We start from the raw sequence: 274,920 nt of genomic DNA, 5'->3' as shown, positions 1-274,920 counted from the left end.
GGCGGCGGCACAGGTCGCTGGCACGGGGTCCCTGCTCAGAGCGCCCCCCCACCCCCGGGCTCGCCAGCAGGGCCAAAGGACGGACTCACCGGCCCGCCGCTGGGGTCCCGGACGTAGCCGTAGGCGAGGGTCTTGTCAATGGCGAAGCCGAAGTCAGCCCTGCGCACGTGGCCCACCACGCGGCCGTCCCTCCAGATGGCCTCCAGGCCAAACATGGGCACCTTCCTGGGAGACGCAACGGAAACAGCTGGGACCCCGGAGCCCCTCCCCGGGGAGGCCCCAGGCCGGGCAGAGGAAGGCAGGCTGGGGTCCTGGGGCGGCTGCGTGGGGGGTGAGCCTGGCCAGGGCCCGGGTGCCTCTTGGTCCTGCAAGACAACGGCCTGGGCCCCACCTGCCCCGGGGCCGAGGAGGGGATGGGAGGGGGTTTTGTAAACATGTGCTCGTCCCCGTGGGGGTCACCCTGGTCCTGCAGGCTCTGGGCCGGCTCTGCGTGTGGAAGTGGGCCCCGGGCGAAGGGCGGGCGTTCTCCGCGGCCCCACAGCGGCGTCCTGGCCGTGGGTCTCCCACGCGGCCCCCTGCCCTGCCGTCGCCCCCAAACCACAGGGCTGCGGCCACGGGGGCGCCGGCCGCGCAGAGGCCACCCGGCAGGAGCAGGGAGAAGCCGCAGGATGGTGTCGGCACAGCCCTGCTCACCCCCCGCCGCCCTCCCCCCACCCCGCATCACTCCTGACACCTCTCTGGGAAGCTGGCTGTCAGCTCCGCGTCAGCTGCGCCAGAGCCCCGCGGTCCTGGAGACGGTCGCTACTGAGCTGCTGTCGGAGCCGCAGCGGCTCCCTGACACCAGCGGGGACTGTCACTGCAGAGTGACTAAGCCCCAGGGGAGGCCTGGTGTCCAAATCCAGGGACACCGTGGGCCTGGCTCCTGGGGAACGTAACCCAGCAGAACGCTCAGAGCCGACCCTTGGGGGACAGCAAGGGGCCCATCCCCCCGAGCTGGGGTCTCTCCGTACCTCTGCTGCCTGGCTGGCCCAAGCCACCCTGTCCCTTGGCAACGGCGGTCTCCATATGGAAATGGGGCCCGTGGCCCCGAGGGACATGGGGAGGTCCTGGCACAGTGACTGGGAAGCCGGCTCAAGGCGGGGTTCCCCTCCCACAGCCCGCTGCCTACGTGCACCCGCCGAGCGGCGGCTCCGTAGGATCTTTCTCTTTAAAATCTGCGCCAGAGGAGGCATCCCCTGGCCCCGCTGACCCACCCTCTGGCTGGGCCTGGGGCCAGGGACACTCACTCGTCCACAGTGAAGCACACCAGGCGACGGCGGAGGCCGGCGGCCCGCTGCTGCTCCAGGGCCCGGCGCCCCAGGAAGGGCACGGAGGACTTGAGCTTGCAGGTGAAGGCCAAGCCCGCCTCCAGGGGACTGTCATCCGACCGCAGGTCTGCATGCCAGTGCCGGTAGCCTGCGGGGAGGGGGACGCAGCTCAGGGTCCCTGGGACCAGACGCCGCAGCCCGCCCGCGTCCGCACTGGGCCGGACGTCAGGACAGGGCCGGACTCCGAGCCCAGCCTAGCCCATCCTCGCACCCGTGGGCGAGCACCCAGCACCCTGTCTGAGGGCAGTGTCGGAGGTCCCGGCAGCGTCCCCGGCCAGGTGGGCTGCCTGGGCCATGCGGGGCGTGCTGCGGGGGCTTCTCTGCCTCTGGCGGCGCTCTGGCCGCCACCCGCGCCGAGCAGGCCTGCGCTCACCTTTCTCGATGCTCAGGGAGTCGATGGCCCGGTACCCTGCGTTGACAAGCCCGTGCTTGGCCCCCGCGGTCACCACGGCCTGGTACACCGGCACGCAGGACGCCTTCGGGATGTGCAGCTCCCAGCCCATCTCCCCGACAAAGGACAGCCTCATGGCCCGAACCTGGGGGGACAGACACAGCTCACACTCGGGCGGAGTCAGACCGCCGAGGCCGGGCCCGGCTGCCCCTCACAGGCAGACAGCGCCAGGGCCCAGGCGGGCCTGCCACCCGAATGCGGGGTCTCCCAGGCAGAGTTCCCAGGAGCGCTCTGGAAACCTGAGGGAGAAGGGGGCCGATGTTGCGAGTGGCAGCAAGCGGACGTGAGTTCCCAGGCCTCGGCTCTTCCAAGCGACTGTGTGAGGGTCCCAGGCCACCGTGACAAACGACCCCAAACTCTGCGGCTTGAAACAACAGAACTGTATTCCTTTCCAGTTCTGGGGGCCCACCATGGCCCCCCCCTACACACACCAGAGGCTCGCGGGGAGAACCCCCGCCTCTCCCAGCTTCTGGCTGCGCCCCGGTGTGGGGCCGAGTCACCCCAGTCTCTGTCACGTGGCCTCGCCTTTGCGTCTGCCTTGTCCTCGTCTCGTATCAGGGCCCTTTCATCGGACTTAGGGCCCCAGGTCTGGCCTGAGCACAGGCGGTGAGGACAAGGACAGCTGGCCCCTGGGCACGGGCGAGCAGCTGTGCGGGGTGACCCCTGGCCAGAGGCATGTGACCTATCCTGCACGTTGGGTGGGTGGGGTGTCACTGAGACACCCAGCAACTGCTGTGTCTGCTTCCAGACCTTCAGGCAAATCCCTGAGCCACGGCGTCCCCGGGGGTAAGGCCAGAGCACTCGGCCGGGCGCCCCGCTCAGCCACAGAGGCCACCAGGGAGGGGCTGGTGCCATTGTGGCTCTGCGCGGGGAGGCCCGCCCGGAGCAGGTCCCACAAGGACACGGGCCGCCCGGGAGAGCGGAGCCCACGCCCCGGCCCCGGAGCCGGGTCCTGACTCACACCCTCACCCCACTGCTGCCGGGGGCTGGGTTCCGGAAGCTTTTGAAACAGCACAAATTGGCTCAGAGTTGCCGTTTGCCCCAGCCTCTCAAAATTGACACAGAAAATAGACCGTTGACATTTTCCCGCTTCGCTGGAGCAAGCCACAGGCCCGCAAAGATGGCCTCATCAACGACACGCTAATTTTAGACAGCCTCGGGCTCAGAGCCAATCTCTGCCCGCAGTAGAAGCAGCCTCTTAAAGCTCACCCGTAACAACCCAGGGCTGAGGATGGGAGCGCGCGCGCGCGCGCGCACACACACACACACACACACACACGCACGCTTGAATCCAGTGGCCTTGTTGGGGCAAGGGGAGCGCCTCCCCCAGCTCCCAGAAGCCCTGCAGGCCAGGGGTGGGGGCCACTGCGACGGACCCCTCTCTGCACTCCGTGCCCAGGCCTGGCCCACGGAGGGGCTGCGGGAATGCTTCCCGGCAAAGGAAAAAGACAGGAGTCAGTAGACCCCCACTTCCCAGCAAAATGAAGGAAAGAGTTTGTGGAATTGTAGGTGCCTAAGGTCCCAGAGTCCCTGACTCTCAAGACAGCCCCCGTTTTGTCGCTGAAGCAGTGGAGACGGGGTATCCTCGCGTCTTTTGCAGGGAAGACACCGGCATGAGACACTGCTCTGGGTCGGTCTCTCCCGGCCCCGGGGCCTCGTCTGATCAGCGCGGGGAGGCGGGGTCTGCCCCACAGCCACTGGCTGGCACCTGGGGGCTCGGATGGACTTCCTAAGCAGGTCCCAAGGACCCCCTTGTCACACGGAGCCCAGCCTGGGGACCACGGGCAGTGGGTGGAGTCACAGAGTTGGGGAGAGTCATTGAAAGGGTTAAACCGGGTTTCACCAAAATCCTTTCCTCCCCCGAAAGAATCCCCGCAGCACTGTCAGAAATAACAGGCAGCTTCAGCCAGGTTGCGGATACAAAACCAACACACAGAAGTCCGCCGTGTTTCTCTGCACTAACAAAGAACAGCCCAGAAAGGAAACTCATAACCAAACCCACGCACGATCGCATCCAAAGGAATAAAACACTGAAGGGTAAACCCAGCCATGGCGGTGACAGACTTGCACGCTGAGCTGGGAAAAGACAAAGGACGGGAAAGACATCCCACGCCCACGGACGGGAAGACCTAATGTCATTACGGCGTCAGTGCTGCTCAGAGAGGTCCATCTCCAGACTAAACGCATCCCTATTGAAACCCCAACGGCGTTTTCTGCAGAAATAGAAAAACCCATCCTAACGCGCGTACAGAATCCCAAGGGACCTCAAAGAGTCGAAACCATCTTGAAAAAGCAGAACAAGGCTGGAGGACTCAGCTTCCTGGTTTCAAACTTGCTATGGCGCTGCCACCGTCAGAACAAGGTGGTCCTGCCGAAAAGTCAGGCAGAGAAGCCCCCAGAATAGGAGAGAAAGCCCAGAAATAAACCATCGTGACGCTGTCGGGAAATGGAGTGTCCACCAAAGGGGTCAGTATCCCGATCTGGAACGTCTACAACGCAACAAAACAAATGGCCTGATTAAGAAATGGGTCAGGACTTGAACAGACATTTCTTCAAAGAGGACGTACAAACGGCCACGACGCATATGAAAAGACGGCCCGTATCACTAACAGTTAGAGACGTGCAAATAAACACCATCACGAGATGCGACCGTGCCCCTGTCAGCATGGCTACTATTAAAAAAGAGTAACCACCCAGAAGATAACCGGAGCCGCCGAGGATGCGGAGAAGCCGAACTCTTGGGTACGGCTGGTGGGAACGCACAGGGGCAGGTGCTGGGAGAGACAGGGCGGTGTGGGGCTGGAAAGTTAAAAATAAAGCTACGCTACATCCAGCTGTTCTGTTCCTGGGTGTACGTGGTATACGCTCCACAGAACTGAAGGCAAGCCCGCAAGCCGATATTTGCACCCCATGTTCACAGCATCACGATTCACAGCAGCCAAGAGGCGGAGCAACCCGGGGGCCCATCGGCGGCGGAGGGAGAAACCCCGGGTGACACATGCACCCAGCAGGACACACGTCAGCCGTGACGAGGAAGCACCTTCTGACCCCTGCTGCGCCCGGGGTGGACCTTGGGGACGCCATGCTGAGTGACTTACGCCAGTCACAAGAGGACACGTCCTGGGACTCCACTTACCCGAGGCACCTGAAGTCGCCGAATTCACAGAGACAGAAAGCGGAAGGGCCACTAGGAGCTGGGGGGGGGGGAGGGGTGGGAGGGGCTGAACGAAAGCGGAGTGTCACGGTCACGGGACGGAAATCCGTGCTCTGTTGCCAGTGAATGTGCTCGGCGCCACAGAACCCCGCGCCTGCCAACGGTTACGACGGTCAAAACAACACAGAGCCCCGCGCTCCGCGGACGTGCCTCTACCACCCACAGGGACGGTGACGTGTCCTTTCTGGGTGGCCTGGGCGCCGGGAACGGGGCGGGAGGAAGTGGGCGCCACCCCGGACCACACAGCGCTCCACAGCGACCCACTCAAGTGCACGGTTTTGGGTGGGAGGGGATGTGCTCAGGCTTCAGTAGAATCCGGGTTTGGGTGCTCAGTGCAGTACGGAACCGCCTGCCAGCTTTCCCTGGAGACGGCCCGAGTCCGGGGAGGTGCTGGGTCCCCGCCTGGCTCGGACCAAAGGCCACGTCACTCCTGCGGGTGCCCTGGGCACGTGCGTCCTCAGCGCAGCCTGGGCGCCCCGCACTGGGTGGGCTCTGCAGCACAGCTCGGGCAGCCGCGCCCACGGACGCAGGCCAGCATGTCCAGCCTTTTCAGGTCACACCAGCTCACAGCAGTTTACAGGTCCCCAGGGCAGGTGGCTGGGCGAGAGCGCCTGCGACGGAGCAGGCGCACCCACCACACTCGGTCACCCCTAAGTAAGCGAGGACCCGGAGGCCCCAGAGGCAGGAGGCGGGCTTGGGTTGGGCCATGCACAGCCCGTGGCAGGGGCCTAGGCCCCGAACCCACAGGACAGGGGAAAGCAGGCCGGTGGTCAGTTCAGAGAACCTCAGCTTTTTAAAAAGCCTTCTGGAGGCTCCAAAGACGTCCTTGATTCTAAAATGCTCTGCTATGGGGTGTGCAACCCTCCCAGTGGTCGGTCAGGAGGGTTAATGTGTGGTGGTGGCGGCAGCGGTGGTGATGATGATGGTGATGGTGATGATGATGGCGGTGATGATGGTGGTGATGGTGACAGTGATGGTGATAATGGTGGTGATGGTGATGGTGATGATGGTGATGGTGGTGATGATGGTGGTGATGATGGTGATGATGGTGATGGTGATGATGATGGTGGTGATGATGGTGATGGTGGTGATGATGATGGTGATGGTGGTGATGGTGATGATGATGGGGTGATGATGGTGATGGTGGTGATGATGGTGGTGATGATGGTGATGGTGATGATGATGGTGGTGATGATGGTGATAATGGTGATGATGGTGATGGTGGTGATGGTGATGATGATGGGGGTGATGATGGTGATGGTGATGATAATGGTGGTGAGGATGGTGATTGAAAACCAATTTTCCAAGAATAAGAATAAATGAAAGGTGTGCTTCTCAAGCCACATTTCACACACTTGACCTCTGAGGATATGAAAAGCTCCGTGGAAATTGTCCAGCCCTGGGGTTCCTGCCCAGCCTTCAGAATGCTGGGCCGGTCACAGACCACACCCTGGATGCTCCTCAGAGGAAAGCGTGGCTTCCCAGTTGGCCTGGAGCCGGATTTCAGGCCACTAATGAAAGCTATGGGTCACCCCCAGAAAGAGGCCATCTGCGCCGCAGAGGACTGCAGGGGCTGCAGTCAGATGCCCAGCACTCCCCGCCGCCCCCCCCCTCCCCCCCCCCGAGAAAGGATGGGTTCTGTCTAGGAGGGGACTGGTCTCTAACGCACACGCCCCAGGGTCCCTCAGCGCCATCAACCTCATTCCAACCACACCCTGCCCTTACACTCACAGGGAGAAGACATCGCTGCCCTCCATGGGACACCCTGAGTAGTGGCTTGCAGGCCCCTGCTGCCCGGGGGCAGGCAGAACTTGTACGGGTTGTGGAAAGCGACGCTTTAGACGGTGGCTGATACCCAGCTGGCAAAGGCGTCTCTGTGGAGGGGGCCGCGTCCCGGGCCCCTGGCTGTCTGCAGAATGCGTGTGGGCGGGAGGACCTTCTACCCGAGAGTCATCGAACCCACAGCGAGGACTTCCCCGTCAGGAACAGAAACTCAATTTCCTTTTGACCTGAAATTAATTTTCAGGAGGAAATCGCTTCGTCGTCCTGTGCAAGGCTGAGCTTCCAGCACAGAGCGGTCGCTGTGCCGAGAGGACCCTGGCCCCCCCGAGTGCCGGGAACACCGCGTCGGCCTCGGTGACCCCGCCAGGGCAGCGTTTCCCGCTGGGAACCTCGATGGCCTCGAGGCCAACACACGGGAAGCAAGGACATCTGGTCAGTTGGCTGCCGAGCGGACAGCATCCCCGCCCTCTGTTCTTCCTCTAGGAATGCAGGACCGTGGGAGCCGGAGCTGATCCAGGCCTCTTGGAGAATCATTGCAAAACAAGGACACTACGCAGCTGGGGACATCGCTGTGCCAGGGTCGCCCACCTGCCCGGTTATGGGACCGTGGGACCTGGTGGACTGCGGCCAGTGCCCACCCACCCACCTCGGGGCAGGCGTGGTTCTGGGCGCAGTCCCCGCTGCTCTGCACACCACGACCAGGAGGCCTCGCCGGCCACACAGGCGCTCGTTCCTCCCCCGCATCTGGCTGGCTGGGACCCAAGGGTCTCCCATAAATACTTGGCCCAGCCCTGTGCTCCGGCCCCGGCGTCTCTTCACGTTGAAGGAGGGAGCGCCAGTGCACACCAAAGCCAAGACGAGGTCTTATTTAGGAGAACTGGAAATCCCCCTGGATCCAGGAGACTTCGGGACGTCTGCACAGACTTCTGGGATGGCCCAGAGAGGACTTCAGACATTGTCTAGCCTGGGCCCTGCGGTGGGGAGACTAAGGCCTGAGAGGCAGCCCCAGAGGAGGCGGGGCAGGGCTGGAGGCCAGGCCTGCTGGCTCCCACGCTACTGAGCACCGGGTGACCTCGCCCCCGCGCCCGCAGACTCTGTGCCGACTCAGTTCCCACCTCAAGCCTGGCAACCGCCATCCAGGGCTCCGGTTCCCGCTTGGTGCCCGGCACCTGGCCGCTCCCAGCTGACACGTCCGCCATTAATTCCAGAGCCAGGCCAGGGGGCGGGGGCGGCGGGAGGAAGCTCAGCACTGGCATTAAGATCCTTCAGTTCAGAATGAAATGCCAGAACTCGTGGAGAACCCAGGCTGGCCGAGTGTGAGTGGACAGAGCCGGTCTCCAGAGGCTGAGGATGCTGCCAAGTTCTCTGCTTTTGTCCCCTCCTGTCCCCAAGGCCCAGGACAAGGCCTAGGGAGGAGACAGAAGTCACCAAACCCACTGCAGATGGCCCAGAGTGATGGTCTCTGGGTCCCGGCCCTGAGGACTCTGCCTTCAGTCAAGAATCAGAGGTGTGGACAGAGCGCCCTTGAGGGACACGCGTCACGGGCTCTCCCGAGGGGAAGCAAGCACAGGCAGGCGCCTGCGGCACGTGGAGAAGATCGAAGGGCCCGAGAGACCCTTTGACACTGCAGGGTCAAAGGGAACGGAGCTGCGTGTACAGCCGCCCACGTGGGGGCGGCCCCGCCTCGGTGGTAACAGTCAGAGGTGAGGGCGGAAGGCGGAAGGAGCTCAGCAGGAGCCTGTGTCTGTCTGTCTGTCTGTCTGTCTCACAGCGTCAGGTTTTCCTTGGCTCGTCTTCATTTGACAAACGCACCATGTGAGCACCACGCCAGCTTCTCCTGGAATCTGTGTCACGGCACCCCACCCGTGCCAGGTCGACAGAGGGAAGGCTCAGCACCATCAAGGGGCACCCCGAGGGGCCGTGTGGAGCCAGGTGGCACCCAGGTCGGCACTGTCAGCCCCGCACGGCCCAGCTTGGGTGGACACAGGGGGACACCCCCGCATTTACATGGCAGTAAAATACTCCTGGACAAAACCAGGGGGCCAGCTCTGGGGGAGACAGCGAGGGGGAGCTGGCACGGCCTGACCCCACACTCTGACCCCACGCCCCCACCCCGTGTGCCCCTGCGTCCCTGCCGTTGCCTGGGGGGGATTCATCCTGAAGTCTGGCCTCCTCTTCCACCAGCTGGGCTCCTGGACCCGTAGGCCCAGGTGCAGCCCGACAGCCAGGGCCCGGCCTGGGGAGGCAGCCAGGGCGGCTGTGAGAGAGGGGAGTCCCCACCTGGTCCCCTCCCCGGCCAGCCCCGAGCCTCACACAGGCTGGGCAGACTCCAAGCCTCGCAGCTCCCACCGCCCAAGCCAGGTCCCGTCACAGACTCTGCGCTGCCGCGGGCCTGGGGCTGCGCTGTGCTGCCCTCTCACAGGGCCCACCCTCTCTGGTCCCAGCGGGCCGCTTTGCACCAAGGAGGCAGGAAGCAGGCTAGACAGAGACCACCGCCAGCTTCCTGCTCCCCCCGGCGGCCTCCGGAGAGCGAAGGCCGGAGCAGAGCCCGGCCAGCCCCTCCCTCAATCTCGGTTTCTCTCTGGCAGCCTCCTTGCCGATGTCATCCCGCCGTCGCCATGCTGTTCATTGGCTAACGGGACCCGGACATGCCCGACCTCCAGGCCGGGCCAGGGTGTCTCCCCACCAGCGTCCCCTCACGCTCTCCTTTCTCAGTGGGGACCAAGGTCATGAAAGGTAAAGGGACTTGTCCAAGAGGACCAGGGTCCCATGTCCCAGCCCCAGGTTCATTCCCTTGGAGCACGTGGCTGCCACCCACGCCCCAGAGGATGGCTGGAACCTACCAGGTGCCCGGCGGCTCTCGCCAGCTTGTGGGTGGAGAAGGGAAAGGCCTCGTTGCTCAGGTCCACATCGAGCACCTCCTGGAGGATGGCCCGGCTGTGAGCAAAACGGTCAGTCAGGCAGCCAGTCAGTCAGACGCTTGTGGGCCATGGCTGGGGACGTGCCCCGCTGCCCCATGCTAGGAGGGCACGGGGGACAGCAGCGAGCAGGGTGAGTCCCTGTCCTCGTGGGGCAGACTGACAACAGACGTGGCGTCATGAAAGCTCACCAAGATGAACAGGCACCAAACACAGATAAACACCGCCCTCAGTGGTAACGATGTGGGAGGAGCGGACCCTGGGGGGGGACCAGACCCACAGTGCGCCCTCAAGGTGCACCTTCCCCAGGTGGGCGAACCGAGGCCCTGGACGGTTACCTAACCACCCAACCTAACCCCCATCCTGAGGGCAGGGGCCTCGCTCCTCCCCTGCCCCCGCCCTGCTGTGCCGGCAGTCCAGCGCTCACTCACACCTGATGGACTGCCGAGACCTCCAGGTGTCCATGCAAACCTTCACTTCCTGGGCACCCTGCCCCCTCACCTCCCTCCTGGCCTTGGTTCACCCCTCCTGCACCCTCCCCACTCCCACCCACTTCCCCTGACCTTGCCCTTTGTCATTTTGCAGGTCTTGGCTTGCCTGTCACCTCCTCCAGGAAGTCCTCCATGACTCCCTGAGTCTGGGCCAGGTGCCCCCCACCAGAGTGCTCCTGCAGTGGCTGTGCCCCCACTAAAGCAGGAGCTCCGTGCCTGGCACAGAGAAGGTGCTGGGTAAACAGACCGACTGAAACAGCTGACCTTGCACCACAAAGTGAGCTCCCCATGGGCAAGAGATGGCCCACAGGGGACCCCGTCGGTGTGGGGCTGCGGGGTGGCCACTGCCCACCCAAATTCTCACCCTCGCAGTGCTGGGAGCTGCCCGCCCACACCGGCCTGAGGCGCCCAGCGTGCTGCATCTGGCCAAGACCCTTCCGTGACAACCCCCCTCCCGGGAGCCCGTGTGGTGCCAGCCCCGAAGAACCCAGGTCCTGTCCTCACAGAGCACATCCGTCTGCAGCCCCAGGGCAGTGGGGGCCAGGGCTGCTCCAGTGTCTTCCCCACCAGACCCAGGGTTCGGGGGCTCAGGAGCACAAGGGCACCCCGGCCCCGGGCACCATCTGGCCCATGTCAAGTGGGCGAGGACAGGCAGCTGGCACTCAGGTCTGCTGAGCTCCGTCTGGGGAGCAGGAGGCTGTCCCCCTCCCCCAGGGTGCCAGCAGGTAGCACTGGAGGGCACAGGCTCTGCTCCAGAGACTCGGGCTCAAATCCCAGCTCCTCTACTCGCCCGCCCCTCCCACCTGCTCCCGGGGCAGTGATGCCGCCTCACGGGGCCCTTGACAGGAATCGGCGAGAAAGCAAATGTTGATCATCCTAACAGTGATATTTACATCTGTGCTGGCTCCGCCAGCCACGTGTGGCCACTTGAGTTAATTAAAATGAAAAACTCGGCCCTGGCCCGGTGGCTCGGTCAGTTAGAGCATCGTCCCGATACACTGAGGTTACAAAGGGCTTTTCTGATTTGGGTTTTTCATAAATGATTGACCTGGAATGGCGTCTCCAGCTTCCCCAGATCATTTGGCTAACGGAATATTCCGTGCAGGACCAGTAAGTGGTTCTGCCCGCAGGCCCCAGTCGGAGGGACTAAGGTCAGGCCCCAGGTGCTGGGCTCCCCGCCCCCTCCTCACCTGGCCGGGCCCTGGATGCTGATCATGCCCAGGTCCTCCGAGCTGTCGATGAGTTGGCACCGGAACCTCCGGTCCTGCAGCACCGTGGTGATGTGGGACCAGTTGTGTTGGGCCACGGCCCCGCCCACGGCCAGGTAGAAGCAATCCCCTGCAAGAGAAGCAGCAGATGTGGGGCCGGGCGGTAGGGCGGGGGACAGGCAGTAGGGCTGCCTGAGCCTCCGGGCTGAGAAAACAAATGTGTTTTCCTTGAGTGGAACGACCACCAGATTACGGTGAGCAGCCACCTCCCACCCCGCCCTAGGCCCTCGGTTTTCACTGCACCGGGACAAAACGTGGGATCTTCACTGGGAGCAGGGGCTGGGGTGTGGGGACCCCCGGAGGGTTTTTCCGGGAATCTGAGGCTCTCATCCCTTTTCCAAAAGGTTCCTGACCCAGGAATGTGTCAGCCCCGACGCCATCCCCCATGGGGAAGCCTTCGTCCCGCCTCAGCCAGGGCTGGGCAGCCGGGGACGTGTCTCCTTTCCTCTCTGAGACCCAAGTCCCCCCGGCTTCCACTTCCCTCCACGCCCCTGCACCCCCGATCTCCCGGTGCCCCGCCTTGTCCACATCAGGGGAACCGGGGCTCCGCGCGGCTGCTCCCAGCCCTCCTGGCCCCACCAGGTTCTCACTTGGCTCCGACAGCACCGCAGAGACGGGCCATGGAGCCTGGTGGTGGCAGATGCAGCCCCTGCACTCCCTCTGGGTCTCTCTGGTCTGTCTTCATGGCTGCACTTGTTCTCTAAGGGGGGGGCCCAGGCCTGGGTGTCCACCTCCCCTCTCCTGGGGGGTGAAGGCCAAACAAAGCTCCCGCCAGCCCTCCTCCACACGCCCCTGCTGACCTCTCCAAACAGTGCTGGTTCTTTCTTCTATGCCTTTCTAGGAGCCCACCCATCCTTCGAAGCTCAGGCCAGATGTCATCTCCTCCAGGAAGCCTTCCTCATCCTGGCTCAGCTGCTTCCCATGGCCTCCCATAATCCTTGCCCTTCCATCTCCCCATGTTCACTCAGTGTTCTAATGGACTTCCCCTATGCGGACAGTCCACAGTGAGATCCCCGAGGCCCCACTGTACCCCACCGGTGGCCCTGGCTCCCCAAACAATGGTTGAGGGAATAAAGGAGTAACGGCTCCATTCATTAATGAAGCGCCCTGCACTGGCTAAGCCCGCGGCTCTCCTGGCTCCCACCTCACCTGTGACAGGAGGGACAGGGCCCCAGGAACCTCTCCCCCATGTTCACAGCAGCCGCTCATCAGCCGGGGCTGCTCTCAGGACACCGTGAGCTCAGCAGCCACCTCAGAGGGTCAGGAGGCCCCACCACCCCTCAGCCCCCAAATCGACCCCAAAGGACCCCATGGGCAGTGCAGCCAGCCTGTCCCACTGCCCTGCCCCCCACCAGGAATATGACCCCCATGAGGGCCCGAACCTTCCTGTTTGATTTCTTGCTGGGTCCCCGGTGCCTCCACCTGACACCCAGGGGTGCCTAGGAGCTGTCACTGACCAATGAGCCCCTGCTTCTGGCTCCACCTCCTCTCCCGGTGCCCGGCCACAGCTCCCCCCGTCCGCAGATGCCAGGCCTTGGGGCCTGGCCGACTGAGACCTTCCTCCGCAGGCCACACAGAGAGCCACACAGCAGACACGCTTCTCCTCAGCGACCCAGTCTCGGGGGTCCCTCCTGGGACAACGAGCCGGGCGCCACCCGAGGACCCGCCCCAGCTGCAGGCTGGGCGTGCGTGGGGACTCAGAGAGCTGAGCCAGCACAGGCGCCCACGGCAGGTGGCAAGGGGGGCCGCCGTGTCTCGCCCACGGCCGCTCCTCAGCGCCGGCACAGACAGGTTCAAAGACGTGAGGGCTGAGCACCCACGGTGCCGCGTCATGGCCCCACAAGGCCCGCGTTCAAGACCGCTGACCACCAGGGCCCTGAGCGCAGCAGGCCCCGTGGTCCGCACAGGGCAGCGCTGGGCAGCCCCTCCGGTCCCCCCGGCGCCCCACCCCTGCCATCAGGGGTCGCCGCCCCTGGGACGGGCTGCGGTCACAGCCGCGCGGTCACTTACCCTCGAAGGCAGGGGTGAGGGGCGTGGCCTCGGGGCTGGGGGCCAGGCGGCTGACGGTCAGGTCGCTCTCCGTGCCGCCGCGGGCGTTCAGCATGCAGGTGTACACGGTGGAGCCTGGGCGGGAGGTCGGCTGGTCTGTGCTGTGCCGGCCCCGGAGCCGGAAGCCACTCGGCACGGGCCCACGCGCGCGCGTCTGGGGGCCCCGGAAAGACCCCGCAGCTCTGGGATGCCACCACGCCTGAGTGGCCTGCAGGGCGTGGGCAGGTCCCCGGCACTGTCATCCCCACGGGGGCTCAGGTGAAGGAGGCTGGACCATCCCAGGGCCTGGGCATCGGTGGCAAGGGCGCAGGGGCAGAGCCATGGGCTGGAGGGGCCCAGAGGGGACGGGGTCAGCAGCCACGTTGCCCCAGTGCCGGGCCGGGCCCATGGAGTGCTGCCTGGTGCCGAGTGGTGACCGGAGCCTCCCCCGACGCGGTACCTGGAGGCCGGTTGACGTCGGCGGAGAACAGCCAGTCAGCAGCCTGGCCCGCGTCCGGGCCCACCAGGTAGAACTTGCCGAAGTAGGACATGTTGAAGATGGCCGCCGCCCCTCTGCAGGCCAGGCACTCCTGCTTGATCTGCGGGGGTGCGGGGGCGCATGCGGGCGCTCAGGGGCGGGCCCCCCCGGAGCGCCACCTGCTCCGAGCCTCCCCTGCATCCGCTCCAGCTCAGGAACCCCGAGACAGTCTCCTCAAGCATGGGGGACACAGACCCCCAGGGCGTCCCTCAGCCGTAAAACCAGACTCAATACTTCCAAAAGGATTAAAATCAGACAAATTAAAGATTAAAATCTTCCCCCGCAAGGGAAGTCCAATGGACATCTAGCGGAAGGACGTTGGAAAATTCTCAGATTAGGGCAACTAGACAACACAGTCCTAAATCACCCAGAGATCGAGCCACCGCGAGGGGATCAGCAGACACTTCGAGGGCAGGACATGGGGGATGGGCGGGTGCGGCCTCGGCACCGGTCACGGCTGATGCCGAGAAGGCGGGCGCTCATGCAGGACCCCAACCTTCTGCCCTGAGGGCCCAGGAGAGGAGGGCAGCTCAAACCCCAAGCAGCAGAAGGGAAGAAATAACAGATGCAGAAAACGTCTGGGACAAAACCCAGCGCCTGTTTGTGATGACAGCTCCGTGTTAGCCCGGCCCAGGAGGGAGCCGCTGGACCATACGAAGCGCGTGTGCGGGGACCACCGCTGCCCTGGCTGGCGTGGCTCATAGACTGAGCGCCGGCCTGCGAACCCAAGGGCCACCGGTTCGATTCCCAGTCAGGGCACAGGCCTGGGCTGCGGGCCAGGTCCCCAGTTGGGGGCGCGCAAGAGACAACCAACTGATGTTTCTCTGCTTCTCCTTCTCCCTCCCTTCCCCTCTCTAAACATAAATAACTTAAATCCTTAAAGAAAAAAGAACACACAGCTGCCAGCGGCCTTTTGGTGAAAGACGGAACGTTGTCGCAAGCTGGGCCGGGCGTCCGAGCCAGACGCTCAGGCGAGAAGCAGCGCGAACCGGCATCCAGACGGAAGGAGTGAAACCGCCTCTGTCTGCAGTGACAGGACCTGCACGCGGGAGGCCCTAACAGCTCAATGAACCACTGTCAGAACCAGGGAAACACGTCGCCAAGGCTGAGGGAGACCAGGTCGATGTGTAACAACAAATGAAACTGGTGTGTTTCGCACACCAGCCACGAGCCATCAGAGGTGAAATTAGGGAACTAATGCCATCGGCCTCGTCACAAAGAAGGTTTATGTGCTTATGAGTAAATTCAACAAAAGAGGTACAAAGAGCCGTTAAAGACTAGAAAATATTTCTGAAAGAAATCAACGACCTAAATCCAGGGGAAGACACCCCAAGTTATGACCGACTTACCATTGCTGAGGTGCAAACATGCCCCACACGGACCCACTGTTTCAACACAATCCCCCCAAATCTCAGCTGGCTTTTCGGAGAACGTGAGAAGCTGATCCTAAAGTTTATATGAAAATGCGAGAGACCAGGAATGTTCTTTTTTTTTAATTTATTGATTTGAGAGAGACATCAATTATTTGTCCCACTTATTGAGGCATCACTGGTTGATTCCTGTATGTGCCCTGACCGGGGAATCGAACCCACAACCTTGGGGTAGTGGGACAATGCTCTAACCACGGAGCTACCCGGCCGGGGCCCAGAAGAGTCTTTAGAAAAACAAATGAAAATGGGGGACTTACGCTTCCAGATTTCAAAACTTACTACAAACTTGCTACAAAGCTACTGTCACCAAGACGTAGTGGCAGAACATACGGACAGACGTGGAGCTCAGTGGGGCAGGATTGAAGGTCCAGACATAAACCCTCACGTTTATGATTTTCACCAGGGCGGCCGGGCACGTCAATGGGGGAAAGACTACTCTTCAGCCAACGGCGCCGGGGCCACCGAACCCCCCCCTGCCCCCCGCACAAGAATGAACTTGGCCCCTTCGTACGCCGCCCACAACCCTTACACAAAACAGACCACAAACCGGAGTCTCAGAGCTGAAACCGTACAATTCTTAGAGGAAGGCACACGGGCAAGTCGCCGCGAACCTGGGTAGGAAGCGCCTTCCTGCATGTGGTGCCCAGAGCACAGGGACAGAGGACACGCCGCGGCCGCACCGCGCGGAGTTAAGGACTTCGGCGCAGCCAACAGCACCGCCACGTGAGCGGAAGGACGCCCACAGAATCCGGGACACAAATCTGCACGTTGTAAATGTGACGAAGGCTGTGTATCCAGAGTACATCATGAGCTCTTATAACTCGATAAAAAGACCAACAACCCAACGTAAAGACGAGCAGAGGATCTGAACAGACGTTTCTCCAAAGAAGAAACACAAACCGCCCACAGGCACGTGAAGAGATGCTCACACCGCCAGTCCCCCGAGACCGGCCCCTCAGAGGCCCCAGGGCCTCTGCAGACAGACAAGGATGGGTGTCCATGAGGGGCAGAGACGTCGGAGCCCCGTATGCAGCTGGCGGGGATGTAAAGTGGCGGGTGGCTTTGAAAAACAGCTGGAAATTCCTCAGAACGTTACCCCACGACGCAGCGGTCCTGCCGCTAGGTCTCTATCTCTCAGCCCAAGAGAAACGCGCGCATCTGTGTGCACACAGACCCGTACACACACGGTCCCAGCGGCATCCATCCTCACACCAGAAAGTGGTGGCCTTCCACAGGCGAACGGGTAAATAACACGCGACCTGGCCAGGTATCGGAGCGTGTTCGGAATAAGGGGTAGGGAGCACCGATCCGTCCTAAGACGTGGGTGGACCTCAACTTTACGGTGCTCGGTGAATGAACCAGCGCCTGATTCCATTCACATGAGCTGTCCAGACAAAGTCAGTCTATAGACACAGAAGGCGGATCAGCAGTTGCCTGGGGCAGGGACGGGGCGGGGACGGGACGGGGCGGGGATGGGGTGGGGATGGGGCGGGGATGGGGCGGGGACGGGACGGGGCGGGGATGGGGTGGGGACGGGGCGGGGACAGGGCGGGGACGGGACGGGGCGGGGATGGGGTGGGGATGGGGCGGGGACGGGACGGGGCGGGGACGGGGCGGGGACGGGGCGGGGATGGGGCGGGGACAGGGCAGGGATGGGGCTGCCCGCCAAGGGCGGTGGCGTTTCCTCTGGGCGGAGGCGACGATACTCTAAAATGGGACCGTGGTGGTGACGGCGCTCGCCTGCGGACACGCCAGTGAGCACGCAGCTGCCCGCGTGAACGGACGGTGCGGAATGTGGGCATCTCCAGAAAGCGGGTTTTTTTTTAAGAAAGAAGGACATGCGTCTCCTGAGGCCCCTCCGCAGCGCAGGCAAACGCCCGGCCCGTCTTCAAGGGCTCCTCTCAGCCCGCCTTTTCCCGACTCGGTCTCCCCTTCCACAGCCACCAAGGCTCGGGCAAGGCTCGGAGAGGTGAAGCCCTGGCCCGAGGCCACGCCGGAGCCCAGCCCGAGCAGGAGCGTCGCCCCGGAGTCCACGAGCTGGCAGGGTCTTGGTGCGACGGAGGGAGCCGCGCAGGAGAGGAGAGCATCGCCCGATCCCCCCGAGACCGAGTCAGCCCAGACGGGGCGGGACGGAGCCCGGAGCCGGGAGGGCCAGGCCTGCGGAGGCCCCCCCGGGAGGGGCGCGGGGGGCTCCTTACCACGTCGTGGTGGGGCGGGAAGTCAAACGTGTAGTCGGCCCCCAGCAGCCGGTTGTAGGCGTGGTCCCCGTGCGCCCGGTGCCCGTACGCCCCGTAGTAGTCGTACCGCAGGACCTGCGGGGGCAGGCGCGCTGTGCCGGGCCCCGCCGCCCGCCCCCCTTCCCGGCCCCGCCCTGCCCGCCGCCCGCTGCAGCCGGGTGGGCGCGCTGTGGACGCGGGCAGGGGTGGTGGCGGGGGGTCGGGGCTTCAGGACCCGCCGCGCCAATGACACCTTAATCACTGCGCTCTGAGTCAGCAGGGGCCCGGAGGGTGGTGGGTAAACTGGGTGCCCTCAAGGAGTGGGGCAGGGGCAGGTGGACCAGGACCCCAGACAGCGGGGGGCTGGGGCGGGGGGGGCGGCGGGGTGTTGGAGGAGGGGTTCGGCCCAGCGCCGCCCCAGAGGCAGCTGCCATGGCGACCCGGGACCAAACCCTGATCAAAGGGCCTCCTCTCCGAGGAGGAGGGTCCTTTCTACAGATATGGAAACTGAGGCACAGAGATTAAAACCTGTCCCAGGTCACAGTGAGGATGGGACAGGGCTTGGCATGACCCCAGGTGATGGGTGAGCCCCAGAGGCCAGTTCCTCAGCCACCACTTGTCTTAAGCTTCCCTGTGTTGGGGGCCCTCCCCCTCTTCCCCCTCCCCCCCTTCATTCCACTGGCTCACTCGGAGGGGTGGGCGCCAGCCCACCAGCCTCTCCTCCTTTTCACAGGTAAGAGCTGAGTGGGAGTTCAGACGGAATCAGGCTCCTCTGCCACCTCAGCGCCAGCTCAGGCCCCATCCCTCGGGAGGTCCCTTTCCCGGAGTCTCTGCCGGGGGTCACGCCTGGCCCGGCCAGGTTCGGCTCCCCCCGGCCCCTGGGCCTCAGAGGGACACCCCGGCCAATGCACTGGCCAGGTATCAGGCATTAGGGCGTCACCTGGTCACCCAGCACCCGGGGACCCCAGGATGGCCCCCAGGCGGGAGCCTGCCCACCACGGGGCCAAGGACTGTCCCCGGTTCCCACTCCGGTCTCCTCTCCTTGCCACGGGCTCCCAGGGGAGGGGGCTTCGAGAGCCAGACCCGGCCGGAAGGCTGCTGCCCGGCCCTCCTCCCTGCCCGTCCTGTCCCCGAGGTCCCCCTGGCTCAGCCTCCAGGGACAGCTGCTCCACCTGGTGGTCTCAGAGAGCTCCGTCCCTCTGTCCTCCCAGGTGACCTTCACCCAGTGGCTGGTCCCTAGGGAGGCTCTGGGTCCCTACAGGCCAGCAGGAGAGGGGCGGTGCCCCTGAGGCTCTGGGAACCTGCGCGTTGCTCTCCCGGCAACGGCCAGGCACCCTCCTTGGGACCACCCTATGGGATGGAGGATGAGCTGTGCTGCAGGGGGTCTGGCAAAGTACAGTGGCGGGAAAGCGATTTTAGTTTGTTCAAATCAGAATCAAATACTTCCCCTGGTCTGGCTTACAGCACCCACCACCTGCTCCTGAGGCCCGGCCCCGGGGTTCATCAGCAGGGGCTGCTGACTCTTCTGTCTGGGGGCTGGGTCCCTAGGAGGCACAGGGCAGGGGGTGGGCAGCCCCCAGGAGGGCACCCAGAGGCCAGGAGGCATGAAACCCCAGCTCACAGACTAACTCGCAGGAGCACAATCTTCTGCTCCAACCGCCCACGCACACAAACTAGCAGCAGCAGCTGCCAACAATATATGAACAAAATCATGAAAAGATGCTCTTGTTTCTCCTGCCACCTGGGGAGGGCTGTGTGCACTGCCTGCTCGCTGGGGAGCAGCCGCTTCCCGGGAAGGCCTGGCCCCTGCGGGTGGTAAGGGACACCCATGGGACCTCTGCAGCGGGAGGGCCCAAAATCACGGGCAGACGACAGCGGGTCAGGCTGCCCTTGTGGCGAGCCAGGCAGGACCTGCAGGGCCCGGGGTGGGTGTCGGGAGGAGCCAAGGCATGCAGGAGGGGCAGGGGCTGCTCACCGGGGCGGTGCCTTCTGGGTTGAACCATCCCGGCCGCTCCCAGCCGTGCCGCTCCTGGAACACGCAGCCCCGCGCAAGCAGCTCCTGGGGGCAGGGGACAGGGACCCTCACACCAGGCCGGACACCCCGTGCAGGGGCAGCAACTGAATCAGCCACTTCATACCCAGCGGAGCAGAGAGCAAACCGGTCCTCGCACCCAGAGCCACACAGAGCGGCCCCAGCAACCCTGTCCCCTCAGGACGCCCCAGCCTGTGGAACGACCTCCTGCTATGGACTGAGCGGTGACCGGCTGACCAACAGGCTCCCACGGGAAGGCCCCAACCCCGGTGTGACTGTGTTTGGAGCTGGGGCCTCCGGGGAGGGAACTGAGGTGAAATGAGGTTGTAAGGGTGAGGCCCTAACCCTCGTGGGGACACACCACGCCTCTCTGTCCACGCGCAGATGAGAGAGGAGCTGGGGGCTGGCCCCTCACTCGGGGCCTCCAGCCTGCAGAACCGTGGGAGTGGATTTCTGTTGCTTAAGCCCCAGTCTGTGGCATTTGGTGAGGGTGGCCCAGGTGTTATCCAGGAGAAAGGACAGCAGAAACCCCAGCAACTCGCCAGGGAGGGCAGGCACTGAGCAGGCTCCACACTCAGGAACTCATCTGCTCAGCGTGGCACCACCAGGCTGCGCGCACCTGCCCTGGGACTGCGCGCCCCTGCCCTGGGACTGCGCTCACCTGCCCTGGGACTGCGCGCCCCTGCCCTGGGACCGTGCGCACCTGCCCTGGGACTGCGCGCACCTGCCCTGGGACTGCGCGCCCCTGCCCTGGGACTGCGCTCACCTGCCCTGGGACTGCGCGCACCTGCCCTGGGACTGCGCTCACCTGCCCAGGGACTGCGCGCACCTGCCCTGGGACTGCCCGCACCTGCCCTGGGACTGCGCGCCCCTGCCCTGGGACTGCCCGCACCTGCCCTGGGACTGCGCGCACCTGCCCTGGGACTGCGCGCCCCTGCCCTGGGACTGCGCGCCCCTGCCCTGGGACTGCGCTCACCTGCCCAGGGACTGCGCGCACCTGCCCTGGGACTGCGCGCCCCTGGCCACACACCTGCCTCCTGGAACCGCCCGCTGCCAGCGGTCTGGACAGGTCCCCAGATGTGTGCTGAGCACCTTCTGTTAGGAAGCACCTGGGAACCAGCAAGCCACCGCATTGCCAGCTGCCCCACAGGTGGGGCCCCACGTGCACTCTGTCACGCAATACCCCACACTTCCTGAATGACCGGCACAGCGCAGGCACCTCGTGCAGGGGGTCTCTCCTCATGTTGCGACCCGCCAGGGGCTCGTCGTGGGGGAACACAACTGAGTAGTTCTTGGCGTAGGACTCGTGGCTGCGCTCCCGGATCCAGCGGCGGTGGTCTGTGAGCGAGTGGTGGAAGCGCCTGTCACAGACGGAGGGGCCGGTCACTGCCGAGGGGGCCCGGTCGGGGAGGGCTGGCCCAGGACTGGGGACCCGTGGCAAACCTGGCCCTGGGTCCCTCCACCAGTCCTCCCTGGGGCTCAGGTGTCAGCAGGGGCTCCAGATCCCCATGCTCCCATCGGGGAACCTTAGGCACCCCCAGGCCTCCGTGAGCTCAGCCTCCTCACCTGCAGCCTGCCCTGCACATGCCTCCCCCCACCCCAGCCTCTCTGGGAGCACAGAGGCTGCGCCAGTGGCTGGCTCATCCGCCGAGTCTCCTCGGACCGGACCGGCCGCCCGGCCAGACTGTGCACAGCCGCTGGACGGGAGCTGGAGACCGCACCTGTGCCGGGCCCGCAGACCCCAGCTCCTCCAGCTCCCCGCCCCTTCCTTCCCTCCCATCTGCATTGGCCTCTCGCTCCCTCCCAGGGCCACCGCCTCCCCGGCTTTGTCCCCCTCGGCATCTGTCCCCAGGGGTCCTGTCTGAACCTCATCGGGCGAGGGACTGCCTGCTGGCACTCAGTCCTGCGAGCGCAGTTTTGTGGCCTGGGCAGGGCTGGAGCCCCTGTGAGGATCAATGTCACTGATAGCCCTGCTGTCTCAGGGGCCCTCCCCGCAGGCCCAGGGCTGAGAGCTGCCACAGGGCCCCTGCGTCACTCCTGAGCGGGGCCCCAGGTTTGACTCAGTCCATCCCAGAGGACCCAGCCGGAGCCCCACGCTGGGCTACATGGAGCCAGAAGCTTCCGGAACACACCGCCGGAGAGGCGGTGATGGAGCCCAGCCGGGGGCCCTGGAGGGTTCCGGAGGCGGCAGCAGAGTGTGGCCGGGGTGCGGGGTGCAGGGTGCGGGCACGCGTGGCAGGCTCGGGGCGCCGCCCTCGGCTCTCTGTCCTCCCCCTGGTCAGACTCGTCCCCGGGCTCCGGACGCCCCTGTGACTCCCCTGGGGTGGGACATGGTGGCCGTCCCCATTGCTCTGACAGTGCAGATCCCCATGGGAGCTCAGGGGCATCTTTCAAGTCCTTAGGCCCCCTGGGTGGTGGGGACCCAGGAGGGGGCAGAAATGGGAGCTGGGCCTGGGGCGGGGCTGCGGGGACCCTGCGTGGACAGACACGGCCCCGCCGGCCAGGACTGCGGCCCACTGTGCAGCCCGTGGGTGCCTGGGGTCGGGGAGCGGGCCTCTCAGCTCAGCCAGAGCACGGCCAGTGGGCAGCAAGGGGCTGGGCCACTCCCTGTGGCCCCCACGGGCCCATGAGCAGGCAGAGGGGCCAAGGGGCCTGTGGCTGGGGCCCAGGACACGTCACCCTCCTCTGGTTACCAGGACTCTGAGAACTTTTCCTACAAACAGCACCCTACACGCCAGGCCCTGCCCATGCCGGGCTCTGGGCAAAGCGTCCAGCACGTGAGCCTCAAATCCTTCCACCCACTTTCCAGACGGGGTAACTGAGGCTCAGGAAGGCCAAGGGACTGGCCAAGGTCCGCCCAGCTGTTGGGGAGTGGGGCACCGTGTCCGCTTCACGGCCCCTGCCACCCGGGAGGCAGCACCCAGCGTGGCACCCGCAGGTCTGGGGGCTCGGGCCTGTCCCCAGGAGAGGCCTCTGCATGTCCGGCCAGCTCTGCTGTTGCTGCTCCTGGAAGCAGCCCCCCGGGAAGCCCCAGCTGCCCGTGCGGGGCCAGGGCTCCAAGTTCAGTGCCGCGTGCCCCTGCACCTCTGTTCGCCTCGTCCCTTCCTGGCCTGAGGAGGACGCTGCACCCACTGGAGGGCGGTGTGGCCCCACAGAGACACCTGCCGGGTGCTGCAGTGCCCGACGGCCGCCCCTCCACGGCCCCTGGGTGTCTGCCTGGGCTGCACCCACGAGCTTCCCCAAGAGAGGAATGTTCCAGAATGATAAACCTGTAAGGGGTCTCAGGGATGGCCCAGGCCGAGGCCTCCTGCTACAAACAGCAAAAAAGAGGTGCCCAAGGAAGAAGAGACCCGGCTAAAGTCACCCAGTGCTCCACCTGCAGGGGGCGGGGACCCAGCTTCTGGCCGGCTGGGGCTCATGCTGGGGTTCACACTGGGGCTCACGCCTGGCCCCACGGGCTGGTCTGTCTGCACCACAGCGTCCATGACAGCACACGCCTGCCGAGCAGCACTGCACGGTCACCCCCGCCCCACCCCCTGCCCCGACTGGGTGGACAGTGGGGACATGCTCGTGCTGGGCTGAGTTTTGCCGCTCACCCTGCGCAGGAGCGAGGCACCGGCCTCTCCACTCCAGGATGCCTGGCCCCAGCTCATAACCACCACCCCAGCTCAGCCCCACTGCCGGGCAGCCTGTGCCGTCCCTCCCACCCCTGGGCCTGGGCCACCTCCTCTGAAAAGTGGGGGACTGGCCCCGCTGCTGACCCTGGAGTTAGCTGTCTGGTGGGTCAGGCAAGACCCTGGGACCAGAGATCCTGGAAACTTGCAAAGGGCCCTGGAGCTGCCAGATGTGGGCAGCCCTCCTCCCTTTCTTCCCTTGCTGCCTCCTCTTGCAAGAAGCCCTCTGGGTTTCAGGGGAGGCTCCTTCCTAAACATCCCTGGCTATCTGCCCTGCCACACCAGACCCCAGGTGCTGGCTGAGGAGCGCCCGGCCCGCAGGCTTCGCCGCTCACATGCCTGATGTCATAGCCGTACATGTCCTTCTCCGGGCGTCCATGGACAATCCAGTGGGCCAACTCCTGCCCACAGCCGCCACCCAGCATCATCCCTGCCGGGAACAGAGCCACAGGTCTGTGACCCACCCCAGGGCCCCTGACCCCGGTCCTGGGCCCCTCCCATCCCATGGGCAGCCTCCCTCCCCAAGCCCAGGACCTCGCGCCTGGGTGCTGCCTGCCTTCCAGTGGGACTTCGCCCTGTCCCTGCCTGCCTCTCCTGTCTCCACCCCTGTCTGGGGGCACAGGGCTCCTGGGCCAGCCCCTCACCCCCCCAGGGGAGCTGGGAGGAGAGGCCTCAGGGGTGCCGGGTGGGCGCTGCCCACACTCACCTGCACTGTTAAAGCCGCAGCCCAGGAAGAACCCTCGGAGTTCTGGCGCCTCCCCCATCAGGGGCTTGTGGTCCGGTGTGAAGGACTCTAAAAGGAAGGGAGGCCTGAAGCTGCACCTGCGGCGGGCTCTCCCAAGAGGCAGGGCTCTGCAAGTGCCTCTTCCTCCAGACCCTCTCCACTGTCCAGGCCCAGTTCAATGCTAGTTCCTCCAGGGAGCCTCCCTGATTGCTCCTGCCACCTTTCCCTGAGTAACTTGGCATTTACTGCCAGAACTGTCTGCCCTGAGCCAGGGTCTGCCTTACGGGGTGCAGGTGTGTGGCGCATAGCTGGTTCTCTGCTGATACGGGACCTTGCCCTGAGCCCCCATCCCAGGGTAGGGCTCCCCCATATTGTACCATCTTGCTGCTGGGTCCTTGCCAGGCACTTGCCCACTGGAACATGAGCACCAAGTGGGCAGTAGGTGCTTGGTAAATGCTCGTTGAATGAATGAATGATCCTAAGTTCTTTGCGAAAGAGGACCGAGACCCCCCTCGTCAACGCCTCCTCAGGCAGAGGAGGGACAGGGGCCCTCGGGGATGATCACAAAGGGCTGGACTCTGCAGCCACAGCCCTGGGTGCCACCCCTCTGTACCCCTCGCAGCTGTGTGACCTCGGACAGGTCACTTCGCCTCTGAGCCTTCGCGCCCTCGTCTATAAAATCGGCATCGAAGTCAGTACCTCCCAGGGCCGTGAGTTAGTCTGTTTGCAGATAGCTGCAGCCCGCCCGTGTGTGCCCAGGGCTCAGCCGGGGAGCCAGCTCTGGACAATACCAGCCCCTCCACCAGGGGGAGCTGATGGAGCGGGAGGGAGATGGGGAGTAAGTACGTAAACAAGCCAAAAAGAGAGCATCTGGTAAGAAATGCGGTGGGACAGGGTCTCGCACGGCTGTGGGGCTGGCTGTCCTCACAGGCGACTGATGAGGGTTCATCCCAGGGCCCCCCTGTCAGAGGACCAGGAGCCTGGGACCACCATCAGGGCTGCCTGGCTCCCAGCCAGAGCGCCTCACCTCTGCCCCCCGACCTGGGCTGGGGGGAGCACAGGAGCTGGAGGAGGCCCAGCATGAGGGAGGTGGTACCTGGAGGAGTTTCCAGAGAGCAGGAAGGGGCGGCCCCTGGGGGCTGCAGGGGACGGTGGAGCTTCCCTGGGGCCCTGGGGGAGGTCCCACTGCTGGGGGAGGAGGCAGGGCGGCTCGGAGGAGAGTCAGGCTGCAGAAAGCAGAGCTGAGGCTGGGCCTGCAGTCCAGGATGCGCCCGTGAGCCCCCGGGAAGCCGGAGGTGTCTCCAGGCCCTGAGCTGAACAACCTCAGAGGGGACAGGAGGGACAGGCAGCCGAAGCCCATTTCAGGGGACAAGGGTCTCTTGAACGGTTAACAAATGTCTCAAGACGGAGCCACACGGAGATGTAGGGTGTGCGGGACCAAGGCCCACCTCGGCTCTGACCTCCCGCCTCTGGACCGCGAGCCCTGCCCGACTCCCTCCACTTCCCCGAAGTCAGGGGCGACCGTGCTTGAGCTCCTGCCAAGGAGCACGCTGACCTCCCCAGAAACCTCCCTCGCAGCCGGGAAACCAGGCGGGAAAGCGGACAGAGGCGCCCTCCCATGCTCCTCCACCCCAGGCAAGCCGCGTGGGAGCGAGGCCCCTGGGCTCATTAACCCGAGCTGCTGGCTGGGTTATCTGTGCCCCGGGGACAGCGTCAGGCCTGTGTCTCTCACTGCTGTCCCCCACTCCGCCCGCCTGCAGGGGCGGTGGGTGAGTCATGGGCCTGCTCCCACCGCCCACGCCTGAGAGCCAGCCCATCGCTCAGCGCGCTGCCACACTGCCCCCTGCGGGTGGCCCGGGTGCCCCTCTGCCTCTCCCGGGGAAACCGCCCATCAGCAAAGGCTCCCTTGGGCCCTGAACCGATGAAAACAGCTGGGCCGGTGGCCGTGTAGCTACCCTGAGCTCGGGATGGAGAGGGCTGGACGCCCCGCAGGCCACGGCCCCCGGCGTCGGGCCACTTCCCCTCTCCGTCCTGGTGCCCTCGCTCCCAGCATGGCCTGTGGACGGCACGCGGGCCCCTGGGTCTGGCTGTCCACGTCCACTCACGGGACTCGCTGCGCCGGGCTTGCCCTGCACCTGCGTGTGGCTTCTCCTCCCTGCTCTGTCCCTGCGGAGCAGGTCTTGTCCCCCGCGTCACAGACAGCAGCACTGAGGCCCCAGGACTGAGAGCCTCGGCCACCGCTGCCTCTCTGGGCAACGCTCTGCACAGCGCTGACATTAGACCCTGTGTGCCAGGCAGGAGGGGCGACCCCCGTGTGATTCTGCGGGAACCGCTGTCGGGGTGGCGTGTCTCTGGCCTGCTCCCCCTGCCCGGAACACGCACCCTTCAGGGCCCGGTTTGACTGTCCCTCCTCCGAGCAGCCTGCCGTGTGCCCGCCACCCGGTGCTCCCACTGGGCTGCAGCTGCCTAACTGCCCGGCTGCCTCCGGCACAGACAAGGCACCAGTTCCTGTAGAATCAACAGCCCCTGGGAGCTTCTGGGCCAGACCACAGCATCCCCAGCAGTCAACACCAAGCCCCTTCTACCTCCCAGAGACCCCCCCTCGGCCAGGACCCCAGGCCACAGCCCCACCCCTGAGCCCTGACCCTGGGACAGGTTGCCTCCCTGCCCAGGAGCCCACCTCCTGGAGCTGTGGCCACAGGAGCTCTGCCCAGCCTCTAGCAGGCACTCCGCACGGGCAGGTGCGGGGCAGGTGCGGGGCAGTCAGAACGAATTGAGCGGCTCCGTCTTATCACATCCCTGTTCATCTCGCCCTTTGGCCTACAACCTGATTCTGGAATCTTCTCCATCTGCACACAGCCTTTGAGACCCAACTCAGATAACCTGTTCAGTCCGCACTAGCCACCCCCAGTCTGGGGTCCCCTTGCTCCCCGGGTCACCCCAGGATGTCCCTGTCCCAAGCCAGGGAGTCACAGAGCAGTTGTTTCTCCCCACTGAGCTCTAGGTTACTGACATGGGATTACATCAGCTTTATCTCTAAATTCCTGAAGTCTGGCAGGCGGCCTTGGCCAAGCACTTCAGCCCTGTGGGTCTGTGTCCCCAGCCTGGGGCTCCAGCCTGCGGGGGGGGGGGGGGGCTGTGCTCCATGTGCCCCTGGGGACCAAGCGCCTCCGCCCCCAGTTCTGTTTCTGCGACAGCCCCCTCAGCTCAGCTCTCCCTGAGGCCAGAGAGCAGGGGGGTGAGGCCGACAGCCCGGGGCCCTGGCCAGCCGTGTGGGACAGTCTGGAAAGCAGGGAGAGCTGGGACTGCGGCCGGACTGGACCGTGGTCTTTAGTCTTGTGCGAACGGTCCTCGCTCAGCCCCATTTTACAGATGAGCACACTGAGGCCCAGGAACGCGTCAAGTGGGGGTTAAGGGCCCAGACTAGGGCCTGAGGACATGCTCACACAGGTGGGCAGAAGCCTGGCCCATCGGGGGCAAACTCCTGCCCCTGTCATGCTCAGGTCTCCGGCCTGCAGAGGGGCGAGCAATGCACAGGGACACCTGGCCTCGTGTCAGCCCAGGTGACCCAGAGAGGCCCATCCCGGCCTCCAGGCCTCCCCACTGACCTGGGCCACAGACCGTAGACTTGACCCCTGTCTTCTCCAGCACAGGGACCCTGTTGATGGCACCTTCAATGTGCTGGGCGAACACGTCCCAGTCCAGGTCGAAGAGGCCAAAAGCAAACTTGTCCGACACCTGGGGAGGGGCGTGGGGACGTGCCCTGTGACACCGCCCATGGGAGCTGCAGCTTCCCTGCCTCGGGTGAGTGACAGGGATGCACTGGGCCCCGACAGGTGCCCTCAGTGTGTCTCTCCCCAACCGACCCCTCAGCAGGGCCTGACTACGCTCCCGGCCCCGCTCTGCTTGGAGACCCTGCTCCCCCATGTTCCCCCAACCCACTCTCCTGAGTCAGGTCATCTCCCCTCTTGCTCTTAAGCTTCCTGAGGGTCCCTGAGCTCCTCTGTGGTCTGCAAAGCCCGACATGAGCTGGCCCTGCCCACACTGACCACCAGCACACAGCCCGCTGACCTTCCTTCAGTTCTCTGGGACAGCAAGCTGGACCTCGGGGCAGCTCCTCGCCCACCTTGTTCTCTGCAGGGCCCTGCCCAGTGTCACCTCCTCCACACGCCCTCATGACTTCTTTGTTTACTGAATAGTCTCCCCACCAAAATGCAGGCCCCCTGGGACAGGGACTTTTATCTTAGACTCCCTGTTTCCCCAGAAAGTAAAACAGGATCTGGCCCAAAATGGTCATCTAGTCGTTTCATTTGTGGACTAAACGCATGAATGTAAGAGCAAGAGTGGCCCACACAGGCTCAAGGGAGCCGAAGGGGCTGCTGGGTCTGCGCTCAAGTCCGGAAGCTGCCAGGGGCACCGCCCAGGCCTGGGGAGACGCCGCTGCAGCCAGAGTGGGCTGGGGGGCACAGGGGCCTTAAATGTCCGCATGCTCCTCAGAAGCTGCCAGTTCAGTGTCACAGCCTCTGACGCCGGCACTCGGAGGCTGGCCCTCCGCTGCCCCAGGTCTGAGTCCACCTATGCACCACGCCCTCCGGCGGTCAGAGCAAAATGGGGTTGACCCTTGTGGGGCCGGGGGACCCGCCGTTTCTCAGGCGGCACCAAGGAGATGCAGCCCTGATCTCCGCTCCCACTCCCTGTGCGTCTCACCTCCTCCCAGAAGATGGGGTTCGGCTCGTAGCCGCCCACAGACAGGGCATCCCCTTGGAGGCGGAGGTAGACCGAGGCATCGTGGTCACGGACGTTTGGCATGTTCTGGAAGGCAGAGCAGAGAGGCCTTGGGGCCGGCCAGCGCCGGGCAGTTGGCCCAGTGCCCCCTCAGGGGTCCCACCTGCTGCCTCCTTGTTGTAGGGCCCTGAGGACAGAGGGGACCTGGGGCCTTGGTTGCACAGGGGACAGACCAGCACCAAGCCTGTGCTCCCCCAGCACAGATGGGAAAAGGAGGAGGAATGGGGGAGGGGGAAGGAGGGGGAGGGGAAGGGAGGGAGGAGGGGTATGACCCACAGAGAGGAGAGGGCAGGAGAGACCAGAGCAGACCAGACGGGAGAGCCCAACAATATGGGGGAGGGGGGTGCAGGGAGGGCGGGCCACAGCTGGGGCTCAGGAAGGGGAAACCAGGCAAGTCCCCCCAGTCTGCAGAGGCCGAGCCGGCGGCGAGCCCAGGTCCCTCTGCCTGGGGGTGATAGGCAGAATGTGTGTGCACACGCGTGTGGGTGAGTGTGAGAGAGCACGTGTGCACGTACACGCGTATGTGATCAGGAAGATGGGTGAGGGTCCTTTCCGAGCAGCTGGGCCCCGATCCTCTCCATCCCCACCCGGGCAGCCAGGGCCCAGCCCTGCCCTTCAGGAGACCCCCAGAGGCTGCAGGCTGGGGGAGGTGAGGAGTGAGCTGTCCCCGCCCGCGCCAAAGGCAGACTGGAGACTCTTGCGTGGGGACACCGAGGCGCCCAGAGAAGGCTCCAGAGGCTGACTCCGGGGTCCCTCAGCAAAGAGGTGGGCTTCCCCTCAACCCCCTGCAGGAAGCTCTCCTGTTCTCCTCTCCAAGCTTCCGCTCAGCCTGTGGGAAACGAGACTTCAGAGGCAGGAGAAGAAGGGGCACATAAAGCAGAGGCCCAATCCCAGCTCAGAAAAGACACCGTTCCATCAAACCAAAAAAGTCGACAGAAGGGTCAGATACGGCCGAGACCACCTTCCAGATATTAGGCTAAAACAATAAAGGAATCAGAAAGTCAGTCCTGAAGTTGCCACGTGCCCATTACAGGGGCTGCAGAGAGAGAACGGGGATGAAGGGAATGTCAGAGCAATCATCCGAGGGACTTTCTCAGGTGGAAAACCATGGATCTGTGCACCAAATGGCCCATAAGTGCCCAACAAGCCCTGTGCATGGGCCGGGCCAGCCCCGAGGCCGCGTCAGGCTGACACCAGGTGAATGATGGGGAACAGGTGTGTCCTGAAGAAATAGCAGTTCCGAAGGCTGGAGACCTGCTCCACCTTCAGAACAGAGAGACAATTTCAAGTGCAGAATTCTAGACCCCGACAATCCACCAATCTAGTGTAAGGAAAGAATGAAGATTTTTAAATTCATTTACAGACGCATAAGCATTTACTTTTTCTCCAAGGGCACCCAGAGAGTATGTCATGAGTCCAGGGAGCAGCAGACCCACAGGACAGGGGTGAGAAGACCCCAGGGTAACGGCCGAGCTGAGGCCAAGGGCTCTGCCTGAAACGGAGGGGACTGGCAGGCAGCGGGCAGAGCCCTCCGGGGAAGCGATCGGGACTGAGACTTCCCGTGATTTCTCTGACGTGTATGAGCGTGTATGATAGGTAGGTGTCTGGCAGATCTGTTGACACGTTTTGGGGAACATTGTAACAGTGATGAATATCAATGCAAATATCCTCAACGAAATACTAGCCAACTAAATCCAGGGACACAGGAGAAAGATTCTATACCAGGATCCAATGGGACGTGTCCCTGGAAGGCAAGGTTGGTTTAACCTCTGGAAACCAATCTAAGTAACACACCCTGTCAGCAGAAGATGGAAAACACTCCTCTCAATGGAGGCAGAAGGAACACTGGACAGAACCCAACACCTTTCATGATAAAAGCACTCAGCAGTCTAAGAACAGAAGGAAACTTGCGAAAAAGCGTGTCAGGAACAGCTGATGCAGACTTATTTGCAGCTTATCCTGTAGGGTCTGGCCAAGAGAAGGCTGCCCAGGCTCTCCACCTCCCTCCACCTGGTGGGGGCCCAGCCAGAGCCACAGGTAGATGAGAAGAAGCAAAAACAGGCACCTGGGTCAGGGAAGAAGAAGTAAAGCTGCCTCTCTTTGCGGATGACGTGATCTTGCGGATAGAAAATCCTGAGGAACCCCCGAAAAACGACCAGAACTAATAAACTAGTTCAGCGAGCCTGCAGGAGACAAGGTCAGTGTACAATCACAAAAAATTATGTTTCACACACTAGCCATGAACAATCGAAAATGAAATTAAGCAACTAATTCCATCGGCATCATCAGAAAGAATGTTAACGCGCTTATGAATAAACCTTACAAAAGAAGCACAAATGTCACCTAAAGACTAGAAAATATTTCTGAAAGAAATCAAAGACCTAAGTCCAGGGGAAGACACCCCGTGTTTATGACCGACTTACTGATGCTGAGGTGCAAAACTCCCCACATGGACCCACTGTTTCAACACAATCCCCCCGAAAGCTCAGCTGGCTTTGCGGAGAACGTGAGAAGCTGATTGGATATAACTTGTCACAGTTACAAGGAAAACAGAACAACTGGAGAAAAACACCATTTACAAATCCAGGAAATGCAGAAAGTTGGCCCCCACTGCCCAGGAGTCAACACTATTAACGTCCCTGCTCTGTCGCCAACGCTGACCACTGACTTAGCCGATAAACAGAACAACACAAAATAGTTTTAGGGAGCGAGCGGGAGGGGGAGGCCTGGTGCTGTAGGCTCCGGGTGGGGGGGGCCCTCCACCCCTCTCTCATTCAGTCGCCCTTCACAGGACGGGGATGGGGACGGGGACAGGGATGGGGACGGGGACAGGGACGGGGACGGGGACAGGAACGGGGACGGGGACGGGGACGGGGATGGGGACGGGGACGGGGATGGGGACGGGGACAGGGATGGGGACGGGGACGGGGACGGGGATGGGGACGGGGACGGGGACGGGGACAGGGATGGGGACGGGGACAGGGATGGGGACGGGGACAGGGACGGGGACGGGGACGGGGACAGGGACGGGGACGGGGACGGGGACAGGGATGGGGACGGGGACAGGGATGGGGACGGGGACGGGGACGCGGCCCCCCTGCAGCCCTGGAACAGGAACGTGTGCACAGAGGGCTGTTGTCGAGGGCACAGGGGCGTCCTTGGGAACTGGGCCCTTCAGGAATAGTGACAGCAGCCCATCGTGACCGCCACGGTCACTACTGCAGGCACCCAACGCTGGGCTCCATAGCACAGGGCTGTGGGGACACCTGGTGGCCGGAGAAGCCCTTGACTTTTCTTCCAGCAGGATCAGTGTCCCCATCTCCCGGTGACCGGTGACCAAAAGGAAGTAAAGCTGGTCCAGGGCAGGGACGAGGCTCCCAGGACCCCCTTTGCTGGGGCCTGACCCTCACCCAGGGCAGCCTCGCCTCACACTGTCCCCACCCCAGACCCTCTGGCCCCCCCCCGAACGGCCTGCAGGTGCTGGCTGCTGCGCTCCATGCACTCCCCGCCTCGTCTCTCTCTGCCACCTCCAGACATGGCCTCTGCAAGAGCGTCCCCTGCCCACAGACGGGAGCCCCCGCCGCCCCCGGGCGCCCGCAGAGCCCTGGTCGGCCTGCCTTGGGCCTGCCTGTCCACTCGTGGTACCTCCCGCCCTCCCCCGGGGCCAGGCCTCGCCCTTCTCGCGTTTTAGCCCCGGCTTCTAGACTAGAGCCTGGGACATGGGGCTCGTCCCCTCAGCGGTAGGTGGGGAAGCGGGGGCGGTGACGTGGAACGGTGGGGACCGAGGAGGGGTGAATGGGTGGAGTGAGGCAGGAAGGAGGAACACATGGTGCAGGGACGAGGCGATGGACAGGTGACCGGACGGACAGACAGAGCGCCCAGGTGGAGGAGGGGCGGAAGGGAGAATGAATGGCAGGGTGGGTGGGCAGAGGGAAGAGGGTGGAGGGACAGTCGGTGGGTGGAGGGAGGGAGCGGGGCAGGGGCGGAGGGAGAGAGCGGTGGCCAATGACAAGGTGACAGGAAGCCGCCGGCCACCCTGCAGGAGAGGGGAGCTGTGGGGCAGGGCCACAGGGGCTCCGAGGCTGAATCGGGGCCAGCACCCCCTCCGGCCACAGCTCCGCCACTTCACTGGGGCCTCACACACCAGGACCCCCCGCGTCGCGTGGCCATTCCCTGCTCAGGCAACCGAGGATCTGGGCGGGTCACACACGTGTAGGTGTGGCGGTCCCTGCGCCCCCCCCACCCGCCGGCCCACCGCCCGGCCGACACCGTGCCCGGGGCCGTCTGCTTGCCTGGATCCCCTCGATGCGCTCGGTGACGACGTAAGCGTGGTGCATGGCCACCAGCGGGACTTTGACTCCAGCCATCCTGCCCACAGCGTCCGCCCACACCCCTGCGGGCAGAGCACGGCCTCAGCCCTGTGGGCCCCTGTGGGGGCAGACGCCAGGAAGGGGGCCCCAGGGTGCCTCGCAGGCCCACACCCTGACCACAAGGTGCCCCGCGTGGCACGCCCAGGCCGTCACCCCGGAGAGGGGCCAGGGCTGGGAGACGCCAGGGCGGCCACGCGGGAGCCCGCAGAACACGGCGCCCACCTGCACAGTTGACCACGCAGGGCGTCTGGATGGAGCCGTGGTCCGTCTGCACGGCTGCAACCCTCCGCACGCCGAAGTCATCCGTCTGCACGCGGATGCCCGTCACCGGGCAGTTCTCGATGACCTGGGGGCGAGACAGGCTGCTTGCAAACCACACGGGGCTCTCCCCGCCCCCCTCCCGACGGGCCTGGACCCCGCTTCCGACGGGCCTGGCTTCACGGGACAACGCCGGGCACTGGGGCCACCGCGCCCCGGGACCTAACCCTCGCGTTTCCTCACTTGGCTCCTTCTCAAAAAGTGACTTAGAAAAAAGGGGCTCGTCTGACGAAAAGCTGTTTGCGGCCCCCTGTCTGGTAAGAAGGGGAGCGGGTGTCTGTCTATCCGCACGTGTCTGTCTTCACAGAAAACATGTTTGGGGCAAACCCAGAACCTCAGCACGGGCTCCCCGCAGTGATTTCGGTTCTACTGTTTTTCTACAACGATGCGCGTACTGGAGACGGAAGAAGATAAACTCTATGAGGAGACATTGGGGAGGCGTCCCGTGCCCTGCAGGGCTGGGACCTCAGAGGGGAGGGGCAGGGGGCGGACCCAGCCCCAGCCCCCTTCGCTGGAGCAGGCAGGCCGTCAGGGGTCCCGAGGCCACACAGCCGCGAGGGCAGCACCTGCTCCTTGCCTTCTGCTTTCGGGGTCCTTAGGCCCGAAGGGTGGCCTGGCAGCGGGCCACCGGGGCCAGGGGCATCGGTACCTGTGCGCCCCGGGCAGCGGCGGCCCTGGCGAGCGTGCTGCAGGTGCCGGCCGGGTCCATGGTGCCGTCCTGCGGCACATACAGGGTCCCGTAGAGGTCGTCCACATTCATCAGCGGGTACAGCGCCTTGGTCTCCGCCGGGCCCAGCACGTGGGACTCCACGCCGTAGGCCTTGCCCAGCTAGGGGACCCAGGGGACAGTAACTGAGCCACAGTGTTCCCCCCTCTGGGCTCCAAGGGTCAGCGCTGACCCCACCTCCCCCTGGAGGCCTCAGCTGGTCGCCACGCCCCAGGGCCCTGTGAGTGCCGTGCGAGGTCAGCACATCCTGGGGGGGGGGGCCTCTCCCGATGCCCAGGCTCAGTGCCCGGCGCTTGGCAACACGGTCCCATTTTAAAGGGGAGAACACCGAAGCCCAGAGAGGCAGAGCCACTCCTGCCAGGTGGCCCAGCCATCATTGCGGCCAGCACCAGGGTTTGCACCCAGACCTGTCAGGACTCCGTCCCTGCCTCACCCTTCCTGCAGGGGGCACCCACCGATGCAAGCCCCCCAACCCCGCAGGGGGCCCCCACCAGCGCGAGCCCCCCACCCTGGCAGGGCGCACCCACCGACGCCAGCCTCTTGTACTCATCCAGACGCTGCCGGTTGGACGCGATGAACAGGCCCCCGTTCTGGATCCAGCCCGTGTGCAGCCCAGTCTCTGCCTGCAGGTCCTGGCTTACCACGCGCCGCGTGTGGGCCAGCAACTCCACCTCCACGTCACTGGGCCGCAGCTGCCACAGCAGGCCTGGAGGGCAGGCGCGGGCACGTCTGTCCCGGCCTCAGGGGGCGGCGCCCTCCCCGCAGGCCAGGGCCCTGAGGGCCAGGCAGCGCCCAGGTCTGTCTCTGCAGCCCTGGCGGCCTGGGAGGCTGGTGAGCAGGGAGCCCGGGGTCAGGGCTGAGCCACGGCAGCTCGGCCCGAGACAACGGCAAAGGCTCCGCTCATCGAGCGCCTGCTGCTGCCGAGCCCGGGCCGAGCCCCACGGGGAGACGGCAGCCCTCGGGGGCAGAAGGGTCCCTTTACCCAGCGCACACCCTTCATTCCACGGAGCTGCTCCCTTCAGAGCGGAGCCTGGGGAGCCGGAGGTCAGGGCAAGGACGCGTCCCAGCCGCCGCAGGCAGCGGGGAGGCAGGAGTGGCGTGTTCGGGCCCCAGGTCACCTCCCAAGGTGTGTGATGCCTGAGCACCTCCCAGCTCCGCGTTCAGGGGCCTCAGGCTGGTAGCGTGAAATCAGCCAAATCGGGAGCTTATCCCACGGAAGCTGGTGAACTTGACCCAGGGCTAGAGCAGACGTCTGGGCGCCCTGGGGCCCTGCACACAGTAGGTGCTTAATACACACCCGCCAGTTAGCAAGAAGAGTCTCAAAGACACATGGGGAAGCCCAGTGGGCACCCCCTGATGCCCCCACCCCAGGGACCCTGCGGGGAAGGGGCTTCGCCCGTGGAATAGGCAGCTGCCTCAGCTTCGCATCCCTGGGCGGCGACTGCCCCCTCTCCCAGCACAGCTGTGGTGGCTTAGGAGCAGGCAGGCCCCAACCGGCCCACCGCAGACTGAACCCCACCTTTTCTCTGCTCAGCTGCTGCCCAGACCTGGCGCCTCCCTCGCTGAGTCAGCCTCCACCCCCGACCCCCCGGCCCCGCCCGCGGCCCCGCCCTACCTGCCGTGTGCCAGGTGGTCCCGGAGGTCAGGCGCTCGCGCTCCAGCAGCACCGCCCCGCTCACGCCCAGCTTGGCCAGGTGGTACAGCGTCTGGCAGCCCAGGCTGCCTCCGCCGATGACCACCACGCTGGCCGTGCTGGGCAGGGGCCGGCTTGGGCCGTGGGCCGCCGCCGAGGGGTCCTGGGCCTCCTTCAGGGTCCGCTGGTAAGGCACGCTCTTCTCCGTGGTCAGGCCGGCCCCGCTGCTCAGGGGACGTGGCCCCAGGCCCGGGGCAGGGCCCGGGCGCGGGCGTGCGGCGGCCACACGCAGAGCCCGGCTCAGCGCGGCCATGGGAACCCCGGGCGGCATCTGCACAGGGAGATGCGGAGAGTCGGAGGTGACCGGGGGGTGGCCAGGACGCTGTGTGGGGCCCGCTGAGAGCCCAGGGGCTGTGGCTCCCACACTGCGGCCCCCAGGCCTTCCGCCCGCCGCTGCCCACGGTCCACGTGTGCTCCTGCCATGTTCAGTGTGCACCTCCTGAGGGCCCTGGACAGGTCAGGGCCTGGCTGGGCCCAGGGAGCCCACGGTGGGGACAGGAGGTCTGGCCAGGGGGTCAGGGCCACAGGGGGCGGTGGAGAGGAGGGGCCCAATGAGACCCGGGAGAGAGGGGTACGCGGCGGGGGCGGGCAGGGAGGACCGGAGGGGACCTGAGAGCCGAAGACAGGAAAAACTCAGGCTTCAGAGAACGGAGGCCCCAGACAGGCGACTGTGAGAGGACGGGGGCCGGGGGCCTGTCCCCATGGCCTCCAGAGCCTCGTCAGGGCTCAAGGCGCTTCCTGAGGGTGGGGACCCAGTGACCCCCTGGTCTGGCACTGCAGGGAGGTGGTGGACAGGGGAGACGGGACAGGTGGGGCCACCCGAGGAGACGTGGCAGGTTGGGGGCAGGGCTGTGGAGAGAGGGCCAGTGTCACCTGGACGCACGGACAGGAGGGCAGGAGGGCAGGAGGCGGTGTGCATGGGGGCGGGGTCACCGGGCATGTGGCGGGGACCCTGAGACAGGGACACCCTCAGCCCCCCGCCTGGATCCAACAGGACCCCTTGGGGAGGACCCCTCTCAACCCCGGGCAGAAGTGTTTCTGCCTGGTGGGCCCTGAAGCCCTCTGGGAGCAGAGGCAGAGGGGAGACAGGCCGGGAGGCCCAGCCGTCTGTGTGAGGGGGCGGGGGCTCAGAAGCCGGTCCCCCCACCTGCTGCCTCCTCACTGTCCTCCCCTTCCCGTGGACTTCCGGGCTCACCTGAGACCCTCCTCCTTCAGGAAGTCCTCCCAGACTTTCCCAGCCAGAAAAATCTCAAAAGTAGAAGAACGTGACCTGGAGCCCATCTTCTCCAGACAGAAGGTGCTGGAGAGGCATCGCCCTGGGGTGGGTCCTGCCTAGCTTGGGGACAAGGGCGCTTCTGAGGACCCCCCTGGGATGAGCAGGGAGGGTTCGAGGGGTCTGGCTATGAGCGAGGTGTGGCGGCGGCCATGCCACCCGCCTGCACAGTCATGATTGATGTCAATCAACCAGTTAGTTGAGAAAGGCAACGTGGTTCTGTGTATGTGCCAAGTGCCCGCTCGGCCAGACGCCCTGAGGTTGAGGCCCGGCAGTGAGTGAAGGGGTGACTTAGACAGACAGAGAGCTGAACCAATGGCTGAGGAGTCCCAGCGGTCCCGCCCACCCAGCCCAGGTGCCGGTGGAAGGCCTTGAGCACCTGGCAGGGGGAAAACCTGGGAACACAAGGCCCTCGCCCCCGGGGGACCTCTCCTCCCTGCAGGGGACGTCCAGGCCTCAGTCCTGGTTCAGCTCCAGACCCCCAAGGCAGCAAAACCAGGCGGGCGATGCGGGGACCGGCTGCAATGACTCACGACCCCCTGCCCTGGCACCCACCGATCAGCAGGGACCGTGACCCTGAAAGGGCACCCCTCGCCCTGGGCAGTGTGGCTCTGTAGGTTGGGTGTCGTCCTGCAAACCAAAAGGTCGCTGGTTCAATTCCCGGTCACGGCGCATGCCCGGGTGGGAGCGTGTTTCTCTCCCTCTCTTTCGCCCTCCCTTCCCCTCTGTCTAAAATAAAGTAAATAAAATCTTCGATAAAAATTCAAACAGGAAAAGATGTTTGAAGAAAAGAAAAGGCACCCCTGGAGAACCGATGAATATCCTGCTGAGACGCTCCCCTGAGAGCTGCAGGGGAGGAGGAGCCGTAGGACAGAGGACCCTCTAAGGAGCAGCCGGCAGCGCCCCCTCCCAGGCTGGCCCCTGAGCCTACCCCCGGCCCCTGGTCTGGGGCTTCCCAGCGAGCTCAGGCCGTGCGGGCTCCGCTGCTGCTTCCCCTGCGCTGGGCCCTGCCCTGTTCCTCTGTCCCCAGCTTTAGTGAACGTCCCTGGCAGCCACCCGGACTTGCTGGGAAGTCGTCCCTGCATGAAGCCGAGAGCCCACGCTGCGGCTGGCCCCAGACAGCCCCACTCAGGCCAGGCCCCCGTCTGGTAACAAAGTCGCTGTGACTGTCGTCCGCAGTTCATGGGGAGGTGACGGAGGCACAGGGCAGCTTAAGGGGACCGAGGTCACAGGGCCGCTATGTGGGGAGCTGGAGTGCAGGGCTAGGCCTGTGGGGGGCAGGGCGGGCTCCCCCCCTTCCCCCCTTCCCCTGTCCCGTCCTGACCTCTGGTCTGCAGATGTTAAAGGCCTAGTTTGGGGGAGACACCCGACCCACTGCCTCACCCTGTCCCACCCTCCCTAGCGGGGGACTCGGGTGAGGGTCCCACTCTCAGGAGGCAGGACACCTACCCCCAGCACAGGGAACCTACCCAGGGGAGGGCACAGCAGGGAGCTGTGATTTGCAAGACTTTGGGGCGCAGGGGGGTTGGAGGTTGGGGAAGGGCTTCCCAGTCCCGTCCGCTGCCTTCACCCCACAGTCTGACTGCCCCCGGCCTGTCCCTGCAGGTCGCCCGGGAACAGAGAGGCGCCCCCACCCCCCGCCCGGCTAGTGTCTGAACGTACCTTCCGTCCTTGAAGTTCTTCAGCCTTCCAGGCCCCCCAAGAGTGGTGTCCTACCCTTGGGATGTCGGCCTCCCGTGGGTGCCGGGAAGGCAGTCCCCCCACAGCACTGCCCAGCACCCCAGCCCGCCCCTGGCCCGAGCAGCTGCCACGTGCCCTGCCTGCCCGCTGGCCGGTCCAGGATCTGCCCCTGGGCCAGGACCGCCGGGGCAGCCCAGGGTCCCTCCGCCTTCTAGAAGCTGCCGCTTCAACATTAACCTGCTCTCCCGCCCCCTCGGCCCTTTCCCACCCCTGGGCCGGCCGTGTGGCCACTGTTTGCTGGGGGTGAGGGTGCAGAACAGCCCAGGGCTTGGGGTCACACGGGTGGATGGGGGCTGGAGCAGCCACTTGACCTAGCTGCAAAGTGGGGGCCCAGGGGACCCCTGCAGGCTGCAGGAAGAAGGGCGTGATCAGGGAAAGAACAAGGCACAGCCCATGCCCAGCCCCCACCCCCAGTGACCTGCGGCCCCGCCCACCCAGCTCAAGGGTCCCAGCAGCCAGGGAAGTGCCTGACGCTCAGGCCTGTCTCAACCCTGCCCACCCAGGGGAGGGCTGGGTCCTGCCTCCTGAGGGCTGTACCTGGGCAGCCACTGCACCCCCCAGCCCAGAGGCCTGCCAGCGCCTGGCCTGGTGGCTTCTGTGGTGAAGTCCCTCCCTTCCTTCCTGCAGAGTCCCGGCAGGAACTAGGCCGCCCCCACCCCCTGCAGCACAGCCAGCCCCTGCCCCTGCCCCCGCCCACCATCAGGGACGCACCGCCCAGACCAAGGCCACCAACTGGGGCTGCAGCCAAACGGGCCGCAGCTCCGAGGATGGCAGTGGGCTGGAAGCCCGAGGTCCCATCAGCCGCCCCCGGTGACAGGGCCAATGGCCTCGCCTCCTAACCTCTAAGATGGGGGTCCCAGGGCTAGCTTTGGGGGGGTGAAGCAAGCGCCCTGGCCTGCTCGTGCCCACCTCTGCCCCCAGGCTCAGCCCCGCAGGTGGGCAGAAAGTGCTGGTGAGCCTCAGCAGGGACCTGCTCGCTCACGCCGGGTGCAGGGACCTGCCTCCATGCGAGTGTTGGGGCGCCAGGCCCAGAGAGGGCAGCCAGCTTGCCTCAGGCCACACAGCACGGTAGACCAGAAACCTGCAGCCTGACTCTGGATCTGGGGCATTTTGTCTGCGCCCAGGCAGAGAAGATGCCCAGAGGGACTCCAGAAAAACAGCACAGATACCTCTGGACGTGCTGGTGCTAGTGTAACAGAGGGCCCCTCCCCCTACGGGATGAAAGAAAGCAGTGTTCCCATCACGGCTGGCTGACAACCGTGGCGCCGGCTGCGGTGATGAACCCAGTTTAACGGATAACTGGGTTCTTATTGACACCGAGGCAGCCCAGCTACCCAGCTTGTCCGTTCCCTACATTTACTGAGCTCCTACTGCAGACAAAGCGCTGCCGGGAGACTCAAAGGCAGGTAAGACCCAGTCCCTGCCTTCACAGGGCTCAGGGTCCAGGAGGAAGATGAGGCTGATGTGCTGGGGCTGCTCCTGAGTAAGTGGTCCCTCCTCCCAGCAGGAAACCCAGGTGGGCACCCTGGAGGAGGAGGCCTGCGCTCTGGTCTGACTGTGCGCGGCCGCCATGTTCAGTCCTCACCATGGGGAAAGAGCCCGTCACTCACCCCCAGCTCCCCCAGCACGAGGCTTCCTTGGGGTGGCTTGGGTGTCCAGGCGGGAAGGACAGCAGCCTGGCCACTCTGGGAGGGCTGGCCCAGTGGCCCCACAGCCTGAGTCAGGGCTGCACTTGATGGGGTCAGAGAGGGCGAGGAGGGCGTGTGGCCATGTTCCCCTGAGAACTCTGGGCACAGGGCACACGGGCCAGTGACATGCTGGTCATGGCTGCCCCCGGCCTGGCCCTCAGACAAGCAGCTGTTGCAAAATTCTCCCAGGCCAAGTGGGCAGCAGCGGGTCCTGGACTTCGGACGAGGGGAGGTGGCTGGAGGGCCAGGCCTGGCTGTGGTCTGCTGGGTCGTCGGCTGGGCTCTGCTCAGGTCCGGGGCGAGTGGACGGGCCACTGGGTATCCCCTGGGTGCTGAAGGGCAGCGCTCAGGGGGTGGCCAGGCTCCCGCGAGGGTCGCCCAGACAAGCTCCTGCTGCCAACCGGCCGTACCACCTCGGGCTGGTCCCCCTGGCCGAGCCTGTGTCCCCACCTGGCAACTAGGGACTGTCACCCCTGCAGTGTCCACTTCAGGGACGTTCTGTGAGTTTGCCTGTGTGTTACTACCTGGTACTTTTAGTGTGCTTGGGAGAAAGCCCCGCGCCATCAGCCCCATGCGGGCCGCCTGCCACCCGCCCCTCCCCCTACAGGCAAACCCAGGCCACAGTGCGGGGGGGCTTCTGCGGGCAAGGCCAGCCCTGAGACACCCCCTTCTGGCCCGGGCTGGCCCTGTCTGCAGGCCCCAGCCGGCCCCTTGCCCAGCCTGCCAGCCAGGCCTCCAGGGCCCAGGAGGCCGCAGCGAACTCTGGGCAGAAGTCCCGGGTGGAGCTGGGGGAAGGGCCAGGGGAGCTTCTGCGCGTGGCCCTGAGACAGCAGAACAACCGCACGAGAGCTGCTGACCTCGGACCCGGAGGAAGGTGGCCCCCGCCACCTCAGGGCCGGGAGCCGGGCAGTGTGCACACACTCTGACCGCGAGACATGACTGCCGCCCATCGCAGAGGCGAGAAGACTGAGCCAGGACACAGTCAAGGGCGCCAGCCCCGGGTGACTCACGGCCCAGGGAGGTTCCCAGAACAAGGTTTGAGGGCTGGATTTACGCTGCCAAGTTTTAATTTTTCCAACAAGAATCTTAAAAAAAACAAAAACAAACAAAAAAAACCTACGTCAACTACTCTGGTGACTTCACGGAGACAGAATGATTAACCCCCAGGGTAAGTGGTGATTTTCAGGGGAGGCAGGCGGGCGCCCCGCTCCCCTCGACACCCACGGCACGCGGGCAGGGCGACTGGCTCGTGGGGGGGGGGCGGCCACGGCAGGTGCGGCCGCTGCGTTCCAGGGCCCCAGCTCCCACTCACTCCGCGACTTGTCTCGAGCGTCTTTTGTGCGGGAAACCGCGTGGAGGTGACGCGCGTCGCTCCCTGCAGCTGAGCGCCTGCTCCGTGTCGCCGGGGGCACCGGGCCCACAGCTGCGGAGCTGGGAGGGCTTCCTGCCGCGGAGGCCCCCTCCCGTTGAGGGTGCTGGGAGCTAACGATGGAGAAGCAGCGGCCAGGGGCGCAGGACCCCACAACCCCCGCCCGGCAGGCGCTCGCTGGCCGCCCATCAGGGCTGTGTCCGCAGGTTTGCAGGACAGGCCCCCGGGGCTCCCTGTGACAATCCGGGTTTCCAAGCTTGTCTTGCAAAGCTGGGGCGCAACCCGTGCAAACAGATGGAGCCCGTTTTTTCCAGCGTCCACAGCCCCCATCCTGCCACTTTGCCCTTCACAGACCCCTGACCAGGACCCCCAGGGACTGGCCCCAGGGGCAGGAGCACCCCCAGAGGAGACCCGCGTGGTGGCAGGGCAGCCAGGGAACGGGTTGCGGGGGCGGGAACTGAACGCAATCAGCCCTCAGGCAGGAGGCTGAGCCTTTGCAGGAAACACCTCCTCCCGGTGGCCACATGGGAGTACGACGCCCCGAGCGCGGGACCCAGGACAGGGCCCTAAGACCAAAGGGACGCGATTGTCCACAGTGGGTGCTGACAGCGGCCCAGCCAACGAGCAGCGGTCACCTGACCGGGGGGCTGTCCCCTCTGGGAGCACATCCGTGTGTCCCCGCTCTGCTGAACACACTCACTCTCAAGGGCGCCAAAACGCATCCGTGCACCAAGTGTGTTGGTAAGGAGCCAGGCTGTAGAGTCGGGGTCCCCACGTTTTTCTTCTAAGAAATGGAAGATGTTGGACCAAGAAGTCATCGTGGCCGCTGAAGGAGAAACCTGCTGGGCTTCACCCCCAGACCTGGAACCTGGCGGCAACCAGGCTTCGCTGCTGTGGGAGGGTTTTCCTGACGGAAGCAGCCCCACCCAAAGCCTCAGGTGATCGATCTGTCACCTCCTGGCCCCACTGCCCTTTCCTCCCTCTTCACAGCAAAGGACCCACCCTCCTTGGCAGCCAGGTTATAGCCCACGGGAGGCAGCAGGTGAGGGCGTCACACCCTGCCCCTCCCCCTCCCACTGGCCGCAGTGAGCATTCAGGGGCTGGAGCTGAAGTCCCATCTTGGACCAGGAGGTGAACTTGGGAGACCTCACACAGGGGGCCCCAAAACCCCAGGAAGACCTGGACCCTCAACACTGTGAGCCCAACCCCAGCCCTGGGTCACTCCCCAGAGCGTCATGTGAGCCAGAAATAGCCGTGTGGTCATGGACTGTCCACCACGACGCCAGGCCGCAGCCCTAACCAAGCCGGGCTTGCGTTCACACGGCTGCGGGGAACGGAGGCCGGGGGTCTAGGTGCATCCATCTGCCCGTGGCCCCGCAGCACGGGAGCGTCGCAATGTGCAAGCAGCTCTGACCGTGTGACCCAGTGGGCGCGTCGTCCCGTAACTGAAAGGTCGCCAGTTTGATTCCCAGTCAAAGCACAGGCCTGGGTTGTGGGCCAGTCCCCAGCTGGGGGTGAACAAGAGGCAACCAATCGATGTTTCTCTCCCTCTCGTTCTCCCTCCCTTCCCCTCTCTCTAAAAAAGAAAAAAAAAAAAAAAGAAACCTCAGTCCTTCAGGAAAATAAAGCTGTGGCCGAAGGACAGGAGTCGGGGTTCCACCCACAGCCGCTGGGACCCCCAGCCCTGGGAGGGGGTGGGCTTGGCGCCCCCCGCCCGAGCCATCCGCCAGCAGCTGTCATTTCAAACCCTGAAATCCGGGCCCATTGACTTCATTTGTCATTTTCCTCCTGGAAAAATTACATCTTACACAGACGACCTGAAAACGCTGAGTGAGGACGCGAAACTCCGTCCGGGAACCCCAGCTCCCTTTCTGTCAGGAGTCCGTGCCCGCGTCCCTGCACCTGCAGATACGAGCTGCCAGGGCCACCCACCCGGTTCCAGCTCCGGGTCAGCGTGTCCAACAAGTGTGTCGGGAAGCACTTTCCCCCCGTCCCATTTTTAAGTGAATCTGAAACACGATGCCGTTCTGATCTCGTCTGGACTGTTACTGAGAAATCCGTTTCTGCGTTTGCAAGCACACGGACGCTTCTCGTGGGTACTTGGTTACTGATTTCTAACTCGGCTCACGTGCTGAGAGAAGCTGACCCTTGCAGGGTCCCGCCCTGCGGCGCAGGCCTCTGACCGAGGTGTCCAGCCCCTGGTCCCAGCCTGTTCCGGGAGACTCCAAACCAGCAGCTGGGGGGGGACACTGTCCTGCTGGCCACAGGGACAGGAGTGGGCACGCGGGGCCTCGGTCAGCACCGGCAGGAAGTGGGTTCTGCCCTCAGCCTCAGCGCGGGTGGACGGGCCCTTCCCCGGTCACCCCTCCAGAGGAGGACGCAGCCTGGGGAGACCCCGAGCAGCACAGCCAGCTAAGCTGCGCCGGGCCCCCGACCCACAGGGGTCCGTCACGTGGCAACAGGAATGAAGGCAGTTACCCAAGTACTACCTTCCCCTCCTTCCCAACCACGGAGGGTCCCGTGAGCAGGCAGGCCACGCCTCTGCCGACCTGCAGGGTTTGACACTGTGTAAATTCCATCTTGTCACCAATCGCATAATATCCTGGTACTTCGCACTGTCACTGTTGGATACGGCGACATACCACCATTTCCTCCAGTCTGCGGGAGCTTTAGAACTTTAATAGAAAAGCCTCCAGGGAGGGTATGTTAGGCTTCTCCTCCTCCTCCTTTGCCTTAAAAAGCCTTTAGACTTACTTCCGGGCACAATGGAGGTCTACACAGACACGCTGCGTCTCCCTCCACAGCTAAGAAGGAAAAACTACCTCAAAACTAGAGACAACCAGAAGTTCCAGAAAATCAAACTGCGTGGAAGTCCAACAAACAAAGATATAAAGAAGAAATACTCATCCAGACAGGTAGGAGGGGCGGAGCCGGGGCAGAGAGGATGCGGTGTGGTGGCGGCAGCGGTGGCAGCAGCAGGCCAGCAGAAAGCGCAGTTACACATTTTAAAAAGTCAGGAGGGACACCTGGGGAGCATTCCTGGCTCCTCACCAGACCTCGAAGCTCACGGTCCCAGCGCCGGGGAAAAATCAAGCCTCATTGCTTCTGACTGTGCAGACCAGTGGGGGTTGGGGTGGAGGCAGAAACTGCTGGTCTCTCAGCAGAGCCACTTGTTTAAGGGCCCCCACGGTCCTAGAATGTCTGCAGACAAATCCACTCTGGGAATGACGGCCAGGGCAGCAGCTAGAGAGGCGCCATCCCATACGGAAGTGGGAGAGGTGGCTGGAAAAGGGGCGAGTGCTGGGCAGGCAGCATTGTTGCCTCTTGGACCCCCCTCCCCCCCACACAGCACCACAACGTGGTGAAACAGGTCGCCCTGTACTGACGAATCCCTAAGGCTCCACCCCTTACAATGTAACAGGTGCAACAGCTCTACCTAAGACACAGAGGCAAACACACACCGGAGCCTGTCATGATGAGGAGACAGAGAAGTATGGCCCAAAAGGGGGAACAGATCAAGGTTCCAGTGGGAGAACTAAGTGACGAGGAGATAGCCAACCTAACAGATGCTGAGTTCAAAACACTGGTGATAAAGATGCTCACAGGCTTGACAGATATGCTTGAGTATGGCAGACACATAAGGGGAGAAGCAAAGGAAACAAAGGAAAATCCACACAAAACCAGTGGTGAAGGGAAGGAAACTGGGGTTCAAATCAATGATTTGGAACATAAGGAAGAAAAAAACAGTCAACCAGTACAGAATGAGGAAACAAGAATTGAAAAAAATGAGGAGAGGCTTAGGAACCTCTGGGACAACTTTAAACATGCCAACATACAAATCATAGGGGTGCTAGAAGGAGAAGAGGAAGAGCAAGAAATTGAAAGCTTATGTGAGAAAATAATGAAGGAAAACTTCCCAAATTTGGCAAAAAAAAATAGACATACAAGTCCAAGAAGCACAGAGAGTCCCAAACAAGCTAGACCCAAAGAGGACCACACCAAGACACATCATCATTAAAATGCCAGAGGTTCAAGATAAAGAGAGAATCTTAAAAGCAGCAAGAGAAAATCAGAGTTACCTACAAAGGGGTGCCTATAAGACTCTCAGCTGACTTCTCAAAAGAAACTTTGCAGGCAAGAAGGGACTGGTAAGAAGTATTCAATGTGATGAAAAGCAAGGACCCACAACCCCGGTTACTCTATCCAGCAAGGCTCTCATTTGGATGGAAGGGCAGATGAAGTGCTTCTCAGACAAGGTAAAGCTAAAGGAGTTCATCATCACCAAGCCATTATTATATGAAATGTTAAAGGGACTTATTTAAGAAAAAGAAGATCAACACTATGAACACTAAAATGACAACAAACTCACAATTATCAACAACTGAATCTAAAAAATAAAAACAAAATCCAACTAAGCAAACCAGAATAGGAACAGAATCAGAGGTATGGGGACCATTTGGAGGGTTATCAGCTGGGAGGGGGGAGGGGGCGAAATGGGGAAATGGTGCAGGGACTGAGAAGCATAATCGGTTGGTGCAGAATAGACAGGGGGAAGTTAAGAATAATATAAGAAAGGGTGAAACCACAGAACTTACATGCACGACCCATGAACATAAACTAAGGGGGGGTGGGACTGCTGGGGGGAAGGGGGATACTAGACAGAGGGGAGCAAAGGGGAAAAATTGGGACTACTGTAACAACATAATCAATAAAATATACTTTAAAAATGCCTTTATAGTGCCCCTTTTTAAAAATTTTTAAAGATTTTATTTATTTAATTTTAGAGAGAGGGGAAGGGAGGGAGAAAACGGGAGAGAAACATCCACGTGTGGTTGCCTCTCATGCACCCACAACTAGGGGACCTTACCCGCAACCCAGACCTGTGCCCGGACTGGGGATCGAACCGGCGACCCTTTGGTTCACAGGCTGGCACTCAGTCCACTGAGCCACACCAGCCAGGGCTTGTTGTTTTGAAACACATTTCTGTGGTTGCAGAATTCTATGCTGACCCTTAGGAGACCGTGTTCCGTTGCCTCTGGGTCCCCTGCCATTGTCACAGCCACTGCACAGCTGTGGCCTCACTGATGTAACCTCTGTTCTCTCCATACACATATTTTTAATCCTCACCCGAGGACACTTTTCGTTGCTTTTGGGGGGGGGGGGGTGAGAGACACTGATGCGCCAGAGAAGAACGAATTGGCGGCCTCCCGTACGCACCCAGGCTGGGGATCGTATGCACCTGGACCAGGGGGTGAGCCCTGACTGGGAAGCGAACCCACACCCTCTTGGTTCCAGGGTGTCGCCCCAGCCCACTGAGCCACACCGCCAGGGCCCTGCCGTGGCTCCTCAGATCTTCTCTTTGCGATCATCATTTGGCAGCTTCACTGCGACGGCTCCAGACTGGTTTCCTTCGCGTCGCCCTCCTCGGGAGGCCTGGGGTCCCTGATCCGCTCCGCTGGCCTTTCCTTGTTCTGAAAGACGGCCAGCCGGGGTTCCTTCAACTATCCCCCGCCTTCCACCCCTGTCTCCCCCGCCCTGAGTCTGTCGGAATCAGACGTCAGCTGGAGCTTCTTGTTCCGCCCCCACCCCCGTCTGTGTCACCTCGAGCCTGTCCGTGGTGGTGTCACCAGAACTGCCTTCCAGGTCCTCGATTTCCCTCCTGACCGTGTCCAGTCCGCCGCCACCCCTGCGCTGTGAGCGGGGAGGGGTGTTGCCTGGACAGTGAGCCACCGGGGGCTCCTGGCTTTCATAAGACACAGGCTGCCCGATGCCCTGCTTTCCGTGGGACGGATGACCCCTTCCGTCAGCCAGGAGACCCACAAACCCCCACACCTGCGGGCCCCCGGGGCAGAGCAGCCGGCGCTCCCAGACGCGCCCAGGAGTGACTAGAACCCGCCCTCCGAGGAGGCCATGATCCCAGGCAGAGTCCAGGGGCGGAGGTGACAGGGCCGTCCTGGGGCACTGCAAACGCGCGGTGAGGGCAGCGGTGCCGGTACCGGGCTCCACGCGGGCGCCGTCAGCGTCCCGACCGGTGCTCCTCCCTTGACCCCACGCCACGTGGGGCCACGTGGGGCCCAGCTGCCTGACAGTTGCGGCTCACACGGGGCCGCTGCACATCAGATTCCGTGGCACTGGCTTGTCACCGCTCCTGGTTCCTCGCCCTTCACCCCCGGCCCCGACTGCCGCGGGCCCTTCTGCGTCCTTGCTCCGCCTCTGCGGCTGTGGAGCTGCAGCCGTAGTTCTGCTGCCCGTCTGCCATCTCGTTTCCTTGTGGGGTCTGTGCTTTCTGACTCGGAGTGTCCTTGGAACTCCCCCCGGGGCGGGTGAGGCCGAATCACCCAGAGACGGTTTGCATTTCCTTCTCCTGGGCCCGCAGGAGGATCTACAGTGGGAGCCCCTGGCGCTCGGGGCTCCCCGTTTGCAGACGCGCTTCCGGCCAGTGAGAGTTGCCCCCGGTGCTCGTTTCCCGGGCGATGCCACAAAGCCCCGCAGGCGGAGTGGCATAAACAGAAACGCGCCCTCTCCCAGGTCCGGAGGCCGGCAGTCCCAGGCCGAGGTGCCGCTGGACTGGCTCCCCGAGGGCCCTGGGAGAGAATCTGCCCCCCCTTCTCCAGCGTCCGAGTTTGCTGGCCTCTGCGGGTCCCGCGGCTCACAGATGGGTCACCCCCGTCTCCACGGGCTGGTCTCCACGCACACGGCTGTACATGGTCCAATCCCCCTCTTTATAAGGATGGCTGTTGCCTTGCCCCAGGCCCTACCCGGCGACCTCCTCTGCCTGCCCCTGAGCACACCCATAAGGTCCGTGTGCAGGTTCCGGGGGCTGACACGTCACCCTGTCTTCTCAAGAAGGACACCTTTCCAGGGGAGGCTCTGGTTTCCCTTTCCACCCGCTGTCCAGGCACAGAACTTTCCCGGCCATCCCACGCAGACCGTGACAGCTGGCCAGGGGTGAGGGAGGGGACTGTGTCTCCACAGCCTGACCTTTAGGGTGACGTCCACTGGGGTCCAGGTTTTAAGGGGCTTTTCTGTTAGTTGGCACTTGAGGGGCCCTGGTCGTCCACTCCCTCAGGCCCAGCCAGGCCCCCCTGACTCCAGCTCACCCAGTTGGCCAAATGCCCCCGGGCGCGTCCTGGATCATCACAGGAGGGCAGAGACCCTGTCCCAGCTGCAATCACAGGAAGACAGGTGTGACTATGGGAGGGTCACAGAGGCACCTTTGCTGTCTTTAAAGAGGAGGGAAAGGGACCATGTTCCAAGGAACGTAGGAACCTTCTAGAAGCTGGAAAAAGCTTGGAAATGGATTCGCCCTGGAGCCACAGCTGTGCCGGCAGCCCCGGGAGACCCGTCCAGGACCCTGTGACACAGAACCGCAAGGCCACCGTGTCTGCGGGGCTCCGTGAGGCAGCGGCAGAGCCCATCCCCCACCCTGCTGGGCTCGGAGGCCCGGCCACTTCTCTCCCCTCAGCAGCCGCCATCTCGGGCACCGGCCACCTGCCTGCCCCGTCCGTCCCTGGGGCACCGAGCCCACTGTTACCGACCCTGGTGTCTGCGTTTACGCCACTCGGGGCCCCAGCACCTGCCACCCCTGGGTGTCACTCCTTCCTGACTCCTACCTAGAAACGTGGGGAGCCCGCGCCACCTCCACTGCCCGCCCCTCCCGCCCCTCCCCTCCGGCCGCCACTCCTGAAAGGATTTCTCGCCCGCGCTTTCCAGGCACAGCGTTGGCAACGGCTGCTGTGGGCTCCGTCACCACGTCTGCACCTCGTTTAAGACGGGTCCCCGCAGAGCACAGGTCCCACGCTGACCCCCGTGCGGAGGGGCAGCTCCCACACCCACAGGGCGGAGGGAAGCGGGGCCCCAGGCTGCACGCTGAGCCCTGTCCCGGCCGCCAGCACCCGGGGCCCGCTGAGCGCAGCCCGGGCTCCCTCTCTCCACGAGGCCTTTGCGGGCAGGGCCCCGCGTCCCCGTGCGCCCGGGCGCACCAAGCTGACCTCTCAGAGGCGCGTGACCTCTGTGCTCGAGGCTGGAGGGCTTTTCTTTCCTTTACCTTTGAGGTTCAGGGCCAAGCGCTCCTGGAACAGGGGCTGCGTTTCATTCTTTCTTTTCTGGAAAGCGAGGAACGCCCAGTAAAATGCTCCTCCCGCCCCGTGGCTCCCGTCCCACCCGTGGGTGAGAATTTCCTTCTCCTGAGGCCCCTCTGAAACGCCAGCTTCCCGCGGCGGCCAGGACCCCAGAGCCAGCCCTGCTCGGAGCCTCTCCCCGCCGGGACACTGTTCGTGGGGGAGGCCTGGGGACGGAAGGCTGTCCACGCACCTCAGAAAACGGGATGTTTCTCTTTCATCCGGGGGCGTCTAGAGCTCCGGACACTGGCCTCCCGGGGGCCCTGCCCTTGGGGGACCCGCGGTTGTCGGAATTCAGGGTGTGACACTGGGGTTCCCGGTTCCAATCCACCTCACGTCCCGTCCCCAGTAACCCTGGGCAGGCAAGCCTCGCCCACCGCCGGTCTCCACCCCTGTCCACGCACGGCCTCGGACAGGCGGGGTCCCCACCCTTTTGGGGTCTGGGCCACAGCCGCTGTGCTGGTGCCCTCCCTGCAGCCCCAGGTCACCCGCAGCAGCTCCCCCTCAGGCTGCCACGCCCTCTGCTCCCGGCCAGGGCTTCCTGCCGGGCTGCCCGAGTGAGGGCCCCCGAGGAGGGCCAGCCGAGCCGGTCACGGGCCCAGGCCTCTCCGTCCCCCACGCGGACGTGAGGCTCAGAAGTGGGGGATGGCTCTTGGGGAGCCCGTGTTGGAACTGCGCCTTTCGTGGATGCTGGCCTGAGAACTCTCAGGGACGCCCCCCCACCCATCCTTGGGGTACCTGTGTCCCCTCACACATCTGAACCCGCCTCCCCCCTTTGCAACAAATCCGACATTTGCTGAGTGCCAGCTGGGCACCCGGTTCCAAGGCCCCGCGGACCCTCACGACCCGGTGAGGCAGGTCCCGGGGCTGGTCGCCCACGTGCTCCCGCCTCCTCAGGAACGGGGCCTGGAGTCCCCGAGGGTGGCCCTGCACGTGCAGCCTCCACCACAGCCAGCAGTGACCAGCGCCCAGGCCCTGGGTCAGGAGGGGCTGCACTGCGCCCCCCCCCCCCCCCCCCGCTTATGCACGTGGACGCGACGGCAGGAGCTCCAGCAGCTCCCTCGGGCCACACGAGGGGGGACGTACAGGCGGACAGTGGGAGGAGCCACGGGGTGCGTGCTTGCGTGCGTGTGTGTGGGCGCACGTGTGTGTACGTGTGCACGCGCTCCAAACCGCGCCGGGACCACGGCCTCTGAACTCTAGTTCCGGCCCTTTCTCAGTCGCGGGTTGTGGTCCCGCCCTCAGGACAGGGCACCACGCCCTCCTCCGGCACAGAAGGACACAGCCCGGCAGGTGGAGGGCATAGGAGACAGCGGCCCGCCTCTGGTGGCTGCCACCGGGTCCCCAGGACGCGGCCCGTGGTGCCACGCCGGCCGGGAGGAGGCGCCAGCTGGCGGCTCTGGTGTCACCGTCTCCTCCGGACCCACAGCCGGTGTTCCCTGGGCCCGCGGCGCCCCGGTGGGGCAGACCCTGCTGGAGACAGGAATCCAGCCACACCCGCCTCCCCAGCACAAAAGGTCAGCCACTCGCGAGGAAAAGAACGTGGGTTTATTTGCAGTAAAAACTGTGGTCTGAAAAAACCTATTGGCAAATGTACAGTTTCTGTTCCCTTCGGGGTCGCCTCCCGCTGTGGGACCCCAGATCCGCGACCACATGCATCGGCTCCCGCGGTCACAGCGGGTCTCAGGCCCCTCCAGAGGCGCCCCGTCCCGGGCGGAACCCCCAGAGCCCCCCGCCTGCCCCGGCCCTCCTCCCCTCCTGCACGGAATGGTGGACGACCCAGCTGAACCAGATCCGTGTTTCAGAGCAAACGAAACAAAACATCCACAAACATGGGGCCCCTGCTGATGTTTTCCCAGCGTCCCCCGGAACTGTGACCGTGACCCCGAATACACATCGTGTTCCTGCTATAAAATCTCTTCCTTGTTATTCACAGACAGATCATGGGAGCTGTGGACGAAATAATTACAGACTTCTCTTTCCCTTAAAAGGCAGACAGGCCAAACCCAAAACAACAGAAGCAAAGCAAGCCTTCCCGACGACAGACAGCAAACAAAACGGGGCGCTGGTCGCTCCCGCCCCGCGGAGCTGAGTGTCGCGCACAAAGTGCTGGGTGCGCCCTGAAGACAGGGGTGGGGGTGGGCTCACCCTGAGGCCGTTCCTGCCCCCCCCCCCCCCCCCCGCTGGGCTCAGCGCTCTGCTGCTCACCCTCGCTTCTCAAGCCTCTGCCGGCCGCCTCTCTCCCCTCCTCGCTGCCACCGCCTTGGACGCTCCCCACCCGACAGGATGCCTGGCGGCCACCGGCCAGCCTCAGAGGGACCCCAGGGTGCAGTGTGGCCGACGAGGCCCAGCCTGGCCCCCGCTCCCGGCACGGGGCTGTTCGCTGACCCCTGGGAGGGTGGGTCACCCAGAGCCCAGGCATGGAGCTCCAAGGGACAGTGTCACTAGGTCTCATGCCACGTCCAGGCAGAGGAAACAGGGTCTGGCCATGCCAGCCGGAGGGAAAGGCCAGGAGCAGTCGGGAGCGGGCGTGACGGGGTTGGGGGGGGCGCCCCCCAGGGCACTCACTGTGGGCTGGTCGCCAGCCCAGCTCACGGGCTGCCAGCGCTCAGGGAAGGAAAACTGACCAAGGGCGAGAACCGCTGTGCAAAGGCTGGGGGGCCCCTCGGGGACCCCTCTGTGGGACACGGGACACCCAGAGGGACCCCTGCCCGCGAGCGGCGGGGGCTCCTTCCGCAGAGGACTATGAGCAGCAGGGACAGAGCGAAGGGGTCCCCGTATTCTTCCCACCCGTGTCGGGGTTCACAAAAGCCGTCTCCTAGCAGCAGGCAGGACAGACCAGCAGGGCAGGACAGATGCTCCTGGGTTCAGGGCAGACAGTACCATTGACCAGCGGGCAGAGCTGGCGACGTCCTCGTTCCCGGGGGGGTCCCTCCCGAGAGAGAGGCCTGCGCTGGGCTCTCGGAGGCCCCTGCAGTGCCAGGCTGCACAGGGGCCCCACTGCCTGTCAAGGCTCAACGTCACCCTGGGGCAGCAGGAAGCAGCAGGGCCGCAGGTCCAGGGCCCGAACCGAAAGGACGAGGGGAAGGTCCCCCCGCCGTCCCCAGCCCTCCCCGGGACCGCACCGCGCTCACACCGAGGCTCCTCAGTGCCGTCTCGACGCGACGGGGGCGAGGTGAGCTGTCACCGCGCTCGGGAGGGCCGCCCGGTTTCCTATATGTACAGGCGGCGAGCCCAGGGCGGGCCCCCGAGGGTGACGGGTGGCGGCACGGTTGGCATTTAGGACTTTGGACACCCTCCCCGTCTTTCCAGGCCACCGCAGGTGGGGGGCCGGCCAGTGCTTCCCCCTCTGGGTCACGGAGCTGGAGACGGGCTTCAGAGCCGGCGCAGCCCTTCTGGGAAATTCCGCGCGTCCTGGCTGGGTCCCGGCGGTTACTGCACGCCCTCCTCTTCTACGTACGTGGACGGAAACCAGCCGGTCTGAAAAAGATGGCGGGGTCGTGTGACTCTGTATGTGTGTGTGTGTGTGTGTGCTGGGGTGGGGGCGAGTTCGGGTTCCTGGACAGGAGGGACCCTTCAGGAGGCTAAGCCAGGCTGGAAAAGAGGCGGGGCGCCGGGCGGAGCCAGGGCCCAGGCATCGGCAGCCCCGGGATGCACCCGCCGGAGCCGTTGAAGACGACTCCGCGCTCTCTCCAGCTGTCCCCACGGCACTTTATACCCAAGCTCAGCATTCCATCGGGATCAAGTGACAGAAACTGAGACGACGCAGACCACAGGGACCAGTCTCCCGCTCGTCCAGACACGGGACTTGATCATCAGGAATGTAATGACGCTAACTTGTCTGTCGCAGAAAACTGATGAAAAAGCAGGGAGTTTTAGCCGAGGATGGAACTCAGACATCAAATAGAAATCCCAGAACTGGAAGAGGTGACTGCGGCTTAGAACCCAGCAGACAGGGGAGGGGGCGGGGAGGGGTCAGGAGGATAAATGGTATTAGAGAAAATACAATAAAAAATAAATGTAAAGGATTTAAGAGCAGATGAAACAAAGCCGAAGAAAAGACTAATAACCCAGACGGTGGCCCAGCGGCAGGAACGGGGTGGAAGACACATGAAACGGGCGGCCACAGACGGGCCGCAGCCAGAAGCCCCAACAAGCATGTGAAGGGACCCCAAAAGGAGACGAGGCAGATGCACCCGCTGCAGAGATTTCCCACACTGAGGGAGGGCCTCACACCCCACAAGCCTCAAGCAGAACGGGCCCCAGGGTGACGGTCCCCAGCCCCGTCCCGGCATATTAGCGCAACGCTGATGGAAAACAGACTTTTTTCTTTTTCTTTCGGTCACGTGAAGCCCAGTGGGAAGAGGGCAGACGTGTCCTGCGAGGAGCAACATTAAGAACATTTACTAACGTCCAAAAACTAAAAATGGAGCTGCCTTTTGACCCAGCGATTCCACTGCTGGGATTCCACCCGAAGAACCCTGACACCCCAGTTCAGAAGAACCTCTGCACCCCTGTGGTCACAGCAGCGCTGTTTACAGTAGCCACGTGCCCATCAGAGGGTGAGCGGATCCAAGCCTGCGGTGCGTTCACACAATGGCGTGCTACGCAGCAGGGAGAAGGACTCCTGCCCTTTGCGACGGCATGGGTGGAGCTAGAGAATTACGCTCAGGGAAGTAGGCCAGGCGGCGCAAGACCAATACCACAGGATCTCACCTGATACAGGAACCTAATGAACCAAACAAAGAAGTGAGCGTAAGAGACCCAGAGGCCTGGAAACAGGGGGCAGACTCCCAGTGGCCGGGGGAGAAGGGGGAAAGAAGGGGAAGGGACTAGTTAAGGAACTCGCGTAAACGACCCATGGACGTGGACAGCAGGCTGGGGACTGACTGGGGGTGGGGGGACAATGGGACAACTGTAATAGAACAACCATTTAAGAAAAAAAAAGAATGTTGACTAACTTTTCTACAGGAATGCTGGGAGTCAGACAACGAGGGCACCATCCAAATGCTGAAATAAGACACCTCACGGCCTAGAATTCTACCCCCAGGGAAAACAATCTTCAGAAGTGAACTCAGCACCATTGCTCCGAAAAGGCCCCGGTCTCCTTGGAGGTGAGAGCGTCCCGCGGGCAATGGCCGGGGCAGAGGAGAAAGGTTCTCCTGACTGCAGGAGGCCCCCTGGGAACCGGAGAAGGAGCGACAGTCAGAAAAATCCCTCTTCTTCAACCGTGACGGAAACAGGGGACTGGACCGAGGTCACCAATGAGGGACAAACCAGCAGGGGGACGGTTTGATGCGGGACAGGATCCTTCCCTGACTTCTAAGTGTTACTCTTCCAATGGCTCATTAATGACCAGGACTTCACAGTGGAGAAAGCTGGCAGGTACCACCCTACCCACGGGATCAAAGCGCATGTCACAGCCAGAGGACAGTCCTGCCTCTGGAGAGGATGCACCAGCACTGAAAAACACATGAGCCCGCACTGTGGTGTCCCCTTGAAAATGGGGAACACCGCCATCTGATTATGAAGGGCACCAAACAAATGTCAAAGTCACGTGAGCAAGAGGAGGGCTGGGGAACCGTCCCGGATGAAAGCAGGTGGAAGGTCATGGCAAGTCAGCGTCATTCAGGGCCCTGGGGCAAATCCAGAAGCTAGAAAACACCCTCTCAGGACAACTGGGGACGCTGGACACTGGACAATGGGTTAGGTTGTAGGGGACCGTTCTGGGTGGTTTTGAGCACTGTAGCCCCAACCACGAGCCAGGCTCCTGAGCCGTGTCAGGCTCGACCGGAACACCGGGAAGGTCCGCGGCAGCCGTGACTCGAAGGCCACTCAGGAGGTTCCCGTGGGAACCGGATCTGAAGAATGCATATCATGCTTCGGAGCTTGCTCTGCCCCCCTTATCTCTCAGTAACTGTACACAGCGAGCAGCTAAAAACGTGTGAGGCCTCGCGCCTGATGTCAGGGTGGCGTCAGGACGTGGAATAGGCCCTGACACGGACGCGTCACTGTCTTCGTCACAGGGGCATCTGTAATCAGTAACTGTCAACTGTACCCCAGCCTCTGAAGCCCATAGATGATTCATGGGTCGTGACCTCGTGTCTCCCGAATCCCTCCTCAATAAAAGGGACGAGGGGAACGCGTTCCACGCTCTTCTCCACTAGAGAGGTCTGCCGCCTCGCCTCCTCCCAGACAAGTGACAGCGTCCGGGTAGATTTGTTCTCTCTCATCCGTGATCCTGAAGCCTCTGCTGGGCAGGGAGTTCCCACCGAGCCGGGGCGTTGGGGGCCGACCGCCCTATTAGGTCCTCAGTTCTATCGAAGGGGAACATCCTTGGTCTTACGAAACACCCCCTGGCGTGTCGGGGGCAGAGGGATAGCTCTGGGACAGGTTCTCAAAGGGTTTAGGAGAAGTCCAGTGTGCGCGCATGTGACCACACGCACTGCAGGGAGGGGGCAGAGAGGGGACAGACGACAGGGGACGTGGACCAATCAGTCCTGGCGGGGGAGCCTGGGCGCGCAGGAGTCTTTGCAGTGCCGCGCCGGCTCTTCAAGACTGACAGGCACTGACGTAAGTCATAAACACTTCACGGTGACAGCATGAGGAAAAGAGCAGAACGAAGACGTGCTCAGATGCGGCAAACACGGAGCCTTCTCGGCAGCCGGCTCACACGGAAGAGCGTCCGCGGGAGGGGCTGCCGCGCAGGAGGGGCGTGTTCCCGGGCGGAAGGCGGTACGGCCACGCGAGAAGGACCCGGGAGCCCCAGGGAAGGGAATCTAAAGGAGCACCCACTGCTTAAAGGAAAGGGACGTCTTGCAGGTTAACACCAGGGACACTTAGGACACGTGACTGACACACCTTCCCCGACACTGGGAGGAACGTGGGTACAGCCGAGTCCAGGAAGCAGCAGAAGTGCCGACGCCGGGGGTCTCTCTGGCGCCCAGGCCAGGCCGGCAGCCCACTCACCCGGCCGTTCGCCTCCCCACGCCACCAGCCCTGGTCCCCGCCGATGCGGCTGTAGATCTTCACCACGTCGCCTTCCCGCAGCGAGAGCTCCCGCAGGTCCCGGGCGGCGAAGTTGTACCTGGCCACGGCCGTGCCGATGACGCGGGGTGCGCACACTGCTGGGGACAGGAGCGGCGTCACACAGCTGCGGGGTGGGGGGGCCCGGCGAGGGCGGGGTGCTGCGGGCCACGCTGGGTCTCTCCCCAGGTGCCTGGCCCTGTGCCCAGCCCGGGGCCATCGTGACCTGGATCCCAATCCCAGGGCCCCTGGGTCCTTTGTTGGATGTGGGCTGAGATTTCCGGAAGGGAACCCGGGCAGTCGACTCCCGCACTGGGGGCCGTCGCAGGCAATGACCGTGCTCCTGGGAACAAGAGCAGGTGCCAGCGCTCTGACCACTTCCTGTGTGCCCAGTCACAGCACCCCATGGCCAGGGGACAGCCTCACTCTGACAGAGCACCTGGACGGGACCCCTGAGCATGGCACCCAACCTCCCGCAGGTTCCCCAATTCCAGATCCCCCAACCAAACTGGGAACCCAGCTGGACCAGCTTAGCCTCGGGCCCCAGAGTCCTGATGGACAGACAGGTGACAATAACCATGACAGAGGGGAACACACACAGCTGAGAGGAGGGCTCTGGCTCTGGCCACGGAGGGCCATGTGGTCAGGACCACAGGGACCCCGTACCCCGGCCCTCAGGTCCCGCAAATCCCACAGTGCCGAGCGGGGCTCTCTGGGTCCACTCCCACCTCCCCGCGAGGGTGGCCACCTGGGGTGTCGGCCGCTACCAGAGGCAAAGCTCTGAGTGAGCAGCAAGGGACAGCGGCTGACAAGCTGCGAGCGGCCATTCGGGGTGAGCGTGCCAAAGGGCAGCAGCAGTGGGGGGCAGTGCCAAGCCTGCCTGGGTCCTCGGGTGCAGCAGCCGCCCCCACCCCCACCGCCCGCCGGCCCAGCGGCCTCCTCCCCCGCCCCCGCCCCCAGCGCTGTGGCCTCTGGCAGGCGGGGCCCTGGCCGCAGGCAGCCCCCACCCTGAGGGCAGCAGTACCTGACCAGAAGGGAGCGGAGGAGCCCTGAGAAGCAAAGCTGAGGCCCTGAGGGCTGAGAAAAGAAAAGTTGTAGGAAGCGCAGGAGGCTGCAAAGAGGCGAGAGAGAAGGTGAAAGGGGGACCGAACGGGGACCACAGGACCCACAGCACGCAGTCGGCCGCAGGCAGCCGGGATGGGGCCCGGAGGGACAGAGGGCCAGCCTGGAGGCCCACCCAGGCACATGTGCAGGGAGCTGCCCTCACTCCGCCTCTCTGCACCTGCGGCCAATCAGGCCCACCTCCTCCCAGGGGGCGGGCCTGCACAGGACTGACAAGTGCCAGGAGCCCCGCCCCTTGTGAGGCACATGACAGGTGCTCACTAAAGGCCCGGCACACAGTAGGTGCTCACTAAAGGCCCAGCATGCCTCTGCTGGCCTGCTCGGCCTGGGCAGGACCCAGGCTTTGCAGGCCCCTTCAGGCTGGAGGAAGCCGGGTGGCTCAGGGGTGAGTCTTGGCTGGGTGTTACACACTTTGGGCCCACCCTGCCCGAATCAAGATGGCCCGTCTGGGCTGTAGGGCCCCATCGCACACACAGGTGCTGGGCCTGGTTCCCTCACAGTGGAGGCTCCTAGGGGGCTGGGGCCCAGGGAGGGATCCGAGGACAGGTGGGAGCTGACCTCTGGGCAAAGCACCAAAACTCAGAGCAGCAATGCAAAGCTGACATCCCCACCTGTCACCTGAGACCACCAGAGCACCTCAGCTGGGGAGGGTACTGGGGACTGGCTGGGGGGTACCAGGGCCACCGTTCGCGGGGGGCTGATTTGGGAACGGGCTCCTGGCCTAGGCCAGTGTGGCACTCGGAAAGCCTTCCTCGGGGTTAGTGGGCAGTGAGGGCCAGGGCTGTGGAACTAGGATGGGTAAACACTGGTGTGCTGGGTGGGCGTGGGCGTTACCTGGGGACCGGTTGGAGGCCCTGGAAGCTGTGCGTTCCCGTGACTTGTAGGGGTACTTGAGCGTTGTGTCCAGCTGCTTGAAGCTCTCCTTGAGAGAGTGGCACTGGTAGTACTCCACCAACTCCTGCAGGACACACATGAGTACTGACTGTGGCCACCACCTCCAGGCAGGCCTCCTGGGTGCCCTGGCCTTCCTCTCCCACCTCTTCAGGTTCACGCAGGGGACTCCTCCCCTTGACTCCCAAGTACTCCCCTCCTCTTCCCCCTCAGCAATAGGCCCAGGATGGGTGGTGGGTCTCTCAAAAACTTTCGATCCAGCAATTTCTCTCCCAAACATTTATAAAGCAAATATCAGTGAAATGCTGAGACTGAGGGACAGGGTCTTATTTTAAAGTCACCTTCAGAAGGAGTATGCCATCACCTACATTCTGGCTGGGCTGTGACCGTGCGGGGCTGGGGAGGTGGGGGAGGGGCAGGCAGGGAAGAGGTGCCATTGGAAGCCACCTGGGTGGGAGGCTGGCCACCTGCCAGGCCCTGGATGGAGCCTCAGTGGACCACGGTTTCTGGCTCCAGTGGGAGGACCGGCAGGAATGGGACTGCCGTGATGTGGTGGCCGGGACAGGCTGGACCCTCCCCGTTGCTGCCCACCATGGTCAACCGACATGGCCCTTTGGGGGCCAATGCTGAACCAGGGGGCTGCAATGAGGCCCTAAATCTCAGGGTGCAGGGGCCCCCCTCATCCCAACCCCAGGGCCAGGCTGGTGAGAACCATGGGGTCACGAACCAGAAGACTTTCGAATTTCTTCGCCTCTGTGATGTGGATCCAGCTGTCCTTTTCCACCACCTTGATGTGCTTCACCTCGTCATTGAACCTGGGCCGGGTGCACGGGTCACGCGGTCACTGCGCAGGCCACGCGGTCACTGCACGACCGCACGCCCCAGCCCCCGCGGGGGCTGGACTCAGCGCCTGCCACGGAGCGAGGACCCTGCCCGCCGCGGCCCTCGGCTCACCCCTGCTGCCCCACGGCTGCCTCCTTCCAGACCTCCCCACCCGCCCGGGTCTGGGTCTGTCTCCTGCTTGTCTGTCTGTCCGTCCGTCCGTCTGTCCGCCCACCTTGCCTGTTTCAAGTCCAAACCTCCAGCCAGCCTGCAAGGTCTCAAGACCCGCAGCCCTGCAGCTCCCCTCTGCGGGCCACTTCCTGAGCGGGGACTCTGCTCTGGGCATGTCCCGGTCTCTTGTCTCCCCAACGCCTGCGCGGCCTCATGCCTGGTTTGCAGGTCAAAGGTCTGACTTTGGCATGGGAGGCCTGACGGGGGAGGGGGGCACCGCACCCCAGCTTTGACCCCCTCTCCTGACAGCCCCCAGCTCTGCAGCCTGCACTGCATGCAGCTGGCCCCGCCCCCGGCCCCGCCCTAGACACACCAGGCCTGGCGCTGGCCGCCCCTCCTGCTGCCATCATGGCGTCCTGTGTCCTCAGGGCCCCAACTCAAATGGCGCCGTGCCGGCGAGCCCCCTTGGACCCCTCCTCCGCAGGTACCAACCCCACCCTTTCTAGCTGACACCAAAGGCCGACAAGGACCCCACAGGAAAGGACACACCAATATCCCTTATGACCCAAGAGGCTAAAATCTTCCACAGGCTGAATCTCTCTCCACACCTGCGTAAAAAGGGCTTCACACGCAGCTGAAGGGGACGTCCCAGGGGTGCAAGGTTGGTGCCACACAGGCCACCCTGCTCGGGGCCCTCAACCCCATCTGGTGACAATGACCAGACCCTCTATTCACTGGTCCGTGACCGTCGGCCCAGCCCAGGACTCCTGTCTAGCGGGCATGCTCTGCCAGCGGTGACCAACCCCCCAGTAGAGGGGACGGGGATGGCAGGAGGGCGCCCACACCGAAGACCACTGGCCACAGCAATAAGACAGCGGCTGCATGACCGTCCCGTGCTCCCTCAGGCCACCTGCAGGGTCGCTGGGACGTCCCTGACCCTCACGGTCCCCGACCCTCACGGTCCCCCTGCCCTGCTCTGGGGGCTGAGTGTCTCTAGTCCCTATAACCTGAAAACATCCGGCCAAGGCCACGGGGCAGCTGGGGACTCATGGCAGGAGGACCGTTCACACAGGTCCCGGGACAGCGAGGTGTGCCAACCCACGGACCACTTTCCTCTCCGAAGTGTCCAGGTTGGACACTCCATTCCATGGCCACCCCGCCCCAGCAAGCCCCGACCTGGAGGGGACAGGGGCTCAGGTTCAGAGCGGCACTGGGGACGAGCCCCCTTGGCCCAGAGGGCTGTCACGTACTTGATGCTTATGGCGAAGCGTTCCGCCTCGGCCGGCCGCTCCCTGACCAGATAGGTCCCGCTGGCGTGGGACTTGAGCAGGTTGTCTGTCTGCTGCCTCTCCATGCTGCCTGCAAACCTAGGATGCAGGAAGAAGGGAGGGTTGTCACACGGATGGAGCCTGGGGCAGCCTCCAGCTCCGGGGCCACGTTAGGAAACCAGGCCACATCCCTGGGGGAGGGCCCGTGGGGGGGTTCGGGAGGAGGCAGCGGGGCTGGGCATCTGCCTGCGGGCACAGAGTGGGCCCAGAAAAGATCACAGTGAGGGGAGTGAAGACCCCAGACCTCAGCCAGTCCCTGGAGGGTTCTGCTCTGGGGAACCTGGGGCCTGCGAGAGGCGTCCAGGGTAACACAGACACCAGGTTCTGTTCTCAGAGTTTAAACAGCAGTAATGAATAAAAACTGCTCGTGTGGGGGTGGGGTTCCTGCTGGCACACACTGGACCCCCCCCCCCCCGGCACCCCCGTGAAGACATCGGACAGACTGCAGAGACAAAGCCCACAGATACAGCGAGGCAAGCCCCCGACCCCGGTTTCCTAAACCAGACCCGTTCCCCTTGTGCCCCCCCATCAGGCTGAATCGGGACTTGTGCCAACAATGTACAAAGGAAAGACTTGCCGTTCGGAATTAAAGATTCTGTCTGCTAATCCGTCACGGGAACGTCACAGCTCCCCACTCCCCCCGTACATCAGACCTGGGTGTGGGGGAAGGGCATTCGCCCGCGGACCCGGCCTCCCAGACACACCAGAGCCACTGAGCCCAGGTGTGGGACCCCGCGGGGCAGGCACAGCGCTCCGCTGGGCGCAGGGGGAGCCCCACCCCGAACACGAGGGCGGGCCCCCCGGGGCCAGCGGTTTCCACACTCAGGCCGCCCCGCCTGGTGACCCCGCAGGCGGAGTGACGAATGCTGGACCCTGATGCCGCCTGCGCCTGTGACTCGCCCCTACAACGTCCACCTTCACTCACGCTGTTATTCACGCGAACACCCTCAGTGTCCTCAGCGAGCCACTGCCGGAGTGAACGGGTGACGATAAACCTGACCTTAACGGTACCGCTTCTATATATTTTATATGACAAACCTCAAGGGACAGTGTGTAAGAAAAACCCCATTCTCTCAAACGTTCGACCCCGACGATCTGCTCTGACATGGGAAACCCGTTGCCAAGGGATGCAGATGACCCCCCGACTCCAGGCAATTGAGGACCGAGGGAGAAGGGGATCCCCTGGCCTGGAAGACAGCCCAGAACCTTAGACCTGGCCTGCTTCTGGGGCCACGCCCCTATTCCCGGGGCCACACCCACAGCCCGGACCACGCCCCATATGGGCCACGCCCTCAGCCTGGGGCCACGCCCCTATTCCCGGGGCCACACCCACAGCCCGGACCACGCCCCCCGCCTGGGGCCACGCCCCCAGCCCCGGGGCCCTGGGTCCACTCACCAGGGGTAAGCGCTATAGTCCACCTCCCGGGAGGGCAGCCGGCAGACGGGTGGCTGGCAAAAGAGAACATTCAAGTTAATGACCCCTCAGGGGCCAGAGGGGGCCTGTCAGCAATGACCTGACCCTCGGCCGGAGCCACTGGCCTGCGAGGTCCGGGGCCGTGCCTGGGCCCACCCCCCTGCGTGAACGGCTGAGTGACTGATTAAACGAGTGAACGAGCGAATGAAGAGCAGCAACCAGCCGAGGGTGCGCCTAGGCCCCAGGAGGGTGTGACCCTACAGCTCTGTGCCGCAGGGGGGCCCTCGGCCCCAGGGCAGGCGCCTGGCCCAACCCCCAGGGCTTTCAGGTGGTGCCGGGCCCACGGGGCCAGAGGCCAGGCGGCGCTGCTGGGGGCCAGGGCCCCCGTTAGTTTCCAACACCAGGATGAAATGCAGCCCCGAGTGGCCGTGTCCTTCCAATAGGAGGAGGGCGCCCCTGCCCCGCGGCCCCCACCCGTCTTCTCTGGGTGCAGACCGTGCTCCGGGGCCAGCTCCCAGCGGCCACTTAGCGAGGCCGTCCCCAGCGAGGACGCAGCTCTCAGCAGCCCCGGCCACCGCGCTCCGGGCGCTGCTGCGGGCGCGCTCACCCTTCCATCCACGGGGCAGGGCTTCACAGACGCGCTGGGGAAGTAGCCCGACTTCCTGGTCTGCACCAGCCGCCCCTGGGAGAAGACAGAGGCGGTCGGGCTGGCAGGCTGGGCCCGCCCGTGGGAGTGGGGGGCGCACTTTAGCGTTCGCCGTTTCCTGAGGGCAAGGACAGGGCAAGGGCAGTTCCTGAGACCCAGGCGACGGCCCCGCCCCCGGTGGTAACCTCCTCGGACCTCACCCCCACTTTGGGCAGGAGGGGCGGGGCGTGCCCACTTTTCCGAGGAGGACACAGGCCCTCGGAAGTTCAGCGGCTTGCAGGCCGCTGGGACCAGAGGCTCTCTCTTATCTACGCTGGGATGGACTCGGCCTGCGCTCCCTGCCCCCTCTGCCCGGAGGAGCCTCCCCAAGGCCCCCCCCCCCCCCCGGGCAGCTCCCCCTCGGCCTTCCGCTGTCACAGCAGCAAAGCGTCGCTGCAAGGCCACCCAACAACGGTGGTGCTGGTCACAGCAGAGGGTGCGCAGGCCACAGCTGAAGCAGGAAGTAGACAGGGATGCTGCACCAACCCCCCAGGTAAAAGGGGGTGCCCCGAAGACCCGAGGCCTCGCTCACAGCCGCTCTACTCCACCCCGGCGGCCTCACCCCAAACAGCCCTGCCGGAGGTGTAGGCCCATCCTCTGCCCTGGGACGGGGTTGGGGGGAGCTGGGCGCCAGCTTCCAGGCCTAGGACCCACCTCCCACCACTGAGACTCGGGGTCCCCTCTTAGCAGCTCAATCACGTCGCCCGTCTGGAAGGTCAGCACCGGCTTCCCAGGGGGAGCAGGGTTGCCATGGTAATTCTGCACAGCCACCATCTTGGGCCCTGTGGAGGACAGAGCAGACGTGGTCCTGCCCGGGAGACTCCCGCGTGGCTGTTACATACACCCTGCGATGGACGGGCTCGGGCCACGAGGGAGCAGCAGCTCATGGGTTTTCTTCTGAACTCCCTCCAATCTGCAGCCAAGAGCCGGCGTGCGCAGCCGGGGACAGGGTCCCTCGCGTCTGCGTGGACCAGGCTCAGCGGACCCGGGACTTGCCCAGGCCACACAGCCGGTCCGGGCAGCTCTGGAGCTGAAACGGGGGTCCCGGCTGAGCGCCCCCAAGACCGTGGAAGCCACTCTGAGAGCGGGCCCTGCTGTGACACAGCCGCCCCGTGTGGGCCTGTCTGCCTGGCCGGGCCCCACGCGGGTCCCAGCAGCAGCGCGCCCAGCTTCCCCAGCGCTCAGGCTGCACAGGAGTTTCAGAGCACATGACACTGTCAACCCCAAACAATGAAAGGAACGTGCCCGTGACACCATGCAGAGCCGGGGAGGGGGCGCGAGGAGGCCGAGAATGGCAAGGGACGGCAGCGGTTCTTCCACGTCCAACAACACTGACCCTGGACTGGCGGGGCCCTGTCCCCACCCCCAGCACTTCCTCATCAGACATCAAGACGGCTCCCGGAAAGGGTGGCGGTGACGGCAGGAGGGACAGGGGCCGGTGGATACACTGGGGGGGGGGGGGGGGGGGCGGCGGGGCTGGTGCCCCAGAGGCTGGGAAAGCAGGGCAGTCACCATGACCAGGCCCAAGCTCGGGCCCCTGGTGACCGCGACGAGGACAGCAGCCGAGGCTTCGGCCCGCACTCACCTGGTCCTGCTCCAGCAGCGTCCTGTGAGGGCAAGGACAGACACCAGTGATGAGGGAGGAGGCCCAGTATCTGACACTCCCCTATGCCCCCAAGAAAAGGGTCAAGGCAGTGGAGGGGCACGTCCTAGGCTCCTGCAGGCATCTAAGGCACTGTTTCCCTCTGTGGCAGCCCCCCCTTTCTTACTATACCTTCCACCTCTGTACCCTGTCCAGCCCTGGGACACCCACCCCTCCCCTCTCAAAGCCTTACCATTAACGCCCTCCTCCAGGAAGCCTGCCCTGACCACCCCGCCCTGTGCCTAGGCTTTGTCAGCTGTCTGGGAAACGACCAGACGCAGTGTCTTCCCTCCTCCATGATGGCATCTCTGCACCCCAAGTGGGGCCTGGTAAGCATCCTTTAAGGGCTGGTTAATTTGACTGGATCCCACAGCTGGGGCAAGACCCAATGTCCACACCCCATAAGTGACTCTGGGGACTTCATCCTCAGGTCAGCTGAGCAGATGGGGGGCAGGTGGGCAGACGCACGTCACAGAGCTGGGCACCCGCAGCTGCGAGACAGCCAGCAGGCAAAGGCGCAGGTGGCGGCCAGGCAGGGCACAGCCATCTGGGCCCTGTGACCCCCATGGCCGTGCTCACTGTGTGGCCCCAGGGGCGCTGAGAGCCGGCACGCGGGCCTTACTGGGCACACGGGGTGCGTGGGGTGCAGGGCGGCACGAGCCAAGCTCGGGGACTCACCGGGTCTGCAGGCAAACCTGAAACAGAAGCAGGTCGGGTCTTAGTGAGCAGGTGCCAGCCCCTAGGCCAGGGCCCTCGCCCAGCGTATGTGAGGCACGTGCATGTCAGACGTGGGGGACCGACAGCCACAGCCAGCGACCGTGAGTCTCCCTTTCACTTCAGGTGACAAAGTCTGAGCTCTGGTCCCAGGGGCTCATGGGAGAATGCGGCCCGGGGGGCAGACCCGATGGCAGACAGGTCACTGGGGAAGCCTGGGCTCCAAGGGGACACTTTCACAACTGGTCTGCGATGCCTGCTGTGGACACATGACAAGGAGGTGTCCATGCTCAGGTGACCTTTTTGACACCCTCGTCTGAGACACGAAGGAGCCAGGATGCTCAGGGACACAGCATCTCCGCACCTTGGACGGGGCGCCAGCTGCAAAGACCCTGCCCACCGACCTGGGGGCCCTCAGAGAGGACACAGCGCCAGGCTGGGCCCCGGCCGCCTGCCACCTCTGCTCTGGACAAAGCAAGGGCCACAGGGGCCGCTGTGTGTGGCTGATGCAACCTCAACACCATGGGACATCCAGCCGTGCAGACTGCTCGGGCAGACGCCGCAGAGCAGAGGGGCAGGCGCGCCTGCAGAGCCCCCGTCCACGCAAGGCTGGCAGAGGCTCCCAAGGGCCGCAAACACCTAGCCTGCCTCAGCCTGGGTCTCTCTGCCTGGAGCCCAGGGTGACCGAGACCGACGTCGCTGCCCGGAGCCCAGGCCCAGGACACGGGACGAGAGCGCCAGTGGGCAGACAGCAGCTTGGAACGGGCCGGAGGAGACGGGGACAGGACAGTGTCCCCAGCAGAGGGACGAGAAAGGGACCCTTGCAGACACCCGCGGGGGATCCAGGCTCCTTCACAAAACGAGAGGCCCACGTGTGCTTTAACAATGTTGGGGGGTCCTCATGGTAACCTTGGCTTCCAGAGGAGCGGGAACTGCCTATCTGGGTGACCCCAGTTACAAACACATCGAGAGCCTCAAAGACGCGGCAGGCCTACGTTTTCCAAGCTTTCTACAGGGCGTGGTATTTAGGAATCAGAAAGGGAAACACAGGAAGACCACACCTCTGGAAATGCTGGTTTGGGGAGGGGGGTGCCCAACCTGGAGCAGCCGGTCAGGCAGCCGATGTCTGAGCTGGGGATCGAACCGCAGCCCAGGCCTGTGCCCTGACCGGGAATCAAACCGCCAGCCTTTCGCTCTGCAGGACGGTGCCCAACCCACGGAGCCACACTGGGGGGGCAGTTCCGGAAGTCGCAGAGCCTCCACGGCAGGGCCAGGCTGCAGCAGGAGCCGCAGGAGCGGGGACGCCCCCGAGGGTCAGCCCGCCTCCCAAGCTCCGGGTGGGCGGCTGCAAGGGGGGTTACCTCGCTCCAGGTAGACAGAGAAACACGCCAGGCCTGTTTGTCACCCGAGTCACCGCCGCCAAGAATAGAAGATTCTGTTAGCTTCCTGTTGACTGTTAGGCGCTGGGCCGGTGTCCTACCCGGTCAGCCCAGGGCTCGTGCCAAAACCCTGCCTGTGTCTATTTCTTGATACATTTACGGGTAAGGATGTTACTTTTAGGGTCAGAACAAGAGTGCCAAAGCCAATGCCTGAGTCACCCGCGGGAGGGAAACACGGCCACGCGGCCACCAGAGGGCAGTGTTGCTGGCAAAGCTGGAAGGCGGCATCGGGCCAGCAGGCCAGGTGGGGTCTGTCTGCAGGGGCTGCTGGGTCTGGCCGGGGCCGCGGTGGGCGGCATGTCCCTGTGGCGAGGACGGGGGCCTGGGCTGCCCTGTCGGGGCACCACAGTAAATGGGAAATCGAGACAATCTTCTGTTCTTGCTGGAGGTGTCTCAGGTGACCAGCAGGCCTGGCATGGCCCCCTCTCAGCCCAGCTTCCCCGTCTCACAGGGACGGGGGGACCGGGCCGCCCATAGGACGCACAGAGTGGGGGGGCAGGCTGGCCCTCACCGGGAGCCCCCCTGCCCCTGCAGCTTGTGCTTCAGAGTGAAGCCTCGGGGCCTGCTCCCCACGGGCCCCAGTGCTCGGCCAGCCCCCGCCCGTGGAGGCTCTGCAACCTTCCAGAACTCCCTCAGGCTTTCGGATGTCCATCCAGCTGCTCCAGGTCAGGTGCCCCCCACACACCAATACGCTTCGGAGGGGGATCAGCAGCCCGGGTGCCAGCCAGGCAGGCTCAAGCCCCCGCCCCTCCCTGAGCCTCAGGCTTCTGTCTGACACACGGGCACGAGGAGGCGGGGACCGTGGTCCGTCAGCGTGTGCGCCTGTGGGAGAGCCACCTGCAACCCGGCTGCAGCCACAAAGAGGCCGGCACTCCGGCGCGGGGAACCCGGGTGGGGGCTTCCCCTCATCGGCAGCCTCCATGCCACGGCTGACAATGCTCTGCATCCATTTGCAGGGTGGACTCCAGAAGTTTACAGCGGGGACAGGGCAGGGGACAGAGGAGAGGCAGAGAAAAGCCCTCGATGCCGCAGTTAGGAGGAGGGGTCGGGCATGGGATCCCCAGGGCCCGTGTCCTCCTCTCTGAGCCTGTTTCCTCACCTCTCTCAGGGGGTCCCCACGGCAGGAAAGGAGAAGGGGCTCCCTCTGCCAGGGCCAGGAGGGTGACAAAGGGCAGCTGTGAGCAAGGGGACCCCTGCTGGGGACGGGACGTGTGGCCCCGAGGACCAGCCCGAGGCTTGTGTCGGGGGCAGGGCAGGGTGATACTCACTGATCTTGCAGGGAGGCGTCACTTCCAGACACTCCTTGTGGGCCCCAACGCCACACTTGGTGCACAGGTAACCCTGGTAGAAGGTGCCCCTGGGCCAAAGTGGGGAGAAGGTGGAGGTGAGGCGGGCACTGCCCGGGCCCCCACCTCCTGGCAGCTCCAGGCCCGCCTCACGGTCCTCCTGGACCCCCACCCTAACGTGCAGCCTGGGGCCACTCCGCCCAGGGACTGCCCACCTGCTCTGCCATCCCAGACAGGGGGCCCTGCCTGAACCCCCACTGGGACAGTCACCTCCTGTCCCGGCTAGATGTGACGCTGGTGAGGCCCAGCCCAGGGCTGGAGGATGAAGGTAGCCATCGGTGATGGGGAAACAGGGGGCACACACAGCACCAGGCTCCCTCGGGGGGCTGGGGGGCAGGGCAGGAGCCCCCTCACCTGAGGAACATCCTGCAGGCTTTGCAGTTGGTGGTCTTGTCAAACGTGTACATCTGGAAGCTGTGGTGGTTGGCGTTGGCCTTGTCAGGCTTGATGTTTGACCTGACGGGAGGGAAAGGGGGCGCCTGACTCCCTGTGCCCCAAACGAGCCAGGCTGGGCCAGAACACGGAGGCTGGGCCTGCCTGACACCCCGGCTAGAAGGAGGGTCTGAGCGGGGGTGTTAAAATGCTGCTGCCCAGGCAGGAGAGGCCTTCTGGGTGAAGGTCACGGCCACGTGCCAGCGGGGGTCTGGGTGTGGACAGACTGCAGATGGGCCCTTGGGACGTCACCGTATACAGGTCAGAAACGAACAGCTCTTAATGAGCAGTAGCCTTGAGCTCACGGCAGGGACCCTGCAGCATCTGGGGGTGGTCACCTCGAGATACACCCACTGACAGGCGCGCAAAGGCTGGGGGAGGGGGGACAGTGACAAAGCCAGCAGGTGGGATGCGAGGATGCTCACCACACACCCTTTCCATGGGGACGAAGACCCGGCAGTGCTTGTAACAGAACACGGGGAAGAAAACTGCCACCGCAGGGAATGAGGGGCAGGCGGGGCGGCCCGTGCCTGAGTGCCCACTGCTGCAACATGCCCAGACGTGACCCCGTCTGATGCTCCCCGTAACCTGTGACCTGGGCCCTCCTTTCACTTTCATGTCACCAGAAGGCAGTGGCTGGGAGGTGGGCACAGCCACCCGCCTGATTGCCGAGTCTGTGGGCACAAGCACCTGAGCTTCTGGCCTCGGGTCTGACATGTCTGGGACCCCGACGGCCCCCTGTTCACCTTTCTCTGTTGAACACACTGGGGCTTCTGCTAGATTTCATGGGGAACAGCTCTGTGGCTCCCACAAAGCAGCGGGCAGCAACCCACCCGCCTGTAAGGCCCTGAGGACCCGAGTCACCATGGTCCATCTGGCATCAGGACCGTTCCTGGCCACTCACTGCTCAGCCGGATAGGCGTGTGAGGCCCAGCCTCAAGGCAGCAGCTGGCTGAGCCCACCCGGGACAGCTGGGACAGAAGGAAGACCCGCTTGCCCAGGCAGATTGTCAAACAGCCAGGATGCCACCAGTGTGGGGCTGGGGTGACAGAGTCTGTCTTAGTCTTTGGGCATCAGCCCGAGCCCTCGTCCGACGGAATCACAGACGAAGTCCTCCCGGGGCTCCCCGCCTAGCCACGCCGCCGTCTCGGACTCACATGGCCATCTCAAACTGCTCCATCCACTTCCGCTTCATGTCCTCCGTTTTGCAGAAGAACTGGAAGCCCTGTTTGCCTTGTAGGTGGATCAGGTAGAAGCCGTAGGACCACTATGGGAAGAGATGGGGTGCCCTTGCTGATGGCAGGGCTTTCGGCACATGGGCACGAGTGTGTGTGTGCGCACACATGCATGTGTGCCTGTGTGCCTTGTGGGCATGCACTTGTGTGCTCATGTGCCTTGTACATGTGTGCCCATGTGCATACATGCATGTGCCTTGTGTGCATGCACTTGGGTGCTCATGTGCCTGTGTACATGCATGTCCATGCACACACATGCATGTGTGCCCCCGTGTATGTCTGCCAGTGTGTGTGTGCATATGCATGTGCGCCCATGCGCGTGTGTATGTACAGTGCACTCATTCTGCGCCTGCACATGCATGTATGTAGGTACATGTACACATCCCTCTAAGATTTCCTGGGACCCTTCTCCCACCCCCTCCAAGGTGTGCCCTCAGCCGAAGTCTGGTAGTGCAGCCAGGTCGTCTCCAGTGACTGAGCTGGGTCCCCAGGGAGTCCATGTTCAGGAACGGGCCCCGGGGCCATTCATGACACCGCCCACCCACTTTCACTTCCTAAATGTGATGCTAAAGAAACTCACTCCTCTGAAGCAAACCAAAAGAAAAAAAAAGGCAGCGGAAGGCCATGGGCCTGGGGCGCCCACCACAAAGCCCCACTCGGCTGCCCCCTCAGCCTCCCACCAGGCCTGGCCATCCCTGGGGCTTTCACAGCCGTGCAGGAAGAGAGAAGGAGGGAGGAGCCCAGAGAGGAAGGAGCGGGGGAGGGAGGGGCGGAGGGAGCAGGGAAAAGACAGGACGGCAGAGGGAGACTGGTGGCCCTTGACCTCCAGGGAAGGAGCAGGCGGGGACAGGCAGGGAGCTGGGGCCTCCCTCCACTCAGCACCCGCTGGACACATGTCATTGTCATGATTAAGAAAGTAGGAGAGGAAGAAGAAAGCCATGAGCCCGCCCTCCTCAGGCCCAGGGTCCCCCAGGACCCCCTGGCTCGGAAGGAAGGGCGGTGAGGAGGGCGCCAGGTGCTTACCGTTTTCCCATGAGACTAGGAAGCATGCGGAGAGCAAAGCAAAGGGAGGCAGGTCACTACAGACGCGTCCCGGCCCTGAGGGGGGCCGCTAGCAGTGGGGGCGGGGGGCGGGGCTAGGATTGGGGGGCTGCGTCCTCAGCCCAGAGCCTAGGGAGTGGCCTCAGGTCACCACCCCGGTGCCCCACAGCTTGTTAGGGACACAGGATTAGGTGGGTCACCCCTAACAGCTCTCCAGGTGGTACCTGCACTCTGCACTGTAAGCTCTGAAGTCCCGAGTCTGACCCTCACACCCAGCTCAGGGCAGCCCACAGCACGTGCTTAGGCTCTGGGCGCAGAAGCCTCTGCAGAAGCGGGCTGGACAGCGGGGCACGGCAGCCCCACCCCTGGCCGCAGGCCCCGCCCCTATAGCCACGGCCCGGCCCCAGCCGTCATGGCCCCACCCCCAGCTGCGTGGCCCCACCCCCAGAAGTCCTGATCATCGCGCCAGTAGCCGGAGCCCCACCCCCAGCGGCATGGCCCCACCCCCAGCTGCGTGGCCCCACCCCCAGACCTCATAGTCCCACCCCCAGAAGTCCTGATCATCGCGTCAGTAGCCGGAGCCCCACCCCCAGCGGCATGGCCCCACCCCCAGCTGCGTGGCCCCACCCCCAGACCTCATAGTCCCACCCCCAGAAGACCTGATCATCGCGTCAGTAGCCCCAGCAGCTAGGACCACCCAGGGCCCTCCTCCAAAGGGCGAAGGGGGTGGGGCGGGGGCCCTGTGGCTGGAGTCAGGCGGCCGAGGCGGCCGAGGCGTAAGGCCAGGCTCCCACCCCAGGCCTCGGACTCGGGCTGGGTCCCTGGGCTCCGCCTCCTCCCTGGGAGCTGGGATCCTGGCCACGCCCACTCCCAGGAAAGACTCAGCTGCGAGATCGAGGCCGGGGCAGTGCTGGGCGGAGCACCTGCCTTCAGCAGAAGTCACGGGGACTGACCAGGGAGGCCCCTGTCCCCAGCGCAGCCCACCCGGCCAGGGTCACCACGATCGCCGCTCTGCCTCGCCCTCTTCCCAAGACCACCACCGCACGACACCTCCCTCAGGGGGGCATCGCCACCGGACCCCACCTGGGGTGGCCCAGACGGGCCCGGGACCCACCTTCTTGACGTCCCTGTTGTTCATGGGGTCGTCGGTCATCTTGTGGAACAGCAGCTCGATGATCTCCTTCAGCTCGTAGCTGTAGCCCCTCCGCTTGCAGACGATGACCACCTTGTCAAACAGGAACAAGTACCTGGCCCGACAGTGCGGCCAGGGGCCGTCAGCGCGGCCCGCACACTCCGCTCCCTCCGCCTGGCTCTCCCGCTAACGCCGACCCTCAGCCAGGTCTCGGCTGCTCAGCTGCAACTCCTCTAGGAAGCCCTCCCTCCCTGACCTCCCCCGTGGCCCAGGGCATCCGTGGGCTCCTCCGGCCCCAAGCTCCGCCTCCTGCTGACTAGCCTGGGAGCCTCATGGGGGCTAAGGGGTATGTGCCGTGACCCCTGCCACGGCCCCAGGCCTTGCACATAGTAGGTGGACAAGGAGGACTGAACAACAGCAGGCCTGCCAGCTCCCCCAGAGCCGTCGTGCCTGTCGCCCACCTGGGAACTCCCTCGGTCACTTGGCAAAGAGCTCATGCGGCCGCATCCGTCCGGCTCCCAGGAGCCTGGGAGCTCACTGGCTGGGGCCCCAGCTGCCACCCCCGCCCAGCCCAGCGCTGGCCACAGACAGGGCTATCACACGCGTGGCGGCCGCTGGCAGACATGGCTCGCCAACGCTCTCGCCGGGAAGGAAGGAAGCAATTAAAACGGAGCCACACAAAGCCGGGTGGGCAGGCAGCTCTCTGCACCCGAAAAGCCGTGTCCAGCGGGCACTGGGCTACGCCGGGTGCCACGCCTGCGGCCGCCGCGCCCCTCACCTGTCCTGCTTGGTGTGGTTCACTATGGACCGGACCTTCAGCTCCCCGTCGATCTTGGGCCTCCCAAATTCCTCCAGTTTCACTTGCTGGGAAAGACGGGGAGGTCATTAGCCCCAGGACCAGAGCAGGACGCTCTGTCCCAGCTCCTGCGCTGGCAGGAGGGGCAGGTGTGCCCAAGCCCAAGGGAGACGGTTCCCACAGAAACCAGAGGCGGGACCCAGTGACGTGAACGTGGTGAGTCCTGGCTGGTGCTCGGAACAAGGGGACAGCAGATGACGGGGGGCGATGGCCTGGGGCTCCTGTCCCCCCGCCCCCCGGCCCCGGCGAGGACAGCCTTCCATCCTGCGGGAACAAAGAGCGATTCACGGAAGGCGGCTGCGGCGCCCTGAGCAGGGGCCAGGCAGGAAAAGCCAGCCGCCCGGCCGCAAACCAAGTTCAAGGGAACAAAGAGTGCTGGCTTATCAGAGGGAAGGCAGGGGGGCGTCCTGCCCGCAGCTGCCCTTCCACGGGCAGGGGCTTCCCCAGGACCCCTCGCTGCTTTGCTGGATTTCATTTTTGTTTTCCGGGCGGTTGATCTTGGCTTCTCTGCTTCGGGGCAGAGACCGTCTCTCGCCGCGTCCCTGCGTGGTCCATGCGGACAGGAAAGGCGGACAGAACGCGTCCGCGTGGCATGACAAGGGGCTGTTCTCAGCACCTTCTTCAGAGTTCTCTGAACATTCCAGAAGCTGCTGGAACCACACTCCTAGCACAGCGGCTTTTGGGGAGGGGTGAGCCCCCAGCGCAGCGGCTCCCTGCGGTCTCCACGTCTCACCTCTGAAAGGCAGGAGCCACGTGCCACCTCCGGCTGGGTGACCGACCGGGCGCGGGAGAAAGCGCAGCCTGGGGCCACCCTGGCCCAAGGGGCGCTCCACGCCTGTCTGCCGGCGCGGCTGTAGTTTGGTCATTTAAGGGACAAGTGTTATGCATACATAAAAAATGTTTTTAAACAATGAACAAAAATTGTCTCTCTTCACGTCGTGACAAGACTGAAGCCCGTTCCTCAGGGAGCATCTAGAAATCATGGGCGATCAGCGAGGGAAAGCTGGCCAGCTCAGCCCCGCCCGGTGCTACCAGCACCGCGGGCCAGTCCAAGGGGTGTCTACCCCTGACCTCTGCGCTCGGGCTTGATTCTGGTCTAAAAAGGAAGAAAACTGGGGCTGTATCCTCATGCTGTTTGGGAACGTCTTCCGTCCCTGGTGGCCCCTGAGGGGCGTTCTCCAGGCCACGGTGCGGGGGCCGGTCCTCTTTGGGCTCCTCTGATCCCGGCGGGTGAGGAATGGGCAGACAGGCAGCAGGCACCGGTCTGGGCACCTGGGAGCCTCCTTTGCAAAAGCTTCTGGGTTGACTCGACTGTGACAGACTCAGGGACCAGAGAGAGAAGATGCCTGGTGTCCGGCAGCGGTTCTCAGCCAGGGGCTGTGCTGTCCCCAGGGAGCCCCTGGCCGTGTCTGGAGGTGCACGTGGCTGTCAGCACTGAGCCCCTCAAGGCGGGGGGCGGGGGGTACCACCGGCATACGGCGGGCACAGCAACGCACAGGACTGACCGCACCACGTGACAGAAGCGGAGAAACAGGGTCAACCCCTGCAGGTCTCCGCATTGCTGATGGGCACACGCGCGGAAGGGTCCGCTCCCTGGGTGGCCCAGCTCCTCTCCCCGGCAGGACACAGTGGCCCCCTCAGCGCCTAAGGATGAGCCTCTGAGGTGGCAGCCCTGTCTGACGGAGGCCGAGGGGGACAGGAGGACTTGAGGGCCAGCCAAGGGTCCACAGACCAGAAGGAGCCACGGGCCCTCTGGGAGCCATGGCCTCTCGCCCCCAGGAGCGTCCTCGGTGCAGGACAGGGAGGGAGGGCGCAGTGGCCAGGACAGCCCTCCTTCGGGCCACCCTCCTGTCGGTGGCGGCGGCAGCCCCCTAACCGCCCGGCCCTATGCTGGCTGACAGGCTCAAGGGTCCCGGCGGCACCAGCTCCTGAGAGTATACGCTCCGGATGAGTGTACGCTCACGCTTCCGCTTTTTCAGCACTGAGACCGTGAACATCAGGTTTAAAACACGTGGTGAATCCTCACTCTTGCGGGAGTCAGCTGCACTTACCAGGTTTTCTATAGAACTCTGGAACTCGCTGATTTTCTTCAGGGTCTCCTTGTCCCGCTTCACTTCGTTGATGTACATGGCCAGGTCCTGAAAACAACGCGGGGAAGGGTTGGCGAGCCCGTGCTGGGCAGGGCCGGGGCGCCCGCCCCACCCTGTCCGCCCCGGGCTGGGCATTTTCAGAGCCCCTTCAACCTCCCGCCAGCGGCGCTAGCTCTCAATACCACAAGGGAGCGAGCAGGGTCACCCCCATTTGACAAACGAGGAAACTAAGGCAGAAAAGGAAAACCCAACCCAAAGCACACCCCAGTCACTGGGCCAAGAACCCCAAACGCCTGCCGCCTGATCCCCTTCTAGGTCAGAGGAGAAAAAAGGCGGCCAACTAGACTTGGGCCAGCTGATTTCTTAGCTCTGGGAAGTGGGTACCCTGCAGGCCATCGCCTCGGGAGCCTCCGATGCTCATGGGCGCACCCTGGGGCTAGCGGGGTCCACGTGCTGCAGCCTCCCGCCGGCCACCAGGGGACAGTGCCGGAGGACGGAGTGGCCCAGCACCCAGCGCCGCAGAGAGCAAGGGGTTGGAGGCAGGCCAGCCCCACCTGAGAACCCACACAGGCAGCAGTGACCCCTGACCCTGCCCGGCAGCAAGGCAGGCTGCCTTGGTGGAACCCTCGAGCCAGGCCAAGGTGGGCCGGCTCTGGCCCCCCTCCAGCACCTCCTGCAGGTTCCCACAAGGAGCCAGCGGCAGGGCAGAAGCTGAGGCCCCAAGACAGCAACGTTGGGAGGTGGCCTGGCGCGCTGCCCAAGCCCTCGGCCACGGGGGCCCGGCCACAGGCTGACACACGACTGGGAGTGAAGTCCCCAGGGGCACGAGGCTGCGCAGAGAGCTCTGCATGGACCCCGGGGCTGTGGGGGACGGGACCCAGCGGGGACAGCCCTCCGGGGCAACGGCCCCTTGTGAAGGCTGAGAACACGCAGGACACAGCCAGACGATCAGGAAGGCACCCAGCCTGAGCCCACCCTCAGAGGTGGGGCAGGATGGAGGACGTTGAGGGGCCTGGCAGTGGCCATGCTGGCCTGGGGTCTGGGACACTGGGGCACACACAGCTGCAGAGCCACGCAAGCCTGTACCTGACGGGGTGCAGTGGGGAGCCACAGGTGAGAGCTGAGCTGGAAGTGGCTCGGGCTGAGCTCTCCTTCGGGGGGCGCACCTGCCCCGTGGGCTTCCAGGGACAGAGGGAGGAGGAGAGCGGCGGCGGGGCGGGCATTGCAGGAGCAGAAGCCACCGAGCTGGGCAGGGGGCAGCCTGGAACTGAGTCCGGTGCCTGGGCCCCGGGGACAGCCCCGGCGGATGGTGGGGACAGCAGCAAGAGGAGGCCTGCAGCCCCGTCCACCTGTCCCCTGCTCTGTTTCTCGCTGTCCCAGGAAAAATCTACACTTATGGTCGCAGAGTGAGTCTTGTTAGTGAGTCCAGTTCTAGTCCAAAAACGTGGACTTGGTACTTTAAGCCCCGCCTGGCCCGGCCTCTCCCTGCCTCAGTTTACCCACCCACCTGCATGGCTTCCAGTGCTTCCTTCAGCTGCTGCCTCTCCGGCCGGTCAGTGGAATGGCTCAGGAGTTCCTGGAGGGGTGAGAGGGGGCCATGTGCAGCCTTCGGGGACAAAGACCCACCCGCCAGCCTGGGCTCTGGTTCAGCTGCCCAGCTCCAGCAGACAGTGGGTGAGGGCGCTGCTGCGGGGAGGGGGTGCCCCCAAACCTTGTGGATAACAGGGACGTTGAGCAGCACACAGCACGGTGCTGACCGAATGGGTAACTGGTTGATCCACTGACAAGCCTCACTCGGCACCTCCCAGAAACCACTGCTTCCCCCAAGGTTGTCTGTCCAGAGGAACTCCGCATTTCCATCTTTACCATGGCTACCAGGGAGCTCAGAGATGGCTAAGTAGAAAGGAACTCTTTCATTCCTGGTTGGAGGACGCTTTTCTGTCTCTTCCACTTTCTCTGTTCTCTTACTGAGTTTAGTCGTAATGTTCCCCTGTATATTGACTGTGACAGACATCCCACACACACACGGAGCAGTTCTGGATACATACTGCCCAGTTTCGATGTGCGGAGCACAGGCTGACTTAGCTTGCCCACGTGTTTCTTTCCCGCCCTGGCCAGCCTGGCAGCGCGGTGGGGGGGGGGGGGGGGGGGGCTCACCTTCAGAAGGAGGTGGTACTTGAGCACCCTCTGCATGGGCACCACCAGCAGGTCCTGAAGCTTAAACTTCCCCTCCTGGACCTTCAGCGTGCATTCCTGGGGGGCAGGGGCAGCCGGTCGGGGGGAGCACCCTTGCCTGGGGACGCTGGACCCTAGCTGCCCACCGCCCGGCCGGGGGCAGACCTGAGGCTGGGAATGGGGCCGGGTGTCTAGTCCTTCTCCGGCCTGGCTCCCAGAACCCCCCGGCCCAGGAGTGGGACCGTCGTCTCTCAGCCTCAGAGCTCCACAGAGGCCACGCAGGGGCGTTCTGCGTGTCCAAGAGGCACCCCAGCTCTGACAGAGCAAAGGGACCCTGCACCAGGTTTGACACGGGGGCCCCAGCCTGGGGCGCAGCCTAGGGAACCCCAAGGAAGTGAACATGGAGGGTCCTGGAGAGGGGCTCCTAAGGGACACCTGACAAGGAGCTGGCCCTGATCCTGGGGTGGGGCCGCGACAGGGTGGGAGGCTGGATCCACGGATCCCAGCAAACACCCGTCGCCTGGGGCCCCCTCGGGGTTCACACAGGTCAGGGCAACCGGGGTCTGTCTCAGCCCCTCGCTGAGCCAGACCGGCTCCTCGGGATGGACCTCAATTGCACCCAAGGGACTCAGGCTGCGCTCCAGCCTGGGACAGTGACCTCCACCAGCCTGCTCCCCACCCCGACAGAGGGGGAAAAGTCACCTGCTGAAACCATCTACAAAGAGGTCATATCACTACCCTCTCCCCACCTCCCACTAAACGGGCAAGCAGGAGGTCAGCGAGGGGCAGCCTGAGAGACACGGGCCAGGGACAGGCTGGGTGGCGGGCCGGGAGGCCCCCGTTACCTCGACTTTTAGTCTGAAGTCCTCCCGGCTGGCAAGGAGCTGGTTCAGCGTGTTCTGGGCGTGCTCCATGTGGCTGCAGTACTCGCCGTAGATCAGGAGCCTGGGCGTGCAGGCAGGCACACAGATGCAGGCGCACGCGTGCATACATATACACGCAAGACACGTGCAGGCCCACAGACATGCACACACACACACACATGGATGTGCGTGCGCACATGTGTGCGCGTGTGCAGACCTAGGAAGCCACTTTGGCCCCACGGCTGTGCGAGGGCACAGCAAGCAGGTCCCTCTCTGCGACGCCCTCTCATGCGCTAACACGGTTAACGCTTTGTCCCTTCGGCGGCTGCTTCCTCCTCCCTCCCAACACACCCGCCAGCTCGGAGCAGGGCTGCCAAACCGTTGGGGAGCTGTCCCCACTCTTCCGAAACCCAAAGAGGCCCCCTTCCGTGGGTCTGTCCCAGGCGAGGGTAGGAAAGGGCCCCGGCCAGAGGAGAGAAGCACCCCGGGGAGGCTGGGGCTGGTCAATGCCAGGATGTGCAGCTGCCCACCCGGCCACAGCAGTCCTCCACGGGGCGCAGACATCAGAGGCATGGGCCCGGCCTCAGTTTACCCTAACAGCAGGGAAGGGGCCTCGGCTCTGAGGACACTGGAGCCTGGGCTCTCAGCCATGTCCTGCCCAGGAGTCCCGAGCCCCTCACCAGAGCTGCCTGGGGGGGGCCCTGCCTTCCACAGCTGTAGCCGCCACGTGCCGCCTCCCCACCCAGGCATGGAAGCAGACTCTCCCAGCCGCCTGATTCCCCAGCTCCCGGGGGCTGGTGCACAGCAGGTGGCTGCCCTGGCTCAAATGTCCTTCAGCCCCTAAGACCCCCGAGAGAGGCGGAGGCTGCGGCTGGAGCCCCCGGGAGGCCTCCGCCCACCCAGGCCGGGCTCCGAGGGGGCCCTCTGGGCTGTGATGGGGGAGGTGGGCAGCTTTCTCAGTTCTACAAGTGAGGATGGGTCTCGGGAGGCACAGCCACCCGCCTCGGGCAGCACACAGCCAGGGACCCCCACTGGGTGAAGTCCCCCCGCCAGCTCCACACTGTCGCAGGGCGGAACCCGAGAAGCCCCACGGATGGGGGAGCTTGCCACTCACCTCTCCTTGAACTCGAGGAACACCTTGGCCAGGGGGCCGCCCCCGGCCATCATGGACAGGTCGATGGCCCTCAGGAAGCTGTGATGCACTTTGACGAGGTCCTGCAGAGAGAGCCGCCAGTCAGTACACGGCCAGGCCGCCAGGCTGCGGGGCCCACGCGGTCCAAGGCCGGTGCTGGGTGTGCGCCCCATGTCAAGGCAGGGAGACGCAGCTGGGAGGTGCTAGGCGACAGGCACACCCGAGTCCCCTATGCGGTCTGTGGGGAGTGCCCACGGCCACCTCCGCCCGTCCAGACTCGCGCGGCCAGCCCAGGGCAGGCTCTGGTGCCCGATGGACCACGGTGGCCCAGGGGTGGGGGGTGTTTCCCACATTTCAGGGCAAACAGGTGACCAGCTCGCAGGATGCCAGGGTGCCCCTGTGCCCTGTCCTGGCTCCATTCTGTCCCTGACGTTCTCATGGCCAGTGACGAGGGGCGGAGGGGATGGGCAGGGCCATCCCGTGGCCGCTGGGCGCAGCGGAGGAAGCCCCCTGCCCATGTAGCACATGCAGCCTCAAGCCGGCCCAGCCCCGCTCACTGACCCCCCAAGGCGAGCCCTTCCACGGGGGTGGCCTTCCCGTGACTGTGTCTGGCTCTGCTCTGAGGGCTGCTGGGACACATTTCTCTTTGGCTGCTGGTAAACCCTCACATCGCCCCCATGGCATCTGTCTGAGCCACGCGAGCCGGCACGGACAGCGGGCCAGGCAAGCTCCCCTGGCCTGGCGTCCTCCCGGCTCCTGAACCCAAAGTCCCAGAGGGAGGAGCAGACTGTCCTCCTGTCGCCTGTCAGCCAGGACCAGCCATGCCCCTGCCAGGCCGCAGTCACCTCCAGGTTGATGAAGATCGCGGCCATGTCCGCCGGGCTCAGCACCAGCCGCAGGGGCACCATGTAGTTCTGGAAGAGAGAACCCGGTGCGGCCATGTCAGCCTGGGGGGCCTGCATCCAGCCGGGGCTCAGCTCACCAGAGAGCATCCTGGGATATCCAGACTCCACCCTGGGTGGGGTGGGTAGCATCGGGCCACTCAGGGGGGCTGGACTTGAACCCCACTGCGGTCGAGGGGAGTGTCACTCATGTTGCTGGGGACACTCGCGGGAACGAAGGCACGGAGGTGAGGTGAGGGGCCCCACCGCAGGCAACTCTGGATGGTGACGGGGACAGCAGTCCCCCCCAGCACCCAGATTCCTGAGCCTGCGCTCCTTGGTGCGCCCCTAAACCTGCCATCAGGAGACGCTCTGCAGCCCCAGAAGCCAGGTGGCACGCAGCGCTGCAGCCCCGCTTTCAATGTCACCTCTTGTCTGGAGGCCCCTGCAGAGGAGGACTCACCACCGGTCCTCTCCTGGCCCCTCTCCCCTGGGGCCCTGGTCCCAGACCTCACCTGGGCCACCGCCTGGAGCAGGAGACCTGCCCGAGTGGACAGTGCTGGTGTCCTAACGGCTGGCCCTGCACCAGGGACGGGCTGGCATGGGCCTGCCTGTGACCCCGCTGCCTCACCCGACACAGGGACAGCAGCTCCGGCCTGAGTGGTTAGGGAGGCCTGGTCCCATGACTTGTCCCCAGAGCATATGGCACACCCTGGCTGAGGCCCCCATGACGCTCAGCCCCTGGCGTCCCTCGTCCACACACAGCGGCACCGGCCCGCGAAGGCCGCGCTCTAGGGCCGGAGGCAGAGCACGCAGCCCGCCGCTGTCCTGCGTGAGCCTGGGCCGCACGGAGGCAACGAGGGCCTGGATGTCATGGAGGAGCAGGGCTACTGGGGGGCGGGAGGCGGGACTCGAGGGCCAGGGCAGGCTGCCAGGACTGCGCCGGGTCCCGGGGCTGGGGGGACATGAGGAGGGGAACGTCCATCAGAGGCCTGAGCAGACCTGGGCCCACGGACATCCCAGGACACAGTGCCCTGCACAGACAGGGACCCACTTAGCTGTCCCACTCGTGGCCACACTGGGCCCGACCCACAGCCAAAAGCCAGGGTGGTCCCGTCTTAAAAGCAATGTTGGCGGTTTTGCCCCACTCAGCGCCGGCGGGAGGCAGGGGTCTGACGGGAAGGCGTGAGGCCCGCCCGCGCCCCACGGCCCCGAGCCCCGCCGGTGCTCACCTTCTCGATGTCCTCCAGGGTCCGGAAGTACTTGGCCTCCGTCTCCTGGATCTCCAGCAAACAGCAGTTCCTCTTGTCGTCCTCCGTCATGCCCATTTTCTGGGGGACAACACGCGCCTGAGCCAGGAGGCCCGCCAGGCCTGCCGCCCACGGGTGGCCCGGGCTTGGCTGTGTGTGAGACGGCGGGGCCCAGCGGGAGACAGTGGGGGCCCAAGACCTTCTCCCCTTGTACAGAGGAGGAAACTGAGTTGCGAGGCGGGGGATGAGCGTGAACCCGAGAACGGGCCGCAGCGCCGAGGAAGGAAGGGAGGCTTCCAGACCGGGGCGCACAGCAGGCGTGGCACGCTTAAAGCACCTACTGCGTGCGGTGGGGAGGCTTCGGGCTCCCTGAGGACCCATGTCCGCTAACCAAGCAGCCGTGCCGGCACCGGCCAGTCAGCAATTCAGAGAAAGACACCAACTCCTCACAGGGCTGGGCTTTCTGTCCACTGGCCTCCCACCGGGGTCACTGGGGGACACGCCTCTGGGGCAGGGCTCACCCCTCACCTCTGGGGGCACGTGGCCAGTGCGGGAGTGACCGAGAGACCACGGGCACGGTCACCTCCCCATCTGTCCGTAACCAAGGCTCGGGGGAAACGGAGCTGGGCCACAGGACGTGATGCCTGGACTTAACCACCCTCCCCCAGGACAGGCCCAGGACCCTGTCGAGCAGCACGTGGGGCGTGCCCGGGGCCAGGGTGGGCAGCGCCAGTGAGGCTCCCTCCCGGGCGACCGCCCTGCTCAGCCGGGAGCTGTCACTCTCCGGGCTTCTTGGGGAGGCTGAGGGCTCATGACCCCCTAAAACTGGGCAGAAGCGGGGCCCGAGGCCGCCCGGAGAGGCGGAGGCAGACGACGCGGGCAGCGCTTACCTGCATGTACCTAATCTGAGAGCATGGAAGACAAACGGTGGGAGGATGTGGTTAGCAGCGCCGGCGCACCACCCCCGCTGCGTGGGGGTCAGGGAGGCTCCCACGGGTTAGCCGGCCGCCCCAGGGTGCCCGCGTGGCTGGCTGTGTGAGGGGCAGCGCCGGGCTGCCCACGCCTGGTTCTGAGAGACACCTGCCACCCTCTGGCTTTATCTCCCTTTGCCAAAGTCCCCGTCCCCGTTCCCTCCTGCTTAGACTGCTGAGATGGCTCCAGGAATGACGGGGTGTGGCAGGAGGCCCGCCCTGCCTGGTGGGGCGCCGCCTTGTCCCCAGGATGCAGGTGGGCACCTGCCCCCAGCCCCTCCCAGGTCCTGCCAGCAGCCCCAGGTCCCCCACGTGCGCTTCAGGACCAGGGACAGCAGAGAGCTCTGGCAACCGCCCCCTCGAGGGTCTCTGCAGGCCAGGCACACGCAGGGGTCTCTCCAGAGCCTTATGCCCTGGGGTCAAGGGACCCCTCGGAGAACCACAGGCCACCGCGCACACTTGCTTTGCATCACACCAGCCTCGGAAGGGCTTGCGGAGCGCGGTGCCCAGGATAGAGCTCAGGCCACCACTGCAGAGCGAGGACTTGGCTCTCCAGTGCCCAACAGATGTCCCCGGACGGTTCAGGGACACAGCTGCCACCTGACCTGGCTGCCCAGGGGGCGCAGGACCGCCCAAGGCAGGCCCGCGGTCACAGCCCCACAGCTGGCTCTCCGGAGTGAGACCCCTGGGGATGGTGGGGCAGGAAACCCACCTTCAGACCCTCGGGGCACAGTGAGGAGCCCGTTCTCAGGAGCGGAGCCTGGGGGCTGGGAGGGCCGCTGCCCAGCGCCCTGTCTGTCCCGGTGCTCAGGAACGGTCTCTGAAGGGCCTCGCGGGAGCTGCTCCCAGCTTTTCGTTTCTGCCCCACCCACGGGTGACCCCGCGGAAAGGACCCCACCAAACCCATTTTCTGAGAAATTGCTCCATTTCTTCAGTAAAACAAACGGCATCCAAGGCCTCCACTCGGCGACCCCCCAAGGGGCTGTGGCCGCCCCGCCAGACCCCCGTCTCCTGCCCCGGCTGGCAGGACCCCCACCTTCCACACAGCAGCTGCGGGCCCTCAACCCACACTGCGGCCAGCGGGCCTGGCGACCGTCAGGGACACCGGCTGGGGACTGAAGCCCTGGCACAGGAGAGGCGCCCGCGGGCTGACAGAGGCAACAGCGCTGTCCCCGCTCCACGCGCAGGTGCGACCGCGCCTGCTCTGCCCGACGGTGCTCCACGGCCCGCCGACGGCTCCCGGGCGGGAGGGACTCACAGCCCCGCACGCCCTTCAGGGAGGATTTCACGGCAAGACATTGCGGCAGGTGGCGGCGGCAGCAGCGTCACCCCCGGCTCCTCGGGGGCCCTCCCGGGGCCGCAGGGCCGCGGCAGGCTGGCCCAGGAACGGGGACGCGGCAAGAAGAGCGGGCACAACCCCCCGAGTCCCTCTGCACGCGTGCCGGGCTGGCCCTGAAACGCCCGGGCGGGCGGGCGGCGGGGGCGCGCAGCTTACCATGGGCTGCTGCACCTCCACCTTGATGATGTCCTCGTAGATGTCGTCGCCTTCATCCTCACACGGGACGCAGTCATAGATGTCCTCCCCCAGGTCATGCTCGCTGCACAGGAGGGAGGCGTCAGAGGGGAGGCTGCAGGGCCCCGCGAGCGCCCCCCGTCTGTACGACGGGCGGGCACCTGCCCCCGGTGTCTCCGAGTTTGAATCTGGCGGCGCTCTGCCTGCCGTTCTCCAGAACGTCCTGCCGAGGGAAGCCCCACTTCCCAGCCGGTCAGCAAACGCCGGGACACGGGGTGGAGGCCCAGGGGGGGACCCTCCGCGGGAGTCTTCACGGGGCTGGTCAGCGGTGTCCCCGGCTCTGGGGCCCCGGCTCCGGCCTCCAGGCCAAATGCCCTCGTCCCCACCCACACCTGTGCCCTGGAACCCGAGCGCTCAGCCCAGGGTCTCCCCAGTGCAAAGGTCAAGGTGCAGAGGTCGCACAGCAAGGAGGCAGAGCAGAGAGGGACCCGAGTCTGTGGTGCGTCTCCCCAGCCGAGTCCCGAGGAAACTACTGCTTAACCCATAATTCAGCCCGTGGTCTGGCCCCGACTCTCCTCCAGCAAGTGACCACCTCTGCCCTGGGAGGCGCAGGCCGTGAGGCACCTCCCCCAAGGGGCCTTCCAGGACCCCCGCCCCGTCGGCGACCCGGGACTCCCCCGGCGCTCCCCCTCGCCACAGCTCCAACTGTTTGTAAGTGGCTGAGGAAGAGGCCGTCTCTTCCCTGGGCAGAGCCTGACTTCCTGTCCCCTCTGCTCGCCATGCCTGATGCACGGCAGGTGCCCAGCAAGTATTTCACCAAATCCGCAAGTGAGCCAATCCGACCACCCAGCAGCTGCCCCGGGCCCCCGGCTGGCCTTCAGTCTGCCGTGGGGCCACTCCTCAGGCCGGCCGGCGGGGCTCCCAGGCCAGCTCACCCTGGAGGCCGGGCCAGCCCAGGTGGGAGACACTCCTCACAGCCTGGGCTCCAAGCCTTCCCCCCGCCTCCCCACCCCATGGGGCAGCCCCAATTCAGGGAGATGGGGGGAGAGCAGAAATGAGACCCAGCAGCTCTTATGAATGGGTTCCTGTCCCCCCACTAGTGTTTGAACATGAGCTGTCATTTTACAGGCTGGGGCAGGGGTGCCGGGGAGCCTCCAAAACGCAGTGGAGAGCGTGAGGCGGAGCAGCTGAGGGGGTGCCCCAAAGCCTTGGCGCGTCCCCGATGGGCCAGGGCTGCAGTGTGACCGTGGGCAGAAGCACCTGGGCCTCCCTCTGTGGCGGGCGGGGGTGGGGGGCGCTCCTGGGGGCTGCGCAGGGGACGGAGAGGACGCTGCTTTGGGATATTTTGTCTGCGCCCCTCCAGGTGTGAGGGAGCGAGGCTGGCCGAGGGCGGAGCAGGCAGGGGTGGCGCGCGGCAGTGGGCAGGGGGCGGGCCCTGCTCCGGCCACACACGTGCACGCACTCGAGACACGCGTGTGTCCTGACTCCCACCCCCTTGGAAGCGGGGAGCTCAGCCGCCTGTGACAATGAACACGCACAGGCTCCGCTGGAGGGGACAGCGCGCCCTGGGGACCCTGTCCCACCCTCACTCCTCTCCCACCGCCCACGGTGCCGTTGCTGGGTTTGCACTGGTCGCTGCTGCACCCCAACCTGGCCTGTGTGGACGGCGTGAGGTGGTGGCAGGGGTTCACTCCACCCACAGGGACACCCGGTGTTTCCGGATAATTTGTTGAAAACGTCCTTTTCCCCACCGGACGGCTCAGATCCCTTTGGCAAAAGCTGACCGACCCAGAGGGCGGGTCTGTTCTGGAATTCTCTTCTCTGGTGCACCAACCCGGATCTCCCCGTACGCCCGCACCGCCGCTTCTTTATTCGTTTCGTAGAAAGTCACAAAGTCGGGTGGTTTAAATCCTCTGGCTTCGTTCTTTGTAAGGTTGTGGGGGCTTTGGTCCCCAGGTAACCCCCTCGGTCTTGACACTGGTTTTTAAAGTCTGCAGGGATCCTAGTAGGAACTGTATCACACCCAGTTTCCCTCGGGATGACTGACACCGAATGCCCGCGTCCAGCCCACGAGCACAGGCTGCACTTCCACGCACTCGGGTCTCCCTTAGGTTCTTGCAACAGGTTTTATAGTTCGGTCCCAGAGGTTCTGGGACTTGGAGCCTGGGGCCACTCCTTTCCCGTTTCCTCGCCGCCTCGTCCTCCGTCCTCCTGAGCTTCTGGTCCGAGCTGCGCCAGACCACAGGACACGGGCCTGCGTGTGAGGCTGTTCCTGGTTCCCACCTTCTGTGCCCACGGAGAGCTTCCTCCCACGTGACGACCCACACGTCCCGCGGCCGCCTCTGTCACCTGCTGTCTTGGATCTAGCAGACCGGGGTTGGGTTGGGGTTGGGGTTGGGGTTGGGTTGGGATCACTTGGGTCAGCCCCGGTGCTCCAGCTTCCGGGGGATTCCTGTGAATCAGTGGCTCGTTGTCATCCTGCAAAGCCAAAGGTCACAAAAGGCCAGGGCACATGTCTGGGTTACGGGCTCAGTCCCTGGTTGGGGCGCATACGAGATGCAACTGATGGATGTGCCTCTCTCCCTCCCAGTCTCCCTCCCTTTCCTCTCTCTGAACATAAATAAATAAAACCTTTTCTTTTTTTAAAGTCCTGCTTCCTGCACTTGGAGCGCTCCTCAGTGGTGGAGACACACTCCCACCGTCACGTGGGTCAGGTCCGTGGGCAGGAAGACACACGGGTCAGGTCCGTGAGCAGGAAGACACATGGGTCCGGGGGTGCTGTCTGAAATCACAGCGCCTCCCGCTCTCAGGCACTGGGCCCTGTTGGGCCTCTGCAAGGCTGCTCCTCCTGCTGGGGTGCCAGCCTGCTCTTCAGCAGCTCCTACTTGGGCTCCAAGACCCAGCTGTCACCTCTTCTGAGAAGCCTTCCTGGATTTCCGAGCTGGCGTTGACCCAGCCCCACTCTGGGCTCCCACGGTGACATGTTTCATGTTGAAGCTTCCTCCCAGCCCTGCACGGGAGCCTCCCCGACTCCAGGCAGGTAACCCCTGGTGGCACAGGACTCAGGCAGGCACGAGATGGAGGGAGCGGCACCCCCAGGCTCCCAGGAACACTCCAGAATGAAGGGGGCGGGGTCTCAGGGAGGGTAAGCCATTATGCCAATGCAGTTTATTCATTAGAGCAATTTAAAAGCAGGCCTCCCAGCTTGCTTGATAAAACGTCTTCAAGTGGAAATATTTTATGTTAATTTTTCCCACCAGTTGCTCTCTTCTTCAAGGACCCCAAACGCGCCCTCCGAGCCCCTGAGGACGTCATCTTCACCCGGTGTCACCGGGGCAGGCACGGGCTCTGCCGCAGCTTCTGGAAGCGCGTTCTGGACCCGAGACCCGTGGCGCCTACACTGGGCCCTGTGGCCGGGAGCGCCCAGGCCTGGCGAGTCCCCCCGAGCCGTGCTCACTGTCACCCGGGGACGTCAGCTACTGCACTGATCGCTGGTGCTGATGACGCGCTGAGCCAGGGAGTATTTCGGATATATTCGGGTAAATAAAAACACCTTCTTAACTTCAATTTCACCTGCTTCTTCCCTTTTTCTTTCTTTCTCTTTTTTTTGACGTGGCTCCTTTCTAGAAAATTCACAATCGCACACGTGGCCCGTGGGCGAGTCTGGCCGACCCGGCTGCGACTGCGGCCGCGGGATGAGCGCGAGGCGCCACCCCGGCACGGCCTCCACGGACGCCCCGTGGGCGCGCCTCTCCCGGGCGGCCAGGCGAGAAGCGGCACCGCGGTTCTGTCGCGCAAACTGCCGCTACGGATATTATCATCCCTGGGCCCACGGGGGCAGGACGCTGGGAAATCTCGCTTTTCAGTGGCAGGAGAACGGGGATAAAGCATGAAAAATTTATTAAGCTGGAGCCACTGGGACCAAACGGCAAGTTAAGGACTCAAATTCATCCCGTTCCTACAACCCGTGATTTATGTTTGCAATAACGGCTGTAAGGAAGTCACTCGACTCAAAGGCTCCCTCTTAACGCCATGAAATAATGTCACCGAACCGCGCAAAGCCTCACGTGCCCCAGACGGGCTGTGCCGTTGAGAGCTGTTATATCCACACTTCGGTTTGAGAGCTGTCACGGCGGAAGGAGCAGAGAAGGGGGACCCCCAGGTTGCCGCTGCCTGACTCGCCACACAGGAACCCTCAAAGCTAGCTGTCGGGGACAGGCAGAAGCCCCACGGGTGGCAGCTGAGGAGACCTTGGCTGGTCCTGAGGGGGCATTTCCTGCCTGGTCCCGGCTGCACAGGAGTCCTCGGTCTGCTGACCGCTGAGCGAGACTCCCGGAGGGCACAGACCCCCATCCTCAGGTTGGTGACTTGGGAGAAACAGCAAATTTTGATGGACCTCACTCTTAGCAAGGGATGGCGTGGGGGCTGCTGCCCAGGCTCTGGGGGCTCTAACTCTGCACTGTCGAACGGTAAGGGCACAGGCCTGGGGTCACATTGGTAGCTAAAGGACAAGGACCAGGGCTCCCCTCTCTCAGCCTCGGTCTCCTTATCTGTAAAATGGGGACAGCTGCAGAACAGACCTCACAGAGTAGCCAGGGCCGAGCGGCTACGGAGCTGAGGTCCCATAAGGGCCCAGGGAGCCCCACCACGGACACAGTCTCGGTCACCGGGGACCCGTTGGCGCCGTGGGCACAGCCGCGCTGCTAGCAGACCTGACCGGGGTGCACATGAAGGCGCAGGTCTGGTCTCCTACAGAAGACGGGCACCCAGCCATCTAATCACAGGGCACTCCATGGACCGCCACCGGGGGTGTGGGTGCCCAGTGGGTGGGGGGTGGGGGGATGCTGGCTGGGCAGGTGGAGCACAAGGGGCTTCCCAGAGCGGGAGACCCTCAGGCCTGGACTCGGCGAGCGAGAAGGGGGTGCAAGGTGGGAAGCAGTCCAGCCCTGGGCCCAGTGAGCAGGGGGCCGAGCCAGGGCCGAGGGTGGGGGGCTGCGGGTCCCCGTCCCCGGGAGCCTGACCTCCAGCTGAGCTCTCTGGACCTCGCCCTCCACGCAGCCCCCGCACCTCCAGGGCCCCGTGGGTTGGCGTGGACGTTTCGAAGCCCCCCTCTGATTCCTGGTGCTGGTCAGCGTGGGCCGCGGCGTTGGGGTGGGCTGCCCCGGGCCCTGGTTGTGACTTGCATGGACAGCAGGCCCCGTTCCCCACCCTGGGCCGTGCTCCAGCCTGCTGACCCGCGTGGGGTCGTCCAGAGGTCCCGGGGTCACTGCAGTGCTCAGGGCCTGCCCACCCATCAGGAATGCGGGCCGCTACTCCCACTGGTATTTCATTCACATAATCCCGGGCGACCGGGCCCCGGCACAGCACTGACACCAGGTTTGTGGGTGACGGGCTGTGTAATCGACAGGGTCCCGCAGCAGACGCCTGCCAGCCCCACACCCTGGAGGCGGCGCGGACCCCACCGCACGGCGGCGCACTGTGGCTGCCGGCACGCGTCCCCGGCTGTGCTGTAGGGTGACGCCAAGACCGGTGCCGAGGGCCTTCCCAGAAGGGACAGCCGTTTATCGGGAACCAAAAAATGTGTGCGGTCAGCGAGAGTGAGGCTCCCCGTCAGCAGGGAGCCGGCAAAGGGTTCTCAGCTGGGCCCAAGGGCAGTGGCCAGCCAAGTCACAGCCACCACGGGCCATGCGGGCCTGGGCAAGACTGTCCCTTTGGGGGCCCAGGCCCCCCTCCTGCAGGACAGGGCACCCCTGCCCCCTCCACCCGTGGCCCCCTCGTGGGAAAGCTGCGGCCCCTCCCTGAGCTACAGGCCACACAATCCCACCCTGGCCACAGCTGACTGGGCAGGGCCAGGCGGTCTCTTCGGGAAGAGCGGTCCCTGGGGGGGCTCCAGGGCCATGAGGTGAAGTAGCCCAGCACGGACGGCCGGGCCTGGGCTGCGTGTGGATGCAGCAAGGTGGTCCGCAGAACAGCGATGCGGACACAAAGCATCACACAGACGGGCCACCCAGAGAAGGGAGACACCCCTGGTGGCCCCATCTGGCCCTGCCCCAGAAATACCCTCATCCACCCACCCAGCCTCCCGCTGGCAAGGCAGCCTCCTCCGCCCACCCGTGCCCAGCCCAGCCCAGCCCGCTCTCCCTGCCGCTTTGCAGAAAAGGCTCCCTCCACATGTGACCGGGGGGGGGGGGGGGGGGGGGGGGCACTCCCGTGCCCCCTCCTGACATGGAGCAAGGTGAGAGGTGCAGAAACGCTCATCTGCGGGAGACCCTGCAGAAGCCCGTGGCCCCTCCTGGGCAGGGCTCTGAGGCCTCCACGGGGTGGGGGCCGTGTCCCCCCCCCGAGCCCCGCCGTCCTCCCCGCCTGGCGCCTTACTCAGCCAGCTCCTCCAGGCTGCGGTAGACGTCCTCGTCATTTTCTGCGGTCTCCTCTGAGGGAAAAGGCCTGCGGGAGAAGGGACGGGAGCGAGGTGAGCGGACCTCTGTACCACGGCCACCCGGCCGGGTCCCCAACCTGTCCTCCATCACGGGACCCCCGCTTGGCTCTGCCAGGAGAGGCGGGCTTCTGCCTGATTCACATGGAAGGAAACGGGGCCCAGGTGACACTCGTGTGTCACAGAACAAGCCAGGCAGACGGGCCCCAAGTGGGGGACCCACGCCCATGCAGCCCGGGGTCAGCGCACTGTCTCTCCCTCTGTGTGTGCCCCAGCGTCCCTGTGGCCAGTGAGGGAACTGGGTCGGGGCGGCAGGACGCTTGCATCTGTGTGGCATGGGGGATGGGAGTAGGCCCCCCCGGGCACCCTGGGGTGCAGCGCTCATGGAGCTGCCACGTGTCACTGCTCGGGGACGAGGCCCAGCCAGACCCCAGCTCCGGGGTCCACATGGCAGTGCTGGTTCTTGTCCTCAGGGCTTCTTGAGACTGTGCTATACGCGTGCGCCATCCTCGGTGAAGGGCCACGTGGGCCACTGTGCCCACAGGTGCGTGGGCCGGACGGAGGGGGCGGACCAGAGGCTCCGAGGCGTGGAGGGGCAGGTGACGAGCAGCCTGAGCCAGCTGCGACCCCGGGAACTCGCTGGAACGGGGGGCGCTGGGTTCGCTTTCTCAGCCGCCCGCTACCCTCCCCACCCGTCCCCTGGCGCGCCAGGATGAAAGGCAGCCGGCTCGCGGGGCGGCAGTCCCGCGGAGGTGACCACCCACCCGGTCTGCCCCTGCGCTAAACGGGACGAGCCGGCTGCCTGAGTCCTGCATGCAGGTCACGACAACAGCGTTCCGTCTGCAGCTCTGACACCACCTGCGGGGCCCTCGCCCGGTCCCCTCCCCCGCCGGGCCCCAGTGCCTTTTCTATGTGGCGAGGCTGTGGGCGGGCCCAGCACCAGGACACGACCAGGTGAGGCGGGGCCCGGGGGCAGGGCCGGCAGAGGGGAGAGGCGGTGGGGGGGGGGGGCGGGGGCCTGGGCCCCAGCCGATCTGGCCGGCGCCTGAGTGCCGGGAACCGCAGCCGGGCCAACCCAAGAGCACATCACAAGCACGGCCTGGAGCGCCCGCGCCAACTGGGGAGGCCTCGGAGCGCCAGACTGATTTGATTAAAACCGGCTCACCCACTCCTCGGCCCGACGATCAAACCCGACTGTCCAAACAAGCCAACGGGTCGCGTTTCCCTCCTAGGCCGGATGCCCTGCCCAGTGCAGACGGGCCACCCCATCAGGGGGCAGCGCCAGGCCATGCCGCGCTGCCTGCACCCAGCCCGGGCTGCGCCCCGCGTGAGAGGTGAGAGGGCCCACGCCCACTGTGAGGGCTGCACGGGGCCAAAGGGCACAGGGAGGCCACAGGGTGCAGTGAGCAGGAGACAAGGCTACAGGTGGAACGCAGTCCTGGCCTGGGGAAACCAGGAGGGCTTCCCACAGGAGGTGGAAGCAGGCTGGTTTGAGGAGCGAACTGAGAGTCCAGAATTCCAGCCTCGTATCAGAGAAGGACGAGCGCTGGCCACACAGCTTCCTAGCCTGTGACCTGCCAAGGGATGTGAGCTCCCAACATCGGGGACCTCACCTGTGGAGTGGATACACCACCTGCCTCACAGGTACGTGTGAGGCTCCCAGAGAAGCGACGCACAGGAGGGCGCATGCCCAGTGGCGGGCCAGGATGAGAGGAGAGAGCCCCACGTTGGGTGTGCCGGCCATGGGCAGCCCCAAGCCTGCGTGAGGACGTGGACAGGGCGGTAGCCGCCCACCGTGCACCCGGGGGCAGAGAACCGGACCTCAGCCCTCTGGACGGCACTGGCCCTGCATGGGAGGCGGCCCTAGTGGGCTGGGCACGGTCCGTTGTTCAGACCTGCGATGGCTCCCCTTGGAGTCCAGGCTGGGGGCCCTGCCAAGCCTGCAGGCGGGGTGCCAGGCCAGGCTTTACCAAGAGCCCCCGGTGCCTCACTGCTGCCCTCCTGGAAGAGGCCGAGCCTGGACACCCGTTCCATCCAAACCTGCACCCAGACCGCCGGCCACACCCCACACTGCGAGAGCACACGGGCCCCGCGGGTACTCAAGGAAGGGAGAGTCCGAGACAGGGCTTCACCGGATGGCAGGACCCGGCCTGCTGCGGCCACCGGCGCCCCTGGGGACCGAACAGCTCTGCACCTCGTTGGGTCAGAACCTCCAGGGCTGGGGGTGGGGGGCCATGTGAGAGGACTGCCTCGGTTTCCCTGCCAGCGACCCCAAGGGGGCGTGCAGCCTCAGCTGCCTCCAAGGCCAGCAGGCAAGTCCAGAGGAACTGAGGCTGGAAGAGCCAGGAGGTGCCAGAGGCACACGGGGCCCAGCCAAAGACCCCGGCTCCTCGCTGTCCCAGGGCCATTTTTAATGACATCACATCACTACGCAGATATGACAACGCTCCTCCTTCCTGCTCTGACCACTGGCCAATGGCGCTGCACAGCTGGCGATAGCGTTTTGTGGCCACGTGTGTGGGAGAGGCAGGCTTGTTCTGGGTTCTTGCTGCGGAGGAAAGCCGGCCCCACTCCCCAGAGGGAAGGGCAGGGGGCGGTGTCTGACCAGCGCCACAGACACTCCTGCTGCTCCCAACACTGTGTGCTGCTGGGGACAGGGCACCCATGAACGAGGAGGCCACCCTCCCGTCCCTGCCCCCGGAGACAGCCTCTGAACCCCAAACCTCCCTGCTCAGCATCCAGGTCTGGGCCGCAGGGTCAGGAAGAGGAGCCTCGCACCTTCACACACCAGGCATGCTGGGGGCTCTGGGGCCCCGTGGGGTCCCTGCTCCAGACCCTGTGTTCCCACTGCCAGGTCCTGGGGCTGTCAGGAGCCCAGAGCCACACCCCGGCAGCGTAACCCAAAAGAACCTCACTCCCTCGGTGCTGGCGGCCGGGTGTGGGCAGAGCCACAGGGGAAGCGCCTGTCTGCCCTCCGGCTCCTGGTGACAGTGGGGGCCCCAGGCTGCCTCCACCTCCACGTGGCCTTCCCCTCCTCCCCTGGGCACCCCCGTGTGTCCCTCAGAAGAACACTTGCCATTGAATATGAGGCCCACCGGGTAATCAGGATGATCCCATCTCAAGAACTTTAATTTAATTACGTCTGCAGAGAGCCTTCTTCCCGATAAGCTCACGTACACAGGTTGGGGACATGTCTTCCTAAAGCCACCATGCAGCCCACAACACCCCCACCCCTCAGTCTGCGCTTCAGGGTCCTGCCCTGGCCCTGGGCCCTCACCCAGCTCTGACCCTCAGACCCATGGAGCCTCCCTTTCAAAGACCAGGAAGCGGGGTCTGGGCTAAGAAACCTGCTGAAGACCAGACGGCGCCCAAGCCCCATCCCTCAGGCCAGTCCTCCCTGTACCTCTGGCTTTGTCCCAGCACCTGGCGCCACCAGGCAGAGAAGGAATGACTGAATGAGTGAATGAATGAGTGAATGAGTGAGTGAATGAGTGAGTGAGTGAATGAGTGGATGAGTGAATGAATGAGTGAATGGATGAGTGAGTGAATGAGTGAATGAGTGAGTGAGTGAGTGAATGAGTGAGTGAGTGAATGAGTGGATGAGTGAATGAATGAGTGAATGGATGAGTGAATGAGTGAATGAGTGAATGAGTGAGTGAATGAGTGAGTGAATGAGTGAGTGAGTGAATAAGTGAGTGAATGAGTGAGTGAGTGAATGAGTGAGTGAATGAGTGGATGAGTGAATGAATGAGTGAATGGATGAGTGAATGAGTGAGTGAGTGAATGAGTGAGTGAGTGAGTGAATGAGTGAGTGAATGAATGAGTGAATGAATGAATGAATGAGTGAATGAGCAAGAGAATCAACAAACTAACATACGGCTCCTGACTCCCTGGGCCCAGTGACCACCGCCGCGGGACTCAGGAAGTGATGCCCTCTGGGCCTCAGTTTCCCCATGTGAAAGGAGGGATGCGGGGCCCTCCAGTGTGAAGGTCCAACTGGGGAAGCCGGACAAAGGTCCGGAATGCAGCCCCGCGGCCCTGTGAGTCCCCGAGGGTCACACGACACAGGCCAGGGGCCCACGCCTGTCGTCTGTCCCACTGCCTGGCACAGGCAAGCTCCCGGCCCAGACGCAGCTCCTGCCCAGGGTCATCGTCGGCAGTGCACGTCCTTGTCCTGGCGTGGGGACATCTGTTGGTGAAGACGCACGGATGTGGGCACCCGTGACACACCCCAGCACGGTTCCAAATCCGGGCACCCAGGATGCCCTGAGGAGGCCCCAGGCCCAAGGGACGCCCGTGAGCATCACACTGGAGCAGACGCGCACCGAGTGCTCAGTACTTCCTGCGCCTGCCGCGAGTTCCCTGCGCGGAGCAGCGGCCCCAGGCTCCGCCCCATGGGCCCTGTGCTCCCTCCGCCTGGGTGCTGCACCCTCACAGCCGCCCAGGTGGGCGCTGGTACTGGCAGGGCCACGTTTGCATGTGAGGAAACTGAGGCGCAGAGAAGGGGACAGCTCCTCCTCCTTCTCCTGTCTCTCAGCTTTGGACCTACTGCGTGCCAGGCACTGTGCTGAAGATGCCCGCAGCAACCCCGGGTGGGAGTTCCAGCTGCGACCCCCACTGTGCCGCAGAGGCAGGGACACTGACCCAGCATCCCGCCTGCCCCCACTTCGGCCAGGCTGCTCCTTCACCTCCCCTCACCCCCACTCTGTGCTGGGAACAGAGAGGGCTTGACCTCATCGCTGCCAGGCCACAGAGGCCGTGACCTTACCTACACGGAGACCAACCAACCAGTGCTGCTACAGAGCAGGGTGGAGGTGGGTGGATGGAAGGACAGACAGGAGGGTGCATGGGTGGGTGTGTACATGGATGGACGACAGGTAGGTGAATGGGTGAGTGAATGGATGGATGGGTGGACAGATAGGAGGGTGAGTGGAAGGACAGACGGACGGACGGACGGACGCATGGGTGGATGTATACGCGGACAGATTACAGCTGGAGGAATGGGTGGATGAATGAAAGAACGGACAGATGCTTGTCTGGATGGACAGAAGGACAGGTGGGCAGTGGGTGGGTGCATGGGAGGAAACTAATAAAGATGCACGAGATGAGCCAGACGGGATTCTCTGCAGACACAGTGACGGGACAGGCGAGGGCCCTAACAATGACAATAACGACCTGCGTGCGGAGCAAAGAGAAAAACCCGGCTGCGCTTTGTTTTCCTACAGAGCCCTGGCCAGTGGCCGCCCCGCCTCTCCCGCCCGTCCCCAGCAGGAGTCCACTTCCCGCGTGACATGGCTGTCGTGCACTTTTGGACAAACGTGTCTCTTTCCAACTCTTGTCCCCTTGCTGGCAGCGGCGGAGGGAAGCACATGCCGCGTTCCTGGAAAGCTCCCTTCAGCGGTGGGTGGCGGAGGAGTGGAGGTGCCCATGTCTGCGGTGCAGACAGATTCACTGAGCATCACCTGGCCACCATCTGTCCCGCAGTCCCCGTGCCAGGCCCATGCTAAGCTCGTTGCCGGCCTTGACTCAGCCCCTGTGACAGCTCTTCACAGACAGTGACCGGGCTTGGCTGCAGGGCGGCACTCTAGGTCTGGGTTGGGGTGGGGGTGGGGAGCCCTGGGCCGCAGGGAAAGCCCAGGCTCTCTGGAGCCTCCCAGGGGCCCCATCCTGATGGCCGGTGCGGAGGGGATGCGGCCTCAGTGTCACCAAGGCCAGTCTCTGGTCCCCCGACCCAGGGCCACCCCTCCTCCCAAGTGTGGGTCACTGTCACCACGTTGGCTGCAGGAGAGGGTTCTCGGCCACGGCCGAGAGAGGACGGGAGGCTGCTGCCACGTTAGCCTGCTTCCCAGGAGGTCCCTGCATGGACATAGGACAGGTGTGTCCTTTGTGAGGGGAATGGAGGAGGCGTCCGCCAGCCTCACTGTGGCCACGGCTCTCATGGGGACCCAGAGTGAACCCTCCTTGCTCCCACGCAAGAGCTATGAGACTCACACCTGCAGGCCCAGCGCAGGGCAGGACGGGCAGCAGAGCCACACTCTGCTCCGTGGAATGAGTCCGGCCCACCCGTTCATGATGTGAAGCACCCATCCCACGCAGGGACCGCCCTGACTGCCACCCCAGGGCTGGGGACCTTCAGGCAGAGATCAGCCCCTCCCAGACAGGGCAGCCCAGCACCCTCCCTCCCACCTCCGCCTTCACCACTGGGCAGCACCACCCTTCTAGAACCTTCAACGGCACCCCCAGGGAGGACCGGGGGCCTACGGGCAGCTGCTGCCCCAGCTGGTACCCCCTAAAGTTCTGATTCAGCTGCCGGCACGCTGATGTCCAGGGAGAAACCAGGGCGTGAAAATGAGCGAGCCCTGGGCCTGCCCTCCGGAAGCACACAGCGCAACATGGGGGAAAGGAGACACATGTGTGTGCGTGGATGCAGCAACACACGTGAACACATGTAGGAGCACACATGTGCACACGGGAGCGCATGTACGTATGAGTGCTGCACGCATGCATGCGCGAACACATGCACACACGTGTGCGCCTGCACACACACACTCTGCTGAAGCATGAAGGCCCACGCAGCCCGGGCACGTGCAGGGAGGGGACCAGACAGCAGGGCGGTGGGGACGAGGCGGGCACCGGGCGAGGCTGGAGTGCCGGCGCTAACCCGGGGCCGTCCCCACTGAGCGGGGCACGGGGTTGGGGACAGCCACCAGTGGACCGGGGGCCCCACCCCGACGGCCAGCGCAGGCCATGGAAACCTGGTGTCACAATGAGAGGAACATGTGCCCTTCTATTAGGCTGGCCTGGGGATTCCCATGGCCAGCTCGTCTCCCAGGGCAGGCACGCCGAGGATAGGTGGCCGGGACACTTGATGCCACCAGGTGGGACGACGGGAGCCACCCTGCTGGCAGGCTAAGCAGTCAGTAGCCCGTGAAAATCGCCACTTCCTGTCCCAACCCCTCCCTCGTGCACCGTCCGATGGCCTGGAATGAGCCAGGTGGCACCAGACAGAAGAGGGACAGCGACAGTCTGAATGGGAAACAGTGGAGAGGGCGGGGACATGTGCCGGAGGGGAAGGGTTGGGGTTAGGGAAGCTGGGCTGCAGCTCCGCGGGAGTAGGGGGACCGGGGGCAGGAAGACCGGCAGCGGCAGCACCACCCCCTTCCAGGGGCTTTAGACAAACCCGAGGGCAGGACACACACCTGGGAGAGACACAGGGCAGCTCCCGAATTCTCCCCCAGCTCTGAGGCCCCACCAGGGTCTCATCACCAGCTGTAACCCCAGGGAGATAGAGGCTCTCAGAGCCTCCAGAGGGGCAGGAACAGCCGGGGCCTGGGGAGGGAAGGGCCGGGGGCCGCCCAGGGAGCGCAGAGGCTGCAGCGGGACCCCCAGGAACACCACGGGGCTCCCGGCCCCAGGGCCCCCGGGTGGGGGGAGTGCTGAAAGCATCTGGAGACGGGCTCGCAGCCCAGCATCAGGTGGAGGAGCAGACAGACAGAACGACCGGCTGTTAGACAAACCTCACTCCTGCCCGCGTGTGCGCAGCCGTGTCTACAGACAAAGAGCATGTTGGGAGCGGGCTGGGCACGAACCCACAGCACCCAGCACAGGCCCAGGTCAAGGACCAGGTGGGCGTTTCCGGGGAACACACACACAAGACCATGTTCTGTCTCTGTGTCCAGAAACGGCCCCGATTCCGCCCCCACGACACCTGCTGGGAGGACAGCCCAGGCCGCCGGGGCCGCAAAGGGGCCGCGACGTTCAAACAGGCTCTCCTGGGGCTCGACATTTTTTAAAAAACCCTTAACCCCGTGGAATTCCTCAGGCCTCTGAGACCCCAACAGTAAAATGAGCCCCTGATATCAGCATCTGTCCCTGTGGCTCTGAACCTGAACAAGCAGCCCCACCAAGCGGCGGCTGTGCTGGCCCCAGTCCACCTGCGACCATGGTCCTGGGGCCCCCGGCCCATAGGTGGGCAGTGTCCCCCACAGACAACAACAGGGTGAACCCCCCTGCCTCCCGCCAGGGCCCGGCCACCCTCAAACCCCGGTGGGGCTGTTTCCACCCTCCCGGCCTCCGTTTAGCCCGTGACCTCCCGAAACATCCAGAAAGCGCAGCTCCTGTGCTGGTCACCCCAGTCTGGAACCCGGTCCCCACTCAGAGGTCTCTGACCCTGACCCGTGGGCCAGAATCAGCAGCGGCCAGTGGTCAGGTGGGGCTGCCCTCCCGGGTCAGAGGTGAGAGGGAGACCATGAGGTCACAGGGCTCTAAGCACAATGAAACCACGTGCAGACATTCCTGCCGGGAGACCCCAAGTGGGCAGGTGCCCCCCCTGCTCTGCCCGTCCTCACAAACAAGCGCAGCAACTTCTCTCCCCCACGCAGCCAGTGACCCGTGACAAGATTTTACAGCCGCAGGGACATGCTTGTGAGCTTTTCCTGGGGGAGCAGCAGCCTGTCCCCTCCTCCCGGCCCTGCCAGCCGCCACCAACACGCTGGGAATTCGCGATATGGACACGGGCAGGGGATGGCGCCGGGAACGCTCACACCCTTGACCAGGCCCGTGTGGGGGGTGTGGGGGGACAAGAGCGATGGAGGGGCATGCGCTCCAGGGGGCTTACCTGATCCCTTTGTTCTGGGCCACATTGTGCAGGGACAGTCTCGACACTGCAGAGATGACCTGCGGGAAGACAGAAGAACACTGCGTTTCACGAGAAAACACAAAGCCGCTCGAGGGCGGCAATGAAGAGTCCTGTCGGAACAGAGAGCCGCGCACGGAGTCCATTTCGTCTTGGGAAGACAACGCAGCTGTGTTTCCTCGGACAGGACCCCGGCGGCTCGGGAGCGCTGAGGGGTGTCACGGCCGGCCACTGGCTGTGCTGTCTCTCTCGGCTGTAGGAGCCACACGTGTTCACAGGGAGCAGACATTAGAGCGATGGTGCTGTGCACCCTCCGGTTACCTGACGGCAGCTGGACATGTGAGCACGGGAGGGGGGAGGGGGGGCTGGCCACCCAGGGCCCACGAGCTGCCCTCCCACATGCCGGCCGCACCCCCATGAGCCCCTCGGCCCCGTCAGCACCCACGCGCCCGCCTGGAGTGAGCGCAAAGGCGGGGCTCCGTACACGGGGCAGCGGCCGCGGGGCGTGAACGGCGGGCGGGCAGGGGCGGGTGTCCGACGTGTCCGTGTGCCCGTGGCCCCTGCCAGAGTGGCCTCTGCAGCGGGTGTGACCACGGCAGCCCCAGCCCCGATCTCACAGCCACTCTGCTCGGCCCCGGGGTCCTGTCCAGGCTGCGCAGCCCCCTCAGCCGGGAGGAACATGCCCGGCTCTGCCCGGGCCGCGGGCTTCCCGGCCAGTGTCTGTGCAAGACCACAGGACACCCGCTCCAGGGACCCGGGGACCCGGGCTGCTAGCGGACCCGAGACAGCCGCGGGTGAGCCGAGGAGTGGGGGTGGCCCCTTGAGAGGGCTGGAGCAGGGAACACCTCCCCGGAGACATCGCTCTGGGGAGACAATCAAACCTTCTCCCCACGGGCCTGCCTGCTCTCTGGAAACGGAAATGTCAAAGGCTGACATTTCCCCAGCTTTTACCTCCGCCTCCGCCTTCGTCCCAGTTAATAAATGAAATGGAGACACACACACCTGCCCCTGCTCCCTGTCCCCGCCCCCACGCACGCCCGGCTCCAGCCTCTGCGCGCAGCGGCAGCAGCTCCACCTGGGCCCACAGAGCTTCACGCCGGGCCAGCCAAGGAGCGAGCACACGGCGGAGTGGGGCGGGCAGGGACACAGGCCTCTCCCGAGTGGACCAGCCCCACCAGGAGGGGCGGCGGGCATGGCCGGCCCCCCAGGGCCGACGTGACGTGAGGGCCGGACCTGTGGCCACAGGGTGCAGGCCGCCTGGAACTCTGGAGTCCAGCCCTGAGGCCACGGCCTTACTGTGCCCATGTGTCTGCTCTCAGGGTTGGGGGCCAGGCTCCAGGGGCCCGGGGGCTGTGCAGAGCTGAGTACTGGCTGCAGACATGGGTGGGGGTGCCCGTGACAACGGCCCAGCCCCCTCTCAGAGGGTCCAGCACGCCCCTGAATGGCTAGGATGCGGCCCATCAGCGTTGTCAGCTGGAGGGCGCCCTGCGAGGTGGCTCCCCGCCGTGAGCTGCAGGGCGACGGTGACCCGATCCAGGTCCAGGGGGCACCCCTCAATGTGTGCCCTCAGGGAGGTGTCATTAAAGACCACGCTGAGTTTCCACGCTTGGGCGCATGGAGCAATTTCGTGCCAGATGCACTCACTGCAGCAATCGACAAATACACAAAGGTCTGGCAGCGGCCTGCCTGAGAAATTACGGAGAAACCCAGTGACAGCGGCCCGCCCATGGTGGGGCTCTGAGCTGCGTGCACGCTGACGGCGTGGGAGGGGATTTACCGATGCGGCCCTCTCACGAACGCCCCCACGGAAAACTCAGGCTGTAAAACACGTACGAGAGACACAGACTCTAATTCTTAACAACACCAGCTCCTGAAAGCGAGCGGCAGACGGCAGGCGAAGCTGCGCTGTGGGCCATGGGATGGCCCCTTTCCCTGCTCACGTTTTCCTCTAGTGACAGACGCGTAGGACAGGTGGGCGTTCTATAAAAAAAAAAAAGTCTGCCCTGGCTGGCGTGGCTCAGCGGACTGAGTGCCAGCCTGCAAACCAAAGGGTCGCCGGTTCGATTCCCAGTCAGGGCACAGGCCTGGGTGGCGGGCCGGGTCCCCGGTTGCGGGCGCACGAGAAGCAACCACACATGGATGTTTCTCTCCATTTTCCTCTCTAAAAATAAATAAAATATTTAAAGTAAATAAAGGAAGAAATGTCTGCTGGTGTCCACGTGGTGTCCAGCTCTCTGCCTGAGTCCTCCTGTCATTAAAGTGTGTTACTCAAAGTGAAGGGACCTGACTCTGGGCGAGAAGGTGGAGTTGCAGGGCCGAGCAGTCCCACCGCGCCATGGCCATCGGGCTCCTCGCCCATGCCACCGGCCCGCCCCAGCTCGGAGGGCACAGCGGCAGCCCCAGGACGCTGACGGGACCCGCCTGCTCACGCGGCTGAGGAGGGCTCAGCAGCTGCAGGAACGTCCCAGCATGCTAAGCTCTGCCGGGGAGCGTGGCCGTCACTTGGCGCATGGGGACGAGGGTGGGTGCTTAGGTAGATGGATACACAGAAAGATGGATGCATGGATGGATGGATGGGGGGACGGACAGATGGGCAGATGGGAGGTAGGTAGATGGACAGATGCATGGATGAATGAAGGAGTGGGTGGACAGATGGATGGGTGGCTGGACAGATGGACAGGAAGATGGATGGGTAGATGGACAGACGGACGGGTGGACGGACAGATAAGCAGATGGGTAGGTGGACAAACAGGATCAGCAGCCAAGGTTCCAACGAGAACCTGCCTCCCAATCCCCACTTCTTAATGGTCAGCATGTGAGCACCCGTTTATTGAGCACTTACTACGTGCAACGCACTGCGGCTAGCACAACACAGGCGTTATTCCTGCACGAGCTGTGGCCTCCCTAGCCCTCCATGTGTTAGATGTAGACCCCGGGGACCAGAGAGAGTAGGGACCTTGCCCCAGGTCCCCCAGCAATGAGAGGCCAAGGGAACCCCGGCCTCTGTGACCCCAGCCAAGGCTTCTAGTCATGGTGTCCCACCCCCGGCAGGAGCCTGCCGCCGGAAGCCGAACCCCACGCCCCTTGTCCCAGGCCCAGTGAGGCCACAGTTTCCAGGCCCTCCTGCACCTGCTGACATCCACCCCATGAGTGGGAGTGAACACCAAGTGGGCCACTCCCAGGCCTGGCCCCCGACACCTCGCAGCCTCGGGGGCCACCGCAGAAAGCCTCATGTCAAAGGGGGGAAGGGCCGCGTGGAGCAGGGGACACACCCACACACGCACATGCACACGCTGTCACAGCTCAGATCCCTCCTAGCCGTCCTCCTGGGACCACACAGCACTGGCTCCTGTCCTGGGACCCAGAAGGGGTGCAAACCTAAGCGTGGCCAGAAACCACCCCGAAAAACAAAGGTAGACATGGGCCGGCCTCTGAAAGGGTTCCGGGGACGAGGCGAACACCAGCAGGCAGAGCGCCCGTCAAGCTCCCGGGCTCACGAAGGCCACGCGGCCAGGACGGCCCCCTCGGCCCCCGTCTCCCGCCGCCCCTAGGGATCACCAGCCAGAAGCCGCATGGGGGTGCCCAAGCCCACAGGCCTTCCTAATCAGCCCCTGCCACGTGTCTGGAAACACACACTCAGCCCCACGGAGCCAGACGGCCAGATTACAGAACTCATTTGAATATGTTGCCCCGGAAACCCACCTATCTGCCTGGCAGATCTGCAGGCAGCACCGCTGCGTGTTTAGAAGCAAATCATCATAACTGCTTCCCCCGGGTCCTCCTGCGCTACCCGTCCGCGCTTTCTTTCTCACATCGAGAGCGAAGTCAGAAAACACGCGGTGCTGTTGCCTTCAGAATGACAAGCGGCCCGCAAGGGGTGACTAACTATGGCCCGTGTGCCCTCGCAGCTCCGCAGCCAGGCGTCGCCACCAGAGGAGGCAGGACAAACCGAAGTCAGCGGGACCCACGCCCGCGGCTCAGCCTTGGCACGCTGCCCGGCCAGAGGCGGAAGGACAGGCGTGAGCTGGACCCGGCCCCCAGGGCCACTGGCTGGAGACTGTGACAGGCAGCCAGGTGGGAACAAAGTGCAGGGAGGAGGACCCAGTCACCCTTTCAAAGAGGGATGGAGCTTGAAAGCCGTTTAGGAGGGAGGGGCAGGGAGGCTCAGAAAGGCTGGGCCCGCTCTTTCTGGCACCTGGACCAAACATGCGTGTGGTCTGAACCGAATCCCCGAATCTAACTGTGTGGCCTCAATCTCGGTGGCTCCGAATCAGGACCCTCCAAGGCCAGGGGAGAGACCACCCTAAGTCTCGGGACCCGCAGCCTGAATCTTTGTGCCTCGCCCTGACGATGAATCAATCAATCAGCCAATCAATCCATCAATGGATGTATCCTGGGCAGAGAGATCCCTCCGCCCGAGTCCCTCCTGATAAAGCCGGGAGGGACAGTGGACACTTCACAGCGGCCTCACACCCCTGTCTGTGCTGCATCTCTGTGGGTGGAGCCCAGGCATCCAACCGCCCCAGCTGCCTCTGCAAGCGGGTCCATCCTCTGCATGAACACCCCCTTCAGGGGCAGCGCTGGCCTGTTTTGCAATTCAGAAAACTAAAGCTCAGGCCCTGCCTGGTGCAGCTCAGTGGATTAAGCACCGGCTGCAAAGCAAAGGGTCGCAGGTTTGATTCCCGGTCAGGGCACAGGCCTGGGTGGCGGGCCAGGTCCCCAGTTCGGGGCGCGTGAGAGGCAACCACACATGGATGTTTCTCCCCCTCTCTTTCTCCCTCCCTCTAAAAATAAATAAATAAAATCCTTAAAAAAAAAAAAAAAAAGAAAACTGAAGCCCAGGGAGGTAAGCTGACGTGACAAAGGGCTCCTGAGTAGGGGAGGGGACCCTGCTTGAGCCAAGCTCCTACCCATGTAGGAGGCCCCACGAGAGCAAGGTCCCTGAGCGTCTGTCCCAGCCGCCTCCCGGGGCCAGCAGACAGCCCTGGCCCCCTCCCCACCCGCAGCAGGCGACTCAGGGACGGACGACACTGGGCCCTGGCTCTGCCCCCTGCTCCACCCCCCAGGCCTCACTTTCCGACAGGGGACGGAAGGCTAGCACGCGGCCGGTAGCTCCCCCGCAGTGGTAATCAAGTCTGGAACTCCCAGGGCACCGCGTGCAGGGCAGACCAGAAGGGCCTGCCGAGCCCCTCGAGGGGGGCGCTGAGTGGAAGCCCCCGGGATGTCCCTCCGAGCGCAGACTGGCTCCCGCCCCTGCGCTGTGACCACAGCGGCGTGGATGCTCTTCAGCCACGGGACCGGCAGCCGACCGGCCCAGAACCTGAACGTCTGCCGTCCCCGGCCAGGCCGGTGGCAGGAAGCAGCCAGGCGGCCTTCAGTCCCAGACGGAGCGGTTGGCGGCCCCCGTCTGATCCACAGCCTCCGACGGGCAGCAGAGAAAGCTGAAAACCAGCTGGGAGCCGGGGGGTTTGCAGATGCCGCCCAGTAACCTCCAGGCAAAAGGGGGCCGGGGACCCGTGGCGCTGGAGGCTCTTGGTCCCAGGAGCCGCTCCCCTGACGACGGCAGCTCCCGTCCCGCGGGCACCCGCTGGCCAGGCTGTCCCGGCTTTGTCACTCCTCATTCCCCCCAAACCCCCAGGAACCCATGTGCCACCCTCCCCTTCTTCGGGAGGAGCCCCTGAAGCCCGAGGCTGCGTCTGACTAGTGACAAGCCCGGGCGAACCCGGCCGGCCCTGCCCAGAAGGGCCAGCTCATCCACTCTGGACCCGAGGCTGGTGGGGGCGGGTGGTTGGCAGGACCCCGAACCTCGCCCTCAGGCGTCAGGAGTGGGGCTGCTGAGGGGCCCTTCAAGGCCAGGAAGCCCACCGGGCCACGGGGTGGTTTGGGGAGCGGGCTGGGCGGCCCTGGGCCACTCACTCAGTGCTGAGTGCAGGCTCACCGCCGCGCTCCCGCCCTCCTCCCCGGCAGTAACCGGCCAGCCCAGGCCGCCCCTCCCACGGCAGGTCAAAGGCAGCCCCGGGGGGTGCTACAGCTGCCCCCCCCCCCCCCCCGAGTGAGCCGAAGCCTGTAAGCAGACACAGGTCTGCGGCCCAGTGGCCTGAGCGATCCCCCAGAAGGTACGGGAGTCCCCAAAGCAGCCCCGGGCCGCCCGGGCCGGATGCTGACTCAGCATCACCGACAGCGGGGGTGGGGCAGAGCGGCTCACCTGGAAACCTCGCCCACCCTGGGAGGCCCGGACACGGGTCCCTTCCCTCTTCCTTGCCGTGGAAACCGGCCCGAGAGCCGGCGCCTCTGCCTGGCACAGATTCCTGTCCCACCACAATCCCGTGGGGCTGGGACCCTCATCCCCACTTTGCAAGTGGGGCCACGGAGGCCCACAGGTGACCTCACTTGCCAGGGACACAACTCCGACCCCAGCCCTTCCCGAGGCATCTCTGCGTTTCCCCTGAGGACACGCCTCTCCCCGGAGACCTGAAATGGCTGCCAGGGCCTGCAATCAGTGCTGGATGGTGGCAGTCACCAGAAAGCGGCCACGCCACGGCCCCCAGAGGCTGGGGACTCACAGCCACTTATGGGCCAAATCGGCCGTCCCACTGAACCCTGAGCAGCGCTCCGGGCCCTGGACCCGCCAGACCTTGAGTGAGCCGACGCTCAAGGGAGCCTGACTGACCCTGAGCCTGAGCCCTGACCCCAAGACTGAACTTTGACCCTGAACCTGAGCCCTCACCCCAAGCCTGAACTCTGACCTGAAGCCTGAACTCTGACCGCGAGCCTGAGCCCTCACCCCAAGCCTGAACCCTGACCCCGAGCCTGAACTCTGACCCCGAGCCTGGCACTGGACTCAGAAGTTACCCAGCTGCCTCGCTGATCTTCACTAACCCTAGAGAGCCAGTGCCACTTGTCAGACAAAGACGCCGAGGGTCAGAGTGGCCCCCTGCACACGGCAGAGGGCTGACAGCCCGGAGGCTCCAGGGAGCACCAAGTGCCCTGGAAGGGGACGCGGCCAGAGAACAGCCTCAGCCCCCCATCGAGGCCTCTTCCCAGACCCCCTCCCCCAGCATTTCGGGCCCGTCCGCTCTGGCTCCAGGCCTCTGCCATCCATCAAACCCCCATGCCACCGGGGGAGAGGGGACCGCAGCCATCACCCGGAGAGGGTGGATGGGCTTCGGAGATGCTCACGGCCCTTGCTAATGGCCATTTGACGGCAGGGGAACAAAAACCGGGTCTCTTTGCTCACGGCAATAATTTTCGGTGCGCGCACGCGTCTCTGTAGTGACGACACAGGACCTCGGTTATTAAGGGCAAGGACAGCCCAGGCACTGGGGTGCATCTCCCCCCTCAGGGAGCTGGGCTCAGGCTGGAGAGCCCCCCACGCGGCATTTTCTCCACGTGCTGCCTGATGGCACGGGAGGGGGGGCGAGCCCACCTGGCCACACGCATGCAGCAGGCGGGGCGCCGGCTCAGTGCACGCCCCCCCTGCAGTGCCCGGGTTGGGGGTGACCCAGGCCGGCTCGGGGACAGACCTGTGCGTGCATGCACACACGGGCACACACACAAGCGTGTGTACACATACTCAGGGCTGTGTGTGCACAAACACATGCGTGTGCACACGCAAATACACAGGCACAGCATGCACATGCATGCACAACACAGGCGCACACCCACGTCGCCGCTCCCCGAAGCCTGGCAGGAGATGGGCACGGGCCAAGCCAGCCGGTGGGGAGGAGGGAGAAGAGGGGGTCCTCTCCCAGGCGCCTCTCTGCTCCTAAGCGGGCTGTCACCTGCTCCGTGGAGGCGGCTGAGAGGCGGCACGGACCCGGGCTTGGTCCGAACAGATAAGGCGAATAAAGGAACAAGATGAATTGCCGCCGAGCCCAGGACTGGGGCTGCCTGCCAACCGACTGATTCGCTCCGGAGGTTCCTCTCCGCGGGGAGAAGGCCCGATTCGCAGAGGCAGGGTGGTGGCGCTGACAAAGGCGGGCGTGGCGAGGCGCTGCGCGCCGGGACCCGCCAGAACACACGCCTGTTCGCTGCTCCGGCCGGCAGCTGAGCCGGTGGAGGCGCCCTGCTGCGAACGGTGGCCTTTCACAGGGAGGCTGGCGCTCTGAGGAGGGGCCGTGGGTGAGGGGAGCCTCCGTGGCCCGAAGGAGAAGGAGCGGGAGAGGGAGGTGACGCGGGGCCCCCTCCAGACACTGGCCCTGCCGCCGCCTGCTCTCGGCCTCCGACCTTCCAGAGTGTGAGGACCAACTGTTCGCCGATGAGCCACCCGCCTACGGTACTTTAACGGACTAGGACAGGGTCCCCCAGCCCTTCCTGTCTCCAGAGGCGTCTCTCTGGGGTCTCCTGGGTCCTGTTCTGGGCAGGGAGGCAGAATGAACTCAGCGCTTTATCAAAGGCCTGACCTGGGCGGATGTGTCCCCTCGCTGCGCCTCGGTTTCCTCATCCGTTATGGGTGAGGGGGGTCACTCCTGCCTCTGGGGGGTCTAGGGAGGTAGTGACACCCCGTGGGGGCCAGGCACAGCAGCAGTCTGAGCTGGTGTGATTGGAACAGATGTGTCCCTCTGTGTGGTGTTTGTAACGTCGGTACATGCCTGTGCTGCTGAGCTGCTGGTGGCGTTTTGGAGGTTCTATGTCATCGGTTTGCTGGAAAGGGTGGCCCTGTGCTTTATGAACATAAAAAAGCCTGGCTAGCAAATGATAATAATAATGATGATGATGATGATGATGATGAGTTTTCTGCTTCTTTCATGGTAGGTTCCCAGCTCTCGGGCAGGTCATAAAAAATACTCAGCTTGACATTCCACCATGAGAGAGTCATGCCTTCAACTTAGGCATTTTCCTGTTGACGTAGGGGACCCATCAGGCATCATCACTCACTCCTCAGTGACAAGGGGTCTGTCCAATTCTCTCTTGAAAATGGGATTCTGATCAGGAACAGAGAAGGAACGTGGGCCCCGAGGGCAGAGAGGCGCTGAGTCCAGACAACTGACTGAGCGCTCGGCCCGGCCCATCACCGGCGCCTGGCAGGGCGGGAGCTGGCGTGGGGGCTGCAGGCACAGGCCCAGGGAGAGTGGCAGCCCCCTCGTCCTCCCGCCGCGAGTTCTTCGTGAGCCCTGACTCTGCAGCAGCCCCAGGCGATCCTCGCCCGTGACGGACGGCCGCTGAGGTCCCAGAGGTGGAGTGACCAGCCAGGCGCATAGCTAATTGCTGTTGGGGAGCCTGCAGTCTGCACCCCGACCTCCGCCTCTCCAGCCGAACCTGCCTGCCCCCGTGTCGGCACGCAGGAGGCACTTACTGCTTTTAGCGCAACTGCTGTGCAGGGTGGGGCTGTGGCTGAGAGATGGGGCTCACCCCGCCTGCCACGGGGCTTCCTCCTGCTGGGGCCGGCCCTTCCCCTCCCTCTTCTCTCCCCTCCCCTCACAGTGTTCTCACAGGGCGAGGGGGCTCTCTGGGTCTCTTACACAGTTACGGATCCCTGTCATGAAGCTCCAGCCTTGTGAGCGAATCATGGCCACACCTCGGCCCTAAGACCGTCACATGGGTGTCAGGGGTCAGCATATGAATTTGGGGGACACCGTCAGTCTACAGCCGCCCGCAGCCCGCTGGCAGAGACCGCGCCCATGGGAGAGAGCTGGCGTAGCTCCGTGAGCACGCTGGACCCCACCCCACTGCCAGCCCTCGCCCCCCTCGGCCATGGAGACCCCCATCCCGGGCCCAGCGCCATGCCCACAAGCGCGCCCAGACTCCCCGCCCCAACCCCCTTTCGAAGGGCATCCGCAATTTCTCGTTTCCCTGCTTCACCGACTCCATCTGCAAAGCGATTGAGATCTAATACCATTAAAGATGATTTAATTTGCTTTCCCTAATGACGTGCCCAGTGTATTGGGACATCTCTCCTTGTCCACCTGGAAGACACCGCGGGCGATTTTCTCCCGTTAAATTACTGGGGGGACCGTAAGCCACGGAACGGAGGCGCCGGTGCCTCCAGCTCAGCTAGAAACTCTTCAAACCGAGGGGAGCAGGGTCCCGGCCCGGGGGGACAGGCAGAGCGGGCAGAAAGCGTCTCACTGAAGCGGCCTGTCGCTGCGTTTTCAAGAGCTTCTACGCGGTGACCTAACGCACGCCCAAGGCCTCCCCCCGCCCCCTGCCCCGTCCCCTTGAAACCTAGGAAGCACCTGGGAGCCCAGGCCAGAGACTCCGCCTCCGGGGGCGCCCTCCTGGGGCACCTGCTGGCAGGACAATGCCGTGTGCTTCACGGCTCTGCGAGCCTGGCACCATTTTAATGCCCTTTTTGTAGATAAGGTGGTTCGAGCCAACGACAGTGTGGAGCATTTCCAAGGTCACCCACGAAGCAAACACAGAGGCAGAGCCAGACCCGGCCTCCCTGCCTCCACTCCCGTCTCGGCCGCTGGGATCCACAGTCACCCTGGCAGGTCCAGCACCCTGTGGCCTCACCCTGCTGGTCGCCCTGACCTGTGCCCTCCGGGTGCACAGCCGGACGGTCCGCCAGCCCCTCGCAGGACTCCCTCGAGGCCACGTCCCTGGGTTTCTGACACACACGCCCTGAAGGACAACGCGCCCCTGCGCACATGGCCGCCCTCGCCCCAGATCGCAGCCGGCCTGTGAGGCTGCACTAGCGGGGAAGGGGGCTCCCGGCAGCCCAGTGGGAGGACCTGGCGGGGCTTGGAGATCAGGGCCTCCAGGTTGCGTGTGGCGCCCACGGAGCTGCCTCCTGGCACCAGCCCCAGAGCCACACAGCCCTGGGTAGGGGGCTCCTGGAGCCCAGACTCCCAGCCCAGGGCCCCGCTGTCCCCAGCGGCCACCACAGCCGGACGGCTTCCTGGTTCAAAGGCCGCCCTCAGAGAGGACAGGCACCGTGACACGAGATTTTTCTTGAACATTCCTCCCGCCTTGGGAGGGGGAAAGGGCACTTAGCCATTTTTGCCACCAGCTAAAATATTTTAGTCTCAGATCAAAAAGGAATGCGTGCCGGAAGCGGCGCAGAAGCCGGAGCAGGCGGATGCGGTCTGTCTCCGGGAAGCAAACAAACAGTCCGCTCCTGGCGTCCCTGGGCCGAGAGGGCTCCACCCTCCGTCCTCTGTCCTCCGACGCAGCCCAGAGGTGCTCATGACGGCCGCGGCCCTGAGGACGGCAGCACCGCGCTCCGTCTCCGTGCCTGGGGCCACGCCAGGCCCTGTAGGGAGAGAAGAGGGCTGGGCAAAGGTGCCACCATGTACCCACCCCGTGACCTGCCAGGAGCCAGGCCTCACTGCATCCACACCCATGACCCCTTGGAGGTGAAAGAGCCCGCAGCCGAGGCTGAGGCCAGAGTCCCACCCGGAACAGCCCAGAAGGCTGTGCTCGGCCCTCCCACCACCTGGGGACTGGGCCTAGCGGACCAGGAGGGAGAAGCCACTGAGCGGGCCAGGCCCTCGCCCGGCCTCGGTGCCCCCGGCACAACAAGGTTATGACTAGAAGATCACGAAGACGAGCCATTGCCGGATCTGTACCCCCGCTGTCGGTGAGAGCACCCCAGAGCGGCTTCACAGAGGAAGAGGCCCTGGGCCGGCCCAGACCGTGCCGCCGGGTCCGCAGGGAGGCTCCCCAGATGCTGCCCTCTGAGCACCCCAGCTGACGGCCAGATGCCTGGGCCTCGGCTGGCTCGGGACGGGGGTGGTGCCGGTCGCCCTGGAGCTGCCTCCGCTGCATCCCCACAGCAGGCAGATGCCACCAGCCCACCACAGCCCACTGAGGGCCGGCTGTGCCCTCCACAGTGAAAGCTACCCAAACCGGGGCCCCGGAGGCCATCGTCCCGAGGCCTCCACGCACCCCAAACACACCCCGTGGAGCACACCCGAACGTGACTTCCGCTGGCCCCTTTCTTGGTGGGCGAACCCTTATCAGGTGTGGGCCAGAAATGTTAATTGCAGCTGTAACTCATAATTAGTCTTTGATTAATTAAAAATGGGAAAACTAATTACCTAATAAATGTCATTGGCTTCACACGCATAATCTTTGGGAAGGTGCAATCCTAAGAGGAGGGGCAAGGACGTTCAAGGGGGTCCGCAGAGGGTCACAGCCGGGGCGCAGGCTCAGCAGGTTCCCGAAGGCCCCCAGGCTCAGACACGTGGGGAGCCCGTCCCGCCTCCCCTCCCCCACTCCAGAGCCCCGTCTGTGCCGCTCTATCCCTGCAGCCGGCCGCAGCAAGCACACCGCCATGTTTGTTGAATGAATGAACAAACGAAAGGCCTCTTCAGACCACTGAATATCCAGAAAGAAGACTGTGCCCCACTCTAAGGAGCCTGGCCTCCAAGTCACCCGCCCAGACACCGCAGGACCTACGGCCACACTGACAGGCCTCGGGCGGCAGTGGGGGCTCCACGCCGAGCACCCCTCCCTCCACGTGACGCTGAGCCAGTACTAAAGTCTCCCAAGCCCCGTTCTCCAGGTCTGGGGGGCCCAAGAGTGCCCGCCGTGCCTGCATCCACCTGCACTGCGCAGGCCCACACGGGACTGGGACCCGCGTGAGGCCAGAATCCAAGGTGTCAACGCCCTTCATGCAGCCTGAAGCAAGGGGTCCCGGTGGTGGTGGCACCAGGGCCGTGGTCACAGCCACCTCCTTCCCGGGTTGGCCTCCTGCCGGCCACCACAGCTACAAGGATGCGCTGAACCCGATACAACCACAAGCTCCGGCCAAGGGCCCGGCCTTCCCGGGTGGCCAGGAATGGCTCCAGTCCTTGCTGCCCCACCCACACCAGGTCTTCTCACCCAGGGACCACCCTGGGGAACAGCTGACATCAGGCTGCACCTCCTGAGCTCCCATGGGCTCCTCCCACTCCGCCAGCTCCGAGGGGAAGCTGCCAGGAGCCAGGCCTGAGCGAGGACGAGCGCCCACCGCCGAGCGGCACAGGGGCCGTGGGGCCTGTCTGCTGAGGCGCTCGGCCTCGGGGGGCAGAAGCCGTGAGGGCCGCACCGGCGGGTCGTCCCGGCGGCGCTTGCGGGCAGCAGTGACCTCCGCACACCCCAGCCCTGGCAGGCATCGGGGCCTGGTGACAGCACCCAGGTGACAGCAATAGGACAGCCAATGCAGCAGAACGGGCCCCGCTGCTGCAACCCGGCGCCCGGTGCTCCCAGCCCTTCTGGGACTCCCCAGGGAGGGTCCCCGGCCTCCCGGGGCCTGGGGCCTGGGAAGCTGAGGGGCTGTGGGCTCCGCAGCCCCGGCACAAAGGTCAACAAGCAAAGCCTGCCCCGCACCCTGCCCAGAGGCCCGCCCACGGCGCTGCAGGAACAAAGTGTGGCCCCTCCACGCAGCGAGACGCTACTCAGCCTTGGAAAGGAACGGCATTCTGACCCGCGCTGCAAGCCAGTCGGCAAAGGCCACCCGTCACACGAGTCCATTAACACAAACTGCCCAGAACGGGCACCTGCTCAGAGACGGGGCACAGATCGCTGGTGGCCGGGGCCCAGGGGCCGGGAGAGGAGGTGACTGGCTGCGAAGCCATGAGTGCACTGAATGATGATGAACTTCATACACACTTACAAATGGTTAAAGTGGCAAATATCAGCCCTGGCCAGTGTGGCTCAGTTGGCTGGAGCGTCATCCCATGAACCGAAAGGTTGTGAGTTTAGTCCCCAGTCGGGGCACCAGCGAGAGACCTCTCTCTCCCCCTCCCTCCCCTTCTCTCTGAAGTCAACGAGCCTGTCCTCGGGTGAGGATTTAAAAATGGTAACTATTAGGTTATGTCCATTTTACCACAATAATTTTTTTTTAACGTAACTCAAAAACGACCACCCAGGACAGACGCTCCAGGGCTCCAGGACAGACTCCCTAACCTGGGTTTCAGGCAGAGCGGGCATCTGCAGACTTACCCAGCACCCTCGTGGCGGAGGGCGCGGGAAAAGCTTCCAAAACCATGCAGGGCCTCCCTGGGCAAGGTCACAGCCACACACCTGTGATGCAGAGGGGCCGCCCTCCCCCACGCACTGACTGGCTGCGGACCCCTGGCGCCTCTGGAAGCCCCAGGACTCTTGAGAAGGGCCTCCAGGCTGCTGGGGAAGGATACATTGTTATAATTCACCGGGGAAGGACACTTCGTTACAATTAATTCTTCACATTTGATATTCTTTTTCTCCTCCCCATTCTCAGGCAGCCTGTTTGGCAAGGGAACATTGTATTGTCGGGCTTCAACAGCAACATTAATGCCTTGGGGCGCTGGGCAGAAACAATCAGCCAATTAGAATGTACTTATCTCTGGATGCAGGCAGGCAGAAGACGGACAGACGGAAACGGAAGCGCCCATCCAACCACCTGTGTGGGACCCGCAGGGCAAAGCAGGCATGGAAGGGAAACGGCCAAGACACAAGCCCACGAGGACAAGAGGCGCCCCGACAGCAGCCATCAAGCGGTTTTCCAGCCAGTCCAACCCCCCGCTCACGGAGGGGAAACTGAGGCCCGCCGAGGCGAGCAGTGAGGATCGGTGGCCAAAGCCAGGCCTGGGCACACCGCTCCCACCCCATCCCCTCCGCCCCAGGCTTCTCCACCAGATGTCACGAGAGAGGAGCAGACACGTACGGTCGCTCACCAGGGGCCCACGGCCCCTCTCAGAGGTCGACCCGGGTCTGGGAATCACCACCACCTGGGGACGCACCAGGGTACTAAGCCACGAAAACAGAGCCCCAGAGGCGCCCGGCCTCACACACGAGCTGTGAGCACCTCTCACGGGGGAGCCCGCACCTCCCGGCGCTCAGCTCGTCTGATCTGCGGGGGCTCAGCTACCGAAACCCACGGGCCTCCACCCTCGTCCACCGTGAGGGACACGGGGTGGCCATGGCCCCCTCGGGGAGCGAGCCAGAGAGAAACACTTAATTCCCGCAGGTCAGCGTTCAATGGGCTTATCTGACTCTGTGTGTATGTGCAGGTGTGCATGAGCATGTATGTGTAATGCACACAGCATGTGTGCAGACTGCATGGGTGTGAGTGCACTGCAGGCTGCGCATGTATGTGCAAGTGTGTGCATATATTGTGTGCGTGTGTGCGCTGTGCATGTAGATGTGTATGCGGGTGCAGGTGCAGGCTGCATGCAGGTGTGTGCATGTGTGCAGACTGCATGTGTGTATGTGTGTTCGCATACATGCGAGAGCGGAAAGGCCTCCGGTGGGCCAAGGCGCCTGCCCTCAGCAAGCGGAGGCGCAAACGCAGCCGCGCGGGGCCTGGGCGCAGAGAGGAGCGGAGTTGGATCGTACCCCCGGGCTGCCTGCTCCCTTCCTCCCTGACCAGACGGAGCCCGGGGCCTGCGTCTTTCAGTACAGGGGCTCGGGAAGTCACTGGTGTGGCTGGGTGACAGCTCCAGGCTGTACCCTGCCCACCACCAAGTCCAAGGCCACGGCCACGGCTCAGGGAGGGCTGGCGTCCAGGGCACCCCCGAGGGCGGCACACAGCCCGTCCTCTGAAACCCCCTCTGCCATCCTCGGAGGCGGCCAAGCCGCAGACCCACTTTACCAATGGGGGAGCCACAGCCCCGAGCGGGGGACAGCTGTGGTCCAGCCCAGCGCCGTCTGGCCTGACTCGGGCCCGCTCCTCAGCGGCACATTCTGTCCTGAGCCCTAAAGGTGTCTCCAGTGGCCCACCTCCACCAGGTTTCTAGAAGCGCCGGAGTCCTGGAGAAGCAGGGTCCACATGGGTGGGTGTCTGCGGGAGGGCAGGGCCTCCATGCTGGCCTCCTGCCCAGCTTCCCAGCCCCTCCCCACGGCAGAACAGCATGCGACCGCGCCTGTCCCTGCCACCAGCTGCCCTGCTGGGCAGAGGGCAGGGGCACCGCAGAACACAGACTTGACCTTGGCCGTCAGCTGGGCCCGCCTAGGTCCCCCCGCCCCCAGTTCCACCAGACACGCCTTCTCTGTGGGCCTCAGTTTCCTTCCTTCCTTCCTTCCTTCCTGAGGCCCCTGACGGACGGCAGGGACACGCGGACACCAGGAGCCGGGCAGTCAGCACATGGAGTCCACCCACGTGAGGGCAGGACACAGGCCAGCGGGCCGACGGGGCTCCCCGCACTGGGTGAATGGCTGCACGGCCCGCTTCACACTCGGTTCATTAATCAGCGGCCTGCCGGTCGCCCCGGCCTTGCTGACGGCCAGACGCGAGCGCTTCAGAAGATCAGAGCCCAGCAAAGCACCTTAGTGAATGATAAACAGGAGCGTTAAACCCGCTTGTTGGAGGGTGTGCTCTGCTCCTTAACTCCAACAACCGATGTAGCCATGTAGCCCTCACTCTCGGGGGGCTCAATCTGCCCGATATGGAGGCGAACGTGAGCCGAGCTGACCAGGCAGGTCCCCAGACCCAGAGCAGCTGGGCTGGGGGCCCCCGGGGTGCAGCACCGGACCTCACCGGAAACGGGTCCCAATGTGGTGAGGTGGCCCGGCTCCCGACACGGCCCTGGCCGCTTCCGGCTCAGCTACTGGGGGTCAAGCGCTTTGCCCACTCTGGCCTCACCCTCCCAGGAGACGAAGGGTCGATTCTGACAGACGCGGCCTTCCTTCTGGCCGGGACGCTGGTCACTGGTCAGGACCCGCGGTGGGGCCCGGGGACGGCAGAGCAAGCGGTCCCATCTTCCCCATCAACAGCCAGGGTGTCCCCAGGCAGCTGGGCTCCTGGGGGGCAAAGGTGAATCTGGGCCCGTGGGAAACCTCAGTAAATGCCCCTGAAGAGCTGGACGGACAGACAGGACCTTTGCTCTCTCTGCCCAGAGGGGACTGTGACAGCAGACCTGTGCCTCATCGTCACCAAGCCGGGAGGACCAGGAGACGGAGCCCGGCCCCGGCGGCCGCTTGCTCGGCTCCCCCCTGCCCCCCTGCTCTCCGCAGCGCCCGGCCCCTCGCCACGCAGCAGGGCCAGGAGGCGTGTGGTCTGCAGGCCCCGGCAGAGCCGGCAGAAGTGCGGAGGGGCCTTGGCTTTGCTTGTGCTTCGTTTTCCCCGGGTATCCTGTCCCTGGACGTCGGGAGGGACTCACTGAGCAAACAGGCTCCGGACGGCGGGTCCTGGTGGGGAGAGCACGCCCAGCGCCCTGAGCCGCTGCTGGCGCAGGCCACACTCGGCTGGGAGGAACTCACACCAGGGGCCACAGCAAGACAAACCCGTGGGGAAGGAGGTCGGTGACGCGGACACGCAGCCGGCCGGACAGGACAGGCAGGAGGGGCAGGGCGGGCTCCGGCCAGGGCCCCACGGCGGCGGGCGGGCGGCGCACCCGCCACCCGCCAAGGAGAAGGCCGCTGAGGACAAGGACGTGCCTCCCGGGACACGCGCCAGGGGCCGCGCACCTCGCAGCCCACCCAGTCTGACGTCCTGTATCTGTGTGTAACAGCGTGTCTCTGTGTATAAGTGTGTGTGTGTAATGTGTCTCTGTGTAACAGTGTGTGCCTGTGTGTGAGGTGTCTCTGCGTGTACAAGCGTGATGTGTCTGTGTAAGTGTCTCTGTGTGTGAGTGTACATGTGTGTAATGTGTGTAACAGTGTGTGCCTCTGTGTGTAATGTAACGTCTGTGCATTAAGTGTATGTGTATGATGATGTGTGTGTAACAGTGTGTCTGTGTATGTGTACGTGTGTAACAGTGCCTCTGTGTAAGTGTGTGTGTGTGTGTTTCTGTGTGTAACAGCACGTGTGTAACCGCGTGTCTGTGTGTGTGCACACACGCACCCCATGCCAGGAGGCCCTTCTCCGCAGCCCACAGCCATTACTTCCCCCCAGCCCAGTGCTCTGCGGCTCGAAGGAGAAACAGGAGAGGCTCCATCCACCGAGAGGCAAGTCCATGGGAGCCGAGGAGCCGCTGATGGGCAAACCACGTGGCCCCACTCCAGCTTCAGCAGCTGCCCCAGCAGGCCACCCTGGACAGAGGGCGGCGCGGTGGCCTCCAAGAATCTCCTCTCTGGAGAATTTCAGGACTGAGGAAGAACACGGTCGGGCCCAGGTGGCTCATGGAAAAGTCCCAGCCGTGGATGCCAACCTGACCCGTGACAGCCCCTCGAACACGGGCGTCTCTAAGGTGCTCCAGGTGAACTGGCCACGACCCCGCTCAGAGACCTGTGTCACCACAGCCAAGCCCTCAGGAGCCGGTGCGGACCGCAGCCCGTTCTCCCGTGAGGAACCGAAGACGCGGGGCCGGCGGCAAACAGTGGGTCCCCCGCTGGAAAGGCAGGGCCCGGGCTCCACGCCGGCTCTGTCCTTGTCCCCGCCCTGCTGCCCCTCCACGCTCCCCGATTCCGGACTCCAGGCCTCGCCCCACGTGGCGTGAGCAGGAAGGGGCTGCCCTGCTGTCCCCAGCCCCGACTCGGCCCCTCCCGTCTGCCACGCAATCCCGCCTGCACCCGACGGACAGAGCACAGGACACCCCAGCCCGCTCTGTGCTGCAGGGCCCGGCCCGGCCTGTTGACCTGGCCCCCCTGCCGCGGAGCCGGCCCTCGGCCACCGCGCCAGGGGGACAGTGGGTGACGGAGATCGGAGGAACAGGCCACTCACCTTCCCGAAGTCCCGGACGTCGAAGAGGTCGAAGGGGTCGAAGAGCTCGCTGTTCCTCAGCCCAAACTTGTCATGGCAGACCTTCAAGAAGGTGCGGATGTTCTTCAGACACAGGAACTGGGGAGAGAAGGGGGGGCCGTTACCCCGGGCAGCCCGGCAGTGACAGCGGCGTCCGCGGGCCCACACGCGCCCGCGCGCTCCTGCTGCGAGAGGACGCGCCGGTCCCCGCCCCGCCGGCCCCGGTGCCGCAGACCGTGTCGTGACCACGCACCCCCGCCCTGTCCAAGGGCGCCCAGCACGTCTCAGCTTGGACACTCCTGCCTGGAAAAATGATGCGGCCTTGACCGAGCAAGGACTGCGAGCACATGCGTGTGCGTGTGTGCACATGCGTGTACAGCACACACATGTATGCATGTGCGCCGTGTGCACACATGTGCGCGCAGGCACACACACACACACCGCCTTCCTGGGCACAGACCGATGCAGTTACTCTACAAGTGACAAAGCCAGCAGCCGGGAAGCACCCCACAAGTCATGGGGGCTGGCAGAGCGTCTGCCACAGCGGGGGCGGCAAAGGCCAGAGTGCCCAGACCAGCATCCAGACACATCCTCCACCCAGTACCCCAACACCTGGGCCCCCAGCTTCTAGCCCCCGTGAGAAGAAGCCGGTAAAAAACGTATGGGGGGGCAGCAGGCAAGGAGGCCGGGAGCACAGACCTCAGTCCCTCTGCCCTGCGGTCGGACCCAGCGGGGCCTGGCTTCCTCACCCCAAGGGCCTCCCCGGGTTACTGTCCCCTGAGGGCACAGGGGGGCGTTTGGCACAGGGAGCCCTCGGCCCAGCAGCCCGGCTCAGCGTGGGTGTCCAGGAGGCCAAGACCACTGAGGACGAACCCGGGACCCGGTCCTCCTCGTCGACAGCCACTCACTAAGCTCCCGGCAGCGCGATTCCAGAGCCGCAGAGACTCTGTGCCTGCTCGCTGGGACCGGCCAGAATCCGGAGCTGCAGCCGGAGCCAGGCGGCACCGGGAACCCCCCGGGGGCGCTCGCACCCCGGGGAGATGGAATCTCTGCCCCCCACCCCCCCCAGGCAGTGCCCCTGCCCTGGAGCACCCTCTGCCTCGGGCCACCTCCCCCGTCCTGCCTGGGGCTGGTCACGGGTCACTGAGGACACTGACTCATTGCCACACCTTGTTCCCCTCCCGCCCTCTCTCTCTCTGCTTTTCGGGGGTGGCGGGGGGATGGGGGGGCAGGGAGCTAGTGTCCAATGGGCACAGATTTTCAGTTGAGGATGAGAAGGTTCCAGAAATACCAGCGATTGTTGCAGAACGTGGGGGTGCGCTCACTGTCTCTGACACGCCCTAACATGGCTAAAACGGTAACCGTCATGTGGTATATAGTTCACCAGGATAAAAGAATCATTACCAAAATCAGGGACACGGAGACGCTGTGACCACAAGGCAAGGAGAGCGGGGCGCTGCTCCCAGGAGCAGAGAAGGCAGAGGTGGCTGGGGGGCCACCAGACGCTGGGAGAGGCCAGGGACACACGCTCCCTCGGAGCCCCCAAGGAAGGGCCAGTCCTGCCAACACTGCGACCTCAAACTTGGGGCGGCTGCAGCGTGACACAACACATTTCTGTCGCCTGAAGCCCGCGGGGGCGTGTGCGCCCGGCCCCCCGGCCCCCTGCCCACCCTGCCAGGCACTGCAGCTGCCAGCCGGGTCCCTATTTTCTGCACAGCATTTGCCTCTAATTTCCACTAAGCGTTTATTTTCATTCTTCCTCAGCCTCCCATTTTGAGAGTTAATGACACAGCACTTAACCACACAGGCGGCCGGCAAGGCGAGGCCCCACCCCCCACCGCCCCTGCGGCCACTTGGGCCCCCAGCCTCCCAGAACCGCTGCCACCCGCTGCAGGTCGCCGCAGGGCAGACAGCCTCTGGGATCCTGAGGCTCACAGACCCAGTCAGCCTTCGGGATGGGGACGCGCAGGCCTGGGACGGGCCCCCGGACGTTGGGGTCCATCTCCAGCACCCCCGGATGCGGCATCCGTGCGCAGAGTCTCCTGTGCTCACTGACACCTTCACACCCCACCCTCCAAGGACTCACCCCGTTTACCCGTCGGGCCACTGAGGCACCAACTAGAAGGTGGCAGAGCTGAGCTTTGAACCCATGTCCCCTTCAGAGCACGGTCCCTAGGGTGCCCATGGGCCCCGGGGCCCCCTGTCCTGTGTACTTGTCCACAGCATCCTGTTCACGCTCTGAAGTGGCTGGTTTCCATAAGTGACACAGTCAGCACCCGTCTCCCTCGCTGCACAGTTAGGGGAACTGAGGCCCAGAGGCGGAGACGGAGCAGAGACAGGAAGGGCCAGCCAGGGCCGGAGCCCTGGGCTCCTCCCACTAAGCAGGGGCTGCTGCTGCTCCCGCCCACTCACCCATCTTCCGGGGTCCCCCTCCCCAGCACCCCAGGCCCAGGAGGGCCGATGGGCAGGGCCTGGGCCACCTGAGCCTCACGGTCCCACCCCCCTGCAGTGACAGGTTCAGGTCCTGGGAGAGACACCTGCAGGTCAGGGCGGCAGGACACAGTCCCAAAGCAGCTGCAGGCACGTCTCAGCCACAGGCCAAGGGACGGGGGGCGAGGGAGGCCCAAGGCCGGCGGGGGCCATGCCAGAAGCTGCCCATGCTTGTCCTGCGGCCAGCGGCCATGCCCCTGTGGCTTCAGGGACAAGTGGCCTTCCTGTCCCTCCTCGGCCTGCAGGGTCCCCACAATGGGCCGCCCCGGCCTCGCCAGCATCTTGAAGCTGAGGCTCAGCCTCAGAAGTGGGGCAAGAGGCCACAATGAGCGTCTGTCCCCAGAACACTGGCACCCGGCCAGGCGGCCCAGGACTGAGTCAGCCCCCATTGTATTTGTGTGGGGCGCTCTGCCCCCGCCCCCAGCCCCAGCCCGCAGGGAGGGCTCCCGCCCGGGCCGCTGCACTGGGCACGGCAGCCTCTCTTGGCCCGTGTATCCACCTCCCCAGACCCGATGCGGCTGCAATCCCATTAGTCCAGCCAGGCCTGCGGCCCCCTGTCATCTGCCACTTAGCTCTCACGAGGCCCCAGCACGGGCATCTCGGCCATCAGGGGCGGAGCAGGGCCTGGAGAACCAGGACTGAGCCATCAGGCTCCAGGGGTACCCAGAGGGGTGGGGGGCATTCCTGGCTGGGGCTGAGGGGGGCTGCCCCCGCCCCCAGCTGGACCCGGACCCCCACCCACACCCCCACAGGCCTCTAACGACCAGCCTGGCCCCTCAAAGGTGCTGCCCGGGGCTGGGTGGGGCCCGGGGCACGGTCTGTCTGAGGCTGTTCGCTGGCAGCCACACCAGCGCGACTGCGGGCCGGGGGCCAGCACGCCCCTCCTGCTCCGCAGCCTCAGGGGAGGCCCCTGCACCCCAAAGCCCCAGAGACCGGCGGGGCCCGGCAGCCTCCCAGCCTTCGAGGGAACAGGGTTCTCTTAAAGCCTCTGCATCTGCCTGAAAAAGGCGGGGGGGTCTCCACACCCAAAGCACAGGTCGTACAGGAGGCTCACAAAGTCCCCGTGGACACACTGAATTTCCTGAACTATCCCAACAAATGACACTGAACTGGCTTCCCTGCAAATAGCACGCGCGCGGGAAGATGGAGCCGCCCCCGCCCCACAGCCGCGCTGCTGAGCCTGCCCGCCACAGGCTCTGCCTGGCAGCTGGCTGTGTCTTTGATCCACAAAAAAATGGAAAAACGGGTTAATTTCCTGTTTTAATGTATGCTGTGCTGATTCCAAAAAACACTGAAAACATCTTCATTCTTATTGAATAGAGGCAGCTTGCTAGAATAAATCGTTCAAATTTGGGGTCCTTGGGGGTCAATAAACAGCTGGCCCTGGAGGGACAGGCTGGCCAATGATCCATGCGGACAGCAGCTGGGACCGTCTTCTAACCCCGTGTCCCAGACACCCTGGACAATGACCCACCCAGGGGCCCAACCTCTAGCGACCAAATGAACAATGGGAGGAAGAATGGACTGTTTTCAAAGCATTTGAGCCCCTGTCTCTGAGGTGGCCCTGCCCCCACCCCACGCAATGGTGACCGGGATGGCTTCAGAGGTGCCAGGGTCCCCATCAACAGCTGTGCCTGCCTGAGTGGCTGCCCTCGCTTCTAGAAGCTTCTCCGCCACAGACCAGCAGGCAGGTGGAACTGGGTGTTTGGCCATCCTCAGGCCCCCACCTACAGGGCCCAGCAACGTGGGGAGGTCACACCTTTATAATCCATCCCCAGAGGAGAGAGCCAGGGCGCGGGGGCGGGGGCGGGGGGAGCTCCAGGCGGCACCAGGGCCACCAAGGCCACTGGGACTGCCCCCGGCACCGCGGCTCCAGCTCCTCCACGGCTCCCAGCAGGGAAAGCGCAGCCCAGCCGGGGATTCGATTACATCTGGACAATTGAACACAATCACTTCCCTTCCACTCGGCCACCTGCCCGGCTGCACACGCCCCGGGAGACAGAGGCGCGCTCGGGCGCCAGCGGGCTGATGGCTGACCCGGGCCACACAGGCCCTCCAGTCTCTCTCCGCGTGGCCAGAGGGAGGGGAGGGCAGGATTTCTTCACGCAGCCAGGTCTCCCGGGGGCTGCCACCGGGCAGCTGAAGCCACGGCTGCTGGATCTGGTCACCCAGAAGGGCCCATGTCAGCACTGTGCCTCAGGTCCCCCCAGGTCAGTCTGCTAAAACTCAGATAGGCTGAAACGGGTCTCTTCTCACTCTCTCCACAGTAAACCGCTCACCGCCAGGCCAGCGTCAGACCCTGCCCTGACCCGTCATGGTCACCGTCGGGTTAATTCCTCTCAAACGGTCATGGTCACGTAGCCCCATTTCACGCATGGAAAGAAGGTTTGGGGGGGCCGCCATGTGGATAGGTAGGAGGGGAGGGCCCCGCTCTAACCCAGGCAGTCTGGTCCAGTCCTCATGGTCTTGGATGCTAAACAAGGCACCTCCCACTAGAGACCCCCAAGGCCACGGACAGGGGAAGGCCCCTCTGGGCCGACACCGGAGGAGGCCGGGCCAGGCCACAGGTGAAGGCACAGGAGCATGGGCCTCCTCAGAATTGGGGTGCTGTCTCTCAGGTCCCAGCTCTCCTGCACCCCCATGGCACCATCCTCCAGCCACACAACCAGCCTCGAGAACCACATGAGACTCAAGAGGCCTCTGCCTTCTCTGTGCTAAAGCGGGGGCCCTCCAAGGCAGATAAGTGCCGGCCTGGGCGAGTTTCCTGACCCCGGAGCCCCGCCTGGACCTTCCTCCCACAAGGATCCCCTGACCCGTTCCTAGCCCCTCTGGCCAATTCCAGGAAATCTCAGCGTGGGCCTCCGCCTTCCGCTCGGCCACTCCCTTCGCCCCTTTGGTTCACAAGAAGGTGGCCAGGCTCTGGACACTGCAGACACAGCGGGGACACCAGGCACTCTCTGGGCCAGGGGGCCCCTGATCCCACTCTGTCCCCAAGGCTCCGCTGCTCCCCTGTGCTCGCCCAGCAGGCTCCCTCCCTCCACACCACAGCCCCCCCCCCCCCACGGCCTCGTGGGGCCATCAGCTGGCACGATCCAACAGCCGTGATTGTGACCCAGGGGGCAGCGTGGGGTGGGGCTCAGCGGAGCCACAGAAGCAGGACCTGCAAGGTCGGAGGTCGTGCACTCTGGCAGCAGGGACGCACGCTGGCAGCCAGGCAGAGCCAGGCTGTGCCAAGCTGGGGACGGCTGCAGAGTGACCACCCCTTCCTGATCTTAAAGGACGTCCTCATCAGCACTTGAGGGATGCGCACCAAGAAAAACAGCCCTGGAAAAGTACAGTTTGGAAGTCTGAAGGAGCCGGTGGTGGGGGAGCGTCCCCCTCAACGCTGCCTCCCCTGTCAGTCCACAGTCAGCGGACGCTGAACAGGGGTCCCCGGCTCGGGTGAGGCAGGGACTACCTGTCCCCAGCAGCCCTCAAAACCACTGCCGCGCCCTGGCTGGCGTGGCTCAGTGGATTGAGCACCAGCCTGCGAACCCAAGGGTCACCGGTTTGATTCCCCGTCAGGGCACAGGCCTGGGTTGGGGGCCAGGTCCCCAGTTGGGGGCACACAAGAGGCAACCACATTGATGTTTCTCTCCTTCTCTTTCTCCCTCCCTTCCCCTCTCTCTAAAAATAAATAAACAAAATCTTTAAAAAAGAAAGTGGGCATAGTCACGTTCAAAAAAAGAAAAAAGAAAGAAAACCTCCGCCGCTCGGCTAACGGGCTGTGTGAGCCCGAGGGATAAAGACCGGCGCGTGCCATCAAGGGCCCAAGGACACGGTCAGACCAAACGCTTCCTACTGAGGCAGCAGGAAAGTGCTTTCCTAACGCTTCCCTGGGCAGCTTATGGGGGTTCACATCCCGCGCCCCTGGCTCCCCCAGGTGAGTGCGGCCAGGCACGGTGCCCCCACCACTGCCCAGGACCCGACGGCCCTCCTCTCTCTTCTGCAGCTGGAGCCAGGCCGTCCGGGAAGTCGCCCCTCTCCCCTGCCGCTCCCTTTTCCCAGCTCTTCTTCCTTCCGGGAAACGGCCGCAAGCGGCAGGCCAGAGCATCCCCGCGCCCCTCCCAGCTCCTCGGCCACCGGCCACACGGACAAGGCAGCTCCGGGGGCCCCGAGGAGACACGCTCGGCTCTCCCGGCTTCCTGAAGCCAGAGGCGCCCCCGTGGCAGCACCCACCAGGCCACCACCCGGCGGGCTCAGTAGCGACTCTCCTTGTCGCCTGTCCTCCGGCGCTGAGAACAGTGGCGGGGAAATGTCGCGGGGCCCAGAGCCCCCGCGCAGGAGGACAACCCCAAGCACACCCCTCCCCATGACCGGAAGAGGGCAAGCCCCGCCCCCGCCCCCTGGTTACAGCGGTCCTTACGCCCCAAACCACAGGCCCCCCGCACCCACACGCCCCGGCTCCCACAGACCCCAGGAACCCACAGGCCGCCGGCAAAGGTCTGTGGAACAGACAGACGAAGGCAGGTAGTGGGTTCCGAAGAGGAGCTGAAGCCGGAGTCCTGGTTTCTCCCACCAGCTGTCCCAGCTCTCCGCCCTCCCAGCGGCAGCCCCTGGACCCTGGACAGCACACTGGGGTCCCGTCCCAGTCAACGTGGGGCTGACGCCCCCAGGTCTGGCCCCGGACCCCTTGAGGATCAAGGGCCCACAGAGGCTCCCGGCTTGTGGGAAGCCAGGAAGGGGCGGTGCCAGGCCCCAGGCCACCCCCTTGCCCCCCTCTGAGCATCACAGGGCCTGGCTCCAGCTTCAGACACCCCTTGGCTGGGTGGGGGCTCAGGCAGACCCAGCCAGCTTCCACACAGAGACTTAAGGGTTCCCCTCCTAGCGTTCCCTACCACCCCCTCCCTGGGGACCATGCCCTCGAGACTCCAGCTGCAGGTTGACCACAGCACTCGGGCCCCTGGACCTGCCTGTCTAGGGGCTGCCTCCATGTGTCTATGGAGGGGGGCCCCACTTGAGCACCGAAAATCAGGGAACCAGAACAGGACTTTAGCCCTTCACCCCAATGTCTGCCCCCTCCATGAAGGCCGCCCCCAACTCACCGCAGGCTGGAGCGAGCACCTGCAGGCAGCTGAGAGGCCCCACCCCCAACGGCCCGGGAGTGCAAGGGACCGTGTGTGTAAGGGACCGTGTGTGTGGCGCCCAGCACATTCCACGTGGAGAGGTTAAGGTTGCGTCGCCATGAGCACCGACCTCACTCAGGGCTGTGGGGACACCCTGGGGGCGGGCGCATGTCGAGAAGAAAGAATAAATCTCATGTTCGGTTATCCTTCCCCCCGTCCCCACAGGTTCCTGAGAAGGGGCGCAGGCCCAGCGACTGACTGCCAGCTCCCCCTGACCCGGAGGCACCCCCCCTCACACCTGTCCATCCTGCAGCCTGTCCGCAAGCCACCCGCTGAGTCAGCTCCGTCACCGCGTGGGGCTGGGAGGTGGCTGCAGGGCCAGCTGGTGAGGCCCGACCGGGACCAGTGGCCACGCGCCACATGCCACGCGTCCCCCGGGGAGGCCCCGCGGCTGTCCCGCTCTGCAGCCACAGAAGTTTCGAGAAGCATCCCTCCCAGAAGCTGGGAAAGACCCAGAGCGCCCAGGGCGAGAGCAGCACACGGCAGGCGCTCCGTGAAAACCGATGGGCGAAAGGTGGGCGTTCCAGGCTGGCAGGGGGCCGCCCGCGGGTGCGTGCGCGCGCGTTAAGGTGCATAAGGCTCCAACACGAAGCACAAACACATCTGCAGGGGACGAGGACCGAGAGAAGGGGTCTGAAGTCTAAGCAGACGGCGGGGGAGACGCCAGCGCATTTTCCTGTTTAGAACCGCGCTTCACCTCCTTCCAGTTTGTGCGTCGCAAATACAAGTTTATCTCCGTGGGGCAGGCAGAGGCCCCTCCTCTTGCTGCAGCCCCGGCGCCACCTGCCACCCACCAGGACGCCGCCGAGCTGGGGACAGAGGCCAGGCCGCCGCCCACGCCATTCGCGGGGGGCCCACCAGCTCCAGGGGGCGCGACCCCGAGGCCTCCTCTGCACACCTGTCCCTGGGGTCTGCAGCCCTTCCTGGTCACAATCCTTCATTCGGTCAAACATCCAGGCGTCACTTATGTCCCAGGTTGCAGGGGCCACACGTGAGGCAGGTGAGGGTCCAAGTCCCGATGCTGACCCCAGGCGCCCCACCGCCGTCTCCACTCCTGGGCCCTCCCCTGCGCAAGGGACGCCTTTAACTATTAAATCTCAGGCTTGGTTTCTGAAGTCACTACCCTCCTGCTCAAGCAGGGACAGAACGTGCTCCCGAGCCGATGTGACGGCTGCCTGTCCACAGGCTCAGAGGCCAGCGTGGCCTCCGGCGGTGTCAGCAAATGACCAGCTCGCACCCGTAAGAACAGCTGTCATCGAAGAGACAGAAAGTGACCTGCGCCTTCGAGGATGTGGCCTCGGCCCCTCGTGCACTGCCGGTGGGAATGGGAAATGGTGTCGCCGCTCCGACAGCAGTGTGCAGGCCCCGCAAAAAATGAGAAATAAAACCCACATCTTAGTGTTGTCAACAAAAGGCCGCTGCCACCATCCCAATGCCAACGGGAGCCCCCATCGCAATGCCAATGGGGGCCACCATCCCAATGCCAATAGGAGCTACCTCCCCAGTGCCAACGGGGGCCCCCAACCCAATGCCAACAGGGGTCCCCAATTTAGGGTGTGCTAAAGAAGAAACTTTGTTCAGATGAATGGTTTGCAAACTGGGAAAACACACCCCCCTGAAGAAACTGAAAGGTCACCCCCTCAAGACAAAGGGGTGCCCACTCTAGTCCCTGATTGGTCCAGTTTTTATGCAAATGAGGAATCCAAATTTGCAGTTTGATTGGTCCAAATAGCACTGCCCAGACTGGTCAGCATCCCTATGGAGCTGCTCTGATTCGTCAGCTGATACGCAAATGAGCATGGAGCTGCAGAGCTCCCATCGGAGGGCAGGTCTCAGCCATGGACAGAAATGCAATGCTGGGCACTCAGGGTTTATGCAGAGGGCGGGGGCACAGGGCAGGGGCACAGGGCGGGGGGCACAGGGCAGGGGCACAGGGCAGGGGGCACAGGGCGGGGGCAGGAGGCATAGGGCGGGGGGCACAGGGCGGGGGCAGGGGGCACAGGGCGGGGGGGCACAGGGCAGGGGGCACAGGGCGGGGGCAGGGGGCACAGAGCAGGGGCACAGGGCGGGGGCAGGAGGCATAGGGCGGGGGGCACAGGGCGGGGGCAGGGGGCACAGGGCAGGGGGCACAGGGCAGGGGCACAGGGCGGGGGGCACAGGGCAGGGGGCATAAGACGGGGGCACAGGGTAGGGGGCACAGGGCGGGGGCTGGTGGTTCAGTCTGCAGCTCTGCCCGGCACCGCGGAGTGCGTGCCAGCTGTGCACCTGCTAGACGCCGGCCGTGAATTTGGTCCCACACACTCCCCAGGGTCACCGGTGCGGCCCGAAGAGCTGAAAGCACCGTCTCCCAGAGACAGCAGTGCACCATGGTCCCCACGGCACTGCGCACACCCGCCAACGGAGAAGCAGCCCGTCCATCACGGACGCTGCATGAGCAAAGCGCGGCGCGTCCCTACGCAGGGCCTCACTCAGCCTTACCACGGAAGGGGAGCCCCGGCGCAGTAACAAACAGCGGTGACGGTAACGAAGACTGTGGTGACCGCTGCTCCTCCAGGGGGAACCCTGAGGACACGATGCCCATCATAGGAGGGCAGATGCTGGGTGACGTCACTCCTGTGAGGCACTAGGTCCAATTCACAGGCAGGAAGTAGGACGGTGGCCACCGGCGCTGGAGGGGGGAGGGGCGGGAGTACAAATGGGGGCAGGGTCAGCTGGGGAAGATGAGAACGTTCTGGAGAGACGAGGGCGGTGACGAAAGCCGTGAGACTGTCTCAAAGAACCACTGACCTGTGCGCTTAAAAGCAGCCAACGGTCAACTGCTGTGATTCATCCTGGACCTCCCCGGCGTCCACCCACACCCTGCCCCCAGCGGGGGGCGGGGGGCGCTCCCGGAAGGAACGCATAAATACAACCTCGGTGATGGGCACGGTGGGCATGGGGTATGGGGTCCCCAACGCGAAGGTGGCACCTGCCTGCGGGCTTAGGACCCAGGGAGCCTCGCCTTTCTTGGCTGTTTTGTGTTTTCATTTTCTCCAACGAGTAGGAAGCCGTCTTGGCAACGTCAGGAAAGTGAAGATCAAACGGAGAAGCTGCACTTTCTGGAAATTCCAGCAGAGTCAGCGCCAGGCCCAGGGGCAGACCACGAGGGGGCGGGGGGCTCGCAGCTGGGCCGCGCCCCTGAACTGCAGGTCAAGAATGCACACAGCTGCAGACACACCCTCCACCCCCACCCACGGGGGGGGGGGCAAGTTGTGGGGGGAGGCTGGCGGGGACCTGGGGACAAAGCCTGTCAGGGGAGGAGGGGCAGGAAGTGCCCCGGTTGCTTTTGCACAGGAAAGCTGAGCCGGAGCTGGTATGTCAGCCCTGGGGAGCCGAGCTCCGGAGCGGCCCACCTGCTCGGTTCCCGGGAAGGGCAGTCCTCACGGGGACGAGGGGCGAGGGGCTCCCTGCCCAGGAGCGCCCAGGGCCCTGCTGCTGGCCGGGGCTCGGCCTTTCCCTTTCCAGAAGGCCTTGCCCCCCACCCCCGGGCTCTCTGGGCTGTGGTAACCAGCACCGCTCACTGGGTGGGCAAACTGAGGCCCCACCAGTGGCAGCTGCCGGCGGGTCCGGTCCAGTCCGGTTTTACCAGCTGGGTGCCCAGGCCGCCCCTGCAGGGAATGACAAGCTCCCATCTCTTCTCCTCTCTCAGCCCGGGGGAGGGGGGACAACACCAAGACCACAGGATCTGGTCTCCCCCCCCTGAGGCACCACGGCCCACGCGGGGCGTTTTCCTGTCCGGCGTCTTGACTGCTCATTTTGTTTTGTTTTCTTACAGAACTGAGTGCTGGGAATAACACTCAATCCTGCGTCCTGGCGCTCCATCCCTGGCGGCAGAAACGTCCCCTCACTGCCCGCCAGGCAGGGCTGGGTGTTCGGGAACCCCCTCTGGCCTGGGCCACATGGGCCTGCTCCAGGCCCCTCCCCAGGGGCGTTCCGGCTGTTCCCCCAGTTTCACTATCACATTGCCCGACAGCGAACAGCTTTGTTCGGCTGGAGGCGCCTCGTGGGGGAGGGGGGCCACCAGACGCCACTGCCCCAGCCCGAGCCTGCGGCCCAGACAGGCCCCACCAAGTGGAAACGGTGGGGCCAACCAGGACGTCAGGAAGCCCCGTGCACTCGTCCCCCAGCATCATCCTCCCACTCATCATCCACCCTCTCATCACCCCTCATTCAAAGGGCCGTCGGGCCTACTCTGCACCGGCCACGGGGGCACCAGGAAGGAAGACACACGCCCTTACCCGCCCCCCACAGAAGAGCTCCCACGCTGAGCCTGCAAGGTGTCCGCCCTCCGAGTGTCACTGCGGGCAGAGGGACGGGCTGGCCAAGGGAAGTGAGAGGGCAGCGGAGCGGCTCCGAGGGGCTGGGAAGCCAAGCGAGGCGCCCCAGCTGCAAACCAAGGGGTGGGTGGGCCCGGCAGGCACGGAAAGCCACCCAGGGGACCGAAACTCCAGGCGGAGCCTCCTCAGTGCCGAGGGGAGATCGAAGTGGCAAACCCAAAGGTGCCGGGGAGACCCTGCTGCTGGGGGACCCTCTCACCCCACCCCTGGCAGAGCGTCCGGGCCTGTCATCTCAGGCAGCTGCTACATGGCAAGCCCGGGCAGGGGCGCAGCTGGAAACCGCGGTCTAGACCCCAGCAGCCTCGCCAGCCCCACACGTTCCCCCCCGTTCCCCCCAGGCCCCCTTCCCTGCCTCCTGCCCCCCCCCCTCGGCCTGACTGCCACACAACCTGCTCCCTGAGGCCTCTCTCACCGAGGCACTTGCCCCTTGGTCCCCACCCCTCCACTGCCCTGCCAGGCTCGGCCATTCAGCAGGGCCTAGACCCCAACATCCCGTCCCCACCAGGAGCCCAGGGCTTGTAGGCACCAAGTACCCAGAGAAGGTCAGGGTAGAAAGGAGAAGATATAGGGTGCAGTGGGTTAAAGTGTGCCCCACCCCACCCCCCAAAGAAACCCCAAAGATGCATTCACGTCATCACTCCCGGAACCTCAGAATCTGACCTTATTTGAACAAGTCTTTGCAGATGTAACAGACAAAGGTCTAAAGATGGAATCGTCCTGGGTTAGGGTGGGCCCTACATCCAATGAGCAGTGTCTCGTTACGGGACAGCGGAGAGACTCGCACTGAGGAAGAGGTTACCAGGGGACAGAGCAGGGAGTGATGTGGTCACCAGCCAAGGAGTGCTTGGGGCCACCAGGAGCTGGAAGACGCAAGAAGTTCCCCCCACTGGAGCCCCTGCAGGAAGCGCGGCCTGGATTTCGAACCTCTGGCCTCCAGGAGGGCAAGAGAATAAATCTGTACAGTGGCGCTCAGCTGGGGCCACTCCAGGGCACCGGGGCTGGGGGACCTGATGCCCAGCCTGGAGTCCTCCCCGCAGACACCTGTCCGCAGGGTCACGGCTCCACGATCACAGGGCAGAGCCCACGACCCAGGGCGGGGCGCACAGGCTCTGAGGCCTCGAGGGCAGACCCTGCGAGCCCACAGCCAGCGTCACTGGCGCATGGGGAGCTCACAGCTGAGAACGCTCTGGTCTGTGGGGAATCGCGTCATCCGCAGTTCGGGTTCTCAATCACAGGAGATCGAAGGCTGACGTCCCTGCGTCCCGTGGGCCCTGGAGAAGCCTCCCCTGCTGGACAAAGGCCAGGGCAGCCGGGCACCCTGGGCCGTGCGGGACACTCCCCCCACAGCGCTGGCCCAAGGAACCCCAACCTGGGGACTGGCTCCGCCCCACATCCTGCCTCCACTTCCCAGCTACGCCAATGACTTCCTGAAGCCAGGGCACCGAGCACCAATCTGACAGAGGAAAGGGCAGGCTGGGGACACTGGCTTCCTCTACAAAGGAGCCTCTATTACTGCCTGCAGGCAGAGAAGGGCGGGGCCCAGGCTTCCTCCCCGCCTTTGCGGGAAGATCCGCGGGCCAGGCCTGCCGCACGTTCCACCTGACTGACAGCACTGTGCTCAGCAAATGGGTCCCGGGCCAGGGGGTCCCTGATCCAGCGAGATGGGGTCCCGGGCCCAGGGAGACTGGAGGGTAGCCGAAGATCCCTGGTGAGGACAGGCTCCTTGTTGGTGGCACTGACTGGAGCCCCCACAGCCAGCCCAGGGCTGGGGGCACAGAGCAGAGGGCAGCAGAGGGTGGCTGAGTGACGGCTCCGGCGGCCTTGGAGGGGGGAGCAGGGGAAGTAGAAGGCGGGTGCTGACAGCAGGAGAGCAGCCCCGCAAGGGGCACCCCGGGGGCTCCAGGCCCACCACAGGTGCCCACCGAGGGGTACAGACCCGCCGAGCGCCCCCTCCACCCCCTGGGCCTGGCAGAGCGCACGAATGCATCAGGCCGCCCCCGCAGCCATGCCCACATGCCCCCACCGTCCTTCTCACGGGGACGTCCAGGTGGGCTGGGCCGGCACGGAGGCTGGGACCCTGCGGGCTGAGGGTCTCCATGGCGAGGCACCCAGGGCCAGGAAGGGAAACGGGGCGCTTTAACGGAGGGGGCTCCCCGCTGAAGGGCCTTGCATCCAGAGGCGGTCCGAGTTCCCCTGCGGGGCCCAGGGTCCGGGATGCTGGTGTCTGGGGCTGCGGACCCAGAGTCTGGAATCCCATCCACTCTGGCATGGCCTCGGGAGCCCTGGGGTGGGGACACGGAGGGCCTGGGCCCCAGCTGCTTCCCCAGGAGCCACACTCAGGCAGGGCTGCAGGCCGCCATCCCCCGGCCTGACATGGAGCGGCGGAGCCAGCCTGGGAGGAGCGTGGGCAGCAGGGCAGGCAGGCCCAGCAGCTGCGGGTTCCCACAGACCGCGGGGTCGGCGGCGGGTCTCGTTTCCTGTTTCCAACCCCCACGCCGGCGAGTTTGGGGAACTTCGCAGCCGCCGGCACCTCGCTCTTTAAGAAACAAGGACAAATCACATCCGAGCTGTGCGAACGCCATTCAGGAACCAACACAGCACAAATCAATGTGTCTGCAGCAGCGCGGACGGGCACGGGGTGCTCGGCCGCCCCCAGCTCTGCACCCACGCCGAGGCCTGAGTGGGGAAGGGGGGCCCCCAGGAGACCCCGCACCCCAACTCCCATCCCACAGGGGTCCATGCAGAGCTGCATCGCCCCCACCTCCTGACAGCTCGGTCCTGGGGCACTCCGTCCTGAACTGCCTCTGCCATCGTCCCTGCCTGGAGCGGGTGGCTGCACGGGAGCCAGGGGCCGGGCAAGGATGCAGCAGGACTCGACGGCCCAGAGCCGGAGGTGGGGGCACAGCAGGCAGGAGACCCGGGGAGCCCCAACTGCAGTTCCGACCGTCACGGGCTCCACAACACACAGCTGGACCCAGGGGTGAGGCAGAAGGCACCTCCCCTGGGGGCCCGGGGCTGCGGTCCCTCTGCAGAGAGGGGCTCTGGCTCCTCACCATCCCCTGGGCACCTGGCTGCCCAGTGGGCCCCGGGAGACCCGCCCAGGCCCGCCCTCAGCTCCAGCTCTCCGCCCACAGGCCGGGACTCGAGGCTGACCTCTGCTCGATGCTACACCGGGGAGGCCTCTGCTCGATGCTACACCAGGGAGGCCGGGGGCCGGGGTCAGGGCCCCGGCCTGCCCTCCCGAGGCTGCCCCATGTCTGTTCCTCTCGCGGGGCCCTTCTCCCGGGCAAAGTTTGCAGCTCTCGGCCTCCCTGGGAGACCTGGTGTCCCCTCCGTCAGTCACCAAGCAGCGTGACTGCACAGCCGCTCCGACGGCCATGTTTATTTCTGCATCAATCGCTCCCACCGATAAGAATCCTGTCAGTTCTTTAAAGGCAAGAGCGTTTAGTTCTTGGAGCAAAGGCCCTTCCAGAGGTGACGGAGGTGGTGCAGAGGGCTGGCCCGCCCCTGAGGTCACGGCAGACACACACTATGCAAGCCCAGGGGGCCCGGGAGGGGGTCCCTTCCCTTGAGACCAGCTTCCTCGGGGCCTGGGATCGGGAGCTCGGAGTGGACATTCCCTCACTGTGTCTCCATTAGCCATCGGTCGGTTGACCAGGGACCCGATCCCTCCGCAGAGCGGTGGCCAGGACGGCCCACGAGGTGCTGAGGGCAGGGAGGGTCGCGGGTCGCCGGGCCAGAACGGACAGCCCAGGGTCACCAAGGGAGGGGCCCCTGCCTCCGACTTGGCCTTGGAAACTGGCCCCCATGCCCAGTTGGCTAGCTGGGCCTGGCCTTTCCGCGGGCCATGCAGCGTGGCCGCGCCTGTAAAAAGGCGGCGGTAGGCATCCAATCACAGAGCGGGGAACCTTCGGGCTCCGACGGCCGTTAAAGACAAGCCTGTAAAACGCGACATTTCACGACACTCAGGGCACGTTCAGATGGCATTTTATGTGTCACTGGGAGAAGCGCTTGCCCAAGAAACCCATACATGCCCTGATTTTAAGGCTGTGAGCCCCACCTGATGCCAGAGATGCTAGACCGTGAAAAACGATCCGTCTTGGAACAGGTGGAATAAAGGGCAGAAACGGGTAGCCCTCCGAAACGGGGGGCCCGGGGGTGGCCAGGAGGGCTCCTGCATGACCACCCAGGGTCACCGCAGGGCTCCTCGCCAAGAAATCCCTGAGAAATCTCGCCGGCGGCCGGCTGCCCCCCACAGCGCCCCGCACAGCTGTTTCAGATTAAAGCTTTACGTGATCAATACCAATAACGTGGTCCCCGAGAAATCAATCTAAGGCTGCGCCTTTTTAAAGAAAAACCACTCTTTCCACAGACAAGAAGCACTTTAAAATAACACACAAGTAATCTGGGCTTTTCAGCAGGTCGCTGGGCGCCCCAGAGGCGAAGCGCGAGCACTGGGGTCTGACCTCCCCAAGCGCCGCCCGACGCCGCCCCGAGGGTCCAAGGAGGGAAGGTCTGCATGTTAAACCGCAAACGGAAGGTGTTCCTCTCTGGGGACCCGGCCCCGCACCAGCCTCCAGTCCAGCCGGGACACCCACGTGGTCCGACACACAGGCCGGAAGAGAAGCAGGAAGCCCAGAGCCAGAGAACACCACGGGGCTGGGCTGAGACGCGCCCCCCCAGGCGGTCAGGGAAGACTCCGGATGGACAGCTGGGAGCGTGGGGCCTTCCCCGGCCCTCGGCCAGCAGCGGACTCACACCGTGAGGGCTGAATCTGGACGGGCCACCCCCATCCGCCCCACTGCCCAAGCGTGACATCGGGGCACACTCTTCATCACCGCACGCCCAACGGAACGCCGGCCCCGCCCAGCCTCCCGCACGGCCCTGGAGCCCGGTGTTTCTCTCAGTTGCCCAACACACCCAGCTCCCCCAGCGCAGGCCTGAGCGGTCCTCCTGCAGGGTGACTGCGCCCTCCCCCACCTCCTGCAGCCTCCCCAGCCCCCTAGACCCCAGGCCCGCCCTCCATCCATTCCCAGCTCGGCGGCCACATCTACCACCCCCACCCTGCCTCCCTTGAAAGCCACAGTCCGCAGCTCTTGTCACCTCCACTGGAAGTGACAGCTGCTCCAGAGGTCCCGGACCCCTCCGCCCACACGCTGGACCCCTCAAAGGAGTTGCCAGCCTCACCCAGTTTTCTCAATAAATGTTCCCTGAGAGCCAGAAGGTCCAGATGACCTGGGGGAGTTGCCGGAAGAGCTGGTGAAATCCTGGAAGACGCCCTGGGGGAGGTGAGAGGCCTGGCTGATCTTAAAGGAAGAAGCAGCTCCAAAAGGTAGCAGAGAAGGAAGGCCCTCAAGAAAAGGAGCAGCTCCCCAACACCACAGTCCATCGCAGCTGAAGTGACCCCGAGGCCAGGTGTTCATGGTCCCTTCACACCAGGCGATGACCAGAAACAGTGCCTGCTGGGTCCCAAAAGTGCCTGTTCCACATGAAGCAGCAGTTTCCAAAGTGGAGAATGGGAAACCAGCTACCACGTCCCGGTACCTGGGGCACTGGGGACCGCAACCCACACCCGGACATGGCGGCCCCGCCCCTGCGCGGCAGCCACTGTACAGAGGGGCCGACTGAGCTCTGGGACGTGCAGGGGGAGCTTGTCCAGGGGCAGGCACGGCCCCACCTGGCTCCTGACCACCACGGCAGGTGACTCTGGGTTTCAGGGACCCTGAGCACGAGTGGGCTGTGGAGACAGAGGGAGCCTCTCTCCTAAGCCCCGGCCGTGACCCAGCCCAAACAGCAGCAGTGAGAGGCCAGGTGCCGTCCATGTTGGGCGCTGACCACCGGCGTCTGGCCCAGCCTCGACCAAGGAAGTTCTTGCTGTCCTCGGGGGCCTGAGGGGACCAGGGACAAGTGTCCGGCCTTCCACACCCTGGGGTGGTAACGTGGCCCCCAGTGCCCCTCCACACGGACTGGGTCTGCCGGGCGAGCCTGTGCTCCAGCAGTAAACTCCCATCCCACCGACAGCTCTGCCCCCCCTGAGCCTGGCTGGGGAACAGATGTTCGGTTTCAGTAGCTAAATTACCACAAAAGACACCAGAGAGATGATAGGCCAATTTCTCCCAAGTTCATTTGCATGAGAAGGGAGTGGTGTGCAAAAATGCTACCTTCCCTTTTTGAGAAAAAATTTTTTATGACACACAAACTAAGAAAAAGGAGTGGCTGCCAGCACAGAAACTGGGGGCAGGAGTGTTCGCACGGATGTAAATCCTGCCTCCCAGGGGCCTGGTGCCCAGGCTGGTCTCCGTCCCCGCCCGGCTCCGACAAGCCCCCGGGCTCTCTGAGCCTCAGTTTCCAAAGCCGTCACAGGGTGACAATGACTCCTACCCCCAGGCTTTGCTTTCCAGGAGGAGGCCTGTGACCACGACCTCCGCTGTGCCCGAGGCATGTCACAGGGGGCTGAGTGCTATCCAGCGAGAGGCCGGGTCTACTGCCCTCCACCCCAGACAGGCAGCCCAGATATGGCCTGCAGGTCCCCGGGGCCACCAATGGCCAAGCAGAACGAAGGCTGAGGGCCGGAGCCACTCCGCTGGGCGAGGGGAGGCACGTCCGTGGCACTCTGGCCGCTGCCCGGCCTGCCCAGTTCCCACCCCGAAGGAGGTGGGCGGCACCCCCTTGCCAGGGCTGCACACAGGCACAGACAGGGCAGCCCGTGGCCTCCCGACCCCGGGGTCCGTCCGGATTGGTCACACTCTCCTAGTCCCTGAAATGAGACGCCATCCGGGGGCCGGGAAGCAGGCCTCAGAGCCCCCGGCAGAGATGAGCCAGAGCCCGAGAACACACCTGCAGGCCGCCCGTCTGCGGCCCGGATTAATGGAGGCCCCACGAGGCGCCGGTCCCCCACGGCCCCTGCCCTGCCCCCCGCCACAGCCCTTCCATGAGGCAGGCAGCCTGCGGGGACGGTCTCAGCAGCTACCATCGGACACGACAGGCACAAAGCCCACGTGGTTCCCGAGCGCAGGTGCCGCCTCCGCGGGACAGTCGCCGCTCCCGGGCAGCCCGGGAAACACTGCCCCCTCGCCTCGGGGAGCGCCAGGAGCTGGGCCTCGTCATCCTCATCGCCCAGCAGCAGGGACCCCCAGGGTCAGAGGCAGGGAGGCTCCCCACAGGGGCAGTGACGCCCAGAGGCTGCGCTGCCCCTCCTGCCCCCCGACAGTAACTGGCTTTGCCCTTCACCCCTGGGAGGCACCGAGCACCCAAGTGACGCCCCCATTTCTCAGGTGGGGCCACTGAGATGCAGGCACGAGGCGCCGCGCTCACGGGGCCCGTCCCTCGCCGGGCGCGGGCTCCCCACGGGAGGGAGGGGCGGGATGTCCTCCTGGCTGCCCCGCTGACACACTCCCCTGGCCCCAGTGAAGGTAGGGACCCTGGAACAGAGGGGGCCACCGCCTGGCTCACCACCCCTCCGGCCTCCCTCCTGGAGAGACGGGGAGGTGTCCCCAGGCAGCCCTGCCCCGGGGCTGCGCTCCCGGCAGCGGCCTCAGGCTCAGAGGGACCAGTGGCAGCATCAGGGGCCCTCGGTGTCCGTGTCTGGGGGTGAACCCGCTCAGACCTGAAAGAGGCCACGTCGGTCACCCGCGTGACCGTTGGGGGTCGGCCAGTTTCTCTCCAGGCCCCCAAGGGGAGGCCGTGGGCTGGGAGGTTACAGCGGGAGAGCAAGGCCGGCCTCTCGGGAGCTGTGTGGCCCCGCAGGTGGCTCAGCCGGGGCTGCGGTGTCCCCTCCCCTGGGGTCCTGCCACATCGCCTCCCCTGACGGCACCCTGATTAGGAGACAAATGTGACAACCGTCCAAACTGGAATCAGGGGTGGCCGGGAAACTGCGGCACACATTGGGATGGGAGGGCAGAGGCAGAGGCGGGCTGCGACGGAGAGACGCCTGGGGCAGGGAAACGTCTGGAAGCCCAGGCCGCCCGCTGCACAGAGCCTCCATCCTGGTGCGGTCCTCCAGGCCCCCCCACGCCGCCACTGGCCCCCACAACCAAGGAGGCACCGCCCCGGGCAGAGCAGTGAACTCGTCAGAGGTGCCCCGGGAAGCGGTGGCAGCAAAAAGCGGGCCAGCAACCCCCTCCCTGCAGAGAGGACAACAGGGGCCCCAGGAGACGTGGGGGTGGGCCCCCCAAACCCGGAAAGGCCCAGAGGCACAGGAGCCCCGAGGAGGGAACGGGGGACAGGTGGCCGCCATGCCCCCGCCTGCCTGGCCGCGCTCCCGGGACACCACGCGCCCACGCCGCCTCTGAAATCGAAAACAAAACAAATGAACAGAAGCGTCTGTGGCCTGAAGTTTAATAATTATTTTTAACACACCTACTCCCTGGCGCAGGGGGAGGGACAAGAAGCAGGGGTGTTAAAAACATTTACTTTATCCTTGCACAAACGCACCCCACCACACAGCGGCACAGAGGCTTCTCAGCCCGTGGCCGGCGGGCGGGCGCCTCGTTTGGGTGCCTCCACCCGCGGTCCTGGCGGGCGCTCCGGCACCCACGGCCCAGCCTGCCCCCGTCTGCGGCCGCGTTTGTTATTCTTTCTCTTTGACAGAAACCAAAACAGTCGTAGCAGCTACAGGACACTGGAGAGAGGTGCAGAGGGCACGGGGCGTCGGAGGGCCCCCCGCAGGGAGCTCATCCAGGCTGCGGGGGACTCACCCTGGCGGTGGGGTGGGGGTGGGGGGCCCTTGCCCTGGCTGGACACAAAGCTTCTCCGGCCTCAGGGCTCCTCCCACCCACATGCGGCGTGCTGGCGCCTGAGCCCAGGGTCTGGCCCCGAGCGAGCGCCCACTCCGTGCACTGGGCTTCTCTGCGTTCCGTCTCGGGGCACAGGTAAGGGGCGGGTCATTCCCAGGGAGGCCACAGGCCCGGGCATCAAAGAGCCAAAATGCCCAAAGTGAGGGTGTCCAGGGAGAGAAGAAGACCCCACCGTGGGGCGTGGGGGCTCCGTCCACTAAGCTGGGCTGAGAGCTTTGCCCCCTCTGTACACCTCTGTGCTCTGTCGGAAACCCCTCTTTATAGAGGAGGAAACGGGCCCAGAGGAGGAGTCGCCAGCCGGGTGAGGCCGGACTTGAACCCAGGTCTCAGAGGGTCCTGGGCTGCGCCCAACCTGATGCTTCACGCAGCAGAGTGAGGCCCCGGGGGATGCCAGTGCTGGGCAGACCCAGGACACCGCTCCCAGGCTGGGCAGCAGGGACCTAGAATACCTGGGGGACAGTGGGAGCCCCCCCTACAGAGCCTCATCCTTGTAGCAGCTACAGACACCCAGTTTTCAAGGCCAGCTCAAGTGTCACCTCCTCCTTGAAGCCCTCTGCAGTCACCCTACCCCCAGGAATCCAAACAAGGGCATCTGAGGACAAGCACCAGCCCCAAACACGGGGACAGCGAACACCACAGCTGTTCCAGTTCCTACCCGTCCAGCCTGGGGACTCCTGGGGGGGAAGCAGCGGAGAGAAGCCTTCCAGCAGGCGACCGGGTCACCCTCTGAGACAGAGGCAGGGCTACCCCCTGCTGCCCTCGGCCCTCGACTCCTTGACCAACGGCCATCCATCCTCCATCCTCCTTCACCGACCACAGCGCCCCAGGGGCAAAAGGGAAAATGCACAGTGGGAGGGGCTGGGGCAGGAGGGAGGGGTCCCTGGGTGCTGGCAGCCACCCTGTCTTGCTCAGGGCACCGCTGGGCAGCCAGGACAGGGGCGGCTGCTGCCCCCGTGGCAGGGCACTTGGAGCCCGTGGGGCCGGAGGAGAAAGCCTTGCTCTTATGTTTCCTGCGGGAGGAGCAGCGCTGGATACAAAAGGAGACACAGTCACAGACCAGACTGGGATGGTGTCTGGGACGGGCCCAGGACACCAGCGCACCTTCCAGGCCTCCCCGCAGACCGGGCCTGAGGCCGGCTCCTAAGGCCCACTGCTGGCTCCGCGTAGCTCATAGGCTGAGACGGTTTCACATATTTAAATGTTTTGGGGGAAAAAAATCAAAAGAATAATATTTCATGAAATTCAAGGTTCCTTCTCCACCAATGAATTCTGATGGGCACAGCCGAGCTCACTGGCTCATGGACGTCCCTGGCCCGTCCCCGGCTGCCTTGTCACTGTGCAGCCAGAGCTGAGTCCTTGGGACAGAGTGCGCCTGGCCCACCAGGCCTGAACGACGCAGTCACTGCGACCCCGTACGGAAGTCGTGCCGGCCCCGCTCGGGCAGAGGGGCACTAGTGGCCGGCTGGGGGACAGCAGGGAAGGCGCTGGGTCAGGGGGAGCCGGGAGGGAGGGCGGTGGGGCCTCAGCCCCAGGGCTGCAGGGCTCCAGCCTGGGCACCAGCCTGGGCACCTGCCTAGCCCAGGGCCCTGCGCCCGGCCCACCAGCACTGCCTTGTCCCAGTCACCCTCCCCCACAAAAAAAACCAGGGCAGCCGATGCGGCAGCTGCGGCCTGAACACGCAACCCATGCCTGTCTGGAATGAGGAGGGAGTCTCCTCCTGGGAGGGGGCAGCCCCGGTCACCTGGGCCTCATGGCCAGAAACGGCTCAACTGCGGCCCTGCAGTGGGGGCACCCCAGGGCTACTATCCCCGTCAGGCCCCCAACCAGGCTCTGCCCCCACCCAGGCCCAGTGGAGTCCCCCACCCCGTCCCGGCACTGAGACACCCCCTTTCCGTGGCCCAGACCACCGAGGAGCTCCCCACCAAGCCCACAGCGTTGTCCACGGCTTCACCAGGCAGCGGAGGCCAGTCCCAAGCCTCGGGACCCTGCCCCCCACAGCCCGTCAGGTCCGTGCGGAAGCCGAGACCCCGGCCCCTCGGCCTCTGCTCTCCCGCCCCCACCCGGCCCCGCTCCCCAGGACTCGGCTCTGGCGCACACTCAGCGCCTGTGGAGACGGGGCAACACTAATGTCGGGGAAATCGGTGCCTCTCTTCACTGTTGCCACCCTCCCCGGAGCCTGTTCTTCCTCAGCAGCCACCCACACGCAGTGCTGATCCCACAGGTGCGCCCCCGTCCGTTTTACACTCTGCGTATCTCTGCGCCTTACGCGTAAAAGGGATACATTTCTTCAGCCCCAAAGATCTGATTTCCGCCCCCCTGTTGAGAGCACGTGGCTAAAATAAAGTGTATTATTAAAACTAACATTGCTTCCTGGCTGCTGTGGCTCAGTGGATGGAGCGTCGGCCTGCGAGCCAAGTGTCGCTGGTTCGATTCCCACTCAGGGCACTTGACTCGGTTGCACGTCAGGTCCCCAGTTGGGGGCGCGAGTTTGAGGCAACCACACAGTGATGTTTCTCTCCCTCTCCTTCTCCTTTCCCCTCTCTCTAGAAATAAATAAATAAACAAGTAAATTTTTAAAGAAGCAAAACTAACATTGCCTGTTTGTTTCCACACCGCAGGTGCGGCTCACACCTCCAGCAGCGCCGTAACAGGCAGAAACTGATATAAATATAACCGCTTGAGGGCACACGCGTGTCCACAAACACATGCATGTCCGCAGACACACGCAGATCCCTGCGGTGCTCACAGACACACATGCACAGACGAGGTCTGCCCGCAGACACCTGGGAGCGGGGGACACTGGCAGCAGCGTGCACACGGGCATGCAGACCTTGGCTCCTAAGTACCCCTGCCCGCTGTGGCGCCAGCGCGCATGGAGACGGCCGGTTCCTGACCTGGGCCAAGACCACCACCACTTGGTGCCAGAGGGAAGGCCGCACTCAGAAACAATGGGGACACATCAAAGCCACACAGCAGCCGGTTTATGGCAGGTCCCACTGGTCAAGCCCGAGGGAACCTGAGCGTCACAATGAACAGTAACAGTCACAGATGCCAACCGTGGACAACAAGCAACCAAAATCCCACCGGGGAGGACGAGGGGGAACAGCCTGGGGCAGAGCACTAGACGGCACACGGGGGGGGGGGGGGGGGGGCTACATATTTATATTTTCTCAAGAACCTCCTGGAGAGCGTCTGAGCTACGAGGGCAGCAGAGGGACTGCCCAGCGGACCCGTCCGACGAACACCCCCCAGGCAAGCACGTGAGGTCGACACCCCCACAGGCAGGCAAACGTGAACCCCGTGTCACCTGCGAGACAGGCGCCAGAGAAAGCAGCACCAGGCCGCTCAGTCCCTGCAGGCGCGGAACCCCGCGAGGGACCTGCAGCCGGCCGAGTGTCAAGGTCACGAACATCCAGCAAAGGCAGAGGAACCGTCCCAGACTGAAAGGGGCTGAGGAGAGCACGTGGCCCCCGGTGAGCCCTCTGCTGCAAAGGGCACGGAGTGGGTGGCTTACGGGGCAGGACGACCGCTGCTGTGTCGGGGTTCAGCTGTGTCTGGAGAACGCCCCTGTCACAGGCAACACGCGGGTGAAGGGCACCCACCAAGTCCCCAACTGACTCCCACATGGGTCAAGAAAAAGTCATGTGTACGGCACCTACAGCTTCAGTCTGAGACATTTTCAACATTTTTAAAAAATCTGCCTAAAAGAGAAGAGAAGAAGAGGCTTCCCTGTTCCCACTGGAATCAGCCCCCCTGTCTGCTCCCGGCCGCCCTGGTGTCTGTCACAAAGCCTGGTCTCCGGCTCGCACTCGGCAACTCTCTGGACACCCTCCTGAAGGACGCTTTCCCAGTCAACGTGGTCCTTGCTCGGCGGGAGCCGGGCCTGCCCCAGCCCCTCACCACCACCCAGGAGACGGAGCGAAGGGACTAAGGGAGGCCAGGCCCTGCGGGACCCAGAGGTAAAGACGCAGTCTGGGGGGAAGTGACGACCCCCGACGGATGCTGGCACCCCTCACTCAGTCTATCCAGCAGGAGGGAGGCTCCCAAGTGGTGAGGACCCTGAACGGGAGTGGGGGGAGTACTGGCTTAGGGTTACACAGCAGGTGCCACCCACGGAATGGAAGAGTGAAATCCGAGGAGGCTTCCCAGGGGAGGTGGCCTCCACACTAGCTCCTACGGGAAGAGCAGGCTCAGAGCAGGGGAGGTCTTCCAGCAAGGGCACAGCACGTGATGGACACTGACCGAACAGCACAGGGGTCAGGGCAGGCCAGAGCATTGGGCACGAGAGAGGGACCCACGGCGACAGGAAGGTGGGGCAGGGGGTGGGGTGAACCTGGGTCCCAAGCCTGTCTGTGCAGTGTCGCTACGGCCCGCCCTTAGGAAGGACGCCCACCAGGCGCGAGGGCCGTCTGCCAGCCTCAGCAGCCAAGGACCACGCCACTGAGCTGCTCCAGCACACCGGTCTCTTCCCAGGCAGGCTCAGCAGACTGTGGCCACCCCTAATTAGTTTAATTAAACCCAAGGTGGCTTCCAGGCATTTTGAACAAAAACATAAAGCACACCCTGCCTGCTCCAGGAGCGCGTGACCAAGGGGCAGCCGGATCTCTCTGTCCCCGCTCCCCGTCCCTGGCTCTGCACACAGCGGGTGCTCCGTAAGTGCGCGCTGCTGTTAAGCTCCTTTAGGGCCAGTCACCCAGCTACCTCCTGAAAAATGGTGTCACCACGTGGCCCTCTGAGAAGAGGGGCACCACAGAGGCCTCCGAGGGGGACGGGCCCTGGGGCGCACGGCAGCGGGGATGGCAGGGCCCAGCGCCGTCTCTGGGTCCCCACGGGAAACAGGTCGTGCTCCCCACCCGTCCGTCCCGTGGGAACAGACACCACCACGAACCACCTGAGGAACGGGCCGGGACCACCCAGCGGAACGTCGCAGGACAGCTGCGGGGAGTCCTGAAGCCAGAATCTGTGGGGCCAGTCCTGGAAGGGAGGCCGACGTCTGTGCTTCAGTTGTGCCACTCACTGACTGTGTGGCCTGGGGCAGGTCACCGGGCCTCTCGGAGATGCAATGGCCTCACCTAGGAAACAGGAACGGCGCCCCCTCCAGAGTCCCGCCCAGCCCAGGGCGGTCGGAAGGGGCAGGTGGGACTCTCTGGTGATCCGACCACCACGGACAGACGCAGAGAACATCATCTCTGCCCTCCGGTGACAAAGAGCAGCTGCTCAGAGAGGCCGCGGAGCTCCTGTCCCAGACCCTACACGGCCAGTCTCAGTGAAGACAATTGTCTCTTTAACTGAGAACACACCGGTGGAGCCACGTGCACCTCCCGACCCAATGACGCGGGTTCGTGGAGCACCGCAGCCATCCCCGCGCCTGCGACAGCCACGCAAGGATCGATCGGGGTGACCGGCCCCACCCTCCATGAGAAGACAGGCCTGGGAGACGGGCCCTCACCCTCCTACAAGGACCACACCCACCAGTGTCCACATGGCCGCCCCGAACTCGCCACCGCTAACCAGCAGTGTGCCGAGGACATCCTCTGCCCTCCCGCCTCGTGTCCTCACGATGCGGCTGGGAAGCGGCTGCCATTACGGCCCGTTACACAGATGGGGAAACTGAGGCCCTAAAGGTGGTCACCTACCTGGGAGGTGACAGGGCCAGGTTTCAATCAGAGCATGTGGCCACGAAGACCCACAGACACTCACCCACCCGGTTCTTCTACCCCACAGCTCCCAATACTCCTCACCGGGGCTGGGGCAGTCAGTGACGCTGCCCACTGCTGGCTCCACTCCGCACTTCCAGCCCAGGGGCTGGGCCCAGCCACCTGCCACAGCCAACACCCCCTCCTCCCGCATCCTGCCAGACCCCCAGCTGGGGAGGGGCAGGCAGCTCCAGGACCCAGTGGCCTGCCAGACCCAGCCCTGCTATGCAGACCCACCCAGCCCAGGCTGTGCCCTGTGTCCTGGTCACCCTGCCAGTTAGGTGGAAGCCACCAGGAGCCAGCAAGCTTGGGCAGCCCTGCCCCTCACAGCCAAAGGCAGGAGCTCCCACTCTGCAGCCCTTCTCCCTGTCTGTCCAGGGGGGAGGGTGGTGAGGACGGAGGAGGGGGCTGGATCCGGGCCCTCGGGCCACTTAGCCCTGAGGGTGCCCAAAGACGGTGCTGGCTTGGGGGCGCCCTGGGACCTGACTTGGGGTCCAGCCCCTGGGTCCTGGGTTATTATTACTGGGACAGAGGGCACCCCCGCCCCGCCTCCTCAAGCTCTTCTTTGTCAGAGGCCATACTCCCCTCCTCCCTGGATGGGGGGGTACCCCCATCTCCTTGGAAACGGGGTCACAGCCAAAGAGCAGAGGCCATGAAGCCCAGCCTGAAAAAGCAGTGACTCACTCCAGCCCCTGTCCCCATGTCCCACTGTGAATGCCCTTGTCCCCATGGATCTGGCCGCGGCTCGGGAGGAAGGGGCTCTGGGGCCGACAGGAAGGGTGCTCCAGGGGAGTGCTGGCCAGACCCTGGCGGGCCCCCTGGGGCCCTCACAAAGCCTGCAGGTGTGTGGGTTCCACGACCCCAGAAAGGGCAGGATGAAAGCCTCGATTCTGTGCAAGTCTTAGCCAAGTTCCCTTTAAGGGGCCGAGAAAGGCAGCTGCTGCCGGCGGAGCAGACATTTTCCTGAGGCCGGCGGCCACACGCGCCTCGGCCACGACAAAGGCCACACTGGAGGGTGCCCGCTGATGGCTCCAGCTGGGGAAGCGGCCACGGCTCCCCTTCACACCAAGCTGCGTGGTTCTCGGACCCCGATGCGGCTCAGCCCTCGGTGGTCCAGGAGGAGGCGGAGGCCGGCGAGGGGGCGGCGCCCCGGGCCCACCCACTCCCTCCACCCAGCGGCCTCCGGCTCCCCGCCCTGCAGGGCCCCTCGGGCCGCGCCCCGAGCCCCGCTGCGCCTGTTTGGCCTCCTCGGCGTCCAGGACCGGAGCGGAGCCGGACCACGCGGCGCCTGCCGAGGCCCCAGGGGTCGGACGGGACACTCGCAGGCCCCGTCGCCCCGGGAGCGCGGGCGGCAGTGGCGGGCGCCCCGCCCGGATTGGAGTCTCCCCTCACCCGGGCAGTGCCCGCGAGCGGCGGAGGCGCGCCCTCGGCTTCAGGGACTTCCACCAACTTCGCGTCTCCCGGGGTCGCCCCTCGGAGGATCCGGCTCCGCGGGCCGGGGCGCGCCCCTTTCTCCGATCCGGGCCCCGACGTCCCCGATCCCCGCCGCTCCTGCCACTGTCCCGTGGCTGCGACCGCCGAGTCCGCGCGTCCCTGCCCGGCGCGCCCGGCCGCTCACCTGGGACATCTGCGGCCGGAAGTTGATGTCCTTCAGGTCGATGGAGCCGGGCGCGAGGTGGTGCAGCAGCTGGCACAGGAGCACGCCGTCCCGCAGCGCCTGCGCCAGGTCGAAGACCACGGCCGAGGGCCAGACGACGCGGTGGTTGGGCGGCAGGACCTTGCAGTCGATGAGCCAGCGGCCGCACTGCCGCCACTGCTCCATGGCGCCCGCCGGGCCCGCCGCTCAGCGCCGCGCTCGGGCCAAAGTGCGGCGGCCGCGGGGCATCCCGCCCGGCCGCGCCGGGCTCGGCGGCCGGGGCGGGGCTTCACGCGGGCGGCCCCCGGTCCCCGCCGCGCCGCCGCGCGTCCCCTCCTCTTCCTCCCGGGGCTCCTCGCGGGCCGCCGCTCCGGCCCACGTGCGCCGCGGGGCAGGCGCCGGGCAGCGCGCCGGGCCCTCCGTTCACACACACACGTGCCCCGGGGCTCCGGGCCGGGCGCCACGCCGTCCGCCGCCGCAGCGCTCCGCGATCAGCCCCGCCGGGAGCCGCATTCTGCGCTCGGGGCGCCCCGTGGCCGCCGCGGTTCCTGCCCCGCCCGAGACAAAGGCCCGGCGGGTCGCTCGCTCCGCGCGTCCCGGGCCTGGGCCGCCCTCGCCGCCGCCGCCGCTTTGTTCGCCCAGCCGGCGGGCTCCGGCTCCGAGATCCGCGTTCCCACTCGAGGCTCAGCGGATCAGCGGCTCAGCGGCTACAGGGCACAGGGGGCTCGGGGGCGCGGGGGGCGCGGCCACAGGCCGGGCGGGGCGGGGCGGGGGCGGGGCGCTCTCCGGGCACCTCCCCGAGACCCAGGAGCCGCCCCGCCCCCACTCCATTTCCTGCCGCGCTGCCACCCGCAGAAGTTGCGGAGGGCAGGCGCCCGGTCGGCCGGCTTCTCGCTGGCGGCGCTCGGGCTTTGGGAGCTCTGCGCCCGGGGCAAGCGACCTCGCCCGCCGAGTGACGGCCGGTCGCTGCCTGCGCGTCTCTCCTGCGTTCCTCTCCTGAGAATCAATAGGTGGCCCTCATCTCGCCGGGCCCAGAAGGGGCCACCGACTGGGCCGAGGCCTCCCGCGCCCCCTCGGCCCATCAGGCGGCCCCCGCGGGATAACTCGAGGCCGGAGGTGCACGGACCGGGGACGCCCCCAGGGCCCCGTTTGCCTCCTGCGCCCTGGCCTGGGACGGCAGGAAGCCCCACTTCCGACCCTCCACAGGGGCAGGGATTCCCCTGCTTTATGACCCAGAGGCCACTCTGGCCACTCGCAGCTGCCCAGAGGGCAGATCCCGGTGTCCGGGCTGGACTATGAGACATAAGTCATTGGGAGAGGGAAGGAGCCGAGGCCAGACCCGGCCCTCGGTGGCCAGGCCGCCCCCGTGCTGGCTGCAGGGTCCCCGGACCCTGCCCTGAACTCTCTCCTGGGCCACGCCCCGGGGGGCGGGCCGCGTTCCCGGCAGCTGGCCTTCTGGGACAGTGGGAGGGCTTCTAGGACAGAGCCCATCTGACAAGGACGTGTTGTGGACTCTGGCCCCGGGGCAGGAGCCCTGGGGCTGCACCACCCATGGACTGGGCCACCCCGGACGAGCCTGAGCCCCTTTCTGAGCAGGGCTCAGTCGTGGGGTGCAGGTGCTGGGTAACCCGTCTCAGACTGCCACCCACCCTGGACGCTTGGGGGTGAGCCCTGGACCTGTGTAGCTGGGGCAGCACTGGGCAGCTGCCAGTAGGGCCCAGTCCTCTCCCCCTTGGGTGTTCCTGGTGCAGCAGCCAGAGCAGGGTGACACCCCCACCTCCTTTCAAACCCAGAGAGGGTCGGTCTCCTGGGCCCTGTGTTCCGAGAACTGGCCTCTGCAGAGTCAGACTCGCCCATTCCCAAACTGAGGGGGAAGCACGGGCCCGTGGAGAGAGAGGTGGGAGAGCAGCTGGCCTCAGAGGGCACCCAGGGCCCCTCAAGGAGTGGGTGGCCCAGGCCAAGTGACCGGTGAGCTCCTCGAGCCTGTCCGACGCCTTTCCCCTGAGGAAACGGGCGTGGCACCTTGGGGACCCTGCTCAGGAAGGAACCTGCCACCGCCGCGGGGGACTGGGCGGCCGCCTGCCTTGCCTGAGACAAAAGCAGATGATCTCATGGCAGCCCTGAGCTGTCGCGAAGGGGGACAGAGCCTGAACCCTGGCCCCTGCGGCCTCCGCTCCGAGAGCCAGCACAGACCATGCTGCCTCGTCCCCTGGGGGACACAGAGCCGCCACCCCTTCAGGATCCCTGGTGAGGAATGATGAGGACTCCTGACCCAAAGGCTTTGCCTGGTGCCTGGGGCAGGACGAGGCTCCCCCAGCCCCTCGCTAGGGGTGCCCCATAAATACTTGTGTCTCCCTCCCACAGGTAGCTCCCTCAACAAGAACGGGCGCTGTCACCCCTGCCCTTGGCGTTCCTCCCTGGGCGGAGAAAAAACCCAGCCCTGGGCTTGGACGGGGGCCAAGGCAGCCAGCCTTGCGGATGGTCGTCTGCTGCCCCCTGGTGAGTGTGTGGGACACTGTCGCCACCTGGCTGCTCGTGGGGTGCCGCTGCCCAGCCTCACGGGAATAGTCGAGCCAAGAGTCCCAGGCCTCCCACGGCATGGTCTGGAGCAAAGTGGGGTCACTCCTGTCAACCAAGGTGGCTTCCGCCAGCCAGGACACTTTGGTGCAGGAGGGAAGCTGTTACACCTAAGTCAGAGCAGGCACGTCTGGCAGGGAGACCCGCCTAACACAGCTGCACACGTGACCGGGACAGCCGTGTCTGCAGAGCGGGCCCACCCACAGACGGGCTCCTGCGCAAACTCCACCCTTGCCAGCAGGGGCGCCAAGACCCTCATCGAAAACACCCAGAAGGGTGGAGCACCCCACTTCCCAGGCACAACTGAGGCAGGCTCCAGACCACGGCTGAGACCGCCGAGCCCCACACGCCAGAGGGCTGCTCCGTGCCACGCTGACCGCCCTTGGCAGCGGCCGCCGGAGGCTCTGTCCTGATGGACGGAGGGCCTCGTCCACCCTGCTGCCCACCTGGCTCCGGAGTTCCTTCCTGCAAGACGCTGATGACGCCTCTGCCCACAGTGCTGGCTCCTGGGCCTGCAGACTGAGAGTCTGGGCCTCGGGTTCATTACCCCCCACGGATTGCTCTGTGTGTGTGTGTGTGTGTGTGTGTTACATTCTCTTACGTTGTCCGAGTGTGAGTAGGACAATAACGCACGCTGATGGTCTACCTTGCGTGAGCCCGCGTCCCGCCAAAGCGGGGCGAATAGCACAGTTACCGAGTGTGACCGCTGTCTGCTCCTCGGCGCCGGGCGGCTCGGCAGGCAGCGAGCTCAGCAGACCGATAGGAAAGGCTGCATCGCAAACCTACGTCCATGACAGCAGGTGGTCAGAAATCAGTTCCTGAATGAAACACCAAATGTAAAGCCAATAACTGGGCAAAGCAGTGCAACTAAGACTTTAAAATCCAACGTCTTCTTTCATAAAAGCCCCAGAAATGTGTTAAACTGACTTGAAGGTTTAAAAAGTTAGGTACGTGGTGTGTTTGCTGATCCGCAGCCTATTTTAACAAGGTTTGGGCGTATTTGACCCCACGTGAGTGTAGAAGATTTGCATTAACACGGTCGGTCGGGCGCGTTTTATTCTGTACAGCCACTCCCATTTCTCAGAGCTCAGCTGCGGCCTAAGGGCCCGCTGGGTCCCCTCCCCTCCCCCACAGTTACAGCTCCCATTGTCCTGAAGGAGCCTGGCGCCTGTACCGGCCCCCAAATGCTGCTGTGGCCAGGGGTTTCCATGCCTAGAACTTTCTGCTGCCCCTCGGCAGGCTGACGGGTGGGTGACCAAGGAGAAGGGAAACGCTGTGATTCCTGAAACACGTACACACAGCCTCAGCAGAAGAATGCGATCGGGCCGCGTACACATGTATGCACACACCCACGCGCATGCACCTGCACGCCCCCGCACCCAGGCGAGCACTGTCCTGACAGCTGTGTTGCAGGTGACGGTGCCCACGGCAGGCAGAGCCGGGTGGGAGCCCAGGTGGCACCGGGAGGCCACCTCCTGGAACGCCTCCTGCCGAGGACTTTGCTTTCGCTCCCGCTGCTGAGAAGAGGTGCACGGGCGGCAGCATGGAGCGGTCAGCACCCACGGCCCCCAGCCACCTGCGCACCCACGGGCGCGTGCTCCACACCCGGAGCCCAAATTCCAGGCACCGAATTTGCTCTGAACAGGACAGCGGGCTTCCTCACGTGCTGAGCGCGGGGCGTGGGCGTGGGCGGGAGAGCTCTCGGCCTCTCCAGCAACCGAGACCCTTTCCCGCACACAGGCCTCCCTCCGCAGACCCCGCAGGCAGCCCGGCCCGGGCCTTCGCCGAGGGCCCTCAGCCTCCGCGCGTCTCACCCGCAGGCCAAGGCTCAGGAGCCGGGCAGGCTCGTGCTGAGGGCCCCTCCTGCAGAGGCCCTCCTCGGAAGGCAGCACCCCCCCCACACACACACTTCCTCCATCCAGAAAATATTGCCTGAACGCGGCTCAGGAATTATCCTCAAGCCGAAACTCCGTGAGCACAACATTTCGCAGGGGCCACCTGCGGCTGCGTCGGGCGCGCTCAGCAGCCACGATTTCCTAGGGAGCCACGGGCGTCAAGACAGACCGTCTGCTGCCCGCAGGGCTGTTGGGGGCACGCTTTCTGCGTTTTGTTTGAAAAGGCAAACTGCGCACTTTTCAATGTTCGTGGCTTCAACTTTCCAACAGCTCAAAGGCTGTAGTCCATGGTTTGTACCCCAAACGGGGCCCCCGACATCACAGTGCCATGTGACCATTGTCTGGGCCCCTCCTCAGGACTGTTGGGGACAGTTTGATCCCCCCTGAGAGGCTCTAAGGAAGAAGGGGCTCCAGGACTCAGTTCATCCACAGGCAGGAAGTTGGGACGAGGTAGGGAATTGGGGGTGCTTCCGGGTGTCTGTCTGCCGGACCCTCGCACCGTGGCACCAACAAGCCACCTCAGCAAAGGACAGAGGTGGGTGCCCAGGCCGGTTGACGGGAGACCCCAACCCCGCGTGGCTGCGGTGAGTCAAGGGACCCGAGGAGTGACCCAGCTGCCACCAACAGCAGGCTCCGTCCGTGGTGATGCCGGTGGTGGCAACAGCGGCAGCGTGGGCTCTCGCTGAGAGCAGGCAGCACAGGGCGTGATCAGCCCCAGAGCAGGGGTGGGGGGGTGGGGGGGCAGGGGCACAGCCGGCCCGGCCCCACTGCTGTTCACCCACCCTCCACCCTGGCAGGAAGCAGCCCCGCCCCGGCCCACAGGGCAAAGGGTCGGCACAGCGAGGGGAGGCGCTTGCTGGCCCTGCTGCCCGGACCCCAGGCCCCAGCACCAATGACCCGAACCCTGGAGTACTCCCATCCCCCTGGAAAGATGCCGGAACCCACCAGCTGCTGTCCCAGCCCCTGCCCACTGGCTTCTTCCTGCCTCTGCGGTCTGCCTGTGCCGGACCTCCCTATGAGTAGAACTTCATACCGTGGGGCCTTGCACCCGGCTCCTTTCCCTCGGCACGACGCCAAGGCTCGTGTGCTGTCGGGTGTCAGCGCGGACTTCATTCCTGCGTGTGACTTGTGAGTGGGAACCATTCTGATAACACACTCTGTTTGATCCCATAGACCTGACATATTATCGCTTCAGCATGCAGTCCGCCTGGAAACTCACTGGCGAGATATTTTACACGCCACGTTGCACGTGCAAGCCCCCCAAACCCACCGTGTCTGGGACACTCGCGGGTCAGCTGTGGCACTGCAGTCTCATCAGAAACATCGGGTTTGCATTAGGTGCCGGGAAATGTATCACTGAGAGCGTTGACCCGTGTACCCAAGTGGTTTCAATCGCACTTAAAAGTTTGCCAAACACTGAATCGAGTATCAGATTTTAAGTTAATTAAAATGAAACACAATTAAAATTCAGCTCCCCAGTCAGACAAGCCACATGGAAGAGCCCAGAAGCCACACGCGGCTCGAGGCTGCTGCCTTACTGGGCAGCGTGGGGGCGGTCCCCCAGCGGTGCGCCCCGCCGCCACCCTAGGAGAGGGGTCCCATGGGACGGCTGATGGAAGGGGTGTAGCCCTGGGGCTGGCGCCGCGTCACTCAGAGCACGGGCTGCAGAATGGAGATCGTTCTCCCCATCATCTCAGCCTCGGGGAGCCTCGCCGGGTCGTGGAACAGGTGCTGGTGGGGTCTGGGAGCTGTTGGGGGCTGTGGGTCCCACTTGCCCAAGGCGAGGCCCAGTCCTTCCCGTCCCTTCCCCACGTGACCCCTGCAGCCCTCCGCCCCCACACTGCTGATCCTGCTCCCGGCTGCCCCCGGTCCCCACGGAACCCGCAGGTCCACAGGCGGGGCCGCACTGTTCCCATTAGCCGACAGGCGGGCTCAGTCCCGCGCGCACCGGGGGGAAGGAGGGAAGCGTGGTCCGTCCGAGAGCAGGACGCTGCCCAGACCGGAGGAGTGACGTTCGGACCCGCCCTGCCCCGGGAACTTTTTGTTTGTAATCCTCACCCGAGGACATCCTCTCCTGCTTTTAGAGGGAGAAGAGGGGAGAGAGGGGAACGTCGAAGCAAGAGAGAAGCAGCCGTTGGCGGCCTCCTGTGCGCACCCGGACCAGGGCTCAAACCCGCAACCCAGGTAGGGGTCCTGACCGGGCCTGGAGCCCACAGCCATTCAGTCACGGGCGACGCCCCAGCCAGCTGCGCCACACGGGCCAGGGCATGGTGCGAGCTTCCCAAGCCTCATGCTGAGCGAGGAAAGGCAGACGCCGGAGAGGCTGAGTTGTGTGACTCCGTTACGGGAAGCATCCCGAGGGCCAATGTGTAGAGACAGGAAGGGGGACGGCCGTTGCCCGGAGCTGGGGAGAGGGGCCCGTGGGGAGTGTTTAATGGGTGCAGAGCTCAACTTGGGGAGATGGGAGGTTCTGGAGACAACGGTGGGGACGGCTGCACAGCAGTGCAAATGTGCCTAGTGCCACTGAGCCGCGCACTGACACGTGGGGGGACGGCCAGCGTCACGTGGTGGGCCTTTCACCGGGGACTGGAGCACTGGCACCTGCTGCCACGTGAGGAAGACAGAGCACACCGTGCCGGGCGAAGCCAGACACAGCGCCGTGAGCGGTGTGATTCCATTTACACGAAACGCCCAGAACAGACGACGCCACAGAGACTGAAAACAGGTGAGTACTTGGCCAGGCCTGGCGTGGCAGGGCAGGTGGAGGGGCTGCAAATGGGTGCGGGGTCACTTTGGGGGGTGATGGAAATGATCTAAAATTGTGGTGACGGCCATACAACTCTGAATACACTAAACGCCACTCAACTGCGCTCTTAGATAGGTGTATTGTATAGAATGGGAATTAGATCCCAATAAATGTCATGTTAAAAAACAGCCCTGGCTGGTGTGGCTCAGTGGATTGAGCGCCAGTCTGCAAATCAAAGGGTTGCAGGTTCGATTCCCAGTCAGGGCACAGGCCTGGGTTGCGGGCCAGGCCCCCAGCTGGGGCGTGTGAGAGGCAACCACATGTTGATGTTTCTCTCCCTTTCTTTCTCCATCCCTTCCCCTCTCTCTAAAAATAAATAAATAAAATCTTTCCTTTTTAAAGTGTATTTTATTGATTATGTTGTTACAGTAGTTCTAGTTTTTTCCCCTTTGCTCCCCTCTGCCCAGTACCCCCCTCCCTCCAGCAACGCCACCCCCCCTTAGTTCGTGTCCATGGGTCGTGCATATAAGTTCTCTGGCTTCACCCTTTCCTATACTATTCTTAACATCCCCCTGTCTATTTTGTACCAACCGATTATGCTTCTTAGTCCCTGCACCATTTCCCCATTTCTCCCCCTCCCCCCTCCCAGCTGATAACCCTCCCAATGATCCCAACACCTATGATTCTGCTCCTGTTCTGGTTTGCTTAGTTGGATTTTGTTTTTATTTTTTAGATTCAGTTGTTGATAGTTGTGAGTTAGTTGTCATTTTAGTGTTCATAGTTTTATCTTCTTTTTCTTAAGTAAGTCCCTTTGACAGTTCATATAATAATGTCTTGGTGATGATGAATTCCTTTAGCTTAACCTTGTCTGAGAAGCACTTCATCTGCCCTTCCATTCCAAATGATAGCCTTGCTGGATAGAGTAATCCTGGTTGCAGGTTGCCTTTCATCACATTGAATACTGCTTGCCAGTCCCTTCCTGCCTGCAAAGCGTCCTCCGAGAAATCAGCTGATAGTTCTATAGGCACCTCCCTGTAGGCAACTCTCCACCTCTCTCTTGCTGCCCCCAGGACTCTGTCTTTATCTTTCACCTTTGGCATCTCAGTCATGATGCGACCTGGTGTGGTCCCCTCTGGGTCCAGCTTGCTCGGGACCCTCCATGCTTCCCGGACCTGTATGTCCATCTCCTTTGCGAAATTTGGGAAGTTTTCCTCATTTTTTTCAATTCTTGCTTCCTCATTCTGCACTGGTTGACTGTTTTTTCCTCCTTATGATCCAAATCATTGATGTGAACCCCGGTTTCCTTCCCTTCACCATTGGTTTTGTGTAGATTTTCCTTCATTTCACTTAGCATAGCCTTCACTTCTTTCCTTATGTGTTTGCCATACTCAAGCATATCTGTCAAGCCTGTGAGCATCTTTATCATCAGTGTTTTGAACTCTGCGTCTGTTAGGTTGGCTATCTCCTCGTCTGTGAGGTTGGCTGTCTCCTCGTCTGTCAGGTTGGCTATCTCCTCATCACTTAGTTCCCCCATGGGAACCTTGATCTGTTCCCCCTTTTGGGCCATATGTCTCTGTCTCCTCATTCTGACAGGCTCCTGTGTGTCTTTGCCTCCACGTCCCAGGTAGAGCTGTCGCTCCTCTTATGCTGTAAGGGGCAGAATCTTAGAAATTCATCAGTATAGGGTGACCTGTTTCACCAGTTGTGGCGCTGTGGTGGTGGGGGGTCCAAGAGGGAACAATGCCACCTGCTCAGCACTCACTCCTTTTCCAGGCACCTCTCCCACTTCCATATGGGACTGGCGCCCCTCTAGCTGCTGCCCTGGCCGTTGTTCCCAGAGTGGGTGGGTCTGTGGACATTCTAGGACCGTTCGGACCCTTAAACAAGCAGATTCTGCTGAGAGACCGGCAGTTTCTGCCTCCGTCCCAGCCCCCACTGGTTTGCACAGTCAGAAGCAATGAGGCTTGATTTTCCCTGGTGCTGGGACCGTGAGCTGTGAGGTCTGGTCTGGTGCTGGGAGGGCTCCCCAGGTGTCCCTCCTGGCTCTAAAACTTGTGATTCTGCTGTTGTCGCTGCTGCCGCCACCACACCACGTCCTCCCTGCCCCGGCTCTGCCCCTCCTACCTGTCTGGATGAGTATTTCTTCTTTATTTCTTTGTTTGCTGGACTTCCATGCAGCTCGGTTTTCTGGAACTTCTGGTTGTCTCTAGTTTTGAGGTAGTTGTGTTCCTTCTTAGTTGTGGAGGGAGATGCAGCGTGTCTGTCTACGCCTCCACCTTGGTCAGAAGTTCAACAAAATCATTTTTTTTAAGAGACAAACACCACCCTTGGCTCCCACTTTGTCTTTTTATTATTTTTTACATTTTATTTATTGTCTATTGTTTGGAGCACGCCCGTACTTCCTAGCAGGACAAGACGCTCCGGGCCCGCTGTGGGTGCGTCTTGCCCACTCCTCACACCAGCCACTTCCTCAAGGAGCCTACTTCCTTTAATGGAGAATCTCAAAAGCAAGGTTTGAGCAGTAGGTGTGCTCCTGGCGATTGGGGTGTCTGTGCTTCTCAGCCCTCATCCAGGAAACTCCCGTGTGTACACTGACCTGAGAATGCACGCATGTCGAGGAACATTCCTGTATGAAAACATCTGTATGTATACAAAGCTAAATGTGGGCTTATCCTGAAGTCTCCAGCTCTAAGCGATCCCCACATGGATCCTTCTAGCACCTCCCCTGCTTACCTCTCCCTCCATGGGACAGCGACATGCCTGGCTCCCGCCTTCCCCTGTCCATCACTTAGCTGTTTAATTCCAGGGCATGGGTACAGCCGTATCAGGGCTCAGAACACGAACCCGGTGGGAATCAATGTGCACTTTCATGAACATGCTGTCACTGTGAAGGTTTGTGTGTGACCTGTTTCAGAAAACTGTCTCATTTTCCTTCCCACGGCTCAGGAAGCCATCTCAGCTCTGAGATGCTTATATGCTCGGTACAGACACTGATCCTCTTGGCAAGAGTCTTGCTCTTGTTTGGGTGACACTGTAGACCCCTCCAGTTTTGCCACGGGAACATCTGTGGGGCCGTCCTTTTATTACCACGTTTCTACAAGGCATCTCCTCTTTCCCTTGGTGTTGGTCATTTTGGTGAATTACTGGAAGATGGTGGTTCTGGCCGAAAAGAAGCCTCTTTAAATCTTTTTAGAATATTTTTATTTATGTATTTTTAGAGAGAGGGGAAGGGAGAGAGAGACAGAGAGAAACATCAATGCGGTTGCCTCGTGCGCCCCCAACTGGGGACCTGGCCTGCAGCCCAGGTCTGTGCCCTGACTGGGGATCGAACTGGTGACCCCTTGGTTCACAGGCCGGCACTCAGTCCACTGAGCAACACCAGCCAGGGTACCGCTTTAATTCTTAATGTTAGTTTTGTGTACTTTGTTTCCTTAACCAGAGGTTTACTACTTTTATTAGTGTCTTGATCATTTTTTGTGTTCTTCACTTAATTTCTTCCCTCATCCTTATTCGTCGTCGGCAGCCATCCGTCTCGAGAGACGATGGTGTAGCTTCTTGAGAGTCTATCTGCACCGCCGAGAATGGCTGTGCCGTCCGACTCGGGAGTGACACGGTATCTGTCTCCTCCCGTGTTGAATCGACATCTTGCGATGACGCTGGAGTGTCCTCTCCAGTGAAGTTGAAGCTACAGAGCCTGGGCAGGGTGATATGGAGGGTCTGCTGTTGCCCATGCAGCAGACCCCCCCTCTCTTCGCAGCTGAAGGGTCCAAGGGAAAGACGGAGTCAATACAGCTTGGCTTCAGGTGCGCCGCAGGAGTTGCCGGTGTTGACTACAACGTCAAACCGCCTTAGGGACTCCGGCTCCGGATTTTCTGTCGGGGTTTACTCCCTTAGCCTTTCCCCTGAAGAGGTATGCCGCAAGGCAGCGGAGGTTTTTGAAATCAGAGTTTTCCTTCTCTGTCATCCTTATTACATTTACTTTATTTAGGTTAATTTTTGCTGTTTTTTTTTTTTTTTACCCCTGACATCTTGAGATGGATGCTTAGCTCTTTAATCCTTAACCTTCCTACTGCTGTAATATGTGCATTTAAGGCTATAAATCCCCCCTGGCCAATTTTAGCTGCATCCCACGATTTTGATATGTGGTGTTTCTATCATCATTCATTTAAGATATTTTAAAGTTTGTATAGTGAGTCCCTCTTTGGCCCACGAGAAACTTAGAAGAGTATTTTTTAGTGATCACATCTACGGGTTTCCTTCTAGTGACCGCGCTGCGGTTGTGTCGGAGACTGTTTTTCTGGGCCCGGCTCCTGTCTGGTTTGATCTTTGGAAGGTGCCGCACCCGATGCACGGTCGGGCAGAGGGTCCATTCTTGTAAACGCCCCGTGTCCCTGCGAAGAACGGATCCCGCGCTGCGGGCTCAGAGCTCTGTGACGGTCGTGGCGTCATCCTCCCGGTTAGCGTGCGGGAGCCGCTTTCATAAACTGCGTGCGGGAAGGACGGAGCCGAGGCCCGCGGCGGGGAGGCCCGAGCGAACCCGAGACCTGCGTCCGACAGCCCGCGGGGCCGGCGGCCGTAAATTATTCAGAGGCCACTGCACCGTCGCTGGCGGTGAGAACGCGGACGGCCGCAGCAGCAGCCGCGCGAAGGCACCAGCCGCGGCCAAAGCTGTCGGGAGGATGCCAGGCCCCGCCACGCCGTGGGAAGAAGCGGAGCCGGCGCCCCGCCCCCTCCGCACGCCCCGCCCCCGCACGCCCCGCCCCCCTCACGCCCCGCCTCCGGCGTCAGGCCCCGCCCCCGCACGCCCCGCCTCCGGCGTCAGGCCCCGCCCACGAGGCTGCGCTGCGGCCCCGCCCCTCGGCGCGATCGATGGCTCCGGCTCGTCCTGCGGGCCTGCCTGGGACGCTGCCATGGCGACGCGGCCCTGCGGCCAACCGGCGTCGCCTGGATCTGAGGCTCCCCGCCTCGTGGCCCTGGCGTCGCAGAGACCCCACTTCGCGGGTGACTGCTGCACGCCCGGGCGGGCGGTGGGGGAAGGGGGCCCAGGGGCTGGGGAGGCGATGGGGTCGGGCCATGGGGGGACCCGGAACTCAGGCAGGAGATTAGCGGACTCAGCAGCGGCAGAAGGGAGGCGGGACTGGACGACCAGGAGGGGGTGGCTGCGGATGCTTCCTTGCTTGGTTTTCACCGGGCGCCCTCTTTCTTTCCCTCCAGGGGCCTCCAGATGCCGGCAGCAGAAAGAAGGCGCCGGCGGCTGGGTGAGTACCAGGCGGGCCTCAGCCTGGCAGCCTCGGTGAACGCCCTGGCACGGCAGGGGCCTGCCTGGCAGCAGTCCCCGGCCACCTGGGCCTTCTTAGGTTCTCAGGGCTTGTTTCGCCGATATAGACACTAACCCTCCAATAAGCAGCTTGCCAGGATGCCCCCAGCCCTTGGTGAATAAGCAAAGTAGGGTTAGGTTCAGTCCAGCTCAGTGCAGTAACTGACAGTGGAATGATCCAGAACTAAGGTTCTGGGCCCCAAAACCTGCCTCTGCCACTGCGGCCCTTAGCTGCCCCACACGCAGCGTGGCTGTTTCTCGCAGTATCACCTTGGGGAAGAGCTGCCGACGAGCCCGAGGAAGGGCACGGAGCCAATGCTGCCTGCACCGCCCGGACAAGGCCCTGACCACCCCGCTGCGCTGTGAGCCGCCCCAGCCTCTGACCGGGAAGACGGGCCTGGGCGCAGCCGTCAGCGGCTAGCTGTACCATGTCCTTCCAGTCAGGACGGTGCACACGTCTCTTCAAGTTAAGGGGTCCAGGCCCTGTTTTCAGAGTCACAGGAGACACGTGACAATCCCCCCGAGTGAGTTGCCTCGTTCAAGCCAACTCCACACCCAATGAAGTGCCCGCAGCTGTCGCCAGGGAGCCACGCGCACCTGCCCGCCTTCTCACGGTGGTTCCTGGGTATCTTCAGAACGCTCAGAGGCTCCTCCTGTCTCCCTGCAACACCGCCCCCCTAAGGATGCCGCCAACCAATCGCTGGGATGGTCTCCACAATTAAGTTAAACAAGGAACCCTCAGCTCCAACAGCCGAAAAGCGCATTCAGCAGAGCGTTTGGTGTAAAACAGTCAGGAGGACGGGCCCAGAGGCCGCAGGCTCCAGAGCCCAGGCCGGGGCTCCGGCCCATGATGAGCGGCCGCGTGCCGCTGGCCGAGAAAGCCCTGTCTGAAGGCTATGCCCGGCGGCGGTACAGGGACACCTCCCTGCTCATCTGGCAGCAGCAGCAGCAGAAGCTGGAATCTGTGCCGCCCGGGACCTACCTGAGCAGGAGCCGAAGCATGTGGTACTCACAGTACGGAAATGAGGCCATCCTGGTCCGCGACAGAAATAAGCTCGAGGTGTCCCGGGACACGGGCCAGTCCAAGTTCTGCGCAATTATGTGACCGCAGTGTGACAACCAGGGCACAGATGACACCCGGTGAGCAGGGGCCCCATTTCCTTCAGCTGTCTTGTGGGTTCCCAGGCCCCGTGTGAAGGCGAGCTGAGGTGTAAGAACCCACAAACCCCAGGGGCGGCTCCTAGCCCCGGGGCGGTGTTGGTGTGACCAGTCAGCCTGGCCCCGCGCTGCCCGGCCCGGTCACTCTGCCAGGCGTGCTTTTGCTAGGCTTCCGGTAGATCAGGCAAGAGGGCATCCTACTTACAAACAACCTTTTCGAGTTTGGTAGGTTGTTTTTATTTATTTCTTTTCCTTTTTTTTTTCAATTACAGTTGACATTCAATACTGTATTAGTTTCAGGTTTTAAGTTTTTAATACTCACTTCTGCCTGAAGAATGGGTCAGATGTGGAAAAGGTAGAATCAACCTGCAGGACCAGAGCGAACGTACGTAACTTACATGGTGGGCGCGTGTCAGCGGGGACTTGTTGCCTCTGCGTGTTGAATCTGGCCACCGCCGTGACCGTGGGCTGCCAGGGACTGCGGTACGTTCCACACTAGCTTCCAAACACTGGAGGGCTTGTCCGCAAGTGCATCCGAAAAACATTAAGGAAACCAGAATTTCTTTTAGGTTCCCCATCGGTTCCTGACAGGGACTTCAAATGGGATCGCTGGGCTGGCAAAAGGCAGACTCTCGCGCGACAACACCTCAGCCTCTGCTCGGAGGCTGCAGCTCCCCGTGGGGATGTCAGTCCTTGTCACGCAGGCAGCCAAGGCCCAACGACCGGGCAGTCATGAGTCACTGAGAAAGGACACGCAGTCTGCTGTCCTTCAAGTCCGCATGGCTCTGAAATGTGGAAGTGTCCTTTGTCAAAGCTGATTTTTTTTCCCTAGAATATATAATAAATACCTTAGAGCTCCTCATGCTCTTATTTTTGATTGTTCATAACGTGTTAACGTGGCTCTCCATCTCTAACGATTGCTAAAAACCCTGATACAGACACGTAAAAGGCAAAGGAACGGTGTCCTCCCCAGAGCGCCCACGGCTGGCAGCCCACACTGCACCGTTCCATGTGGCTTTCTGGCTCGGCTGCTCAGGCAGCACCTGTACCGAGCTCTGACCGTCAGACGGGCAGGGCTCCTGTGGCCCACAGGTAGGCAGGTGTGCGTCCTTGTGATCTCCGTGCACACGGCCCGCCCTGTGCCTTGCTGGGCACGATTCTCACAGCGGGGCGAGCTTGTTAGCAAACAGCACCCCAGAAGTGGCACTGGGGGGCCACGCTGCGCTCCCCGCACATTCACGTCGACCCGAGGCCCGGTCCTTGCTGAGGGGTCCCCGGCCAGTGTGCTGCCCTGGGTTGGGAGGCTTGAAGTCCCCCTGCTTCAGTCCCCTGCTGGAGCTGGAGGGAAGCCCGCCCTTCCACACAGTGAGGCCTCTGCAGGGAGGGTGCGCCTGCCCAGGAGCTCTGACCTGGGTCGCCCAGTGGGCAGGCCCTGCGATCTACGTCCTGCTGGGGAGGAAAGCCAGCTTCAGAGCACATCTGGAGCACCTGTGGGCTCCGGCACCTCCAACCAGCCTGAGACCAGGGCGTGGCTGGGGGGGCCCAGGCACTGAGGCAGCATCTGGCCGATGCGCTCTGGCCACGGCCCGTGTCTGCGTATGTCAGCGTGCAGATGACTGTGCTCTGGGACCCTCGGAGGTCAGCTGCCACTACGTGCAGACCGAGGTGCTGGGAGGGGAGGGTCTGTCCCGAGTGGAGGAATGGCCGTGCGAGGACTGACGACGGAGAACCTGCACTTCCGTGAGGGGCACGAGCACTCCAGAGAACCACGTAGCTGGAAGGACAGGGGACCTTAGCTTCTGCAAAAATGCTGCTCCCCAATTCCCGTGCCGCCCAGCCCCCCAAGGGGCAGTGCTGCCGATGCAGCTCCAGGAGGAAGCTTCTCTCAGGGGTCCTGGCGGTTCCGTCCCCACCAGCGGGTGCAGGGCAGGGAGCTCCCCACACGAGAGCGGAGCCCCCCAAAAGCACAGGAACAGGCACACACGGGCACCTCATTTTTTTTTTTTTTTTGGCTTTTATTATGAAAACAAAACAAATGCCCCAGGAGAAGGGTCCATGATTACCAGAAACATCAAAGAGTACTTTCTACCATTTTTATTCTGTTGTGTTGAGGCCAGCATTGCAATAAACAAGCTAAAACTACTTACATCGGACTCATTTTCAGTAACTGACATTTACAGGAATATACTAGAAACGGCACTAAAAAGGTTAAGGAAAGTTACGGTAAACTTGCATGCACATCATACAGAAAATAACATTTTAAATATAAAAAAAAGGAAAACTTCCTGGAAGTGTTACATGTTATGACGGAGCCGCCCTGCTCTGGACGTGACAGGTCCGTACCGCAGGGGCTGTTTCTCCCCAAACGACTGTAAAAGATGTGAATTCGCAGAACAAGAACGGAAACAAAAGGAAAACGAATCTCATGGTGTGTAAGCGAGTGACACTGCCGCCCAGGCCCAGTGCAGTGGCCCGCGCCACGGTCACCGTCACCGTCACCGAGTGTTTGCACAGCCATTCCCTCCGCGGGGCCCACCTTCACACCCCATCCATTCCCGAGGGAGCAGCTTAGGACCGAGGCCTGCTGTCCTCCCTCCGCCTGCCCGGCCTCAGCCTTCCTAGCGCGGAGATTTGAAATGACTGGCTACCCACAGGGGAGCCGGAGGCGGGAGAAGGCGGCCCAGACTGGAGAGAAGTCAGCTGGGGAGCGTGGACAAAGCCTCAGAACTGCAGCACCAATGACCACAGCTGCTCCGTGGATGGCGGCCCCGGGGCGCTGCTGACTGGTGCCAGCAGCTTCCGACCAGGCGAGGGGAGGGCTGAGAACCCACCATAGCGCGCGGGACCAGCAGACAAGGATGTGCCCTGCCACGCTCCGCCCCGCTCGCCTCGAGGGCCAGGTGCCCCTCCCGCTGTCTGTCGGCTCCCACGTGTTCCCCGTGCTCCCCGGGGAGCCCCACCCAGGCACCGGGCTGCGGCCTGCTTGTCACCTGCCGTGTGCGGGCCACGCACAACCGTGCGGCCCAGCTGAGACCGGCTAAGCTGTCACGTACCAATTCCTTAGTCATAGTTTGAATACGCCACTAAAGACCTGTTTAGAAAACACCTTTGAAAAACAGGGTAACTTGAAAAAAATGGCAAGTTTAAAATCCACTTATGTTTTTATTATAAACAAAACTGAAAAGGTTTAACAAACTGGCTCAAAACTCACCCCGTGTCAGGCTCACCAGCCGCACGAACAAGGGTACGCCACCATCCGGTCCCACACCGGAGCGCTGTCTCCACCCTGGTGCCCACCCACAGCCGGAAGAGCCGATGTTAGGGTTTATTTTTTAAAATTGCCACCTCTTAGGATACTGCTGATTAGTCCCCCTGTCCAGCCAGGCGTGCAGGAGGCATGTGCCACCAGACAGAAGGCCAGGCTGGCACCCACTTCGTAAGGATGTCTGGTAGAACACCCTGTTTCAGCCATTTCTGTGCTAAACGGGAAATGCCTGAGCAGGGAGCCCCGAGCGGTTCTCAGGGAGGGACCTTCCTGGGGCCAGAGGCTCTTGGGCCCTGGAGACAGACATGCCATAGAGCCCGGCCAGGCCACTGCTGGTGGCTGGAAGACTGCGCAGGGCCGCAGCACCTGCCCTGGAGGCTGGGGGGGCGAGGGGGCACCCCGTCCGGGGCTCTGGGGGCCGGGAAGGCCACCGTGCACAGTGGCCGGAGCCACGATGTCAGAAGCCGGGCAGGCAGTGGGGGGCATCCCTGCACTCAAAGGCCAGAGGGCAGCCTCCGGAAGAAACAAAACCAAAACATAACCTTCTGTTAAACTCTGTATATTATTATTTTTTCTTTACAATAGAAAGTTAAAAATCAAGACTTAGATTTACTATACATTTTTTCCTCTCAGATTACAAAGTTTATATTATATAACTGGGGTTCCCTAAATTGGTTTCTTTTAAAACAGTCCTAAAGAGACCAGAAGAGAGTACAAAACTAAGCAAGCCCAATACACGCGCGCCGCGGCGGGAAGCCGTCTGCGCCTGCGCGTCTCCGGACCCCACGCACACACGCAGGACACGACGGACCCGCCGGGGCCGGCTGGGCGCCGCGGGGGCGGGGTAGCACCTGGAGGGCCGCGTTCTCCTGCAAACCGCGAGGAGGGCCTGCGTTTCCGCTAGGTTTTTAATGCGATGCGTTTCTTTTGTTCTGTTTTTCTTTTCTTTTCTTTTTTTTTTTTTATAAATGACCAATGGTGTTAATAAATAAAGTATTCACATGTACATGAACTTGGGAACATGGTTCCAGAGTATGTGGCCGCGGCAGCGCTAACAACGAGGTGGGGACACACACACACGGGGCTGGACTTGCGTAGAAAATTGCTGAGCTTTACAAAAAGTCTTTTTTTTTTTTTTTTTAATTTTTTTTTTAAGTTGAGGTAAAAGTTTCAGTGTCTGGAAACCTGCAGCTGCGCGCACAGCCACTGCGTCCCCCCCAGGCGCTCCCGACCCCCCAGAGATCCGAGAAACCACACCCCCTTCCGGCGCCCGCCCCCCTGTCCCGCGCTGGGTCCCCGCGGCCGCAGCAGGTGGCCCTCGGGCCGGAAGTGGGGACGCCAGCGCCCGCTCGCCGAGCCGCCGGCTTCCGAACACAGAACCACCCTGGAGAAACTGCCTTTGAAAACATCCCTTCCGGACCGCGCGGGGCGGGCCCACGGACAGGGGCTTTGCGGGGACGTGCGGGGACGGGCTCCCGGGTGAGCGCCCGCCGTCGCCGTCGCCACGCGGTCCCACTCGGTGGCGAAGGGAGGCCGTGGCGCAGACCCACACCTGCTCGTGGAGTCTAGTGTACACACAGTGAGACCTTTGACCTATTAAAGCAAAAACGGGCAGACACCGGGACACTGGATTAAAGAGAAACCTGCACACCATGAACGAAAGGAGTATATTATCCGGGGGGGACACTGCAGGGGCCGCGGGCGCGCGGCCGCCGCGGGGCCGGGCGCGGCCGGGCCCGGCTTCACTCCGAGTCGCTGCTGTCGGAGCTCGAGCCGCTGGAGGTGCTGCTCCCGGACTCGGAGGAGCTGCTGCTGCTGAGCCGGGAAGGCCCTCCGGGGGCCGCCGCGCCCGATTTCTCTGCGGAAGAAGCGGGGGTGAGGGGCGCGCTCCCTCTCGGCCCGCCCACCCCGCGAGGTGGGCGCCTCCATCAACGCGGCCGTTCCGGAGAACCCACCGCGTCACGCCCCGCTCCATGCCACGACCCACGCACTTCCCGACCTGCCCACTTAGGACACGTGCACGCACGTTTATCTAAACGGACTGCGGCATTGCAAGGCATCTATCTGGTATCCCTTTAGGCCCCTGGCACGCAGCCCCTAAGACCCTTGGGACTCCCGAGGGGTAAGAAGGTTATTAACGAGGAGCTCCTCTGGGTCGCACCGGAGCTTACGCTAATGGGCGGCGCCGGCTGGGGCCCCGAGCTAGCCACCCCATGGCGCTGGTCCCAGGAAGAGCAAGCCCTTAGGAGGTGGGCACGGAGCCCCCGCGCCATCTCCCGGGGTCGGCGGGGGGGCCGTCCCCTGTCCCCCCCAGCCCTGTGCGCCTCTCACCCTAGCCACTGCCCCTTTGCTGCAAACCCTCACACCCTCTCCCAAGCTGCACGTGGGCCAGCTGAGGCGGGACCGTGGGGACCCACGCGCTGCGCCCGCAGGTCAGCGGTGCGGGAGGTCCTGGGGGCGGGGCCCCTACTCCGCGGGGTCTGCACTGACCCGAGCAGACCGTGTCAGCCAGACGGGGCGCCGCGTACCTTTCCTGGCGGGCTTCCTGCCGCTCAGCTGGCCGCTGACGTCCTGCAGCCGCTTCTCCAGCTCCTTCTTCTTCTCCTGGGCCAGCTCCTCCTTCGACTTGGCCGCCTGCTTCTTCCCGCTCGTCGCTGCGGGAGGAGGAGGAGCGGGATGCTGGGGCGGGGAGGCAGGCCGCCAGCCACCAAGGGCACCCCTCCCAACCCTTGCCTGACCCCTAGGGACGCCTGCCTGTCCTGTGCCCTTGTCACGTGTGGCCTTCCCTTTAACTCACAAACTGAGACAAAAGCACAGACGGGACGTGCGGGCTCGGTGACCCCGTGGAAGGGCAGAGCTGCGGCTCAAGGCCGCGACCCTCCGCCACGTGGTGCTCCCCTGCATGGCCACAGCAATGCCCCGGCCTCCACGGTGCACCTGGCCCCCCACCCGAGGCCACAGGGGACTTACGGAGGGTCACTGACCCCTCCATCTGTGACAACGCAGCTGCCGCCTCAGTGAGGGAGGACCAGGTGCCCCGAGGGGGGCCACAGGCAGGCTCAGGAGTCCTGGGTGGTCCTCGGCTGCTGCCTGCCCTCCTGCCACCTCAGGGCTGCCCCGGACCTGCCCTTCCCCTCGCTCCCCACAGCCCCCGTCCCCGTCCGTGAGCCTGAGGCAGCGCTGCATCCCTCCTGGGACGCTCTGGACCCTCGACCCCAGTTGAAAGGGAGCTAGTGCCCCCTGGCAGGGGCCCCAAATGCAGAATCACTCAGGAGAGCTTGTGGCAAGGACCTTAACTGCACTTGAGTGGGGGCTGGTGGCCAACGGGGGATCCTGGCTGCCCCCCTGGCTGGGGAGGGTGTGGGTCGAGCCATGGCCTCTGTCCCCAGCTGAGCAGACAGGCAGGACCAGGGACAAGGGCTGCCTGCCCCCCTACCCCCTGCAGAGAACGGGGCGGCAGGCAGGAGGGGAGGGGCCGCGTGGGCCCAGCTCTGTGCACGACTTACGGAGCGGCTTCCGTTGCTTCTTCTGCAAACAGGACCTGACGTATCTCTCGAGCTCCCGCAGGGTGGTGGGCTTCAGGGTCTCGAAGTCGATCTCGATCTCGTCCGGGTTCGAGTCCCTGAGCGAGGGCTCCCGGGACTGGATGATGTGCACCACCCGGCCCAGCTTCTCCCCGGGCAGCCGGTTGATGTCCAGGCTCAGCTGCCGCTTCTCGTCGTAGCTCATGGGCAGGCCCTCCTCCTCCTCCTCCGAGTCGTAGGAGGCCGACGCCTGCTTGCCGCCCTTCTTCGGCTGTCTGAGGCAGAAGGCGGGCAGCGTCGCGGCGTGGAGCCCTTGTCCCCCGCCCACGGAGCCCCCGCCCCCATGCCCCTGCCCTGCGGCCAGAGCCGAGGCTGCTCCCAGCGGGGGGGCTTCCAGGCCTCACCCAGAAAACAGCTGTGCTCCCTGCCCCAGCGCCACCTTGGACTCAGCAAGTTGGAACCGCTTTCCGCATTCAAATAACCCAAAAGGCGCAGGTGGAGGGACAGAGGAAGGAAAAAGAGGCACCAACAGGACGAAATGAACCGGTAAACCGAGACCCAAGAGGCGTGACCACTACGATACATATAAACAGTCTGAACGCACCCGTTAAATCAAAGAGATGAGCAGGTTCGTATAACAAACAAGACCTGACTTACGGGCGACCTGTGCCAACCCCACTTTAAATGTAATGGCAGAAATCAGTTAAAAAAAAAGAGGAAAAAATTGACCATGTAAACACTCATCGAAAGGAAGCTGCCCAGCTCTGCTCACTCCCAACGAAGGAGACTTCAGAAAAAGGGACGTCATCAGGAAAAAGAAAGGCCCCTGTGCAGTGACAGCCGTCACCCGACCAAGAGGACATCACAGGCCCAAACGTGTGCGCATCTGAGACCCCACTTCCTTCCAAGCCTACGGAGCAGAAACCAGCGCAGCTAAAGGGGGCGGGGCAAGGCCCGCAGCGGAACCTGGAGACCTCGGCGGTGTTCTCCCGGGAATTGACAAAACAAACAGGTCGGCAACAGGGGGGACCCCAGCCATCGTGCCCCGGACTCGCCCGACGGGCACGGGCTGTCTGGGTGGGCGGCCTCTTCCCCTGGCGTTTTCCCCACGCGCCTCCAGCAGCCGAGGGTGCACGTTTTCCCCAAGGGCGCGGGGAACCCTCCCCGATCCTGGGCCACAAAACAAACCCTAACAGGTGTGAAACCGGTAACTGAAGCAACTGCAGCGTTTCTAGAAAACCCCCCGCATATCTGGAAATCGGACGATGCGCGGCTGACGCGCCCACGGGCACGGAGGGGAGGGAGGACCAAGGGAAGCACGGTGCGTCAGGTGTGCGGCAGGCGGCGAAGGCAGCGTGCAGACGGGGCTGGACGGCATGACGCGTGGGGAAAGGGCCCTACTCGGACCCCGAAGCCTGTACTTGCAGCAGCGGCTGGAAAAAGGAGAGCAAACCAGCCCAAAGCTGGCAAAAGGAAACGGTAAGTAAAAGCAAGGCCAGGAAGGAAAAAATGCTGAGAGAGAAAAGCCAGTGAAATCCAACGCTGCGTGAAACCGCACCGCCGCTGTCCGGACTCACCAGGACGGAGACACAACTAACCGGCGTCGGGAATGAGAGGAGGGACAGCCGGGCCGGGCCCCACGGACACAACACCATTTGGGTGACACGCGGCTCCATCTTAAAGGGCACAGCGCCCCAAACTCACCCAGCAAGAAACCGATACCCCGACTAACCCTCCATCTGGTAAGAGAACTGGATTCAGCGTTAAGCGCCTTCCAGGACCGGCGGCCCCAGACGCGGGCTGGTCCACGGGCGAGTTCTACCACCTGCTGAAGAACTAAGACCAGACAATGCAGGAGGAGGGACGGTTCCCCCGTCATTTTCGAGGCTGGCATCAGACTGACACCAAACCTGGACAGGCCGTCCGACAAACCCTGACTTCCCCTGCCCTTCCAGAAGGAGGAGAGGGAGGGAGCGAAACCCTTGGCCTCCGCCAAGGACGCCCCACCGTGCTGCCGGGAGCAGGCCTGACCCTTCTGCCACCCACACGTTCTCAAAGCTGCCTGCAGCCCCTCCACGGCCCCCGGACCTCACCAGCCCGCAGGCCCACGGTCGCCTCCAGGGGCAGCCTCTCCTCCTCTCCCGCTCCCACCCACAGGCCGGGGTCTGACCGACACCCCTCCATGCGCCCAAAGGATAAAACGCAACACCCCGGGCAAAGCCAACCTCGGTCACCTCAGCCCACCTCCTCCCAACCTCAGAGGCGCCAACCCGCCCATATCCCCACAAGGGTTCCCAACTCCCAGAACCATGTCCCAACTCTGCGGGCAAGCTGGGTCCTGGGCGGCTGCCACTCCTCCTCCGGGAAGCCTTCCTCCTGCCCTGCCCGGAGAGGCGCCCCCGCCCCCGCCCCTCCCACTGCTGGCCCTGCTTGTTGGTGGCAGCACCTGGCCACCGAGGATGGGCCACAGCCACCCTCTGCTACCAGGCTCACGGCAGTGAAGCGCCCAGAGCCCACATCACCAAGCCCAATGACTCCAAATTAAACTCAGGCCCAGATCAGCAAAGTGTCCCCAAAGCCTCAAGATGCCAAGGTGTCCACAGAAAGCTGAGCGGCACCCCCAGAGCCACCTCCTTCCCGGCCGCCCCTCAAGGGGGCCAACAAGGACCACGGACCCCAGGGGCTGGGCCACACCCAGCACTGCTCACGGAGCCCGAACCCCCGCGGCACGCGGCGCAGGGCTCGCCAGGGCCCACCTGCTGGCCGCAGCCGTGCTGTTGGTCTGCTTGGTGGGCGCCTTCTTCTGCTGGGCCTGCTTGCCGGGCGGGGCGGCCTTGGCCTTCTTCTCGTCCTCGGACCTGGCCTTGTGCCGCTCCTTGTCCTTGTCCTTGTCCTTCTTTCTCTTCTCCTTCTCCTTCTTCTCCTTCTTCCTCTTTGGCTTGTTCACGGGGGCCTGAGACAGGGCGGCCAGCTGCTCATGCACGGCCTTCAGCTGGAAGAGAGCAGGCAGCTGAGCGGGGCTCCGCGGGACACACGGGCCCAGAGCCACGCTCTGCGCCCCCTGTCCAGCGGGGGGTGGGGGGGATGACGACCGCTGGCCAATCACGGGGCCTGGGCCTCCTCGGGTAAGGCGCCCCGTCGCGGGCGGCTCGGACACCGCGAGGTCAGCCTGGTAAAATAAATACTCAGCCCGGGGCAGGTGGCGTTTTTCTCATTAGCTTTTATTTCTCAGGTGAGAGGAAGACAGAGGCTTCAAGGGCCGCACAAAGGAGACGCTTGGACAGCAGGTCTAGAGTGGCCACGGTCTAGAGCCGGCGCGTGCCTGCGGCGAGCCACGTGCTGTGCTCCTCGTTTCGGCAGCCCCCTGGGCTCCGGGGGCGACCGCGCCCCACACCGGGCAGGTGGGCAGCCACGTCTCCAGCCTCCGGCAGGTGCAGGGACACACGGGACGGCAGCCTGGCCTGACAGCGGCGCCTCAAGGCCGTCTTCCGGCAGCGTCCTGTCTAACGAGGCTCGGGTCAAAGGCAAACGCCCGCCCCTCTCTGGTGACCGCGCAGGGCCGTGTCTGCAGGCTGCTCTCTCCTCCCTGCCAGCGGCCCCGGAAACCCAGCCCCCGCGGGCCGCCAGCTCCTTCTCACGGGTCATCGTCAGAACAACTCAAATCAGAGGACACCGGTGGTCTGCGGCCGGGGCAGGATGGTCTCATTCCCGGGGCAGCCAGCACCCGGCCGCCACGGGCTGCTGGGGCCACTGCGTGACCTCCGCCCCCGCCTCCCTGCCAACAACCTTCCTGGGGCAGCCGAGGCCCGGGGGCTGGGGGAGGGGCGCGGGCGAGGCTCACCTGCTCCTGCAGCTCCGCCAGCCGGGTGGCCCGCTCCTCCTCCGAGTCCGAGCTGCCCGAGTCGGAGGAGCTCTCCTCGCTGCTGCGGCTGCTCTCTGTGCCCTTGCTCACGGCCGGGGCCGCGGGGGCGGGCGCCGCGGGCGCCTCTGCCGGCTCGTCCGGCATCTTGGCAAACCGCATCTCAAACACATCCTGGGGGGGAGCAGGGGCCACCTGAGGTCCTGGGTGCCCCCGGGGCGGCCCCTCGGAGGGGGCCCGTCGGCTCCCCGAGCAGCCACGCGAGCCCCCCGCGGGCCCGTGTCTCCTTCCCACCGGCAGGGCCCCGGCCCTGGGACACTGCACCTACAGCCACACAGCAGGGTGCTGTCCTCGGAGCACAGGCCTGTTATGGGGACCCTGGCCCTGGCCCCCAGCTCCTATGTCCCCACTTCTCAGTACTGCAGCGCCAGCCCTCACTCCATTACGCCCAGCAGTCGGCTCTTTAAAAGGCAAAGATGCTGTCCTATCATGACGGGCTCCCGAGAGCCCCTCGCAGGCCCGCGAAGGTCCCCGTGCCCTGGTGGCCCTGTCACCATCAGACAGGACGAGCGGCCCCCCCGCCGCTGCTATTAGGAGCACGAGGCAGCAGAGGCCACCGTCACCTGACACGCTGTGCACCAGCCCCCTCGCTGGCAGGCCTGGGACGCAGCCCCCACCCTGCACGCCCGGCACAGGGACTTGCTAAAACCTGCAGCCACCAAGGCCGCGGGAGAGCGGACGTCAGCCTTCCCTCCCCCTGTGTCTGGCTCCCTGCCTGCCCGACCTTAGCCTGCGGCTCCCAGGAGGCAGAGGAACCTGTTCATCACCAAGTGCCCGAGGCCATCAGGACAAATGTGTTGTGTGGATGAGGCGCCTGGTGTTCTCCCCACTGGATGTCCCCCAAGACACCTGTGTCCTTCCTAGGATCCGGCCCGGAGCTGCCGACCCCTCCAGTGCCCACAGGGACGCCCCCCGGCCCCCACCGAGAGCAGGGGGCTCACCTGCAGCTTCCGGGCCATTGCCACCACCTCGTGGTCAGGAGGGTTGTACTTGTAACAGTTGGAGAACATCAGCCGGATGTCGGCCGCAAAGCCCTGGGCGTCCGGGTACTCCCGGCTGTCCATCTTCTTCTGTAACACACAGGGACAGGGCATGAGGGGCACCGCCCCGCGTCCCCGCCGCGGCCGACCCCACGCGCACGGGACCTTCCGCGTGTGCACCGCCAGTCCCCATGACCCGAACACAAGAGCCCGGGGGTAGGGAGGACGGGGGCTGGAGGGCTGAAAGGGTGGGTCTGGTCCCCAGACAGACAGGCGCCCTGGCCGGCAAGCTGCTCAACGGGAAGTCCGGCTCCCGCAGCCCAGGCACCACCTGACCCCTTCCTCTCCTGAAGCGCCCAGCTCCGCACACGGGGTCATCTGGCCCATGCCACGGGCCCCGACCGCAGGGGCTCGGGGGAATGAGGAGCTTCTGGGAAACACTCCACCAACACTGGAGGGGGCCCTCGATTCACAAAACGACACTTGGCTTTTTCTCTGTGAAAATCCCGGTGCTGTCAGCCAGCCCAGCCCTCGCAGCAGCACCGGCCGGTCCCGGCGAGACAGTGGGGGAGGTGAGACAGAATCTGGCCACCAGCGCCGGTCACTGCGAGGTGGCGGCTCAGAAGGAGCTGGTGGGTTAGGAAAGGTGCAGGGGGCGTTCACTACTGTGACCAACAGATGCCCCTCTGCCAGCTCAGCTCAAGGCTTCAGGAGGGCGGGGCCCCCACAGCACCAGCCTCGGGGCCCCTCTAAAAGGCAGGAGTAGCCCTCGCTGGAGTGGCTCAGTGGACTGAGCACCGGCCTGCAAACCAAAGGGTCACTGGTTCAATTCCCAGTCAGAGCACAGGCCTGGGTGGCGGGCCAGGTCCCCAGTTGGGGGCATGCGAGAGGCAACCACACACACTGATGTTTCTCTCCCTCCCTTCCCCCTCTCTAAAAAGCAAATTAAATCTTAAAAAGAAAAGACCCCATCCCTGTCTCTTCACTCCCCAGGTCCAGGCCAGGTCCCATCTCAAGGGGATATGGGCCTGCATAGGGACAACGTGACCCCAGTGCCAGCACCCCACACCCCACTCAGACATGGTACACCTGGGAGCCCAGACTGCCACTACCCCCACGGTCAAAACCTGCCCGGGAAGAGGCGGCCGGAGCTGGGGTGAATCCAGAAAGAGACAGCCAACCGCTTCCAGGAATGACTGTGGCAGACGAGGGGAGGCCTGCGGTCCCCCCGACACTGTCTGCCTGACCTCTCGCGGCACCCCTCTGTGCATCTCGCTCCCGCAAGCTGAAGCGGCCCAACAAAAGCAGCTGCCGTGGCCAGGCTTCCCTGGGAGGCAGCACAGCCACAGGACTGCCCGTGTCCCCATCCAGGGAAGCAGGCACCTGCCCCCAATGGCAGGGAGAAGCTTGGAGAAGGTGGGGAAGCTGCCCTGTCAGCCAGACCTGCCAGATGGCAGCGGGCACTCCAAGCACCTCCCTGTCCCGGGTGGCCAGGCGCGTCTGGCCGGGAACCCATCACCACCCAGGGCAGGCGGCAGGAGGGCCTCCTCGCCCAACGTGACAGGGACCATCAACCGCTCCAGGATGGCAGGCAGGAAGGGAAGTGAAAGACGTGGGGAACCTGGGATCAAGAGACTGGGTGGCAACGAAGCTGCAAATTCAGGGACCAACGTGCAGAACACGCCCCGCCCCTGTGCAGGGCTGACCGGGGAGCCGGCAGGGCCCCGGCTCTGCTCTGGGCCACACCGCAGGCTGGCCGGAGACGCCAGCCCCCCGGGATGTGGGCAGGGGAGGGAGGGCCCAGGCCCGCCCGCCGCCCACAGACCTTGACAGTGCTGAGGTCCATCGGGTGCTTGATGATGTCGTGGTAGTCATGCAGCTCCAGGGCCTCGGCGTCCACCGGCTTGTAGAAGGGCCAGGCGTAGGCCGCGTGCTTCTTGGACAGCAGCTCCTTGAGGATGCTGTCACAGTGCCGCAGGTGCTCCGACAGCTTGCACTTCTTGCCCGCATGCTGTGGCACCTCGCCATCCTCCAGGTCCTTCTTGGGCGGCTTGATGGGCCGGCCCCCGCTCTCCCGCCGCGCCACCACCTTGGCCTGCTTGGGTTCCGACATCGGCAGGGGCGACTCACCACGGCTGGCAGTGATGGCGGATGTTGTGGGTGTGGTCGTGTCCGCTTTCCGCTTCACACCCTTTTTCTGTGACAGCAAAACCATGGTGAGCACCAGGACACGGCCCAGCCGTGCGCAGGTGGACGGTCACAGTGGCGCTTCTGGAGTGTCGATGACCCGCCAGGCACCGAGCGAAGCCATGCCATGCTCGGCTGCACCCATCCTCCCGGTTGCCCCCGCATGACGGGGGATGGAGGCTCAGGGGACCGCGTCGCCGGCCCAAGGTCACACAGCTGGTCATGGGGAGGCTGGACTGGGAACCTACGCCGGCTGCCCTCCCGTCCCCACGGCTCCACAGGCTCGCACACCCGAGCCAGGAAGTGCCGCATGCAGTTCACCCCCACCTCACCGGACCCCAGGCTGCACCACATCAGGGGCTCCAGAGTCAGGTGCGGCCCAGATGGCCCACAACCAGGATGCCACCAAGTGAGCCTGGGCTCAGGGACAGTGGAGACAGTGAAACTCCCAGACAAGGGTCTCCAGACAGATGCTCCAGGACAACTGTCTGGAGCTTGGGGGGCGGGGGCATGCCAGGCGGGGGCAGGACGCAGGCAGGCCCAGCAGCCGTGGGAGCAAGGACTGCGGCGCTGAGTGAGTGGACGGGTCTGGATTTGACCTTGAAGGCAGAGGGGGCCAGCTGGAGTGTGGGCAAGGGGAGCAAACGCTGACAGGCCCTCAGAGCCTTTAGGGGGCCGGTCCAGCGAGTGACAGGTCGGAGACCAGGACACGGGGCCGGGGCGAGGCCTCTCCAGGCCCTCGGGCATTGCAGCCACGTTCCAAAGTCTCGGCTCAGTGTGTCCCCTGACACCAGCTCAGCCGGCTCCCGCCCCTCAGAGCCACAAGCGCCCCGTAGGGGTCTGCAGTCCAGAGCGCCCCAGGGTTACCGTCCCGGGCTGGCAGGGGCACAGCCGGACATCCACAAATACTCCATGGGCACCCGCGGGACACCAAGCACGTGCCGCAGAGGCCCGGGCCGCTCTGGCCATGGCGAACAGGACATGCTCCAGAACCAGCCGGGCGCTGTGGGTGGCCTGGCCGGGCACCGCCCAGATGCGCAGGCGGTGAAGGCCGAGGTGAGAGAGCAACAGAGGTGGCGTGTTACCTTTGGGGAGCCATTAACCCTCTGAGCGCCTGCTTCCTCATCTGTAAGATGGGGGAACACTGCCTGCCCCAGGGGGTCGCTGTGAGGTCAAATCGGAGAGGGTGACACGTCAGGGTGTGCGTGGAACTGCGCGGCGCCGAGCGGGGACAGCAGTCCTCGCCAGCCCAGGCCGGGCAGGGAGCACCCGCGGGAGCCCAGCCGGGCCGGGACCAGCCCTGCCGCGGAAGCGCCCAGGCAAGCGGGGAGACGGACGTGCAGGTGCCCACGGTCCGGGCGCCAGATGCAGGTGGGGGCGCCTGACGGGCCGCCGCCCTCCCCACGCTGGCGGCTGGGAATCCGCGTGTGAGCGGGGGCAGGGCAGCCCCCCCCACTCCCCTTCCCCACGGGGCCCACGCCCTGCGAAGGCCAGGGCTGCGGGGCCCGGAAGCGGGGGTCCGAGTGCAGCCTGCCCTCACCAGCTGTGTGACCTGCAGCAACCTGAGCCTCGCTCTCCTCGTGGGTGCCAGGAACCGCGGCCCAACCCCGTGGGCACAGCGAGGACCGCTCCGCAGTCACATGCACCAGGCGCCCGGCGGGCGGGCGGTGGCCGGGGAAAGGCGGCAGAGGCCCCTCCTGCCCGAAGCCGGGACCCCTGGCCCGCCGTGAGCCCCTGGGACACTCACCTTGACAACGGGAGGCGTGGGAGGGACCACGGGGATGACGGGGGTCACAGGCGGAGGGGGGGCGGCCGCCGGGGGCACAGGGACAGATGTGACGTTTGCGGTGATAGTTGGCACAGGGGTGGCAGCAATGACGGGCGTCTGGGAGACAGTGGGGGGGACGTTCTGAAAGGGGGGTGCTGGGGAGACAGAGGACACAGCCGCCACGTGCTGGGTGCCTGGAAGAGAAGGGAAGGAGGTTGAGCAGACCAGGCTCTGCCAGGCAGACAGAGCAAACACAATGCTTCTGGAAGCTTCCAGACGGCACGGAGCCCCTCTTCCCAAGCCCACCGGCCCTGCATCTCGGCCACCTCCACGGGCCCGCCAAACTGACAGAGGCCTCCCGCCTCTGGCCAAGCCTCGCAGCCCGGTAGGTAGGCGCCAGGCCCGCACCCGAGAAATCAGGGCTAGCTCAGAGCCCCTGGTGACCACCTGAGTGGCGGACACGGAGCTGCCCTCCCACCCGGAGCCGCCATCTGCAAACTGGCACATCCCGCAGTGTCGGCGCCACGCCCAGCTGCCAGAGAAGACCCCAGGGCTCCCAGGGCTGAGCCACACCCTCACCGTGCGCCCCGACAGGTGACACGGCCCCCTCCTGCCTCAGAGAACGCGGGTCCTAAAGAGGCAAAGCCCCAGGAGGGGACAAAAGGGACGCCCAGGACTCCTGTCCAGGCTCCCGGAGAGGGGACCTCAGAGCCAGGGCCGGAGGAGCGGCACAGGGCAACGGCAAGCCCACGTCCTCCCCAGATGGCTGGATGGCAGGACTGGGTCAGCACCGAGGGTCACAGTGCCTCAGACCGCCTGCGGGCCACAGCCGAGTCCGGCTCCTGGAGCTCGTCTCCACCGCCCGGATTCCCCACGGGGAACCGAGACGCCCGCCAGCGGCCTGAGGGACAGAACGGCCACACCCGGCCGTCCCCCTTTACCTGCGCTCTGGGTTCCCGCAGCCGGCTTCCGGCCTTTGCCCTTTGGAGCGGGGGGTAATAGCTCAACTTCCTCCTGAGGCATCTGGGCCACTTTCTGCAGAAAAATTTTCTCTAAGGCCTGGGCCATTAGCACTATGTCATCTGTGGGCTAGAGACACAGGAGAGCGCAGGTTACAGGCCGGGAAGGGGACGCACCTTGCAGAAGACACCGCTGGCTGAGCTCAAGGAAAACCCGTGCTTAGAAAAGCCAGGAAACCACGGAGCCTGAGAGCCACCCTCGCCGCTCGCAGGGACCAGAGGAGAGCCTGTCGCCCGCCTCTACTCCGCCACGGTTAAAATAGACGCCGCACGGCCGGGGTGGGGTCCCAGGGAGCTCCCCCAATAGGCTCTTCGCTCTGAAAACCCTCCTGCGGACATTCCCCCGAGCCCTGGAGGCTCCACGTCATGAGGTGGCCACATGTGGGTGTTGCAACGCGCTCAGCCAGCGCTGCGGGCTATGCGGGCAGGCGCTGGAATGTCTGCCTGCACCGGCCTGTACTGGCCCCGTCAGTGCTTCTACAGGGAGGACATCTAGGCTCAAGGATGCGGATGCTTCACATTTTTGTGCTTACTTCTGACATTAGAGAGGGGAAGGGAGGCAGAGGATGGGGCACAGAAGTGCAGCTCGGCTGCCTTCCATATGCACCCCAACTGGGAACTGAACCCGCAGCCTTCAGGTTTGCGGGAGGACGCCCAGCCCACTGAGCCACACGGCCGGGGCCCTGGACAGAGACACCTCCAAGAGTTTGCTCTGTGCCACCTTCCCGTGAGGTGGCCCTCCGCTCCTCCAGGGGGAATGTGGCCCGTGAGAGGCTATGGCTCTTGGGAGGGCCAGTGTGTGGGGACCCCATGTAGGGACAGGGCCAGAGTGTGACCGTGTGATGTGCTGAGCCCAAGAGCTGCTGCCGAATGAATGCCCCGGCCACGCCCAGGTCCGCCCCGGCTGGTGGGCAGCCCCCAGGGGCCCCCGGGGCCCCTGCCACACACACCTCCGTACCTTGTTGTAAATATAACAGTTTGTAAACATGGTGTTGAAGTCTTGCATACATTCACTTGCGCTCCAATAGTAGTTGTTTTCTAGTCTCTTCTTAATAGTCCCCATATCCATCGGGTTTTTTATTATTTTATGATAATCCTAGGAGAGAGGTCATCAGAGGTGTTACCAACAGGTTCAACATGATCGCTGCGTAAACCCCAAGGGCAGGGAGCGCGCCTTCTCAGCGGTGGAGCGGGGCACCGGGGCACCCGGCCGGGCCCAAGGCAGGCGGGCGTGCGACCTGGGGCCGGCACGCAGCCAGCACCGGACCTCCCGCCTGGCCAGGGCACTACCTGCAGGGGCTTCTCGGAGGGGCACAGAGCTGGGAGCCGAAGCTGCTTTACGCTCTGGAGACGGGGCCCCAGTCCCCGCCCGGGAGCCAAACCTCGTCCAAGGGCCCACAGGCGAGCAGGACTGAGCCGGGCCCACGACCCAGCTCCCAAGTGCTGGCAGCTACGACACTCAGGGTTCTCTATGGGGGTCCAAAGGAGCGCCAGCGGGGGTGGCGGGCCCTGGAGAGCACAGTGGACCCCGAGTGCAGAAGGCCACGGGGACAGAGCGCACGTGGGTGAGCCCAGGGGCCTCCGCGCACCTGCGGGCGGCCGCCCTCCCTCCTCCCATGCCCCCACACGGCCCCTCCTGCTCCCCGGTCACTGGCTCCAGCCATCCTGGCGCTGCAGGCCCGGGCTGTGCCTGGCTGACCGGCACCAGCCGTGCCAAGGCCAGAAGGGGAGCCCCCGGCGTCGGGGCGGTGGGCACTCACGGGCAGGTTCAGCTTGACGGCGTCCACGGGCTGGTAGAAGGGCCAGGCGAACTGGTGCTTCCACAGCGTCTTCACCACCACGTTCTGCATGTACTGCAGCTGGTTGGTCTTGCGGCCGGGCTTGGAGGGGTTGGAGACCTCCGGCGGGGGCGGGTTCCCGGGGCCCGGGGCCCCCGGCATCCCCGCGGGGCCGGCCGTCGCCACGCTGGACATCCTCCAGGGCTCACTCACTGGCCGTCACAGCAGCGGCTCGGGGAGGCCCTCGCTTCCTCCGTGCGGCCCGCAGAGGCGCGGCATCCCATTTCCAGGTCGGACCAGGCAGCACCTGCGGGGGGAGGGCACAGGGGGAACGGACGGTCACCTCGGGCCCCCGCACTCCCGTGTCCTCACGGCAGAACCGCCTGCCTTGGCCCAGTCAACCCTCACCTCCACAGAACCACCTTCTGCTGCTTCCAAGCTGGGGGACAGGTGACCACAGGAGCCCCTGCCACCTGGGCAGGTGAGGAAGCACGAGGGTGGAGAGGCAGCTGCCAACCAGGAGGGCGTCCAGGACCCGACGGGGCTCACTGCCCACGACCACCTGCCTGGGCTGAGCTACGCTGTCCTTGGCTGGGTCAGTTCTTAGGAAGCATCACAGCCGGAGGACTAGAACAGGAACCCCACGTAGCCAAGCCTGGCAGGCACGCCCATCCTGAGGCGGCCACCACGCAAGCCGGGTTCTACTGTAACCACGAGAACCGAGCGCGGCGCTGTGTTTGTGATGGCAGCCAGGCTGTGACACCGCCGGCCCCCAGCCAATAGGGAGGGCGGGCCTGACCCACACGCCCAGGGGCTGGGTCGGGGGGCGAGTGCAGGCCTCACCGCCCCACTGGGCAGAGCCGCAACCCCGAGTGTCGCCAGAGACCAACTCAAGCCAAGGGGGGGTACTGCACAGTGGAAGAACGTGCAGGACACCCCCACACCTCGAAGGTGGGGACCAGGCCCCCCTTTCACCTGCAGGACAGGTAGACGGGGGCCGCACGTGGAGCCGACGTCAGGGGCACCTGTGTGCACTGCCACGTTTCAGCTTTCAGACGGGTCAGGGCTGGTGGCAATGCCCAGCACGTGAGGGGCCAGGCGGCCATCGGGGAGGACCAGCCACTCCACAACGTGCAGAAGTCGACCAGTGACACCTGGAGACTCTCCCGAGCGGCTCAGTGCCTCGGCGGCTTGCACACTGCCATGGGGAGGTGGGCACCACGGCCACGGGCACACGCCACGGTCAAGGCCGTCCCCCCGTGCTGGCTGCGAAACACTGCCCAGCACCCTGCCCTTCCCCCCACCGCAGCTCAGAGTGAAAAGGCAGGGTCCGCGAGGCTCATAGGGCCACGGCCGGCACGTGTCCAGCCAATGGGTGCCCCCCAGCCGTGGGGACTGCATATGCAATGGGGTACCCCTCTTCTGCAAAGGCGGATGCCACCCCAACACCTCCACTGAAGCAGAGGGCACCCAACAGCCACAGACGCCTGCAAATACCTGTCCCCTGTCAGGGTGGCAGGGCCGGCCTCCCACCTCTCACGGTTCCCTCCCAGCTTGGCGTTTGTCCCCGGCACTAGCTCGGCAGGGAGGAAGGGCGGCCAGAGTGTAAGAGGGTGTGGGGTCCACAAGCCCCTTCCATCCCAGGTGCTAGGTAGGACCCGCCGCCCCGGAAAGGCCAGCGGGGAAATGCCCCTGGTACGCCCCACTGGGAGAGGAAGAACAAGAGGGCTCCCAGGCCATGAAACAGCTCAGGCCACCCCACCCTGCCCTCTGGGGCAGCGAACAGAGCAAAGAGGTCACGTGGTTTCTGCCGGAGCACATGCAGCGTCACCGCTTCCAGTGGGACCAGGCCACGGTGGACACGGGCAGAGCCCCCCCGGACGCTTCCCCAGACCAGAGCGCGACGCCGCAGGTGCAGACAAGAGCAAGGGGGACCTGCCCTGACGGCACGGCTCCGCGGGCCGGGCATCGTCCTGCAAAGCAAAAGGTCGCTGGTTCGGCTCCCAGTCAGGGCACAGCCTGGACTGCGGGCCGGGCCTGGTTGGGGGCTTTCGAGAGGCAACCGATCAAGGTCTCTCTTGCACACGGATGTTTCTCTCCCTCTTTCTCCCTCCCTTCCCCTCTCTGAAAATAAATACATAAAATCCTAAAAAACAAACAACAAAAGGAGACCCGCAGGCCGTCTGGGGGTCCTTGGCAGGAGGCAGCGTGATGACAGGCACCTGGGCACCGCGGACCCCACCCACGCGCACGCTGGGCCCCGGGGCTGCCTCCCTCTTCCTGCTCTGTCAGCCCAGCAGGCACCCAACAGGGGAGACCCGAGGGCGCACCCCAAGAGGGACCACTCAGGGCAACCGCACCGTGGTCGGGGCCTGGTCTCAGCGGGCTCCGGCCCCCGGGGTCCAGCCGGCCGCGGCCGCACTTCCCGGCCTGCCCGCCCGGTGCCGTCCCACACAGAGCAGCTGTCCTGGCCCCGCGGCCTGGGTGGGGTATCAAGGCCACATTCCAAGACCCGGAAGGGAAGTGCAGCTTCCAGAAAGAAATGGAAACTTGGACCAGCACGGACCCTCCGCGGGGGTCGGCCCTGACCCAACAATCGGTAACGGCCAAACAGACAAAGGGGCGTGGAGGTCAAAACTCCACAGAGGCCAGACTGCCATGGAGCCAGCACCGTGGGGGCCGTGGTCCCTGCCTGTCCTTTCAGGCACAGCTTCTCTCTGTGACGCAGGGCTGACACCAGGGCCTGGCCCCAACCGCATACCCTGCGCAGCGTGACACTCAGGCCAGGGCTCAGCCCAGCACCTCCGGCCAGACCTCCGCTCCCCACGCAGGCCCTGAGGTCAGGACCCTGTGCCTCCCCAGCCCGGCCCCCAGCACCACGGTGACCGCAGGGTTGCGACCAGTCCCCGAGGACACCAGGCAGCGCCCCCTTGCCCAGCCCGAGGTCTGAGCCAAACTGCAGGTGACACCAAGGGACAGTGAGGCGCGCCCCTGACACCGGCCACACCTGGGCTCAGACCCAGCCCCCTCGCCCCCGGTCACCCTCGCGGGCTCACGGCCTGCCCAGCCCCAGCCCCGTGCCACCTGCTGCAGGGGAAGCGAAGGGCGTGTCCTCTGCCAGAGAAACTGCCCACCTCTGGCCTCGACGGGAGATGGGGAGATGGATGCTGTGCTTATGACATTCTGAAGCCCTCACCTGTCAGACACAGACACTGAGGGGCTCGCGAGCAAGACGGGTCTGGGGTTTGCGGCCCCACAATGGGGGTGCATGGGAAAACGAGTGGGGTCTGGAGCAAGCACGGCACCGGCCGCTGAGTCCCCTGGGCGCGCAACGACCCGCCTCCCTCTGCGTCCCCACCGCAAGGAGAGGGGGAGCCATTTTCGTTGGGTGCTCTAGACCCTGCACCCCACCCCCCTTGCCTGGCAAGGAAGAGGACCTCCGTGTGGGGGGGATACAGATGGAGCAGCCCTGCCTGGCCCTTGGCAAAAGGGGAGGGTGCCTCTTCAGGGGGGCAGCACACAGGAGCAGAACTTCCCCGGCATGGGAGCCCCTGGCGGCCCCTTGGCACCGGCCGGCTGGAAGCCGCGCGCCAGAACGCAGCGGTGCTCTGCGTCACCTCGGGCCCGGCCCCCACGGCAGCCACTTGGCCCCAGAAAGCCCGATTCACAGACACCGCCGCCCTGGAGCGCCAGCCCTCCTGGTCACGGTCATGGTGGCAGGACTCCAGGGTGGCACGGCCCAGCCCCTGCGGGGAAGCAGGGCTCCCTCGGGGACAGCCCAGTGCTGGCAGGGACCTTCCTGGGCTCCGGTCCCGTGCCTAGACCAAGGACTGCCTCAGGCGCAGCAGGGCAAGGAGGGGGGCCAGCTCCTCAGAGGGAAACCGCCACTCCAAGAAGTGCCCCCCGTCAGGGATGGGTCGGTGCCCGCAAATCTGGGGAAAGTCAGGCACCTGCCTTCCACACAAGAGGATCCGAAACCGCCCAGAGCGGAAACAGACAAACCACAAAGCCCTCAAACAACTGAGCGAAAAATCCCAGGCCCGGGGTTCTGGCAAGATCCTGAGGGACAGACCCCGAAGGCCACATGGAGGTTTCCAAAGTGGGTGGCCAGGAGAGGGGGGCTGCACGCTGGCCACCCTGCCCTCCAGGTCACCACCCTCCCCGCCTGTCCCCCCCACACGAAGGCCAGGTGAGGGAGCCTGAGTCCCCCGGCTGCAAGGTGGTGCTGGCCTGGGGGCCACCTGCCCCCTCCCCCCAGGGGACCTGGGACCCGACCCTAACACAGAAACCCAGCCCGTCCCCTCGCTCAGCCCAGAGGGGTCCGTCAGTGTTCGGGACAAACGGGCAGTGGGTGGGGACCCGTGGCCAGTGCTACAGTGAGAACAGCCAGGAAACCCGGCAGCAGCTGCACTGGCCCTCCTGCCACCCGCCAGGCCTGGGCATGGCCGCAGGCAGAGCTGGGGCCCTGGGACAGCCAGCCCCCAGGGGTGACAGGGAATGCTGGCCACCAGGCACTGGACGGGGGAGGCCTGGAAGCCGGGCCAGGAGCCCTGACGAGGCCACGGCTGGGGGAGCAACATGCAGGAGCCGGGGTCACGGAAGGGCAGGGGTTGGAGGGGGGCGCAGGCCAAAGGGACCCCAGGAAGCTCCTAGCGGGGTGATGTCCGAGGGCCTGATGTGGCATCTGTGTCACGTCCAGGGAGGGGAGGAGGTGTGTGGGGTACACTGCAGAGGGAAGCAGAAAGCCGGGGAGCAAACACCTATCTCAGGAGGCGGGCCCAGGGGAGGTGGGGGTCACGTGAGCCTCAGGGGCACAAAGGCCACCCAGCTAGCGGGAGGCCGGCCCCCCGAACAAGGCCGTCACCACGGCCCCGACCCCTGCCACACTTCCCAGAACCCTCTCAACAACGCCGCCAGGGCGCGGGGTTGCGGCTGCAGGAAGGGGGCCGTGTGATGGCGGCCCCGGAGCCTCGGGCCCCGGGAAACAGGATCCAGGCGAGCAGGGCAGCTTCGGTGACAGACGGAGCCAACTGCTCCCTCTGTGGGGCCAGGGGCGGGGGCGCCGGGCAGCCAGGCGGGGAGCGCCGGGGCGGGCGGGAGGGCAGGGAGGCAGGCGCGGGCTGTGGAGCACACCCCACCAGGCAGGAAATGGTGTCACCACACTGTCACCCGCGGGGCCTCCGCCGCAGCAGGGTGGCCCCGACGAGGGCCCCACGCTCACACACCTGCGCGCCAACAGCAGGACCCGACCGCGGGAGCCCCGTCCCAGCCCGTGTGAGGACAACTGTGAAAACACCCAGAACACTTGGCAGCCGTGCGGTGACCCTCCTGCCACAGCACCAGGCCTGGGCATGGCCGCAGGCGGAGCTGGGGGTCCTGGGACAGCCGCCCCGACGGGTGGTAGGGGTTCTGGTCCCCAGGCCCCAGATGGAGGTGCTTCCAGACACAGAGGGGAAGGTGGGCCTGGAGGGTGGGCCGGGGCCAGACCAGGGGCATTCCCCCAGGTCTGCAGGACTGCCCTGAGGCACGGGGCCAGGCCACGGGTGGGTGGGCAGCCGTGGGGCCCTTCCTACACCCGCCATGTCCTCGCCGCTCAGCACCCACTGCGCCTGCGGGACCCAGGCACCGAGCACGCCCACCTCAGGCTTCCTTTCTCCCCAGGACGTCCGCCCAGCACGGGCCCAGACACCCAGGACAGGGGACCCCCAGCCCTGCTGAGCAAAGCTTGCCCTCGCCCTCACATCTGCAGCCGGGGTCGCTCCCTGGGAGCCCGGGCGCCACACGTGCACCCCTGCAGGGCACCGCCCCAAGGCCAGGCGGCAAATGACCTCTTCACAGGCCAGGAGGGGGCAAGGGACCCGCAGCCCGCAGCCCGCAGGAGGGAAGGGAGGTGGGGCAGACACGTCATCCCGGATTGGGCCGAGGACAACCATCGCCTCCGGGCCAGGCGGTTCAGCTCATGCGGGTCTTGCTCATGTGGGCCCAGCCCTGCAGGGACAAACGCTCCGCATGCCTGAGGTTCCAAGGAGCCCGGCGCCTCCCAGAACAAAGCTACAGCTGGGTCTGCCTGGCGCCAGCGTGGGCAGTGACAGGACCGGAGCTGGGAGCGCGCTGGGGTCCCTCTCCTCCTGGACAGCCCACCAGGAGCAAAGCCATGTCTCCCACGAGGCCACTCTATACACCGCCAGCACCCCGGCCTGTGTGCAAAACCGGTGCCCAGGAAGGTCACTGCCACACGCCCCACGGCCCTGCTCCCCACTCGTCCTACACCACAGTCTTGCCCTGCCCGTCCGAGCTCATCCCCCAGGATTAGAGGGTGAGCGTGTGGCCACCCTCACCACAAAGACCAGGGACCTGAGGCATCCGGCGGCCCCCCACTTGCTCAGGGGTGGGGTGCAGGCTGGCACCTGGGCCAGGCCCTCGTCCCTGTTCCTGCCCATCCAAACGGAACACCTGCCCACGCGGCACCCGGCCCAGGCGTGCGCAGCCTGAGAACTGTTGTCCCCAGAGGGCCTCTGTCCTCTCCTCAGACCCCTGGCAGGAGCCCCCAGAAGGAGGTCTCTGACCCTATCACCCACTTAAAGGATGAGAAGTGAAGCCCAGAAAGCAGGGTCCCGGGGCTGGGAAGCCTTGGGGCCGAGAGGCACAGAGGTGGGGGAGACGGCCGGGAGCCCTAGGATGGCCCAGCCCTCGGTACCTAGGGGCTTTGTCAGGTTGTCAGCCGCCCCCCCCAACACAGACGGGCACTCCGGGGTCCACACCTTTCCAAAACAGGAGCATGTTTCCTCCTGACCACCAGGAAGGTCCAAAGCCTGGCACCCTGGAGAGTGAACAGGGCAGCCCCACGCACAGGGAGTGCCAGGTGGTCCCGTCTGTCGCCCATCCCGTGACAATGCCGACCCACGGGCTCCTGGGGGGGCCCCCACCTGCGTATCACTGAAGCTGTCTCCACCAGGCCTGGGATGCTCGAACGCCCATCCACACGCAGGTCTGCCAAGAGACTCCCGCGGGCTTCACTGACTGCCGCCCCTTCTGCCGCTCACCGGCCCGCGTGGGGGGCTCCCGTCACCCCAGACAACAGAGACACCATCCTGGAGAGGACGGCCTGGAGGCACACGGCGGGGGTGGGGGGACGCGGCGCGCCTTATCTGGAGCCTGCAGCCAGCAGAGCCCAGCTCCGGGCGGGCACCAGGATGCCCAGTCACCGTTCTCAGGACGGACACCCCCAAGCCCAGCTCCCCTCGACAGCGCAGTGCCTGTGGCTTGGCTGCCCCCACCCTGGCCCCGCCATCACCACCCTAAAGGTCACTTCTGGTGACCAAGCCGTCACAGGCCAGAAACCTGCCTAAGGGACACAACCCGTCACCACCCTGAGGGACATTTCCCAAGGAGCTGGGCTCGCACTTGCCCCAACTCCTCCTGGACTCTGATCATGGTCCCAGCATACCGGGGGCCTGCAGCAAGGAGGGAGGGGGCTCCCCCCAGAGCCGCTTTTGGCCACCCTAACTCGAGGCGGGCTGAGAACAACTGACGCCGCGACGGAAAACAGCCTACGGCCGTCTCCTTGTCCCTGCACCAAACCGCCTATCTGTCGAGACCCCCAAGTGTGGCTGTGCCTTTAAGAGCCCCCTGCTTCTCTGATGCCAGGAGCCCGGGTACCCCGGACAGGGTGCAGGTGTCCAAGGGCCTCATGACCATAGGGACACTGAGAAGGCTCGAGGTGCCAGCCCCCAGCTGGCCTCTGGGTAGTGACCAGTACCCCTGACCCAAACGCCCATTGATGTCTATAAATAAGGGGGCACGGCCCCACCAAGTTCCCAGGAGGCAAGTCTCCTTCGAGAGCAAGGCAGGCTTCAGCTGGGTGCCAGCCTCCCGGCGCGCGGGGTGTGGGCTCCCCACGATTTCAGCCTGACCATCCCATCCGTGAGGGAGACAAGACTGCCCCCCACACCAAGGCGCCTGCAGAGCGGCCTCAGGCAAGGTCCCATCTGCAGGGGTGCTCCAGAGGGATGCGCTGTGGGTCTGGGGGGCCCCGCGCCCCACCCGACGGAAGCTCCCCACGGGCCCATGAAGGAACGCTGCTCTCCCAACGAGAACAGCGCCCAGCAGCAGGAGAGAGGAAGTCAGCCAGCCAGCCTCCCCTCCAGGGCGCGGGGCGCAGGGCACCCGCTGCGACCTGTGGGTCCTCCCCGCTCTGGGGGCCTCGGGCCAGCGCTGCCGCCGCCGAGAACCAGGAAGTGGCTGTGCACCCCGCCACCGGCGGCTGGCGACGCGCCAGCCTGCAGGAAGAGGGCACAGGAAGATGGCAAGCAGGGCGGCTCACGTTTTCACAACCCCCCACTTTCACTTTCTGCCCCTGGCTGCTAGACTCCGTGAGTCAAAAGTGGGGAGAGTTTACAAACCCCCTTATGCAAAGCTCACCTCCCCGGCACGCGGCGGCTGCTGTTGAAGAAAAGCAATTACTCCACTTCCCCAAAACAAAACAAACATCACAGCCGTGCCAACTGCCCGCCCCCACAAAGCGCTTTACACCCCTCCTCCCTGGACCCCCGTAAAGAGGCAGCCTCTAAGGAGCCGCTCGGAGGCGAGTTTCCAGACGCCCGGGCCCAGAAAGGGCGCCCCCGCCACCCCCCGTTACGAGAAAGGCTCCCGGGTCCTGGCGAGTCCGATCCCGCTGCTTTGTGCTCAACCTCTCCGATCGGTAGTCACCAGCGCACAGCAAGGCCCCGCTAACACGGCAAACACAGACCTTTATTTGCGAAGGAAAGGCCCGCCTTCGGCGCGGCGGGGGAGGGGCGGTAAAGGAGTTCCTAACTCCAGAGGGCTCACCCTAGCCGGGTCTCAAGCGCGTTTCTGGGTCCCCCTGGAAAGCGCAACGCGCCCCCCACAGAAGCAGGCCAGACCAGGCAGCCTTGCACCGGTCCAGGCTTCCGAGGGCCACTCCGGACCCCGCAACAGAGGCCCCATTTTGAAGCAAAGAACAAGGGAGACAGAACTTTCCTCCCGGGTCTCACTCCGCGGGGCGGGCTGGGGGCAGGGCGCGGAGGGGAGGGGCCCCTCTAGCCGGGTAGTTCGTGCACTGAACACTCCCTCAACTTTTATCTTTCCAAGACTACCCCTGGCCCGAGAGGGGGCCCGCAAGGCTTCCACCGGGCCCTGCCCCATAGGAGCAACTGGTGGAGACAGGATCCGCCTTTCTCCGAGCCCCCAGCTCTATTGTCGGGGCGCCCACTGGGACATGTGCGCATCGGAGGTTTGGGGTGACACTTCTGCCCGATGGGCTCGTAGCATGCTGTCACGCCATGCCCACCCCGAGTCGGAAACAGAGGGAACACCCCAGTTCCTCCCGATCCACCTCGACCTAGCCTGGATTAAGCGTTTTCAAGGCTGATTGCCAAAACGGGAACTGCGTCTCCTCCTGGCCTGACTTGCAACCCCCCTGCCAAGGGGCTCCGAGTCTGCAGTGGGCCCCGAACTCTGGGAAGGCGCTGCCCCGAGCCACGCCACCGGCTCCTGGGCGGCCACGCGGGGCCGGGGCTCGGGCCTGGCCTCGCCCCCCGCCGGGCTGCGCTGACTGCCCCAGCACGAAGCTCGCAGCGGCGGCAAGGAAAGTGGCGCCAGAGCGCACGACGCGGCCCGGGACGCGCCGCGCACGGCACCCGCTGCGTCCTCCCCGATTTCCCTCTACAAAAGATGGCGGGCAGAGGAAAGGGGGAAAAAAATCCCTTCCGTGAGGCAGGGCGCACCGAAGGCTGGCTGGCGCGGGGCGCGCAGGCCGTGCCAACTCCAAGCTGCGCGCCCCGGCAGCAGCGACGCCCCCGAGCCCGGGACTCGGGCGGCCGGGAGGGAGCGGGAGGAGGGCGGAGGGGAGGGGGCCCGGAGGCTGCCGCGCTTTGTTGCATCGTGGCCGCGCACAAAGGCGGCGGCAGCGGCGGCCCGGGTGCCCAGGTCCCCCGACGCACCGGCGGCCTGCGCTGGGGGGCACGGGGGCCGCGCTGCCTGGCCCGCCCGGCCCGCCGCCGCCCGCGCCGCCCGCCGCCCCGTGCGCGCAAGGAAGCAAGAGAAAGGCGTACTTGGCCTCGGCGGCTCCGGCGGCCGTCCCCTCCCGGCCCGCGCGGCCGGCTCCTCTTTGGCTCGCCGGCCCCGGCAGCATAATAGACGCGCCGGAGCCGAGCAGGGCTCATGCGCTGCGCCGCGGCGCCTGGCGGGAGTCGTAGTCCGTGGCCGGGACCGCGCCAAGGTTGCCCAGGGGAGGCCATGGCGCGCGGACTACATGTCCCGGCCCCGCCGGCGCCGCGCCCCACCCCACCCCGCACACCCTCCGCCCCCGGACCCTGCCGCGAGCGGGCCCGGGCCAGGGAGACGCGCCGGGGCGGGGCGCCCGCCCACCCGTCTGACCCCGACGGTGAGGCGGGGACCCCGGGCGGCCCTCCCTCCAGCCCAGGAGACGTGTGCCTCGGGCGAATTTCCTGGTGGCCCCCTGAGGCGTGGAAAAGGCGGGAGCACGGCCATCGCCCGCCAGCCTACTCGCCGATACCCCGCACCCACCCGGGGACTCCTAGCCTAGGTTACGGAGCCACCCTGGAGCTGGGCCGCACACTGCCGGGGCGGCGCACACCTGCGGAGCGTCCTTGTTTGTAAACAATCCGCGCTCCTAATTAGCCTGGCGGGCTCGCGGGCGCACGGGCGCGCGTGCGGGAGGGCCGGGGCGGGGCGTCAGGGCGCGCGCAGGGGCGGCCCCGCCCGGGGAGGGGCTGCGCTCAACCGCGCCCCCATCTACCCGCCTCCCTTTATCCCTCTACCCCACTGGCCTATTGTACCCACAAGGGCTGTGGGCCGGGAGCCCCCAGTGCCCTGACTGACGCGGCGCTGGGCCGGTTCCTTCCTCTGCCTGGGGACCTTGCCCCTAGACTCAGTTTCCCCACCTGCCCAGGGAGGATAGGCATGAGTCCAAGGTCCCTAACCCGAGATTCCAGCAGTGGGCCACTAAGGCACAAACAAGGACACTGGCCCTTGCTCTATACTTTCAAAGGCTCCCCTAGGAGCTTGTTTAGGTGGCAATTACTCGGCTGTATAAATAAGTACCTTTTTATTCAGCTATAACTCAAGGTAGCCTCACGTCGTGTGTATTAGACACCCCCCCCCCCATAAAAACGTCAGAAACAGCCCATTTTCCTTGGTGCTCACTGGACCTGAGCTACACGGTGGAGTTTCTTCGTGTTGGCTGGACCCATCCCAAGCCCCTGGGGTCACTCGGTGTATTTGAGGTGGAGCAAGAGCTCCACTCCCCAAAACACACATGTCTTTATGACGAGTACTGAAGAAGGGAGTGGGCCAGGCCCATACGCAGCCCTGCGGGACAGGTGGGCCGCCCAAGGCTTGCAGGAGGGCCAGCCGTGGTTCTGGGCCACAGAACCAACGCCAGGAGGGTCGGTGCCGAAGCCCAGGGTCCTGGGAAACAGTTTGCTGGAAAGGCCCAGACGTCCCTAGCCTCCCCGCGGTCTCCTGCTGGGTGTCCAGGACGCCTCACAGCTCTTAGCAAGGCTCTGGGGGAGGGCTCTGGCTGGGGAAGGCCTTTGCCTCTATAGGTGCCCAGGGGCAAAAGGTCAGGGAAGGTGAGGGCCTGTGGACAGGCTCCTTGGAACCACCGGCCTGGCTGCATCCCTCCCAGGTCTGGGTTTGGTCCCCACTCACACACTTCCACTTCACCTCCACGGCCTTGTCCCGTCCTGCCATCTGGGGCTCATTCTCTTGGATACCTGGGCACACTGGCCATCAGGATGGGCCACTTAATAACTTAAAAAGATCCCCTTTCACTTCCCCCCACTCCAAAACAGAGAGCCTCTGCCCCTGGCCTTGACCTCGCCTAAGCATCCCTGACGGGCAAGGCAGTCAAGGCTGCAGACCGAATGCCCAGGACACTGATGGCCCTCCTTGGGCCTCCCCCTGACTAGAGGAGTCCCCCATGGTGACATGGCCGACATCTGGACAATCCCTTCCCCTGGCCCACTGGTCCTGCCCGCCCGCTCATGTCAGCCCCGGTGGCTTTGTGGAGTGACCGTCGCTGGGGCTGGAGCCGTCGGAGCAGAGTCTGCAAGAGCAATGTGACCTGTGCTTGCACTTAGCCATCTCAGCCCCTGCGTGGGTGGCCCGCCCTGGGGCTTCTCGGGAAGCAGGGCTGCCTTAGGAAGGGCCTTGGGGGACTCTGATTGTCCCCACCAGCCACTCTTCTCTTCCCAGGCTCTCGGAGTTTCACGCCACTGAGGCTGGGCCCCAGCAACGGCTGTTCAGTCTCTCTGAGGGTTTCCTCCTCTGTCAACAGGGGCAAAAATAGGGCCTGATGCTCCGAGTGGGGGAGGGGAGGGGACAGATGGGAAAGGTGGGGCTGTGGCCTCCTAGGTCCCGGCTCACTGCCCTGTGTTGGTCTCCTACTTACAGGGCCTGTTAACGGGCCCCTCCCCTCCGGGATTGGCAGCTCCACCAGCGCCGGGCTCTATAATCCCCAGGGCCCACCAACAGCGCTGACACCTAGCAGGTGCTCAAGAAATATCTGCGGAATGAATAAATGTTGTCTTCTGCACACCTGTCCCACCCTCCGGCCTCCCTCTGCAGACTTCAGTGCAGCCAGACCTCTGGCAGCTAAAGCAGCTGCCCAGCACACCCGTGCAGCACCCAGCAAGAGGCCTCCAGCCGTGGCCTTGAAGCTTGCACTTGGCCTTAAACCCGTGCTCAGGCAAGGGCAGGGTCTGGGGGCTCAGCTGCCTCCTCATCCCTCGGGCAGCCTTCCCCCCACAGGCTCCCGAAGGCACGCAGCAGTGATGCTACTGTATCACAGCTTATGCATCAGTCTCTTAGGAGTTTAGCTACTGTGAGTCCTTCCCCAGGAGAATGCTGGGCTCTCAGAACTAAAGAAAAGAGGAATTTCTGTCTCCACCCAGGAAGGCTGCACTACAGGGCGTTCTGGTGGGTGGGAGCCCAGGTTTCCAATTACAATTGTTTCCTAACCGCTTACTGCCAGGCACTGTGGTAAGAGCTTTATGCACATAATTTCACCGAATCTCCAAATGGCTCTATGAGGTAGGGATTATTAACCCACTTCACAGATGAACATGGAGGCACAGAGGTTCGATTACTAGCTTGGGCCCTGGTTTGACCCAGATAGGGCTTTAAGTTTTCCGTGCAAAATACATCACGGGGCCTGCGTGGTGGGAAGGGAGAAGAGGGGCATGTTGGAGGGAGCAAGTGGCCAAGTCCGAGTTCACGAACTGGTTCTCTTAGGTGCGGGGAGCCGCGTGGGGGTGAGCCGTCTCGCTTCTCTGTCCTCCTGCCCCCAAAGGTGGGGCATCTGCACGCAAGCAGAGCCACGTCCTTACAAGCACAGAGTGGGAGGGTCTCGGCCAGGAACCGAAAGCGTGAGCTGTACAGCTTCGAGTGGCCCAGAGGCAAGAAGACAGGGGGGCCCTCCAGAGCCTCAGCCTCCTCATCTGTGAAATGGGGGTGGTCAGTTCCTGCCTCACAGGGGTGTTGTAAGGATAAATGGGGTGCAAGTTCTCATAAGATAGTGCATGCATGGGCTCCTTCCTTCCCTCCTGAGGTACAGATGGCGTGGGGTGCCGCCCCCCACACCTGCTTCCTGCCACGGCAGGTACAGCAGGGAGCAAGAAGCTGCCACGGGGCCGCGTGCTGGGGACGCAGACTGTCATCAACGAAACATGCAGCTTGCTGGGCTGGGCTCAGGGTTACGGGGAAAAGCCACTCCAGGGAGCTGGGCTTTGCGGCCCTGGCAGCGAATATAGGAACTAGGGTGGTGGGCGGTCTTAATTTATTTTTCTCCTTGACCATTTGTTGTTTCTATGACAAAGAGGTGCATATTATGCAGTGAAGCTGAGTTTTGTTTGAAGAAGCAATCCTTGTGATACCGCGGGGAGGGAGTTGGCTGGGGAGGTGCTCCAGTCTGAGCATCCTAGGAGCCCCACTCAAATCGCAGGTGCTCCCGGCTCTCCGGGGGACCCGATGGGGTGAAAGTGGGTGGTGGCAGTCCCTCTCGGCTTTGCCGCCCCAGGAGAACTCTCTGCATGGATGGTCTGTGACAACGTGGCCCTGTCTGGGTCCCCTCCCCTAGCACCTGCCTCTGAGAAGGAGCCCCAAGACTATAAAACAATGTGTTTGAAATTATTGAAGATATAAAAAATGTTTTTAAAAAACACTAAAGAATGGATGTTTTTAAAAAGAGTTCTAGAACGTCCAGAAATAAAATCTATAGGCTACACGGAGGTTTCAAATTCAGAGGAAAGGACGAACAGCAGCCAAGACAAGACAGGGCCGAAGAGAGAATTCGTTTCTCAAAGCGAAGTGTCAGTAAGTCAGCCAGAATGAAGCTGAGAGGAACGAAGAGACAGAAAAAATAAAGACTGGAAAATCCAGTTAAGAAACAGGGAAGAGGTGTTCCATCGTCCTTGTAATAGGAACTTTGGACGGAGAGAATTAAGTAAAGGGGGAGAAGAAATATTTGAACAGATAACAGGTAAAACTTTAACAAAATTGAAGAAATGGATCAGGAAGCACAAGTCACAAGTATAAACAGAAGGCGGCCCAGATCTAAATGGGTCAGAGAAACCTGAAAAATCGCAGAGTGGAGAACTCCAAGGGCCTGCAACTCCGCAGACATAGCAAAGAAAATGGTGAAAACTGTCAGAATAAACTTTACCAGAACTCTGGAAGCTAGTCAAAGGTTTCTGGAAACCAGGAAAGCCAGCGAGAAGAACGTGACCATCTCTGCTGACCACGGAGATGATCAAACAGACACTCCAGTGGACACACAAAACAGAGAACCTGGGCTTTACCAAACTCGTTCAGAAAAGTCATCAAACAAACAACAGTAACTCGTTCAGAAAAGTCATCAAACAAACAACAGTAACTCGTTCAGAAAAGTCATCAAACAAACAACAGTAACTTGTTCAGAAAAGTCATCAAACAAACAACAGTAACTCGTTCAGAAAAGTCATCAAACAAACAACAGCAGCCGCATGCAGAGGCAGCATTAACTGGGAAGGGGGAGAATCTGATCCAGAGCCGCTGCAGTTATCATACTCATAGGTCCAGTTTTTATCAAAATGATGCATATAGCCCTGGCTGGTGAGGCTCAGTGGATTGAGTGCCGGCCTCCAAACCAAAGGGTCGCTGGTTCAATTTCTGGTCAGGGCACAGGCCTGGGTGGTGGGCCAGGTCCCCAGGTGGGGGTGCACGAGAGGCAACCACTCATTGATGTCTCTCTCCCTCTTTTTCTCCCTCCCTTCCCCTCTCTCTAAAAGTAAATAAATAATTTCTAAAAAGAGATGTGTACAAAAAAACAAGAAAATACGGTTTGTACACTGGGGAAAAAAAATTAATAGAAACTGACCTTGAGGAAGCCCAGACATTGGACTTACTGGACAAAGACTTTACATCACTTCTTTGAATATGCTCTCAGGAGCTAAATGAAACCATGTACAAAGAACTAAAGGAATCATGAGCATGATGTCTCATCAAATAGATTAACAATAAAGAGGCAGAAATTATATATTTAAAAAACTTAATGGAAATTCTGGAGTTGAAAAGAACAAAAATGGAGATAAAAAGTTCACAGGACAGGCTCCACAGCACACCTGGACAAGCTGAAAAAACAGCCAGAGGGCTTCAAGGTGAGTAGTTTGAGATTCCAATCTGAGGAACAGAAAGGAGCAAGCAAGAAGAAAACCGAGCCGGGTGTAAGAGACCATTGGAATGCTGTCAGGTATGTTACTAGATGTGCAATGGAAGTCACAGAAGAAGAGGAGAGAGAGGACGGGGAAGAAGGAATATTTTAAGAAATAATGGGTATGCTCTCTCTCCCGGGGGCATGGCTGTGCCTTTTCTTTCCCCTTCTTCTCCCTCACAGGCGTGCATCTCCTAAACTCTAAGGGACCCCTCAAAACTTGCAACCAGGGGAGCTGTGGGACATAGTAGCCCTTCCCAGGCTAATCCCCTGAGCCCAACCCCCAGGCCTCCTTTTCTCTGACTCTCCAGTGAGCTGACAGCAGCTCCAACTTGGCTCATTCCTTTCTCATGACATTTCTAAAGCCAGAGCAGCTCCACCTGGTCTCTCTCCCATTGAGTTTTCTATCCTAGGCCCTTCCTTGTTTCAATATACTCTCAACATAAAAAAATAAGGGCCCTGGCTGCATAACTCAGTTGGTTAGGGTACTGTCCCAATGTGCCACGTTTGCAGGTTCAATCCCCAGTCAGGGCACATAAGAAGCAACCAATGAATGCATCTTTAGGCAGAGTAACAAATTGATGTTTCTCCTCCCTCCCGAAAGAAAATCAATAAGTAAAAAAAAAAAAAAAAAAAAAAAATTAAAAGAAATAATGACCTGAAACGTCCCAATTTTGATAAAAGACATGGATCTGCAGGTCCAAAAATCCCAATAAGTGAATCCAAGGCCAGATAAACCCAGGGAGACCCACCCACATTTTAATCAAAGTGTTGAAAGACAAAGACAAAGACGGAGTCAAAGGCAGAGAGGAGTGAGTGTACAGTGATGCTCGATAAGATCATCAGTTCATTTGTCACCAGAAACCAGGAGGCCAGAAAGCAGCAGGATGACACAGTCAAAGTGGGAAAAGAAAAAAAAAAAAAATCCTGTCCACAGAATTATATATCCAGCAAAACTATCCTTCAGTACCCCCTGACTGGTGTGGGCATTGGTTGGGCCCCATTGTTCTGCACAGTGAAGGGTCACCAGACAGATGCCTGGTCAGGACACATGCCCAGGTTGTGGGTTCGGTCCCCAGACGGGTGCATATGAGAGACGGCCAATCTACATTTCCCACATCGATGTTTCTCTCCTCTTTCTCCTTTTCTTCCTCTCTAAATAAATAAGATCTTAAAACAAAAAAACAAAACAAAAAAAAAACACACACACAAAAAACTATCCTTTAATGAAGAAGGAGAAACTAAGGCATCCCTGGATAAACAAAAACTGAGAGTTCCCCTTTAAGAAATGCTACATGGGGTCCTTCCGGCTAAAATGAATGGACGGCAGAGAGTAACTCGAATCCACATGAAGAAATAAGGGACATAGGTTATAAAACCTATAAAACCAAATGCTATAAAACTCAGCATGACATCTTTTGGGTTGGTAACACCTCTTTCTCCCCCTATTTGGTTTAAAAGAAAATTACATAAAAGTATCCTTATTAGTCTCTGTTAGTGGGTTCACAGCACATGAAGACGGAATTTATAACAATAAGAGCACGAGGAAGGCGTAGCCCCATAGAGGAGCAAAGGTCTGGGATGCTATTAAAACCAAATCTAAAGGGGCTTATTGGAAATTCAGATGCTCACTGTACTCCCTAGGGTAACCAATAAGAAAATTAAATATATACGGTAAAAGAGAAGGACGTGGTAAGGAGCTAATATGTGTGTGCTACAAACGACGGCACCGGAGGAAGGAGGAAGGAGTGAGGCGCAGGAAAAGGGCAAGACATACAGAAAACACGTGGCAAAATGGGGCCAGTAAGTGCTTCTAGAAAAGTGATTACCCCAGCCCTGGTGCGGCTCAGTGGACTGAGCACCGGCCTGCGAACCAAAGGGTCACCGGTTCGATTCCCGGTCAGGGTTGGGGGCCAGGTCCCCAGGTGGGGGTGTGTGAGAGGCAACCACACATGGATGTTTCTGTCCCTTTCTGTCTCCCTTCCCCTCTCTCTAAAAACGACACTAAATGTAAAATGGATTAAATTATCCAATAAAAGGCAGTGACTGACAAAATGGATAAACAAAAAGCATGACCCCACTATATACCATCTACAAGAGACTCACCTTAGAAGCACAGAAAGAGATAAAAGAGTAGGAACCAAGAAGGAGCTGGTGTGTCTATACTGAGATCAGACAAAATGAGCTGTAAGACAAAAGTTGTTCTAAGACACAAACACATCATCTAACGATAACGGGCTCAATGCACGAAGAACACACAATAATAAACACATATGCACATACAACAGCGCCCCAAAACACGGCAAGCGAAGCCAACGGAAATGGCGGCCCTACACCCAAGATGGAGGAGTAAGTGGAAGCTACGCTAACCTTCTCCCAGGACCAATCTGGAATTACAATTACAACTGAACTGCGGAAAAATCATCCAGAACAGCCCACTGAACCCTAACTGGACAGAGGCCCTGTCACCGCGGACAGACAGAAGAGGCCGCTTCATCACAACGTGACCTGTAGGAAGCGCGGAGACGCGAGAGGGCTGGCTGGGCTCCCACGGGGGGCCGCTGAAGGGACGGAGAAACATCTCAGGAGCCGGGGTTCCCCCTGAGAAGGGCGGGGTCTGAACCCCCAGCTGGGCTGCCCGGCCACAGAGCCCAGAATAAAATAGCACCCAGCTGTGAGAAGCGAGAAGCCCCAGGGTTTCTGCTGCCCCGAGACAGCTGCAGACATGGAGAGACTCTTGAAGGGGTCACGCACGGAAATGCATTGACCCCACTTACCCTGGGCTCCAGCAGAGGCGGGGCAGAGGACTAGGGCCGCTGAAGGAGAGTCTGTGGCCGCGGCTTTGAGGCGAGAACCGAGGGAGCAGCGGCCGGGGTCCCGGGCGGACTCGTCCCCCATGCTGCGGGCAGACGCCTCCCCTCCCAGTGGTCTCAGCCCGCGGGGAAGCAAAAGCCCTGCCCCCCGGGGATTAATCTGCCCCACCTGGTGGTGCTTAAGCCTGACGGCTGATCACAGATGGAGCAGATCAACCACCGAAGGGACGAAGGGACGGGGAGTCTCCAACAGGCTGCCTAGGCTCAGACCTGGACAGTGTCTGCCGTCACCCGGGGTGGCCGTCACCCGGGGTGGACCCAGGAAGGAAAGAAAGTGCCCCGACAACGCACACAAGCCATGGTGGGAGGACGGACTCTCAGGCAGCTAGATGAATGGGGGGACCCGCCAAAGAGCACCTCGACAGCACCCCGAACCCAGCCCAAGCAGACAGCCCAAATAAACGGCATACAGGGCACCCCAAGGGCATCAGGCCCAGGAGGCCAAGGAGGCGGCCCCGCTGAGTCCCACAGGGCTCCTGCCGCAGAAGGTCACACCACGAAGGCAGGGAGTCAAAGCCGGTCCGGCTAAGAAGCAGAAACAAACAAGAGGAGTCACAAAAAGGGGGAGACAAAGAAACAACCTCCCATCGAAAGGAAAGGAGGGATCCCCAGAAAGAGTGCTAAGTGAAATACAGGCAAGTAATCTCTCAGACGTGGAATTCAAAACAGGGATCATGGGGAAGCTGAATGAGCTCAGCGAGTGCAGAGAAAACTACAGAGAACTCCAAGCAACGAAAAACAGGCCTACGGCCAAGGCTGCTGTGCCCAGCAAGGCTCCCATTCAAAAAGGAGGGGAAGTGAGGAGTTTCCCAGACAAAGGAAGACTAAAAGAACCCATCTCCACCAAACCAGCACTGCAAGAGATGCTAAAGGGTCTGCTTGAAGAAGATGAAGAAACAGAGAGAGACCGAGAGGAACACGAGTACAAAGGGGAAGATGACAAGGAATAAGTACCTACCGATAATAACCTGAAATGTAAATGGATTAAATGCACCAATCAAAAGACACAGGGTCGCTGAATGGATAAGAAAACTTGACCCACATATATGCTGTCGACAAGAGACCCGCCTCGGAACAAAAGAGCTACACAGACTGAAAGTGAAGGGATGGAAAAATATATTTCACGTAAATGGACATGAAAAAAAGGCTGAGGTCGCCCTGGCTGGGGTGGCTCAGTGGACGGAGCACCGGCCTGCAAACCAAAGGGTCGTGGGTTCGATTCCCGATCAGGGCACAGGCCTGGGTTGCGGGCCGGGTCCCCGGTTCGGGGCGTGTGACAGGCAACCGATCGATGTATCTTTCGCACATGGATGCTTCTCTCCCTCTCGTTCTCTCTCCCTTCTCCTCTCTCTAAAAATAAATAAATAAAATCTTTAAAACACAAAAACAAAAGCTCCAAACATACCAAAGCGCGGGAGCAGCGAAGGCAGCGCGGGGAGAAATTTGTAGTTGTGAATGACTTTAGTGAAGGAGAGGAAATATCTCAAACCAATGACCTCAACTCCCGCTTAAAGGCCCGAGAAAAGGAACACACTACACTCAAAGCAAGCACAAGGAGGGAAATCATAGCGATTAGAGTGGAGACAAATAAAGTAAAAAACAGAAAAGCAACAGAGAAAACCTGCTAAACGAAAAGCAGTTTGTTTGTTTATTTTCAGAGTCGACAAAGCCGGACTGACCTAGAACAGGAGACTCACGCTAGCAGAACGCGGGGCCCGTGTCGGGAGTTGCTACTGACCTTACGGAATCAGAAGGACGGGAAGCCAGCGGATGAGACAACCCAGGTGAGATGGACAAATCCCTCGGGGCAGGTGAGCCACCAACGCTTGGCTTGGCGAGAAGCACGGACTCTGAATAAACCTGGGAAGGAAAGAGCTTGAATCGGCCATCAAAGACTTGCTGCTACGTGAAGCCCGGAACCCAGCCGTTTCCCTGGTAATTCTACCGAATGGGCGCAGAAAAACGGACGCCAGTCCTCAATCTCCTCCAGACATGGAGGGGGCGACACGTCCTTATCATGGAGGAGGCCGTTGTCACCCTCATGCCACTGCCAGACGGAGATCACAGGGAGACCCCCACCCCTCAGCCCGCTAGACGTCTCCCTCCAGGGGAGGTGCCCTGGGACAGGTCCGCGCCCGCCGCAGCCCTGGCTGCTGCGGCCTCTCTCCGTCCCCGCGCAGAGCTCTGTGACCCGCCCCGCTCTGTCTGCGCGTGGCCTCACATGGCTTGCTCTTCTCTCTCGGGCTCCTGCCAGGGGCCCTCCAGGGCGGCATGTCCCCAGCTGCCGCATTCATTAGGGGGCTGCAGACTGTGCCCCATGGAAGTCCCATGGCTGATCCACGTGGCTCCTAGGGGTGGCCAGTTAGGCCGTCTCCAGGGACTCACCATGATACCCCGCCCCCCCACCCACCCGGAACTCCCTTGGGCTGCGGGGAGCCCCTCAGCTGTTTGGAGGGAAAGGCGCCCCGAGGGAGGGATCTGCTGGGGGCTCTGCTGCTAAGTGGGGCTGAGGCTGGCTTCCATTCCGTGGTAGGAACCATTGTTTCTGTTATTTACACGACCTCCTGCCTTGGAGGGCCCTCTCCTTTTGGGCCCTGACAGCTCGAACACTCTGAGATTGATGGGGACCCCGTGACCGGGATGAGGACTACCCAGAGCCACGCACACCTGACCCCTTCTGCTCCTCGCACAACCAAACCGCTCCCCTGTGCAGCCTGCCGCCTCTCCCCAAAGCAGGCCCTGGTCCTGGGCCTCTGGGCTGGGCGGGGTGGTGGAGGGGTGGCGCGCAGCCTCGGGTTCTGTCCCCAAGGGCTGCCTCCCGCGGGAAGACAGCTGTGAGCAAGCCAGGCCGCCCCAGCCTTGGCCTTGGAGAGGCCCCGCAGATGCTGGGCACTAGGCTGCTTTCAGGGGGGTTTCAAAGCCCTAAGAAACCCTGAGGAAGGAGGGAGTGGGAGGCAGGCAGAGGCGAGCGGGGGCGGAAGGGGCTGGCCTGCAGCAGGGCGCCTCACCGGCCCTGCCCGGACTTTGGCCCCTGGCCCCCTGTGTCAGCTGTTCTATTTCAGGCAGTTACTTCTCGGTCAGGGCATTCTCAGCCCGTCGTGGGAACCCTCCGAGGCAGGCCTGCTGAGCTGGCCTCCAGGCACCCCCCTTCAGCCCTGCGGGCTCCCCTGCAGTGCCAGGTGTGGGGTGCCCCCCAGGCCGGCCTGCTGGCCCGTGTCCCCATGGAGAATGTTCCCATCTTCTGAGCCAGCCCGGCACTCCTGGATCTTGTCCCACAGAGACAGTTCATAGCCATGAAAGCCTGGGAGAGACCCAAACGCCAGGCCGAGGGCCGCAGGGCGTGAGGTGGAGCTTCGTGGGGCCCATGGGAACCCCTGAGAAGCAGCTGCAGAACTGCTGGGATCCCAGTCGCTGGTGTGGAAATGCGGACTTGGTGCCTGCAAATGGACAGCCATGTGGGTCCAGGGAGACACAGGGAGACGCTGGAGGCCCCCAGTGCAGGGCCATGCCTCTCCTGGCTGTGTGGCCTTGGGCAAGTCACTGAGCCTCTCTGAGCCTCCATGCTCCTCATCTGTGAAATCAGAATACCTCGCAGCCGCATGTGGGATTTAGGGAGATTGTATTTACAGCCCTTGGCAAAGGAAGGCACACAGTAGGTGCTCAGGAAGAGCAGCTGTGGGGGTTTTAGTAGCAAGGACAAATGGAAGTAGTTTGACGTGACAGGGAAGCAGGTGGAATACTAGCAGCCAAGTTTGTGTGCCTTAAACAGGAGCCCTTGAACCACTGCTGCCCAGTCCCCACCCCACCCCCACCTAAAAGCTTTGAAAAAAGTCCCCTGGCTCTTTGGGCCTCTGATTTCCACGTGCCAGTCACAGGGCCTGTCTCTTGTTCACAGTCGGGACCTCTCACCAACCAGCAGGGATTAAGCCCAGGCCCGGCGGGCTGGGAAGGGATTTGCAGGCCGGAACAGGTGGGGCCGGGCTCGGGGGCTGGGAGCCACATTCCGGGGATTCCTGCTCTAGAGCCGCCCGGGCCTCAGGTCTCGCTGGTGCCCCGAAGACCCTGCTCGGCCGGGAGGGGCTGTTCTCGAGCCCCCAGGCCTGGAGTCCCGCAAGGCTCAGGCAGAGGGGTGTAGTCGTGGGAACTTCGAAGCAAACACTCCAGGGTTCATTCACCGGGAGGGTCTTTAGGAAGCAGCTGCTGTGTCCCCTCCCGGCAGGCGGTGTGGCCTGGACTGGCCGACCCTGTCCCAGGAGCCCCCAGTAGTGAAGGAGCTGGACAAGTGGGGGCCGGGGTGCTGGCAGGGACAGGACGGGATAGAGAAGTGGGGTGGGGTGGGGTGTGGCCTAGGGCTGAGCCTGGGGACCTTGGGGGAGGTGATGGGGGACTCAGGTGACAGCTAATGAGCTAAGTGGTGAATGCATGGAAAAAACTCTTGTTCCAGGAACTGGAGGTGTGACGCACCTCGACACCAGGAGACCAGAAGCAGCTCCACCTTTGGGCCTCAGGGGGCCTGCAGGCAACCAAGGTGGTATCTGAGCCACTGTGCTCCAGGGTGACCACCGTCCAGGGCACAGAGACCACCTCCCAGGACACACAGACCACCACCCAGGGCACACGGGCCATCGCCCAGGACACAAGGACAATTGCCCAAGACACAAGGACCATCGCCCAGGACACACGGACCATCACCCAGCGCACACGGACCACCTCTCAGGACACAAGGACGATTGCCCAGGACACAAGGACCATCGCCCAGGACACAAGGACCATCGCCCAGGACACAAGGACGACCGCCCAGGGCGCAGAGGAAAGAATGCAGCAGCTTTTATCTGATTAACCTTTTCCCTGAATTCCAAACCCCTTACCTCCACTTTTCTTCTCCTTATCAAAAGGGCATGTTTATACTGGAATGTAAGACGGTCTGGTAGGGGACAAACCGGCTGTCTTCTCAGATTGCTGACCTCTGAACCCGCCCATAAAGATTCAAACCTTGTGTCTGCTTTTGGGGTCCAATAGATGACAGGGAGCCCAAACACCGGCTTTTCTGGTTTCAAAGGGACGTCCAGGTCCCCGCCTCCCTGGGGCCGAGGGACTGCCAGAGACAGGGGCTTAAGCAAACAACCCTCAGTCACCCTAGGGTGCGGCAGCCTCACCAGGGGAGGTGATGCTGGGAGGAAGGAGGGGGAGGGGTGCGCCCTGGGCAAAGGCCCTGGAATTAGGAGAAGCCCCTCAGTCACTGCCAAGAGCCAAGCCCCCCCCTTCACCTGCTCTTTCTGTACCTGGGAAACCAAGGCAGGGGGGCAAGGGGGGCAGCCAAGGGCGGTGGTGCGGGTGGGGCTAGAAATGACTTCCTGGTTACCAGGGTTGAGGGTGGCCCCCTGGGCCCGGGGCTGGGGGGCACGGCCGCGTCCTGATGGGCTACAAGGAGGCGAGGAGGGAGAGCAGGCCCCCAGGCGGGGAGTGGGGACACACTGTACATACACCTCCCGGACCGGCCGCCCTGCCACAGTTCCCTGGGAAAAGGAACCGAACGCACACCCCACTCACCCCGGCGGGCGGGCCCCTGGGGCCCCGCGGGCAGTGTCAGCGGCCCCCGCAACAGTGGCCCGACTGGGGCTGGCCGTCCAGTCTGGGGATCTGGGGAGCGGCTCCTGGCAGGCCCAGATCCTGGGCATCCCCCGTGTCCCCGGTCCTCCCAGACCCTCCCTCATCAACTGCCATCGGAACCCCAAGCCGTGGGCTCGGCCGTTAAAGGGCCAGTGCCGAGGGCATCGGTCTCTCCCACGGGGTCCGCGCCTCTGCCCCTCACGGAGAGGCCTCCACTGTCCCCGACAAAACACCTATCGCTAGGCCACTGCACGTGGCCTTCCCAAAGCTTCAGCTCCTCAAAGAAGGTTGTTTTTTTCTTTATTTTAAAGATTTTATTTCTTTATTTTCAGAGAGTGGAAGGGAGGGAGAAGGAGGGGAAGAGAAACATGATGTGCAGAGAAACATCCATGTGTGGCTGCTTCTCATACGCCCCCACCTGGGGACCCGCCACCCAGGCCTGTGCCCTGACTGGGACCCGAGCTGGCGACCTTTCTGTTCACAGGCCTGCGCTCAATCCACTGAGTCACACCAGCCGGGGCAAGAAGGTGACATTCTTAATTTAAGCCCTGCCACCGCCAAAGGCGCTCCCTGACTGCTCCCGTGGACACGCAACATTGCTCTTTTCTTTTGAGAAGAGAGAGGACTTGCTTTTCACTCATGAACCTACCCGTCCGTCCACCCACTCACCATCCATCCGCCTGATAAGCATCTTTTAATTGGTTTGAGAGAGAGAGAGGGAGAGACCTCAAGTTGGTGTTCACCATTCACGCATCACTGGCTGATTCTTGGGTGCACCCTGACCAGGGGCCGCCGCTTTGGGGCGTCTGGACGATGCTCCAGCCAACCGAGCTACCCAACCAGGGCCCGAGACTTAAGATGCGTATTTAGTTTTATTTTTTAAAATCCTCCCCTGAGGCTATGTTCACTGACTCCAGGGAGAAGCATGGATCTGCTTCCTACACGACCCTGACCGGACCGGCCCGTCACACAGGCCTGAGTCCTGACCGGGGTTGGAGCCCGCAACCCCCGGGAGCGCGGGAGGCCACGCCGACCACCTGCGCAGCCCGGCCGGGGCCGGACAAGCTTCTAAAGCTGTTAAGTCCCCTTCTCTGCTGTGTTACTTGGTTTCGGGATTTTAGCTGCGGCTCCGGGGGCGGGTGGCAAAAACTCAAAGGACTGTGTCATCGTCACCGTAAGCGTCCGCCTCCTGGACGAGGGCGGTGAGACCGGCCGACCTGGGAACCGGGTTTGAGTTCGGGGCGCTGGGCTCAGGGCCGGACACTGCCGCGCCGGGGTTGGCGCGCTGGGCTAATAGTTCCAACTTGGCGCCAGGACGGGGGTGCAGGGCGGGCGGCGCTAGGCTGGGGGGCGGCGGGGCGGGGCGGGGCGGCTCTCTCGGCAGAGCTTGGGTTTGGACCCACGGCCACGGGAAGCCGGCGCCGGGTCTGAGCCGGGGGTTCCGCCGTTCTGACTGTGCTTCCGAGGGTTGGGAAAGGCCACTTGGGAGGCAGAACCCGGGCAGGCAGGTGGGTGGAGGGGCGCGTCTCCATCCTGAGCTGGCGGGTCACTTCTTCAGGCCCTGCCTCGCGCTCCAGGGGGCAGGGGGGCAGGTGACAAGCTCCAGCCGGCCGGATGGGACCGGCTTGGCCTCTGCGGGGTCCGACCTGCCAGGCTTCCGGTCTGCGGCCATGGCAACCGCACAGCTCACTTCCCTGGGCATTTCCATTTCAAATGCGCTGTCCTTTTGTTTGCACAGAGCCCCGTGTGCTGTTCGGTGTTCCCGTATTTAATTGGGAAATAAGAGCCGGCACGTTCCTCTACCCACGGGCGGGGGCGGGGCGTGCCGCTGGGAGGCCGTGGCCGCCTCCGAGACTGCGACCCACGTGGGTAGAAGTGGCGCAGTAGCAGGAGAGTGCACAGGACTCGGGGCCAGCAGAGCGGCCCCGCCTCCCAGTGTAACTGCAGGTGGTGATACCTGTCGGTGACGTCAGCGTGCAGCCCGCAGAGCAGCCTGCGTGCTCGCGAGGCTTCCTAGTGGGGGGCTCGGGACAGGAGCAGGTGGGTCCCGTGGGAGAGCCGGCGGGCGCGGAGCCGGCCTGCGGAGCCTTTCGGAGCTCGGGGCCTCCGCTTCGAGGCGGGAAGGGAGGGGTCCCTGTCTCCTGAGGGGTCCCGCGCCTCCGCGGAGACAGTCCGCGGACATCGCGGCAAGGGCTGGAGGCCTGGGACGCGTCAGCTGCCGCTCCGAGCGCGCGACGAAGGAGGGGGGGACGTAAGCCCAGAAGAAACGTTGGGGCCCCGCCAGCCCTCGAGGGGAGCTCTGCGCCTGGGCGAGCTCAGGATGTGAGCCTTCGAGGGGCACACTAGCACTTTGCGGTAGTGTCTTTATATTTCAGTTTTTGGAAAGGGCAGGGGAAGAACGGCCTGTACCGGCCACCTTGGGGGTTAAGGCTTTGAAGCAGAAAGCGCGCACAGCGCACTATCCCTTTAAGGCGTTGGTCTGCCCCAGGCATTGTGCCCCTCGCGGCGGCCCGTAGCGCCCGTCGGAGAGGCCGGCTTTGTGCGCTCGCCCCGCCCCGACGCCGCTGCGGCCCTTCGCGCAAGCGCACTGCGGCTCCGCGCCGCCTCGTCGAGCTCAGCCCGGCTCCCGCCCAGTCGGCGGCCAGTGCGACTCCCGGAGCGCCCGCTCCCGCCCGCCGCGGCCCGGGAGGTAAGCGGGGCACGCCTGGCCCGCGGGCACGCGCGGGCGGCCCACGCCGTAGCAGCCCCGAACCGTCGCTGCCGCACGTGTTCCGGCGGGCCCGGCCTCGGCCCCGGGTCCGGCCTGCCGGGGCCCCTCGGTGCAGACGGGGGCCCCGCGCGTCCACGCCGCCGCGCCTTCCGGGTCCCCGCCGTGCGCCCCTCTTCCCCTTATTGGAGCCTCGCCCGCAGGGCCCCGTGTCCTTCCCCCCACGCCCCCCCCCCCCCGGTTCCCAAGGACCCCCTGGCTCCACGGCCCCTCCAAAGAAATACCCCAGACCCGCCGACCCCCGGGCCTGCTGCACGGGCGCGCACGCCCCGGTCCGCTCGCACCCTCAGCCCGAGGCGGCCCCCGGCATGGCGTCCCCGGGCTGCTGTCAGGGAGCGGCGGCCGCCGCAGCTCGTCCTGGGGCCTCGGGCCGCTTCCCGTCGGGTCTGCGAGAGCCGTTGTGGGTGACGGGGAAGGACACCGGGGCCGGTTCCCGGCGCTCGGGCAGCGCAGGCCCCACGTGGGGAGCGCTGTCCGCGGGCTGCGCGTTGGGTCCGCAGGTGACGGCCTGCCCGCCCCCCGATCCCCGCCCCCCCGGGCCCGGTCTGCGCCCTGGAGCCTGCGCGTCACGCGCCCGAGGTGTGGGAGGCCGGGCCTTGGGCAGCTGGGCTCACGGGGGGGACAGCCCGAGGCAGGCGGGGTGCTCTCCGCAGACGGCCCCCCGACCCCGCCTTGCTCACCTTCTCAGCCCCCCTTTCTTGGGAGCCGGCCCCTCCCCGGCCTCCCAGGGGCCCCAGCACCGTGGTCCCACCCAGCCGCCTGCGTGTCGATGAAGCCTGCCGAGCCCACAGCCGCTTCGCAGAGGCTTGGGGGGCAGAGACTTGGGGTGCGGAGCCAAGAAATGCTCCCAGGAGCGCAGCTGATCTTTCGAGCGTTCCGCTCTCCGCGCGGCCGTGGGCACGTGGGCTGGGGCCTGGGCGTCCGTCCCGTCCCGTCCCGCCGAGGGCCGCCCGTGCTGCAGCCGCAGCTCCCTTCCTGGTGGGTCCCCGCTTTCCTTCCAAAGTGACCTGTGCGGGCCCCCTGCGGGGCTGTTTGCGCCCCGGCGGAGGCCTGCGATGCTCCCGCTGGTGCTGGCGGGGCGCGGCCCCCCCTTAGCGCGCCCCGACCCCGACCGCGCCGGCCCCCAGGAGCCTGGCTGAGACCCCGCCTGGAGGCCCCCGCGTGGGTGAGGGCCCGGGGGGCGCGCTCTGGCGATGGCTCCCCTGGCGCGCCGGCCTTACACGGACCCGGGCAGACTTGACTTCCACGCTCCGAGCTAGGACCTCCGGTGTGTGAGCTCACGGGTGGCGCTCCCGCTGCGGGCGTTGGGCGGCCAGTGACGTCTGCACGGGCGGCTGGGCGGCGCCTCGCTGGTTTGTCCCCTGGCGCGCTCCTGCGCGGGGCACCAGGTCACGGCCGGCCCCCGCCCTGCAGCTCTGGGGTTCCCGTCGTCACCTGTCCCCTGCTGCGGCGTGGGTCCGGCCCCGCGCTCCTGCGGGCAGGTCCGGCTCCCGTCTGCGGGCGGGGCCGCGCGCGGCGCTGCGTCACTTGGGACGCGTCCGAGGACGCGGATAGGCTCCGAGCTTGTCCGGCCCGGAAGCTCGGGCTCCTGCGATCGGACGCGTTTCCGGACGAGAAGCCTCGCGTTGGTTTCGGACGGCCGACGGCCTCTCCGGGAAGCTCAGTCGGGGGGCGGAGGGACAAGTGCTTCCTGTCCTTTTCCCGGAGACGCACCTGTAAACCATGGCTCGCTTGTTGGCCCAGGTCCCCGCTGTAGGTTGCGACCAGCAGACGGCTCGTCCCGCCAGGAGTCTCCTGCTCAGAGCCGCGAGCCTCTGCCCGGTCTCCCTGCGCGGCGGGCCTCAGAGCCATGGCCACGGAGGAGAAGAAGCCGGAGACGGAGGCCGCCAGGGCCCAGCCCACCCCCTCGTCGTCGGCTACGCAGAGCAAGGCGAGTCCCGGGGCTCCGGGGGCAGGGCGCGGCGGGGTCCTGGGACCGTCACTGCAAGCCGGGCAGCCTGTCCTTGCTCCTCCGTGGCAGCGTCCTTCCCAGACCTGCCCCCGGTGAGGGCTTCAGCGGCCACGGGGCTCGGGCCTGAGCCCCTCCCGGCCCGCAGTCTGGGGCCGGCGGGCAGCCTTGCAGACGCCCCTGTAGACGGCGGGCAGAGGCGGGCAGAGGCGAGGCCTTTCGTCGAGGGAGCGGGCCGCCTGCGGGGGGGGGCGGGCGGGACCCTGAGCTGCGCCGAAGGGACACACAGGCGGTCTCTGCTCGGGGCTGGGCCGCAGGGGGACAGGGGCTGGGGTTGAGGCGCGTTCAGGCCGAACGTGACAGCAGACAGTTCGGGTGGGCCCTTGGTCCTGAGCTGGAGCGCTCGACGCAGGCCCGCGGTGCCGCTGAGGCTTGGGGCGGGGAGCCCCGGTCGGGCGGCGGGTGGGGGCTGCTGTGCGCTGACGCCGCTCGTGTCTTCCACAGCCCACGCCCGTCAAACCGAACTACGCCCTCAAGTTCACCCTGGCCGGCCACACAAAAGCTGTGTCCTCTGTGAAGTTCAGCCCCAACGGGGAGTGGCTGGCGAGCTCCTGTAGGTGCTGGCGGGTCCCCCGCTGCCAGCGGCGCCTGCTGGGTGGGGGGCCCGGCTTCTGGCGCCGCAGCGCGGGAGTCTGGGAGCTGGAAGCCCGGCCATGGCGAGCCCCGCCCTGCGGCGTCGTGCCCCTGGCGGCCGGGAGCGCGGGCGGCCCTCTGTGTGGTGGTCGTGTTCGGGGTCCCTCGCGCTGTTCCCGGGGGCGGCCGTGGGGAAGCCCGGGTTTGGACTCGGAGCGACTGGACAGCCTCGGCTCTTCGTCGCTTCTCTCTTTCAGCTGCAGACAAGCTCATTAAAATCTGGGGCGCCTACGATGGGAAGTTCGAGAAAACCATATCCGGTCACAAGCTGGTAGGTGTCAGCCCGGCGGCCGGCTCTGGCGGTCTCGTGGGCGGCCCTCTCCTGGGCTTGTCGGGGGAAGATGCTGCGTTTTTCTCCCAAAGCCTCTTAGGTAGTCACTTGCCTCGTGTTTTGTTTGAGATACAGCGGTCCCTCTATATCGCGGTTCACTTACCGCGGCCTCACTGTATCACGGGTTTTTTAAAACATTTAATCATTTATCGCGGGTTTTCTGCCGTATAGTGGGGTTTTGCGGTACTGTACACGTATGTTGTTAAAGTGACGTAGGTTTAAGAGTGTAGAGCACGTTTAAGGACGTGAGTAGTGTTTATAAGACCGTGGAAAAGGTTAATAAGGGACTGGGCACGGTTAATAAGTGTGGGAAGGGTTTATAAAGCCTAAAATATATATAAACACTAAGATGTGAGGCTCCTACTTCGCGGAGTCTCACCTATCGCGGGGGGTCTAGAACGTAACACCCGCGATGAGGGAGGGGTGACTGTGTAAGTGAACGTTTGTGTAGAAAGTGACACAGGTAGGAGTGAGCCAGCCGGGCTGCGTGGGCTCAGGAAACAAGGTACGGAGCCAAACAAGGGCCCTTGGGGCTTGGGGGCAGCGCAGGCAGGTGGGGGCTCCTGGCTCCCGAGGGGGCCGCGCCCCGCAGGAGGCCGCCTGCGCAGCGAGCAGGCCGGGCTGTGGGCCGTGGGCCGAGGGGGTGTCTGCTGTGTGCTCAGCTCTGGTGGGAGCGTCCCCAGAGCGGGACCACGGCTTGTCTGGCTTCAGTGGGGTGTCAGGGGTCTGAGCTTTTTAGGTTGATGGCTTTCGTCCCATTGTGGGGGTGACCCTTCTTTTTCTCCCCAGGGAATATCCGACGTGGCCTGGTCCTCGGATTCTAACCTCCTTGTCTCTGCCTCCGATGACAAGACCCTGAAGATATGGGATGTGAGCTCGGTAAGCTGAACTGGGGCCTCCCTCCTGGGGATGTGGGTGTGGGCGCAGGGGCGGGCGGGTGGCCTGTCGCGGCGGCCTCGCTTCACGGGGGTTGTAGGTCCGGTGTGATCAGTCGGCCCTGGGGAGTGACCACCCAGCGATGCTTCATTGCAGGGGAAGTGCCTGAAGACGCTGAAGGGGCACAGCAATTACGTCTTCTGCTGCAACTTCAACCCGCAGTCCAACCTCATCGTCTCGGGCTCCGTGAGTGCGCCGGGCCGGGGCGGAGCTGGGGGCGGGGGCGCGGCCGTGGCGGGTCCTGGTCCCGGCGGGTCCGGGGCTCTGCTCCCCCTGGGGAGCGGTTCTAACCCTCCTTTATCCTCAGTTTGACGAGAGTGTGAGGATATGGGACGTGAAGACGGGCAAGTGTCTCAAGACCCTGCCGGCGCACTCGGACCCCGTCTCAGCCGTGAGTTCCCCATCCTGTTACCATCACTCCTTGGAGTCCCCTGGCAGCGTAGTGGTGACCGGAGACGGGGCACTGGGGACCCTGGGGACCTCACCTCCTGTGGAGGGAGCGGTGGTTGTAGTGCGCAGGGGTGCCCCGAACTGAACCTGTAGGGCGGGCGGTCGGCCCCAGGGGAGGGCCGGTGTCCTGGGCAGAGGGAGCAGGGCTGAGGTGTGAGGTCAGGTGGGGTTAATCACCCCGACTGGCGTGTGGGGCCCTGTGAGCGCCCACCGTGCTGGCTGAGCCCTGCTGCGCACCGCTTTGTCAGCGAGGAGCCCAGGGTGCATCCTCGGCCCCTCTGCCTTTGGAACACGACGGGGCTCCCGTGTAGGCAGCTGGCTCAGTGGCGTGGGGCAGGTGGGCCTGCTCAGCCTCCGGGCCCGTGGGAGTGACTAGCATTTTCAGCCTTGGGGAGCCGTCTGCACGACTCATGTGGCAGCCGGCCGCTGGCCCATGCCCGGCACGCGGTGTGCTGGAGGGGACGCGGCCCTCGCGGGCCCCGCAGGCGCATGGCGGCCTCTGTGGGGCCCAGGCCTCATCTCACTGAGCGCTTTCTTGTTTTAAGTCCTTGGTGTCAGATCATGGACACTTGGACTTTGGACTTAGGTAACCAACCTGGCTCTGGACTTAGCATTTCCCGGAAGATATGTGGATGGGCTGAGACTTTCCCAGCGGAAATGCTAATGGACTTGGCCCGATGTGTTAGCTAAGCTGCCGTGGGAGGGGGAGCAATGAGATGGAAATGGCCTACTGAACATGTCAGTGAGCAAACGCACCCTCACCGGAAGGTGCATAAAACAGGTGCCTGCAGACGTGCCGGTGGCGATTCCGACGGGCCCACGAGGAGGACCGGGAGCTCCCCCCCACCCCCCCCGCCACGGCTTCCCTGGCTCCTACGGGTATTGAGTCAGTTCCCCTTAACCCCCTCCCCCTTCCGTTGGTCCCTCAATAAACCAGGGATCTGTTCCCACAGCAGCCTCTGGGCGATTTCTCAGAGCAGGGCTGCCCTGACGCTTGGTTCTCACAACGTAACGCGTGCTCATAAGGAAAAGGCCACGCAGCGTGGGTCAGTCCCGGGTCCTGGCTCCCCACCTGCCGCCGCCCTGCATGCTGGGCTGTAAATGCGACGTCTCCAGTGCCCCGCAGCTGCCTCGGAGCGCTGGGTGTCCCCTGTCCAGGCGTGTGGCCCGCGGGCCTCTGCCGCCGCACACGCTCCGGTGGCTGGCCTGCGCTGCTCGCCCTGTCGCGTCCCTGTAACTTGCGCTGTTACCAGAAGTGTGCCGGGCACGTCTGTCTGAACAGCTTTGGTGCTGGGGGGTGGTTTCTGCAGGCTGAGGCTCGGGGGGGACGCGTGTGCCGGTGTAGGGCGAGCTTTCCCACGGGCTCGTGTCGGCCCTGGACCCTCAGGGAGCCAGGCTTCGGGGCTCCCTCCCGGCCTGTCCCTCCCGCCCCGTCAGTCCAGCCAGGCCCGCCCCGTGGGACCCCTGCGTCAGCTGCTTTGTTGGCGCTTCATCCTCATCTTCCCAGTGCTGTGCCGCGGGGCCGTTGCACGGGCCACTGTCTCCGGCGTCCCCTTGGCCTGCTCACCTGGGCTGAGACTTGGCATCGCCGCGAGCTGTCACCCAGCCTTTTTCATTTTCCGTGGCACTTCCAGTTGTCTTGTCTTCTGGAACGTGCCTCCCTGTCACCGAGGCGCGCGTTGGTTGAGGGGCAAAGCTGCGCTGGCCAGTGGTGCTACTTGGACGGTTGGGAACTAAGTGCGGCGCTGGCTTTGCAGGTTTGAGGACCTGTGTGGCCCCCATGAGGGAGTTTCCTGCAGATCCAGAGAAACAGGCGACCGGCCAGACAGGTTGCCATGGGTCAGAAGGGAAGAGCCTGAGGCAGACGCGCAGGCGGTGGCAGTGACTGGTGACACTCAGGCGCGTCGGCTGACGCAGCTGGTGGTCGGGGAGGACAGGCAGCAGCTGGGAGGCCCCCGGGCCCCAGGCCCCCAGTCGCCTGCAGCAGCCGAGCCCCGGGTCCAGGTCAGGACATCGCGGGTCCGAAGTGCGCTCCCAGGTTCCGGAGTTTTGGGGGGTCCCTGGGGAACACCCCACCCGCTGAGTACGGGTAGGAGTTGTGTTTCCGGCGTGCGGGGTCACAGAAACCTGTCAGTGGGCTCTCCCCTGCTGCTGTGTGGCGGCAGCTGCGGGACACGTGGGGCTGCTCTGTGGCTGCCCGGGCGTGTGGGCCGCTGGGTGTCCCGGGCCCGGGCGGCCGGAGCCCAGCAGCCCTGGGCGTGGCGGGGGCCTCAGCAGTGTGTGGGGACAGGTTTTGGTTGTCCCAGCCAGATGCCACTGCATCTCCGTGAGTCAGGGACTCGGCAGCAGAGAACCGCGGGGCCGCGTGTCGGCAGCGCGCGGGCGACAGTGGCCTGGGCAGTGGGGCGAGCCGACGGCCTCAGCCTTGCCCCGGAAGGAGGGCCCCGGGCTCCTCTGCTCCTCGGTGTCACGCACGGCAGGGGCGGGACGGTGTCAGAAAGGCGCTCCTGGTTGTAAAGGGCTGGTCCTGGGGAAAACCTGCTCAGGACTCGGATAAAAACGGTGGGAACGTGTGACGAGTGTAGCTCCTGTGTTGTGGTCGTGCCCTCCCGCTGAGACTCAGTTGGGGAGAAGGCAAGAGACACTCGAGGAAGATCAGCTCCAGGAGGGCCGCGAGCTGGGGCTTCTCAGCGTGGGGCCGCCTCTCGCCTCCCTTGCAGGCGGGGCCCTCAGATCAGACCTGGCGTCCGCCCCGGGGCCAGCAGCAAAGTAGGGGCGCCGCGTTCCCGGCACAAGGCCTGGAGCAGCCTGGTTCTCGTTGCTGCCCCCTGCGGGCTCCGAAGGCTCGAGTGGCCTCCGTGGCCCAGGGGACTCAGCGCCGGCCATCGGGGCACGAGCACCAGGCCGAGGGGGCCCCAGAGCCCGCTCTTGGGACAGTCATGGCATCCGTGGGGCTTGCTTTCCCCTTTTTTGTTGCTTCTGTAAAGCGAGGTTGGGGGTCCTGGTTGGCCCCCTGGGCCGGGCCGCCTGGGCTGGAGCACGGCCTCCGCGGGGCCCTGGGTCTCGCCGCCCCGGCCGTTGGCTCCGCAGGCAGGGCTCCGCTGCGCCCGGCGCTCCAGGGCCGGGCCTTCCTGGGGCTCCTGTACGCCCAGGCGGTGCCGCGTGAGACCCCAGGGGAACGGGACCGGCCGCTGGCGCCGGGGGATGGGCCTCGGGAGGGCGGCCGTGCGATGGCGGCCGTGGTGTGGACGTGCTCTCTGCCCGCCCGCAGGTCCACTTCAACCGCGATGGGTCCCTGATCGTGTCGAGCAGCTACGACGGGCTCTGGTGAGTGCCGGACCCCCTTCCTCTCCTGACGAGTGTTTGTGGCCACAGGGGGCCCTGGGCGCACAGCCCACGGGAAGACGGCTCTGCCCTCCGGCTGCGGCGTCAGGGGGGCCTCCCCGCGGAGCCCCGCCACAGGCTGGAGCAGACCGAGCGTTTTCTAGGTGCTGCCTGGCGCCCCCTGAGGAAGGGCCAGCCCCGAGTGGGTGGGTCCGGGTGAGCGCACTGCGGGGACAGCAGGGCGACGGGGCCTGGGCGGCGGCTGACCTGGCCGAGCACCCCTGGGCGGGGCGGGCGGGTGCAGCTGAGAAACCCTCCGCCTGCCGCGTGCTCCCAGCAAACGCCTGGGACAGAAGGTCACCCCAGGTTTGACTACAAGGGCGGGCAGCGGGGAAGCAAAGAGCCATGCCGCCCCGTGGTCCGCGCGTGCGTGAGGCCAGGCGCGCTGCCGATGGCCAAGTGCCACGCGGCGTGGGAGCGGGGAGCGGGGCCGTGGGCTCGGCCGCCCGTGTCAGCCGCGGGACGGGCTGCCTGACGGCCCTGTGGCGCTTGCTTTGCAGTCGGATCTGGGACACCGCCTCCGGCCAGTGCCTGAAGACGCTGATCGGTGAGCGCTGCCGGCCGGGGGCTCGCTCTCCCGTCGTTCCCCGGAGCCTGCCTTCGCCGCCAGCCTCTGTCTCCCACCGGCTCCTCCCGGCTGGCGGGGGCTGGGGCCCTGCGGTGTCCTCTGGAGGGCCCGTGGGCCACTCTGACGCTGCCTCTCCCGGCCTCGGGGGCTCGTCTCGGTGGTGCCTGAGCACAGGCCCGAGGGCGCGGCAGAGGCCGCAGAGCGGCGCTGGGGGCGCGGGGAGGGCGGCTGTGCCGGGGTGTGGGTGCGCAGGCGGCCTGGGAGCCGGTGGTGGGACGGACGGGCCCGCAGGGCGTCACCTGGCCTGTCGCTGTCCCGGGCGCTGACCCCCTGAGGCAGCCGGGGAGCGCCTCACAGTTCCAACGAAAGGTGGCGCCGGTAGGTGGCAGTCACACGAGGGGTGGCCCGCCCAGGTCGGCTGCGTCCTGAGCCCCCGCCTGGGCCACCTCAGTCGTCGCCACGCGGTTCTGTGCCCCCTGGTGTCCCCTCATGAAGCCCCCGGTCAGCCTGGTGAGGGCCCCTGTCTCCGGGTAGGGGCTCGGAGCGGTCGGGGCGGCCCTGCTCAGCCTCACGGCCCGTTGGTCCTCTTGCTTTGCGGGGTGTGCACGTCCTTCTCATAGCGACACCCCACAGTGTCTGTCACCGCCACCCGGTGACATGCCCGCTCCGTGTCACTCGCTGCTGTGCCCACCGTCCTGCGGGCGGCCTTGGAGCGCCGACCCCGTCCGCTCTGCGGGCGACGGCTGAGCCCAGCAGTGGCTCCTGGCTGCACCCTGGGGCTGCCGGGGTCAGCGAGGGCGTGGGTGTACAGAGCGAGGCGGTGGCCTCCAGGGGGGCTTGGGGACCCCGGCTGAACTGTCAGGAAGGCATCTGCGAGGCTCCCCGTCGCTCTCCGAGCCTCAAGCCCGGCCGGGGGCTGCGCAGGGTTCCCGCAGGGGCCTGGTCAGCACCGGCCGCGGGGGCTGGGGAACCCTCCAGCACAGGCTTTCACGCCACAGGAGGGCTGGGGGGCGGCGCCCTGGCAGCGTCTCCTCTTGGGGTCCGGGGCAGAGCTGGGGGTCCCCCTCCTGCCCGGGCTGAGGCCCCCGCCCCTGCGTCAGCCCCACCTTCTCCGCGCAGATGACGACAACCCCCCCGTGTCCTTTGTGAAGTTCTCTCCCAACGGCAAGTACATCCTGGCTGCCACCTTGGACAAGTACGTGCTCCCGCCCCGCTGCCTGCTGGGGCGCGGCCGCCTGTGTGAAGGAGGGGGGCTCGCAGCTGCTTTCGGGGTCTGCCTTGAACTGCTTGGTTTCCCCCAGGCCTGGGGCAGGTTCCCGACACTCAGACAGCCACCCTCTGTGGGAGGTCCCGTGGCTCTGGCTTCCGTATGCACACAATGGGGAGCCTCCGTGAGGCCTTGCCTGGGCCCCAAGCTCTCTCCCACCTCTGTGCCTGTGAGGGGGTGCCCCTCTGCCCAGGAGGACGGGGGCGCTGCACTGGAGTCTGTCCTGAGCGTTCTGGAACCAGAGTGCCATGTCCCTTTCTAGCAGGAGCGAGGTGGCCCTGAGCGCTGTAGCACACAGAACTGTAAACATTTGGGGCCCTCGCACTGTGCTCTGGGGCGTCCTTAAATCACTGGGCTCCCTACCCCACTGGGCACCCGTGCAGGGAGGGGCTGGAGGGGTTGGGTCCCTGGCCTTGCTCCAGACTTGGAAGCAGCGGGAGGGGGTGTAGGGACGCCGAGGAGCCTCCCCGGGGCCCCCGGGCCTGTGTGTGTGACCCGCCCTCTCTGCCTTCCAGCACGCTGAAGCTCTGGGACTACAGCAAAGGCAAGGTGAGCGGCGGGAGGGGCCTCGGGGCGCCGGCCTCGGGTGGTCGGCGGGGTGCTTGGGGCTGTGGCTGTCAGCGCACAGGTTGCCGCCCTGGCCTTGGGCGCCTTGTGCTGTGGGTCTCGGAGTGCCTCTCAGGTCCTGTTTAGCCGGCCTCAGCCCGCCTGCGCTCAGGCCACGGGGAGCCGGACTGAATGGGACACCCCCCCCCTCCCCCCCTCCCCCCCCAGTGCCTGAAGACGTATGCTGGGCACAAGAACGAGAAGTACTGCATCTTCGCCAACTTCTCCGTCACCGGTGGGAAGGTGAGGGTTGGCGCATCCTGCCCGCCACGGGCCGGGGCTCGTCGCTGCGCCTGCGCGGCAAGAGCAGGTCCTCTTGTTTGACCCAAACGAGGTCACACGGTGCAGTATCGGTGACCTACTCAGATGGTGCTCTCACTCGTATGCCTCTGGACCTGCCGCGCGTGCTCCCGGGGACAAGGGCTCCGTGCTCAGGCCGCGTGGGGGTGGGGGGCTGGCTCCGGGGTCCGCGTCCCTAGTCCGGGCTGCTGTGTCCCGGAGCACAGCCCAGGCCCGCCCGCCCCGGTCTGCGACTGAGAGGAGAGGGTGACATTCCATTGAAATGTAAGCGACCCCAAAACTTAGGAAGTGGCCGTTTAAGAAAACATTTTATTGGGTTGGCCAAAAAGTCTTACGTTTCCCCCTGTGGTGGCTCTAGTAGCGCTCAGGTGACTTTAGCTGCACTGGAAAGTTTGTCAGATGGGGCTGTGACAGCCGTCCCGTCAGCGCGCGTTTGCAGACTTATAAAAACGGGTGTTTGTGTAGCCATTTTAACATTGAAGGTGGAAGGAAATATGCAACATTTTCAGGGAATTATGCTTTATTATTTTAAGAAGGGTGAAATTGCACCTGAAAAGATTTGTGCAGCGTCAGGAGAAGGTGCTGTGACTGAGCGTGGCAGTGGTTTGCGGAGTTTCTTGGCACTAACGACGTTTTGGCCAATTAACTCTGCTGTGGGCCGTCCTCTGCACTGGACGGTGTTCAGCAGCCTCGCAGTAGGAACCAACAACGGGAGATAGCGAGCCACTCAAAATACCCAAATCAGCAGTTACTGGTGAAAATGAAAACCACGTTCCTCTTGTTTTATGGAAAAAGCGAAGGGTTTGGCCAGCCCAGTACATGGCAGCGGCCCGCTGGGCGGCGCGGGGAGGGGTGTTGGGGCCAGCCCCTGACCGCGTCCTCCTGGGGCTCTGCGTCCGGCCTGGCGCACGCCTCACCGCGGCCCCCGCCCTGTCCCCAGTGGATTGTGTCCGGCTCGGAAGATAACCTGGTGTACATCTGGAACCTGCAGACGAAGGAGATCGTCCAGAAACTGCAGGGCCACACAGGTGAGCTTGCGTGCTCGTGGCGGGGACAGGGCCGGGACCGGAAGACTGGGGCTCCTGATTCCGCCTCCTCCCTCAGTCCCCTGGGGGTGGGGGTGGGGAGGCCGCTTCAGCCTCTTGCCCTCCGGCTGCCCGGCTGCGAGCCCACGCAGGCCCTGGCTGTGCACGCAGCCCGTGCACCAGTCCCACGTCCAGGGCGGTGCGGGGAGGGGGCGTCCCCTGTCCACCGGGAGGCTCTGGCTCCTGGGCCGGTGGCCTCCTGTCCCCCAGGCAGGCCGTTCCTGCCGCCTCAGCCCCTCGGGGGCCCCCACGCCCGCCCCGGCCCCGTTCCCTGGGCTCTCAGCACTCGGGGGCCTGTCCGCCCTGGCAGCTGCTCCCCTTCCCTGCTGCGCCTTCTGCAGTCAGTGCAGTGGTGTGAACACTCCCCCTAAAAACCAGCACCCCATGTGGCTGGACCCTGGAGGGGGAGCCCCGGCGCTGGCCTGCTCCTGCGCGGGGCCCAGGGCTTCTCGGGGACAGCCTGGGAGGAAGCCCGGGCCTCCGTGCGGCCGGTGCTGTCGCCTCTGGCAGACGCGCTCGGGGCCGCGGCTTCACGCAGCCTGCAGCCCGGACCAGGCTCCCGTCCCCTGCTGGTCCCCCGGGCGCCGCGCGTGTTGCTGCTGGCAGTGTCCCGGAGCCTGTGGCAGCGCCAGGCCGTGCGCGCCCGTGGGCTGCGCTGGGCGGTGGGGGGCGGCGGCTGTGGGACCACGCACCGCGCCCGCGCCGGGAGGGAGCCGTGGTGACTGTCGTTGGCTTTCAGACGTTGTGATCTCCACGGCCTGCCACCCGACGGAGAACATCATCGCCTCGGCCGCCCTGGAGAACGACAAGACCATCAAGCTCTGGAAGAGCGACTGCTAGGCCCGGAGACTCGGGGGCGTGGGGGGGGGGCAGCCGCGTCGGCGCAGACAGGCGCCTCAGGGGCTCCCGGTCCTGGCGGTGGCGGCGGGAGGGGCCTGCACTGGAGCCGCCTCAGAAGACGACTGGGCGAAGGGGAAGTGTTGCCATCAGAAAGTTCTAGAAGGGGACATTTCTTGCCAATTCCTCTCACACTGTCTGGGGAAGAGTTCCTAGTCTGTATTGTGTTCAAACAGTCAACAAAAATTTTAATTTTTTATTACAAAAGGGTGAGGTGACGTTCAGTTTATCACGAGTTGTGTTTTTTCCAGTAAACGTTCTGTACTGTTTCTGATGTTCTGTGACCAGTGCGAGCGCTGTGACCAGTCGCCATGCGACCTCTCCAGCCGGCCCCTGCAGGTCCCCTGCTGTGTCTGGTAGCTGCTGTCACACACGGTCCTCGCTGCCACCGTCCTTTCGGGGTGGCCCCCAGCATGGGCTGTGCACCTGTAAATCTCCGTGGTCGGGGCCCCTGTCCCTGTGCTGGCAGCATGGTGGTGGCCCTCGGTGGCCCTGTGACGTCCCCACTGCTCACACAGCACGCAGCACCCAGGTGTACGAAGAGGTTCTGCACCTGGCATGGCCGCTGAGTTCTCGGGCGAAGCTTGTCTCCGCTGCTTTTGTGGGACAGTCTCCCTGGTTCACAGCAGAGGGAGGACTTGGTCAAGGACAGGTGCCCCCAGCCATGTGTCGCTCTGTCCCTGTCCTCCAGAAGCCTGGAGCTGCGGGGGCAGGCGCTCAGGAGGGTCATCGCTGAGCCCGGGGTCCTGGGACGTCCTATTGAGTGTTGCAGATGGCGCTCATGATGGCTGGGGTGCAGGAGGCCCTGGTAGCCCGGTTGCGGGCTCAGGCTCTGGTCTGCGAGGCACCGACGGGTGACTGTCCTCTGCTGCTGGCCTGAGGCCCAGCAGGCCTCTCGGAGTCATGGCCTGGCAGCCGGCTCCTTGCAGGGGCTTCGTTGGGTTGTCACTCTCTGCCCGGCCCTCCCCGCCGGCTGAGCGTCTGCAGCGGTGGGGCTGGGACTGCAGAGAACTGTTGGGTGGCTGCTGCCAGTCAGTGGGGACCCCTTTGTGTAGCAAGGTACCCCCCTGGGGTGCGAATCCAGCCTGCCAGCCCCAAGACCTTTGGTGGAGGCAAGGTCCTGCTGGGGTGACAGTCTGGGTCACAGCCCTCGCCGCCTCCTCCAAGACCTGAGTCTCTGGTTCTGGGTTCTGGATGGTGCTGAATGGGGGGTGGAGCCCGTGGCCTTCATTTGGACCGGCGGGCGAGGAAGTGGGGGCTGCCCTCAGACAGGCTTCCTGGGAACCCTCTGCCACTGTCGCATGGGTAAGCGTGACAGTCCTAAAGCCTCTGGGAGCAGGCTCCCCACGGCCCCTGTCCTCTGGAGGTGGGGGCCTGCAGGGTCACCCGTCGGGGAGGGACGGCGCAGGACATGGGTGCACACTTGGGCTGGGGCCCCGCTGTCAGCATGTTTTCATAGGAAAGGCTGAGGTCCGTGTTGATCCCGGGGGCTCTGCTTTGGGGTCCCCGGGGACGCTGTGGTCCCTGCGGTTGGTTGGTGCTCCTGTCAGCTGGCCCCGGGCGCAGGGGTGTGTGTGGCGCGCGTGCCCTTGAATATAGTGTATTTTTTCTACATTGGAATTCTCTGTTGTAGATTTATGTAAAAATACATTCACTTTTTGGAAATAAAGATTTTCATGTCTTGTATTTTTGTCCCCTAGGAATTTTTTTACCTTAACACGTAGCTGTTATGGGCGGGGGGCGGGGGGCGTGGACTCAACACAGACCTCTCACAGCTGGGGCGCTCAGGTGGAAGTTCACGTGCTTTTGTCTTTAACTTTCAATCGCCTTGATTATTGTGGACGTTACACATTTGCGCTAATTATTGACCGTATAAAATAAACAGGCAAAGACAAGAAATCACCCAGATTTCTACGACCATCTTGGGGAACATTTAAGTCTATTCAGTAAAATCAAACCTTTTTATTACAGGAAACTTCAAATATTCATGCCCCAGCCGTTCAGCTTCAGCACCTCAGCACAGCCAGGCTTACGTGCCCTTCCCAGTGAGTGCACATCCCAGACACTACTTGTCAGTGTGAGAAACGTCCACGCCTGTAAGGTTCTAGTGAGTTTATTCGAGCCTAACGGCGGACACTTGCCAGGAAGCAGCATCTCAAGGGATAGAGGCCATGCTCTGGAAAAGGGCAGGTTGCACCTTGTACACATCGGAGTCCGAGTCGGGGGTTACGTGAAACTCCTTGGTGCTAATTAAGGGGGCGGGAGACGGCCAAGTGGGGGATCCTTTGGGACTGGATAAAAGGAAGGTGGTGGACAGACTCTTCACAACATCGCAGGAGCAGTGAGGGGTTTGTGGCCTCTGGTGGTGGCTGTGCTCAGAGGGGCCCAGAGTAGAGGAAATTACTTTGACATTTCAAAGGTATGTCATCGCAGAGGCAAAAGCACAAGACGCTCGGTTCAGGTAAAGGCTGACCTTTGCGGGGAAGAATTCCTGCCTGGGACGTGACTGCCCGCTGTGACCTGCTTTTCGTCGCAGACCGTCCCACGTGGCCGCCACGCAGGCCCCCTGAGCCGGCCAGGTTTCGTATTTGGCCCCTTTTGTCTGCGTACCATTTAAGCAGTGAATGCATAGTATCTATAAAAGAAACCTCTTCAAAAACATTAGCACAATACCGTAGTCACACCTGAAATACCCTTTAACCATACGATAACCAGGTTTCTCCAGCTGTCCTATCGTTCGGAAAGCGAGCAAACAATACGTACACACGTGTACACGCGCGTCCGCGAGCGCAGGGTTCTAAGCGGGCTCCCCCGCCGCACCCGCAGCCGCCGGAGGAGGCGGAGGCACACCTGGCCCAGGTGCGCGGCGCCAGCCCAGGGGCGGGCAGGTAACTCAGTTTCGGGAAAAGCCCAGCAGCTGGCACGGCAGAGAGCGCCCCGTGCGCGCACGCCGGGGGCCGGCAGGCCCGGCCGCGGGGGTTGAAACAAACAAAAACAGTGGTTAGATGCCACGAAGTAGGTGGCAATGCCTTAACCGTATGCGTGTTGTTAGGCCCGAGAGCCTCTTCCATCCTTGTCAAGGGGAGTGCTAACCTTCTCTCCTTTCATACAACACGCCTCGGCCTCCGCGCGCCGGCTATTTAAAGCCCTCTGACTGCGTCACTTTATGCTTAGGGTGACTTCGGCTGCATGTCTAAGACGCACATATAAGCACACCTGCGTTTTTCAGAGACCTCGTTATACACATAAAATACCTATATTTTTATTTCAGCGTGGAGAAACTCTCTCTTCTCCTCTCTATAATATATTCACAAATCCAGCCAATCAGAGGCTGAGAGGGACACCCGGAAGTCCTCAGCGTCCTTCAGCAAACTCGATTCCCCCGGAAACAAAACAGCAACATGCCTCGCGGATGGTCGGGAAATGGCTCCTAAGTGTCTGCGGAAATGAAAGTGGTTTGTAGCGAATCAGAGGACGAGGAACGAAGATCGGCTCCCCTGGCTTCCGGACGCGGCTCTGCGCTTGGAACTGTGGGTGCTGGGGGGACTGGGGCGCGACGACGTCGTCCGCACAGGCCCCAGCACCGCCCCCCAGCTTCTGCGCATGCTCGGCGCGGTCCTCGAGCCACAGGTTCGAGCCCCGGCGAAGGCCCATTCCTCGCTGAGCTGGTCTCCGCCTGCCCCGCCCGCCCTTTCCACAGGGTTTTAAGATTTCAATCCGATGCCTCGGTGCTGGCCGTCCCCGCAGTGTAGACCGTGGGTCCCCGCGGCTCCCGCCTGCCGTTATAGCGCGCGCCGCGGCCTGTCCCCTGGCGGAGACGGGAACCTCCCCTCGGCTGCGGGCGGGTGTGCGTGCGGGCCGGGGCGCCCCTCTGATGAACCCCGCGAGCCGCGGGAGACTGGCGTGTGTGCGTGCGCGCGCGGGTGCGTGCCTGGGCGCGAGCGTCTGTGAGCCCGTGCGTGTGCGCTCGTGCGGACGCGCCCACGTGTGCGGAGTCCAAGCGCCCAGGGACGCCTGTGTGTCCGCCCACGCTCACGGCCACCGCACGCGCGTGCACAGAGACGCAGAAGGGCCGGGGCCCCACGGCGCGGCGCGCGGGCTGGGGGGACGCTGCCTGCAGCGGGCCCTGCGCGAAGTTTCCGGGGAGCCCGCTACTTGCAGGTGCACAGCTACCGCGGAGCGTACGGAAGGCCCTGCCCACCTTTGCGGAGCGCGGGTGGAGAGGAGAGCGGGGGGCGTGACCAGGGGACAGGCGGGCATCCTGGCGGGCGCCGGCCACGCTTGGGGGCTCGGGAGGGCAGCAGCGTCAGCCGGGAGCGGGTGGACCGCGCGGCCGGGGCAAGTCCCTTTCCTGCCCACTCCAGCGTGAGGCGCCCCGCGGAGGTGTGGAGCAGGGGCGAGGCCGTGACAGCGCCCAGCCCACGCTGCGCACGGGCGTCCTTCCTGAGCACCTACTGTGTGCCAACGCCTGGGTGGTTTTGCACAAGTGTGCCGTTTCACTCCCGCATCCCTGAAGAAGGTGCCATCAGCACCCCCCATTTTATAGCTGAAGACACAGGGGTGCCTAAGAGGCTGGGTCACTTGTGCGAAGTTACACGTTCGATGGCACCGCAGATGGGTGTGTGCCAGGCTGCGAGGGGAGGTTAGGGGCGTCTGCGCTGTCCCTGGTCCACCCAGCTGGGCCCTGCCCCCACCAGCGAGCCCCCTGCCTCGGGCCTGCTGGGCCCCTCCCGCCGGGTCACAGATGTCTCATGTCTCCTGCTCACCGCCAGGTCACGTACCCACCCCTCCCTTGGGTCAGCAACTCCTGGTCCCCATGGGCTTGGGAAGAAGGGGCAGCTGGCTCCTCAGGGACCCCAGACCAGGCCAGTCAAGCTTGAGGATGAAAAGGAACTGCCTGGGGTTAAAATGCTTATTCCAGGCTCCCCGCTAGTCTCAACTGGGGCCTGGATCCAGGCCTAAGAACCTGCATTCATGGACCCTTTTGCCCCCCCCCCCCCATCTTGGCAGCAGGTCTTTGCTCTGGGGACTTAGTGATGATGGCACAGGACATGGGAAGCATTTGTACAAAAAGGCAAAGGGCTGGGTCAGGAGGGAAGGCGGCCAGAGGGTCCGCACAGAGCGGGAGGACCAGGCAGGAGGGGCCTAGAGGCAGCTCCCCCTGGGATGGGCAGCGCACTGACCTGGGTTCATCGGCTGCATTTACGGAGGCTGCTCCCCCCCACCCACCCCCGACCCCCCCACCCCCGTCTGACTGCTGTGAGCCCCGGGACACCGACGTCCCCCAGCTGAGCCGGGTGCTTGCGCATGGGGCTCCCCAAGTGTCTGTTGAGTAAGTGCTTGGTCAGTCTCGCTGTTACTGCCACGGGGTGGGGGTGGGGGGACCCTCGCCTGCAGCCCTGCCTGGCACGTCCTCACCTGCGTCCCAGGCAGCTCTGGGCCAGCTGAGCAGCCGCCATGGGTCTGGCATGGTGGGCGAGCAGAATGAGCGGCTGCACGCAAGTCACCAAGAGTGGAACTCAGTGTCCTTCCCCCCGGGGGGGGGGGGGCTGTCCCTAGAGGCCCCTGCATTAAATCGGGGGCTACACCCAGAGAAAGTTTCAGAAGTTAGGGAAGGTGCCATGGTTCTGCACAGGCAGAAACAGGAGGGGGGACTTAGGGGCACCCAGCACGTTGGTGATAGTGTTTGGGGTGAGGAGCCAGCCCCCCAACTCCCAGATGGTGGAAATGGGGGTGGTGGGGGTTCCTGTTCAGCCCGGGTGAAGCCCCAGGCCTCTCCCCTCTGGCGTCGTGGTGCAGCTGCTCAATAAAATACGAGCCACCCGTCACACAGAAGTCGCAGCTCGCCCTTCCTGTTCTATGGAACGTGCGTCTACTGAAACGTATTCACTGTTTATCTGAGATTTATATTTAACGGACGGGCCTGGGGCTTTATGGGCTCGATTTGGCGACCGTGGCCACGGGAGGGGCCGCGTGTCACCTTCCCAAAGCGGCCCCGGAGAAGCCCCAGGGGAGACCCCGCCCCTTGTGAGAACGAGGCCTGGGGGCCAGCGGCGCTCAGTGTCTGTCGTGGCTGCCGGGCTGCTGGGGCGGAGGTTCGTGTTGTCGGAAGGCTGGACGTGCGGGAGGGAACCGGAGGGAGCGGAGCGGGAGCGCGCACAGCAGGCGGCCCTCCTGGGCACCCCCCGGCGGCAGCCTGTGGATTTGCAGGCACAGAGCTCGGCAAGCGCGGCCCTGCGCCCCCAGCCCTGCTCCTCCCCGCGGCTCCTCCGCGTCTGGCCCTGGACGCGTGCGACCAGCGTGGCCCCACCTGTGGGCGTCGCCCTCCCCAGCCACGTGCACGGGCCGGGCTGCGTTCTCTCCGCAGTTCGGGGTCCTCGCGGCCACGAGGCACGGCCGAGCCCGCGATGCGAGCGGCGGGGCCCGCAGCGTTAGGGACGCGGTGGCGGACTGCCGCTGAACCCCGGTTCCGCAGCCTCTGCGGCCGGCGGCGTCCCTGGCGGCCGGGGAGCCGGGCCTCGCCCCGCGCACCTCGGGCTCACAGGCCTGCCCGCCGCCCGCCGGCGCCAGCGGCCTTTCCAGGTCCCTGGGAGGGGACAGCAGTAACGTTCCCAGGAACAGGGACAGGCCCCCGAGGACTCGCTGCCTTTTGGCACGGAAGGCCGAGGTGACCCGGGACCCCCCCGGAGCTGTCACGAGACTTTCAGAGTGACTGCTGAGGCCCAGGAGGCCGGCCTCAAGGCCGCTGCCAAAGGCCACCGCGCAGACCGGGGCCTCTGGGGGCAGGCCGCCGCGCCCTGGGGGTGCCCCTGTGCGTCCGCCCCTGCCCTGCTGACCCCGGAGGGCCCAGGCGCTCCTGCCCCTCGCCTGCGCTTTGCCCTCCGGGGAAGGCTTGGGTGCCCACCCCAGCTGGTGGCTCCTCTCGGGGCGAAACGCTGGGCAGGTGGGGAGCGCAGGCCTCGGGTGGGGGCACGGGTGGGGGTGGGGTGGCCACCACGCTGGGCGGCTCCGGAAGCGTCCACCAGGGGGCGGGGTCGCACCTCTCAGGGTCCCGCCGCCGTGGAGCAGCCCGCGGGGGGCAGGCGCCGAGCCCCGTGCAGGGCCCCCTGTGGCCTTGGGGAATCGCCCGGTGGCCCTGCGCCTCCGCTCCCTCCCGCAGTGGCACCGAGCTCAGCTCAGGAGAAGCGGAGGCTCGGGACGTCGACAGGGTGCCTGAAGGCGACAGCGGGGGGGCGGCAGGCAGTGGGGTCTGGGGCCTGGGCTCCTGGGTCCCCGGAGGCACCGGGCGCCGCCGGGAGGTGCCGGGGCGGGTGGCCGTGGGGGGCGGGAGGGCCCTGCCATGAGCTCGGCGAGCAGGAGCCGCAGGCGTGGGCAGTGCCGCCGGCGTCAGTCCTTCCAAACCCGGGTTTCTCCTGTGCTGCGCGCCCGCCTGGGCGTCGTGCGCGTCTCCGGCCCCGCGTCTGCGGACGGGACTCGCTCGCCCTGTGACAGTGGCCGTTCCCTGCGAATCCCGGGGCCCTCGCGTTGCTCTGGGGTCACCTGCAGGGCCCTGGGCTGGAGGGTCCCCGGCGGGGCCCCCAGGGACCCTGCCGCCCGCGTCGGAGCCCCTCCCGGCTTCTCCAGGCGGCAGACGGGTCTGTCCAGAGCTTTGCTGTGCGGGACCCAGGGAGGCCTCGGTGAGGGCCTTTCTGGGGAGTAGCTCCCCAGGTTCTCCTCCGTGTCCGTGGGCCCCGAGGGCCTGGGACGGGGCGTTCCTTGCGACGCCGGCGCTGCCGAGGGCGGCGCACCGGCCGGGATCAGACAGCGGGCTCTTTCCGCCCCTGGAGCCATCAGCTAGCGGTGCGGGCCAGCGTGGGAGAGCGCGTGGCGTGTGAAACCTGCCCCCCACCCCCACCCCGTGTGCCCCGGCCATCAGCCCCGGGGCTGTCCCCAGGTCGCTCGGCCCAGCCCGCAGGGAGGGCAATGACCGTCCGGGCGGAGAGGCCTCCCGTCAGGGGCCGCTATTAATAAAGTGACCGCTGACCCCGGACGTGCAGGGGAGGAGGGGACGGAGCGTTCCCAGGGCTGGCGTCGGGCCGGAGGCCTCTGTGCGTGACTGCGGCGCTGCCCTGGCCCCACGCCCCGGTGGGCCGGAAGCCCGAGGACCCGCCGGGGCTGCCCTTCCTTCAGGATAGAAATAGCCAGGCGGGCCCCCTGCCATCGGCCTGAGGGCCCAAGGGAGGGAAGGCAGGACCCAGGCAGGTCATCGGCCCCCAGGAGCCGGCTCCCGGTCACCCCAGAACTTCCTCAGCTGCCGCCCTGTTTGGGCCCCGAGGCAGCGGGCCAGCCCCTGCAGTGGGTGGCTCTGGTTGGGACAGCAGCGGTGGCATCTGTTCACCTCCCAGGAGCCCGGCTGCAGCTGCAGAGACGGGGAGGGTGTGCCCGGGGTGACGGCTGTCTGTGGGTCCCGTGTGTGCTGCCTCTGTGGGCGGCCGTCTCGCCTCGGGGTGCCAGGAGGGGAGACAAATGATGAACAAGCCATCGCAGGGACAGGCGGGCCAGCCAGGGGACGCCTCTCGCGCTGCCCACGCACGCAGCCAGCTGCCATGTCCCACGGGGGACACCGAAGCACAGACGGTTCCCCACGGGCCACACGGCCGGCACGGAGTGGTGTGGGTCCCCTGGCTGGGCACTGGGGGGCCCCGGTCCCCCGCTGGAGAGCCTCCTGCTGGAGCGGGGCCTACGGTTCCCAGCCGGTTAAAAGGCTCCAGATCATCTGTTGTGAAGCGTCCTCCCAATGATCGTCCTCGTTGTCCCTGCCCGGGTCCCAGCAGCATGCCCCATGGAGCCTCCCAGAGGTGGGGTCCAGCAGGGAGCGCAGCCCTCGCACCCCCAGCTCTGGCCCTCTGTGTGGGGCACCCAGACTCTCCCTTCACAATGAGACCAGAAGGAATTCAGTTTAAAAGGTGCTGCCAGACAGAGCGTGGCTGACCCAGGAGAAGGAGGGAGGTGCCGATTCGCCCCCTAGCCCTCCGCCGTTGGAGGGCCTACTGTGCGCAGGCTGGGCTAGGGCTCACACCTAGTATTTCTGCTCCTGGGACCTGGGACTCCCTTTCTCTACGGGACAGAGGAGAAAGCCGGGGTGCAGAGAGCACCCCCAGCCAGGAAGACACAGCGGGGGATTTGAAGGCTGCCCTCGGTGCCGACGAAGCCCAGGCCAGTCCCGACTTGAACAAGGACCCCAGGCTTCTGTTTGGAGCTTCCCCCGAAGGGGCCAAACACGGGGGATCCCACACACAGCACCGCCTGAGGGGCAGTGTCTGGAGTGCTGGTGGCTCTGGGGCGTCTGTCTGCGCGAAGGGCTGCTCCCCTTGCTCCCAGTGCTCCCCAAACTCCCGTCTCCTTGGGCAGCACCAACAACACCTTGACACCCCGTGGGACCCGGCCCCTTGGACACCACTTTGAGGAGAGTGGCCCTGAGGAGAGGGGGGGCGGGACATGAGCCAGGCCAGGGAGTGTGGGCTCCTCACTGCCTCCGGGGGGCTGGGACAGATCCCAGGAGTGTGGGCATCCTGCCAAGACTGCCCCAGTTGCCCTGGGTCACCAGGCCCCACTCTGGGAGCCGCAGGGCCCCACCCCTCTCTGCAGCCCTCACCTGCAACGGGGGTAGAAACAGAGCCCCCCTTGCAGCGCTGCTGGGGAAGCACAGGAAGACCTCGCCAAGCGGTGGCTATCGACAGCGTTCAGGGACCTGTGTGTGCTGGAGACCTACTGTGTGCTTTGCCCCGCGCCAGCCCCTGGCAAGAAGGGCATCCTGACAGGCACTTGGCCCTACCCTCTTGGGGCTTCAGGCCCGGGGAGCTGGCACTGAGCTCCAGATTCTGGATTAGGTTTGCAAGAGTCCCCTCACCCGGCCTCGAGGGGGTTGCTGCCCCGGCCCCCTTCTCAGCAAACAGGCCAGCAGCCGCCCCCACAGGCCCCACGGTGCTGCCGGGCTCCCCGCAGGGCTGGCTCAGGGCCGGGCCGAGGGTCGTGTGCGCGCCCCTCCTGCTTGAGTCTCTATTTATTTGGCCTGGAGTGACCTCAGCTGTGGCCTCTGCTCCGCTGGGAGCCGCGCCTCCACACTCGGCCCCTTGACCTGGGGATGCTGGTTTGTGAGCTCCTCTTCCCTTCCAGGCTGGTGGCCAAGGGGGCCCGAGGGACCCATCTGTGCAGCCTCGTGCTGGCTGTGTTGGACTGTGAGCCTGGACTGAGTGCGGAGGGCACCGTGGCCCCCACCCGTCCCTGTTCACGTGGGGCCCCCGCCGCCCACGCTCAGCCACCCCTCTTCCTAAGGGTGCAGGCTCCCTTGCTCCTGCTCACCCTTCCATGGGGCCCCCGGGGCCCGTGTCCCCGGGACCCCTCCGTCCTGGGGCTGCCGCTCTGTCCTCGTCACCCTGGTGCCAGCGGACCACACACCTCCCCGTCCAGCACCCGCTCCGTGCGCTCAGCGCCAAAGCCTTGGCCGCCCCCCTGCCTGCCGCCCCAAACCAGTGCCCCGCACATCCCCGTCTCAGACCGAGGCCCTTTGTTCCCTGACGTGAGGAGCCAGGGAGGGGAGAGAGCGGTCCCCACAGCTGCCCTGGGCCGGGTAAGGAGGTGAGTGGGCTTCCCAGCTGACGCTCAGCGGGGCCTCTGCAGGCGCCTCTCCCGTGATGTCCCTTGTCACCTCGGGGTCATCGGGCAGTGCTGGGCTGAACTCAGGAGCTCAGATGTGTCCCCAAAGGACAGGTGTGGGCGAGGCTGGCTCACTGCCTTTCCAGCCTGTGCACGGGCCCTGCACCCACGCGGTTCCGTGTGTGCCGAGGGGGGGGCGGCCCTGGAGCTGGTGCTGTGGGCTGGGTGCTCATTCAAACACTGGGGAGGCGGGCAGTTTCCAAGGCCACTGCCCGTAACTGAGCCGGGGACACGGCCCGGCCCCTGGAGGGCCAGGTCGCAGCTGCGCTCCGGTTTCACCCTCAGAGACCACAGGTAGGGGGACGCGGGTGTCACCGGCCCCTTCGCAGGTCGGACGCGTTCACAGGTGAGAGGCCCTGGGGCGGGTCGCAGACGCACCCGACTCCCCGGAGAGCGCTGCGGACGCCCTGAGCATCAGTGAGTGGTTTCCGTGCAGGTGAAGACCCCACGTTCAGTGAACCAAACACAGAACAGACGAGGACGTCTGCATGCCTGTGTGCGTGTGTAAGTGTCCCCGGGGTCGTGCCTCACTCCGCCGCTGCCTCGCTTCACCCCACCTGTCGTCAGGGCTACCACGTGACCGAATAGCCATGAGGTGTCGCATTGTATAAAAGTTCCATCATCTACTGCTGCCCCTTGAACTGTTGTGACTGTTTTTCCACAACAGACACTGGCCTTCAGACAAACGTCCGTGCCACCTTCTTGGGTGGAGAAAACAAGACGCGGAGTTCCCACGGCAGAGGGGAGGTCCCCGTGCGGCCTGGGTGTGTGACAGCCGCCACGTCTCCGTCCAGAGCGGTGGACAGGGACAGTGGAGTGCCTTTCCCTCCTCCTTTTCAGTCTTAACAAAATGGCCCCAGCTGCTCTGCAGGGACGAAGAGCCGTCCCTGTCCTCCTGTCAAGTGTCGGACGTCCAAGTGGGAGTTGGTGTCGCTCTTGGTGCACTGTCCCCAAATGCGGTAGCCATGTTCTTTATGCCTTTGTAGGGGCCCTTGAAATATTAATAAATAAACTTTTTCAGTTGTATGTGTTGCAAATACTTTTCCAAGTTTATCTTTTGTCCCTTAGCTCTGTCTTTGACTCGCGTTTTGCATTCGAACGTGAACTTTTCCCTAGATGTGGCCCCTTGCTGTGTCCTAGGTGGAGGTCTCTGTGTGTCGGGGGCCCGCCCTTGGCTGGGGGGGGGGGGCTGCGGGCTGAGAGGGACTCAGAGCCCCCGGGGGCTCTCAGGCGGGGGTTGCTCTTCCGTGCCTTCTGACTCTCGCAGGAACTGCGCGTCGTGCTGGGACAGTTTGGGGTCATGCCTGCGGCGCTTGTCAGCCTAAACAGGACGTTCTGTGCAGTAACAGAGATTACACTTTGTTTGTTTACTGGAAATCCAGAGATATGTGAGCATGAGCGTTGCATGCAATTGCGTGTAGGGAGACAGGGCAGGCAGGACTCACCCAACGGGCAGTTTTCAGAAAGCCCCCCGAGGCTCCGGCGCTGGCACACCCCCACGGCCACGCTGCGGAGCTGCCGGGGTGCGGCACGGCCTGGAACCTCGCTGGACACAAGGCCCGCCCCAGAGGCTACGCAGAGCCACATGGAGACTGAGAAGGCCCCCGAGGCCGGGCTGGTTAGCAGCGCGCCCCGCGGAGCACGCGTGTCCCCGCTCCGGACTCGGAGAAGCAGCGAGGCCCCATGGGAGCAGCTACCCCCGTTGCCCGCCCCAGCACCAGCCAGTCAGTGGGGGCCGCAGCCCTGACCATGCCTGGCGCCCATAGTCCCCATGATGAATTGCTTTCCCCCCTCAGCCGGCCCATCCTAGGCCTTCGCGTGTCCGCGCACCTGTCTCCGGGCGTGGGCCACGTCCTAAAAATAAACCCTTACTTCGCTGCAAGGGGGAAAAAAGCCTTTTGACGTAAAATTCCACTTGCTTTTCCATCCAGAGCCGCACCAGGGCCTGGCCTCCCCCCCACCCCCCAGCTCTGGTGTCTTGGGAGGGGCCTCCCGAGGGGACTCAGCAAGCCCATGGGAGCCCAAGGCTGCCGGGCCCTGGGCCAGGGTGCCCCACCCCACCTGGGGGCACCCCCAGGGTGAGCTGTTCCCAGTGCCTCCTGGCTAGTTGGACAGCGGGTGTCCTGTGGGGCCACCTGGGTGGTGGCAGCGGCTGACGTCTTTCTTCGGACCTGCCTTCCAGATGGGGAGGCTGCGGCCTGGGCTGGAGCTGAGGTGCCTGACATCGCAGAGCGAGCGGGAGGCTGGGGTGGGACTGGAACCGCACCTGCGCCCCGCTCCTGCCTGGGGTGGTCTCTGCCCACCCTCACGGGACTGCGGGCACCTCCCTGCTCAGCTCTGGTCGGCCTCCCGTCTCCAGCTCCTGCTGCTGAGCTGGGTGAGGTGCCCCAGTGTGGGGTCCCCGGCCTGCCGTCGGTGCTCGGTTGATGGTGATGATAGAACAGAAAAGGGCCAAATGTGTACCCCAGAGGCCCATAGCCTGGGGACGAAGGGACAGCTTAACGGCCCTGGTGAGGGGCCGAGATGGGTGACACTCAGCCATCCAGGAAGCGATGGATGGCCAGCATGCCAGGGGTGCCCGGGCACGGGTCACAGCTCAGCCCGTCCCACGGGTGGCAGGGACGGTGGCGGGATGGCCTCCCGGCACTGGGTCCTGGGCCATCTGCCGCAGACAGCTCTGCAGAGCACAGCCCTGGGCCCTACGCCCGCGTTAGTTCCTGGCTCGTCTTTCTCTAGCGCAGCCTCAGCGTCCTGTCTGTAAAACGGGCCCGCCCGCCCTGCCGCTAGCGAGGGCCCTGGCCGGCTCGTTTCCAGGACCTCTGAGCACAGGGCGTTTGGCCCCCAGCCCTCCCTCGTGCCTCCCGCTGCCGCTGCCTGGCTCTCCGGGCCGGGCAGTGTCCGCCCGCCGATGCTCCCACCGTGGCCTGGGCGCGGGTCTCCGAGCCGAGGAGCTGTGCCCTCTGGACCTGCCGCCAGGTGCCCGCCGCCAGCCTGCCTGGCTAAGCCGTGCAGCCCCGGCCCGTGTGCCACCCCCTTCCCCCAGCCCAGCCAGCAGACCGCGGCTCCAGGCCACTCCAGAGAGTGGTCATCGGAGGCCGGGTGGGGGCCAGAGGGAGTGCGGCGGCAGGGGGGGGGGGTGTGCCTCCAGGGCCCTCAGGGGGTGCTGCACCTGCCACCAAGTGGGCAGTGGGAGGCAGGGCGCCCCTGGTCCCGCGGGGAGTCAGGCAGAGCTGGACACTGAGTGAGGAGGAAGTCCGGGGCCCAGACCCCGCGGCCCCCCGTTGCCCTGCGGGCTGGGTGGGGATGGTGGTCAGAGCCCCGGCCCATCTGCAAGGCTTTCAGGCACTTAGAGTGATTCTCTCCCCATCCCTCCCTGCTCCAATCCAATTAATCAATAGAAGAAATCTCTGGTGTCACCCCACTCCGAGCCCCGCGGCTCCCGTGAGATTGATTAACACAAACATCAATTTCTCGGGCTGCGCGCGTCGGAAAACACTGCCCTTTTTCAGATTGAATGGCTGCCGTGCGCCTGGTGTAAATAAGGGGCTGGGAATAACGTGGGAGATTTGTTACTGTGCACAGTATGCGGGGCCGCTCCCCCCTGCGCCATGGCCCTGGGCGGGGGAGGGGTGGGGGTGACGGAGCAGGCAGAGGGGGGGGAGGGAGGGAGGGAGAGGCAGGCAGAGAGCAGTGGGGAGAGACAGACAGGTAGACGGGCAGACGGGGTGAGAGGGGAGAAAGCCAGAGATGGAGGTGGGTGGTGAATGGGGGGATCGTGGGGTGGGAACTGCTCATTGGTTGTGTATTTTCCACAGTCTGGGGAAGGGGCTGCCATGGGGGGTCCGGGACCCTGGGGCCGGCTCCCCTCGCCCCACAGGGCCTGGAGGCCTGCCCAGGTCAGCTGGGCAGCAGGAGGCCAGGAGGGCCAGAGCCCGAAGCAGGGAGGCTGCAGGCCAGGGTCCTGGCACAGGGGTGGCCGTCTGGGCAGTGGGGACAGGGCAGCTTCTTCACACAGTCGCACCCTTTCCGGTGGCCCTGCCCCGGGTGCCTTCCCGGGCTTGTCCTCTGCATCCCTTTTGGTCCCCTGCAGCGGAGGCCCCCCGAGACCCAGAGGGGGTGTGAGTCACAAAGGCAACTTTAAACTTCCCAGGAGCCACATTGAGAAAAGCGACGAACAAGAAACCAGCGGAGTGAGAGCAGCGTTGTATCTCGCGTGGCCCTGACGCTCTCCGCGCAGGACCACCTCACGCGCAGTCAGTGTGAGGCCGTGACTCCCGCGCTCACTTTCCCCACGGAGCCTTTGGAGTCGGGAACGGGTTTCCCATCACAGGGTTTCGGGGGGGCGGCCACGAGCCACTTGCCATTTCTCCCGAGAAACACTCATGTTCCTGGTTCAGAAACACGCGCACTCCCCGGGTTCCAGGCTGGGAGAGGAGGGACGGGGGCGTGGGCAGGGCGGCGCTGAGCTCTCCCGGGAGCCAGGGGCACCGCTCCTTGGGCAGCAATATCCCCGGAGCTCCGGGCGACCTTGGGGACCAGACGGGCCAGCTCCCTGCTTCCGTTGACGCAGGGGATATGGAAAAGCAATCATCATACTCTCTAGTGGTTTTTTATTTTTTTTAAAGATTTTATGTATTTTTAGAGAGAGGGGAAGGGAAGGAGAAAGAGAGGGAGAGAAGCGTTGATAAGTTGCCTCCCATACGCGCCCTGAGTGGGGACTGAACCCACAACCCAGGCCTGTGCCCTGACTGAGAATCGAACTGGCGACCTTTAGGGTTATGGGATGATGCCCAGCCTCTTGAGCCACACCAGTCAGGGCAACACTATGTTTAAGGGAAAATTTATAGCTTAAATTTATTTAAGGATACTTTATATAAAGAACAATTTATAATTAAATGCATATATTAAAAAAAAAGGAAAATCAGCCCTGGCTGGTGTGGCTCAGGGGACTGAGCGCCGGCCTGTGGACCAAAGGGTCACCAGTTTGACTCCCAGTCAGGGCACAGGCCTGGGTTGCGGGCCACATCTCCGGCTGGGGGTGTGCAAGAGGCAACCACACACTGACGTTTCTCTCCCTCTTTCTCTCCGTAGGAACAGAGTAAAGAAGAAAAAACGTACAATCTTTTCAGTGGATGGAAAAAACACTTGATAAAACTTAACATCTATTTATCGGGGGGGGGGGGAGGCTTTTAACAAAACAGAAAGAGAAGGGAACTCCCTCAATCTTACAAACGGTAATTATAAAAACCTTACAGCTAACATCATAATTAATGGTGAATACTGAATACTTTCCCTCTAATTTCAAACACAAAGGGAGGGGATGCAGGGCCATGGCTCCTGCTCAGTGCTGTGCTGGGGGGCACGACCAGTGCAGTGAGGCAAGAGAAAGAAACAAAAGATGTACAGGTGGGAAAGGAAGAAGTAACATTCTTCTGTTTGCAGTCGCTGTGAACAGTGATATGGAAAATCTCAAAGAATCTGTGAAAAAGTTACTGGAACTAATAAGTGAACTGAGTAAAGTCACAGGATACAAGGTTAACATATGACAAACTAATTATGATGTTATGTACCAGCAATAAATCATTGAAAATTGGAAATAGAAAAGAAACAAAACCATTTACCGTAGCACTAAAAACACACACAAAAAACTCAAAAAGTCTGGGTGTAAATCTAAAACACGTGCAAGACCTACGTGGGAACCGCAAAGCCCCAGTGAAGGAGGTCGAAGAAGACCTGATACATGGAGAAATAGACCATATTCATGGATTGGCAGACTCAATGTAATTAAAATATTATTCCTCAAAGTTGAGATTTGATACACTGCCTATCAAAACCTCCGGAGAGTGTTTATAGAAGTCATCGTGCTGATTCTAAAATTCATGTGGATGGACCCAGGAGAACCAAAGCGGCTCGGAAAGAATTAAACATGACAGATGCACACTGTTGGATGTTAAGACTTATTTTAAAGCTACAAGAATCAAGACCGTGTGGTTCTAGCAAAGGGTGTACGCATAGATCAGTGAGACAGAGTATGCCATCGCATGTTTCCTTACAGTCACCGAAGAGGCGCATTCATTCAATTTAGGAGGGGCGGTCTTTTAAACAAACGATTCTGGAACGGCTGGACATTCACATGCAAAAAAGAAAGGAAAAAAAATGTGACCCATATCTTGCACCACATACAAAAATTAAAACAAAATATAAAACTATAATCTAAAAATATTAAACTCCTAGAAGAAAACATAGGAAAAAACCCTTGCGACCTTGCTTTTGGCAAAGATTTCTTATATCTGACAACAAAAGCACCATCTGGTCTGGGCGAGACGGCCCGGAGTGTATAAAAGCAAGTGGGGTCACTCCTGTCAACCAAGGTGGCTTAGCCAGCCAGGACCCTTTGGTGCAGGAGGGAAGCTGTTACACCTAAGTCAGAGCAGGCATGTCTGGCAGGGAGACCCGCCTAACACAGCTGCACACGTGACCGGGACAGCCGTGTCTGCAGAGCGGGCCCACCCACAGACGGGCTCCTGCGCAAACTCCACCCTTGCCAGCAGGGGCGCCAAGACCCTCATCGAAAACACCCAGAAGGGTGGAGCACCCCACTTCCCAGGCACAACTGAGGCAGGCTCCAGACCACGGCTGAGACCGCCGAGCCCCACACGCCAGAGGGCTGCTCCGTGCCACGCTGACCGCCCTTGGCATCGGCCGCCGGAGGCTCTGTCCTGATGGACGGAGGGCCTCGTCCACCCTGCTGCCCACCTGGCTCCGGAGTTCCTTCCTGCAAGACGCTGATGACGCCTCTGCCCACAGTGCTGGCTCCTGCGCCTGCAGACTGAGAGTCTGGGCCTCGGGTTCATTACCCCCCACGGATTGCTCTGTGTGTGTGTGTGTGTGTGTGTGTGTTACATTCTCTTACGTTGTCCGAGTGTGAGTAGGACAATAACGCACGCTGATGGTCTACCTTGCGTGAGCCCGCGTCCCGCCAAAGCGGGGCGAATAGCAGTTACCGAGTGTGACCGCTGTCTGCTCCTCGGCGCCGGGCGGCTCGGCAGGCAGCGAGCTCAGCAGACCGATAGGAAAGGCTGCATCGCAGACCGACACTCGTGAGACTTGGTGGGTTTCACCTGTGGCCCAGGAAGCGGTTCTCCAGGAAGGCGCAGAGCTGAGGGTCTGTGCAGGCAGAGCCAAGGCCTGCAGGTCCAAAGGGCCTGGGTCAGGCTCTTCTCCAGGCCCAGGCGGCTTCCCTGGCGTCCAGAGAGTCACCCGCGCACCGTGGGTCGGCTCCTGCTCGTCCTGGAGGAGAGCGTGCCACCACGCTGGTGTAGCACAGTTAAGAGACCCTGGGCGCCCTAATACCTCTTCTCGTCCAATTCTCCGAAAAAGGGGCCCCCGCCCTGCAGAGCCACACCGTCACCATGGCGCTAGAAGCCCGGGGAGAGGTAGGTGTGGGGTGACCGGCGGTACGTGGGGTGTGGTGGCGTCATTCTGATGAATCTGGGAGCTCATGGTTGCTCAGCAATAAGGAGTCAGGGTCAACCATCGCCGTCAGCTGGTCTCAGAGGCCCAGGCTGGCCAAGGTGGTGCCAAAGGTGGCGGCTGGGGCAGAAGTTGGAGGGGGCTCGGAGGCTGGACGATGCGGTGTCCCTCGGTCCGTGCCGTGCAGCGAGAGGCAGATCCAGGGCGGCCAAGGGCCCTGCGGTCGTGGCTTTTTAAAAACGGGCAATAGCAAGTGTCGGCGACGGCGCAGAGCAGCCGGGCCACGCAGACGTCACGGGCGGGAACCCAGGCCTCCGCAGCTTGGGACCAGTTTGCCCGTGTCTTACAAAGGGAAGCCCCAGCAGTCCCCTTCCTCGATGTCTGCCCAAGGAATCGCACAAAAATCTGGGCGTGGATGTTTATAGCAACTCAATGAATAATTGTCCCAAACTAGAAGCAACTAAAATATTCTTCATATCTAAAAGAGAAATATACAAATAAATATAATAATAATAATAATATCAAAAATAAATAAATAAACAAAATATTCTTCAAACCATGAAATACTTTTCAGGGCGAAAAAAATCATGAGCTTTTGATGTGTGCAAGAACACGGATGAATTTCAGGCGAATTATGTTACATAAAAGAAGTCGGACTCAAAGGCTACACCGTAGCGTTTCCTTGAAATTCCATCTGGAAAGGCCAACTATAGGGCCCAACGGTAGGTGGGGGGATTTGGGAGGGTCTCTGTGTCCGGATTTTGTGGCGGTTACACCCGTTTCAGTTGGTCTCCGTTTGCTGAGCTGTGCACTCAGCCCTGACGATTTCACTGTGGATGAACCTGACCTTAACGTGATTAGTTGGGGAGAAATTCACGTTTTTACCATGCTGACTCTTCTCACCCACAAGTGCAGGGCAGGCCCTCATTTGTTAGGTCTTCGTTCACGTCTGTTGATAAGGTGACATTATTTCTTCTCTAGGGCTCTTGTGCGTTTTCCGTATTTGTTTCCAGGTACCTGACAGCTTCCGGTGTTGTGGGTGGCATCACTTGTTTTATTTTTATTGGTAAAACACTTCGGTTATAGAGGACAAACCGTATTGCATCGGCTCGAGGTCCACGTGTAGCTTACAAAGTGATCACCCGGCAGGTGGGTGGTGTAACTTAAACTCCTCACTTCCCCTCTGTTCCCTCCCGTTACAGAGAAGTCAGGCAGACTGTGGGTGTTGATTGTATGGCCAGCAACCCCGTGAAGCCCGTGGCGGTTCTAGTCCCGGCTCTACCCGTTGTCCGGGCTCTGCCGTGTGCACCCTCCCACCCTCTGGGAAAGCGGACGCTCTGTCGTTTCCGCCCCGTCCTTTCCCCGCCCCGCCTCAGCCCACTGGGGGGACGGCTAGGGACCCCCTGCCTGCTGCCGCCCACGTCTCGCCGCGATGGCGCAGACCCCCCGTCGGTCCCCTTGCCCAGGGCACAGAGGTTCCCTGTGTTGCCGCTTTGCTGAGAGTGGTTTCAGCTTTAATCACGAGTGGAGGCTGAAGGGTCTCTCAAAGGCCTTTGCTACAGGGAGTACGATTCTCATCTGATTTTCTCTGTAACGTGTCAATGTGGTGAATTATTGATTGCTTTCCTGATGATGACCGAGTGTGCATTTCAGACATAAACACAATTCTTTAATTACGCATCATCCTTGTGTTGCTGAACTCAGTTTGCTGATGCTCTGCTCTGTGTTTTGGCATCTCTGCATATCAGTGATGGTCTCCTTCCTCCGAGGCAGGAACGAGGGGGAGGCCCATGAGGCCACTGTGGTGCACCAGGCAAGGGGCCACTCACTCCCCCCTGCACCCACTCTCACTAGCACCCATGCTCACCCAGCACCCACTCCCCCAGCACCCACTCCCCAGCACCCACTCTCACCAGCACCCATGCTCACCCAGCACCCACTCCCCCAGCACCCACTCCCCCCAGCACTCACACTCACCCAGCACCCACTCCCCCCAGCACCCACTCTCACCAGCACCCATGCTCACCCAGCACCCACTCCCCCAGCACCCACTCCCCCCAGCACCCACTCTCACCAGCACCCATGCTCACCCAGCACCCACACTCACCCAGCACCCACTCCCCCCAGCACCCACTCTCACCAGCACCCATGCTCACCCAGCACCCACACTCACCCAGCACCCACTCCCCCCAGCACCCACTCTCACTAGCACCCATGCTCACCCAGCACCCACTCCCCCCAGCACCCACTCCCCCCAGCACCCACTCTCACCAGCACCCATGCTCACCCAGCACCCACACTCACCCAGCACCCACTCCCCCCAGCACCCACTCCCCCAGCACCCACTCTCACCCAGCACCCACTCCCCCAGCACCCACTCCCCCCAGCACTCACACCCAGCACCCACTCCCCCCAGCACCCACTCTCACCAGCACCCATGCTCACCCTGAAGCTGCACACCCCAGTGCAGTGCGCTTGCCCCTCCCCGCAGTCCTGGCCTCGCCCCCTGGGTGCCTGTGGGAGTGCGACTGTGAGTTCCTGCCCCTCCCGCAGCGAGTCAGGACACGGCTCTCCATCTCCAGGGGGGTTCACGCCAGACCGGAGGGATGGTGTCGCCTGCTTACACATTTGGTAAATGTTGTAGGTCAGTGTAATTGAAACATAAAACGCTATTTAAAAGAAATGAAAATTTAAAAAGCTAAAAATATGTACCTGAGGTTCTCTGCTTAGGAAGTTGGTTGTCTTTTCTTCAACTGATTAAACTCATGTAATGGTTATAGGACTACTCAGTTATTCTATTTCTTTTAGTTTTGTTTTTCTCCTGAGTTCACTTTGATGAGTTATTTGGTTTATTTAAAAATTTTTTCCCCATTTTGCCCTGGCTGGTGTGGCTCAGTGGACTGAGCACCCGCCTGCAAACTGAAACGTCACCGGTCCGATTCCCAGTCAGAGCACATGCCCAAGTTGCAGGCCAGGTCCCCAGTTGGGGGCGCACAAGAGGCAACCACACATGGATGTTTCTCTCCCTCTCTTTCTCCCTCGGTTCCCCTCTCTCTAACAATAAATAAATAAAGTCTTTTTAAAAAAGCTAAAAAAATTCTCATTTCATCTAATTTCATACATTTTCAAATGCACTGATATCTTGTTCATTTTTAAAGGATGTTGACTTTTGTTCTGTGTAACCTAAACAGTTATTTTAGAGGCTTTGTTAGCCCGCTCTACACACTTAGTTTCTTCTTTTTACCATTTCTCCCTTTTTTATTTTACTTTCTATTTTTTGGAAGATTTTATTTCTCTATTTTTAGAGAGAGGGGACGAGAGGGGGAAGAAAGGGAGAGAAACATTGATGTGAATGAGAGACGTCGATCATCTGGCCCGGGTGGGGACCAGACCCGTAACCCAGGCATGTGCCCGGACCGGGAATCGAACCGGTGACCTTTTGCTTCGTGGGAGAACACCCAACCCCCGGGCCACACCGGCCGGGACTCTCCTTGTCTCTCAGGCACTGGTGTGCGGGCTCACTGTGCGCTGGGCTCCCTCCGGCCCACATGCCGTTCACTCCTTCGTCTCCGTGGCTCCGACTGGTTTGTGCTTGTCCGCCGGCTCCTGGGCCCCCGAGCCTGGAAGCAGGCTCGCAGGCGGGGCCTCTGCAGTGTGGCGACACTGGGGATGGAGCAGATCAGTTCTGGGGGCAGAGGCAGCGGGGCGGGGCCCCCACTGTGAGCCCGCCGCAGGCCGCAGCACCGCTGGGCACACGCCTCGTGCCCGCGCCCCGCCCTGCCCTCGTCCCCCTGCTCAGGCTCGTGTCCTGCCCCACCGGGACGCAGGGACCCGGTCCCCAGAGGGGGCACCAGAGTCCAGATCCTCCACCCGCCTCTGCCTGGGCCATGATGCCCCCCGTCTGTCATCTGTCATGGTTTGGGGGTCCCACCATAGGCTTTGGGTCACCCCTTCCGTTGTGTTGATGGCGGCCTCATCCTGGATGGCGGGATGTGAGAAAGTGCACCCCCACAGCTGCTCTGGCTGGGGAGCCCCTTTGTCCGTCTTGGCTTCCCCAGTCCAGAGTGGGTGTGGTGGGCTCACCCCAAAATCACGCCTTTCCAAGTGTTTTCTGGAGAACAGAGCTGCTCCCGCAGCACGAATCTGCCCCGCCGCTGTGCAACGCAGATGGGCGGGGGCTGTTCTCACCAGGTTTTCTGCCCTTGGCCGCTGGGGCCACGCGTGTGCATCTCTGCATGGCCAGACAGCAACGAGACCGGGCCTGCTGCGATTCTCTGACCCACGGCCCTCTGGCCAGGCTCCCTGCCCTTCTCCAGGGTCACTGAGACATCCCAGACCAGTCCCCGAGCCAGGCCGGCCCCTGGGGAGCCCCCCGGCACCTGTCCTCTGGCTCGGTGGCTTTGCTGCCCTCGCGAGCTCCATGACAGCCGTGGACGGTCAGCCCCAAGGCTGCCCGGCAGCCCGGCTCCTGGCGCCATGCCGCACCCATCTGAGGGCTGGAGGCTTCACGGGCAGAGTGAGGCCGACTTTGTCCCCTTCTGTCCACTGCTGGGTGCTGGCCACACACCCCGCCTCCCCGGCCCCCCGCCTGCCTCTGGAGGGGGTGGAGGAGTGGGCCCTCAGAGGTCCTTCTGCGAGGTCCAGTGTGACTTCCTGTTTGAAGATCTTCTAAGTTTATGGAATTTGAGAAACGCTCTGTTCATGAAGGCAGGAGTCACCTTTGACCCCCCCTCCCCCTTGCATCCTGTGACAGGAAGCCAGCGGCCCCGATTCTGCCCCACCTCCCAGAGGGGCCAAGGCACCAGCCCCGGGAGGAAGGGGCTGCCTTTCCCCCTCCGCCTGTCTGGGAAGCTCTGTGCCTCTTCCCTGGGAGGGGGGCGTGTGTGTGACTCAGACGGCCTGAGGCAGCTCTGCAGGGGTGTGGGACGGGTCCCCCCCCACAGGGCGGCCTTCCCGAGGCGGGAGGCCGGGGGCGCCCCAAAACGCCTCTCGGGCGGGAGTCCAGGGTGGGCGTGGGCGAGGCCGTCCATGTGAGTTGTATTTACCTTGAACGACTCGGCGAGCAGACGCATTATTTAGGGACTAGAATAAAAAGCCATTCACTTTACTTCAATCGACCATTTAGTTCAATTTGTGTGTTACTGCAGGTAATTACTCCGGTAATAACGTGCGGCAATCTGCGCCGATGGGGAGCCGGCGGGGCTCGGCGCTGATACCGTGTGCCGGCCACACTAATTACCGCGTGTCGCCACGGCTGTTTGCGTGGATGCCGTGTCCGCGGCGCCCTGGCAACAGAACGCCATAGCGGGCTTTGAATGAAATCTTTGTGTTCCCTTAGAGCTCAAAGTGCGTTTCGCATAAAATACTCATGAGTAAGATGAGACCGTCTTGGCAGAGCTGCCAGAAAGCTGATGAACTGAACGGCAGAAATGTGACTTCACCCTGCTCGAGAATCAGAGCCTCCCAAACGTCGCCGGGTTGCTAGGCAACCCCCAAGATGACATCACTCACACAGCCGCGCCGCCGCGATGTCATGGCTGCAGATTTATAGCACCGCTGCGGAGAGGGGGTGCTCACAGAAACACCGTTGCTCTTCTCCTGGATGGGGGATCCGTGTGTGTGGTGGGCTGTGGAGGAAGGGAAGTTGGGGACCCCTGTGTGACTCTCGGGGTGACAGGTGTTTTATCCCCATCAGGTTACACTAATGGGGGTCCAAATGAAGGTACATGTCTGAGCACATGTCTGAGAGCCTGGTCGCTGGAGGCCTGTGACCGGGCGGCTGGGCGTGTACCCCGCCGCGGGGAGGCAGCGAGTGGCAGAGTCCCCTGGCTGTGACAGGCCTGGCTCCCTGCTCCCCAAGCAGGAACATGGCTGCCTTGTGTGGTGCTGAGCGCCCCGTCATAGGAGGTATTCAAGGGGAGGCCGGACAGCAGCAGGGAGGAAAGGAGAGGTGGGAGGTGGAAGGGCGTGTGGTCGGCCCGGCTGACCGATGGAGTCTCTCCGAGCTGTCAGGCTCTGTGATTCCGTGGTCCTCCTATCACCCACTCCAAGGCAGGCAGGCCGCGTGGTCGAGGTCTCTGGGGGCCGGAGGGGAGCAGACTCCCATAAGGAGTGGGCCCCACCACAGAGCCCACAGGAGAGACCTGCCCCAGCGCAGGGGGCCGAGGGAGGGCTTCCTGGAGGCGGCCAGCAAGGAGGTCTGGCTCTCAGCCTGAGGGTCTTCTTGAAAATCGTGTCCCCCTGGCCGAGGGGCCAGCAGAGAGGCTGGGACTCAAAATACACCTGGTCTCTAGATTTGGGCCAGGGCCACTCCAGAGTCTCTTTTCCGGCCCTCCCACCTCTTCCCCACCTGGAGTGCCAGGCTCAGCCCCAGCTATGCCCCGCCCCTGCCTTGACCTCCCCAGACCAGCCCTTTAAGTGCCACCTGCGCAGTGATGGCTCCGTGTGTGTTTCTCCAGCGACAGCCCCCGCCAGACTGTGTACGTTCGACCGCCCACCGACACTCAACACGCCAACGTCTTACCCAGCATCTCCGAGTGGGCACATCCAAACCAGAGGCCTGGTCCTCCCGGCTGGCCCATGACACCATCCCGGACACCCTGGGATGCTGACCTCTGTGTCCCCTCCGTCTAGCCGCGTGGCTCACGTTGCCCCTTCCTGCCTCAGGGTCTCGCGCCCGTGGCCCCTCCCGGAGCGCCCCCGCCCCGGCCACAGTCTCCGGGCCCCTCCCTTGCTCCAGCAGCTCGCACCCCGAGTCCCTGTCCCTGGCCGCCCCGTGTCGCAACCGCCACGCTTGCCAGAAGCTGCCTTCTTTTCTTACAAGCTGCCTCGCCCTCCCTAGAACGGAAGTCCCATTAAACCAGCAGAGAACACGTCAGTCCCCCTGAAAGAGGGGTGTCCAGGGGGGCGGAGGGGATGCCTAGAAGTCACAGGGCAGCTGGTGCTGTTCCCCAGGCTCAGGCCGAGGAGCCCGGCGTGTGGGGTCCCACTGGCCAAGCCCCGTCCCCCACCCCCTGTGCCCCGGACAGGCGGGAGACTCTGAGTCCCAGCCCCTCGTCTGTGGAAGGGAGACCCTAATACCCGCCTCGGGGCCACTTCTAATCGGCCAGGAGCCCAGACTAGTAGCGGGGAGGTGGGGTGGGCTGAGGGTCAGGAACCCCCGGGCAGCCTGGAGGCGGGACAGCGGCATTGTCGGCGAGGAGGACAGAGTTCCCAGCACACAGCGGGCTCTCTCGTGGCCCCCAGCCGTCGGCAGTGGGGAAGCCCCGCCAGGCTGACCTTTTCCTTGAGACCTTTTCCAACGCAATTCTCTCCTCAAGCATCTTCACGTCTCCTCACGAGGTGCCTCTCCCTCCTGGGGCTGGAATCCCACCCACCAGCGGGCTTTCTGCCCGGCTCGGGTCAGGCCCCACTGGGTGCTGCTGAGTTAATCACAGACATGGGGGCTGGAGTCACGGGGACAGGGAGACGGCGGGCCGGCCCAGAAGACACTGCTGGAGGGGCCGGAATCCCTGGCCCCGGGGCAGACGAGTCCGGAGAGCCATTTGGGGTCGGGCCCAGACCCGCCAACTTCCCACTGAGCCAAGACCCTCAAGCAAACAAAGCGCAACCCAGCGGCCACCGCGGTGGCCAATGTCATCAAGCCAAGGACATCCCGTGACTCGGTGTGGAAGCGACGCAGCCTCAGAGCAGCCAGCAGCCCTGATGGCAGGAGACACTGGGGACGGGGACTCCGGAGGCCTCTGAGGGGTCCCGGGAGGTGGGGTGTGCCCACGGTCCTCACCGTGTGCCGCAGTGACAGGGCCTTTGGCAGCGGTCATGAGGGTCCCCGGTGGGTTTTGAAACTGAGCCACGATGCCCGCCCGGCGTCATCATCTGGCCCCAAACGCTCTCCAGGGCGGAAGCAAAGAGCCAGTGCTGACTCTCCACATCTCTGTCTCCTTCCGACGCGGCTTGAACACTCCCTGCCAGCTGCCTCCTAAAACCCGCTTGGGCAATCATTTGGCAAGGACGGACTTGGCCCAAGTCGCTTCTGAAGCAGGACAAAGGTCCTCCGAAACCCGCTCTGTGGCCCGCAGGATGGGGCGTTCCTCGGGCCTCGGCCTCTGGCTCACAGAGGGTGGCCTCTGCCATGGCAGGACCCATCCTTGGGGACCCCGCGGGCTCTGTCTTGGCCACGGCCGAGCCAAGTTGTCCTGCTCACGGGAGCTGCCTGGTCCCTCCCTGGGCTCTGGCCCATTGTCCTTTCCGCCACAAAGCAGCCCAGCCACGTGGGCAGACGTGTGGCCAAGTAGGCCGCAGCTCCACGGGGGCCTCTCACAGGGAGCTGCCTGGGCTGGATGGGCCAGATACGCGGGCCCCCCTGTGGACCAGCCGGGGCCACCAGAAGCAGCTCTCAGGGGCCCTGGGGTGGGGGGCGGGGAGTTGGGTGGGCGGATGAAGGGTCTCGGCGGCTTGGGAGCAGAGAGCTGGGTGCGCACTGAGCTGCGTCGGGAGGGGACTGGCAGGGCTTGTCCGGCAGTGTGGGGGCCGGGCCCACGGGAGAGGGACGGGGCCTTGACAGTGACGTGGGGGACCACAGCTCCCATCACGGGGCATTTCCGGAGCCAGGCTCTGCACCTGCTGCTCGCCTCCTCTTGCCGCCCAGAAACACACCCCATGGGCTGCAGATGAGGCGCCCATTTTATAGATGAGGAAGCAGAGGCTCAAGGAGGGCACGCTGCCCAGGAGCTGGCCGCCGGCAGGACCCGGGGTCTGCTCAGGAGGTGCCCTGGAGAGAGGCCCGAGAGGGCATCCGAGGTGACCGCGGAGGTGCCCAGGGGATGAGGGGGACTCTGCGCTGGGAGGTGGGCTGCCGCGGCCAGGGCCCTGCAGCGGGAGGGGCTCTGCAGAGAGTGTCCCCCCACCACAGGGCTCGCGCGCCCTCTCCTCGCGGAAGCTTGGCCCCAGCCCGGCCCCAGCCCGGCCCCAGCCTGGCCCTCCTCCCCTCCCTGGCTCTGACACGGGCCGCCCGGCCAGGTGGCGGAGGAGAACCCAGGCCGCTGCCCCTGCAAAGCAGCCGCAGTGTCCCCCAGCTGCCCCTGCCCTCCCAACCCTGAGGTGGCCAGGCCAGCCAGGTGGCGGTGTGTCCCCTGGCGGAGGAGACGACAGGACTGTCCCCGTGGCTGCCGGCATGCAGCAGGGCCCGCCAAGGGCGATCCGGACCAAACACGCGGCCCGGCGGACACTGCCAGAGCCCGTTATAAATCCCGTCTGCGCCCCGTGCGGGGGGCGGTTAAAGCCTCCGCCGTGCGTGGGGCCACAGCGGCAAGCGCCCCTGCAGGCTGGCCCTGGGCTCGCCCCCGGGGGTGGGCACGGCCCATGTGGCGTCCGCGCCCTCTGTCCTCGGCTGGTGTGGGCGCGGAGCCTGCGCCAGGGGCCGTGGCGCTGTCCTGAGCAGGGCCAGCTGCCGCCTGTCACTTGCAGCTGCTCACCTGGCCTGTGACTCCCCCGGCGGGGCCTCACTTTCCTGCTCCATCAGCGGGGGGCTCTGAGAGGCAGGTTGGGGCCACGTGGGCCACGGGAGTACCCAGGGCGGGGTGTCTGCCTCCCCTCCCCCGTCCTGGGGCCCGTGGGCTCCGGCTCTGCTGCAGATGTGACCTCACAGGTCAGCATTTTTGAGTGCCTACTGTGTGCGATGTGCCTCGCACGGTGCCCAGGGATGCACCTCTTGGGGGTGGGGGGGCGCCCTAGCCTTCCTGTAGGAGCGAGAGCGTGGGCTGTGTTGGGTGGGGGGGCCTGAAGGGGTTGGGGGGCTGCGGAACGTGGGTGAGCCAGGACGGTTCCCCAGGTGGCTGGGTGTCCATCCGGTCCTTCCTGCCTCAGGGACATGGGACGAGCGCTCCCGGACTCCCAGGGAGGAGCGGGAAGTGACCAGCCACAAGGGAGTTGAAGGTGGGAGGAGTGGGACCTCAGGCCCGTGTGGCGGCCGTGGGCGTGGGTAATGGACTCGCCCCTGGAGCTGCGTGACCGTGACCGGACCGACTCCCTCTCTCTGTGCCTCTGGCTGGCGGTCGTCCCGCCTCCGGGCGTGGCTGTGAGGGCAGAGCGTGGCCCCTGCAGAGGGCCCGCGCCTGCTGGCCATCGTCACCAGGTGTTCTGCGTCCCTGCCTCGCTGCCCTCCGAGTGCGGCACACGGTTCCAGGCTCAGACTGGGGGGTCGACCTGGGGTTACCAGGGGGTCATGAGCCACAGGAGGGGGTCCCTCTAAGCTGTGCTTGGAGCAGGTGAACCCGTGACGAATCCCAGGAGAGACCAAGGAGGGGCGTGGAAGCCAGACAGGCGACAAGGGCGGCCAAGGTCACGGTTTCCAGGACCTTCCCTGCAGCGGCTGGTCTGGTTGTTGGTGGCCCCTGTGTGTTAGTGCCGGGCTGTGCACGGAGAGAGCATCCCTGGCCCAGGGCAGCCAGAATCCTCGGCCTGGCAGGGGCACCCAAACTAAGCGCCCCTCTGGGGTTCGGGGCCTCATTCCCTGCTGTCTGAACCTTCTGGGAGAGGTGGGGAGGTGCAGGGAGGCCCCCCACTGCCAGTCCAGCCCAGAGTGGTGGGCCAGCCCCCCGAGAGCTGACCCTCCCCCAGCACCCCTCCCTCGGCTCCCTGCGGGGCGCAGCCAGCCAGCGGTGGTAGCTGGGGGTGCTGCCGGTTCCGGGCTGGGCTGCGGTCCCCTGCTCAGCCAGGCCAGGGCCAGCCTGGGGTCACCGTGCCTCCGAGTGTGTCTGTGCGGGTTGGCCGCCTGGGGGGGCCTTTCAAGAGGTGGACCCCAGCGCCAGCCGCCAGGAGGGGAGAAGGACTGGGAGCCTCCGCAGCAGACACGGCGGCCCTGGCTCTGATGTCGGCATTAGAGTTCCAGATGGGCCCAGAGGCGGCTGCGGGGAGCCGAGCAGATGGGGGCTCTGCTGGGCTGGGTGCCCGCCCACCTGCGAGGCTGGCAGCTCCGAGGGGCAGCGGGTTTGGTGGGAGGGGAGGGAGCAGGGCCCTGGCCTGGGCAGGTGAGGCCCTGCGTCTGCAGATACAACCCACGGTTGGCTGGACCCCGGGGTGGTGCCTTCGGCTTCCTCCTCTGAAAATGGGGTGAATGACAGCTCAGGGTCTTGGGGTGCTGTCGGGACTGTGGGGACACAGAGCAGGTGCTCCATCGAAGCCAGCCCCTGGGAGCTGGAGTGGGGGCTGTGCTATTCGAGTCGGGGACCCTGAGGCTGGCGCGGGGCCGGTGGGGCAGGCTCCCTGGCCCGGGCTGGATGCGTGAGTGTCCCTTTTCCTGACGTGGTGATGACAAATCCGTGGGGCTTTGTCATTGTCTCCCCCACCCCCTTCCTTCAGCGGAGGCCCTGGGTGTCCCCCCAGCTTCCTCCTTGTGAGAGCTTGGACCCAAGGGTCCCTAAGGGTGGGGATCTCTTTGTCCTTTCTGGGGCCCCCGGGCCCCAGCATGAGGGGGCTGGTGTGGAGGTGGCCTGTGGAAGGAGAAGGTGGCCTGCAGCCGGTGTGGACAGACGGACGCAGGGGGCTGCGCACGGAGCTCCCCCGGAGCCCACCCCCGCCCCGCCTCCCCCACCATCCCCGCCGGCCCCTCACTCCTGGTTTTTCATTACCGCAGCAGCGGGCACTCGGCTGCCTGAGGTCACGGTGGGGCTGCGAGGGGAGCTGAATGCGGGCCATTACCCTGGCCGCTAATGTCCCCGCGGCCGCAGCGGCGGGTGCTGGCACCATCAAGCACCGGGGACATTCCAATTTCTGCCTGTCCCGCAGTGATCGCATTAGGGCCTGAGTGATCTCCTCTGGAGGGCGCGGCGCGTGAGGGGCAGCCAGCGCCCCCGCCCCGTGGCCCTGAGCCCACCGCCTCTCCTCTGGGAACAAAGGGATGCACAACGTGGCTGAGGAATGGCCGCCTGGCGCCTCCCTGTCCCTCCCTCTCTCTCAAGAGTTCGAGCTCAGTTCATCGCTGCAGGAAACGGTGTTCACGCTCTTCCAGCTGGAAGGGCTGGGGCGGGGCGAGGCGGGCACAGCCCCTGGTGCCCCCACGCCGGGGGGTGGCGGGAGGCAGGCAATGAGGCGCAGAGGGGGGTTGCAGCCTCCCGCAGGCGCCCTCGGGACCCTGGGTCCTGTCACCCCGTTTAGGAAAGGCTGTGAGTCCAGGTGTTCAGCTGCAGCTTGCAGCCCCTGACCTGGCAGGTGTGGGAGCACGCAGGACATGAGTGTGGGGACCTGTGAGGGGGGGCCCAGTGTCCCTGTGTCCCCGAGGCCCCTGCCTCCCAGCCACTCCCGCGATGGCACCGCCGTCCCTACACAGCGGCGTGTCTGGACGGGGCTCCGTCTCGGAGCTGGAGGCCATGCAGCCGGTTCTGGGCAGAGAAGCCAGTTTTTAGAAGTTGGCTGAGCAAACGGCGGAAGCGGACCGGTGCCCTGCCATCGGGGACAGCGAGGCAGCCCAGGCCAGGCCCGCGCCTGTGCGGAATGTGACTCAGCCCTCAAACGGTCCAGCGCCACCGGTGAGCCTCGAAGGCGCCGTGCGGGCTCCACGGCCACCGTGCGTGGTCCCCCTTGCGTGGCTGGGCCCCGGGCACAGAAAGGGCCGCTGCAGGGGCTGGGCTGGGGTGGGGCTCTGGGGGGTGAGCTGCATGCTGTCAATCAGTTATGGCCATGGTCTGGCCTCGGAACTGAGCTTCCGGGGAAAAGGGAGAATTTCACGGAATGTAAGTTATACCACAATCAAAAACGAAAGAGAAGTCTTACCAGACATGCCACTCAGAAACCACTGCCGGCCCGCGACCTCGGGCCGTCCCTCCCTCTGTCCCTCTCATTGGGAAGCTGGGAAGGGCTCTTGGGGTTGGGGGCTCCTCTCACTGGCCTGGGACCCCCTCAGGGACCCCGCCCCCAGCCTCTGGGGGACAGAAGGCAGGCTCTCCTGCCTGAACAGCAACCCAGGAGTTTCACCGAACACACAAACACAGCGGCCTCGGGAGGGTTCATCGTGGGGCAGGGGGGGGTGGACGCTCGGGGTCACCCAGCCCTGGCCTCCTGCCGGCCGCCACAGTCGGGGGGCCGGGAGAGAGCGGGCCAGGTACCCCCTCCACAGCCGTCACTGAGTGACAGGAGCGGGGCTCTCGGGGGGGCCCTGTCCCTTGTTCCTGCCAGCCAGCCCCCCAGCTCCCCACCTTCCCGGGGGTGGGCAGCCCCTCCATCTCTCCCATCACACTGCAACCTCAATGACAATAAATGCTCCGGGAGACATAAGGAGGGCATCTTTACCTGCTAGGGGCCCGGCAGGTCACACGGTGGCCAGCAGAGCGTGGGCAGGGTGGTGCCAGCATGACAGAGCACAGAGAGGCCCGGGCCGGGGCCCCGGGGTGGGGGAGAGGGGGCACTGGCCCTGGGCTTCGGGAAGCTTCGTCATGGAGACAAACAATGCTTTCATGTACTACTCTTTTTCTAAAAACTTCTATGTATCGAGTTTTTGAGAGAGAGAGAAACAGAGATTTGTTGTTCTGCTTACTGATGCTTTCACTGGGTGGTTCTTCCTCACCAGGGATTGAACCCGCAACCTTGGCGACCGAGCCACCCAGCCAGGGCCTTGATGCGGTATTCTTAAAGATCAAAGTTAATTCAAAAAATCTATGATGCCACCCTGGCTGGTGTGGCTCAGCGGATTGCGTGCTGGCCTTCGAGCCAAAGGGTCGCCGGTTCAATTCCTAGTCAGGCACAGGCTTGGGTTGCAGGCCAGGTCCCCAGTTGGGGACGTGAGAGAGGCAGCCGCACATGGATGTTTCTCTCCCTCTCTTCCCCTCTCTCTAAAAATAAATAAAACCTTTAAAAAAATTTTTAAAAATCTATGATACCAAAATACCCAGTTTTTAAACACAGAGGGTCCCTGTGACTGACTACGTGGCTGGACAAAGGGCTGTAGGGGTGCTCTCTCCTCGGCATAGGGATGCGCTGGCCTGGCGTGGCCTGCAAGCGTCCCGGGCCGTCCACGGCCAGGCTGCCCAGTAGTGATCGAGGCCGAGGCCTCACCTGGCCACACGTGGGGCCCGTTGTCTGACAGACCAGAGCAGAGGTGGGAGGCTCAGGGTGATGGCTAGTTGGGTCCCGTGATCTGCTGAGACTCACTGGAATGTGCTGGGTCTTGGCTTCCGGAGCCCCTTCCAGGTGGGTCTAGCGGCTTGGTAACTCCGCCCGCAGGGCCATGGGCTCTGGTGACGTTGCAGAGCATTCAGGGGTTTCAGCCACAGGGGCAGGAGGAGGCCCACCCGACGGTGCCCTGTGGGGGCAGAGGGCCAGGTGTCCGGGCCGCCGACTGGCCGCAGCCGGGCCAGTGAGATCCACGGCTCCCAGGCGGGCCTGGGCATGAGTGTTCTCCAGCCTTCCCAGGTGACTCCGGCACCCAGCCAGGCCTGGGCAGCAGGCAGGACCCTGCCCGGCCCGCGGCCGCTGCGTCTGTGGGCATCGCGACGGCCGCCGTCCCTTTCCTGGGAGAGAGCAAATGTGTGCTGGGGCACAGTGACTCGCGAGGCGTCATATGTGCCTTGTCATCTCTTGGGGACGTCACTCAGTACTAGCAGGGTCATGCCCACTTCACAGACAGGGTGGGAGCTAATGCCCTCAGAGTCCTCACCTTGTGCCGAACGACCCAGGTGTGTGTCCTTGCAGTGTCCCAGGGCTGCCCCTGGGGCCCTCCTGGCCGGCTGGGCAGCTGAGGGGCAGAGGAGCAAAGTCAGCTCCCGGGGCCCTCGGCGGGGCCCAGCAGAGGCAGCCCCGCCCCCACGCCTGCCTGGGCCCGACCCCCTCCAGCCTGCCCGCCTCTGCAGAGCTCAGCTCCCTGGCGCGTGCCCGCCTCGTCCGTCTGGTGGATGCGCCGCCCGGGCCCTTACTGGGGTTATTGCATTTCACGCTGCGTTGCTCCATTTGCTCGGCAGCAGCTCATTTTTCATTTTGCATTTGTAGTAACCAGACTTGAAAATGAAACACAGCGCGATGCCCAGCCGCGAGAGCGCCTGCAGGCCCGGGAAGGGCTTTCCACGGGCGGGCGGTGGGGAGCGGGGGCGGGAGGGTGGCTTCCGACCGTGGCCGGAGTGGTGGGGTCCCCTGGCTGGGGCGGTGCGGCTTCGAGCCCTGGTCTTCCTGGCTGCGGAGTGGGAGCACGAGACCCACCCGGGGAGCTTTATGGCACGTAGTAGGTATTCAATCAGGGGAGTTATGATTATGGCGGCCGCGTGTTATAACTATAACGTATATGAGTCATAAACCCGGAGAAGTGCTTTATGGTGGGGATTGCTCAGAAAACATAAATACGGGCGAGCCCCGGGAAACGGCTGGCTTGAGAATAGCTTCCTCTCTGATATTCAATTACCCTTCCCTTTCTGCCGCCCCCTCCCGCCCTCCACCTGCAATTGGATTATTTCGGGCCCACAATGCACTTGTGTGAACACATAGGGGCCTCTTCTGAGAGCGCCCGGGAGCCAAATGAGCACAGTTCACCGCAGCCTCTCTCCCCGGGGGGCGGGGGGCGGGCGGTGAGACCTCCTCTCAGACCCTTCTGTTTTCAAGATGTGCGGCAGGCAGGCAGAGTGACAGCTCTCGGTGCTGTTCTCTCTGTTTTGTGGACCCAGGAGATGAAGGGAAGGGCCGCAGGTCACAGCACTGTCGGGGACACGGCTGGGATCCCTCACTGGGGGCCGTGCATGGCCGGCGGGGGGCCTCCCTTCTGGGCAGGGGGCCTTATCCCGTGGGCCTGGCTGCCTCGGGGGGAGGGGCACAGCACAGAGACCCGCTACCTGGGTTCCCTCTGTGGGGCAATCAGGAGTGGGAAGTCTGGGAGAAATCAGACACGCCGGGAGAGGGGCAGGGAGGTGGCCCTGCCCTGGCCCCCGTAGGTCCCCCCGCTGGGCGCTGCTGCGGGCAGGAGCCACGGGGCAGTTGCCACTGCTGCCTGAGAGCTTGACCCTCAGTCCTTATAACTCGCCCTCCGTCAATTACCTCCAGTTGAACTCAGCCCTCCCAGCAGCCCACCGGGGCCCGCCCTCCTGTCCGCCGTGTCCCGGGCTCCAAGCTTCCAGGGTCAGAGGAGGGACCCCGGCCGCTCACTGTTCACGGGCTGGAGGGTTCAGGGAGACCGGGTCTGGCGTCTGGCTCTGGTGCGCGTCCTATGTACCGTGATGGTCAATATGAATTTCCTTCTCTTCGAGAAAATGTTTACGCAGGTGAACTTCACCTCCCACACAGGTGGCCATTTTGAAGTGTGCAATTCCGTGGCATTTAGCACATCCAGTGTTGTGCACCCGCCACCTCGATCTAGTTCCAAAACAGTGTCATCACCACAAAGGAAACCCTGTCCCCCTCTCTCCCGGCCTGGGGCCCCCACCAAGCCATGTCCTGTCTCTGGGGATTTACTGATTCCGCTTAGTTCACATAAATGGAATCAGGCAAGACGTGACCTTTCATGTCTGGCTTCTTTCACCAACACAATGCATGTGAGGCTCATCCGTGTTGTAGCGTGTGACATGTCCCTCTTCACGGCTGAGGGACGCCCCATGGCATGGATGGACCACAATTTGTCTGTCTCCCTTCGGCGGCTGGGCCTGTGTGGACGGTGCTGCTGTGACCATGGGCAGATGTGGGCTCATGGGTGACCGCCTGCGATTCTTTGGCGTGTGACAGAGGAGTGGGGTTGCAGGTCTTGCGTGACTCTGCATTTAACTGTCTTTGAGGAACCCCCCCAAACTCTTTTCCTGCATTTCCTGCTTTGGGAGAGCACATCTCTAGCACTGGTCAGCATTCTGCACGCAGGCCTCATTTCCTGGTGCCCTCACTAAGGTGGGCACTGTGGGGACTCCCAAGGACACTCAGCCTCCCAGAGGTCAGGGGACATGCTACATGGGCAGCCAGGGTTCTGCCACTTGGACCCAGCTCCTGACTCGGCCTGTCCCTAGAGCTGCAGTCGACCTCCGCCTTCTCCCAGAAGCCCTTGGGGGCCTCCTGCTCCCCTCTGGCCCATCTGCCTAGGTGCAGAGTTCAGTGATAGTCTTAGCTTCCGAGGACAAGCTCCTCGCAGGCAGTGACCTCCTTCTCTGTGCCTCCCCGCCCGGCCACACACACAGTGGGTGCTTTATAAATCACCAGGATGTGACTCTTAATGAGCTCCACCAGTCTCCGGCTGATCCAGGTCGAGGCTGTGGCTGGATAGACCCGAATGTCTCAGTGGTCGCCGGAGGGGCGCTGATCTGAACCTGCTGGGCGCCCAGCGCAGGCTGCGGGTCAGCCGGTTTATTGATCCTCCTTCTCTCAAAGGAAAACTGTGCGTTTGGAAACGAGGATGCTGCCGGAAGAGCCGAGTCTCTTGCCCCCCTTCTGGAAAAATAGATAATTTTTTCTTTCCTCCCACAGCAGATGTTAACGCAAATGAGAGACAGCTAGCAGACCAGAGCTGTGCAGGCCCGAGTTATCACTCTGATTTCAACTGGGACTATAAAATTTTATGAGCTATCAAATTGTCCTAAAGCTCCTTTAACATACAAACTCGAGTGTCTGAGATTGCCCATTAAGGAAAAGTGGGTTACATCAGGAGAACTTTTACTACTGACACTCGGTTGTGTGCAATCAATAAAACTTTTAACTAGCCGCGCTGCCTTGGGCAGAGTCCACGGGTCCCGCTGCAGACGGGCTGGTCGGCGGCCCTGGACATGTCCTTGAGTGTGGCCATAGCTGGACCACAGGGCTCTCGGCCAGGGTGGGTCACCTCCGAGCCTTCCAGAAGGTTCTGCCTCCTGCCTGGGGCTCCCTGATCATGAGCTGGGACCGGCAAGGTCACGGTGGTGCCCACCAAGAACTGAACCCCCTGAGAGGGGCAGGGGTGGGGAAGGCGGGCCGGTTGTCCTGGAAGAAGGGCAGAGGGATCCCCTTGGTGAGGAGGGTGGTGCCGACGGCTGTCACACCTGCGTCCCCCCAGCGAGCGCGCAAGGTGGTGAAGTGTCCCTTCCGCTTCACAGACAGGAGCGAGGCTCTGACGGGGTCTGGGCACCCGGCTGGGGTGTGCCACTGAGCCCCGGACGCCAGGCCAGTGTCTCTGTGTCCATTGTGGGGGGACGCTGAGCCCTAGATGGTGGGCATCTCACCGGGGGAGTGAATACAGAACTGAGGGAACTTCAGGAGTGGAGGTGCCTTTCTTGGGGGTCCACCTGCAGTGGGAGGACTGTTCGCAGGGTGGGCCTCTGTCGGGTGCTGCCCGCCTCGGGGGCCATCTGCAGGCCTGGACGGCTGCCCGCGGCGCCGAGGGACCCGGCCGGTCGGAGGAGGCCCAAGGCCGGGGCTGCTGCCCTGCTGGGCAGGGGAAGCGTGGACTGAGGAGCCGGTGCCGAAAGGAACTAGACTTGGCGCCCGGGTGGCAGTGCAGTCTGTGCCCTGTGCCCCCTGCCTGCCTGCGTGCTACCTGTGGGGGGTGGCGGCATCTGCTTCATGGGGGGGCCCCGGGCCAAGGTGGCACTTCAGCGTGCTCGGGAAATGGAGGTTTAACCAGAAGAAAATTAGATTTGTAGAAAAAAGGAGAGACCTGGTCAAGAACAGCAGAAGGAACAGGTCCTTTGCCTTTGCCTGGGGCTGAGGCTGCAAGGGCCGGTTGAGGGCGGCGAGGTCAGCCCGCCCAGGGAGTCCTGCTGGCCACCGCGGCGTTTGCCATGCCAGGTTTAAGGGCCCTCGTGGTGGCCACTTGTCTGCACCCCCGGGCTGGCGGGATGGGAACCGGTGGGGGAGCGCCCCAGGCCCCTGGTCCTTCCTGCGCCCCAGGGGCAGCCGGCGAGGCACCAGGCACCGCTGGGATCGGAGGGGCCCCTTAGCCGCTGCTGCCTCTGAGATTCCACTCCTGCCCCACAGGCCCGGCCGCGGGGGCTGGGACGTGGGGCCGGGCACACCTGGCCTTCCCAGCTGAGTTGCAGCTGCTGTCCTCAGACCCCAGGCACTCAGGGGGCTGGGAGGCCGGGCCCCCTTGCAGCCATCTGGAGGGCTGGCGCCGCCGGGGTCTGAACCGCTTGCAACAGAGCAGTTGGGCAACCTGCGGCCACACTCCACGGGGAGCTGGGCTTTCCTGTCCGGCAGCGTCTGCAGGGCGCAGACGCGGTTCCTATCACTGTTTATGTGGACGGTTGTCGTGCCAGAGCTCTGGAGCCTGCGTCTGTCTCCGGCGCGGATCCCTGCCACGCTTGGGGTCCAAGGTCAGGGAGACCGTCCTCCCTGGCCCACAGCCCCAGCCGTGCTGGTGCCTCCGGGCGGGAGGAGGCCCTGGGTCGGGGGCTTCCTGGGGCGGTCCCGGCGGAAGGGGCTGCTCCGCGCTGGACTTGGGGGTGGTGTCAGCGCGCAGAGCGGGGCAGGAAGGCCAGGCCTGCGGTTCAGGAGGATGCTTGCCAGACCCTAATTAGCCTGGTATTTGGAGGCCGGTGGCCTTCCTGCCGCCTGGTGATGGGGCTGAGGGTCTGCCCCCGCTGGCCCCTCCCGTGGGACCCATCTCTGACTCCTGCAGTCCCACGCCCCTGGGTGCTTTAGGGGTCAGAGGGTGCTCAGCCTCCCTCTCTCAGCTGGGCCTGGGAAGGCGGGGAATAGGGGCAGCGTCTCAGCCTTACAGTGAGCCAGGCCGGAGGTCCCCCCACCCCCCGGAGTCTGGGTCCTTCTCTGTTCTCAGCCCCCATGCCTTTGGCTAATCAGTGCCACACAGGAGCAGGGAAAGGTCACCCAGAAATCACTTCCCAGCCACGTCCACTGTAGTGGGAATCAGCTCTTCAGAGCAGCTGGGGCGTGGGGCGGGGAGGGGACGGGACTGGCTGAGGGCCAGGGCGCTGAGGGGAGTGGGGCAGGCTGGGAGTCCCGGCGCTGGGTGATGCTAGACAACCTGAGGGTCCCTGGGGAGAGGGCGGGGGAGGGGAGGGGTGACCTTGACTCTGGGAGCTGAGTTGTGAAAGAAGGCGCTGGCGGGGAGACCTGTGAGTGAGGCAGACTTCTGTTCTGGGCAGTGGGGAACAGGGAGGGCGGGTCAGCACGGGGCTGGGGGGCTGCAGGGACACAGGTGGAGGTGGGGTCCCGAGCTCTCCAGGGGCCGCAGAACCTGGTGGGAAATGCCCGGCATTGGGGGCGGCGCGGGGCCCAGGCTGTCCCTGCCTGTTGAGGGCTCCCTGCCCTGTAGATGACTTGGTGGCTCTGCCTCGTGGAGCCACATCACACCGCAGACGCCGCAGCTCCACTCCAAGGGGACAGGTCGGGGGCAGTGACGATGCCCACCTAGGACACGTTGGGGCAGAGCCGGGAGGGAAGGTCCTGGGCCGCTGGGCAGGGCATTCATGCCATCTCCCGGGTCCCTCTTCTCCCGCCCCTCCCCCTCCCTGCGGCATTATCTGATGTCCCATGGGGGGAGGCTGTCTTGGTGGCGTGGCCATGTCATCCCTCCTCCCCCCGTGCCTGACCTCTTCCCTCCCCGGCTGGGACCAGCTCGGTGCCTTCGTCACTGTCCTGGGACTGGAGGGCGCGCCAGGTGTGAGCAGGCCTCTCCAGGCCAGGCCAGTGCTGGGCACACACGCGGGCGCCCTGCGTGCTGCTCCTTCCCCAGTCACGGCTGAGGGCCTGAGGGCGGCCAGGGGTGTCACGCACCCCACCCCCGCCCCGTGCCGTTCACCCCTTCGCTCTCCTGGGTGGGGCGGCTGGCACAGAGGCCACCGAGGCTCCCCGTCCCCAGGCACTTCGGAAAGCGGATTCGTTTGGCCTGTGGTTTCTGAGCGGTTTTGGCTCACAGGTACTTGAGGCTCAGCCCTGCCAGGGAGCACCCTCCAGCCGCGGGGAGCCCGAGGGGTGGACGGCCTGGCAGTCCTGCCATTGGCTGCCGCCCGCTGCCCCCTCACGTCCCTGAGGCTCCTCCCGCTACCTGCATCCCCGAGGGGCCTCCTGGCTCGGGCGTGCCGCTGCGGACGGGCAGGAAGATGCTCCCTGCCTCCCGGGCTGCCCCGAGGGTTTGGGCAGCAATTCAGGGGATCAGCCCTCCCGGCTGCCCGGCTGCCCAGCAGCAGGGAGACAAAGTCCCTCCAGCCATGCCTGTCACACCGGGAGGGGAGCAGGCCGTGGGGGACACGGCCCTCCCTGGGCGGGCAGGAAAACAAGGGGCCATCCTGTGACCTGGAGGGACATTCCCTCCCTCGGCTTCAGTTGCCTTCTGCCTCCCGAGCTCATTCATTCACTCAGCAGGCACCGGCTGAGCACCCACTGTGCGCCAGGTGCCGTTTTGCCCAGTTCTCCGGGCCTGCCCGCCTTGGTGCCAGCACCTCCTCCCCCCTCCAGGAAGTCTTCCCTGCCCTCCCTGCTCCCCAGGCCAGGCCCCGTGCCCATCAAGGTCCCCAGGCCTCCCGTGCGTCCCCTGCAGCTTGGCACCTCCCAGCCGCCAGGCCCTGGCTTGCGTCTCTCCCGGGACGAGCTGGCCTGAGCGGGACGTTGTTCCTCCAGTGCCCAGCCCTGGACTGGGCAGACTGGGTGTGGGGGAGGGAGGGGGGCAGTGACTCTAGGAGGAGGTGACACTGTTCAACAGCCCCGCTGCAGTCAGAGGACCCGGCCACGCTCCTCCTGCAGGTGATGCAGGGCTGGGTGGGGGTGGGGGGTGTCTCTGTGGCCGGCGCCTTGCCTGGCGCACGGGCTCTGCGTCAGCCCTCCCTGCCGCCCTGAGTGGGAGATGGAGTTCGCCCATTTTGCGGATGAGAAGCCCTGCTGCTGAGGCTTTAACCACGTGCCCCAGGGTGACAGTGGGCGGTGGCTGAGCGGACCCTGGGACCTGGTCTTATCAGAGGCCGTGCTTGTGCCCTGTGCCACGCCGAGACTAGCTGTCCCCAGTGCCGGGTGGGGTCCGCAGGAGCCCCTGCTCACCCGGGTCCCTGCAGGCGTTTGTCCTCGCAGGCCAGGTATCCGTGCCCACTGCCCACCACCCATCGCTGCTCTCTGGGGAGGCGGCTGCTGCTCCCTCCCGTGGCGGGTGGCGCTAACCCGGGGTCCTCCAGCTGAGCTCCAAGGGGAGCGCTGTGCACCCACACGCGTGTGCTCATGTGTGTGCAGACAGACCCAGTCACACGCACAAAAACACCCACAGGCGTTCCCAGGCCCGCGTTCCTGGCAGAGGCATGTGTGTGCGTGCTCCCTGGCGGCTCCGTGTGTGCGCACGTGGGGCCGCATCTGTCTGCGCGCCCGCGGTGGCCCGGGGCTCCGGCGCACACGGGCCCCCACCACGCAGACACCTCGGAGCCGGTGGGGGGGCAGCCCGTTGCCGCGGCAGCTGGGCCTTGCTTTTGCAATTCTTGCATTTATTTCAGTTGTTTCTGCAGACGGAGGCTTTCAAAACCCTGCAGGCTTGTTTACTGAGCTGCGCAAGAACATTTTGTCTCCTTGCCAGCTCAGCCTTCCAGAAGGACCGGGAGTGTGCCAGTCCCCGCACCGGGCCAACCGTGCGCTGTGCCCACAGCACCCCGGCTCCTTAAAGGGCCCGCTGGGCGCCCCCGGAGAGCAGGACAGTGCCGGCTGGGCTGCCCCCCACCTGCCCCCGTGGCTGCTGGCCCCCGACACAGGGTCCCCAGTGAAGTGAGGGGTTAAAGGCTGGAGACTGGGGCCCAGCACGGGGGGCACCGGCGGGCGCTCCCTCCTCCTCGGCAGGCCACCCAGCATGCTGCTGACGGAGTGCACCCCCAAACTGGGGAGGGCCCCACTGTCGGGCCCCACCCACTCAGAGGCTCCCCGACGCAGGGTTGCAGTCCTTTTCTGTGCCCCTCTCTCTAAGGCCCAGGCCTCGGAACGGGTCCCCACCTGACAGCCACTGGCTGTGCCCACCTCTCCTGCAGCTACGTGAGCCCCGCTGTCCCGAGGGTCAGCACAGGCCCCGCTCTATGGAGGGCTGCAGGGCAGGTGTTGTGGCCCCCAGGGGACAGCACCTAGACCTGGGTGCTGGGGGTCCAGGCTTGAGAGGAAGACTGAGCCTTCCTGTGGGGAGGGGGCCCCCCACCGCCCATCCCCCCGGCTCTTGGTAATTTGGAGAATGACTTTGGCCTTGGTTCTCTCACATGGCTTCTTCCTGGGGCCTCTTCCCCTTCCCCATGCCCCTGCCCCCATGCCAGACCCCCACCCCCCAGCTTTCAGCCTTCATAACAACCACCCTCAACATCCAGCACCCCTAACCAGCCAACCATGGAGAGACCCCCTCAGACCTGTGCCTTCACCCCACATTCTCTCTCTGACCTGCTCCTCCAGGCCCTGCTGCCTCCTGAGGCCCATTGGAACAGCAGCCTGGTTGGTGGGTGCAGCTGGAGATGTGAAGCAAAAGAGGGTTGAGTCCGCCTCAGCCCTCTGAGGTCTGGGAAGGCGAGCCAGGGACAGGCACATCCAAGGAAGGGAGACAGGAGGTGGAGAAGCAAAGTCAACCCCAGAGGGGGGGTTGGGTGGGGAAAGCAAGCAGAGTAACTGTGTGGATGGTCTCAAGTGCAGTGCTGAGCTTCCTGGCGGCCAGGGCAAAAAGGGAAATAGGACCAAAGAGAGGCTCCCCCTTTCAGGAGAGAAGTCTTTTATCACATTGTTTATTGGAGAGTCCTTAAATCCAGGCCAGAGGAAGCAGGTGGTCTGAGGAAGGTGCTGCCCACATTCCTCCAGGGGCTCTTTCTTGAAACAGCTGTGAGGGGTGCCTGCTAAGGGTACATGCCTTTTAGCAGGGCACGAGCCTGGGCGAAGCCATAGCCCAAGGAGTGAGGACAGCGGTGGAACTCCAGGCCAGTGGAGGGTGGGGGATGGGACACAGGTGTGGGGCAGGTGGTCCCTGGACCCCTGAATCCTCAGAGCCTGCAGTGCCCAGGCTCCACACGGGGGAGGGGCCTGGCTGTCCCTGTGCGGCTGGCCCAGCTGGGGTGACTGCAGGCTGCCAGCCCTCAGGCACTGGGCAGACTGGCCCCAACCTGGACACTGGTCCCTGCGAGGCCTCAGCCAACGGCCCCCTCCACTGGGCTTCTGGGTCCCTTCGCACGGGCCTGGCACCCCACCGAGGGTGGGGGTGGGGGGACTTGACTCTGACCAAGCTCAGAGCAGGCCCTTCTGGGGCTTGTCTCCTTGGAGAGCCCTGTCTGGGCCTCCAGATGCCACCGCCTCCTCCGCCTGAGCCTCTGGGGCAGGGCCCCCACCCCCCACCACTTCCAGGCTTGACGGTTCAAAATATTCCATTTATCCGGGCCGCCCCCGCCCGTGACAGCGCCTCTCCTTGCGTGACCCCCAGCACAGTTTCTCTTAGAAACTGCCCTGCGGTTTCACATGTGGAAAGGAAACAGCTGCCCCGTGTACCGGGCCACTGTGGGGTGGCCCTGGGACGCTCCCCGGTCTGGTCTGGGGCAGGGCCGATCCCCCTGGCGCCCCAGCCGCAGCTGGGCCTGGTCAGCGGGCCCAGGAGGCCCAGGGACAGAGGTGGGGGTGTGCGCGTTCCTCGGAGCCAGCCCACGTCCGGGACACGGCGTGGAGCGGCCTTGCCGGGTCTGCGCCCACCCCTGAGCGCCTGCCCCGGAGCAGCCCCAGGGGCCCCGAGCACGTGGACTTGTTGCTGAAGGGTGGAGGGGACCGACGGGGCCCAAGTCTGCTGCGACCCGAACCCTCTGGCCGCTGCACGGGCTCATCTCCCTATGGGGGGTGGCGGGCGTGGGAGACGGCTCAGCGCCCACCTGAGCTCACCCGTGGGCCTGGGCAGGGGGCGCCGCCCTGTGCCTTGGTTTGGGGGGGGGTCGGGGCTCCCTGCTGGGCAGTAGCGGGGATGGAGAAGTGGAGCCAGGCCGGCAGGGCAGCCCCCCGGTTCTGGGCTCAGGGCCAGCCTGGAAGGAGCGAGGGCTGTACCCATCGGCTTCGTGCCTGGCTGCAGGCGGGCCTCGAACGTGGCAATGCTGTGCCCGGGCCCAGCCGCCCCCTGACACAGCGCTCCCTCCTGATGCTGCTTGATGCCCCCTCTTGCAGCCAGTGGCACGGGCCTCTCGCTCCTGAGTGGCTGGGCACTGTCCCTGGGCCTTTTCCAGCGCGGGCGCTGGCAGAGACGCTGAGCTTCAGTTGGGGCTAGCTGACGGGTTCCTTCAGGGCATGGAGAAAACGGGAACACCAGACCCCTCAGGCCCTCTGCACGCCCTGCTCCTCAAGGACAGGGTGGTTTCAGCATCGGGGGCCCTTCTTTGGGGCACGGGCTCCAGCCCCTCTGGCCTGCTCGGCCTGGGCAGACGTGGGAGGGTGCTGGTCACCTGGAGGGTCCTCGCTTTACTCTGCAATGGAGACCCCTCGTCCTCTTCAGCTCTGCCCCTCCTCCAGTCCTTCCCCACACAGCAGCTGGCGGGATCTTTCTAGAACACAAAGCTGATCGTGTGATGGGGGAGCCGCTCACACCTCTGCACCTGAGTGTAAGCCGCCCGGCCCCACACACGCACCTGTGTTGGCTGGTGGCCCCGTTCTGCCTAGCACACTGAGGGCTGCCTTCCATGCGCAGCTCCGGTGTCCCCTCCCCAGGGCCACCATGCCACGGGGCCCTGCTCTCGCCAACTTTCCCCGCTTCATCATAAGTGGTGGGTACCCGGGGGGCCCGGCCCTTTGCTCAGGGTGTCTGGTGCCAGGCAGGGCGGTCAGCGGGACGTGTGTCATGTCCCCAGCATTCCCTCGTTGCCACCGCTGTCTCTGTGGCCTCCTTGCTCCCTGTGGGGCCCTAGCTGAGGCCAGAGGAGTGGTCGGGGGCCTCAGGCTGGAGGTCAGAGGGGCTCTGGGCTCAGCACCCCTGGAAGGCCATCGATGTGGCCATGTCCTTCCCTCCCTGGCCTCAGTGTCTGGGGGTGCGGTACAGGGCAGGGCTCTGGAGGGTCACGTGGGCCGAGGCCAGGAATGCAGGCCCCCGACCCTGACCCGTCTCCAGTGGCCTGGCCCTGGCAAAACCCTCAGTGCCTCCCCCAACGGCTGCGGCAGGGGACATTCCAGGGCAGGGCCTCTCCAGTCTCACCCCTGCCCTGAGGGGTGCAGGCTCCTGACCCCGGCCAGGGAGGAAGGGCAGGGCCACCCCTCCACACTGCGCATGCCCCAGGTGGCCGTGTCCCTGCAGGGGGCTGTCTCAGGACCCTGAGGTTTGGAGCCCAGCTTCCAGTGGCCGGGATTACTCATCGCTCATCTTGACGGCCTTTTCGCGGCCCCTCGTGAATGTCTGTTTACCCCGTTCCTATGGCAGCGTCCTGGAGGCACGTTCCGGGAGAGCTGGGTACCCGCTCGGGGCTGTGATTTTCCTCTCTGAGGCCTCTCCGCCCCCCCCACCCCCCGTTGGGAACGGGGAGCTGGGGCCTGGGCCAGGCAGGGGTGTGCTCAGGGCTGGGACGCATGGGCAGTGGACTCTGGGTCTGACTGGCCCTGCTGGGGCTTCCGTGCCTCCTTCTGGGGTGCACAGCACCCTCCCCCTAGGGCCCCCCGCTTGCCTGGAGCTCCGGAAGTTCCCTGTCCCTCATACAGCCTGAGACCAGGTGGCCCATCTTGGCCAGGCCCGTGTGTCCCCAGGTGGGTGCGGGCAGAGGTGTGAGGGTGGGGCACCCTGAGCGTTTGAGGGTGTCCGTTCCGGCCATGCCGCAGGGACCACTGCGCGCTGCTCGGTTTCCGTGTCACACAGTCACTGTGAGGAGCAGAGATGGGTTTGTGACGAGTGGATGGGTGTCGGGGACTATTTGTCACCAGCCTGCTGGGGGGACGGGGCTAGGAGCAGGGCGCCGGCCCCACACCTCTGCGTGGCCCTCCTGTGTGGCCACTAGGACAGTCCCAGCAGGCGCCCCCACTGGACAGGCAGGTAAACTGAGGCCTAGGAGGACTCTCAGGAGAGCGGGCTGGGTTCTGGCCCCCCTGGCCTTGCTCGGGCTGCAGGAGGCTGGGGTGGCCTCTGGGGATGATTCACCCAAGGGTGCTGCGGGCCACACTGGCTGTCCGCCCGCCCGCCCGCCCACCTGCCCTGGGCTCCGGCTGGCCAGCGGCTGAATCCCCGACGCGGGGGGCCTGTGGGGTCCCAGGAGCCCCCACCCCGTGTGTTTTCCCCTGAGCACATCTCCTCTGAGGTCTCTCGCCGGGCGTTGAGAGCGTAAGGTGTCTCCTGGTTCTGATTTCCCCACACAGAGCTCATCAGAAGAGCTTGCCCCGGTCAGTTGGGGCTCCCTGAGCCTTTCATCTGAGAAACAGGAAGCTGTGAATTCTGCAAGAAGAAAACTGGGGGGTTGCCCCAGGCTGCCGCCCTTGGCAATGACCTTTGGGTTCCAATGGCCTCCCACTGCATTCAGCGCCTGGCACGGAGGTGGGGGGCCAGGAGTGGGGTGGCAGCGGGTGAGGGGCCAGAAGCCTGGCTCCGGCGGCCGGGCCCTCGCTGGGTCGGCAAGCCCGGCCGTGGCTTCCGCATCCCCTGGGGGTGTTTGTGGGGCATCGATCTGGTTTCGCGAGAACCGTCAGCTGAGCACTGGGTGGGGCTTGGCTGGAGGTAACTGGTTGGGGTTAGAGACCTGTGCAGCCTGCCGCCAGCCCCTGCAGGCCCCTGGGTCCCCACGGGTCTGTAACACGTCCCCTCTCTCGGCCACGCAGCGGGACCTGTGCTCCGGTGTCTGGTGGCCGTGGCTCCGCACTCCCTGTTCCGGCCTGAACCACGTTCCCTCTAAACTCACGGCAGAAGCTCTGACGGAACCCCAGCACGGCTGTAGGTGGGGAGGGGGCCGGTAGGGGGGTGACGGGCTAAGTGACAGCAGTGCTGTCCCTTTAGGAGAAGGTAGAGCCACCGAGAGGCCATGTGAGGACAGAGGCGGCAGCCCCTGGAGGCCCGGGAGAGAAGCCCACCGAGCGGTGTTACCTTGACCTTGGACCCCCTGCCCCCAGACCTGTGAGAAAATCTGTCTCCCTGATTTCGGCCCTCCTGTCCACGGTGGCTGCCCTGGCTGCTAGCTGAGCGAGGGCCAGGCTGGGGGAGCTGTCTCCGTGCCTGGGAGTGGGGTGCCAGTTCGACTGCCTCTGCTCCCACTTGGCCTGGTGGGGGCAGAGGGCGGTGCGGACCAGCTGGGCCTTGAAGACCAAAGGTGCTGGGTTCGAATCTCGGCTCCTCACTCGCTGGCGTCCCCGCTCCGCCTCCCTGAGGCTCGGCGCTCCCTGCTGTCAGTGGGCTGACAGCACCCGCCACTCCGTCTGCTGAGGGACCGCGGACAGCACTGTGCACAGGGACTGCCCGTGAGGGCGGCTGGCCGGGTGCACCCCGGCAGCCCACAGACCCAGGCCCTCTCCAAGGCCGGCTCGGACTGGCGCTGGGTCTGGGACATCATCTCTCATCCCCAGGTCGGGGCTGTGACCAACTTCCACACCAGGTGGGGGCGGGCAGTCGTACTTGCCCTTTTGGGGGGACGGAGCAAAAACTGTGCCCAGGAAAGCTTCGCGGTGCGGGCAGTCCCATCCTGCCTCACAGGACGTTGGTGCTCCAGCTCACAGCACCGTCTGCAGACCTTCCCAGGCTGGGGCGCTGCCTGCGTGGGGGCGGGATGCCCCGTGGGCCCCCCTGGCTGGCACCTGGCCCATCGGGGCTTCCCACCGCTCCTGCTCCCAGACCCTCAGCGGGCCCTGACCCCCGCCCCCCGCTCTGGGCCCAACCCTGGTCGGGTTCTGGCTGCTGGGGGTAATAACCGCATACCCGGCGTGAGCGAGACGCTGCGCGGGCCATGTTCTGGAACTTTCCCGCCTCTGCCCCGGGAGCGCTCTTTTCCCGCAGCAAATGGATAAAAGGATTAGAGTCCCAGCCCTCAGGGAGGCTGACACAGATTGTACTTGTGCGCTGGGTGGAAGAGATTTCTCTAAATTTAATTATAATTTAAGTGTAAAATATGCCTCTTCGGCGCGAGTTGCGTGCCTTGCGCATAATTGCTTCGCCGCTCTCCCCATCACCCCCTTACGACGCCTCTGTGTGCCGTGAGCGATTAATTTAGAGGCTGGTAATAGGCTAAAACAATGTTTAAAGTCTTTCTGCCCAGTGTAGCTTTTAAGGAGGGATTGAGATAATTATTTAAAGACCCATTTTATCACTTTGGAGCGGTACCCAGCTCTCCCTCCCACGCCCAGAGCTGGGAGATGACAGTGCGGCCCGTCACCCCCGCCCCCTTCTCTCTTTATCAGCGGCTCCGGCTCCTCCGCGCGAGGCCCTAATGTGGCAGCGATGACACTGGATAATGCACGGGTCCCTGGCTGGGAGCGAGGTGGCACGGAAGGCGGAAGCCGGCCCCGCGGGCTCCTCATTAACCAAGTCAGGGCAGAATTTATCTGCCACTCAGCAGGCGTGACTCTGAGGCTGGGTGGCAGAAGGCATTGCACTGTTGGGAGGGATGGGGCTCCAGGGACGCAGAGGGGTGGCACCGAGGGGGACCCACTGCCCGGGCAGGTGACTGTCTCCATGGCTCAGCCATGGCGGGAAGGGAATGGCCACCGGCATCTCGGGAAACCCACCCCCAGTCACGCAGGCCGGCCCCGGAGCAGGTTGCCGGTGGCCACGGGCCGCGGATTCCAGCACCCAGGTGGCTCCAGGCTGGGCTGGGAAGCCAGGACGAAGGGTGGCGGGGCTGGTGCGCAGGGACATTGTAGGCACGAAGGGAGCACGCTTGCTTGGTGTCGCACAGGCCCACGTCCTGAGGAGCCGTAGGGGGCAGGGCCCCCAGGCCCTGGGCCTTCGGTGGGGCCTGACCAGGGCACACGGCCAGCCTCCCCAGGGGAGCGCCTGGGCTTTGGCATCGAGCAGAGCCAGGCTTGGATTCCAGCCTTGCCGCTCGCCACGGTGGCGAGTTTGGGGTTCTCAGGAAACCTGTGCGCTGGGCCTCGGGCGTGTACGTGGGCTCTGAGCTGCCGCCTGGGAACCCTGGAGGGTGCAGCCCCCCACATGGCCCACACTGCCGCGGGGGACTCAGGAGCTTCCTGTGATCGCGGAGACGAGCGGTCCCCAGTGAGCAGGGCTGGGTTGGGGTGGCTGGGAAACCTGCGGTCCCCAGAGAGCTCAGCGAGGGGCTCAGTCCAGAGGGGCTCCTTGAATCTGCGCCGTTAGGCAGATGTGCACACAGTGGGGCAGCAGGTACCCACGACAGGACTCGACTGCTACCCTCAAGGGCTGCGCTTCTGTGCCATCAGGTCACGGTAAATGCCCCGGGTTGTCCCGTCTAACGACTGGCCTTCGCTTGCTGTTCCTGGCGCCGGGGCTCCGCAAGCTCCTCCGCGAGGAGACGGACGGTCGAGGGAGGGAACGAAGGAGCCCGGAGTCACGTCATCGGCAAGAAACGGTCCTTTGAAGACCTCAGAAATCTGAGTGCTCGGCTTTCTTTGAATCTGAAGCAGTGGACGCTGGACAGAGGGAGGGAAGGAGAGAGGGAGGGAGGAGGACGGAGAAGGAGGGACCGGCCTGCTGCGTGGGCTTGGTGGCCAGACACCGGGCTTTCGCTGGCAGATGTGACGGGAAGATGCTGCTCTGTCTGCGCCCACCGCTGCCCTTGGCAGAACGGTGTGGGCTCCCCAGAGAGCACCATGGGGGACAGACCAGGGACCGCGGAAGTCACTTACTTCCGGTTCCTGGGCCTCATTGTCCCCATCTGCACAAGGGGCTGGGTGAGGCCATCTCTAACGTGTCTCTGCATTGTCAGGTGGTCCTGGCTGTGACATTCTAGGGCCCGGGGAACAGACATGGGGCAGGAGGCCCAGAAACTCCTTTAGTTATTCATCCAACGGACTGAGCGTGTGTGGACCAGGCTCTGAGCGGGTCCCTACGGGTCACGCAGAGTGAGACGCTGGCCTCCGCCCCGCGCCACCCATGGGGATCCCGGAGAGATGAGGGTGGAGAGTCGGGGGGTCTGGGGAGACGGGAGAGGCGGGCAGGGCTCAGCACAGGGCCCAGGAGCTGAGGCCCTTCTGCCTCCTGAGGTGGGGGAGGGGACGGAGTGGGCGGTGGCTGAGCGGGGACACAGAGCCAGGGCAGTGACACAGCCGTGTCGGGCGTGCGTTCCCGGGAGGAGAGGCTGACAGTCGCTCCTGGTGGTCCTTCCGCAGTGTCTGGCAGCCGCCATCGGCCCCCACTCGTCATGGCCCCTTGGGGCGATCTTGCAGCCCACAGCTGGCGAGGGGCCGGCTTTCCCAGATGGGGGGGCCTGCATCCATGAGTCTCCCACAAAGAGCCTCCTAAAGGGGCCCCGACTGGAAATCAATTCTTTAAAGCTGAAATCAATAACAATAACCAATATTAATACTGATGATCTCTTCTTAAGGGCGCTTTGCAGCTGGGGATGGGTTGTCTTTCAGGGTTAGCAGAGGCGCTCCGCAATGCGGCGGGGGTGGGGCCCGGCTCCCCGGAGCAGGGGCTCTTGCAGTCCCTACATCCTTCATGGAGCAGGTCCAAGTCCTCCTTCCCCACCACGGTCCCCACGTGACTGGCTCATCAGCTGCACACGCGTGCACGGGGAGCCGGTGCCCTCGGGGGCTGCGGAGGGCGCGTTGCCCTGGGCCCGCAGGCCCCTGGGGCTGGGAGCCGGGTGGAAGCCACCCCCGAGGCTGAGGTTCTGCGTGGTTTACCAGCGGCGCAGGGCGGTCCCCGCCCCGGGCGCCTGCCCTTCACAGAACCTCAGTAGCCGCTAAGGCCTTTCTGGGAGGCGCGGCGTGCGGAGCAGACACCTTGGCTTTCTGGCTGTGAAGTCCCGTGTGGACTGAGACCAGAGAACAGCCCCGGGGCCCGGGGCCCAAGCCCACCTGGCTCCTCACCACGGTCTGCGGCCGAGCTCGGTGACTACGCCTGTCAGGCGCCAGGATGACGACCGCGGGGTGGAGGGGCGGCGTTCCCTAAGGCCCTCAAAGGGACAGGGGATCGTGGGGATCTGCGGGCTGAGCCGAGAGCTGGGCTGGGGGTCTCCAGGCCGGCCGTTGGGCGGAGTGGGCACACGGAGTGGCTGTGCCCATCCTGACCGGCACACAGCCGCAGGGGAGGCACACGACCCGCCCCCCCTGGCGCCCCGACATAGTGGCTTCTGCTGGCCGGGATTCCATCTGGAGGGAGCCGGGCAGCAGGGTGGGCAGGCGAGCCAGCCTCTCTGAGCTTCGTGGGGGTGGGGGCAGGAGAGGGCCTTGCCCTTTGGGACACGGGGTTTGCTGCTCTGCCACAAGCCACATCATTATCTTCCGAGTGAGGACCGTTTGTGAGCTCATGTGCCACCTCCCACACACACGGTGGCCAGAGAAACTGGCTTGGGTTTTGGTTTCCTCGGAAGCTTCTGGAAGGTCTAGCACAGTGCCCCGCAGGGAGGAAATCACAGGAAAAACACTGCCGTGGTGAACAAGTCTCCTCTGGAGCAGTTTGGACAGTGGCCTAGGCCCTGAGCTGTGGGTGGCGTGGGGCCGGGTCGGGGGCAGAGGGAGCGGGCACCCCACTTCTCCATCCTCGGGGTTCTGGCGCTGGCCCTGCTTCTGACTGCGGCGAGGAGGTGCCGGTCCCCGTCTCCAGGCCCCAGTGTTCCCCTCTGTGGGGTGGGAGCTGGGGGCATGGTCTTGGAGGGCAGCAGCCTTGGAGGCCCTCCTTCCAGCCTCTCCTGGGCCCTGGCGGCAGCTGGCTTGGGTGCCCCTTGGGCCCGGACTCCCTGGCCCTGCCCCCAACTCCAGCTCGACTGTGACCCCACCGCCTCTCGGAGCCCGAGCTGGCCTGCTGGGACTTTGACTCGCTCGCCATCCATTTTGACACCAGCGTGAATGGACTGAGGACAAGGTGGTGGGAGAGGAGACGGGCTGGGCCGATGGACCAGAGAGGAGGCTGCTCACCCTGGTCACCTCCTGGGGGTTGACTTCTGTCCCCATGGGACCAGAATGCCACACCACGAGGTGTCCTGGAAGGCCCCGATTGAGCTCCCAGAGTTCCGCGGGCTCAGCCGGCTGCAGCAGAGATGCGCAGGAAGCATAAGGGTTGGAGCGTGTGTCTGTGCACGTGCTGTGCCCGCCATGGGGCTCCCCTCCCCGCCGGGCCTCGCAGCAAACCGATCCTTCTCGTCCCCGTTCTAGAGACGAGGACACCAAGGGTCTGAGCTGGGGCCCCGGTGGTAGCTGGGGCGGGGACTCCAGCTCATGTCCTTCTGATTCTGGAGTCCGGGGGGAGGGCAGAGGGGGGCAGGGCTTGGAGCCCGTCCACAGGCGGGTTCTGGGCTCACAGTGTCACTGTCAGTGGCTCTGAGCACGTCTCCATCCGCTCACCAGCGGAGTTTTCCACGAAGGAAAGACTGAACGCGCCATCTAATTAAGACTTGGGAGGACCCGGTCGGCCTGGCTGTCCTCAGGAATGTTCTCAGAGTTTCCATGCAGGCCTGTGACTGTTAGCGTCAGCCCCCGGCCCTCTCCCTCTGTTTACGGCTGGAAAGAGGGAGGTTTCCATCCTGGCTGAGGTCCCATAGCCATGGGAACAGAGCTGGTCCGCCCAGGTCTCCTGGCCCCCGCCTGCGCTCCTGTCTCCACGGATGCCCCCCCCCCCCCCCAGACATGGCTCAGGGGAGGGCAGCCTCCTCGGTTTCTTCCCCACATGGAGCTCCGAGGGCCGCATGTGGCTGAGCTTGTAGCCGGGAGATCCCAGAGTGTGGCCCGTGGTCAGAGCAAACCAAGCCCAACACCCACTGGCAAGGCCACGGGGCCCGTCGGGGCCTCAGTCTCCCAGTCTCTAAAATGGGTGCGGTTGCTTTTCCAGCAGAGCTGACTCAGGGGCCCAGGGGCGTGTGGGCTCACCCGCACAGCACCTAGCCTGCTGGGGACGGGGCTGGTTAGGGGCTGTCCCGCATCTCTTCCTGGCATCCTGCCTGTCTTTGGTTGCACATGTGGCCTGCTGGAGACACTGGGTTGTTAACACCCTGTGAACGACCCTTGATCAGGGTGTTGGTGGGTAGGTGCCCTCCCGAGAGAGGGGGTAGGGTGACAATTCTGGGGTGTGCTTTGCAGTCCTGTAGAAGCTCCCAGGGGACTGAGTCCCCACTGCCTGCTGCAGAAACCTGCTCAGGAAAGTATCCCACTCCTGCTTTGCTTCCAGGGGCAGCTGTCTCTCTGCATCTGCGTCCTTGCTCCAGGTCTACTTCCAGGGGGCCTGGCTAAGAAAGAGGGGTGTTGGTTTACACTCAGACACACAGGAGAAGAGAGGAGACAGAGGCCAACTCAGTAAGTGTGACCCTGGTGGGGGCAGAGAGACTGGGAGACTTCCTGAAGGAAGCACCCTTTGAGCAGAGTCTAGAAACAGGTGAGGTTGGGGAAATCAGAATGGGGTTTTGTGCTCCCGAGACTGGCCCCCTGCGTCATGCCCCGCCCCCAGCAGTGTGGCGCCCTTTGCCGCAGCCCCTGGACCGCCAGGCTGAGACCATAGTGGCCAGGGGGTGGGGGAGGGGTGGCAGCGTGACTGATGCCCGACCAGTCCCAGGTCAGCCATTCTGAACTCTGTTATTTGTGCAAAATTAATGTCGTATCATTAGCGGTTGGAAAAGCCCTTGGGAAGTTAAACATTAAGCGGTGTGTGCCAGGAAGCGTGGTCTCTGGTGCCCGGCGCTGACGGTCAAGGCCATGGCCCTTGGTCTTGGCTTCAGAGTTCTCCAACAAAGGGGTTTTCTAAGTGACCACCATAACCCAGGGCCCTATCTCCCAGCGTCTCCGGTGGGCCCCAGGAACGGGCTGGTCCCTCAAAGACACTCCCAAATGCCCCTGGTGGGCTGGGACCCGCCCGGGAGGTGGTGGGTGGGTGGCTGATGGGCGGTAGGTGGATGGGTGAGTTGCAGGTAGGCAGGTGAGTGGTTGGCTGGCTGGGCCCTGGGACCCACTGTTTCCGTTCACATCAGAGACCGCAGCCTGGGAGCCCCCTGTGGCGTGGACTGCGCTCATTTCCCTGCCCCGCAAAGCTGCCCTGGGGGCTGAGCCCCAGCCACTGCTGAGGGCGGAGCTCACTGGACCGAGAGGTCCTCCTCACCACGGAAGGCAGAGCCCGCTTCTCGGGTGCAGTGGCTGTGATCAGCTCAGGAGGGGGAGTGCCCCGCTCCAGTAGTCGGGCCTGAAACTTGAGGAAGGGGACTGTGACCCCCTCAGGACTCCAGGATCTGGAAGCTGGAGGTCCCTGCAGAAGTCAGCAGGCACGTGTGTCAGCCGGAGCTGCTCCCCTCCCCCCTGCCCCCGGCAGAGCTGCTGGTTTTCACAGGTGGCTTCATCACAGTCCCCCCACACCTAGAAGGCCCTGGTCCCCGGTCCTCCCCTCTAGCCGGATGGCCCTCGTTCAGGCCGGCACAGTGCCACTGTCTCTCGGACGCTTGCAGGGCTGCTGGACCGGGGTGGCTGATGCCCGTAGCAGGTGGCCGGACCTGGCATTGCCCAGTGAGGCTGCGGGTCTCTGGGAGGACGCCAAGTGTAGGGGATGAGGAGACTTTGCATCTTTCTGGAAGAGCAGGGTAGATTGTTCACTAGCTGGGCCCCTCAGCTTTCCTCAAGGAGCTGCCTGTGGCTGGAAAGGGGTATAGTTTCTGAAATCCGTGGGCAGGGGGTGCGATGCAGGGCTGGGAGCCAAGGCTTCAGTGTCTGGCTGGGTCTACACGTCGGTGGCCGCCGACCGGCAGGGTGACCGTGGGTCGGTCTCAGCTGCCCCAGCTGGCAGGAGCGCGTGGGCCCGGCGGGGCGCTGAGCCAGGGCCGGCCGCTGCTCTTCGCACCTCGCTAATCGCTTCCCGTCACGCCAGATGTGCACATCACGGTATTTTCGGGGGCACCGCGTTGTGATTAGACGTGTACATTTCTTACGCATCGATCCCCTTGGTAAGTCCTGTAGCCGCAGGCAGCAGGGGCGCCAGTGGGGGACCCAGGTGAGCGCGCTTCTCCTGCCCTTGGCCACTGGGTCCTCCCGCGTATCTGAGTACGGGATGGATTCCCTCCGGCTGAGCGGAGGGACGGAGGGGGTGGTGCACCCCGCAGGCAGTGCCCGTGTCCCCGTGGCTTCCCTGTCCCCTGAGGTGACACGGTGAGAGGGCTGGGGCCACTGCGGAACCTCCCAGCCCCCACCTCCCAACGGATGAGGGGCCGGGTGCCGAGGGTGACAGCCTGGGGTGCCCGTGAGACGGGAGGGTCTGGCCCGGCCTCTTCCTCGCCCGGGCTCTCTGCTCACCAGGCGGCCGCAGGACAAAGCCGACTTTTGGACCAGGGGACTGTGGGGCTGTGACGCTCAGGCCGGGGCCCCACTGCCATCAGAGGCTGCGCTCGGGGGTGCCCCTGGGCATGGCGGTTCCTTCGGGTGTCTGAGTGCTGGGTCCCTAAGGCCTGCAGGGTTTCCCCAGCTGTCCCCTTCAGAGCTGAGGGCTCAGGGACCCCAGGTGACACCTGGGCCCAGCAGGGCCACCAGTCAGCCTGGCTTGCAGTCTGGGATTGGGGGAGCAGAAGGATGGATTCACTCTCATGGGGCAGGAGGAGCCCCGCCCCTGCCTTAGGAACTGTCACACCGGCTTTCCAGACCTCAGGCTGGATTCAGGCTCTGCGGCAACGCTGCACTTGCCCACAAACACCCCAATTTCCTTCCAGCATTCGCCCGCACGTGACGGTCCGTAAACCCCAGGCCACCTCCATGGGGTTGCATCCCTCTGCCGGGGCCAGGGGTTTTGAGTCAGGTGGAGGGGAACTAGTCGGCATGGAGGAGGGGTGGCCCTTGGCATCAGGGTCCCACTTTTGGGCTGCTGACCCCAGGACACCTCCGCTTTGCTGCGATCTAGCCTTGTCTTAGGCCAGGAGCATCTGGCCCCGACCCCCGGGGGTCACCACAGCCCCGCTGGCCATGCCTCCTGGGGCCTGCGAGTCTCAGCGCCACGGCTGCAGACGGGCCGGCATGGTCTCTGGACGCCTGGCGCCGTCGCCGGGGTTTGCTGGTGCCCTGCTCCTGGGGGTCTGGCGTGAGTCCTGCCCGACCCTGGCTTTCACTTTGCTCCCCTAACTCCCCCCACCCCGCCTTCATTTGCTTCTTCTTTCTTTCGGCCATGCGACGCTGGACCGCCCCCCGGCCCACCGCACAGTGGGGGCGAGGCGGCATGACACCTGCAGCGCGCAGCCCCAGGTGTGACAGCAGAGACCCCCTCAGAGTCCAAACTCTGTCCCGTGCGCCCTGTGACCACTCTGTGCTCCAGGCACGTCAGCTGCCAGCGGCCCCTGGGATGGGACCTGCTCTCCCCGCCTGGGCCGCCCCTCCTTCCCATCGGGACAGCTCCTCCCGTCCTTGCTGTCTCAGCATGGATGCGACTTCTTCCAGGCAGTCCTCCCTGATCTCCTCAGTCTGGATTGTGAGCCTCAACTCGTGCACTTGGAGCTTGGTCTGGCCCAGGCCCTGCTACACATCAAAGCCACCTGTTAAGAACCAGAGTCCCAGGGGACCAGGACCCCCTTGCATGCACCTCGTGCTCCCCGAGCCCCAGGCAGGTGTGCCAGGTACTCAGGACTAGACGAAGGAGGAGGGACGAACACCCCTTGGGCTGCTCAGAGGCTGAATTTTCTCGGCCCCCTGGGAGGGCCCACCAGCGGCCACAGGACCTCCTTTAGGAGGGTCCCAGCTGTTCCCAGCTGGAGGGGCTGCCCCAGAGGCCCGTGTGTCTGGGAGTAGGGAGGGAGGGAGTGGGGCTGCGGGCCGCCACCCCCCCCGCCCCCTGCCAGGGCCCCGCTTCCCATCCCAGTTGGGCCGGAGGCAGCGAATGCTCATGGTGCCCGTCACGAGGGTCAGGCCCCCGCTGGTGTCCTGATAGGCACTTCCAGGACAGGGTGGGGGGTTCCCGAAGTCAGGAGTTCCTCAGCTGCTCTGTGTCTGCCCTCAGGGAGCTCCCTGTCTGGCAGAGGGAAAAGGGCAAGGCAACCAGGCCCTTGCGACGTATTGCATCCTGAGCCAATGCCCCCCACACTCCCCACTGAAGGGAAGCCCAGAGGGATATTCAGGGGGGACCTCCCTGAGGAGGGGCCTGTGCAGTGCCTCTGAGAGCCCCAGTCACCCCTCTCTGGTTTGGGGACAGCACTGAGTGCCCTCTCTGCTTCCTGGGTCATCGTGAGGGGTCCGAGGGTCACCCTGAAAGGAGGGATTCAGGGCTGGGCATCCAAGAGGCACCTACTTATTGCTCAGTAATAAGCAAAGCTTCTTGGAGCAGAGGGGCAGGAGCAGGGACAGACGGAGGGGACAGCTGAGACACTTTCCTTGGGGCCACGCCCTGACCCTGAGTCCTGGGGAGTGGCCCTCATTCCACTGCCCAGTGAGTGGTCAAGGGCTCAGGCCAGAAAGACTGTTGTCTGGGGCTCAAGTCTGGGTTCCACCCTTCCTGGGGGGCCCCGAGCCCCAGTGTCCTTCAGATGCTGTGGGGGATGGGAGGTGGGGCTACGAAAGAACTGGGGCTGTTCTTGTCAGCTCGGTGGACCCGCAGGCAAGGTTGAGAGAGGAGGGGTTCCCCAGCTAAAGAGGGCACCCCATCTGGAACGAGCCAGGCAGACGGGGAGGGGCCCTCCGCCTTCCCTGCTACCGCCTCGCCCTGCCCCTCTGGGACCTTCCGCAATCCCTTCCCGCGTCTGCCCAGGACAGGACCACAGCAGCACAGGGAGGACGTCTCCTCCCCTCCCCCCACTCCATCTCTCAGTGGGTCCTAGCGTCCAGGGGTCACGACGCAGGCTCCCGATCTGCCCATGAGAACCAGGAGCAGACGGCCGTGTGTGTCCCCAGACAGCCAGGACCCCGGAGCACTTCAGGAGGCAGTGCTGGGGCAGTGTCAGAAGCGTATCCATCAGCGGACCCTCACCAGTAAGGACTGGCTGGCTCTGAGAGGTAGTGAGCACCCTGCCAGTAATGGTAATCAAGCAGAGATATGATGGCCACCTCTCCGAGGTGTTGTGCGCAATTCAAGGAGGCGACAAAATGGTCTCTGACCCCACAGCCTTGCCGTCGGCCTCTTGGCCTGCACCCGGGGCTGACCGGCATTT

General features: G+C 64.0%; 6 protein-coding genes and 1 non-coding gene across 8 annotated transcripts in view; 3 read left to right on the top strand and 4 right to left on the bottom strand.

Moving 5' to 3' along the window:
- The window catches only part of SARDH (sarcosine dehydrogenase), a 40,553-nt gene extending 1,182 nt beyond the window's left edge, over positions 1-39,371 (bottom strand). The window contains exons 1-20 of the mRNA XM_090274996.1: positions 38,962-39,371; positions 35,949-36,297; positions 34,861-35,039; positions 34,256-34,435; positions 33,511-33,634; positions 33,211-33,311; positions 28,841-28,945; positions 27,742-27,871; positions 24,116-24,202; positions 23,749-23,839; positions 20,955-21,096; positions 19,679-19,762; positions 17,686-17,799; positions 13,980-14,118; positions 13,502-13,615; positions 11,414-11,561; positions 9,658-9,751; positions 1,741-1,903; positions 1,287-1,455; positions 90-225 (exon numbers count right to left, since the gene is read on the bottom strand). Of these exons, the coding sequence (XP_090131122.1) occupies positions 90-225; positions 1,287-1,455; positions 1,741-1,903; positions 9,658-9,751; positions 11,414-11,561; positions 13,502-13,615; positions 13,980-14,118; positions 17,686-17,799; positions 19,679-19,762; positions 20,955-21,096; positions 23,749-23,839; positions 24,116-24,202; positions 27,742-27,871; positions 28,841-28,945; positions 33,211-33,311; positions 33,511-33,634; positions 34,256-34,435; positions 34,861-35,039; positions 35,949-36,297 (2,649 nt within the window). The 5' untranslated portion in view covers positions 38,962-39,371. The remainder of the gene's footprint in view (positions 1-89; positions 226-1,286; positions 1,456-1,740; positions 1,904-9,657; positions 9,752-11,413; positions 11,562-13,501; positions 13,616-13,979; positions 14,119-17,685; positions 17,800-19,678; positions 19,763-20,954; positions 21,097-23,748; positions 23,840-24,115; positions 24,203-27,741; positions 27,872-28,840; positions 28,946-33,210; positions 33,312-33,510; positions 33,635-34,255; positions 34,436-34,860; positions 35,040-35,948; positions 36,298-38,961) is intronic.
- Positions 39,372-53,347: 13,976 nt separating this feature from the next.
- Positions 53,348-146,374, bottom strand: VAV2 (vav guanine nucleotide exchange factor 2). 2 transcript variants are annotated; one of them, XM_090274992.1, is made up of 28 exons: positions 146,122-146,374; positions 117,964-118,080; positions 99,438-99,496; positions 90,763-90,831; positions 84,370-84,472; positions 81,886-81,984; positions 80,618-80,686; positions 79,755-79,855; positions 78,623-78,722; positions 77,760-77,855; positions 77,110-77,178; positions 75,564-75,650; positions 73,435-73,520; positions 72,639-72,771; positions 70,406-70,515; positions 69,171-69,272; positions 68,739-68,827; positions 65,996-66,012; positions 65,261-65,282; positions 64,330-64,457; positions 63,598-63,672; positions 62,973-63,025; positions 61,499-61,615; positions 59,983-60,070; positions 59,199-59,322; positions 58,267-58,353; positions 57,186-57,340; positions 53,348-53,696 (listed from the first exon to the last, which is right to left on the bottom strand). In XM_090274992.1, the coding sequence occupies exons 1-28, from the start codon at positions 146,323-146,325 to the stop codon at positions 53,649-53,651; spliced, it is 2,607 nt and encodes an 868-aa protein (XP_090131118.1). In that variant the 5' UTR covers positions 146,326-146,374; the 3' UTR covers positions 53,348-53,648. The 2 variants fall into 2 exon arrangements, with proteins under 2 accessions (XP_090131118.1, XP_090131119.1); XM_090274993.1 differs by lacking the exon at positions 58,267-58,353 and having other exon boundaries at positions 146,122-146,373.
- Positions 146,375-158,214: 11,840 nt separating this feature from the next.
- On the top strand, positions 158,215-159,458 carry LOC150013920 (uncharacterized). The gene is made up of 3 exons (XM_090274989.1): positions 158,215-158,358; positions 158,572-158,615; positions 158,939-159,458. Exons 1-3 carry the CDS (start codon positions 158,227-158,229, stop codon positions 159,093-159,095), a joined length of 333 nt encoding a protein of 110 aa, XP_090131115.1. The 5' UTR covers positions 158,215-158,226; the 3' UTR covers positions 159,096-159,458.
- A 13-nt stretch (positions 159,459-159,471) lies between these two features.
- On the top strand, positions 159,472-160,719 carry BRD3OS (BRD3 opposite strand). The gene is made up of 2 exons (XM_090274990.1): positions 159,472-159,814; positions 160,127-160,719. Exon 1 carries the CDS (start codon positions 159,522-159,524, stop codon positions 159,777-159,779), a length of 258 nt encoding a protein of 85 aa, XP_090131116.1. The 5' UTR covers positions 159,472-159,521; the 3' UTR covers positions 159,780-159,814; positions 160,127-160,719.
- Positions 160,720-164,663: 3,944 nt separating this feature from the next.
- On the bottom strand, positions 164,664-188,448 carry BRD3 (bromodomain containing 3). Its single transcript, XM_090274994.1, has 12 exons — positions 188,346-188,448; positions 178,255-178,579; positions 177,453-177,590; positions 176,417-176,564; positions 175,455-175,669; positions 173,346-173,717; positions 171,482-171,607; positions 170,463-170,654; positions 169,378-169,613; positions 166,606-166,896; positions 165,626-165,771; positions 164,664-164,955 (listed from the first exon to the last, which is right to left on the bottom strand). The coding sequence occupies exons 2-12, from the start codon at positions 178,465-178,467 to the stop codon at positions 164,840-164,842; spliced, it is 2,193 nt and encodes a 730-aa protein (XP_090131120.1). The 5' UTR covers positions 178,468-178,579; positions 188,346-188,448; the 3' UTR covers positions 164,664-164,839.
- Positions 188,449-205,067: 16,619 nt separating this feature from the next.
- WDR5 (WD repeat domain 5) lies at positions 205,068-217,688 on the top strand. Its single transcript, XM_090274995.1, has 14 exons — positions 205,068-205,177; positions 206,999-207,185; positions 207,708-207,816; positions 208,094-208,167; positions 209,017-209,106; positions 209,260-209,349; positions 209,471-209,554; positions 212,885-212,940; positions 213,498-213,544; positions 214,685-214,760; positions 215,348-215,381; positions 215,607-215,681; positions 216,679-216,766; positions 217,563-217,688. The coding sequence occupies exons 2-14, from the start codon at positions 207,105-207,107 to the stop codon at positions 217,661-217,663; spliced, it is 1,005 nt and encodes a 334-aa protein (XP_090131121.1). The 5' UTR covers positions 205,068-205,177; positions 206,999-207,104; the 3' UTR covers positions 217,664-217,688.
- A 3,021-nt stretch (positions 217,689-220,709) lies between these two features.
- LOC150013916 (U6atac minor spliceosomal RNA) lies at positions 220,710-220,835 on the bottom strand. The gene has a single exon (XR_016511060.1). It is a non-coding gene; the product is annotated as a U6atac minor spliceosomal RNA (small nuclear RNA).
- Between the last annotated feature and the right edge of the window lie 54,085 nt (positions 220,836-274,920).

The sequence above is a fragment of the Furipterus horrens genome, unplaced genomic scaffold (genome assembly GCF_987537825.1).
Source record: "Furipterus horrens unplaced genomic scaffold, mFurHor1.1.pri manual_scaffold_4, whole genome shotgun sequence".
NCBI classification, from domain to species: Eukaryota; Metazoa; Chordata; class Mammalia; order Chiroptera; family Furipteridae; genus Furipterus; species Furipterus horrens.
The sequence above is the reverse complement of the archived record's forward strand: the minus strand, read 5'-3'. Positions and strand labels throughout refer to the sequence as shown.

Coding starts and splice junctions, on each gene's coding strand:
- WDR5 (XM_090274995.1), top strand. CDS start 207,105: ATGGCCACGGAGGAGAAGAAGCCGGAGACGGAGGCCGCCAGGGCCCAG. Junction 209,350..209,470: donor ACCTCATCGTCTCGGGCTCC/GTGAGTGCGCCG, acceptor CTTTATCCTCAG/TTTGACGAGAGTGTGAGGAT. Junction 215,682..216,678: donor TCTCCGTCACCGGTGGGAAG/GTGAGGGTTGGC, acceptor CCCTGTCCCCAG/TGGATTGTGTCCGGCTCGGA.
- VAV2 (XM_090274992.1), bottom strand. CDS start 146,325: ATGGAGCAGTGGCGGCAGTGCGGCCGCTGGCTCATCGACTGCAAGGTC. Junction 72,772..73,434: donor AACCACACCAAGCAGGACAG/GTGAGGGGCGCG, acceptor CTGTCGGGCCAG/GTACTTGTTCCTGTTTGACA. Junction 63,673..64,329: donor CCGAGTCTCAGTGGTGGGAG/GTGGGTCCTAGG, acceptor GTCTTCTCCCAG/GGGCGGCTGGTGCAGACCAG.
- BRD3 (XM_090274994.1), bottom strand. CDS start 178,467: ATGTCCAGCGTGGCGACGGCCGGCCCCGCGGGGATGCCGGGGGCCCCG. Junction 177,591..178,254: donor CCGTCAAGCTGAACCTGCCC/GTGAGTGCCCAC, acceptor CCTCTCTCCTAG/GATTATCATAAAATAATAAA. Junction 169,614..170,462: donor TGGCGGAGCTGCAGGAGCAG/GTGAGCCTCGCC, acceptor GCTCTCTTCCAG/CTGAAGGCCGTGCATGAGCA.
- BRD3OS (XM_090274990.1), top strand. CDS start 159,522: ATGATGAGCGGCCGCGTGCCGCTGGCCGAGAAAGCCCTGTCTGAAGGC.
- LOC150013920 (XM_090274989.1), top strand. CDS start 158,227: ATGGCTCCGGCTCGTCCTGCGGGCCTGCCTGGGACGCTGCCATGGCGA. Junction 158,359..158,571: donor GCAGAGACCCCACTTCGCGG/GTGACTGCTGCA, acceptor CTTTCCCTCCAG/GGGCCTCCAGATGCCGGCAG. Junction 158,616..158,938: donor AAGAAGGCGCCGGCGGCTGG/GTGAGTACCAGG, acceptor TGTTTCTCGCAG/TATCACCTTGGGGAAGAGCT.